Source organism: Chelmon rostratus, chromosome 2 (assembly GCF_017976325.1).
Source record: "Chelmon rostratus isolate fCheRos1 chromosome 2, fCheRos1.pri, whole genome shotgun sequence".
Classification (NCBI taxonomy): domain Eukaryota; kingdom Metazoa; phylum Chordata; class Actinopteri; order Chaetodontiformes; family Chaetodontidae; genus Chelmon; species Chelmon rostratus.
In genome coordinates this window covers 26,648,689-26,885,617 of record NC_055659.1, presented here as the reverse complement: position 1 = coordinate 26,885,617, position 236,929 = coordinate 26,648,689, and the positions used below count along the sequence as shown (strand labels likewise).

The 236,929-nt window shown below is 42.4% G+C and overlaps 2 protein-coding genes across 4 annotated transcripts; one reads left to right on the top strand and one right to left on the bottom strand.

Annotated features, from left to right (window-relative positions):
- Window positions 1-7,822: 7,822 nt before the first annotated feature.
- Window positions 7,823-82,001, top strand: LOC121625056 (band 4.1-like protein 1). Of its 3 annotated transcripts, none has more exons than XM_041963113.1 (19): window positions 7,823-7,917; window positions 49,453-49,590; window positions 50,740-50,901; window positions 55,732-55,836; window positions 59,063-59,105; window positions 59,290-59,365; window positions 59,733-59,951; window positions 60,352-60,439; window positions 60,549-60,701; window positions 61,947-62,044; window positions 62,959-63,134; window positions 64,553-64,782; window positions 67,719-67,868; window positions 75,085-75,213; window positions 79,001-79,060; window positions 79,739-79,834; window positions 80,532-80,612; window positions 80,718-80,834; window positions 81,102-82,001. In XM_041963113.1, the coding sequence occupies exons 2-19, from the start codon at window positions 49,552-49,554 to the stop codon at window positions 81,105-81,107; spliced, it is 2,028 nt and encodes a 675-aa protein (XP_041819047.1). In that variant the 5' UTR covers window positions 7,823-7,917; window positions 49,453-49,551; the 3' UTR covers window positions 81,108-82,001. The 3 variants fall into 3 exon arrangements, with proteins under 3 accessions (XP_041819047.1, XP_041819030.1, XP_041819038.1); XM_041963096.1 differs by having other exon boundaries at window positions 50,734-50,901; XM_041963104.1 differs by lacking the exon at window positions 7,823-7,917 and adding an exon at window positions 43,509-43,574 and having other exon boundaries at window positions 50,734-50,901.
- Window positions 82,002-89,229: 7,228 nt separating this feature from the next.
- cntn4 (contactin 4) lies at window positions 89,230-206,119 on the bottom strand. The gene is given in 22 exon segments (XM_041949047.1): window positions 89,230-89,321; window positions 89,734-89,902; window positions 89,999-90,111; window positions 90,206-90,392; window positions 91,307-91,422; window positions 91,718-91,952; window positions 93,477-93,547; window positions 94,307-94,456; window positions 95,333-95,491; window positions 95,906-96,026; window positions 98,095-98,270; window positions 107,269-107,396; window positions 124,422-124,572; window positions 125,379-125,505; window positions 129,335-129,474; window positions 134,100-134,284; window positions 135,192-135,294; window positions 138,029-138,232; window positions 157,424-157,519; window positions 172,901-173,076; window positions 181,957-182,089; window positions 206,032-206,119. Coding segments are annotated over 22 exon segments (3,120 nt in total).
- Window positions 206,120-236,929: the final 30,810 nt, after the last annotated feature.

Sequence of the window (236,929 nt, the reverse complement as noted above, 5' to 3'; positions counted from 1 at the left end):
AAACCCTTGCTGACAACAATAATAAACATGTGCTTAGATTTAGGTAAAGACATGCTTTGGCTTAAGATAATGAGCTAATTACATACATTACTTCCCTTTCAAAAGAAATCCGCCTTCACTTTTGGTTTCACACAGGACACAAACCCTGGTCTCCTGCCCTTGACCCGTCCATCCATCTTCCCCTAAACATGAACTTTTCTTGCTCTTTGTCTACATCATTTAATGTTTTGGGAGTGAGAATGGCTTGGGAGAACCTGACAAAGGGAAGCAGAGATAGGCCAAAACAAGTACTGTCATTCGGCCCTGGGCTGTAACAATGTCCGTGGAGAGTGAAGAAATGCTGGAGTCATTGTCAGCGGGCTGTTGTTATTATTGTTGTGATGACCATATGTGGCTGGGGGCCACGAGGTTCAGGATGCTGGTTTCCTGTGCAGCTGGGAGGGAGCTGTGCTGCCGTCTGCAATCATCGGGTCTGTCCAGACACACATGCATGGTGGAGCATGACAGGCGGGTTCCCTTCTGACCCCTGATGCCTAGCAGATACATGTGGGGTGAGGCTACAGCTGGCACAGGGATAAAAATGCAGCAATTTTAGCCTCAGAGATAAATAGGAAATCAACACCCCAGGGGCATTTTTTGAAAATGTTCCTGCTCCGTTTAAAAAAAGTCTTGAAGGTCATGAATTATTATCCATGAAATGCAGAAGATCTGCTGTGTGGTGTTATCATTCTTATCAGTTAAGGCCTTCCTTTGAATGGGTACAAAAATCCCATTTGTTTTAATGTTGCATCACCAATCATTTTGTCAAAGTATGGGTGTCACCTTTTTTTGCTGCATATTTGAAACCCTTCAAACCTGTACAAGCATAAAAACATTCACTAAATAATCTCTGACAGATGGAAACAATGTGTTAACCATGTAGTCCCATTATTGCCTTGTTTGTCTTTCTGTCTGACAGATAATGAGACTGCACTTGAAATTTTAGCCACAGTTCCACCACCAACAGAAAAGGTCATCTGGTGATGGAACAAATGAAGAGAAGGAAATAGCCGTGTCACGGCCAAATGATAGCAGGGGGGACAGTGGGGAAAAGAGATCAGGCTGTGAAGAGACAGGATGCTGCAGCCCTCCTCTGAGTCTTTTCAAAAACAGTGTAAATCACTTGGACGGGCCCATTTTATCATTTCATGCCAGACTTTGTCACATAGGGGGCAATATTTTATGGGATGTGACTGTTTTACATAAACAGATGGACCAAGTGCTAAATGGTAGCAGTGAGAATTATTTAAAAATGGGATATTTTCCCAGGTGCTGTGGAAAACACAACTCTTTTATGGGTGTCCTGCATAACTAAATAGACACCATTCAAAAGGTGTTAATATGCTGTAGGGATGATGCTATTCTAGGACATGGTAGCTCAGTGGGAAGGTGCACAGCAGGAAGGACGCAGATTTGATTCATGGCCTGTGTGGACACCTGATAAAAAACAAATTAAATTTACCCTCGGGGAGAATGAGAAGGGGTGACTTTATTAGATAGCATAATTTGGAAGCCTATCGATTTTTATTTTATTTTATTTCATTTTGGCTTCAACAAATAATGTCATAAAAACAGGACAGAATAAGGAGAGCACATTAACCATTAAGAAAGACCCCAGATAAGCTTCACTGTTTACTATGAAATAAATAATAAAATGCATTGTGAAATAAATTATCACATCAATAAACTGTGCAAAACATAAAATTTAACTAAAGATTTGCAAAATAATTGAAGAAATCATTAAAACTCAACTCATTATGAAAAGCTATTTCATCATTCATTTCCATAGTAACTGGTTTTATCAGATATCATTTTTATTTCATTACAGACATTTTTATTTTAAAACACACTTTTTCAAAAGTCTTTTTATTTCATAATGTCCCCTTTTTATTTCATGTCACTGCTCTATCACTTTTTAGCCAATCGTGTGCATCCTGCCTCTTTAGCTAGCAAGCTCAACACCTGCCACCAGGTGTAGCCAGTTAGCTCCTGTTAGCTAGAGCAGCAACAAAGTCAAAGTAATTCTGAGTGAACCAACTAGGTGCTGCAGTAAATAGACACAGCAAACAGAAGCTGTAGCTAAACCTCTTTAGCTTCTGAGCGTTAGCGTAACAAGGCTGCTCATGCCACCTAACTTGCCCGCTAGCCAGCTAGGCCACTGGCTAGCAAGTCCCACTTAGTGCTTTTAGTCCTACACAAGTCATTTTGAAGCCTTCACCAAATCTTAGCACCACTTCTTTTGACACATTAATAATTGGTAATACTCTGTATTTTTCAAAAATAAATGCTTTTAAACATCAAATCAAACAATCAAATTAATCAGGTGTGCCTCTGTATATTGTAGCCTATGATAATGTTTTTCTGAGCTTAAGTGTGACTGTATAAAACATGGATGTTGTCTCTGCAGTGTCACCCACAGGTTTCTGAAGAGCCTTTGTGAAGCTGGGTGGCAGTGGCTTCAGCCTGACTCTGCCAAACTCCCGGCTAATCCAAAAATGGGCAAAGAGGTGGAGTGTGGGTGGAGCTGAGGCAGGCCGAATGAAGCCTGGTTGCTGAGACCTACTCTCTAGCTGTCACTCAAAGGGGCCACGGCTATATATAACTGTGAGCCTTGATATAATTTAAACAAGTGAGTCATATTAAAATTCACTTCTCCACATGAACAAGGAAATTGGCTATAGAGGCCAAAACCATGCATTTCCTGCTGTAAAGTTGGGCTTTTTAATATTTGATTTTGGAGCCAGCACTCAAGAGGCCAGTTGAGGAACTGCAGTTTTCGACACTTCCATTTCATTTTTCAGACCTGGAGGTTGCCGCTTGGTTCCCATCCATTTGCATTTGCTGTAATCTAACTTTTAACTTTTGGACTTCGGGAGGACATCCAGCTATACAGAGTGAAAAGGCTAAAGTCTGAACAGCTGGATAGAAGAATGCCTGGAAATCGATGCGCTGCAGAAGACTGTAGTAGGCCCATCCGTTTGTATGCCATGTAGCTGCATTCCCTCTCCATTAAAGCGCAATCGCAAGAGGAAGTTGGCTCACAATCAGCCATCAGTCTGGTTCATTTGTCATCAATATGCATCATGCATGGGCTACTGCAGTATGCCACTGGCTCCATCTGACCAGTGGCATATCACTAAAACTTCTTTCAAGAGCAGATCATTATTGCCTAAGATGCTGGTGTGACCGTGGGCACTCACACACATTCATTTAGGACTTTTTTCATGGAGGTATGAAATACTGCTCGGATTCTGAGCGCAGTTATTGATCCTAACCCCTTCCATATTGAGGATGGTCCTAAAACAAAAAGTCTTCTATACACTGCTTGCTTGTCTATTCATTTGCCCCAATTGGAAAAACACTGTATCACCAGCTCATAACACTGACTGGAGGATGCAATGGCTAAAAGCGTACTAATGTATACTCCAGAAAGTTTTATAAGCTCTGGAAACCTTTTCTATCCTTAGACAATGCCTGAGTAAAAAGCACTTCTAATGAAAATGACCTCCTTGGCTCTACCTGTCATGTATACCCTTTTAGTCTGCTGGCTCTTTAAAGTCAGTAGCAATTCCAAACAGTTTATTTTCAACACTTTTAAGTCAGACTGATGACTCTCCAGTGCCCGTCAGTGTGAATGTGAGCATCTGTCTCTTTGTGTGAGTCATGTGGTGGACTACCTACTTGTGTTTCCCTGCCTCCCGCCCAGTGCGTGCTGGGATAGAAAACTGTGCAGGTGAGGAGGGAGGAGAAGCGAATAAAATAATTATGATGCTCTGTCCTATTTAAAAAATGTCACCAGAAGCTGCATATCTCAGAAAACATGCAGCATCATTGCTTCTCACGGAGTATTCGTCCTGTCTTTAATTGACAATCTGAGCTAATAGCTGACACCAGCAGAATCCTAAAAGCCTGTCTGAAGGATCTCCCATAGATTATCTATCAGCTCTTATTTTGGGGAGCACCAGCCCAAACTGCCCTGGAGCTGTGCAGAAGGTGATGGATTAAAGGTAGATGATGTCTATCCAGGATTTGTGTGGTTTCAGCTGTTTTTGTTGTCTGCAGTGCTTCCACTGTCCTGCCAATTGGGCGTTTGCCTGGAGCCAAAGAAACCCTGCTTCCACAGAGTCAGAAACTGACAACTAGTTTACACTACAGCATCATTTAAATGCAGTCATGCTTGTGGTGTGCCTCCCTGCTACTATTAATCACCAAATAATTTAGTTGATGTGTGTTTTGGTGTCATAATGTTTCTTCATGGTCTGAATGCAGTGTAAGAGGCTTTTCAACACTGACAAGAGTAAAGTGTTGACAGAAACATTGATTATTTGTGTGTTTTGTGGCATGAAAATATTCTCATTGTGTAACGAGCAGTTTGAGAGCAGGCTGAAGAGCAGTATTTCCCAGCCATGTCTGGTTTGGAGCCTGTTTCGCCTCTTCCAGCATTGATGCTGGGTGTGGCTGGGCGTGGTCAGAAGTGTGTGAGGGCACCTGTAACCCCTCCCCACGGTACGAAGTTCAACAAATAGAGGTCAGCAAAAGAACACATTTTCAGGAAGTGCTGCGTTGTCCTTTCAGGACTTAAAAAAATATGTATTTCAGATCTATAGCTGCTAAAAATAGTATTTTCAAATATTTCAACTCAGCACCACCTAGTGGTAGAATCCTGAAAGGCATCGCCAATTGCTTACCACCAGGACAGTTGCTCAGAGTTCCTAAAGGTAGCTGGTCAACAGCAGGCCTATCCAGGACACATACATTACACAAGGACACCTTGTCACTTTACAGTTTAATAAATGTAACATCATTTATCATATCAATCTATGCACAGATTAAGCTGACCATCTCTCCTACAGCAGCTGCAAATCGATCAGCTTCAGCAATAAAACTAAACTTCCTTTTGGCTTCTTTACATATAGGCAGTCTTACAGACTTTCCTGATGGCATTAGCGTAAAGGAGTCATAGAGGACATGTGTAACTTAAAATGTATAATAATACCAGTCATTTGGATCACATAAAAACTCTATGCATAATGGCTTTAACTTGGGACCTATTAAAGGTGTGCTTGGAGTTGATAACAGTCACAGTATACTGGCATGTAGAAATGGAAGTGTAGCATACAGATGGATAAGGTAATATTTCTGTATATAGTAAAATACCTTACGAATATTACTTTTTCTTTCAGGAAAGAGAACATTTTCACAGCTTCCCCATAGATTGTGAGCTCCAGAGCAGGCTAGCAATGATATCAAAGTATAATAGCAACCTCTAACAGCATCCATCCTGGAGTCAAAATGTATGAAAAGTTTGATTTGCTGGCTGAACCCAAGTCAGCAGAGCCAAGTCACGTCTCTGTGCTTACTCAGCCGGTTTGGACAATTAAATTGTGACCATAGGACACCCAGCATCAACTTATTTACATTTTAATATGTGGTTGTGCTTGGATATGCATCATTACTGTGCTCTGCACATTTCTTTAATGTTCATGTGTTTGTGACTTTCCTCCAAGGCCTGACCATCATCTCTTTACACCTCCAGCTCCTCACCTGCACTGGTATTTCCCACTGCAGACAGAGGTGCCTCATCAATGAATAGACTGGCTTTGAAGTAGTTACAATTGATTTGTCAGTTCACAGTTTAAACAATCGTATGTGTGGAAGAGCCTTAAAGCGTAGATCAACGGGCAAATACTTGAAGTATTTTCATCTTTGTTGGCTCATACAGTATGGTGTATTCTGCCCTTAGGTCCATTGGTTTAACAACAGCCAGAGCACAGCATATGGCTTTGAATTCATGCTTGTACTGTATGTCCTTGAGGTAGAAGTGCTATTAGTAACACAGGTGTCACACTCTGAATCAAAAGCAAGTGGCCCTTGACACCCATAAAGCAGACACCTCAGAACTGTGCATATATTTGAACCCTGGGTTTCTTTTTTTTTTAAATGGCAATGATTTGTTTATGTCTCATGGACTCTCAAACACCTCTCAAGATGAACAAAGTTAGATGAGACGTTGCAAAATGTATAAATCTCAGCCACTACACCACAAGGACGTTTACAGTCAGCGGATGCTTTTTTTACCTTTAGTTCGTCACCCATCTAAAGATCAGAAGTTATAATAAGTAATAAACATGACCAGATTAACCTGCTTGGGGGGCTCGGGGTGAAGATATACTGCTAGGCCCCAATTATTATCTGGCTATTTTTAGCTGCTAATGTTTCACTCTGTTCACCAGCTAGCCCCTAACTTTGCCTGTCTGCTGTTTGGTGCTGAGCAGGTAGTGCTCAGTGTGTTTTCAGAGCTTTTTCACTGAACAGCTGCCTGCTGCTGCAGGAACGGTGAAAACAGTAAAGGTGTGGGCTGTGAAATCAAAACAATCAGCTGAAAGACACTAAAATGCAACGTAGAGCTGAAGGGCTTTAAAGGGTCTGGTAATCCGCAGTCATGAGGTCAGTGCGCTCCATTGTTGATATAAAAACATTGATTTACCTGCTTTAACCACACGACTTTGAGAATGCACAAAGCACAATACTGAAATAATGAGGGTCTGGGAACGAGATTATTTTTGAAAGGGGGATTTCACAGATTTCACACACCAGAGTCTGTTTACAGGTCTTGGGGAGTACTGCTGCATGTGAAAAAAGGTGCACTGTGGGAAATGTAGGCTCAAGAGTTTGACAAGGAAGAAGTATGAAGTGTGAAATTATGTATATCATTTTGTTTGTTTATGCAATGCGCACCTAATGCATTGCATAATTATCATCATCATTATTATTACTACTATTATTATTACTACATTATCATGTAACTTGATATTGATGTTGTGCGTTATTGTACATATCTCCAAATAAATATTTAATCAAATTAACACAAATCAGCCTCGGCACAAGACATATTAGATATAAATACAATTCCACTGTGCTACAGTGGAGTGTTTACAGCGTGCAGTGAGCGCGCTTGTAGTGACCTTGTATGTTTAATATATGGGGTCATGGTTATTTCTCTGTACTGCTTTAAACCGATACGATTCTGAGCTACTGCATGCTAGCCCTGCTTTTGTAAGGGACTGACAGTGATGAATCAAATCAGCAACCTACCCCCTCATCAGCGGTTAATTATATCAAACCCAGCTTGCCTCAAAATAATATCTTGTTCATTAACCAGGCACAATGGGGAGCTGATACCTGCGCATTTCACGGGTTTGCAGCGGCGGGGGACTCGGGGCGCGCTGCCCTTTGTGCTCGTAAATTCCATCATGTCTGTATGCAAAGGTGAGGGAGTTACGGCTGCGTGTTGTCAGCAGTGGACTTAGTGATGAAATCAAAGGGATGGTGCGCCATCCTGACGACACTGCGCGAAAGAACAGCAAGCCCCTCTGATGTAGCGCCGGGGCTTTAAATATTTCAGCAGAAGCCTAAAAATGAAACATCTTCACTCGCTCGCCAACACATTCCAGAGATACATTTCTCATGTTGTTGCCTCTTTCGTGACAAAATTCCTGACAGGTCCCTGAACGCGGCTTGTGTCACCTTGCCGGCGCGTCTTTATTGAGATTTGACTACTTGTTGACAGAAAGGAGCGTTTTTGCAGGTACGACACAAGCGTTGTTCGGCTTTACGCATTCCGCCTGAACACAGCCTGACTGTATACGTGCGTGTGTGTCTTCCTCCCTCCTGCCTCCCTGCATCTGACAGGGTCCCTCCCTCTTTCTCTCTCCTCCTCCTCTACCTCCTCTCATTAGGCTTTTCACCGGCAAAACACCGACACACTCCCTTTCCCTGAAACCGGGGAATAAACACGGAGCGGCGGCAGGAGCAGGATTGACCTCCCCCGGTGCGCACCATCCATGGTCCTCCCCTGGATGTCTGTCTGACAGGAGGGTATGTTGAAATATTCCTGTTTCCCCTCTGCCAACGTGCTCATGTCGTTAGAAGCCCGGGCTTGGTTGTGTCAAACGATTTGTTGAATGTCGGGCTTTAACGTTTGCGAGATATTTCCCGTGTATTTGTCCGTTTTACGCATGATTCGTCAATGATTGCGGCGCTTTGTTTTATTCGCTTTGTGCTTTTGGCTGCTGCATTGAAAATGTCTTTTTTCTAGAGCTGCAGCTGTTATAAAAACCATCATTTCATAACGCGCATGGACTTTGCCCGCTTGCGTGCTGTCCTCCACCGGGAGATGAATCTTACAGTGGGAATGAAGCAGAAGCAAGTTGTAGCGTCGTTTTGTGCCCGCTGGCCCAGTCACTGTTGACGTCCCACCTGAAAACCTGCAGCCAGGCAGCTAGACCCCTCCAGTGTCCCCTCCTCTGCTGCCTGGACAGCCTCTTCACACAGGGTCTTCTCACACACAGGCCTTCACTCTCGTTTAGGATTTGCCATGTCCCTCCAAGTTGTGCAGGTCTTCGGAGATCAGCTGTTGTCTGCTCCTTTCAGTTTGTGTCTCAGCCTGTCAGATTAAACTGGATCTGCGTTTGGCTTAGTCAGTGTATGCTCCAACACACCCAGCACTAATTATGCAACAGCCACATTGACAGCTGCACATACAGGCTTGGGACTTGCACAGTGTTGCCATTGTCACGCTCGCTCACCAACACCTGTGCTTTGCCCACACAAAGTGGTTGAGTTTGCTTTTAAAACACACTTAAATGAATCCGTTAATAGATTCAGGCTCTTCCTGTTGCTCACAGTGTAATAGCATGTCAGTGGTGTGTAAATGGTGTAAAATACAGGCTTCAGCTGAACGCTGTGGAGACATTTGGCAGAGGTGAAGCAGCACTCCGCCTGCGTGCTCAGGCAGGTCCATGTATGGAAATTGGCTCACCTTTGCCCCCCCTGGCTTTCACCAGTTTTGTGGAGTTATGTACAGTACTGTAGAAGAATGTTGCAGCACTGCACAGGAAGCCTTCACTGCCCTGATGCTTTGCTTGGACTTTTATATTTCTTTAAGTCTCCTGCAATAAACTGTGCAAATAATGTTTTCAGGCTCTGTTCTGTATTAAGACCACTTATTATATGATATTGCTTATTGTGTTTGCTTGTCATGTCCCACTGTTTGTGCATGTTGGAGTGTGTGAGTGTAGCACGGTTCGTCTGCAGTGTTGTGGCCTGCTGCCTGTCGCCGTACAGGTGGGCTTATGATACTTCGTCACACTCTTCCTCCAGGCCGCACACCCTGTCAGCCTCTTCCAGCAGACCTGCTGTCACACAGCATCCGTGTCGTTAACATCGGCCACACTCCTGTGCCTGCTGTGTCCGCCTGCCAGCCAGCCTTCCTCTGAGTACCACCTGATGCCCCCCCCCCCAACTGCCAGGGAGCCATTACCTCATCACAGCACCAGTTTCTCCACTGTTTGCTCATCGGTGCTCCGACATGAATTTGTGATCGGACACATCAAAAAGAGTCAAACTCAAAGATTCTGTATGGCCTTTTCTTATTACCACAGTGTGCGTGTGCACAAAAGTCTCGCTGCTATTGTAGCGTGTACATGTCGGTGTTTGTGTGTGAGTTCAGATGCCCGAGGGTGCTGCTGGGATTTCACAGCCCAGCATGCTGCCTGCCACCATTTGCAATTCAAATGAGCATGCATGAGGCATCCAGTGAGGCTGAAGCAGCCCTCCTCTCCTCTGTGTCTCATTGGAGGCAATCACTCCTCCCTCTTGCGAGTTAACTCAGCCATTTCTTATTGACTTCACCTTTGGAAAAAGCGAGCAGTTAGTGGCTCCTCTGTATGAAACACAGGAGGAATATTTTCAGGTGGCCACTGAGTCATAGTTTATTTTGTTTATACTGTAGCTCCTGGCACAGGCTCGGACCGCTGACCGTTGTGTGGGGTCACCTTGATGTCACCACTGATGATGCCAAGGCATGCAACAAGTCGTCTGTGCGTGCATGTTTGCGTCTGTTTGACTGTCACAGCTTTTAGCCCAGGTGAATGTTCCGACCCGCCGTTCAGCTGGACCAACAGTTTAGTGTGGTCACGTCTCTTCTGCCTGCTGAACACCAGTGACTAATCACACGTGCGTGCACAGAGACAGGACTAGACATGTATCAGCCCTGATTTGATACTAAATAACCGTTCATTGTGTTTCCGTTCTGTCGTTTGCTCTTTCTAAAGTCGTTTTCACTGATAATGGCAGAGTGTGTTTTCCCTGCACAACATTCAGATTGCGTACCCAGACACAGGGGGATTCACAGGAAACAATGCATGCATGTACCAGACGTGATGCAGAAGAACAAAGCGTTCATATTTACCATAATGGAAGACATGAACGTCTTCTTCAGAGTTCTTTATTAGGAAAAATGCCACACAATAAACCCTCTCAGCCCTTGTTTTTCCCCCAGTGGTACATACGCATGTCATTTTTGAAAGGAGCCTGTTTTATTAAAACACTTAAGCTGTTACGGCTTGTGAATTGAACCAAGAATGAAATCTTAAAGAGCTACTCCTGTGATTTACTGTAACTGTAAAGTTGGAGGACTTGTAAGAGTCAGAATTAGGAAAAGAATGATGATGGGGGTGGGCGATGTGGCCATAATCTTCTATCACGGTAAATGTAATTTTACATCACTGTAAAGGTATATATCATGGTAACAACACTTAAAGAGTTAAAAACAGAAGGCGCAAACAGTAAAACTAACTTTCTTTCATTATTGCCACCAACTGTTGCTCTCAAGTCAAGAAAGAATGTGGTAAACAGTCCTGCTGCCCAAATCACATGACCTCAATATATAGCAGAGACACTAAAGCAGACGATGTGCACAGCATCCAAGAGTCCAATAGCATGCAGGACGAGGAGGGCTCATCCGTACTGATGACTGTTTTTGCATTGATATCAGCACTACATGTATTACAATACACAACACACACACAAGCAGAAAAGAGTCCGAAGCAGCTACACTCTGTGCAGTGTCATCAACACACCCACTTGCTCGCTGTGCAGCAGTGCATACTCTGTGAATGACAGTGTGTAAATATGGCTTAAGGGCTAGCTCACCAAGTGGAAACGGTACTGCCAAATCTCTACCTGTGGTCACATCTGTGCCATCGCACGATATAAACCATTACATTTCATCAGACTTTAGAAAACTTCTCCAGTGCCACAGAAGACAGTATACAGCTGTTATCGTGGCTGCACAGCAACCTGACCTGTATGTGTGAAACCAGTGGAGTGGCCCTTTAAGGTTGATAACTTTAACCCTAAAGCTGTGCTCAGTCTCTGCACAAGAGCATGTTCAGAGGTCAGGCACCACGTGTTGAAGGAAAACATGGAGATTAAATTCTGGGTGAACATGAATACTTACAACTATCCATGTGCAAATCAAACATTGTTTACACACAATGCAACTAATACTGGATACATGATAACTGGGTTATTGATTGTTGGCAGATATCGCTGTAATTGCAGTACTACAGCAGTACAGTGCACAGCAGCTCAGTGTTTGTTTACTTGACATGCACAGAAACCTAATCTTAGACCCAAATCACTGTTTTACATGCTCTTTTATCAGCTTTGTTTGGAATAACCAAAAGAGGATAACGACATTACCGCAGCTGAATCCAACAACAGTAATCGCAGTGGCTGCGCGCTTTTGTTTTACGGGAATTGAATTAAGCCTCATCAGGATGCCGCTTCCGCTGCAGTCCAGTCTAAATCTTGTTAGGGCGCAGTCTTGAACATCGTACTGTTTTACTGTCTGATCTTTAATAGTGTGTCCGGGGGTTTTGAGCTCCACAGTCCGCAGTTATTTGCAGTGGTCAAATGCCTTCTTCATCCTTCTGCCGAGGGTCTCCCCCCAAACCAGTTGCAATCCTGTTGCTGTCTGTCTGATCGGGGCTTTATGTTTAGCTGTGTTTTTACTCACACAGCGACGAGCGATTTATTGCCTTCCTCGGACTGCATCATTCTGTCTGCGCTCGGATGTGAGAAGAGAGAAGAAGAAGCTGTTTCATGCAGTAAGACAGTTTCATTTCGCCGTTCTATTTCCCACCTTCGGTCGTATAGCTCTTCACAGCTGATGAGAAGCGTCACATTGTCCTTCTGAAGGGGAGGCAGCAGGCTTTACCCCGAGCAGCAGCAGCTCAGCCTGCCTCAGCCTGATGATTACAGTGAGTCAGCAGGTTCTCCATTTTTTCCCCTTTTTTCCCCCTTCCTTTGCATACCTACACTTGTCTCCCCCGCTCCCTCTCGACCGCTGCCTTCTTTGAACAAATCCCCTGCCTCTCAAGGATGAGACTCATCATGTGTTGTCTGGCTTTGATCTGGTGCAACGATACCCATAATGCTGCTCATTTTTGCCTCCCCACAGTAAAGCACAATTCATATTTCAGGCAGAGTTGGTTCATGTGGGGAAAGGGAACAGTTGCCACTTCTTGTGGGCCTGTTTATTCTGCCTTCATTGTGGTCTGCAGCAGAAATACTTTTCTCCAGCTATTTTGGCCTCTTCCAACAAACCGAGCCAGCAGCCATTGTTTTCTTTTGGCCACTTCACACTTGGCAATCATTAATTAGAGCCTTTGCATTCAACAGTTGTGGAGGAAGGCTAATTCCGTTGTTGATCTGTGTTCATTTCCCTGATGATTAGAGTCTGTGATTGCCAGGGTCACGCTCATTGTGGAGAGCTGGTGAATTGAGGAAAATGGTCTCTGCTAAGGTCAATTTTGGTGCAAACTATTTATAAATACATAAAAAAGGCCAAAAAGAGGATTAGGAAAAATGGAGTTACCCTGCTTACTGCTTCTGTTACTGAGGAAAAGTTGATTTGCACACATTTATTTCCACACCGTGATAAAGTTGCCCGTTGCAGGTATAGTAAAGTGAAGTTGCTCAGGCTGAACTTGGTTTTTGAGGACGATGGTCCCATGGTAACTGTACTTTGATTAAAGAAGGTTGCTGCTGCTGTGTGTTCACCGAGATACGCCGCTCCACTGAGGAAGGTGGGTGCGCTCTGACCTCTGCAGTATATTTCACTGGTAATTAGACTAAAATATGATTGCGCACAAATGCCCTGAGAATCAGGTGGGTGTAGTCTGCGTGCAGACTGTGGCTGGCTGCCCGCCTGTTGGATAGCACCCACCACTCAGGGATGAGAAACGTGTTTGTCGAGGGTCGTGCTCGCTTTCTGTCTGTGCAGGAGTACGTACGCAGACTACTCCCACTCCCTTCGGGCCTGTCGCGTGTCTTCTAAACTGGTCGGACAGGTCGGAAGGCTGATCCAGGCACAGCCGCAGCCATTACTCCACTCTTTGTACACTCACACTTGCTCTGTGTTTGCTGTTCTCAGTTCTAATCTGCGGACACACGTGACACATGCCTTGTGCGTTGTCTGTGTGGTTCATGCGGCTTGGTTTGTTGCTCCGACTTGATTGTTGCTGTGTTTGCAGCCTAGTGAAGAATCAAACTGTGCACACGCACACACACACACACGCACACACACACACACACACGCACACACAGGCAATCTAGACTACGTGGCAAAAACATACAAGTTGTGTACACACTCATTCTTCTATCCACTCCCCAGCAACACGTCATATTATCAGAGTGTCTGTGAAAAAATATCTGCAGATCTTCTGTATGTGGTGCTCTTTGTTTCAGAATGTCAATATCCATGCTAACCATTTCATACTGGATCATACTGTACTTTCAATATGAGACAGAAATGTGACCATGAATGTACAGTACACTACAATACAATACACACCATGTTTTAGACTATTGGACATGTCCTACTGCACCCTACAGGAAGTCCCAGGCTTCCATTCATTTAACACAGATTAAAATTATCATCTTGTATAGACTTTAAAGCCATTATGCCAGCTGCAGCTGATGATTATTATTATTATCAGTTGATTTGCAGAGTATTTTTTTGATCAGTTAAGCAACCATTTACTATATAAAACAGAAGCTGGTAAAAAATGCCCGCTGCAAGAGCCCACAGCTTGACCAGAAATGTCGACGTCTTCAGACGGTTATTTTGTTTGGCCAACAATCCAAAACTCAGTGATATAAAAAGAGAAAAGCAGTTGTGTATTTTGAAATATTTGCTATTTTTGCCTGATGAATTGACTTGAACCACAAATCAATTATCAGAATAGTTGGTGATTAAATGTTTGATAATTGACTTATCATTTTTTTTTCTTTTAATTAGTTAGATATCATTTGGTTACCTGAAGAATGATTAGAAGAGTCTTTTGAAATTCTCTGGTGGGTTCATGCGCTGTGGGGAAGTTCTGACCCTACAGATCTGACAGTTAACTGACAAACAGGACCCCTTTTTGTCACCTAAAGTTATTTATTGTGATTTATTATCTGACGACATTGCTTGGCAGTTAAATTGTCGTTCAGTTCATTCAGGATTTGTGTCTCAGTCCAGATATTAGGGCTTTCTACCCTGAATACACACTTTAAACTGGATTTTCATGCAACCGTAACAGAACAGAATAATACATTTTCACGGTGATGGATTGCCTTTCTCACGCAACTTTCAAAGAAAAACAAGTCTCCACACTACTATACTGGAAAATTGCATCCAAATTTAAACCTAAGAAAAACACTTGCAATTCGGTTGAAGGCGCCATGATAAATGTTTTGTTGTGAATGGACGAAAAATGACACAAGCTCTGGTGTGATCCCTTTACTCATAAGAATGCATTCCTCCTCTGTTACCTCATTTTGCACTTACAGTGTATCCATCATAGCCGAATCAGCTGCGTGCTCTGTTGTTCCTCTTCACTGCCTTGCTCCTCAGTGTGCCAATAAACGTCCTCTCACCTCATTAATAAGGTTGTTGATTTATAATCAGAGCAGGTGCTTTCGTCCGCAGTCAGCTTCTCTGTGAAATCACACACTGATTTTGCTGCAGCAGTGTTCGGGGGCCTTGTTGGGAGTGTGTCGATACTAGAATACAGTTTACAACAAGTCCCCAAACCAGCAGAGGCATGTAGAGGAAATGTAATGTTTTGGGGTGGTCCACCCCTGCCTGAAAGTGCTGTGCACCGCTTGTTTGATCACTCATTGTGTTGTTAGCGCACCCTGCACAGCACTCTCACTTCTCCTCCCCACCTGCACTCATGAGTTGCGAGGCCACTCCTCACCAGCGGAAGCCGCTCATTGTTTGGGCGTCAGCAGCTCCCTCTCTGATAGCGTTTTTTCAACCGCAGGCTTTTCTCTAATTGTTCCATGGTTTTTCGAGCTTTTTTTTTTTGCTGGCCGGCACAAAATGCTTTCCTGTGCGCATACTGTTCATTCATGGATTCTCTGTCATGCATCGATTTTTTTTTTATGTTGGCAGCGGTAATGAGAGGCTCCTTCATAATTCATGCTATGATTGATGTCCCTCTGGTAGCAGTTTTCATGCTGCAATCTCACCAGGCACTTTTCCGCCAACAGCGCAGAGCACTGCCAAACCCTCCAATCCGCAGATTAAGATGTTTGGTGTTGGCTTTCAGCTGCCATTTCGCAAACCACACTCTGTTGTCCACATAGTAGTAGTTCTTAGCCAGTGACTGACTGTGTAGAGAAAAGTTTACAAGACAACTCTAAAATGTTCTTGAGTGGTTTTGACATGCTTTTCAGCCTTAGTCTCTCTGTGCCTGTCCCTGTCTATACTTAAACAAATAGCATTGAGCTCCTTGTTCAGCATCTTTTCAAATCCTGACACCAATAACACAGAGAGCTCCTGTAGCTTCCTTTCAGCCCCAGCACTGATCCTAATAAGGAGATGAATGGCTCTATACAAACAGTAGAGTGAAGCTGGGGATTGGATGTATGCCCACTGCCTCGCTCTTTCTCGGTGTGCTGACGGTGAAAGGCCTGTTTCAGTCCACTCTGATCTGCTTCTGTTCCTCTGTTGACCTGGTCAGTGGTCGGCTCAGGTGTGGACAGAGGGGGCAACTCCCACAGCTCCTGGACTGGGCAAAGCTAATAGTTTGCTTTAAGTGAAAGGCAAAAAGACACACACACACACACACACACTTGTGTGTGTGTGGTATGTTTAAGAATTGAGTGGCAGTGCTAAAGAAGTCCACACAGGTGGTTTTATTGTGGAGGGAGGTATTGGTCAATGACTGTCAATAAGTAAGTCTCTAAAAACAGGCCAAAAAAGGTCAATTTCCACTGTCTAACATCAGCTCTATCAAAATGTGATCAAAGAAAAAGGAGATTACTGATAAACCCATAAAAACTACAGCTAGCTAGCGTCCTCGCTACTAAAGCTTGCAGAAACAGGTTCAAGTTCCTGTTCAGAAAACACACAAAATGCAGAATGCTGCTCAGTCCCTTAAATCAAAGAAATAGCTAACTAGATTTACTAGCATGCTTTCTATAAGCTTTGGACTCCCATCCACCTATAGCAACCTTCTGACATCACAGAAAAAATATGATTGAGTTACACAGGTCATAGTTTGACAGTCGGTTATTTTCACAGAAGGAAACTGCAAAAATGTTCTTGATTTATCCGTTTGTCCTCTTCCCACTTTTAAACCACACACATCATTGCGGGTATGCTTGCATGGAAGTCATGTTTCCTGGGATTACAGATCGGATCTTGAAAGTCCCAGAGAAACTGCAGCCTTTTGCTTCCGTAATGTGATTTAATTCCACGTGAAACGGAACATGCAGCAGAGTGCAGTTTCAAGAGGGATTTGATCAAATTGCTCATAGATTCGATTTTATGGCTTAAAAGTCAGCGTAAGTCAGTGAAGGATGAGGGTGAAATGAATAAATTAGACCATAACCATGTTCTCTGGGAAATGTCGCCTACATAAACCTTTTCCGACTGATATCCACACAACAGAGCCATGATAAATCTGGGCCTACACAATGGTTAAGTCTGCTTTTATATAATGGGTGGGGTTAGGTGGGTGTGCCAAATCCTGTTTAATTGGATAAATTTGTTGGGTGCAGGATGAATCATCAAAACTATTTTAACGTTGGACAAAAACAGAAAAGAGGGGTGTTAATGCTTCACTGTGTCTGTCCTCTGCACCAACCGCTGGGCCACATGGTCACAAAAAGAATATGCAGTTTGTATTAGATGTGGACAATTTATTGGATGGAGGCACTCTAGTATGTGTGCCACAGAATGCGGGTATGGTGGGTGCAGCCCTGTGCAACAGTAGTGGATGGGAGCTTTAAAAATGCTATTAGGAAAATGACTGTCACACATGGAGGAAGGCGAGACTGTAAGAGAGGACTTGCTGCCGTCTTCATTACAAGGCTGTATTAAGAACCACAATTATGTCAGAAATGGAGGAAAGTGCCTTCAAAGATTGGCCCAAAAGTCTAAAAGCATGTATATAATTCAGTCATGATACAGATTTGTCGATTTTTATGGAAATGATGTCATCCTTTCAGCTCCTTTCAGAAAAAAGAACAGAACTGAATGCTATTGATTCATTTTAGTTCGTACTTTAAATGCTTTCCTAATATTTAGCAGCGTGTAGTGTCTGGCTGAACTGCACATGAAAAGAGCATCAACCCTTTTTCAGTTTTTTTGTACGCGTTTGCAGGTGTTTCACTGCAGCCTTGCACTTGCTTGACAGTATACAAGGAGATGAGAACAGAACACTGTTGCAGATGATTTCTGTGGAGGAATATGAAATCCATGAGCAGCAAAAGACTCTGAATTCTTCACATCATTGTCTTCACTCTTATTTATTTCTCTCCACAGAGAGTGGGAAGCTCTCACCATAAAGTGGTTTGCATTTGCACATGTTGCGTAACAGGAAGGAAAATGTGGGAGTGAAATGGTGCACTGTCACAACATCACTGGGATTATATATATTTCTGTTGGTCCTTGGTAGCAGACTCTACTTCTTTTTTACAGCATATCTGCACACTTGGTGCTTTAATTGCACATAAAGAGAATAAATCATGTGTGAATTTTACCCCGAAAAACAGAGGAGCTCTCTCTCACAGGCCAGGGTTTAAACAGAATGAAACTCCTCGGAGCTGCATTGGGATTCAGCAGCGGCAAACCTAAATCAAGTGTTTCATTTGATTTGGCAGCGTCATATTAACAGCGTGTTTCACACTTTGCAGAAGCAGCCCAGACTGGCGTTGATAGAGTTGGACTGTGTTTGAGGATTGATAAGACAGTGCTTCTGGTCACGTACTGTTTAGCCTCAGAGCAAGCCTGACTCTGTCTCTGCACCTGAGTCATCGCTGCTCACATTCAAGAATTTTACTTTTGCTTAGAAACAGTGCTTTTGACACCACCCTTATTTCAGCCGCTGGCAGTCTGTGAGTTTTACTGATTATTTTCAAGGCCTGTCTGACCTGTAACTGCGATGTCTTTTCATAGGCGGGCGGCCATAGCTTTGGCAGAGGCGTCTTAGTCGCCTCAAACTCTTGACTGCGACTGAAAACTGAAGGGCAGCCTTGGAGTTTCACTCCAATGCTGGAGGTTTAAAAAATAGTTTGACACTTTGAGCAACACACCTTTTTGCTTTCTGTCGGACAATATGTGTGTTTCCATCGACCGGTTTTTAATTACGGAGAATGATCTACTAGATCATTCTACTCGCATAACAGTAGTGGATGGAAACACATACATTTGCATTTCATTTTGCCAATTTTCTGGAAATTTGTTTAGAATTTGCACTACATTTGGATGGAAATCTGATAGGTTAGATGAGAAGATCAATACCACTGTCATTATTGTAGGATAATTTCTTATTAATATATACTATTTTTTTTAGAATATAAAACTTGTCATTAGTGTGTTTAATTAGTGTGAGTGTTAGAAGTTCAGGTGTGTGGATTTTGTTACCTTTAGTCAGAGCCAGGCTAGCTGTCTCCCACTGTTTCCCGTCTTTGTGCTACGCTAACCTCACTGGCTGCCAGCTGTAGCCTTATATTTACTCTACAGCCATGATTTTTTTTATTTTTACAGCCACTTCTCTGTTTTCATTTTCTAAAGGTTTTTAGAACACCTGATGGATGTGACAGATGTGTTTATTGAATGTTGCTGAAGCTGTAAACGGGTAAATGTTTATTCCTGCAAATTGAGGATCTAGTCAGTAATCTGCAGACTTTGTGCTGTTGCTCTTCCATCCACCTCCACGTCGTCTCTGCCAAGATGGGCTGCATGCTGCCATTAGAATCTCCAAATAGACAAACAAACAAAGTTAATTAGGTAACTCAAACGCTGTCTCGATGACACATTTGACATTTCTCTGGGATCGATACGCCCTCACTGCAACTACAGCCCCGCAAACACGATAACAAATGCACATAGAGATGGGTGAAGCGGGGCAACACCATCATCACTCACTTCTCCGTGTTGCTTTGTGTCATCACTTAATCCCGTAACACTCTGCCTGAAAACCACATTCATAATTCATATTTATTACATTCACGTTTTAATATTTCATGTGCGGGGGACCATTTATCTCTTATTGAAGAAATCCTTCTGCGTTCATATTTAGCCCCTTCCTGGAGAAAAATGAACTATAAACGATGCTGGGTAAAACACAGAGATGGATTTCATCAGGAAGTCCCACTTTTCAAGGATCAATGTTTATGTAACCCTAATTCATATTCACATCGTCAAACTGGACTGTAGACTGGAAATCGACACACAGCTCCAGAGATTGAGCAGCAAGCAGACTACCAACAGAACATTCAGTCCAACCACTGTTATCTTGTATTGTGTGCTTGTCCTCAACTCCCACAAACCCTCCCATGCCCTACTCTCTGGTGCTGCAGCTGCCCGTGGCTGATCATATCAGATTTTTCAGACTGGGTTGGATAGTTGGATTTTTTTTAGTTTACTTTAGGAAACTTAATGTCCTCAGAGAGTCAATTTGTGCTCCAGCACATAGTGCAGGTACACACAGCACCACCCAACCAAGCTAACATTGTTAATACATAAATTGCACCCCACCCAAATGGTAAAATCAACAATGCATTAATTGCGCTTTACCAATAAAGCTACCACATCTTATTTAATTGTGTTATTGCCACAGGAGTAAATGAATGTTTTACATGGTTGGTTTTTAATTTGGAGTATCTGTACCTGCAGCTAGACTAACTTGTCACCTTCATTCTCAGCCTGGTCAGGTACAGGTGGTACAACTGTGCTGCAACCCCATGATTTTTCCACAGGTCTTAACAATATTCCCAATGGGGAGGGGGCTTAATTACATGGTGGCACCAGCGGGGCAACTGTAGCATGTCATTGGTGGCCTCCCACAGTTCTTAATCTCCTGCCTCCACTTTCTCATTTTCATCAGTTTGTGCTTCCTCTGGACGAGGTTGTTTGATGATGAAACTAGGTTTCCTTTATTACTCTGCTGGCATGCCACAGTGAACTGAATAGTGATGAATAAATGATAAAGTTGCTATGGCGAACGTTTTAGCAAACAGTTGCTTATTTACACATTCAGGGTGTTCTGAGGACATTAAGCATTCATATTGCCTCATATTTATGTCCGCCTGTAACAGGATTCTCACTCTCTGTTAGCTCTGCTTTGGTCTCCACCATCTCTTGAGGGAAATATTTAGCTTTCAGTGAAACAGTTGCCTGCTGGACATGATGCTGATGAGAGCAGTGAGACCAAATCGCAACTGGCCGTGCAAACAAACCATGAGTGAAAGGATGCTAAAAGAACTCCATAGAGCTGATGGGAGCTGCAGAGTCCATCGGAAATTCTCTGTGTGTTTGTCAAATCTAGGCTATTCCTGTTTTTCCTATTTGGCCGATGCCCTTCTGCAGCCTTTGTTATAGCTGCTACATAGTCTTGGCCTCAGCCAAGATGGCAACAAACTGTCATTTGGATTTTGCAGTCGCTGAACAAACAGCAAATTAAATGGCTGTAGTCCGATCTGGATGGGCTATGTGACATTTCACTTGCATCAATGCAGCCTCGCTGTGGCCACAGGACCTTTGGAACGTGGAAGATGAATGAGCTCAGCGGGGCATCCACCTTTGTGTCTGCTGGTGTACGTCATTTATTCCTTTAGCATTGCTCCTCGTCGCCACATTTAGAATTCGTGCTTATTGCACTTTCAGATTTTTCATATTTCACGCTGTGGGGTGATTATCCATTTTTCAATAAGTCCCGTCCAGTGTGGGATTGTTGTGTTTGTATGAATATTTAATAACTGGAGATGGAAAGTACATGGCTTCAGCACATTAAATGTTGTCATTCATGTGATTGGTGAACAAGGGAAACGGCAGCACTCTATTAGAGCTGATTTCTTCTGTTTTTGCCTTTGAGCGGTGTTCAGCACAGAGCTAAGGACGAGCCATTCATCTAATTCATGTAATTATATCTGGGAATTTCTTGCTTCAGAAGTTTTCCAGAAAGTATCTTTGTGTGTTTGTGTTTGTGTGTGTGTGCGCGTGCGTGTGTGTGTGTGTGTGTGTGTGTGTGTGTGTACGAGTGGGGTTGCAAGTGAGTGCTGTCAAAGATATTGTTCCCCAGAAGTGTTTTTCTCTCAATTTTGGGAGAAGTAAAACAGCCTCACTTTCAGTTTGATAAGAATGCAAATTAAAGAATATATTTTGATTTTAAATTAATTTCCTTAAACCTAAGTGCAAGTAATGGACCGAAGCTTTTCAATTCTGTAAATAATTCAAGCGTAAACCAGAAAATGTTTGAGTTAGAGTTGCAAGGTTTTCACATGGCAGCAGCACCGTAGAGCTACAATGACTGTCAGAATATTTTTCAATCTGGCAGAGACCTAAAATCCCTACAATTCATGCATGTCATCGCTTCAACACCTTCTACCTATAATTCTATCTGACAACTCTGCCAGGTTTTCAAAAAGAAGTCAAACTGAAAGACTGAAACTATGCTCGACAGACCCTGACAGACTGAGAGTCTCCATATCACGCTGTACAATATGTACATTGTTTTGCCACACTTACTTTAAGCATTAGGCCCATTGGAGTGTAAAGCACGAGGGGAGACTGACAGTAAGGCAAAAGAGTTTTGCTATCCATACACACCGTAATAGGGCTGGGTAAAAAATACAATTTTCCAATGAACTGTGACTTTCAGATCACAGATCCAAAGGAGACTCTTAAAATCCTGAGATCGATCTTCGCTTCTGTGCTTTTTCTCAGGAATAATGTGTACGTTTGCTCTGAATGTTATGTGTAGCCTGTGGTTACATGGGCTGCACAATGTGTAAAACATCCAGTGTTACATTGTGGAACTCGAGGCCTTACGATGTGCACCAACAGGTCATTTTCACTCAGAAAGTTCTCTGGCTAAATGAGCTGTGGACAAGTTCTCCAAATATAATGACAGAATAAGTTGTTTGTAGCTGCCCTTTAGAGCGACACAGTTTAGATGCCCTTATTGGCAGGACAATTGAATTTGTCTGTACCTACCGGAGCCGATACAAATCACTGAAGAAAATGATTTTCTTTTATGTTACCACGCTTTAGATAAGGTTGGGTTCATTCACCAAAACGACTTTGTTAAGTACTTTGTTGAGGTTAGGGGACCTTCTCTCTTTGTCATGGCTACAAGAATAATCAAGTTAAAGTTTTGGAAGTATTCTGGTCACGCTTTGAAAGAAACCAGTGTTGACTGTCTGTAGGGAACATGAAATGAACACCAGTCGTCTGTCTTTAAGTCTGATTATCCATCCACCATGATGTCCTTCGTACGTTCGTCCTTCGCTCTTTCCCCATCATAGCCCCTGTGGCTGCAAGAGGGCGTGGTCACGTGAACATAAACATACAGTACACAGTCATGTATTAGTGGTAAAGATACCAGCCTGAATATGAATATGTAGTTCACAATTCTGTGTGTAGACCTTCAGGTCCTGATCCTCTGGACACCACAGGAGACTCTAACACGCAAGCTGCAAAAGATGCTGCTCTGAACTTACAGAGTTTAGTACCACATAAGCGATCGTCTCATGCCGTTCGCTACTTAACATGCTGTCACATTATATTTACAGTTACAGTTTACAGTCAACTGTACGTAGTGTTATTTACTTTCAGTCTTGCATAATGTTACTTTCTGCCTCATAGTTGAGCCAAAGGGTTTCCTTGAGCTGAGTGGACTGGAAATATCAGATCAAAGGGTCGTCCTATTTACTGGAGAGGTGAACGACATTTCCATTGCATAAGAACCTTGTGGGATGGTAATGACAGTTCCAGGTAATAGTCACAGAAACTGAGTTATGGCTTGTGAAAAACATAAAATTTTGTTTGCAAAATGCATGAAACTATTGGTTTTCATACTGCTGGATATTGTTTACAACATTCCCCGTAGGCCTCCCTGTTGTCTATTAATTCTTGGTAATGGACACCTCATTGGGCATTATCCCGCACTTATTTTCAGTTAGTGCCAATATCCAGGTCTGAATGAATACTGAATATTTAAATATTAACAGCTTTTGTTTCAGGGCTGGAGATCTGGCCCCAAAATAACAGCTGCCACCTGAAATAACAGCTGCCACACAAAGGACACTTACTCTGTTTGAAGGAGACCAGGCGAGTTGCACTTCATTTATCTAGAGAATACTTCATCTTGCCACTTTCTGTCTCTCCGGACTCTCAGCTTTGCACTTCGGTCACCCTTCCAACCTTCCATGATTCTCGTATTGACGTGATGTGGGTATCTTGGCCAGACTCGGAGGGAACATTGATTAAACTGGGCGACAGGTTATTAGCCATCTCTTTTGTTTACCCAGCTGAACAGGCTTCAGCAGAAGTCGGGAGCAGGAAGCGGAGTGAAGATCAATGTCAGATTCAGAGCAAGGCTTTTTATCACGGCGCATCAATCACAGGTGTCTGCCAGTGAGTCATCCTTCATACTTATTTGATAGAATCTCAATTTAACCATCTTCTCAAGGTTATTACAATACCTCTTCAAAAGCTCAGGGGGTTGTGAGCTTCTAGTCAAAATCTAAAGCTGCATCAAATTGTCATTGGTGGCATCTTTTATGTGTCAGAGCTGTTTGTTAAGGTCAGATTGAGCTCAAGGCTGATAGCTGATGTTATGCCGGTTGGAAAAAGTTAACTTTTACTTTTTTGACCCCTGTGGGTGAATCTGTCCACTGCATTTGACCCCCCCTAACTTCTTAGGAGCAGAGATCAGCTCTCCAGTGCCAGGGGATAAAGTCTAATTCGATGCCTAAGCCAATAGCAATGTCAGGAGTATTTTTAATACCAAACATGTATGGCTTTTTGTGTGGGAGGAAACCAGGGCGGCCAGAGGAAACCCAGACAGACTCAGCAAAATCATGCAAACTCCAGACAGGAGCATGGCTGAGATTTTAACCCAGGGCCTTTGACAGATAACTACTATGGGAACATGGTGCTGAGCTAGTGTAGTTATTCTCAGTGTCTCTATGTCTGACAATTTCCACGCCACAAACATGACAAGAATGATGCAAGGAGATGTAGTACCATCATTTCGACACTGATGACAGTATAAAGTCTAAAAATCTTTTTTTTTTTTGCAATAACACAAAAGAACAAAGAATTACTGCATCATAGATCTGGTGTTGCTGTATTCATCACCATGATTTATAAGATTATAGAAAGGCTCACATAGACACTCAAGAAACACATGGATATACTCTATAAAACATCTCCCACAGAGGTTTCTGATGGAAAATATAATGTGATACATCGGATGGAAAATTGGAGAATTAGGGCAATGAGGCTTCATGCAGCTGGCGACCACCATACAGTGCTTGAAAGCAATAGTCAGACTCAAACAATTAAATTGAAGCTTCACCAATCAATATTTCTATATTAGCAATGGCTCACGGGACTATGTGTAATGCGAAAGCAGTTGTTTGAAGAGAGAAACACTCAAATAACTATTACCGAGCTCTGCAGTTCCAGTCAGCTCTGTATAGTTTTTTTTTCTTTTAGCATTTTTAAGCTCACTGGTTTGGTTTTAAAAGCTGCAAATTTACTGTTTCGGTTCACTACTCGTCAGCTTTGTTTTGTTTTGTTTTGTTTAGCTGCAGCAGAAAACTGTTTTAACTAAAATGCTCAGTTAAACCCACGGTATGCTATTTGCTCAGTTCCAAATGGCAGATTGTTAGCAGTCGGCAGACCAAAAAAGAGGTGATGGGAGAGTGAGTATTAGACATTTATCAGGTGGCCAGAAACACAACTCCAAATGAATGCTAATGCTGCTCAGTGTCTGCTGGATGTGTAAATAAGAAAGGGGCAACTGCTACACTGCAGTACTACTGACCTACATACTTTGATACATTAGTCATATCAACTTGATAAGGCCGTAATCTGTTCAAGGCTGGGGAACCTTTTCCCCATCAAGAGCCATTTAAATTTTTATAACATCCTTTGAAGGCCATACTGAAGCATTGAACACATATATCACACTCACCTCTGCGATGGCTGGTGATGGGTCTGATGTCAGATGGTAGTTATAATGATGATGATGCTACCCCCGCAGCTGGTTTTCCAGGTTTGGGTCAGTCAGTCTTGAGCCTTGAGTTTTGAAAAGTGCTGCTGGTAGGTTCTTGATGATCTCATGTTGCTGGTTGTCACATCAGCAGGTTCCACATTAAATGTCGTATCAAATGTGTTCAGTTCCTTTTATTTACTTTTCATGTCCTGAAAGCTCTCAGCAAATGCCTGAAGGAGTTTTCACACTCAGCAGCATATTCAGACGTCACAGCAGCTTTTGTATTTGCAGAGCAGTAAAATGCAGTGTTTCCTCTTTCCATTTGCACTTGTCACAGTTTTATTTTAATTCAAATGATTTCACATTTGAAAGCAGAGATCTGAGAAGCTGCTGGAGCTGGAGGTTCAGGTCTGAGGAGTTCTCGGTAACGTCCACCATGAAGGTCAGATCACACAGACACTTGCTGTTACTGAGTTTCCACGTCAGCCTCTCCTTCCTCTCTATGAATTATTCCAGACTAACTGACACTCTGGAACAGTTTTACTTTGTCTGGTGCAGCAGCTCCACAGCAGCAACAAGGCTCTCCTTCACAAATTCTCCTTCTGAATGAGGTTTCAGCTTCTTAGCTACTTGCTTGCTACCCACAAAACTCACCTGCAGAACACTGTAAAGGCTTGCTTGTTGGGCATCCAGACTCCACCAAGTTCGTCCCCACAAACTAACTCAAGCACACTGGCTTTCCCTTTACTTTACTTACAACAAAAAATCACAAAACTCCCTAAATCTAGTTTTCGTTTTCTTGACAGTTGCCCTGATACAATGATATATCATAACTGCTATGTGCATGTTGTGTTTCGGGACCACTCAGATGGACGTATGGACTGTTTTATGTCATTTCCTTTATTAATGAAAAGAGGTATTTGCTGTCTAGAGATTTTTTTATTTCTGAGTTGTTTTCTTCTGTTTGTCTTCTGTATTTCTGAATGGTCTGAAAAGCAAATGGTCCCTATTAAGCTTTAATCACTTCTTAATGGAAGAAGTATTGACTAGACATGTGCTGGAAGTTGTAAAAGTATCCTTCGAGCTTTTGGAACATGTGTTGACTGCATTACAGTAGGGGGTTTTTCAATTGATTACAGTGCAGCCAAGAGGTTTCTGTAGCTTTTCTGTGTTATGATTATTAGAGAAACAGTATCTTAACCACCTCCACATTTACCTTAACATTCAATCATGGTTGTTGACATTTGTGCTAAGCGTGTGAGTGAATAAATGAATATATGAATAGGTGAGCTACGGGACTGCAGCTTCGGCTAACCTTTCCTTTGGTATTTCATCGTCCGCTGTAAGTGAAATCGCTCTATTCCTTGCTTCATGCAACAGTTTGTCAACCAGTTTTGAACTAGAATTTAGTTCAAGATGTGCTGGACAGTTATTGATTTCATGTTTTCGGCTCCTCGCCTCTTGCCCGTTGGATCTTTGCCCTCAGTATTGCGGTGATCTGTCCAGAGCCTGACTGACATCTTCTTTAACTGTTCTGGTCTGCCTGTATTCACCTTGAGGCCTTGGGATGTGACTTTGGAAGGAAATTTATACTTGCAGGGCACTATTTGTTCACAGATTAAACTTGAAAGTCAATATTGCACTGAGTTTTCCCTCTGTTATCACAGTGGTATTGAAATTCTGGTTATTGTCTAACAAGGATTGTGTGTTTACTTAAGACTCCTATTCTTGTCTTGCTGGAAAATCTCCTGAAACAGAATTAGGACTGTCAAGTGACATCTAAACTAATAAAGCTGAAACGATGGGTTGGTTGTCCTTTCAGATGGATTGAGTCTGGTTTCTTTACACGTTTTACTGCGAACCTTCATCACATTGTCTTATCACATTGTATCAGCCATCTGTGATACAAGTCACTGTAATGCCAACATACATGGATATATTTATGTGCTTGAATCAGTAAGATTCATTACATCAGCTGTGATGAGGAAGAAGCAGTTTTATTTCTAGTAGATTACATGAAAAAATAATCTAATTTTGAAGGCAGAGACAAGTCATATTGACACATGGTTGTATTGGTCTAGCTCTAATTTATACACTAGTCATGCAGCTTAGACTCTTTTGCATCACAGTGGCAGACAGTGCCTGGAGAAAGGTCTGGCAAAAGTATTTGGGGGAAAAAATGTCTACTTAGGTTTTTATATTTGCATTTCTATCAGACAGTTTCAACAATCCACTGCAAATACTCAACAACTCAGGACTGAGTATTGTTTTGTCCGCAATGGAGTGTGTGTTTGTGTGTGTAAGAGAGAGTGAGAGTGTCCACTAGCACTCAATCCCCTCACGGACAAGGCTGACAGGACAGATAGCCATTTACCTGCAGAGTGCTGGGTCAGCACATTCGGCCTCTCTTATTTCAAGGCGGCAGGCTGCCAGTCAGCCCATGAAAGGAAGAAGGAGAGAATTGAAAGGTGCCTTTGTTTTGGTGTGACGCTGCCTCTCGTCGCTGTGCGAGCACTACCATGTCCAGCTGACTTACATTCGGCCTCTGTTCGCCGGTGTCCAGCCCGCTGCTGCGGTTTTAAAGGGACTGACTTGATGGCATGAATACAAGGTCGTGGACTGAGCCAGCATGCAAGTGTGATCTACCAGGTAGCACACTTTACCCTGTTTCTGCTGGTTGGACACATTTTCACCTTGTGTTATTAATGTCTTAAATATTGTATGTGCAATCATGCAAACTTTAATACACCACTCTGCACCAAGTACTGCAATATTAAAGGAGTCCTTAATGCCAGCTCCAAATGAAAAAAGTTTTTTCAGCCCAGTTTCCTTGAAAACATCAACTGAGGATGGGGCCTAGGGGGCAAAGCCTGTCTTTCCCACAGCAAGTGACAAGAAATTTATTCCGCTCATGCAACAGAGGTCTGTTTTGTGTCTAATCTGCATGAAGTTTTATTTATAATTATTTTTCTGTTCTTAGGCCTGTAGAACAATGATATCCTCTTGGATCTGCACATGCACGGGGGTCCGTTTTGGCACCCTCGTCATTAAGCCTTCAGTTCCAGAGCCGTATGTCTCTCCTGAAAGACATGCTGGCAAGTACTAATGTTAATAAATCAAATGATGTTATTGTTTTAATAATCTTTCTGTTTTTTGCACATACTATCATCTAGTGATTAAGCCGTTGCTGGCTTGCCTAAAGGCTGGTGCTAGTTTTTGATAAAACATCATAAAGCTTTTATAAGTTAACTAATGGCTTTATTGATGGTTAATTAGTTCATTAACTGATGCTTTATGTGTCAGTTATAAGCCATTCTTTGGAACAAGGTTTGAGGTCTAGCAGGACACTTAATTCTTTAATTCATCTGTAGTGGAAATCACTTTTTACTAAGATGGGCAGTCACATGATCATTAATCAAATGCACTTCAATATGTGTTTGTTTTTACATGCACTAAACACCTTTATTCATGAGGTAGACCCCTTCAATTTGTTCATTTGACCTGTGACCTTCAGGAATAATGTTGCAGGGCGTTTGGACAACACCCCATGTATTAACTATATATTAACATTTACTGCAGAACAGTTTATTACCCTTTATTATTGACTTATGAACATTTATAGCTGCAGACTTGATGTCTTACTACAAAGTGGGAAACACAGGAGCATCATGAATGCAAGAGGTTTTTCCACAACCTGGCTTAAAGCATGAGTAAATGATTCATAAAGCAGTAATTAATTCATTATAAAGGATGACTCGTCAGTGTCCTACCCAGAAGGCCTGTATTGGAATCCTGTCCATGCTGACAAGAAGACCAGCAAACTAACGCAATATGCAGTGGCACATTTGGTGCATGGGCTCATGTGTCTGAAATGAGATGCATTCTACAGCAGAGATAATCAGAACACACCGCACTTCAACATGGCTTTGTTTTCAGGCAATCTCAGTTTCAATTAAAGCTGTGTTAAAGGTTGTGTTAAGAGCCCCAGCCTCTAGCAGTAGTAGCTTTTTTTGCCTTCTAGCGCTCTTTAGAAGTGTCACAGGGTGGCTGTTCATGTCTTAAGGAGGACACAGAAGTTGCCTTTAAAAGAAGGAATGCATTATTCAAGAGGGTGCTCACGGGAATAAGGAAGGGGAATCATAACCAGCAAAGAAGCTGAATATCCTCTGATAACTCCTAATAAACAGAAGCAAACATCAGCATGAATGTAGAACATCACTGCACACATAAGGGACTTGAACATCGACAAGTCGCATCACATGATAAGTAGCTGCTAGTGCCGGCAAGTATTCTCCTAGATAATTCAGAGGGTTTGGTGATCGAGAGGAATTATGAGTAGCATGCCTGTCTCTCTCAGACCCCCCTCTCCTCCTCAATTATTCATCTTCTCAGGTTCCAGGTCAGCCCTGGTTTAGCACAGATTGATAGATTTTATAACCAGCAGGTTTTTTACTAAGGGCTCCAATTATACCCCGGGCTAAAGACAAGCATATTAAAAAGGAGATTATGTATAATGTGTCCTGCAATCTATCTGTAAGGGACTCTGAGGTGACAAACAGTGCTTGAGGAAGAAGGGGAGACACACACACACACACACACACACACACACACAGACACACACACACGATTTGTGGTGAAATGGAGACTGACTGCCCACCTAACAGCCACCTTCAGGTCAGCTTAATTGGACAGAGTGTGATTTTAGGCTTCGGTAAGCACCAGCCTATCTTGTGTGTTTTAGGCTTTTTTTTTTTTACAGCGCCGCTGTGTGTGTGTGTGTGTGTGTGTGTGTGTGTGTGTGTGTGTGTGCGCGCGCATGTGTGTGGAGTATCTCTCAGCTCTTTAATGTTGTACAAGAGCTGAGAATCCAGAAGCGATCTTTGTTTTACCTAAACCTCGAGCTGCATGTACCAAAGCTTGTTCAGACTGACTCTGAAGAATTGAGAATATTGGGCTTGACATTTTTGTGTGTGATGTTGCTGATGTGGTCATGTTATAGCATCTCCTACCAGTGTCAGATCTTGTAACAGTGCAAGGACCCACCGGGGCGTAACCAGATACAATCTTTGACCAGTGTTTTACCCGCTGGACCTGTTGGCTTTGCACTCACTTGCTTGAGAACCTTAAACTTGCACTAATTGATTTTTGGGGCCAGTGGAAATAAGCTGTGAACACAGCATTGACATATCATCACCTTTTAAGTTGCTATTTACACACCCAGCTGTTAAAGCATAACCTTATCATTCATTTGGAGCTACCTGCAAATGTAAATCCAATATTCACTCACTTTTTAGCTCTGTTTTTGGTCCCTGAGGGAATTGTCTGTCATTGCAGCTTAAGACTCCACTTGATCTTTTTCATCTTCTATTTCATGTAATTGTCCCGGTGTTAACTCCTTCTCCCTTTTCTTTCTTCAGCAGTCATCATTTTCTCCTAATAGATAAAAAGAAACGTTCAAGTCACTCATTGTAATTAAATGTTAGCTTGTTAACTCGTTGCAATAAATGGAGGCTTTGACTCCAGCCCTGTTGCTATGGCGACTCATTTTAGATACAGGCTGGGCGTTAATTTTAAAACGGTGAGCAGACATTTTTAACTGGCACTGCTTAGTAGGTGAGTTAATGGACACCCTTCAGCCAGTAAGAAAAGAAGAGAATGAGCTCTGAAAATTCATTTCAACCATTCTCTGTTCGTTCAGCAACACAAGCAACACTTCACCTTGTCCTGTTGTTTTCCCATTGTCATCTGATGCAGTGTAATGAAAATATCACTTAAGCTGTTGAATTGAAGTCTTATAGCAAGCTTGAACTTTTTAGTTTTTATTCAAATTGCAATTTCAAACAGTTTAATCACCCCTAACATTATTAACACTGTCTCAACAAGCTCATAAAGTGAAATATTTATTTGGCCACCAACAATTTTGCAAGATAATGACAACCGTGTCCAGAATATTTTGTCGGCTGTAGCGAATTAGCGTGATTTATGCGAGTGAACTAAAGAACAAAATGAAAGTGTGGCTGTTGTCTGGTTAGTATGCACTGCTGATATCATCATTCTGATGCTCGAAAAGATGGAGTGGATGTCTGCGCTGTTTAAAAAGTCTTTCTCTGAATAAACAGCCTAGCTGCTAGCCTTAGCATCCTGTCAGTAGCTGGTGTTAATGACCGACAGCTGGGAAAATCAGCTGTAATCTCTCATCTGAACGTTTGACTACATCATATTATAATTTAAACTTCTTAACTTAATAGCTCTGGAGTATCTTCCTCAATATGAGCTGCATTTATCAAGTTGTCTGCTGGGAACTTAACTGACTCAACTGATTATCTTTTCATGTAGAAACAGGAAGTTTGTGATTTGAAATGAAATGAAAATTCAGCCATTCATATCACAATATTTCAATGAAATATGCAAGACCTTCAGATTGATCAGCCCTGTCTCATTGATGGCTGCAGTTTTTGGCATTTGTGTAAAATGCTTTCACTTATTTTATCTTTCAGGTGTTTGCCTGCATAGTTTCTCTGTTTTCTTATTGATTTTCATACTGGACGTGTTACTCATTACAAAGCACATCAGGAAGGAAGACAGGCCCCCCCCCCCCCCCCCCCCCCCCCCCCCCCCCCCCACCTCTCCAAGACACACAGACACATTTCCATCACTTTTGGGAACATTACTCACATACTTACATTAGTTTCCTGGTGACTTACCCCAACCATAACAACTACTTGCCATACCCTGACCTTAACCTCTACACCCTATAATTTAATGATTTACGTTATTCATCAGGAAGGCGAGTCCCCGCAGTGTGACTGTGTTAACAAATTTATGTCCCCACAACATGAGTAGCACACACACACACACACACACACACTCACTCAGACTGATGCAGAGAGTCTCCTGTGCCGCAGTGGCTCTTGGCATGCCCTTCGTGGGAGGATAGCAGAGATTGGATGAGCATTCGTGCCTTCATATAAACACAATGCAGTAGCTGATGTGTGTGTGTGTGTGTTCGCCTGTGTGTGCAATCTGCAGCAACAAGGTCATGCTAGTCCAAGTGTGTGGGCCCTGATGTGTGTGTGTGTGTTTCCCAAGTGAACAAAGTCAGAATTAAGTTTTTTCAACTTCAGAACCTGGCTGGGCTGTCTGTACATTTCACTCTGTGTGTGTGTGTGTGTGTGTGTGTGTGCTTGAAAAACTCCTCTGTGTAATTTCCCACTTGGAATACATGTTCATGGAGGCGGTCAGGAGGGTGCAGGGTGTCCCAGTGTGAACTCTAGTCAAATTCAGGAGGAACTTCACTTTCCATAAATGTGCCCGCCTATGGACTGTTTCTCCTTCCGGGTTTACACTTAAAATGTTGTTTGTCTCCTCCTGATAGTGTACAGTGTGACACAATGGAGCACTGCTTTGTATAATGTATAAATAACGCAGGGCAGTGGCAGTGTGCAATATGGTCTGAGTAGGGCAGGACTATTTGGAAACGGCTGTCTGGCACTTGGTCAGAAGAACGTGCTGTGCCTGTCTCAGTGGTGAACGGAGGAAAGAGATTTAAGGTGGTCTGAAATAATTCATACATGGATTGGGATCTGAGTTAGGAGGAATTCAGCCCATTCTGTCTTAACTTGTCAGGCTGTCGCGTTCGCTGTGTGAAAGTCTAACACCGCAGATCATGAGAGTCAATAAAAGCAGAATCATTTCTCTCTGAATGTCCCACAGCTCGCCCAAGGATGGCTCTCCCACTTGGCTTTGCTGCAGCAATGACAGTTTTTTCTTATATTTGTGGAATGAAGGATGACTCAGACTCAAAGCAGAACAAAAGAAGATGCAAGTGCCGGCCAAAGTATTAAGTGTAATTGATTCTGCTGTTGAGTTTGTGCATAGTGTGGCGCTTCATTTGCAGGGATGCAAGAGCCTTTCGAATATCTTTCAAGAAGTCTTATGTTGAGAGCACCGTATCCCCCAGAACAATATCAAATTAAGAAGTCAAAGAGTTGATGTTCGGTTAGGGTCAGCTTCTAAGCTCACTAAACACAAAGAAACACTTTGTTCTTTCACAACGATTGGCTCATGTTGTGTTTGCATCCAGCACATTTAAAATAAGATTCCCTGGAGCGTTGTGTGTTGCTCACTTTGATTTTTTCCCCCCCACACTGAAAAGTCCAGCTCTTATGATTATTAGCTTTCATCCGTGATCAAAGTGACTGTGAGATACTGATTTTAATAGCTGTTTTCACATTCCATATGTCAGATCGAAGTGAATAATCGGGCTTTCATGTCGTCAAAAATCACCTTGCAACTTTTTCGGGATCCTGTGTCTGTGCTGAACCTGCTCTGAGGTCAGTTTGGTCGTAAAATCTGATGCTGTGATGTGAAGATATTAAATGTAGAAACTGCAGGAGCTGGTGTTTAACGCGAAGGAGTAAAAACGCTTCCTCACTGTCATAACAGCTGCGCTGTTGTGCCTTGCCCTTGCCTGGTGCCCTCCATGAGCCACACGCCTCTTGTCCTGTGCACATTTTACACAGTCCTGACGAATACCACTTGAATGTGCAAGCTTCAGACTGTGAGGGGTCAGTTTCCTTAAAAAATGTGCAAGCAGACCATCTGATATGTGAAGCTTTTGTATGACTTTGCCTTTAACACAGTGAAGTTTAAGAGTTCTGCCAGACAAAACTGAAATTAGCAGTAAAACTTGCTGGACACTTGCTGTCTGTTTGCCTTGGTGTAAATAAATGAGGTATAATAAGGTTTCCCGTATACATTCAGACTTTATTAGAGTCTGTATTGAGGCACTTGCAACTAAGTGAGACTTCAGCTTTCTAATCTTGATTAAAAGAAATCAAGCCAGAGTGCAGCAACAGTGCTTTTACTTTGAACTTGAGAGGGCTGCAAACAAAGCAGCCTCTGTCTCTCTCTCTGTTATAACCAGGCTGCATGTTTGGAGAAGAAAATAAATGGCTTTTAGAGTCAATCTCATCTGCAGTTTGGTTTTTCAGGGGTGAAAGAAAAAAGATTTGCGAGGAAGCATCTTAATGAGATGTGAAACAGCCTCCTGCCCCCCTTTTGTACGACACCCATTGTTCTGCATCTCAGAGGATGTGTTGAGAAAATCCCAAAATGCAAACGTTTATTCAGCCGTGGAGCACAACAGCACCACAGCTGCTCCGTCCCCGCAGAAACAGAAAATTAACCGAGTGATCAGTTTGCTTATCGGTTAATTGTTCAAGTCATTCATCATTTAAGTCAACATGTTTCTCAAACATGAGGATTTTCAGCTTTTCTTGTCTTTTGTCATTCTCTTTCACATTTAAGTCAGTTTGTCAAAAACTAAATAGATTATGAATCGACTTTGGAAATAATACGTGCCCCCTTAAAGTAGGATTAGCAGCTAATTGAATGAACCCTGTGCTTCCTTTGAAATAATGTCTTCAGATTTTTTCTGTACAATGTTTCCTACATTTGTTCACATTGATTACAATTCCTGAATGGAAAAAATGCATTTTTAAAGACCACTTGTACACGTCATGTCATTTTAAGTGAAGTGAAAAGGAGGGAAATTGTTCTGTGTAAACAGCTTCTCTGCTTCTTACTGTCCGTGGTCTGTACCTCTGACTCCAGCGTGTTTCTGTGTAACCTTGTGGCATTAAAGCTCTGCACCCACTGGCAGATTGTGCCACAGATGTTGAAGAGTGCTGCGGGCGCCCAGCACCCACTCTCCATGTTGCTTTGTGAGGATAAGCAGCAGAGGACACTTAGGGGAGGACAGATCGATAGCAGCAAAGAGTGTGCTGTGGCGAATCTCATACCACGGAGAGCAAACCTTTGTGACAGAGTCATTCATGCTCCCAGGTACACTGAAACACATGTTTTGCTCTCTTTTTGTCAGCACATGTTTATCTGTGCTTCTTTTCATCATTTCATCTGATAGAGGTCAGATGGATGGATTGCTGAAGAACCATATGGTACTGGACAATGTTTATCCTGAATCACTCTCAATAATAATAAGGTGGGCAGTGCATCATGAGGCTAAAACCAACCACCAACAGAAAAAGTTTGAAATCAAGGATTGAAGATCTGTAAATTGCATCAGTTTGATACATCTTATGTTAAATATTAAAATGAAATATTCATTATCACATTTATTATATTATTATATATTTCCTGCAGCGAGAAGACACTGATTAGCACATTTACAGTAAGAAACATCGTTTGTTTCAGAAAATCTTATTCAAAGGGAATTTGGGAGAAAATCTCATATATATCCCTATCTGTAGGCCTATTTGGTATATATGATTTTAAAGTTGTAGTGCCTATGACATTGGGATCCTGGTTGATTTGGCAACACCCCCGGTTACTGTGGTAGCAGCAAGGGTGGGCTAATACTACAGCAAACACTCCTTGAGCAGCTGCTTTGTCAGAAATAGAGGAGCAACTGGTGTATCTGTTTACAGTGCAGCCAAACAAGCTGGCATTTCGATAAAGAAGCCAGTTAATAATAATTGCAACTGCGATCTGATTTCTGTCAAGTTGTTTTCAGCATCTGCTCCTCAATATAAGCCACTCCACACTTCCCCAGTTGGACAGTTTTGATGTGAAGCAGCTGCAGTGAGATGTCCTGTTTGCATTAGCAGTAATAGCTCTGATATGGCTGTAGGAGAGTGAACACTAAACCCTCGTTGCTCGGTAGGCAGTCTTTATCCAGCCTGGGAATGGTGGACTCCGCCACTATAACCAACAACTACAGAGTAGAGAGAATTACTGAATGTAAATGCAATTAATGGATATTACAAAAAAACACTGGCCATCATACACAGGGCTGATTATATGTAAATCTAAAAGAAAAACAAAGATATAAGTGACATAATAATCTCGAGAGCTGATAGAGAGGGCTCAGAGCGGAGCAGGTGGAGGGTGGAGATGTTGTTGATTTGGCTGATGCCTCATGCCCAATGCAGACTGTCTTATCTTTAGAGTGCAATCATAGCCTGAAGTGATGTCACAGCTCACTGAGCATGTTGAGCATGAGTTTCATTTTGATGAACACAGACCACTTTCACACAGAAACTCCCTTTCCTGTTGGTTTGCTTTTAAGAAATATTCAAATATTGCTTTTTTGTTTTTCTTCCTTTTTTCTCCTCAGCCTGGTTTGTTTCAGTCATTTATTTTTAGTTAACTGATTCAGTCCAGTTCCCTCGTCACAGCTGTCTCACTCAATTGCGTCACATCTGTACCTGAAGAACTTGGAAAAACCTTGTTACATCTGGTCCATCTGAAGTATTCGCAGTCCTAATGATATTTTTAAAAGCACATTTTACAATAATTAAACTGAACACAGATACATTTCCAGATTTGTTCGTTAACTGTATATACGTATGTTTTAAATTGAAAAATAAAAACTGAATATAAGAGCACTGTATGCTGAAGGCTTTGCTCTTTGCTCAGAGTAAATACATAAACACTATAGCAGTTTCATTCCTGGTTGGTTTTATTACATGTCAGATATTGAAAACAGTATGACACACCACATCCAATCTGACCAACTGACGACAGAGCGCCAGTCACGTTATCAATACAACCTTAAAATAAATGCAAAGCCTGCTGAAGCTAATATTAGGACCTGACACTCTGATGATTTTTGTGAAGCCTGTCTCAACCTCTGCACATGATAATTACGCGTCACTGTGACGGCTTCCACTGTTATTACAGAGCGCCACTGCCGGATTGCACCTGCTGAGATCTATGCAGCTTTATCGGAGTGCTGTAATGGAGCTGTTTGCAGATAACACACTAACTGCTTATTATTCCAGGGCTATCAGATCACAAAGGGCATCGGGGGAGAAACAGAGAGAGAGAAAGAGAGAGAGAGAGAAAATGGAACTGCCTCAAACATGCCTCTTTCTAGACCTCATGTCTTCATCTGCAGTCAAGATCACCAGCCACCATCTGTTTTACATGGAAAGCGGGATGCCTTTTTGCTTGTTTGAGTGGCCTGGAAAAGGTGCTGTGTGGAGAAGAGTCTCTGGTCCGGTTATGAAGAAAACCTCCCCGATCACAGAGGCATTAATTAGTCCAATGGACAGGATCCTTCCTTTCACAGCTCAGCTCTCCTGCTGTGCTGCAGCCCGCCACATAGAATACCATATGGCATGGCCTTGTGCCACCTTCTCCCATGGGCACTGGGGAACAAGCCTTAAATGGGCCATGACAGGGACAGTGGATGATGCTGCAGGCTCTGTTGCCATAGTGTTTTGTGTGAAATAATCTCCTGGTTGTGGATCAGTCCGGTAATTTGTTACAGAGACGCTGCACACGTTGTCTCCTCTCCCCTCTTTCCTACGTGTCCTCTCCTCACACCGTCGTGGCACTGCGGTATTTTGCATGCATATGGAAGAGCCTTAGATAGCCATGGCACGGCTTCATTCTCTGCACCCTGGCATGGAGAATGTGAATCGGCCCGTAGCCAAAATGTTTTGGAGTGTGCGCCGCTCTCCTCGGATGATGGAAAAGCTTAGGCCCGCGGTGTGTGCGTGCGCGCGCGTGTGTGTGGAGAAAACGTGGGGAGGAACGTAGGCAAGCGAACAAACACACACACTGACTCATGCGCTCCAGCTGCTGCCTCGCTGTGCGGCGACGGTCTGCACCTGCAGCACGCCAGCCATGCTGATGCACATGCCCACAGTCACTCTGCCTCCTCTCACTTTAAGCAGTCCATTAGCCAACGGCAGCTGAGTGCCGCTCCAGCTAGCTGGGCGGCAGCAGGATGTGTTTAGCTGGCAGGGAGGGCTGCCGCTGGGAGCTAGCAGGAGGCCCATTTGTGCCAAAATAGCTTGCGTCCAGCAACCCTCTTAAGTTTTCTGAATTGTTCCCGTCGGAGCACACTGCAGTGTCATTCTGATGAGTTTTTCCTGAGCGCCTTCTGCCATTAACATTTATAGAGATGCTGCGTGCTCCAATAATGAAAGCAGCAGCTTTCGCTTCCTGTAGGAACACCACCCCTCACTTTCCATAGAGAGATATCTGTACAAAGCATTCAACTTCTCTGTGAAACGTAGGCCTAATCTGTAAATTCTAAGAAATTCTGCATTGATATCAAATTCAATGGGATTTTTAAAAACTGCTCCATGCCTGCTTATAGGAATCCCAACAATCCCTTCTGTGTTTGCCAGCTGATTCATCTTGATCCCCCGAGATAAATACAGTAAAAGAGTGTGACTATAACTCAATGTGACCTGTGCTGTGATGAGTCCTGCTGTGAGCGCCTCCCTGACATCCACCGTTTTCCTGTTGATTTATGGCCTTCTCTATGACTTCTAAGGGTGAAAGGAAATTGGTAAAACCACCTTCGAGGTGATTGCTGTGTATATAAGTGGCAGGTCAGTGTTGGGAGGCAGTTAGTTGTGTCCTTCCTGCGATAGATATCCGAGGCCTGTGGCTGAGTGGTTCTCTCTGGATTTATTTCCACAGTGGAGATCTCTTTCTGATGAACTCTGTTACAAGGACACGCGCTTGCAAAACGCAGTTGAGCGTGACCATTTGCATAATATTATGCATATGCAGGTTGACCCAGGGCTTCATTGTCACTTTCTTGTGCGGGACAGACGCAGCGCTGAAATCTTCACCAAATAAAAGCAATATTTGTGAGTTGAGCAGAAGAAGCGGGGACATAGATTGACCTTGAACACGAAGCAAACATCACAAAAGATGAAAGTGTTTTCCAGAGAAACACATAGTGCTGAAACACACACCTTGTCATTGGAAATTGATCAATAATAATAAAAGAAAGAGAAGCTGAGTACATTTTTAAAGAAAGCCTGTGTGCAGATCAGTTTTCCGCTAAAAAGAAAAACTAATCTGAGCCTTGCGCCAGCCAGGCTAACACTGTGGGAAACAAAGCAGGTATTGTGTCAGCGCTTACAACAGGGTCATGAGGCAAGACTTGCAACTTCCCGGTTGGAGAGGATGGATTTCACAACAGACTTAGGCATTTTATCTCACTGTTAATGTGGACTGGAGAGATGCAGATGGATGTCTATATACACATATCCAGGAACAGTGTGGCTGTGCACTGTGCAACCCATAACTGACTCCTGAGATAAATGTTTATAATTGCGAGCAGTGAATTACACCCAGTGAGACTTGAAACTGAAATAAAGAGAGGTAGAGCACACATGGAATATATAATGGTACTGACTTCATCTGTCTGTTAAAGTGATGGCTTATTATCATTCACACATATAGTAGGTGTCTTTTGTGTGAATTGTTGTTATGGCTTCATTCAGACATGACGTGACTCTTAGAGGAAGATTCAACGCCTGATCGATATTTGGCACCACTGCTGAAGAGCAGGTGTGTTGGAAATTATGACATTAAGTAGAAGACTGTTCACAGTTCTTCATGCATGTGCTCACATTAAAGCTGCACCTGTCAAAGTCTTTCAGCAAAAGGTCAAATGATTATGTGTAATGTGTGAAGGGTCGCTCGTAGTGACGAGCCCCTAGAGGGTCGTCACTCAACTCGGCGCTTCCCTCAGCCCTGTGGAGCTTTTAGTGTCTCTCAGCTCATTGTTTTGGTGTTGCGGCCCTCAGCTCCACTGTTTCGGTTCAGTCTTCCAGCCGTCATCAGCGTTGTTTCCCGCAGCGGGAAACACATGTTTTCAGTTCAACGATTTAAAGCTCTGATCAACCCACTGTATGCCAGCTGCCGAACACAAACACAGTCAGGCAGAGTTAGCAAACGGCAGGTGAACACAGCACAGCATTTGGCAAGTAAAGAGCAAGATATTTCCCTAAGGTGTTAGAGGAGTTAATACTGGACTTATATTTGCTGGGTGGCCAGAAACATAACTCCTAATGATCGCTAATGCTGCTACATGTCTGCTGGATGTTTATATAGACAGCTGTTACCTAGCACGATCACCACATCAGCTGTTTCCTGTATTCGTGTCACATGGGTGTCGCCACTGACACGCCCCTTGTGGCAGATCTTGAGTCTGTTTATTTAAATGGGAGAAGCGAACGTGAGCATAGATTATGATCCATTCTTTTGCCTCTAGTCACCAAAGTAAATTTCGGGCTCATTTTTCACACGCTACTTATCTTCTAAGCATTGTGACACCAAAATGCCATTTTTCAGACCAACAAGTCTGGAGGAAATTGACTTTGCTTGACATCCGTCTCTGTCTCAGCAACAAGTTCTCGCAAGACCTGGAGATCTGGAGCGAGCGTATTAAGCTAGCAGATACAAAAAAGCAGACAAAAGATGGCACACACGTTGAATTTGTACTGTATCTAGTGTTTTGACAGGGACAAGCAAAAGTCCACCAGTAGTGTGTTAGTGTCAAAATGCCCAGTGGGGATCTGTGTTAACAGTTTATTGGATTTAACTGAAGTCCCCCCAAAAAAATCAATTAATCCAGGTGATGTAAAGGCTACAGCAGCACACTCACACACACACAAACACACACAGAGTAAACCCTGGCAAGTTTGTAGGCTTATTCAATATGATCTAGTCGCAGTTAGCATTATTCATGCAGTGTTGGAAGTGGAAATTTTACAACACCCTACGAAGATTGCTGTTGTGACTTTTCCCTATCAAAGTAAATCAAACATTCTTCAAACATTATTCAGACATGAGCCCACCATGTCAGATTTTCATCACATCAAGGTGCACGTCTGAAAGGGGCTTGTCAACAAATGCTCCCGCAGTCAGTGACTGCTTTCGAACTGATTGCGAGGCAGCTGATTTGTTTCTGCTTGAAAATAAGCATAATGACAAAGTGGGCTACAGTAAACAGCACAAAACAGAAGAGAAGCTAGAGGCTTGTAAACACATGAGAAAAATACGAAAACCGCAAAAATGAATATGAAATATATACATAAGAACAAAAAGAAAAGTAAATTAAAATAGGCCTAATGCAGAAAGCGAAATCAAAGGGAAAGTGAATGTGTTGCGTGGGAGGATGTGTGTGTATTTCTTCAAAGGGAAAGGGAAAATGAGGGTGGGACTAGCTGTGTGTGTGCCGTGCTGAGGCAAATCTTCAAGCAGTTTGGGTCATCAGACGAGTCCTGTGTGAAATTGTTGAGTGATGTGGATTTATTGACAGCTGGACTTGAACTGCGGCACAGTGGAGTTTGTCTCATCTAATGGAGAACAAACATCATCTTGCCTGGGATTCTGGTGAGTTGACGCCCCTGGAGTATCTTGTATTATGCTGCAGTTTGGAATTTGTGAACTGCATAGAAAGTGCGCTTTAAAGTGGGAAGGCAAGGGACTTAAATTGATGCATTTATTCATAAATAACACACTTTATCGGACTGCCTGCTGACAGTCACTAGGCTAACAAATGTGTACAAGTGTTATGTTAACATTGTCAGCATCTTAACAGTGCTTATCTGTTTTCGTGATCAGTTTATCTTTAACCTGCAGTAAACAGCAAAAATGCTTGCGAGTTGTTTCAGTGCACCATTATTGAAACCGCTCTGACCTGTTTGGTTATTTTTTTTTTTTTGTCATCAGCACTTCACCAAAGCCAACAACCAGCTGTAATTGTGGTTGCAAGGAATGGATTTTGCCGCTCGCAGATTACAGTGGTTGAGAATCTGGTTTGGGATGTGCAGCCATTGTGACAGTCTCTCATTAACTGGAGCACAGCGGAGGCTTCACGCCGAGACAATTACACAGTGGCCTTTGAGAGTGTGACAGCGCTTTTTGACAGGAACTGATAAAACAGGAGGCACACGTGTTCGCATCTGTAAGTGTTAGACTCCAATACAATATGTTGATTCATATGCAACATATTGTATGCATCTGATGGGATGAAAGTGGAACAAGTGGTGTATTTTTCATTACCAGTACAAAATATTCTCAAATTATTGACATTTGGTGGAGGGAATGGGAGCCCTTGCCATGAAATAGTAATTATTCAGACATAAAGTGGGTGGTAAGAAGAAACAAAACATGCTGGAAGACTTGTTTTGGGAGACTTTGACAATTGGACCCTGAACATTCACAAGAGACAAAAGGGAATATTTCAAAAACACGCATTTGAAGGGTAATGCCTTTAAGTAGCATGGATCTGTGTGTCATATTCGTGCTTCTGAGAATGCAGCACAGCTTTGACAGAGCACTTACAAGCCAACAAGCTATGTCTTGCAACCATGTGTCTCCCTGCCCCCGAGGTTCATGATGATGTCTGTACAACCGCCCATGTGCTCCCACACCCATGTCCTCATTTCTGCCCTAAACTCCCGTTAGCGTCCTCTCAAACCGCTATGTTTCCCTGTTAGCGGTTCTGCGTTTGCTCATTTATCCCAGCATCAGCTGCATTTGTAGTCCCTGCGGTGCGCGGCGTCTGGCAGCTTCAGGGACAGACCCGTCAGCGCTGAGGCGTCCTGCCTCGTGCATGCACCACTGGTCTCCAGCACAGCGTGAGAAAGGTCAGTTTCCATTAGATACACTGTGACAGAATGATGTCTCTGCAGCAATTTATACCCAGCCTCCCTCTGGCTCTGGCTAATTCTGCTCTCCGCCTGCGACTGTGCGCGTTGATATTCATCTGAGAGCGAGCACCTTTAATTTAGCCAAGTGAGTGGCAAACTTTGTGTCCAGACATCTAGTCTGCTGAGAGGAAGGCGAGCACGTGTCCTTACTACAGCTGCGAGGAGGAAATATTTCTCTCTCTGCGGGTGATTCCAGGCCGTTGCAGGAATGTGAAGCTTGAAGAGTCATGCAGTTGTTATGGCTGTACTTTACTTAAGCATTAGTCTTTCCACTCAGTCCAATCTGTCACCAACCATTGGCAGGAGCTCATACAGGAAACGCAGCAGAGTGGTGGGCTGGGGGGCAGGAGAGGTGTTCGGGCTGCATCGCCGTCTCAGGAACGGAACGCCGCTAGAGTGGAAAAACACACTGCATCTCTTAACACATGGCACGTTGTAAAAATGTGCTCTGGGCGATGACTGAGTGGCTTCCATCAGCGTTTCGGTGTGGTTGTCAGTGTGTGTGACAGGCCGTATGTGTAATGTTGGTGAATGAGAGCCGTTGAGCCTCCCTTCGTCGTCTCCGAGTGACTGTATGAACTGTCACTGACATACTGCAGCGTGCCGTGCATCAGTGGGGCCGAGACATGTCAGACAGAGGCACGGCTGCTTTCTAGGAAGAAGAGCTGGAGTTTTTGATGACACGGTGAGATGATCACATTTTAACTTTCTAAGAAAGAAATGAAAGAACACGTGATGCCAGTAGTGTGGCTGTATACTCCATCAGTTTGATTCTCAGATTGCTTTATTTTTTGAACTGGGACCAAAACACTGAATTCACAGTCTGAAATCATCCAAAATCCACAACTGAGCTTTAAACTGAATGAATGTATCAGGTTTCTACAAAAAGTCACAACAGAATTTCAAGCTTGGTGGGCGGATGTTTTGATTGTTTCATATCCATCGAAGGCTTGCAGGTTCTCCGACTATCAGTCACGATTCAGTATCAGTCATCTGTATTTGACCTCTAGCCCTGAATTGGGACTGGTCTTTAGCTCTCTGCGCCTGTAATCCAAGACGTCACTTTCATCTACAGTATAGCGTCACTGTCACTTCATCCTTTAACAGAATCTGAAATTCCTTGTACTTGTACACATCTAGCACGTCTCACTCTGACCCCATTCCTCTTTCCCCTAGTTTACAACCTGTGGTCCAGACTGTGGAAGCTGGAAGGTCAACACTTGAGTCTTCCTCATAGTGAAATCACTCATGAAGTGCACTTGCGACTCTCTTTTAAAGTGAAACGTGTGAACGGCAGCTGTAGCCGCAGACCCGTGTGTGCACTTACATGACTGCATGGCAACAGTTGAACCCATATTATATGCAAATAACTTGCGAGCTGGTAAGGCGGCGCATTGTAGTCGCTATTGTGTTCTGTCTCTCTCTTTTGGCAGGGCAGTGCTCAGTGATTACTCGACTGCATTGTGCGCTCAGTGCATGCTAATGGATAAATGTGATTAAGACCACAGAGCTGAGCCATGGATTGTACAGTGGAATTAGAGTTGTGTAGGGGCCAAATAGTGATGACTGTGCAGTGTGGAGGCTCAGATGAGGAGCAGGTTGTGTTTGCTGGTTAACAGCAGCGGCCTGCATCTCGGCTTCAAACTCCTCATCCGTCCCCGTGTGCAGCTGTGTGCAGCCCCTCCACTGCTAACCAGAGGGGGAGGCTGTTTGACATTTCCTTTGAGCCGTGATGCCACATCAGCTTATTTCCTCCCTCTTGTCATTTCCTATCTTTTCAGTTTATCCTTGATCCCTCTGTCTTTCTGGCCTCTCATCTTCTGTCCTTGTTCCGTTCCTCTCTCTGTTTCTCTGTTACTCCTCTGAGGAGAGAGACGATCGGCTGTGGGAGAGGAAAAAAAAAAAGAGTACTCTATGCTGTTACCATGGCAACTGCATCTAAGAGCTGAGCCAGTAGTCTTCCACAGTCATGCGCGCTCCCTCTCTCGTTCTCCCTCCACTTGCCTCACTTAGATTAAAGCTCACCTCTGATGAAAATGAAGGGAAAGAGATAGAGGCAGGAGAAACAAGGGAAAAGGCTACGCTTGTTAGGGAAGAGTGGCGTTTCATAACCCTCCAAGGAAACAATGCACTTTTCTTTGTGATGAATCATTATTGCTGATGGCAGATATCAAAGACAGACATCGTCAGTGAACTGCACGCAGTGCACAACAAAGGAAACACGCAGTGTATTCCTGTGCTGTGAGGTGCTTTCTTCTCCTCTGTAGAGGTGTCGGTCGCTGGGTTGATGGAGGTGATTGTGGGTAATGGTCTGTTAAAGGAAATTAATGCATTCGCGGGGCTGTGCTGCCTCACTCTATGACATCAATCTGCATTAATTTACCAATTAATCTGATTTCATGAGAAGATGTCTCAATAAGGGGCCCCATTTAATACAAACTAGCTTTGGATTATGTGATTTATGTGATTTGTATTCTCAATTGTGTGTACGTGTGCGCATGTGTCCTCAAAGGGCTTTTTCATTACTGGCTGACACGTATCGTACAAATCTTTTATGACCACTTCAAAGCAGCAGTAACTATCAATTTGGGTATGGTTAGTAAGTGTGTCATGGTTGGCTGTGTGTTCGGTAATGTGTTCGGCAGAGAAGTGAAAAACGTCCACAGTGGGGAGCAGAAATGGTTCGACCGGAGCTGTTTTGAGCTGTGTGTGTTGCTGTGAACACAGCACAGCAGAGACAGGTATATCCACACAGATGGCTGTAGATGAATGCATTGTGTCATGTAGCCCAGATGGATGTTAAGTGAGCTTCTGTTTGACTTGGACCGAATGAGAAAATGCGCGCCTGTAATGCACACAGGGGAGACGCAACGTTATTTTCAGCTTGACTGAATCGTACTGGGAGGGCGACAACGGAAAGACATGGTGGCGGTTGCTTCCTTCGCCACCAGAATACGATGCCCGGTGGAGTTTTTCCTCTCTAATCAGGAAGTTTCTTTGGCAGTCATATCCACGATTCAGCCAGTGAGGGAAAATTGATTTAGCAACTTAAAGTTCAGTGCCCAGCTGGATCAGACAGCAAGAGCGAAATGAGGCCCTGAGTGGACACACCACTCCACGCTTCATTTTTGTCCCCAAGGAAGGGAATTCATTTCTGTCAAATCACTGTGATTGTAAGTAATGGGACGGTTGTTACAGCGCAGCACAGCAGCAGCAGCAGCAGGAGGAGGAGGAGGAGGAGGAGGAGTGAGGGGGGAGGGTTTCACACTCCTTTAACCACGTGCAATATGTCAAGACCTACGCTGGTTGGAAGTCAGAGGGGGATTGTCTCTTCTCTGAACCAGTGTGAACCGGTTGTGTTCCTGCCTCAGTCATCAACCCCCAGTACATTATGTTGATGTGATTTGCTGCGTGTGAGGCAGCGAGACCTCCAGGGTCATATAGGGACTGGATTATGTACGAGGTCTTGGAGTATCATCTTGGGAAGTCTTTAACACGTAGGCATTACTCCTATATGCTGTGTATTGTAGATCCCACTGAGGATATATTCACACATTGTGGGCCTTGTCTTCCTTTGATGAAAGGTCATGGAGGAGCACGTTCCGGGGTCATAAGCATCTTTTTCAACCCACAGAGTGGTGTAACAATATCTAAAAACAGGCTACCTTGTATTTTTGGGCGATGGTAAGTCGCTACTTTTTCTTTCTCAGTTGAATAAGTGGCCAAAAATGGACAATATCATCCCCACAATGGATTTTAACATGTTCAACTAGCTGTATCATTCACAGTGAATGTTCAGTATCAGAGAAATCCACTGTGGGAGAGGCAGGGAAGCAACTTTTCCCAAACAGACAACAGTGTAATGCACTCAATGTGATTTTTTTTTCATCATTCACATAAAAGTACCCAGCCCACATCGGCTTAGAAGACATCAAACATACTGCTGCATTGGGGAAACAAAACCTTGTCAGAAAATAATATAAATTATTCCAGAGAAGTGCAACAAAACATGTCTACCAAGTTGGTTTTTCTAAGCTCTATAAACAAATATCTGACACCAAAAAGGTTCCTTCTATTATCATGCAAACAGAATAAATACACATTTTATGTCAAAGTTTGAAGAGAACAGTTCTTACATAATTATGCAGTAAACATTTAAAAATCCATATAAGGCACATCGTTTTAGGGCTGGGCGATGACCTGAAATTTATATCATGGTTTTTTTTTTTTATGGTGACAAAATAAAAGGGAAGGTAACATATCTTAGGCCGATGTGTTTTGGAGGGAGTAACCTGCCCTATAATGATGGTTAATTAGTGAACGTAATGTGACTCATTCTTAGTAATACAAGTGTTAGGATTAGGCTTCTCAACAGCATTTATATGGCAGAAAACCCAAAGTATGTTGTGCAACAGTCTATATATACTGTACAGGCCAAAAGTTTGGACACACCTTCTCATTCAATGTGTTTTCTTTATTGTAGATTCTCACTGAAGGCATTAAAACCGTAAATGAACACATGTGGAGTTATGTACTTAACAAACAAAGGTGAAATAACTGAAAACATGTTTTATATTCTAGTTTCTTTAAAACAGCCACCCTTTGCTCTGATTACCGCTTTGCACACTCTTGGCATTCTCTCGATGTGCTTCAAGAGGTAGTCACCTGAAATGGTTTTCACGTCACAGGTGTGCCTTATCAGGCTTAATTAGTGGAATTTCTTGCTTTATCAATGGGGTTGGGACCATCAGTTGTGTTTTGCTGAAGTCAGGTTGATACACAGGCCGACAGCCCTATTGGACAACTGTTATAATTCATACCTTATACAGACTATGAAGTAGATTTACATACGGCAGCAACAGACAAGCTACTTGGAAATAGTGGTGAGCTAAACTACCTGTTACTCTTCATCATATGAAGCTTCACTGCACCAAACCTACTCCCAGAGAAATGTAGCAAGCTAAGCTACAACTTCGTTCTAAGTCAGTGCTAACTCAGTGATCAATAAAACTGTCAATCAAATGGATAGGCAGGAAACAGTTGAACAGGAAACTGTTCAGTTCAGTTGATAATTAAACACACACACACTTGTGCTTGCACGGGAATGCTCAACCTAGACTTGGGTACGTTTGCTGGACAAACTCAAAATTTAATGACTCAACTCAAACCTCTGTAGGAAAAGAATAAAACCCTGACTCTCCGGGCATCAGCTCCTCTCCGTCCTCACTCTCTGCCATATTTCCATCAAGCAAACTCAAGCTTGCGATACATTCGTATCCCCCCCGCAGGCCCTGAACCACCACACTACTGAGAAATGTCGTTGAAGTAGTACCGCCGCTCCTGTCCAACACTGACCCAAAGTGCATTATGTAAGTACAGTGTACAATGGGACATTTCCACTCGGCAGTGACAGACACACACAGCGACGCTGCACAGGAGGCTTTCCTGTTACAACAAAACCAGCTGAGCTTGCACTGCAGTATGAAGTGTGGAGATAACGTTAGCTCTGCTACCCACATCCAAGCTACTACTCTGCTCTCTCTACTACACACTGCATTGTGAATGTAGCACTGTGACCTGGTTTGGAAATGAATAAGATACTCATGAGAAAAAAAAAACACTCGTTCAGCGGCGTCGATGTGAAAAGTCCCAATTAATTTACTCAGATGATATCTTTCTGCTGAGCCTCTGTTTAGACATGCTTACAGTACACGCCTATCTCAACGGACAAACTGCACTCTGCTTTCACTTCAGCTGATGTTAGAGTTCAGTCCAGCCACGCCGACAGCCTACAGATGTAGAACTGAACAGAGTGAAGAAGAAGTCGGTGAGGTAGACGAAGGGAGGTGGCTGCACAGACAGGAAAGGAACAACACTTCAAGACAGATGACATGAAACAAATGGCTGGGTCTGCTTTTTAATATTATACTGTGTGCATCTTTGCGGTATTTAGGATTAATGCCTGAATATGTTTTTTATTAGCCAAATCAAAGAAAGAGAAGACATGATGACACCCTACTGCCTGCCCAAGCGTTCGTATCCACTCATGGATTAGTGACAGTACCTTTATTGGTTTTTTTGGCTGAACACCTTTGTGACTGAAGGAATTCACTGTTGATAGCCATGAGCACTGACGGCAGCGCACGCGGCCTAATTCGCTAATTCATTTTTTTTGGTCTTCGTCATCTTAGTGCTGCAGCTTGTCTTGCTTAAATAGATGATCATTATCTGGCTCAGTGAAGGATTTTATAATTAAAGTAAATGTCCTTGACGGCAAGGTGAATTATGTCTGTGGAAATTGTGTTGTATCAAGAAGCCACAGCTCTCAGAATGTGTGATGAGCGTGTGATCCTGGCGCTGGCGCCGTTATTGTTTTGGGGTGAGCGCGTTCGTGTTCAGAATTTTTCACAGTCTCCAGCTGCAGCACCTGCTGCCTTCTCGGCTCTTTTGTTCCTGATAAAAAGCGTGCATTAAATGCTTTTGACATGGCAGCTTGAAGATAAGGCGCTAATCATCTGAGACCCTATTTGAACATTTTTTGCTGTGATCTTGTCTCGCCGCAGGTTGCTGTTACGTTGGTGAAGAGACAGAAGCAGGCCCTGAGTCGGAGGTGAAGAGAGCCAGACGGGAGTCCTCCCAGCCAGCAGGGAGCAGCAGCAGGCATGCAGGACTCCGCTTCGGACAGCAAGATGGCCAAACAGGTCAGCGCGGCTCTAATTGCAGTGATGGATTACACCTGAAGGCACAGACTTCCCAGTGGTTGTGAGAGTAAAGATTGAGGAAATAATGTGTTTTGCTGGAATGTGTTTCCATTCATTATGAAGTTTGTGTATTCTTAGTGATTAGAAGCTGGCTGCATATGAGACAAAACAAACAACACAACAAATCAGTCCACTTTGTAAACAGGAAGTCAAGCTGTAACACGACTGCCAAAAATAACAGTGGCGAAAGATACCTTAAACCTTAACTGATCCTGGTCCTTTGTAAATAAAAGTTTTATTTTGGAAAATAGTATTCATATGCTAACCTAGCCAATGGTATTTAGTCTGATTGTGTTTGCACAACATTTTCAGGCGTATGATATTATTTTTCCATGATTCCTAAAAGAGCATTTGATCGAGTCTCTGATTTGTTGACCAAATTCCACATCACATCTTTTTATGTTTATGTAAGTGCTGCTAGCATCAGTCACACCTGGCAGTTATTTCTGTGTGAGAACTGCATTAAAAGAATAATCTTAAAACTAAATACGATCTTTAAACTAAGCTAAGTTTGAACGTGCAAAGAGCTGATGCAGTGCCTCGTGCTTCAGTGAGCTGAGAATATCATTACATGGCAGGAAAATAGGGTCCATTTGTTCATATTGGCTCCTTTACAACAGACCTCCGAGTCTTGTAGATGAAGATGACACTTATTATGAAGGAGTTTTATCTGGATTCGTTAACTTACATCCTTCCCTGAGATTGCAGCAGTTCTGCCTGGTCTGAAGCAAAGTCGGAGGAGTCTATATGTCGATTATATACAGAGAAAACAGCACTGATGATTGCTGTGATTAGATTTTATTTCTGATTTCTGTTTCGTCTTGTAATTCAGTGATTAGTCAACTGAGAGTCAATGCAGTTTCCAGTAGATCACACAGTGCCAACAGTCAAATATCCATTAAAGCCCCAATGCTGACTCTACACTGACTTTCCCGTAGACCATTGTAATCAAAGTACTTAATCTTAAGGCATTGTCCTGATAGTGATGCAGTACTTCAATGTATTTAAACTGTTTCAAATATCCACTTAGGTGCCAAGGATGACAGATGAAATCTATAACCTTTTCTACATTTTTGTGTTAAGGAACAGAACTCCAAGTATCGTGATGAACACAGAGAAACAGACGACATGTCCGAGAAGATGTCCCCAAACAAAACCCCCAAATCTCCCCAGAAAGGCTCCAAGCGACTTAAAACCACCCCCTTCAAAGTGACCCTGCTGGACTCCGCCGAGTTCGAAGGAGAAATCGAGGTATGCGTGATGACAAGCAATTTGTGGGTAACGTGTTTTCTAGAATTAGCCTTAACGTGCTTTGAACAAACCGTTGAAAAGCAATGTTTTTTATTTCCTTTGTTGTTGTTTTCCTCTGTAGGCAGTTGCGTGCGTTGTACAGTGCTGCACAGAGCGGATAAAACAGGCAAAGAGAATAAAAGAGAGGGTGCCACGCTGAGCGCTCACCAGGGGGGCGAAGCCAAAGCAATGTCACACATTTCTGTAATACACACAGCGGCACAAAAAATATATGCACACAAGAAAGTGTTCATTCCACACGAGATATGTGTTGTCATTACTCCAGCGGTGTGAGGAGATTTCCCACTTGCAGCGGAAGGAAAGTGAAGGCACGCATAAGAGAGGAGGACAGAGATAGATGGAAGTCCATTGCCTTAGATAAATACACTTCTCTGCTTTTATGGCTAGCATCGGCATCCACCTGTGCCAGAATAGCTCTATTATTCCTCCTAAAATATCTTTCACAGTATTGTGCTTGAAGGAGTTCATACCCAATTACTCGACTGTGGAGATGACTATGCAGCAATATTTTAAGCTATTTCTTGTTAGGCTCAGCTTTCGATTCCACTCACTGACGATCTATTTAGACACCCGCATGGAGGAAATGATGCGTCTGTCTGGCGCCGCAGCCTGTGTACCTGAGATGACGGAGTTAAATCAGGCTTCTGTCTGGCCCAGCCTGTGTCACAGCTCAGTACGCTGCCTCTGCGCTCCTTCAGCAAGGCCTGGGACTGGAGATACACTGTGCATGTTTATGGGCAGGGCGGGGTAACTTTACAACAAGACCTCCAACATAAAGGACAAAATAGGCTATTACCTTTAAAGATCTGGGAGCCTTATCTGAAGGAAAACAATGCTTGTCAGTGCCTTACAAAACAGTTACAAGAGACTAACCGGAGAATTAATGCTATGACTGTTTTGTGCCACCTTTAGAGTTCATGTTTGGTTACATTTAGACAACAAAAACCACTTGGTTATGTTTGGGGGAAGGTTAATATGAACCGGCACTGATGTGAACGGCAGCCTCTAGTGTCTAGAGTTGCACAGCAGACCAACTCATCCAGTCTCCTGCCTAACAAGTTGTATGTATAGCAACAATGTCACGCTGCTTGCTACATGTCCTGTCATTATCTGCGCAGTCACAAAACGTTGCATGTCAGCAACATGTAAACATAGCTTGCTTTGAAGGAGTAGTTTGACTTCCTGGGGTCTTGTTGTGATTATGAGGTTGCCAGGCAACCTGTGGAGGAAGTCGCTGTCCAGTGAGTATGTCAGACCTCACTTGCATTTGGATGGGGATTGGACTGTAGTCTCCTGCAGGGATCAAGCTTCCAAAAAACTGGATCCCACAATGCCTACTGTATTTATTGTGTTAAACTCTTTCATTAGACCTGCCAAGGTTATTTACTCACCTTTCAAAATCCATCACCCAAATTCTTAACCAACTTTCTGTTAAAGAATTGAAGTTTCAACTCAAATCTGAGACAACATGATGACATCAGGGTTTTTTTTCCCACATTTCAGAAAGCTCCTCCAGAGCTTTTGTTTGGGCTGATTTTGTATTGGCGCTAAGATAAAAAAAAAAAAAAACTTCATTAGATAGATATCGGGGTTCAGAGGATGTTGCTTTTGTCCAATAAAAGCCTTCAGCAGAGGTCGTTAAAAGGGTGTTAGGAAATCTATAGTTATTACATGGTTGCAAGCCAGGTGCATCCAAGGAGAAAATAGAAGAGCAATGTTGTTATTATGAGCCACCCCTTAGGATACTTATGCACAAGCGCATGAAACTTGGTGTGTGCGCTGGGGGTTGGGCGCTTTTCATGTGTGAGTGTGTGTGAGGTAAGAATATCAGGAATGCTACGCTTGCACCAACCTCTCTCTCAGCACTGTGAAAGCATTCAGAAATACCTCTGGGGCTTTTCCACACCACAACAATAGTTCACATTATGGTTATGAAAGCTTTTGTGTCTTAAGTGCTCTTCCTGAATATTCGCCCGCCCTCGCAGCACTGCCAATCATTGCCGGGGGAATCGTGCACAAAGCAGCCTGTTGTCAGCCCACGATTTTTAAAATTCTGGTTTGGCGCGAGGCTCCGACCTCCAGGTCACTGACAGGCCTGCTCTCCCTTCCTGTCTTTAATTGCCGGGGTTGGACTTCATGTCTGCCATATCCGAACCTCCCTCATGCTTTCAGGCGCTGGTAATAACAGTGTTGCGGAGAGGCAGGCCACACTTTGAGAACGCTCTCCCTGAAGGAGGTGCCACATTCATGGGTTAATTAAGTCTCTCGTCGTGGATGCATGACTGAGACTGCCCGTGGTCCTCTCACCCAGTCTCCCCCTCTGTTCGCTGGGATGTAATCTGCTTCACTATGCATGGTCAAGCCTGGCCAGGCCGATGTGCAGAACAGAGATTTTTGGGGCGGAACTGAGTCTTTCATGCTGGTTTGTTGTCCTTTCGCACTCCACATGTTGACTTGTTTCCTTAACTTTGCTGGCAGCTCCTGATGTCATCCAGCATCCTCTTGCTTTACGCCAGGGACGCACTGGCTGACACGACGAGAGCTTCTAAAAACTTGCCAAGTGTTGCTCCACCATCCTTTCACCCATAATGAGGCAAAGGCGAAACTCTTTTTCAAGTCCTAGCCTTGAGATATTAAGAAACAAGACAGCAGAGGGATAATACTGCATCTGTTTCCCTGGCAACTGCTTGCTCCATCTCCCTGTCACCTCTCAAAGTAGGCCCCAGGGGAGGAGGGACCATGTGTCTGTGAGAGTATAATACTGTGGGTGTGTGGTTCAGTGTTAGGTCTCCTGTGTTTAACAGTGCCATGCAGTATGGGCCTGTGCATGAATTGATGATGTATCAATATTTCATTTGCTCTGTGAAATTGAAATGGAAATATTATTGATATGAGCATGCTTTTGCTTCTGACCTACACATGTGGCTGCTAGTTCACCAAGTGATTGTCGATTGATCAGATTTCTTGCAAAAAGTCATTATGTCCAGCAAGCTTGCATCGATTGGCAATCAGATCGGCTATTGATGATTGAAGAGATGATCGGCCGTTGATTTTTGCCATATTAATTAACTAAATAAAATGTAAAATGTGCTCTATGCTGCATTTTTACAGGAGATGTTTCAGGTGGAGGGGCACGTCTGTACTCAGCGATGATGATCGCTGTTAATCAGCACAAGTGATTCTGCTCGATGTTCTCATTTACATATTTTTCTGTTTCTGTTATTAGACTCAGAAGTAGTGTGAAATTTGATCCCAGATTATGAATACTACCTTCACCAGCAGTCATTGTCGAGCTGTTGCACTGCGGATAAAATCATTAATATGTGCTCACTACATCAGCTGAGAAATTGAACAAAAAACACAAATTCATGACAGCAGCTGTGCTGTGAGATCGGCTGTGTTGGCATTTAAAATGAGCGATCACAGAGAAAGTTAGACTCCACATCCACGGCTGTTCAGTTGCAAACCAATCAATACTCAGTAGTAGAGAATGAAATCGCTAAAAATAAGCTTGTTGTTATTCTTGTTTGTAGATATCGTAACTCCACACAGGCAAGTACAGAGTCTGACCTACCAGGTTTTGGCCTTCATGTTGGGAGGCATGTGTGCTAACCAGTGAACCACCATGACAGCTAATGTCTGCAGTTTTTTCATTGTATGACTATTAACGCAGTGTGACAGGCACTAGATGATCCACTCTCAAAACAAGGCTGACTAGATTTTTTATCTACATATATGATCATTATTATATACAGTATATGATTTAGAAAATGTACGTTGCAATAACCACGCCAGTGTCAATCAACGGGTCCACTTCTTGGGTCCAGACTGAAATATGTCATCAACTATTGAATGGATTACTATGAAATCTGGTACAAATGTCCATGGTCCCCAGAGGGTGAATTGGAAAGACTTTGGCATTCTCCTGACTTTTCATTTAGCATCATTATAAGGTCACAGTACTTTTGTTTATGACTCTAAACGTAGACGTTAACCTTGTGCATGTTAGCATGCTGACATCATCATTTAGCTCACTTTGAAGCTTCAGAGCTGCTAGAAAGGCTGTAGACTGTTGGTCTTGAATGGACATTGTGTAAATCTCACTTTTGATGACATATTTCACCAACAGTGATGAAGTTACTTCTGTCTACATTCTGTCTGTTTCTTTCCCTACATCTCTATTTCGGTACACTTCTTGCATCCAGGCTATATACCAAGGACATACTGATCTCTGCCAAATGTGGTCTAAGAATCTGTTAGAACTATTCACAAAAAGTTTTATCTGTGTATCCTGATGTTAGCTAGTCAAAAAAAAAAAAAAAATCGAAATCGAAACGCCCTTCAATGTAAAAACATGAGCTTTTCACTTGAATTTGAAAAGAAGCATTCCTGAAATGCTCACCTTGAACTCTATCAAGAGCGGGTGAAATCTCTGCTTACAGTACAAAGACCAATCTTCCCCAGCAATTCACAGTCCATTTTCACTGTCAAGTGTTTGATGCACACCGACTGTGACACGACACCAAATGGTTGAGCTGTTTTATTGTGTGCAGAACCAGAGAACAGGAAAGCAGTCTTTACAAGCACAGCTGCCTAATGGGGTCTGATATTGGTGAGCCAAGATTTTCCCAATAAAAGGGAGCCATATCAACAGCAGACTCTTATGCATGCATGGTATTTCAGAAATGTAGTAGAGGATCTTTATTCTGTTTTCTCCGACATTGCTGTTGACCTTTTTACCACTGCTGTGTCCTCTATGTTTGTCTGCAGAAACACTCCAAAGGACAGACCCTGATGGACATGGTCTGTGAGCACCTCAACTTGCTGGAGAAGGACTATTTTGGTCTGACCTTTGCCGACACAGACACCCAGAAGGTCAGTGAATTGTGTGCCACGATAACCCCATGGGATGTCTCAGCGCATAAACATGTTTCTCACCGAGCAATCTGTATTCCCCTCGCCCCTCACTTGGGTTGGCTCTCTCAGGGGCGCATTATCCATCATTCAAAGATGGATGGACAATGGAAATGTCCATGCTCTGTGTGGGTCTGGACAGCAGGCAGTTGTTAAAGTGTGTGCAGTTGGTCAAAGGTTGAAAAAAATGCTCTAACATTAGCCACCACAAGCTACTGGTCACACCAGACCAAGTAAGTCTGGAGCAGCAAAACCCCATGATGTGCACTGAAATCAGCAAGGTGGATTTTTACTGCTTTTGAGTTCAACGTTTCATTTGTTTTAGATTGTGCTATTTCTTTCATAATTGACATCATCTAACTTTCAGCCAAACTAAAGAACATTCTGCTTCTGATAAATGTGTACATACATTAAACTTCAATCAGCTCACGGATCATTCTGACATTTCAAGTAGAAGGTCTGAATATGTTTTCCTCTGGTCTTTGTTGACTTGTGGGGGCGCAGAGACAAGGCTCATTTTCATACAATCAAGTAATCGACTCTGAGCCGACGGGCCCTAGCTGTCCGCTGAGCTCTTTCTCAGATGTGGCTTTTGGCTTTGGGTGTTGATTGATGCAGGCCTCCCTAAGGGCGGTATGTGATTGCGAGAGGCTGCAGAGGAACCTGCTGCCTTTTGAAGATAGGAAAGATGACAAGGCTAAGTCCCTTTTAACATCTGGAGCATAGCCTCTGTCAGCATCATCAACTTGTGCACGCTTTGTCAGCTCACATGTTGCTACTTGACGCGTGTCTGACGGCTGGGGCTTTGGATGAAGCACGAGCTCGGCCCTTTCAGACAGGTTAACTGGGGTGTTAGAGAGGTAAACAGACCTGAAGTTCAAATATGTTCCTCTCGCTGAGTGTAGGTAAGGCTACGGCTCGGATCAATATGACAGGCTCATCAAAGACAGGCTTATCAGAGCACTGCTTGATCCTGCTGTCTGGGGCCACTGCTGATTGGTAGACCAAATAAGCCCGAGAATTGAAATGTCATTTCAGATGCCCTTTCTAGGTCGCAGCTGGGGGAACAAGGATATAATCTTTACCGTTCGGGAGAACATTTTTTCCGTGTGATTGCTTCATGCGCTAAGGTTGCAAAGGGGAGAGCGAAACCTTGAACAGTCAGCGATCAAAAGTTCTTCCTGCTTTTCTGCAGAGTAAACCAAAGCAGCAGAGACCACCTTAGTAATTGAGCGCTCTCCTGCCTTCGCTGATACAAGAGAATGGGGACGATGAATGCCTGCGGCTCATTAGAGTCTTTAGCAGCCTGATTAAACGCTGGAGGAGCATGTGTATTTTTGCCGGTTTGTTGAGTGAGTGTGTGTGTGTACGAGAAGGCACGCTTCAAATTGCCAGAGATGCTTGCAGTTTTCCCAACGTGGCCACACGATTGCGCTGTGCTGTATTAACCTTTCATGCCCCTGATTCCGCTCTGACTGGTGTGATACCAGCTGCCAAAAAGAGCGTCAGCGTTAATAAGCAGCTGCTGGGTGGTATCCAGGTAAGCGCAGATCGCTGTCAGCTCCCTGCACCTCAGGCAGCGCAGAACTATGCTGCATGCAGCAAACACCTGCCAGTATCAAAGTAACAATTACATTAACTCAAATTACTGTAAGTGAGTAGACTTCCTTGGCTGCTTCTACTTCTTTGAAGCATATGAACCAGGCTCACTGTCGACCAATCGGTCCACCACTGTGGACCGAAGTATCTTAACAGCTGTTGGACGGATTGTCAAAGAATTTGGTACAGATATATGTGCCTCTCAAAGGGTGGAGCCTGCTGACTTCGGTGATCCTCTGATATTTCCTCTAGCATTTTTATTTTATTATTTCAAAAATGACTACATGGATTAGCGTACCGTTTGATACAGACATTGGTGGTCTGTGACCTTGGCTTTTTGTGCAATTAGCAGTTTAAAATGATGACACATCAAGGCAAATATCTCAACATCTACAGGATGGATTGGCATAGATTTTGGTACAGAATTCTGTCCTCATGACTTTGGTGATCCCCTGACTTCATTTCGTTCCATCGTGAGGTTCACAAGGATGGTTCTGAGTGATATGTCTCAACAGATATTGCATGAATTGCAATCAAATTTAGCATTCATCCCTTCCTCACAATGAATTATAGCAGCTTGGTGAACCCATAACTTTTCATCCACTGCCAGGTCTAAACTTTGATTTGTCCAATACTTTGGTTTATGACGAAATACCTGCAAAACTAATGACATTCCTGTTCTTTATGTTTGATTAACGTATTAGCATTTTCACTGTGAGTATGCTGCCATGCTAGTGTTTATCGTTTAGCTCATAGCTAAATGTGACACAAAGAAACTTATATAAGTATACATAAAGCTAGGTATGCCATGATAAAGATGCATATTCAGGGTAAAGACCTCCTCCAAATCAGCATAGATGCAATTTGTGTTAAAAAAGAAAACATGTAGATTCATTTCTAAGTAATGTGCTGATGACGAGGGCTTTTTAGATTAAAATCTCTGTTGTCAGTTTGCTGGAATCAGAGGGTTTGTCATTTCTGAGGAAATGAACTCATACAATACACATACAGGGCTGTGAGGGAAACAGTGTTATAAGAGGATATGTAATGAGAGATTCCATGGAACTCCTCAAGCCAAAAAAAAAAACCAAAACAACAAAAAGTAGATTTTTCATCCACATTTTTTACTGTTGCAAACTTGAGGGAGGCATTTCATCGCTCTCTCCATTGCCACCTCTGTGTTGCTGTGCCTCTCCAACAGCATGACTTACAGCTTTTGCTTCTGCACAGCTTCACACTGACAACATAGTCAGTGTGCACTGCACCACCGATGAGACGCTGTAGCAACCAAACCAGAAATGGTGCCCCTACAGGCGCAGCAGCGCACGGTACGGCGGTGTGTGAAGAGATCAGATAGGTAGCTGGCTGCCAGTGATTTTGCAACACAATGAAGAAACAGATGCTCAAATCAAATCTGCTCTCTGCACATTTTAGCAGCACAGCAGGGGAGGGCTCAGTTTCTTTATTTAACCATATGGAAAGGCTTTCATTAGGAACACTAACGGCAATTAGAGCGAAATGTGACACCGGGTGTGCATTAGCCATGTTTCCAGCCTGCCCTGTGTGAATTCTGCCTTCTGTCTTACAGAACTGGTTGGACCCCTCCAAGGAGATCAAGAAGCAGATGCGCAGTGAGTGTCTTTCCCAAGTAGTTGAGATGATAAATGTTCAATCATGTAATATTCAATTAGTAAACTCATAAAACCAGTTTTTTTCTGCCATATGAAATGAGTTTTGTCTTTATGTGCTAGATTTTTAATCGCAATTTTGTACAACATGGTGGTTGACCGACCATCTCTCATTCTCTTTTCTCAGACTCTCCGTGGCACTTTGCCTTCGCTGTCAAGTTCTACCCTCCAGACCCCTCCCAGCTCACTGAGGATATAACCAGGTAGAATGCACCTTTATCACACTCACGCTTACAATATCAACAGTTGTACCTCCTCTGGCTGAGCTGTCAGATGCTCTTCAGTGTTAATCAGAGGAGAAGTAGCTTACACATGTCGGTTCTGCAGGTGATTTTGCCTTAATTTTCCTACAGATGTCTGTTTTCACAAAAACTATTGTAACAATTTACATGGCATATTTGCCCTGGTGTCAAAGCAAACCAAATCCCTCTATCCTTTTTGAGGATTAGACCTGGAATGCTACTAACTGCCATGGATTAACTGCGCTGAATACTTGTTGGAGCTTGCCTTGGCTCGGGCTTGTTTGACTGCCAACACCCTCCTCTCCTCCCCTTTTGTCTCGTCTGACAGATACTACCTGTGTCTGCAGCTGAGGGATGACATGCTGTCAGGTCGACTGCCGTGCTCGTTCGTCACTCACGCCCTCCTGGGCTCCTACACCGTTCAGGCCGAGCTGGGGGACTACGACCACGATGACCACGGCTCCGACTACGTCAGCGATTTCCGCTTTGCCCCCAATCAGACTCGCGAGCTGGAGGAGAGGGTGATGGAGCTCCATCGAAACTACAAGTACTGGACAAGCTGTTGTCTGAATCCGAATTTCATCTATCTACAAATATCTGGGGATGACCCGCTGACGACTTTAACGTTGTGTTGAGACACTCCATCATGCATATGGCTGACGGATGCTGTCACATTACCGCACCATCTGTCAGTGAGATGTACACAGTGCGAGTATTGCCAGTGTGAAAACACTTCCTCAGTTACAAGGTCTTCACCACGCTCTGATTTGGCATTGCTTTTTGGCATACGGAGAAGTGAAATGCTCGGGGGGATGGAGGAATTTAGAGTTGAAGATATCAAGGATATTACTAAGATAATTCTTCCCCCTCTGTGCAAGATTATGGCTTTATTATTTAAGTAGCCCTGTTGTTGTTGGTTACAGATATTACGGTTTTTCTGCTCACAGGGGGATGACTCCAGCAGAGGCTGAAATTAACTTCTTGGAGAATGCCAAGAAACTCTCCATGTACGGGGTGGACCTCCATCACGCCAAGGTTGGCTGGTTCCAAAGCTATTTTAAGTTGCATGAAAGTGGGTGCAAGGATGCACGCAGTGTTGCTCTTGAGTAACTGCTGCCTCTCTTCTGTCCCTCGTCTGTTGCAGGACTCTGAAGGGATTGACATAATGTTGGGCGTCTGCGCCAACGGCCTGCTGATTTACCGTGATAGGCTGAGGATCAACCGCTTTGCCTGGCCAAAGATCCTCAAGATCTCCTACAAGAGAAGCAACTTCTACATCAAGATACGACCTGGAGAGGTATGCGGCGTGGTTGAGGATAATTGAAGGGGCACTCAATCCATTTTACACATTCAGGTTTTTTACAGGTCCTGGTTACCTGTAGTGCTACTTAACAAAACAGCTGAGTATGTATGTCTTCTCTAGCTTTGGAAGAGCTTTGTCACATTTGAGAAAGTAACCCTGATGATGTCAGTTTATCTGGGCTTGAGGGCATCTTTTTATCAAAAGTTGGTTGCTTCAATTTTTACCATTCTTTTTTTCTAAACACGTCGCTCACAAGTTCCCCAGATTTATTGATATGCGATGTTAAATCACTGGATTGCTGCTTTAAATGAATAGTTTTATATTTTGGGAAGCACACACATGTGCTTTCTTGTGTAGAAATAGATGGGAAGGTTGATACCACTCTCATGGCTGTTTGTTAAGCATGAAGCTTCAGTCAGCAGCACCAGTATACCCTCAATCCTCTCCAATTTCCTGCAAAAAGGAAATAATTTTATTCCCAAAATGCTGAACTATTCCTTTTATCCATGACGTCATATTTTGCATCCAGTAATAGCTGCTCTGTCGCAGCTGTTCCTGTTGAAAGCCATTGCAGAAATGATTAAGTGGTCAGTTGTGCTGAGCAGATGACTGTAAAATCCTCAGCTCTATACCTCCAGTTTTGCTCCTGTGCACGGTCAGGGTCTATGTTCTGGCCCTCCTCATTGTGCTGTGCAGCGCTGCAGCTTATCCTCCATGCTGAGCCTCAGTGTGACAGGCTGTCTGGGCCAGACCCAGTCAAGTGACAGAGCCACACAGTGAGCCTGTGGTAGAGCCAAATAAAGAGCCCCTTTAACAGGGCTGCTGCAGCTGCAGCCACGGCCAGAATAGAGGGATAAAGAGTGTAAATATAGAGCCATGAAATAGTTTTCCTCCCTTTCGCTCTCAGTGTCTGAACAGTGGATATTATCCTCCCTCTGCCTTGATCTGCTCCTTTCTGCCCAGTCAGCAAAAAAATTTTCCAAAATGTGTTTGCTCATGGAGTAGCAGTGGCTATGTCACCACAAATTAAAAAATGCTTTATTGATTGGGTTCAGTATTCATGCAAGTTTGAGATGTAATGAACTTACTGATTTTTTTTATTAATGTATTAGGTCTGCTAAACTTTAGTCTGTTTAGAAGTACTGAGGTTGCATTCAGCAAAACAAAGTATATCCACCTGCTGCTGTTTCCCCTACAGCTTTCTTCACATATCTGTCTCCCTGCCTCTCTCCCCTGCAGTATGAGCAGTTTGAAAGTACAATTGGCTTTAAGCTTCCTAACCACAGAGCTGCCAAGAAGCTGTGGAAGGTCTGCATCGAGCATCACACCTTCTTCCGGTAAGAACTAATCTCGTTTTCTCTCTCATCAAGGCAAACGAAACATGTCCATGTGTAGAGCTTTACCAGGTGCAGCCACACTCAGGTCATTACACAGTGCTTTGCCAAATATACAGTAGCTTCTCTGCAGCTCATACTTTCATGGCCACCTCGGCTTTACTAGTGATCAATACTGATACACCTTAAGAAGAGTGTGCAGGAGGTGCAATCCACACATACAAGGACCGGAATGGTAGACCTCACTATGAAGCCAGCATGCAAAAGTCACCGACTTCTTGTACTTTTCCTCAGCTGATCGTCATAGCCCCCTTCACTTTTCCAACCTTTTCCAACACGGGAGCTTCAGCTTCACCGTCACTCTCTCTCACTCGCTCAACCACAGACTCTTATGCACACATATAAGAGAAGCCATGCTACTCGTATAATAGAGGATATCGAAGGGATGGTGTATGTCAGCTTTTATCTCAGCTCGCTTGGAACCTAGCCCGAGGTGATACCAAAAAAAAAAGAAAAGTAGCAGGTGCTATCCACAGAAAAAGAAAAAAAGAGCGAGCGCAGTGGAGCTGAGCTGTACCACGCAGCAGAAATGCAGCTTAACAGATCTTTACAGAGTGTTCAAAGAAGATCCAGCTTTAGCCTGAAAATTAGGCAGCATTTTTCTACCTGATGAACATCGCTGCGCCTTCATCACACGTCATGCAGCATGCAGCAAGAAGTAGTTGGTCAAAGATGGTTCCAGTGTGATGGCTTCCTTTAGGTACAAATCATGCAATGGAGAATGTGACCCCAGAATTAGGCTTAAAATCCAGTTAAGTGTAACACAATTGAAGCTATATTCAAATCCAGCATTCACCCCTGTGTCGTTGCCTGGCTGTGTTTTGTTACGTGATACTGTATGTGGTGTGTTTTCACAGGCTGGTGTCTCCAGAGCCTCCTCCTAAGGGCTTCTTGGTGATGGGGTCAAAGTTTCGATACAGTGGAAGGACGCAGGCTCAAACCAGACAGGCCAGCGCTCTTATAGACCGGCCTGCGCCGCATTTTGAGCGCTCCACCAGCAAGAGGTACCTGCTGTCCAGGAGCTTGGATGGAGGTGAGAGCCACAATAATCAATAATTTATTCATGGAAGGTTTGAAGAGTGTATTTTTGAACCTGTATTCAGAACAAACTCTTGCCAAGATCGGCTCGGTCCAAAGGTGAAAAATCCACCTACCAGCACCACTAGAGTTCACTACTTTACATATTATATTTGTTCATTGTTCATTTGTTAAATCTGTACAAAACCCAAAGTGTAAAAACAACAACTTGCAGTTTTATGGGGGTGCAGGACATCGTTGCTCCAGGCTCAGAAACAGTCCCACACATAACCATGTTGTTTTATACTTTGGCTTGTATCTTTGGCCGGAGCCAGGCTGGCTGTTTCCCACTGCCTTCAGTATTAATGCTAAGCTAACTGCCCGCAGGTCGTAGCTTCATATTTAATAGATGTGAGAGTGGTATCAGTCTTCCTTTCTAAATCTCTTTTTGGCCATGATGCCCATCATAGTCCTTTCATTTTAGTTATCTGCTGGTACGAGTCTGATCCAGTTATTTACACAGCAGCAGAAGATATGAAATGCTGATTACGGTAAATATGTATGAGACACATTGAAATAATTGCTGTAGCCTGAGTGTGGCACACCTTATTTTTCACAAGCAACGTAATCCAAACACAGATCATTTTCACACACTCACTCCCGTGTACTGGGGAAATAGTGGGACTGAAGAAAGTATCGTCATTTGACCTGCATTATTTCAGCCGATACGATCTTTATCAGTACGCCAGGATCAGCTCTGATGCTGATCCTTAGGTAATCGTACTTATGTGGTTGTAGCATCAAAAACTGAAAAATGAAAAACTTAACTGCTGTTACGCTAAATCCATCTGCTGGTTTATGCAGTTTATGATCTTACATGAAGCCAGTTGTATATATTTATGCAAATCATATAACTATAATTACGTTGACATGCAGAGAACGTATGCATGTCTGCACGAGTGCAGAGATTTTCCCTGATACATCAGACAGTGAGAAGAACTTGAAACGGCTATGTGCACTGCGACTACCACTCAGTCTGTTTGTCATTATGCATAAAATGCAACCGCTTCGCAGTGTAGTAATACTGATAACATTGTTTTTTTGTGAGATCTACGTGACACCAAGGAACATAATTCAACACATAAGAAGCATTAATGTGTTTGCTGGGCTTAAACTGATTTCCCCACATTGGTCCTGATGACCATCAGTACATCATCTGGACTTCATGTTGACACCATTTTTACTTCTCTTGGTTCGTTTATGATAAATCAGTGTGAGCATGGACCGCACCAGAACTATTTTTCCCTTTGTCCAGACCAAATGAACTGAACTATAGCTGCAATGGTGTCCTGAGTGTATTTCCAAAATGTCAAAGTATTACTTTAAGACCCCATATCAGTTGAAGTGTAATAACTCACCTCTTGTCACCGGCAGAGTTCTCACGGCCGGTGTCAGCCATGTGTGAGAACCACGATGGCCTCTCCCACCGCAGCGTCAGTGAACAGCGTCGCCTCCACAGCCCCTCTGTGGACGAGCAGGAGACCGAGCTGGAGCCCAGTTTGGAGCAGGACGAGGAGGACAGGGACCAAGAGCAGGGCCAGAATACGGAGCAGGACAGAGACCACGATGGCAATGTCACTCCGAGCAAAAAGAAAGAGATCATGGTAGTGAAGCTTTCCTGACAGACTTTATATGAATTGCCGCTGTGGCGAAGTTTATTTTCTAATGTTAGAATTATGGAAGGTCCAAATGTACAGAGCTTTAGTCAACTTGAAGACAACCCCGGCCTCGGCGCAGGGCGATGGCACAGACTGCAGGTGCTGATGTATGTAGGTGCAGTACGAGCTTCTCAGGCTGATCCAGCGGGGGCATAACGCTGTGGTGGCTTTAGAGGATTTAGCTTTTACTAACTCTTCTCCTTTCACTCCTATTCACTCAGGCTTATATGCTTACACTGCACTGCTCATGAATCCCGCTGACAGCTTTACAGTTTTTAACCCTTACTCATTATGCTGAGAAATGCAAACTCAAGCTTTGCCCTCTGTTGCTAACATGCTTTCTCTTTTTTTAACTCTTGCTGGCGATAAGGAGGAGGCTGGCTCTCCGGTTGACAGTAAACAGGAGGTATTTGGTGTCTGGTGATTTGGTCTCAGTCTGTCTGTATACATGTCTTTATCCATCCATCACTGTTTCTTTTTCCAAGTATATCCGTCTTATTGTATCTCATTGTCTCTGCCTGTCTTCCTCTGTCTAAATGTGGCAGTCAACACTGTTATCGTAGAAAAAGCTGTGCTGCAATGCACCATATAAGCAAGCGATGCTGCAGAAGTTGTGTCTGGACTTATTCGTCACAGTGAAGCATCCCAGCACACATTTGACAGACAGTGGGTGCAGCTGGCAAAACGTGGACAGGTTTCAGTTGAAGCAAGGAATTTTCACAATATGACCTGTTGAAAAAGCTAAAAAAGCAGTTTGCACTGATATAAGAAAGCTGTAAGAAAAACTCCACCTTTATATTGATGGTGTATTTGCATGGCATATCACTATCTATTAAACTCTAAAATGTCTTCTGGGATGCATTTTCAAGTCGTTTCCTAGTTTGTCTTGGCTTGGCAACAAGTTGCCAATTGTAGCCGTCTGCCTGCCTGTCCTCTGACTGACTTCCACCATCCTGTCTCTGCACCTGACCTTGTTCCTGCACTCTCTGACCCTGCACCTTTCACCTCTGACCCCCCCCTTGTGCTCGCCCAATCTCCTGCCCCAACTCAGCTCTCTCAGTTGGACCAGGAGGCCACTCCTCGGCACAAACAGGAGGTACAGGTTCCTGTCTTCAGCCCTTTGTGCTATTTTGTCGTGTGTGCTGCTGCTGTTCCACCGCACCTCTGGTCTTTTTTTTTGGGGTGGGGGTGGGGGGGTGCTGATTGTGGCTTGCCTGCAGCTACTATCTTGGTTCAAAGGATGTTTTGATATTTCTTTTGGAATGTCATGGAGATTTGAAACATCTGTCAGTCATGAGAAGAGTTCGGGGGTCGTAGCTTTGAAAGTCTCCAGTGTTATCGATAGAGTGAGTCCTTCTCCCTGCTTAAGTTCCTATTAAGTATCAGTGCATGTTCCTCACTTTTTTGGAAAAGAAAACCACTATCATTACATGTATTTGAAATACCCTAATACTAAAAACACTTGGCCTCCAGAAAAATAGCGCCTGTGACTGAAAGATTCAGTGTGGATCTGCCTTTTATGGCAAAAAGGAATAACATGCAGTGTAATGCACTGAACTGAATCACGTTAACTATATTGCTCCTCCCCCACTTAAATCACTTTGCTTAATTATATATGACATTATTAGACAGTTAGTGCTGGTGCATCAATGCTAAAGCAGCATTTTACTGTCGTAGCTGGTAAAGGGGGGGCTAGTTGAAACACTTTACATACAGCGAGGTTGTCCAGCGGATCTAGATCAGTCCTGACGGTTGTCCACAAATTTGTATTCATTAGACTTTTCTCTAATGCCTGCTTTCTTGTGAAACACTGCATATCCTTTCCTCCCTGGGCCTTGTTATCTAAATGAAACCTTCTGAGAAGTTTGAGAGGAAAAGTCTCCAAATGTTTGGTGGAGCTGCTCACAACTCTTAGACATTGAAGAGAAGAAGAGATGAAGGACAAAATCCACAGTCCTGGTATTGTGCAAAAATACATTGTTAAGTTTTTCTTAAGTTAATTTGAGGCTTAGGCAGTCTGTATTACACAAATCCGGTGGGTATCCTCCAAAGTTGCAGTGTTTTAAATAGAGGATTTTCTGTTTCCTCTTGTTGAGCTGCAGTGGGGGATTGTGACACAAAAACAGAATCTAGTTCTAAAAAGACAGCAATGTTGAAAGATACCAACTTGATTTAGAATAACTCAGACTGCTAAAGCCTTGTATTAACTTCAGATAAACTTACACAGTATATTTTGTCCCCCATCACTTACATTGAGGACAGAGCACATGAGGAAGGGATCTCTTAACGACCAGTATGAGCATGAGGGATGATCACAGTAAGCAAAAACTGTTCTAATGTGAGTATGAGCATCTGACTGTTGTTTTGGGATGGACCTGAACATTTTTGAAGCAATCATTTCACATGTAAAGTAACTAGAGTACCTGCAGCTGTCATAAGAAAAGTATGTAAATTTCCCTCTGAAATCTAGTGGAATAGAAGTAGTAGTAAAAAAAGCAGCAGAAACTAGCAGTACTCAAAATTGTACTAAAACAGTACTTTAGTGAAATGTACAAAGTTACTTTAGGTTAGTAGATGTTATATTATAATTTCATCTTTCATCTACTTTCTTTGTTGTGTTCACTTGTGTCTTAAATTCCTTTTCTTCCTGTGAGCTTCTAATCATCTTAAACATCATTTCCCTCCACCGCTGAGTTATAAAACACTAGCATATTCTCGAGTTAACAGAAGTGTTCACATCACATTCACGTCCCGTCCCTTCAGTCATGCATATCAGACGTGTTGATGTGAGCGCCGCTGCTGAAAAGGATGTGGACATCCTGCTAAGGCATTCCCTCTCCTCTCTCCCTGCCTTGTCTTTCCTCTCGCTCGCTCCCCGGCAGTTTCTGGATAAGTCGCAGGACTTCCTGCTGAAGCACCAGGCCAGCATCAACGAGCTGAAGAGGACCCTGAGGGAGCCCAACAGCAAGCTGATGAACCGCGAGAAGCGCCTGTCAGCCACCTCCCCGACAGGCACGCCAGAGAAGAAGGCTGTGAGTAGGGGATTATGCTGGTGAGGGGGGGCGGCGGGGTCAGTTGGCTCTTAGGTCCACTATGGTGAATATCTCAAATTCAGGAAACTGGTGCCTGACTTTCCATTAAAGGGCTTTGATATTCCCGCCTGGCTGCTGCCATGTTGCGTTCCTCTTCCTGCTGAATGACTTGAGGGAAAACAGGTCATATTCTGGAGACTCTTGTTTTGCAAGTTTCTTTTTGTGTGCTCTTTTCTTTGTTTTTGAATAATTAAAGCCTGAGGATATGCTGTATGACTGTTAAAAAAAAAACAGCTGTTTAATTTCTTTCCTATAAACAGTTCAAACATATATCTGCTGTGCAAAGACACCACTGCTCAGAGGAACAAACACAAAAACCTGCAGTTTATTTTAAGAGGTGTATAATGAAGTGCGTCCTGCCTCTCTGTGGTGCGCCAGAATAATTCTGACAATATCTCAGAGGTCCTTGAAGATGACTGACAAGTAGCACAGAAGGAAGCATCTTGATGAGATTAGTTTCAAGATGTTTTTGGAGATTTACTCAATGCGAGGCACTTGAGAAATAATTATCAGTTATCTTTTTTTTTTTTTTTTTTTTTCCTTGATTGCCTAACAGTGACACAGTTTTCTTTATGCCGGATCATGAAAGCCCTCAAGCCTTGATCACATTTTGGTAATTAGGCTTTTGAAGATAGAGCACTGAGATTGTAGTTTTCAGATGGGATGGGTCTGTCTTTGCCGGTGCCTTCAGACAATCTCTCATCTGCTGTCTGGGATGATCGGATCAGAATGTGGAACGCTGTCTGCTGCAGAACATGTAATCTGCCGTGTATCTCATTCCAGGTAAAATGGCGGGGTGGGCGAGGGGGGGGGGGGGGTTAGTATTCTGTTTGACTGACAGCCGACGGCTGGGGAAGTCTCTGTGCTCTTGACTGTTTCCAAGAGATTCAGTCGAACTCAACTCTTTGATGCAGTTACAGAACAGAAATATTTGCATTCCAAATGTCTTGCAAATGTTTGCTGATTATGTGGATTGGGTGGCTGCCAGGTACACAGGATGGCACGATTTGAGTTTGAAGTTCATTAAAAAGTTTCTATAGCCAGTCAAGTCCTGGGTGCACTCATCCTGCCTTTCCCCGTTTTCACCCTTTTGCATGGAATGGTTTGTTGTGCATCTCACTAACTTACTCCCTCGTCTTGAGTGGGAGCTCTAACAGCTCTTCTCCCTTCTCTTTTAAACTCTCTCCTCTGCCTCGTGTCGACCAGTTGGTGGGCCGAGCAGTGGGAAAGGACCCTGTTAACAGCCTGTCTGTTGAGGGTTTCGTCCAGAAGACTCTGGTGACTTCACCTGAGGTTGCACATCTCTCTCTCTTCCTCTTTCATGATACAGTTTACTGTTTATAGCATTTGTGGGTTGGTGAAATGCACTGCTTACTGTGCATTATCATCACTCACACGCCTGTCTATTTAAGACAATGCTACCAAATATTGTACAATGAATCCCTAAATGCAAATGCATGTTTAACAAAACTCTGTGATTCAAATGACTGTGTAGATTTCAGTATTTGCAGTAGCTGTGCTTGGCATGTCTAACTGTGTTTAATCTATACCAACATGTAGGGCTCTGAGGAGTGGGTATTGATTGAAAAACACGAAACTTATCAACAGGACCCCGACTGGAAGGCAGAAGAAAAGAACAAATCTCTCTCATCTGATTCCTCGTGGGAGAAAAAGGAGCTGGAAAAAGAGATAGACATTACCAAGATGATACATAAAGAGGTTTCAGGGTATGACAGGAAAGAAATGAAAAGCCATATTGATGAATTTCCATCAACAAAATCATCCAGAGAGGCAGATGCATGCTCTGAGCCTCGACCAACAAACAAAAGTCGTTTTGTGATTCAATTATCTGAGAATGCAGACTTGTTCCAAGACAAATCTCAAAGTAAACCGTCTGAGGCCTCAGGCCCTGAGGCAAACAGCGACGTGGCCCTGGGCTCTCACCAGATCAAAGAACGCACAGCGTCGAAACCAAGGAAAAAGAGGAGACCCCAGAGCTTAAACCTGGGAATGCCTGCCGAGCTCATCTACAGGAAAGGAGACAGTGATTCTACTGGAGACGAAAATGAGGGCTCAGATTTGGACAACAGTCCAGAAGAAACCTCTGCAGCAGGAAATCATTGTGGATCATCCCCACTGGTGATGGGGAAAGATGATCAGGGATCAGGAAAGGATCAGTCTGTCAGGGTCTATAAAGACAACAAACAGGAGGAGGTATCAATAGGAGAGAGCAGGGAGGTCTCCACTCAAGGAACCGAGCAGGTAAAGAGGAAAGTGGGTCAGGCTGGGCCAGCAGATATCAATTTAGGTTCAGTGAACGGACCCGGAAAGCTAGAACATGAGGGCTCATTAGCAGGTGTGAAAGGGGAGGGTGTGATGAAGATGCGAGGGAAGGGCCTTATTGACAACAAAGAGCTAGCTGAGGTAAAACTGCGACAGGTCAGGACACATGAGAGGAAGATCAGTAGTTCTGGAGGAGAGGATATCGAGGGTTTCATGGGAGACAGAGGTCAGAGGACGTCTGTCCACCGACTGTCAGGCAGCAGCTACCAATCGGAAATCACCAGGATTGTTCCGCTCAAGCCAGAGCGATCGAAGAGCGTAGCGGGTAAGGATGAAAGGGACAGGACGGGACAGGACGAGCCCACGCGGGTCATCAGAAGAGAATACCGCTGGTCGGTCGGCTCTCCGGAGGGACCCTCGGACCTCGCCTGGACGGACGTCTCCACCTTCCATCCAGCATTTGCAGCAGATCTGGAGGGTGTCGCTAAACCAGAGCATCTCGATGATAGCTATCAGTCCGGCAGAGGATCCGCAGAGAGTCAGCTGTTCGGCTCGAAGATTTCAGCGCTTCCCAAAATGGCTCCCCCAGCCCCGCCGGTGAAAACGCAGAAGGCCAGGGAGTCCGGGCTAATACTGCGCAACAGCCGCAATGCCGGCAGGGAGCCGAGCCTGGACGCAGCCAAGAAGAGACACTCGGTAACTGTGCTTGGCATCTGCTATTCAGTCATTGGAAATAAAGCATCGCATGAGCTTCAGACAGACTCGCACGCCATTTTTCTTTTCTCCTACGTTTTCAGTGACTTGAAACACTCATCCATCTTACCTGTTCGTGCCTGTGTGAAGAGCAGGCGGAGCGGTACTTTTGCTCCGTCTTGTGGCAAAAACCAATCAAAAAAGTTTGGACATTTTCCCATATGGCAACCCAATTTATCCCCTCCCATTGCTCTCAACATGCACCACAATGTCTGGCAAATCTGTACAGCTCACCACTGGCTGTGAAAGTAAAAGAAAAAAAAAAAAAACAGGGACAAAAATCAATCTCTCGTGTTTTGGTTGTCGGTCTTCGCCTTCTCCAACGTGTGAGCCTCAAATTTCTTTCCAGCTCACGTTGTTCTCTGTCAGAGGGTGGCAAGCGTAGAAAGCCTCGCATATTATCATCGCTCCGGTGATTTTTGCACATCTCTCCGCCATTTTCAAACTGCAGATTCAAAACAAGTGATTTATTGCATACTAATCTCACAAATTAAATCACTCATTTGAGGAAGAAAGGGTGAAATGTACTGCCATCCATTACTTTGTTACAGACAGCTATTATCCCCCAAAATTAGTGATAAGTGAAGTATAGAATTGGTTTTGCGCACAAATGATTGAGAAGCTACATCAAACTGACTTAGATCAACAGAATGTACAAAATGTCCCTTGATCCTTCAGATTGGTGGCAACAAATCGTAAATCAGATGCATTATTCTCCTCTACCCCACCTGGGTAGAAAGCTAAGCGGTGTTATAAACACGTCGGTTCCTCCAACTGTGAAACCCCAGCAGGCAGCGAGCGGCCAGACACCACAGCTCAGTGCCTGACACAGTCAGATTTGCTGCTTTCATTTCACTGTTGGTATCATTAGGAGCTTGCACGCGTTTGGCACTGGAATGAAAGGAATTTGAAGTGAATAGACATGACAGCTTTCATCATTTCCCACCTTTTCATCTGAGCCGAGCTCTTGCATATATTGGATTAAATAGGCATGAGAAGAGGTGTTGCGTAGCTCTCGCTGGCGAGTGACAATCATATCAAGATCAGATTGAACCCGGGGAGAGTGGGAGAATATTAGGCACTCCTCAAAACATGTGGACCCGCTCGCACAGTCATTTCAACAGGCATTGAAATACGCCACCTTTTATTGGCCATTCAACGACATTATTTGACGCTATTTGAATACCCCCTTGTTAAAATTCAAGGTGCGTGGTTTTGCAACACTCTCTCAGTTGGTCAATGAGTGGCTGCTGCTATGCTGAAGACCTGCTCATTATGCAAACTGCATGATTCTGTTGCCCTGCCCCTGCTAACTCTAACAAATAAACTTGGCTGTAGATGTTTTTGTTGCAGTAAGCTCACCTCTTTTCTGCCCTCTAAACTGCGCCGCTGTATGCTGTGTTACTCTGGAGCAGTGCTTGAAATTTGCGCCTGAATCCATTTGGCCCTGCCTGGATCTGAACAGACCCAGTGGGCTTAGATTGGGTCTGGCTGAATTTCTCACCTAAACTTGGGTTTGGGTCACGTAAAAGACTTAAAAAACACTGAATTCCCAGCTGCTTTCAAATGCGTGGCTATATTCAGATTCGGAGTCTCGCTGAGCGGAACACCAGGATCCCAGTTTAGGTTTGGAGTGAAACATCCTGTGCTCAGACAACACTGAGCTCCAGTCAAGCTCTGCTGGTAGAATGTGTGTTTGCGTGGTGTCAGTCGAGCTGCAGCTTGTGCTAACCTTCACATGCTCTCTGTGCTCTTTCCTCTGCTTCCCCCTGCAGGAGCCCGTCTCCACTCCCGCCATTTATGAAGAGCCGTTTGCCGATTTCAAGGTTATTCATTTGTACTTAAACCCGCCTTCACATGCTCCGCTCATCGTTTCTTTCCCTCTCTGCACCCCTCGCGGGTAAACCGCATGCCTCCTAACTGACTGCACCAGCTTCTCCTCATCTATAAAAATGATGAAGTGTGTTATTTTTCACCGGCTACTCAGACGCCTTCATCCATCACCGTGATCAGAGTTTGAATTGAACCTGTGTGTTGTAAACAGAGGCCCCTGCGCGTGACTGTTGCTGATATGATGGAGTTTTTACTCTGATCTAATTAGCGAGTGTTCTTGTAAATAATGTAAGGGGCATTAGGCCTGCTTTAAATTGGCTGCCTCAGGAGCTTCATTATAATTCAATGGCTCCCCAAACCTTCTTCTATTTAGAGACGCGTTGCCTCCAAAGGCAGAGAGTGGTGGCTTCAGAGGCTACGCAGTTGACAACAAAGGTTTTAAAGTTTTCAGGCCTGCAGGAAAATACGTAACAGATAGAAAGGTTGTAATCCCTCCTCAGCCCAAAAGAATCTGGTCTCTTTAGTTTTCTTGTACGTTTTGAAGAAAATAAACTTTATTTAGATTAGTTATCGCCATACTGAATAGTGTTTTCCTAGGTGTCGCAGTGTCTGTCTACTTTTAATGTTTTAAATTAAATTATTGTTATGAATTCATTTTAAATGGATTACATATAAATATGATTTAAAGGTATCTTAACCCAAATCACATGAATTCCACTAGTCAACAGCTGAAATCTGCTAAGCTAGTTAACACTAGCAGGGGTTTAGCATTAGCATGATGCTTCCCCATCATCAGTGGTTCTGGCTGCCGCCTCATTTAGTTATGTGAAATAATAAACACAGTCCGTTAAGTGTATATATTTCAGCTACAAACAAATAAATTAGTACATTTAGTTTGTGCTATAGCTATCCATAGTTAGCTCGCCTGAGTACAGCTACCACAGTTTGGCTTGGTTTCTATCATTTCTTGTGAATTTAAAAAAGCTGAAATCATGCATTTCTCTGACAAAATATTTTTTGATAGAAAGGCAGTCAGATTCTGGTCTTAACTCACCTTTGACCACATATGTAGTTACTGCATTTAGCCTTTGAACAGTCCAGTAAAGAAAAGAATACGAATAAGTCAGAGAAAAATCCTGATTTTATTGTGTCATAGAAACGATTCCTTTTCGTCCTTTTATTTTTGGCCCCTTGGATTTTCCCAGCTCCTAATTTCAGAGCCCCTGTTTGAATTCAAATGTTGACTTTTCAGTTACGACATGATTGCATTCCCTATGATTTTGCGCTGTATGCTCAGGATACACTGCATGTTTAATGACTTTGAATTTGGAGCCTCCATGAATCCCAGCAAACACACCACCCTCAGCCTCATCCCATGCCATCTTCACCATCTGTCAGTTAAGCAACAGTTAAGTAACCTTAGAGTGGTGATCCTGTATCTGTACCCGCCCCAGAAGGAGCTCGGGGACAGGAGGCCCCCGCCGAGCATAACCTCAGAGGAGGAGCAGGAGCGGGACACGTTGGCCTGCATGAGGGAGACTCACCTGGGCATCGAGCGCAAGTGCTCCAGCATGACGGTCAGCTCCACGTCCAGCCTGGAGGCTGAGGTCGACTTCACCGTCATCATGGACCTCCACTCCGGCGTGGAGGACTTCTCTAAGGGCATGTCGGAGCTGGGAGAGAGGGAGCGACAGCCCGAAGTTGGCCGGGAGGACTTTGAGGAGACCTCCAGATTCTACTCTGCCCGTCTGATGGGCTCCCGGGACAAGTCTCCCATAGAGGAGAAGCTTCCTGAAGAGGCAACACATCATGAGGTAGACAGATGAATCTCTTCATCATTCATCATCATCACCCTCTGGACTCACCCTGCCTGGCTGGACATAACTTCCCGGTTCTGCACTTTCTTTGTCATTGTTTTTGGACCTTTTCTCATTGTTTGAATTTTGTTACGTTTGATTTCTGTTTAATTCTGCTCAAAAGTCTACATATCTTATTCTGTTTGATGCTTTAATGTATGAATTTTTCATCCATTTTATTTTCGTCTGATGTGTTAGTGTTTCTTTGGTTTCTCCTTCTGCCGCATCATCATTTGCATGCTGTCATCAAGCCGAACGATCCAGTTAAGAACTTTATTTCAGTGTTTCTTCCTGTAAAGTTAACAGTGTTCAAATGCTTTTATCTGAAATGTATGCTGCTCAGAAGCGGTGCATTTCCTTTTCCAAGGTCTTCAGAAGTCCTGCCGTGAAGAAATTGCTTGATGTTGTTTGACTTTGTTTGTTTCACACAGCCTCCTGTGGCAAAGAAAGACCCCAGTGCTGTGAGTGTGGCCCACATGCTGAAGAGGTCCGACACCAAGACGGAGACGCATACGAACGGATCAGAGATCCACCCCAACATCGTGAATGTCTCACCGCAGGTAGAGCAACAACACGAACATGAGCGTGAACGAGTCTTACTATAATGTTGCTGTAATCGCACGCAGCTACTGCCTTTGGTTTTTCTCCGTCCCTTTCATTGTTAATTGCTGTGTGATGCTCACAAACGGCTCCACTGTTTCTTCCAGCGAGTGACATTATAACTCACAGCAGACTCCTTTTATTTACATCCAGCATTTGTTAAAGGAATGTTTGAGCGACGTCGAACACTTGGGGTAATACACATATTTGCTTTCTTGCTGAGAGTCAGATGAGATGATCAATATCACTCTCATATCTGTCTGTTCAGTGTAACAGGCTGCGTACAGACAGCAGCTTGTTAGCTCAGCTTTCAATAAAGGCTGAAAATGAGGAATCTGATGGTAACAACATCCACTCCATAATCCACAATCCAACATTTTTATTAATCTGTAGAAACACCAAAGTGTAAAAGCAGCACAGTATGGGCATATGAGGTGATGTGCTGGGTGCAGAGACTTGCTGAGTCTCCATTGGTTGCTTGGTGACCTCATGGCGAAAATCACTGTCGTATTAAACAAACAAAAAGAACGTGTTAATTATGAGCTGTAGAGGTGCTGGTAGGCGGGCTTTGTTGTGTTTGGATAGAGCTGGGCTAGCTGTTTACCCCTGTTTCCATTATTTATGCGAAGCTAAGGTAACCGGTTGCTGGTGGTAGCTCATAGATACAGTATATGCACATAGATCCCATATCGGCATCTGCTGTTCATGGGAGCGAAGTGGCCCGCAGATTTGTGAGGGAGAGCTACATCGCCTAACGCATGTCCTATCGACAATAAAAATCATCATAACTCATTTTTCACGTGGTTTGGTGACAGCCATGTTTTAATGATGCAGGTTACTTGGTCAAATAAAATTTTTGGGTTTTCATTTTAAAGTTTTAAAGTTCAATGATTAAGGAAATTCCTTTTTTGAATTTTTTTTAACATTTACAACTGACGAATTTACAAATACACACACACACACATACACACACACACATATATAAACTACAAATTTAGCTCTAATCTCAGAGAAATAGAAAGACTGATGATTTTTAAACCTAGTTTTCATCATCTACCTGATATTTAACTGTAATGTGTAGTATAAAATTTTTCTTTACCCGACACAAGTTAGCTAAACTTCTTATCAGGACACTTAACTTCATGTTGACTTAAAAGGAGGATTAGCCTTCTTATTGTGATACATCAAATAACACACGTTGGTAACAGTGAAATGTTGTAAAATAACTTCTCACCTGGGAGATGTTGTGCCCTGTTGCTTGTTTGTGGCATCTCCTTTCATTTTCTACCATTTGAAGCAAGATGGCCGCGGCAGAGATGCACCTCGCAAGCCTGAATGCAATCCAGTGTATTTATCTATCGCGGTAGCTTCATATTTACTGTGTGGGCATGAGGCATTAATCTACTCGACTTCTCCTGGCAACGTTTCCCAGCTATTTCTTTAATATGTCGCTTTTTTGGTTTGGATTTATCGTACAGACTTGTTATTTTGCTCTTGTTCCTTTTTTCTATTTCATATTTTATACATCAATGCTGATGCTTTTTAAGCTGCAGTATTGGAAGAAAGGGCAAGTGAGGAAAATATCAGAACCGATCCCATCAGTCACCCAACACATAGTAGCAATGGAAACTGAATGTTTTTCCAGAGCTCTGGAGTTGGTCTTGATCAGAGGAGGAAGCAATTTCTACGGGCTTCAGTGACATGAAGGCCATATTCCCCTGACAGGGATGACATAATAGCATCATTATGGAGTGATTAAAGTATTGACAGTGTATTAATGAGGCTGATGAAAGCAGGTGCGAATCCTATTCATCTCCGGAGGCAAAGATTTGAGTGCTGGCTGGCTGTCCCACAGGTGCCTTATTAAAATGTAATCATTTCTGGGCTCTTTAGCCATTCAGCTAATGGTGTGGATGAACTTAGGCAATGATGTAGAGAGGGTGCCTTTGAAGTGCCAGATCAGTGTTCAGTCGAATTTTCTAAGATGTCAGAGCGAGACACAGTATAGTGTGTGTGTGTGTGTGTGTTTGCACGAGCGTCTGCAGCAAATGGGGGATGACGTCATCGACAGGCAGACAAAGATCTCCATACCAGCATTCAGCCAGCAGAGGGAGCCACGTCATGTCTGCTGAGTTTCTCAACAGCAGCACAAAGGCTGGGCCGCTGCTCGCTGTCTGCATGTCGCTGACAGGCTGTGAATGCGCGCAGCACTGCCACCAGCCTGCATTTTACTCTGCTGCAGCCTCACTTGGTCTGGTCTGACCAGCAGGTTATGGTCATGTCAGCAAACTCTAACAGATAATTCCTGTGTTGCTGACATTATTGTATCAGTGTGCTGACTTCACGTTCTATCATGTCACAGATATTACACATTTTATTTTTTAAAAGTAAAGTGAAAGACAAGAAGTAGACATGCTACACATAACCAGCACAAATGTTTGCGGCCTGTGGCTCCATAGAGCCTTTTCCCTGCAGACACTGTGACTTTTCACCGCAGGTGTAGCTAATGACATTAACGGAGGCTCCTGTCAATGAGCCAGCAGGAACGACAGGCCTTTGTCACGACAGATATTTGGACTTGAAAAGCGCAGCTGAAACTCATTTTGTCAACAATGGCTCAGTTGTGTTGAGTGTGTCATGCCTAGTTCACACGTTCATGGGGATTTTTTAAAAGCAGCCTTTTCTCTGTCTTTTGGCCTTTCGTCCACACACAAATGCAGCTTTATGTCCCTGAAAACCGACATTTTGGAAAAAAGATATTCAGAAACTCGAAGTGTTGATTTGTAGACAGATAAAACAGAGTGTGCCCAATTATATCCTGTGATTACATGAGGTGATTTTGAGCAATGGTGGACGTTGGCAGAATACTCCTAACCTTGCTAACATGCATATGTACAGCTACTCTTCCGCTATACTGAGGAGCAGGGTGGGGGAGGTTTGCTACATAATCCAACACTCCCACGACATGATACAGTACGAGATGTTGTCGGACCTCTAGTTGCAGGCAGCCAGTAATAGATTTTTTTCCAGGCTTCTGATTGGCTGCTATGTATTTAGGGTTCTTCTAATTTACCACCATGTATGTAGGGTTCCTCTTATATTGCATCCTGTTGGTTTGGCAATAGAAAAGTGACATAAATTACAATCAAAGACAGTATGTATACTATACGCAGTCCATTTTTGAGCTGTGGATGCACCGTATTCCCCCATAATGCAATGCACCAAGGAAGTGGAGGAACTGCTCAGAACTGGCAGTAGCATTCCAAAGTCACAGTTTGATTAACCTCCAACATCACATGTGTCCGTTCCTGTCAATGGCACTGTTAAGGGGGGGGGCCAGGGGGTGCCATGGGCGCCCTGATACAATCACTGGCCTCCCCACTGGCCCCCCTCATGCGTCGCATGTGCATAATATACCTTAGTCTGATATTTTACTAGTATGGATTTAAGGCACAGCCAGGTTGCCTAGTGATGATGTCTTTAAAGCAGTTGTAATCCATAGTTTCAGACAGAAAATGGATCACATGACTTGCTGCTGAGAGTAGATACAATATCATTCTTTGTGGCTCCTTTATTACCAACGACTCGTGTAGTTGTAATATGCCGATTGAAGTAATTCTTCTTTTATATGCTCACTTTTTGCTTTCTTTGATGTTGCTGGACTTCCTTCATATTAGGAGGTTAATAAGACTCTGCCCGCAAGTCTCACTATTACTGTAAATCAGACTGTTTCTCTCTCCCCCTCAGAACTACGGCGTCGTCAGCCCACGGGAGGCTTCTGCTGCCCTTAAAGAAAACGGCTCCCCTGTAAGTATCTTTACATAAGGAGTGCATCCACGTGACAGCTGATGTGTGTGAGGTGGCAGAGTAAGAAACCGTGCTGTCGCCATTTGTAGCCTTTTCTTCATAGGCTTCTGAGTAAGTGTGAAATTGAAAAAGACAAAACATGACTGCATTGCGATCCGTGTGTGTGAGCCAAGTGTTTGCCACAATACTGATATCTGATGCCAAGGTAATGACTCAGTTTTATGAAACAGAGAATGTTTGAAATGGACATTTAGATAAGTAGATGAATAGTTTGACTTGGTCGGCTCTAACTTGAGCTGCAAATGTCTATTAAAGGGCCAGTCTGCAGTCATTATAAATCCCCCCATTCCCACACCTTGGCTGTGTGTTTGTGGTCTGCATTCAATAAGAACCTGAAACACTTCAAATAAAGCAGCACACTAGTATACACTCATTGTTTTTATGCTTGTCTTCTTATGAGCTTGTCGTTCAGAGCATCAGGTAGACTGAGACTCTGATAAGATCCAAGAGCTGTGCTGACACACACACAGATCAGGCTAAAACACTGAACATGTTGTTTTATTCAGCATGTGTGTGCTGGTGTGTGTGTGTGTGTGTGTGTGTGTGTGTGTGTGTGTGTGTGTGTGTGTGTGTGTCGCTCCACGTGTGGATGACTCCCCTCCTACGATTGTACTGTAGGTAAGAGCTGGCACCCAGGAGAGGGATTCTGTTGTGTCCCCGCTGACCATCACCGCTGAGAACGTCACCTCAGCAACCACAACTCAAGTTACCAAGGTAACGCCTTATCTACTCCCATGGTTACATTTTAATGACTGGAGCTTGGAAACCCCCACGACATCCGTATCTCATGGTCCTCACTCCTTGTTGTCATGTAGTCCATTTAAATCCATAGACAAATACCTAAGTTTTTTATTGACTTGTAAATAATAAGGAAAAAACAATATTTAAGATTAGTTATAAGTTATAAACTCCACTAGACTTCTTGCCATGATTTGCAAGACATTTAAAGGTCCAGTTTGTAAAATTTATGGTGATCTATTGGCAGAAATGGAATATAATATTCATAATATGTTTTCATTAGTGTATAGTCACCTGACAATAAGAATCATTGTGTTTTGGTAACCTTTTATATCTACAGAGGGAGCGTAGAAACACTGCCATGTTTCTACAGTAGCCCAGAAGAGACAAACCAAACACTCGCTTTTAGTGGCCAATATAGGTTCTCCTACACCAGGGGTTCTCAAACTTAACTCTAAGGTCTGCATCTGGTTTTCATTCAAGGTCAGAGGTCTGGAATGATTGGTGATAACAAAATGAAAAATAATGAGAACTAGAAAATGCCCAGTTAAAGAGGCAGGGGAGGGGAGGGCTATTCAGTTTGTTACAATCTAAAACCTCACAACTAAATCCTGTGGATTGTGCTGGAAATGAGCTTATGATTCAAAAAGTGTGTCTTTTCTACATTGTGCAGACTGTGAAAGGAGGCTACTCCGAGACCAGGATCGAGAAAAGGATTATAATCACAGGAGACGACGATGTGGACCAACATCAAGTGAGGAGGAGTGCAACAATACTGCGACACTTACACTGCATGTTCAATACGTCATGAGGCACGGGAGGCTAATATGAAAGGTGTGTTGATGCTTGATGTCCCTAGGCCCTCGCCATGGCGATCCAAGAGGCCAAGCAGCAGCACCCCGACATGCTGGTGACAAAAGCAGTGGTTATCAGGGAAACAGAGTCTCCTACGGAGGAGCTGCAGCAGAAAGCAGAGGTACGAGACTTTTGCAGTGTTGACAGGCTGGTCATGTGATCAGAGTGCAGGTAGCGAGGTTAGTATGCTTTGGTGTTTGATGACTGAACGGGCCTATCTTGCCCAAGGGGTCAGACCCTATGTTTGAAGTGACTGTCTTGTTAGAATACCAGCCAGGCGATTATAAAGAAGGAGACACAAAACAACTGCGAGGAGACACAAAGACTCAGCATTGTCTCACCATGTCCATGTGAGATGACAGATCTGTGTGTTGCTGTCTCGTTGCAGTCCTGATCGGTCATGGTGGCTCCTGAGTCAGGGGGACAGGAGAGGATCCTCCTGCTGTGTGTCTCCTGCCCCGCCCTGCAGTACGCCACCAACCGGCCACGAGGACTCTCTACCCTGCCTGTATACACACCGACACGAGAACAGACTGCGTTCCATGAAGCAGTAGACCTCCACTCCTCTCCCTTTAGACAAACCAACTGTGACTCGGCCTCTGACCCAACCCGGCCTCCCATCCTATCCCGGCCCGTCCCTGCCCTCCACCTCCTTATGGAACAGGAAACGGCTTCTATTGGAAGATTTGGTTTAATCAATTGGAGTGACGCAAGATTGAAAGTGAAACCCGGTCACACCTGTTGCTATTTGAATTCACCTCTGTCAGAGTTATATATGAAACTTTTATTTACACATTATGTAATTGAATACAGTTTGAACCCTGAGGATCATTTGAATCAATGAGTTTTCAACCCTAAAATCACCCCAGGCCCAATTCCTTCCCTTCACAAATTCCTTCTTTCTAGATCCCTTTAAAGACCCCTCCCCCGTGCTACTGTCACATATGAAATGAATAAGATATAAGAGCCGAGGAGGGTTTGCACGAAAGGATGGGGACATCGCTGGTGGTGGAGGGGGTGGGATGGTTGGTGTCAAGTGGCAAGAGGCAGCCTTTTGCTCAATGTTGCCACTCCTGGCTGTGACACCTTCAATATAATCGACAGCTGTCTTATTAGCTTTTTACATTTTTATCTATAGAGGGTCTAATTTATGTCAAGTGTTCGCTTGTTTATGAAATATGTATAATATCAGATGATTATAATCTGCATGATTCAATTACAAAATAGCCGAGGGAATGAAAAAAAAAAAAAAAAACTACACGGACATGTCCAATCCATAAGAAGCTCTGAGATGATGGGACTGAGCACCTCTGGAGAAACTGTAGGTCTCACTGGGCCTGTGAGTAGCGGACACACAGTGATCTTGATGGACTCCGCGGAAGAAGGACAGCTGAGTAATACTTTTGTGGACAGCTGGAACTGCGTTGGTTCCAGTATCCGACACACAAACGTCACTGTCCTCGTCCCATTTCCCTGCTCACTGTTACCGTTTTCATTTTGGTGTCCGCTCGCCATCTGCATCGAGAAATGCTGGTCACGCGTTTTGGGCGCAGTTCTAGGATTTTTAGAGAAATTGTAATTTAAATAATGTTTTATCTAATATGTTTCAGAGATGTGATGATATGTTTTCACTTTTTTCTTACTTGATTTTACTGACTTCCATCAGTTTATATGTTATTCTTGTGTTTTTGGATATTTCAGGCATCATGTGTGAACATGCTGAAACCTCTCCAGGGAACAGCTTCGGTTTTCGGGCTTTTTCTTTGCTCGATGCTGTGTTTCACTGGAGATCTAACAAAGTGAGTCAGAGACGTGTCACCCAAAACCAGAAACGACTTTGCCGCACTGAGAAGTTATGATGCAATGAAGAGAAATGCAGTGAATTGGGGGACAGGCCTTTGGTCGTCTTTATGCTCTCCATTCGAGATCTTAACGGACGTTCCTGTTGATAATCAGAGTCCACTGAGAAAGTTGACTTTTTGCTGCTCGAGGGCAGTGCAGCCAGCTGTAAACAGAACACTGACACATTATAATAGCAGACGTGTTAGCCAGCAGTAGTCTATTTAACCCCTTGACGCCTGAATTTATTTAGAATAAATAAATTAAGAGGAGAAGCACATACAGTAGATATAAATTTAGGTAGGTTCACCAACTAGAATAGGGTTCAAACAAACAGTATATGTCCACTTTTTTCAATGCTTAAATGCAGTAAAAACATCTTTTTTGTGTATTCAAAATTCATTTATTTAATCAAAACAGCCACAAAGTTGGCTTACAACCATTGCATTGTAACAACAACACAACGGATGTAGTTTTCACTTTGACCGGTCCGACGAGAATCCAGTGCTTGCAGAAGGTTCCTAGGTGTGTGTTGAATATGCACAAACCGGCATTAGAGGAATGCATGCACGATTCAGCTGCAATGTGGATTAAAGCGGTATGATGCAAATTCGCGACAATCAGCGTTAAGGGGTTAAGCATTCAGTGTGCAGGGATGGCCACCTGATGAATGTGAATCCAGCATTCACTCTCTTCAGGGAAATATCTTGCTCTTTGTTCTCATCTACAGTTTGTCGCTTACTAGAGTGAACCGAATCAGTAGAGGTGTGTGCCATAAAAAACCGAAGCAATCAGCTAAAAGAAGCTAACGTTCTGCATAAAGCCAGAGTCAGGTGATAATTCTCTGTAGGTTTGTCACGATGAGCAACATCTCAGTTACTTGATTCATTTGTCACAGCAGCTTTAAACAGCATCTTCCAAAAGTGGTGTTAAAAAGCAGATTTTCTAGTGCATGTCCACAAACGCTGCCTGAAAAGTTCTGAACCACAAGATTAACATGGGTACTTTTCTGTTTTCTGTTGGATTAACTCTTTTAAGTTATGGTGTATGAGTTGTTAATTGTATTTATAGGAGTGTTGAATGTGAGGCCTGTGCTTCCCCCTCCCCCCCGGTTCCCCTCACTGACAAAGCCGAGACTCATGGTGTGACATACACGACGCGCCATCTACCCACAGAACCTGTTGGCTGTCACATAACATATATCCTGGATGACCTTTAATACTATACTATGCATCGCTTATCATACATAAGAATCCCTCTGATGGAGCCTGACCCATGTTAGCCGTGTTGCCGTCATTGTTAACATTGTGCTACTGTTAACCGGAGCAGTGAAGCGCACTGCTTGTGAGATTTGCAATAAGCAGCCATTATTCTTATCCTCTGTGTCCTCTAAAGGGAGAAAACTGTGAACTCTCATGCGTACTGAAGCATAACCAAAACCGATGATAAAGAGTTGATATATGATATTCAAAGGAGCTTTTCCAACAATTGTGACCATGGCTTTGTCGCCCTCGTCGTCTAATCCTCCCATCCCCTGACTTGAAACCGTCGACCTGCTGTTAATGTGTCTGAGGAAACAACTGACTATTTGTATATTCTATTTTGCTCTGTTTTATTTTCTCTGGTCATATGACACTGGACTGTTGTGAAGGCACTTGCTTGCAGTGATAGCAGCACATATACTGTAAACCGTTGGGAAAAATGGCCTGTCTTTGCCGTAGTATTGGAGACACTACTGATGGAAGAAAAAAGGACTGTAGGCATCAGGAGAGAAGTCGTGTACTGTGGGCGAGGTGGGGAGTTGAAGGCTGGAGGTCCTGCATTTATATATAAATATCCATGCTCTTGTGTATTATCCTGTGAACTATGTAGGAACCGAGAGGAGCAGGGATGTGTTTTTAGGTTCAAGAGATGAGGCAGTACGTAAAATCTGAAGGACGGCAGTGCGACAGAAATGTCCCATGAATGGGTGCCTTATGTTCAGAGGTGTGATTACGGGAGCGGGAGCCGCAGTTATCAGTGCTGAGCCGAAAGTGCTGTTAATCACCACCAGACAGATGTAGAAACGACCTCTCCTCTCAGCCCAAGGTGAGGAGGAGCCGTCACGAAAGTGAATTACTGCCTTGTAAAGAATGTGACATTGAGTGCAGTGGCAAAGAAGACCGTCTGAATCTGGACTGTCAGTCCTCAGTGGGATGAAAACATTTAATGGCCCCGTTGACGTAGAAAAGCCAGAATAGTACAGAATATGGACATGAGCTGTTTTTTTTTCCATGAAGAGCATCTGCTGTTTAACCTCCGCCTTCAATTCTCCACTGCCTTTTGCTCTACATTCCCCTAGTGCTTGGTGGTGTGTATTTGCTGTATTTGCATTCAGTCTAAATGGAAAACATACATGCATAAATAAATGTCTCCGTATGATTCAAACACTGTCTCTGATTCTGAAAAGAGGGGAGAGGGGGTTCACTTTGAATAGCTACCTATAGTGAGCCAGTGAAGCTTGGGAAATGTATTCTTTGTTTTAACTTAATTACATGGCTTTCATGCATCAATAATTGATCATGTGTAATAAATGGTTGTTTTTTTGTGATTTACTGATGGATGGCTGGGTGGTATTCTTATTATAGTGAAGCAAAAGGAAAATGACCTTGTTTTGTATTGCCATCTTGTGGTCAAATGTAGCACATGTACTGTAACTGGGGTGCAGACTCAACTTATTTGCGTGCTCTTAGTGCCACCTAGTGTGTTTTCTGCAACCAACAAACTTCACTCAACACATTAAAGGACTTCACACAAACATTTATTGGAAATGATATACATTTACAGTATGTATATGATATTAAATGAATGTTCTGCTGAAAAAGATGAACTACTGACACCTCTACTCCTTAAAGCAGCAGATTTTACAAGTCAAGGTCAGTAGTCACAGAGCGTGATGTTGTCTGAGGCTCAGGAGGAGCTTTGTCGGGTCTCAGAAAATGACCCCCTGATGATGTCATCGTGATGTCATACAGGGTTATCCTGGGTTAGGATTTAAGACAACTTTTAACAGATAACCTGTGATCTGCAGAGTCTAATGAAGCGCTGGAATCAAGTTGCATTATGGGAAATGTAGGATCCGTATTAAGGCCTCTGCTGCTTCAATTTTGACATTTACAAGTGCAATACTAAATGACTGGAATGCACTGTCAATAATTAATCAATTAATGATAAATTCATAACTAAATCGACTTATATACGCATCCCCATGGCTACATTATCAGCAAACACAATATTAACTACCATAATAATGCTGGTGACACTCAGCTTCTCATCTAACTATCCACTGATGATTTCCAGTCCATAGACTCCCAAGTCAGCTGCTTGGAAGAAATTGACCACTGGATGGCGGCAAACTTCCTTCAGCTGAACAGTAAGAGACCTGATATCTTAGTCGTGAGTCCTAAAGCTCAAAGACAGCTGTGAGTACCTGGAGTCACATCACTATAAACAAAGGAGCAGATTAAAATCCTAGGAGTAAATGGATGGTGAACTCAGTGTTAATAATCCCTGAGGTTGACATCTTCAAAAGCAGAGGCTTTCTTTCTCAGTGTGACTCTGAGAAACTCATGCATGCATTTCTCATAAGCAGGCTGGACTATTGCAATTCACTGTGGCTAGATCTTCCAAACAACACAGTCCATAGATAACAATTCATCCAGAGCCCAGCAGCTCGTGCACCAACCAGGAGAGAAAAAGAAAGAAATCAGACCACGTAACCAGTCCTCTGAAACCTTCACTGGCTTCCTGTTGTTTTTAGATTCACAATCCTCCTCTTAGTTTACAAAGCACTTGCTGGTCTGGCTCCACAGTACATTTCAGACATGCTGTCAGCTTACAATCCCAGCAGATCTCTTCGGTCACAAGGTGGAAATCTTCTCCATGTGCCTGGGGCATTTTCAAAGTCTGGTGAGATGGCATTCGGCATTTCTGCACCTAAGGAATGGAGCAGTCTCCCTGCTGATCTTGAACTTTCTCCAGCGGTGTGTTCTTTAAAAATCTCAAGAGCTTCCCTTTGAGTCGAGCGCTCTCTTAAACATACCACATTTTTACAGTGTGTATGCTCGAATGTATGTGTGTATTTATGTTCATGTACGCGCGGATGCTTCTCTCTTTAAGCACTGTTTTGTTGTTTTGTTTTTATGTAAAGAACTTTTATCTTTTTTGCATGAGAGAACTGAACTGAATTGAATTGATAAATATAGATACATAAATCCAGATGTATCAAACCCCTGTAACTGTTAAATCCAGATATCTTGTTTCATTCAATTCAATTATATTCTGAATGTCAAATGTCAACGCCAGAGAAAGAAAACTCTTATATGTCAGTTGTCACATAGGTCGTATACGTATTGATGGAGGGACCAACAGAGCTTGACATTGTTCTATAAATCAATAAACTTTATTAACACAGTATAAACAACAAACAGCAACAGAGGAAACCCTCATTTAGAGCATATATGGACAGTAGACCCAGTACATCTCAGAGGGGCTGACTGAGACAGAAGCATAGTGACATGGGGTTGACCATGGTTCGGACTTCATGGTAGACACACAGTATACACAAACCTATCAGATGCATGAGTCTTGCATGTTCCTAAAGCCATTCAATCGGTTTGCAGATGGACGAAAGCGAGAGGACAAAGTACAGTCATGCTGAGCAACAGTTAGCTACAGTATGAAACAGAGTCATTACATAAAAACCAAGTAAATCATCTCTTTAGAAAGGTTCTTTTATATAAATGATTTGAAGTGTACAAAACAGTATATTACACATTTCTTGATGCACGATTCTGAGCAAGCCCCAGTAACCTACAGTACACTTCCCTTCAAAGTACAAACTACTTAACTGGATTACAAGCTACATACAGACTGCACTGTACCTCTGCAGCACAGCACTCCCACATGGCATCAGGAGACTATGGGAAAAGGAAAAGATCAGCAGCATTGTCTTTTATTAAGAATACACACCTATAAAAATGCGCCAGGCCCTCATATATTGCCAATATCCCATGCAAAACAGCAGAATGCCATTCAAACTATTCTTAGTAACCTCAGAATTGCAAAAAAGGATGCTGGCCCCTCCAATCCTGACCACATACAGTATCTATCAACACAGCAGCATGTAAACATCACCACGGCTGCTTCATAGTTCTATGTTTCTAATGTGTTTGATATACTGTACATATGATAATTTAAGGCTCTTCAAGGACCTGAGGATTTTGAACATATGATGAGGCACACAGAAGGCAAAGAATAGCTCTAGACACAGGGCTAACTGAAAGAAAGAGGAGCATGAGACAGCCACGAGGGTGGTCCAGTCACCAGTGCAGTTCAATGGCCAAGGTAGAGGAACCCAGAGGAGATGTTCTCATAAACAGTATGGAGCTATTTCTGGTAACAAGCTGAGTAACTATCACATGGATGGCTTTACAGACTCCATAGACTTTTTGAGAGTTCTTGGTGGCTGCAATCATTCTGTCTGTCTTTACTGTCCATGAAACGATCCCCTCTGAGTGCAAGTCTAATCTACAGCCCTCCTCGTAGGACGAGCCCCTTACTAACTTTTGGAGAAAATCAGAGGGGAATTCCTATAAAAAACAGCAGAACTTTGGAAAATAGCTACTTGATTTAGCTAACTCTTAACAGCTCAAGCTGAAATTTAGAAGGCCTTTTTGCACAGATCCAGAACTGTGGATTTTGTCCCCTATCTTAGCAGTGTAGTCATGCTTCAAAGGGCCCGTGTGGACAGAAGGAATGAATAAAATCCCAACCCATCTTTTCGGTAATGGCGTCAGATAGCATTACTTGATGTCGGAGGATAACCCAGGATTGATTTTTAGTCTGTATTTTCTGCAAATTCACGACATATAAAGAGAAAATCCTTTTTGAATCAACGTTAGCTGCTAGCTTCGTCCAGTTTTGCAACGCAAACGCTTTGTACTGTCTAGACACAGATTATTTTTTAATGCTAATCCTTACTTTACGTACAGCACTTGGTAAAATGACCAACAATGCCAAACACCCAGCATGTCCATGTAGTCCTTTGAGTGAAATATTGTTGAAATATTGCAAAAACAGAAATAGAGAGATGTAACAGATAACAGTTAATAGTTCATTCACTTGAAGAAAAAAAACAACTGCTCTGGTCTGTTAGAACCAAATTTACGAGTTTTATCTTATTTTAGAAGACAAAAGGTGTCAAATCACATTCTTAACCTCCAGACTGGAAATTTTGTTGATGTCGTTTGCCATGCACTTAATTGCTCTCGCCCCAGTAAGCCCAGACTGACTTCAAATTGATTAAGAAAAAAAAAATCTATAAAAGCTCAACATGTCATACAAAAAGATGCATATAAGACATTTTTCTCTCTGTTTTTTTCTTATGAAAGCTGCTTTGGTAACAACATAGTCACGACATCGGTCAATCTCCTTTACTTAGCCTGGGTGCTGAAGCGGACTCCTTCCCTGTCATCTCAGTGGCGTATTTTTTTTTTATTTTTTATTTTTTCGTCAGCGTTTTCCTTCTGCCTCTAAAATCTAAATGAATGGATCTAGTTACACCAGAGTGGGCTGTGTTTGCGTTCCGCCGTAGAGCTGTCTGCACATCAGATGCAACGTCTGCTGGGAGCTGTTTGTCATAAAGATGTCCGCGCTGTGAAAGACAGTGCTATTGTACTGAGGGCTGACAGAGTGGAGACCTTGGATGCTGAGCCGACTGCGTTGGGGCCTGAAAAGGTATTGAAGAGAATGAGGCTGTTAGTTTGTTTGCTGTGGGGAAAAAAAAACCCAGACAGACTTTTTGGCATTTCATTTCTTTAATCGGCTGCCTCTCTGGCCTGCTTTAGTAATTACGAGCTGAAAACATTCATTTCCAAAACTGCTTGAGAGTTATTACTTGAGCTGCGGAATGAGACATTGAAAGTATTCTAAATAAATTGCTCAACTTTTCATGCAAAGATTGCATTATGGTGTCATGTAGAGGCTATAATTGCAAAAATGTCTCATGTAGCACACTATTTTCCCACTCTTTCTGTTCCTTTGGAGATGATGATAGCTAATCTGCTCTGGCAAGACAGCAGCAGGGGACTGGATTATTCAGCTCAGCCATGAGGGAGGCCACTAACTATCTCTCCACTGACCTGGTAACCTTGGGATGGTGATCTGCCTGCTACTGCTGCCTTCCCCTCCCTCTCCAAACGGCTTTATCTGGATGATATAATCCTCATCAGTGGGCAGGGCGAGCTCCACAGAGGTGGTGTTGGTTTCCATGACGTTGGGGCGGCTGTGTTGATTCTTCTTGTAGAGCACCTGATGACGAACGGCGCAAATCACGTCAAGAGTCGGGCGCAGAAGCCATGGCAACAAACACAATCTTGTGATAAAACCGAGCGGCCGGGAGCTTACTTTGTAACCAGTGACCTCTGACTCATTCTCCAGGGCTTTGACCTGCTCCCAGTTCAATATAATCTTGGAGTTTGATGTGTTCCACATCACTTTAACCGGTGGCTGACTGGGTGCTGAGAGGAGAAAAACACATTACTCACCTCACACAAAAGCTGACCAGTGACCAGAGGAGTCGTAAGAGTAGCGATCATCAGATCGGATACTTGCGTGGTTTTTTGGTGGTGACGTTGACAGTGGTGCCGGGAGGCCCCGTTCCAGCGGTGTTATACGCCCTCACTGAGATGTAATATGTGGTGCTGCCTTTCACCCCGCGGATAATCGTAGATGTTTGATTTCCTACAGTCCTTTGCACGCTCGCCGTGTCTTCCCTTTCACTTCTACTCCAGTACCTCAGCTGAAAAGCAACAGGGCAGAACTGCAGACGTGAACGCGGAAAACACGACAGACACCTTAAAAGCTTTCTGTTACACCCTGTCAGTGAAATGCAAACTGGAAACGGGGAGATGTGAACTCAGCTGGACGGACTACGTGGACTGGTCTGAAAACAAGCTACGGCAACGTGTCACCTCGTGTGCCTTTTGTTCGCCGTGAGCTACGTGCTTCAGCTGCGCTCATCAGACACGTGTCACGGTTTGAGTTATGTGGTCGAATATGCAAAAGAAAACAAAAGGAAAACAGAAGAAGAAGAAAGAGAATCTTCAAAAATCCCCTGCCATCAACTTCCACTGATAACAGATTTTCTTTGTCACCCTGGTTGTCAGGGCTGAAATAGCTGGCACGCTTGACAGCACAAATATAATTTGTCTTTCCTCACAGGAATGGTTTGCTCAGGCCCTGCTCCTCTGTTGACTTTGAGTGGTCAACAGTTTATAATTCTGGCACTTTATGCAATCCGTGGATGAAAACAGCGCCTTTGTTCGCATCTTGGATTTCAATAATGAGCTGAATTAAAATGACAAGAACTAACTGAGCGCAAAGCCAGTGTCTGAAACTGCTTTGTTGTGTGGATTAGAAGCTAAATGTTCTATCCCTTAGAGTATTGCATCAGTACGCTAATCAGGGTGGTTACAGTACTTAGGTAAACAACAAGAGAAACACAACTAAACCCACAAGCATGGGACTAGGCTGGACCATTATGCATGCAGCAAGCTATTATCTCCTATGCCCAAGGTGCATGAGCCTGAAACACTCATCAATAATAGAAGAGAACAAGATTCAACAGCATTAGCTGCCATGTGCTTGTGCACACATGCACACGTTTGCGTTCAACGAAAGCACAAACAAACAAGGTATTTCAGCGTAGCTCACCTCGTAGCCCAGCACTCTTTTCTTGCTGGCATTCCAGGGCAGAGCTTTCCACGAAACTTCAATCTCGGAAGCAGAGAGGCTCTTGGCGCGGACCCTGGTGGGTGCTCGGCCAGGCTCTGGAGTTAATGCATAAAGACTCTGTATGATTTTAGAAGTAACGCTGAGCTTTGATGACACCTCAAAGTGGGAACATCACAACTTTTTCAAAGCTATTTCTTTCATCGAAACAACAGAGGAAGGGAAGTATGGGGAAGATGTCTGCAAGTGCTGATAGAAGAAGGCTGGCTTCAAGATCAATGAGGCCACTGTTTAGGCCCCGAATGGATCTAGTCATGTACTTATGGATTAAAAGTTGCTGAGCAAGTACAGCTGCTCCACAACATATTGAGTGTGACATAAGATCATACACACCTTCCTCAGCAGAGTAGATAGTGGTAACAGGTCCAAATGGTCCTTCCCCTTCGTTGTTGTAAACCCCGACCTTCACATGGAAAGGCGAGAAGGGCTGGATGCTCTCATTTTTAAAGACGTATCTGGACGCTTCAGCTGATGGTACGGCAGCCTGCATCCATCCTGTGGCCCCGTGGGGTCGAAAAGCCACAACATAGCCGAACCCCGGTCCGTTCTGCAGCTCCTCTGGAACCGGCTGCAGGAAAAAAAAAAAAAAAAAAAAAAAACAGTTTAAGAACTTTTAAACAAAAAAAAGAAAAAAACAATTTCAATTCATTTAAAACTCTCATTTCATCCCTTAGTTAATGAATTAGCGTTGTAATTCATTAAGTGCAATCCATTTTGAAAACTAAGTACTGCAACCAGAACAAAAGCTCTGGCTCTCAATCTTTGAGGCAAAGCTTTGCCTCAGATATATCATACTATACACACAAGAACTATTACTGGACACATCCATTTCACAGTACAGTGCACTCAGCATGATACTGGACCAGCAGCTGTTGTCCAGACTGATAACATGCCTCATACATTCAGAGCTACAGACTTCATTCTAGTGGATAAACCCACCCTCTTCACTCTGGTCCAATAACAGATAGATGCCCATACTGCATATAAAAGCACTTCTTCCTGTTTCAGCTCTGCTAGAGGGACAGCTTATAGGTACTGTGGACACACTGTGGATGAGGTATCTCAACTCTGGGCCAGCATGGACATTCATGGGGATATAGAATGACTTAGGTATTCTTTGAACATGTTCTGATACATCAAAAACCTTTTCTGATACAGTGGGTCATAGTATTTCATTTACTAAGCTATTGCATTATGCCTTCAATAGACTCACGAATAGCTTTCAAGTTATATTGCTAATCAGAAAGATTTTGTGAATGCAACTAGATGGTCTTATATGTTGTGAATTACTTGTGATGTCCCACAGGGGTCAATGCCGGGACCCCTTTTGTTCCTCCTTTACACGAATGACTGCGGCATCTGTGTGTGTGTGTGTGTGTGAGTGGGTGAGCATAGAATCATCGCGGGGGTGCTTTGATAGAAAGCGCTGTATCGTTGGCAACTTGCATGGTAGCCTCTGCCATCAGGGTGTGAATCTGAGTCTAAACGGGTGAATGTTCACATGTGTTGTAAAACACTTTGAGAGGTCCGTAGACTTGAGAAGCGCTATGTAAACGCAGTTGACTGTCATCTCCCATCGCAGCATCAGAGCAAGGAAAATGGAATTTTCAGGACTGAAGCAAATTAGCAGCTTTGTTAAGCAGAAGTTTAGACTTTAATTGAAGACTTTATTGAGCTCTTGCATATTGAAACATCAACACTGGTTCTGTCAAACGTTTCACAGTGGGGCCTCATGAGCTTGAGCAGTCTGAATAAACATGAGCTTTTGCAGCTGGAATGATATGCAGAGGCTTTGTAGGAAAGAAGCAAAAGAAAAAGAAAGATGGAAAAAGGGAATAAAGGAAAACAATCTGAAACAAAGTTGGGACTTCGAAAGAACCATTGAGTTTAATTATCTTATTGAAACCTCAAAAGCATTTTTCTCTCCCCTAGGGTGACAGCAATAGTTATTGCTTCTCTGTTCTTAAAAATGAAATGCCATACATTAAGCCATTCAGCTGTTATTAATGAAACAGCGGTGCAGATCCACGGAGAATAATGACGTCCTGCTCCCTCCTACATGGGTGAGGGGGTCCTGCGCAAGTTTGCTTACCTCCCATGTGATGACTAATTCGGAGCGACTGCCACCGCCTCCGCTCACATTAGCTGGTGTGACCTTCGGAGCTGGAGGAAGAAGACAGATCGGTTTAGCGCTGTTGACTTCACACGATGCTAAGAAGGCACATGTAATCGTTTTTAATGTTGCTACTCCCAGACGGCAGGGAGAGGTGATTTTTACGGCATATTCGAACTTCAACACCCAGAAATCCTGTAAGATATCAGCAAACTTCTCACAGCTGAGTTGTGTTCACAGCCTTTGGTGCTGTTTATACCAAAAGACACACAAAGGATTTAACCTTGGTAAATTAAGCTCTCTTTTTTAGATTGTTGATGCTGCTTTATGAGATGGTTTGTGTTTTTTCTTCAACACCAAATCTACATTTAGACAAGTGTAAAAACAACAAGTTGTGGTTCAGTGCTAAAAATAGTTTACAACTTCTTCATTTTACACTTTGGTTTTTGTAAAGTTAAGAAGGAGTTCCAAACCACTGAGCTTTAGAGGTGCTCTTGCACCATATGTCACCATTTAATAGACAGGCTAGCTGTTTCCCCCTATTTCCAGTCTTTATACTAAGCTAAGCTAACCATGTCCTGGCTCTTTTATATATATGTATGTCACAGACAGACATGAGAATAGATCTTCTCGTCTGACTCTTGGCATTAAAATGTTCCTTCATGCCTACATCCACCTTTTATTCCTATCGCTTCAAAGACATTACGACATTGAAACAAATGATGGTTGTCTTGGAAGGGAAGAACAAACATGATATACATGTCTGAAAGAGGCATAAAGACATTGTTTTGTGCTCATGCAGTACATACAGGTCCCCTTTGTCCTTGCTTGTTTAGATGGCTTGCTGGGCTCGCCGGTCCCGATGGTGTTGCTTGCCAGGACACGAAACTCATACTCCACCCAAGGGCTCAGGTCTATTACTGTAGCTGTCAGCCGGTGGCCCCCCACCACCTCAGGAACTGGCATAAAACACAGTGCCCCCTTCAGTATCAAAAAAATGTGTGTGTGTGTGTGTGTGTCAGCTTAGCATTAGCAGTAGACTGTCCTCTAGCTGAAAAGCCTGGTAGGACTCCACCACAGGTACATAAGACAGGTGTAATCCCTCACAAGGTCACGTAATGCACACACAAACTCAAAAACACACACACAAAAAAACCACAACAAAACAATACAGAAGAATCACATATAAGAGAAATACTGATTAATAACTTGTTCATATGAGATATCTATTTAGCTCTCCAGTAAGTCGTGGGATATAGTTTGGTGTGTGAGTGTTGCTGGATTCAGAGCAAAGCATCAAAATCAACATAATGCAGAAAATATTTTTTAAAAATCAGAGACAAGAAATGACAAGGAGTCAGTTTCTTCTGTTGATGGAGGAGCTATGTCTACCTGCAAGGTCATAATGTAGTTCTGTTTCAAATATATGATCCTGATGTGGTAAATCAATGAGGCCAGTAAAACTATCTTAGATCAAAGTGCCCTTAATTCACAGAAACATCAATAGAACAAGGTATACAGTATGGGATAAATGCACATTATGCCAGTCATGCGTGAATGCTAAGGGCCCCATTAAAGAGGATGTGGGGAAAAATGACACCTGTGCTATCACTTAACTACACGATCAAATTACAGCCTTGGCAACAAGCTTCATCACGAGGATGAGATCCGTGTTTCAAGACTCCCAGGAGTCAGATAAAATGGCGGTCAATGGTCATGCTACGATTGCGTACCATTTGGCGCTGGGGTGAGAAATTACATCTCCAATATTCTCACAGGCGAGGCTGAATGAAGAGCGGCTCGGTGCAGGCCACGGCTGGTTGGAGAGAGCTTACCTGTGGTGACAGCCTGCCACCCGAGGGAAAATGGTGTCCTGGCCTGGATGGTGTATGCCGTAATTGGACTGTGATTATCAGGACCAGGCCTCCAGGACAGAGAAGCTGTGGTATCAGTGATTTCTTCAACGTGGATGCTGGTGGGGGGCCCCGGGGGACCTGATAGATGGCATAGCCAGGCAGGAAAGGGGAAAGAAAGATAGAGAGACAGACGGAGGAAGCGGGGAGAGCGGGGAGGGGGAGGAAATGTAAATCAGGAAGAGATGGAAAGATGGTAGAGAGAGTCGCGGTGGTTTTAGCACCTGAGGCTACTGTAGCGAAGTCAGTTCCCTGTGAAACCTTTGGGAGCTATTTGGTCTAATTAGACAGTAAATTTCCTTTAAACCTTGAAGAGAGAAAATTTCCATTTGCCTCCCTTTTCATTCTATCCCTTTATATTTCATCAGTGAGGCACAACCAGTCACAGCAAAGATTAATCACTAACGAACGCAGTAGACGAATGATGAATCATTCCAATGTTATGGAACCTCAAACACCGGTAAGCCGAAGAACGTGGTCACTGCTGCGGCTTACCTCTGACAACCAAGTCAACAGCAATGGAAATGCTGTCCACCTTGGTCTGCACGGCGCACGTGTACTTCCCCGCATGCCTCAGCTGGATATTTCGAATCATAATGTCTCCTGCAGAATGCTGCTGTCATTCAACACATGCACAATCACACACACACACACACACACATGCACACAGAGTTCCATAAGCAACATGGTAAGCCTCCAGCTATTGTAATTCAAGAACAATACTGACTTTCCAGCCACATGGGAACAAAACGAGCTAAACAGAAAGCTTTTTCTTATGTACTGTATGTGTATCTTGAATAATAAATCCATAATTCCTCATGCAGGCTTTCCTTCTATTTCCGACAGAGGACCTCTCTGTGCCGAGCACACGTAATTACAGAAATCTACTTACTCAAACAACTTGATTTTGATAATGGTCCAGGCAGTTTCAGTTTTAAGGAGCAGCCTAGTGGCCAGTCAAGTTCTTTAAGGGAGCCTTTTATTCCGTCTCTAACTGCAATTCCCATGCCTACATTATCATTTCATCAGAGCAGAGCTGTGCAGGTTGTGTAATTGTAAGGCAGCATGAATTTTATGGAGTGGCTGGTAACTTAATCAATGTAAGTGTAGACGTACAGCAATTTATTATGGAGAGGAGGCTGTAAATAACCGAAATTACAGAAGAAACAGGAAAGACACCTCAGTGTTGTATTTTTATATTTATGCCTGTAGTCTCTGAAGGAGCCTTCAATTAAAAAATAAAAAATAAAGCCACACGCTGAAATGCAAGCTGCGAACCTTTAAAAGTGTACAGCGGCTGACTGAGACTGGTTGCAGGGTGTGTATGTAAATTTCATTTTAAAATAAACCACAGGCAGCAATTTTCTGGCCATAAATAATACACTTGATACAAACATTCCCCCTGCACTGCGGCTGAATTTATTATGACCCTGCTAAAAGAAGAAGAAGTACAATATTGATGTACCAATGAATCTTCAGCCACCTCTTGACCTTTATTCAGTGAAATCTCTGAAGGGGTTGAGAAATAAATCAATGTCCTTTGTGCAGAAGAAGAGTGCAGTCGCACTAATAAAATGAGTATTCTTCAACACACCATAATAAGGTTTGTTCCTTAATTATTCATTGTGTATTCTGGGTCATCTGAAAACATGGTGCAAAAGCTGGGACATGTTTCTGAACGACATCAGCAGGAAAGACTCTGACTTTTTGGGGAGAGCAACATGAGGTGTTGCGTGAATGGCAAAAATAATGTGCAGAGGGAGACCTGTTAGCTGGAAGTGCAGAATTAGAGATTTGCATGTGGTGATCTGGTCAGAGCCCAGGATTTTAATAAAGGGGAGGGTACATAAACAGAAGCTGGTGAAGAAGAAAGGCTGTTTAGGCGATCGGTTTGACATGCACTTAGAGTTGCAGCGTGGCACTTGGTGACAGCTGATGGAGGTGCAGACGGGTGGCTTTCGATGGAAAATGCATCACGTTATCACGCTTATAATATTTCAAAGGAAAAAAAAAAGTCTCAGCTGTGCAGAGTATCTTTTCCTGATCCTGTGTGACTGATGTGTCATCCTTAATACGCAGACCAAATCCTGTAGTGACACAGTTTCACAGAGTGAAGCTTGCCCGTATACACTGCAGGTATCTATAACTATATTCCATACTTTGATGGTGATCAGCAGGACGTTCATACTACGGTACTAACAAGGGAGCATCTCTGCTCTTTATTTCATATATGCTAATGTTGCCTTTATTTTTGATGCTAACATTACTGGTGTGAGGGGGCCTGTGTGCCTTTGAGTCTCTGTCGCTGTTAATGCTGCTGTTTCTCACTGGGGTTGTCATGTTAGTTAGGTAGATCTGACAGATGTCTATCAAAGTGTGGCATGCTTTAAACAAAGCTTTAGAAGCTCAAGGATGAATGTCACATATAAATTTACCTCTGAACAGGTTACCTTAATTTTTTGTCAAGTTACTCTTTATCTAAACAGTGAAAATGTTCCTGTAGCAGCTACGGTATCATGACATTGTGGCAACATGATTTCTACTCCCCTGCTGCATGCGCATCCTCACTTGTTTGGAAATGGGACACCCGTCTTTGCAGCTCCCACAACGTGACAGCCTGTTTGAAAATCAGAGGCCTGATAGCCTAACAGGGTGAGAGAAACTTTGAAGGATTATGAACTTACGCCTCCCACTTTTTCAAAGAATCCACCGTGGCTCCCGAAGTGGATGACCTGCTCGTTGAAGAACCAGGTGAATTTGAGCTCCAGAGATGGGTCGTGGCTCACTTGACAGGGCAGGACCACGCTCTCCCCCACGGTGACGTCCAGCGTGGACGGCAGGGTGGTTATGATGGTTGGCTCTGAAACACACAATCACAGCCATGTGATCAAACATGCTGTCCGGCCTCCCCTTTTCCAGGCATTACAACTCAGCACAGGAAATGGCTTTGCAAAAAGCCAAGCCCTTCCATCATCCTTATGGATATGTCAGACTCAGTTAATAGAAGGATATATGGGACAGAGCACATAGAAAAGTAGGGCACACAGCTACAATAACTGGTATTAGTTTCGGCCTGAGCTCGTCTCTGTGGGGACTCCGCGATGTGTCTCTCCTGCATCCTGAGAAGCCTGCATGTGTCACTGCCAACTTTAGCTCTTCAGCCTGGAACTTACCCCGATCGGCCAGAAATTCCCAAAACGCACCGCTCGGAAAACAGTAAACAGCAGTGAGCACTTCCTCCAGTCGTTGCTACTCTCTTTCCAAGCCTGCAGTGCATTACAGTGGCATCACAGGGGAATAAGGCAAGCGTCCCCTATCTGCACTTGTGTGTGAGCAGCGGAGGAGGAAGGCGGAAGGACGTGAGAGAGGCGAGATGAGAGGCTTTGTTCTCTGAGTGTACAGCACCTGTCTCCCTCACGGGGGTGCTGTGATTACTTGGTTGAAATTGCCACTCTGAGCACACAGACTAAATTAACCATGGCAAATGATCCCTGGACAGGCATAGATTCATGTAGAAAGTGCCGGCTGTGCAGTCTTCATCCAGAGTGAATTCGATACCTTCATCGTATTGGCCCCCTCTCTCCACTCCCCAACACACACACACACACACACACCACCACCACACACTCCCAATGTGATTTATCTAGTCGTTTTCTGATATCAGGCCAGAATGCTATCAGCTGGTGGGTTTTGTCATATACACAATGAAAGTGTGTCTGAGAGCCCCAGTCCTCCGTTGCTGGAGCTAAATGGTGAGCGATGGCGGCGCAGTGAAGACGCTGTAATAACACACAGGGGGTATTCAAGGGTCTGCTCTGTTTCTAAAAGGCCGGCTACACCTTGTACAACAAGTGCAGGAAGGAAAAAGAAAGTCAAAAGGAAGAAACACAGTAAAAAAACAAACAAAAAAAAAGTGTCTGGACTGTTTTGCAGTGGTTTTCGTGGTGAGACAGGAAACAGGGCCGGAAGGATCCACATGCTCACTCTCAAAAATATTTCCTCTTCTATCTCTGCGACACGGAAACATACTAGAAACATTTATTTCCTTTTTTTATTCATTTTCTAACATGACCTCTGCTCCTTGTGGCGTGTGCTGCCCGGTCTCTAACTACCTCCGGGGATTCACTGGGACAGTGACGGTGGGAATATGCTCCCTTATTACCCTCCTCTGTCATCATTTGTGACGGATTATGGACAACCAAGGTTGGTTACACAACCACACACTGGGCTCTTGAGCATAATTTGATTGATCTCTAGCTTGTATAATGCCTTGTTACCTATACCGCCACTGCAAACGAGAGGAAAGTAAGCCGCTCACTTAGCGGGGTCAATCAGACACAAGATAGAGAATGTGTTAACGTGCTGGGACAGACTGGATTGCACCTCAGGAAGTGCTGCTGAGGTGGGTCAACGCGCTGTTGATATGCTTCAATTTGTGCTCATGAGTCAGAAGATTTCAGAAGTGTTCTCTCATAGTCACCGGCTGTTAAATGTCACAGTGTTTAACGTCATGGTGAGCTGACTAATTAGACACTCACTAACTAAATTAACTTCCAACATATGTAATTCTTTGCAAGGGTAAGTGTTGAAGGTGTGAGTTCTCCAACAAGGAACAACAGGTTAGTAGGCCAATAAACTGCGCTTGTACCATTTTGTAATTAAGGAGAATTCTCTTACAAACCTTAGAAATACACTTGTGCTAATGGTTGTCATTGAGTGGTAGCTGTAGCATTCATGACTGATACTTCTGAACCCGTTTACTTGAGCTTTCATGACTAAAAGACACAAACTGTCCAGAAAAAACATTCTAAACAGCAGGAAATCTTTGCAATAAGAGATTTTGGTCAAGTGGCTGAATTTCATTGCATTTTGATGATTTATTGTGCATCTGAAAATGAAGAGGCAACGGTATTTTTTCATTAGGGTATGTCTGTGGAAACTCCATGAATTAACACAGACCAAGTCACGATTTTGCCATAGATGAGACTCATAACATTAGCTGAATAAGGAACAATGCAACATATAAGGAGAATACATTTCTCAGTAATAAATGAATAATTAATGGGTATGTACTTGAGTTTAAATTGACCTATTTTCATGATAATAAGTGCCAAATCAGTTATTTTCAGTTATTTATTTAAAACAAAAGCCACTATCTGTCCACCCTGACGTTATCCCTATAGCCTTTTTGAAGGATAAGACAATATATCTGCCTTGACTATTAAAAAGGGGCAGAAACCACTCTCATTTTTCACACACAAACATAAGAGAGTTTAAGAGTTTGAATACACAACAACCATGCAGTTATTTTTCAAGTGATTTTCTCCATGAGTGTTGCATTCAAGCTACCTGGCATTTCAAAATCAATGTTTAAGTGTTTTAATCACATCTTGCACCAACACTAATATGTCAGTATCACGAAACGAAAAAAGTCATTCCGTAGGTATTCTTGAATTTGAAGGGCCTGCGCTGGATAAGACCGCTGGTTAAGTGAGTCCCTTCCCAGCTGCCGTGAATAACGTGAATATGCGGGAATCTAATGGCACGCTGCTACTTTAAAGAGCAACAACAATCACAGCACTACATGCCGTTTTAACGCAAAGGGACTGGAGGAGGTGTGGGAGCCAAACAGATGACTTACTGAAACTAGCTCACAGCGGGAACATTCAGAGAGGCTGTGTAACAATAACATACGGTTGAGCAGAAAACAGAGCGAGCTAACGGTTACCAAACGACTCCTTGCTCCTCTCTGAGGCGTGCTGACAGGCCTCACATGGCCAGTTTCACCAGTCTTCATCATGAATAATGCGGAGAGTCTGTCCCAGCACTGATGCTCTGAAGCTGTAATGCATAAGCGTGTATTCTCCTTGAGTGTATACACACACACACACACACAGACTTTTCACACAAGGTGAATGATGTGAGCTTGAATAATGCAAAAAGGAGGGTGTCAAAGAGCCATGGGCCACGCGATGCAGGGATTTTGAAAACAAATTTACCAGAGCAAAGCCTCACCCTCACCCTCTAAGTCCTTCAAACTGAGATTCACGCAGATGATCCGGAGGCATGCAGGTTCAAGACAAACACAAACCTGTAAAGAAGAACGTTTCACTGGCAGGTCAAAAGCCTTTTCTGAAAAGACTGCACAAAATCTGATGCGGGTATGTATCATGTAACAACAATATGCTTCATGTTCCATGCTGCAGAACATGAAGCCTTTCGATCCTCAGTGTTATCTCTCAGGTCAGATTCGAACAAAACGGGGGTCATGATTATAAAAAGAAATCATTCCGCCCCCAGTTTTTTTCTCCCCTTGCTTTTTAAATGAACAAATCAGGCTTTTTGGAATGCAACTCATTTTCCAAAGAAAAAAACGACGTCAAAGAGAAAAAGGAAAAAAAAAAAAAAAAAAGGTCTCTCAAGGACAAACTTCAATTGTGGGAAAACCTTGTGTGCATCTGTCAACAGATACATACAACATTCACTGAATACTGTATTTGTAGGCTGTGCTGTGGCACATCTGTAGCAACCTGCTGGTGATCACTGACAGATGGCTGCTCATTATTTTTCTATATGGCTGTCAGGAGTCACACGTCGTATTTATCTCACACACTCGCTGGCATTCGGCACGGTTTGACAAAAACTTCGCTCGAGAAAGCACCTCCTAGGGTTCGGAATAAAACTGAGATGTTTTTAGATCCATTTCTTCCTATCAGTGGGGCATGAGATCAGTGAGTGAACTGATCATATTTATCTTCTGTCTTGCACCTCCAAAACCCACAGAAAGATAAAAGTAATGACCGATGAGCTGGGTTGCGTCCGACAATTTAAGTTAGTTTCCAAACCCGACAATCTGACATCCACATCCAGTTTGTGCCGTGGCTGGTCAGCTGTGTGGAGGTGAGACAGCTGTCACTTTTCACATTGGAGGACAACACTATGAATGTCTTCCAGTACAGATTGTCTGAAAATGTCACTGCTGTGTCTCGCCCCTCTCAATGGTGGCAGACATTCCACTTCACCTTGGAGTGCACAGATTTCGAACACGACCATTGTACAAAGCATTTCTTTTCAAACATAACTCGGCCGTGAGCATCCACAGCCACGCTCATGGCTCAGTGAGGCTGTCCAAATGCAAATGTAGGCATGCTAACATGCTCACAGTGACAGGTATAATATTCATCATGTTCACCATCGTAGTTTAGCATGCTAACATTTGCTAATTGGCTCTTAACACAAAGCATATCTGAAGCTGATGGGAATGGCATTAGTTCTGCAGGTATTTGGTCATAAAGTATTGGATGAGTTCCAATTCATCTCATGATGGCGCTAGTGGAAGATTTGTTCCAATATATAGCACTTCATACTGAGGGGAACATATATTAAATTTCATGCCAATCTATTCCATAGTTGTTAAGACATTTCATTAAAAACTACATATGTGAACCTAATGGTGGCGCTAGATAAAAGTCATTAGGATTCATCCTCTGGGGAGCAGAATGTTAGTACAAAAAAGAGACTGACATCCCTAGAGCCAACATCCAAGTACCTTAAATACAAGTAGAAACACAAACAACATGACACAAAATACTACCGTCATTTTTACTTTTCAAACACCTCCAAAGGAAATGGTTGGAAAGTTGTGTCACAGAGTTGCAAAGACGAACCCGCCTTCAGCCTTTGCAGAGGAAGACAGAAGTGAACACAGTGTGATCTCAGAAGTTTTGAGTTCACTGACCATCTGTAATGATCGGAGGCAACCCTAATTGCAACGGCTCATCTCCAGCGTAATCAAAATTCAGGGAGCACATCTATAATCAAGTGCAATTAATCTGCTAATATCCCCCCAGTGTTGGAATAATGGGGACATTAACCGGGCTCATCTGTTGTGACTGCTCCTCCGCTGTTTGCTAGGTGGCTTATTCACAGCAGGAGACGCCAAATGCTTTTTGACAGGTATTTTTCAGCATTCATATCACCAAAGTCAATTTGAATAAACTACTGTCATCTCCCATAAGGGCTGCTCCTGCAACACAACCCCCCCCCCCACTAAACAGGTTTCCCATCCTCAATGAAATAGCGCATGTAAATTACCCCATCCCATTTTCCAAACAATATCGATTGTGACGGAAAGGCACAAGATCATATACAGGAACATTTGTACATCAGCTGCAGAAAACAGCTTTAACATATGATGATGGAAGGGAAGGGAGTGAGAGAGGGTGTCAAATAAAGCCCATATTCCCTTTCACACGAATAATAAGTGGATAAAGGTGCCATCTATTTATGCTGAGAAGACATACGTGGGTGTGTTTCCTTGCAGCTTGATTGGAAAATCACATATAGGCCATAAACCTGAACCTACAGTGAGAGTGGCAGCCCCACCCCACCCCCCTCGCACACACACACTGATTGGCTGGGGGGTTCTGTACCATTTTCATTTCACAGTGTGTGATAAATGGGTAAAAGGAGAGCGTAGAGTGTGACTGCCAGAGTGTAGCAATGCTGTTCTTTTCATTATGCCTCGAAGTCGGGCTCTGTGCTTAAAATTTCACAGCAATTAACGCGACCGTATGCAAAAATACAAATACACTGACATTTTACACTATTCCTTCACTTCAATTATGCAAAGGTTACTGATTATTTTTGTAGAAAGGCAGAGTCGTCAATGGGAGGCAGAGTGAGGCATCAGCATTAATCAGCAGCAAGGTGCACTCTAAGCTCTCCCCACATCCTTGACTGCTGCTGACTTTCAGGCATTCATAATAAATGAAATCTGTCTTGTATAATTCAACAGAAAAAGGAAACATGCCTTCATAGTGATTTACAGACGAAATAGCTGGTCTGGAGTTTTTAAAAATTCCATTATGATATTATGTGATGTGTCTTCTGGTAAAGAGGGTATTAGTGTACAGATACAGCCCAGGACACTCGTCTTGCTGTTATACAGTCAATGTTATTTTGACATTATTCAAACATTTTTAGCCTTATTACAAATTTCTACAGTAGCTGCTTGGAAAATATGAGGAAATCATTTTTCCAACTGACATTTTAGCAGGCTGCTGTGCTGTTGACACTGCATTTCAAAGGATGCTACAGATTGCTAACTTGTAGAGGAGAGAAATGAAATGGATTGAACCTTTGAGCAAAAATCATAAACCACAGGGGAAGAAGGAGAAGCTCTGTCTTTGAGAGCGCAAGATGATGGTGGAGGACATGCAGCACTTCTCAACACATATTCTTGGCAATTGGAGGGATTTTTTATCCTGTACAATTCATTGCCAAACAGGTGAAAGGTCTCCTCACCAACAACACCGGCACACAATCAGTGTGCGCTTGTTTACATGTGGCTACAAACATTTCTCTCCTCGGTACTGTAGGTCAATAAATGCTCTGAGTGAATTTTCTGAGCATGATCTTGCCCACACGGTTTACCTTGACTTCTCAGAGTATGCTGCTTGTGGTGAAACTGATCCAATGCAATGGCAGCTGCCTGATCTGTGTAAAAAAATTGATGTGAAGATTCCAATAATCTGCTGAAATATGCATGCAAATTTATACCAAACCTTTTGAAATGTGAGGCGTGAGCTTTTCTCCCTCAGGCCAATATAATGCAGATCAATAATTCTATAAATCTACACAAGCCAAGGCTGAACAAATAACAATAACACAAATGAATTGAGCAACCTCTGTGAAAATGGGGTCACTGTGAGGGTACAGTTGACTGAATATGTCAGCAAATCCCCCAGAAACTCGAGGAGGTGAGAACACTATCCCCTGTGGACGGAAAAACAGCAGTGTGCACAGAATAAAGCCGCTCCATGCACAGCCATTTATATCCAGCTCACATTCATTTTCAATGAAGGCGAGGCAAGGTTGGTGCATTTCACACACAAAAAGTGATTCAACGTGCTTTACAAAATGCATTTAAAACATAAAAAAGACATAAAAACGTCATAAAAGCATTAAAATGCTAATTTAAAGAATAGAAACCTCTTTAAAGAAAATTAAAACGTTAAGAACGGAGATATAAGTACATGCTAGGAGAGCATGATGAGTATTTAAGGTGCAGTCAGTGCAGAACATAAAAGTTTTTAACCTGGATTTGAAGGTGGTCAAAGTTGGCACAAGTCTAATATCCTCTGAAAGTTTGTTGCAGCTCTGTGCTGCACACTAACTAAATGCTGCGTCTCTGTGTTTAGTTTGCACTCTGGGAACAGTTAGCTGGCTTCTGCGTGATGACCGAGAGGCAGAGAAGGTCCAGGGATGTATTTTTGGTCCTAACCCATTGAGAGATTTATAGACAAGCAGCAGTACTTTACACTCTTTTCTCTGCAGAGATCTGAGGACTGGTGTGATGTGCTCAGTGTTCTTGGTCTTTGTTAGGGCTCTAGCAACAACATTCAGTCCGGAGAGAAAACCATTATAGATGCTTATACGGGATGTAGAATGCAGAAAACTTTCAGCCTTCCTGTTCTGAAGTTTCTGTTCTGAGGCCTACTTCAGCACTGCGAGCTGAGAGCCCAACCCAGCTTTCCAGTCTGTCCAGTGTTATTGTATGGTCAACTGTGTTAAAAGCACTAAAATCTAACAAGACAAGAACTGAAATCTTCCCGAGTCACTTTCTAAATGAATATCACTACAGAACTTTAATGAGAGCTGTCTCAGTACTGTAGTGAGGCTGAAATCAAAGTATCAAAGCAACCATTTGAGGTTAGTTAGTTGCTGGAGGACAACTTTTTCCAATTATTTCACTTACAAGGTTCCATATTCCTCTGTAGTTGGTAATCACAGATGTATCCAGACTACCTGATGACAGAGAGCTAATGACTATCTGCAGTAAAAACAGCTGAAAACACGAAGCTTGTTGGTAGGACATCAAAAACAACAGGTGGATGCCTTAAGATGCTGCACAAATTCTCGAGTTCAGTAGTCAAGAGCGTCGAATCTTTTCAGTTTCACCACATTCCTTCCATATTTTTGTAGAGGATCATTTAGCCCTCGCAGGTGCCATGACATCAGTTACATTCTCAGTTTTGCGATCGAAAGGTCTAGTAGATCATTCACAGAGGGTAAAGCGAGCGTGGGCAATGCAGAGGTAGCTCCCATGAACAGGGTTCCAGCATTCTCAACGACGCACCTCTTTCTAACAGCTGTTGATCTCGTGTGGACTTCAGGTGTAATATACAAACCACACAAAAACACAGAAATGACCTGATTCAGCGAGGTCAGCCGCAGCAACATTTCAAGCATTAACACCCTTTGTGATAATCGGAACAAGTGTGTATCCATGACAGCGGAGACATCTCTGTGCTGAGTCAAGCCAAATGCGTCCAAAATGGTAAAAAAGTGCTTTCTCTCTGTTGTGAACTATTAGAAATCACATCACCAGAGCAGAAACGCAAACCCCAGCCCAGATCATCTAACAACAGCAGGCCTTTGTCACACCGCATATCCTCTGACAGTACCGGAGGCACCGAGGCAGTGAACTGAATGTTTTCAACACCTCTGCAAACAGACATAGCAACCGAGGTGTGTCTGTCTTTCTAGTGGTGACAGCACAGAGAAATGGCCCTGCTCCTCCTGGCTTATCAAAAGACGGAGAGAGTGTAGGTGTAAGTGGTTGGAGGCTTCAAAAATCGGTGTCCTTCTTCTCTCCGTTGGTCATGTTTTATTTATGAAATACTTCAGGTTAGTTTTTCGAGGAGCAGAATGAAATATCAAGCAACTCTACGTGCTGTCAGAGTGAAAAACATGCATTTGAAAAAAAAAGTGTCCAGTACTTTATTGGTCAGCGTTCCTGCTGAGTGAGCTGCAAAAGAGACCGTGATGAAATGTGAAGAAGGAATCGGAAATACCTTTAACTGTGATGCTTCCCGTGCTGCTTGCCATGCCAAACTGGTTTCTTGCCACGCAGGTGTAGAGACCTGCATCAGATTTGGTTGCATTCCATATCCGAAGGTTGCCGTTGCCCAGAATGGAGACCCTGCAGTTAAAAAAAAAAAAGCAAATTTAATTCATGTCACTGCTGTAGCATCGGCTCGTGCTATTGGCAACATATGCTGCTCTGCATGCATTGTAAGATGTTGACTGCGTGGCAAAGGGTTGACACCGCAGCAAAGATAGGTGACTAACACACGACAGAGAACATTTCTCAGCCGCCCTAATTAAGTTCTGCTTCTTGCAGATGACAACGATGAGAAATAGGACTGTAGTTTCAGGGGGGATGTGACTTCAAGATATCTGGGACAAGAGTGGCTTCATGCCCTTTATCCAATGGCCACAAGTGCTTCAAAAAAGGTCAAAAGGCCTTAACAAAACTTGACATTTTCTAAATAACAAGCATAAATGGAAATAGTGCCCTTGAAAGCAAGGTATTATGGGAAATCAAGGGTGGAACTACTCATCAAAGCACACTGAATTTTAATGAAATGCTCTGCTGAATGGGCAAACTGTAAATATGAAACAGCGTCAGCCTGATTGTGAGAGCGGCAAAATGATGAGATGTGGGTAAATTGCTCAGGAGTCAGAGGAGTCAGAGCAAACAGATTCACCCACTGTTCGAAGGCAGTGATGGTTTCTGAGGTTCCAGCAAGGACACATGTGCAGGAACACGCAGAAGCCTTTCACCAGTCCATATCTTTATATTACTGATGGGTGAAATGACTCGTGTAACGTGAAAGAGTGACAAACCCACGGAGAATTCACCCAACTCTGCAGTTTCAGCTTCTTTGTTTACTCTCAGCTCCGATCAACCTCGTTTCAGGCCACGGTCTGCAGCTGTTTTTCAAGAAATAGCTCTGATAACCCCACTGACTGGCAGACAGACAAACTGAGTCTCTAGCTGGAGGGGAATAGTGCAGATTTAGCAGCTAAAGAACAGATATGTTTGTCAGGAGGTAGAGACCAAAGCAGAGCTACAATGAACATTGGTAATTCATTATGTAGCCAGAAACGCAATTCCAAATGAATGATAATATTTGTTACGCAATTGTTGGCTAACATGGTCGCTATATCAACCGTACAATACATCCATGCTGCGTTTACAGCTTCTTGATGCCCTCCAGGTGGCCAAAAAGTTCACTCTAAGCACATTTCTTCATTCGTGTTTTTAGATTTTGCCTGCTGTGTGACGCTGACTGTATACAGCCTAAACTTTAAAGACGTTTAGAAGAGCCTTTTGTAAACAGTGTCAGACATCCAGCCTCACAGTCAGTGATATTAATGGCAATATTAGCACCCTTTCAGACGAAAATCACACTTTGAGCACGATGACAGCGAGTGTCTGGGTCGAAAACAAAAACACTGAGTTGAGATGTGCCATGAGGCTTCGGAGAACTGCAGACTGGCATGATAATTCTCGTACTCATGGCGTCCACAGTTTATATGAAAGTACTGATGATAGCCCCTTCACTGTCAAATTCTTATATCACTTTACTGGAAAGAAAAGTAAGACTTACATCCTTTCAGCTGACAGACTATTGGGTATTTAACCCTCTATACTCACTGCTCTGAATGTAAAACACTAAGTAAAACAACATGTTGCTGCTTTATTCAAATACTAACTACATGACTGCTTTAATAAACAGTTAAACAAGACGAGCATTCAAAGTCACATCCTCTGTATCAGTGTACTAGACCGATCTCACTCCCTCAGATCAGCTTCAGCTCACTCCTCTACTGCTCTTGGTTGATTCAGGGCAACTTCCTGACAGTCAAAGATAACTGATGATGCAGCCAGAGCCGAAGCAGAGAGGAGTTTAAAAGCCGCGGTGGAAATCTGAATGACACATGACACGGGAAGCAGTTCATCAGCTTTTACCGTCGCTGTGTGAGCAGAGTGTTTTCTTGTTTGCACCAGCGATGCGTTTAACTGGGTGTACCAGTGAAATGCGGCTGATACGGTGTGACACGGTGTGATATTTCCCCCACCGCCGTCTACGTTGCGTCTTTCTCAAGTGGTGGGGGTGATAAGAAAGAGCAGAGCCAGTTCATGTGAGGGGATCTACTACAAGAGCTGCATGTTACTGCTGAGTGGAAGCTTCTTGGTTTATATCACGCTGAGAGAAAAGTGCTGAATGCAAAGGAGCCAACAATGGCCATCAGTTACATGAGGTGCATATCGCTGTGTGGGATGGCCCACAGTTAATGACACTGAGGCCGGGGGCCGATAAATTTGAAGAAAATGGCCCATTAAATGGCACCACTGTCCTACAACTGACCATAACCCTGAGCAGAGTAAGCACAATTAAAACAACTACTATACATTACTTGCATCACAATGATGGTGCTCTGTGTATGTAGCAAGATTGTCTTGTGGCTCGTTCTCTAGAGGAAATTGTGAGCTAAAGCTAATAGCTCTGCATTACACTGATTTTCTTTCCCGCCAAATATCCATCTATCATCAATGAACTGCTATCACATTATTTTAACTGGAACAAGCTCCGACCCAATTCAAGGCACCAGCACGAAGCCCACAGCAATACCTCAACATAACTAAATACCTGCATTTGTGCACTGGGCTGTGTACATCCCCAATCCCCTTATCCCCCGGGACAAAACAGCTATCATGTGACTCGTGCGCCATGCATCTTGTAAGAGGAGGCTCTGCGGAGCGCGAACAAGTGGTGCTGCATGCGAGCACAATGGCTCTGATAGAGAGTTAAATCCTCAGCAGCCCTCCTGCCGAGCCAAGACTGTTCTCAGCCATTCACCGCATCGCCCCCCCCCCCTTTTTTTTTGATATGAAGACAGCAGAGGCGCTTTCCTTTCACCGATATTGCAGAAAGAGGAGCAGACGGGCTGTCTGCACAAGTGTTTAGCATTTTCGTCTGAAACTAATGGAAGATGAGGCAGATGAGGTCAAATGCAGCGGAAGTCACCGGTGGCGCAGCAGCGGTGAATAAGAGATGGAGGCTTACTATTAACACGTTTCAGCTTTGCTCCTGCCTTCCCTCTTCCCTGCCGCGGCCCAGACAACATGTCTGCGCGATGGGCCCATTATGCGAGGAGACGTTTCCCACCTCCGTCCCGAGAGAAGCCGGCAGGGGGGCAGGTATCAATAATTCACATGTGAGATGAACACGAGTGCCACTCCTTTCATCCCTGCCTCACACAGGTTTAATGGACACAGCAATAATCCTCCTAAAAGGAGGCGATTATTTTTCAACAAGGCGAGATGGCCAAATGCACTCGTGTAATCCCAAAAAAACACAGGTGTGTATTTTGGCCGAGATCAAGCCTCCCGAGGACGGGGGCCGTACAGTGTTGATCCTCCCCGCTCTGTGACAAGATGAAAGAGACAAATAACATCAGTCACAGAGCAGCTATCACGGGCGCTGTGAAGTGGAAATGGCAGGAAAGAGCCCGGTCCAGAGTAAAAGCCTGTTTGTGTTATTTCTTTACGTTCTCTTTCGAGACGCTGTTAACAGATGCAGACGTCGCCTTTTTGCAAGCTTCCTCACAATCGAAAAGGCACTTGAAAGCCTTGTTTTGATGTTTCATTCAGACATATTTTGTCTTTGATCCGCCTGATAAATTCCACATTGCGAGGGGAAGCTGTCGCAATCCAAATAATGAGTCGCAAAAAAGGCGAGAAGATTGTGCGCCGAGAGCAGCGGCTTTGAATTAAGTGCGGGTCTGCGATGTGGAGCGAGCTTGTGATGGCGGCAGCCGGGGAACCTCGTGCTCAAACACTGGAATCGTGTTAGCTCGCGTTCTACACGAACACACTACCTCACTAATGCCGCCGAAGAATAGGAGTGCACTCATAAAAATTCAACATGCAAACAATACGGCTAATCACAGATTAGGGTCTGATTTGAGAGTTTTAAACAGGACTGCTCATGAATACTTAGTGACTCTGCGGTGTCATGGCCGACTGGTAGCATGACTGCAGGGTGGAAGTCTGTATCGTCTGTACTTAATTAACAGGGTAAATAAAGCCGGCTTGTGAAAATAGGGGTTAAGATTCTATCAGTGGAATTACTCAGCCATGAGACCACAGGAAGAGAGAACGTCACAAGCTTACGGTGATTTCACCATATAATTAGTCTCTGCTCAGGCCCTCTATACACAGAGATTATTGCCTCAGTGCACACACACACACACACACACTCACACACACACACACCACTGCAGCAGCCATTCACTTTCAAATACCAACTAAACAGCAAAAGTAAGTGGGGAATAAAAGTACTGCAGGGGATGTGTTTGATATTGTGTTTGCTAGCTGCGGTAAGCTCACAGATAAGGCGAGGTGAGTCTGTGTTACTCTTTCCAACCCACACTGACCATCGACGACCTACCTGCGGGTGATGCTTCTAATCATAATTGTATCAAAACGTCAGTGTTGCTAACAGCGCTGGAGGCGAGAGGCTGTAATGCGGCGAGTGTGCGGAGAAAGAGGCGAGGTCACCATATCCTCTGAGCCGGGACAAGGGGTGGGACCCAACTTCAGGTGTTGATCTATGCTCTTGACTGCTTTAAAAACCCTGAAGTATACAGGGGGAGGGGCTGTCTGAGATAAATTGAAAGGCTGTCTCTCCTAAGGTTCCCCACAGCGTGCCGTGCAGGAGAGAAACTGCCTTGTCAGCGGCATAAATCAAGCCCAGCTGTGCAGCGTGGACGCAGGACGCTAAAACCTGCAGAGCACGACGCAACTGTGGCACAACTTCTCAGATGTCTGCTTTATGCAGCATCATGACTAAACGAATGCGCGCTCTCCTTTCTTGCGAGGTTGTCAACACCAAGGTTAACGGTCAATTAGAGACCGCAAAGCAGGTACGCTCTTGATGTTCCAAACATGCTCTTTTCCATTGTTCTTTCAGAACAACAAAGCAATTGGTTCATGGCGGTGAAACCGGGACACCTGGGCATTTCATTTTGACAATTCTCCGATATAGGTGTAATTGATATAGATTTTCGCCGTACTCAGACTTGTACCAGTGACTCTCACCTTGTCACATGGATCATGAGCTGCAGCAAATGATCAGAACATTACCACACGGCTGTGTGTTAGGAGATGATTAACACTGAGCTGATTTGAAATGTAAAGCCGTGACCGACTGAATCTAAAAGCCAAGACGGAGTCAAACAAATCATTCCCCTTGCAAAAAAGCAATCTATATCAAGATAACTACGCTGACGATAAAGTCTGCTGCTTGAATGCCACCTTATCTCAGGCCACACACAACCTTTTCCTAACTTCATAGTTCTCTACGGCCACCATCAGGTTAACAGTTGTGGTTTGAGCTAAATGTCTTCATAACTGTTTGATGAGTCCTCAGTGAAATTGGATACAGATATTCACATTCTCCACATGATGACTTTTGATTTAGTATGTAGCATAGGCTACTGAGCAAATCTAGACTGTTGCTTCACTGTAAACCTGCCTGCTGTGCTGTTTACCTGCATTCACATCTCTTTAATACAGCCAAGAAGAGGACCAATGAATACTTCACCAAATCTGACCCCAAAAATATCAAAAGCAGGTCGTGACACTATTAATTTTAAATTTAGCCCTGACCCGATAACCATCATTGTTCATTTCCATAAATAAGAAGACAGGCAATGGACATGGAAGTCCATGAGTGGAACTAAACAAACGACTGCAGTACCATAAACCCGTATGAGATTAGATCATTTTCTCTTCCATCTGACTAATGTCTTACTGCAAGCAAACACGTCAGATCTAACATGCTATGGATGCTTTTGGTTTAATTATGGCGCTGCAGCACAGGTTTAGCTGTGCACTTTAGTGAGCAAGATGTGGCAGGATGGAGAAATAAAGCACAGGTTAAAAAAAAAAGAAGCCAGGAGTTGTGCTTTAAATATGCGGGTGAGTCAGTGCACAGCCTGACCACATGATGAAAAACGACTGGTAGCCAAAAAAGGAGCACAAATCACTCCCTCAGTGTTAGTTGTTAGGGAGCTCAATTACACTTTACCCTACTGGTCTGTACAAAAGAGCTGTACTGTACAGACAATTACCATCAATTGGGTAGAAAATGCTTGTCCGGCAGGGATCTTTTAGAGGTGTCAATCAAAGCTCAAAGATGATATAACAAGTGCCTTTGTGACCACGGTTGCAGTTCCGATGATTAAGAATGACCGACAGAAAATTAGCCTCCTCCAAGTTTAACAAAGGCAAGCTCTGCAACTGCAAGCAGGGTTTTGTGCTGTTTTTTTCCCCTGTTTTGGCGACAGAACAGTGGAGTAAGTTGCAGGGAACACTTGAAATGACTTTCCTTTTGGCTCACTGTGTATTGACACTTGTCTCTAGGGCACAGGCAAGCATTAAAGCCTTTTTTTTTGCCAATATTGGTGCTTTATAAAAACACGGCCAGGGGACAGAGGTGCTGGGCTGCGATACAGGTATTAATCTCTTACTCTATGAAATGCACACCACCGCTACTGCTCCAGAGTGTATTACCATAATATAAGCAGGGAAATGGCAAGTTCTTCCCCACAGCCTCAGCAGTTAGGATGAATTTAGCTTTTTTCTATATTTTTTCGCATGCCTTTTTTGAGCAGGAATTGTACACTTGCGCACAGCATTATGACACTAACAGTGCTACAGTTTGTTCATGTGAAGACTGGATGTTCCACTCCAGGAATGTGTTGCTGGATTGATTTTGTAATGACACAAAAAGTTAAGCCACAATTTTCATAACGCTGGAATGAATGTAATAAAAAGCACATTTTGGTATCTTGTCTCCCTTCAACAACAAAAGGGAAGAAGTGCTCGGGATCCCATAATGTCCCCAGGCATGATAATTATGTTAACTTGTTATCAATGCCTACAATGACGAAATAACAATGAGAAAAACTTCGTCTCACGCGCGCTCTCTCTTCCACACACCATCTACTGTCTAAGGACCGCAGTGAAAATGAACCCTCTCAGAATAAATGTAGTGTGCATTTGTATAGAAAGGTGTCTTAATGAAGCAGGCTGAGTGAGAACGTCTTAATTCCCGCCTGTGGAACATGATGTGGCTGTGTTGGTAATTGCATTGTGAGGAGAGGGAGTTTATCAGCCTGGGCCACGGAGAGGTTTTTGTATGTACTTCCAGAGGATTCCTTTAATCACAAATTGTTCTCCCGGTCTATTCCCCTTCCAGAGATATTCATCTCTTCTTGTGTGCCGAGGTATCCCTTCAGGAATAAAGAGCACACACATGTTCCACAGGAAATTGTCAGAGGAACCAAGATGGATTACTCCTGCTGCGCTGGCGGATTCTCACTTTGAAAAATGAGATCAGCCACAGTCTTCCAGATAAAAATAATCCCGGCGAGCAGTACATGGGATTCAGACGGGTAAAGAGGGTTCTGACCTAATCTTAGCAAACATCTCAGAATTCACTTTATCTCTGGTCTGAGATTTATTTGAGTTTAGTCAGTCAGCACCAGATTCTTTGCAGAAGCATGTTTTACAACCCCCCCCCCTCCAGAAAAGGAAAAACTGCTAATAAAGCAAATGTACAGTTGGGTTGATAAATGATTGAACAGTTATGGCACTACATGATCTGAAGACTTAATGATTTCAAGGATACACTAAATAAAGAACATGTGCGAGTGGTGCAGTGGGATGAAGGTGATGTGACAAGAATGCTGGAAGGTAAACTAATCAGTTTGATCTCTAACTACAACAACAAAATCAATGTCTGTGATCACGACTGACAAGCAGAGGCTGATGTAGCTACAGCCTGTCCATCAGGAAACTGTCCTTCAACGTGCATCAGCCTGACCAGAAGTCAAAGAGGCATCGGAGGCATGTTAGCGTTTAAAAATTCAGTTTAGCCGTGATCATCACAAAGCCTGCTCTGCGCCTGTCCCTGCTGCTCTCTCTCTGCTTACGCTGTGCCTGTGGAGACGGACCGGAGGTGTGGTCGTACATTACAGTCAACAATTCTCAGCGGTTCAGTAAAACCTCGGTGGGCAGAGTCAGAGTAAGTTTAGAGCACTGCTGACAACTTGGCAGCTTTGTCACTACTTTTAGCAACCTTTTCGACCTGCTGACAGCTGTTTAAGAGGTTAAACAGAGTGACCATGACGGTGTTTTCATCATGACGTTGCTGTGACAACGTAATAACTAAATTAGTTTCATTGAGTCAGCGAGACACTACGTTTATGTACCACGCTGGGGTCTCAGGGAGGTGGATGGACAGTGTCAGACAAAGCGCAGGACCGAGGCGGCAAAATCCAGGTTTGTGTCCAGACTCCTGTCTGTGGTTGGATGGTGGATAGTGTGTTGTAAGGTTGCCTATTTTGGCAGAAAAGAAATGAAATAAGGTGTCAGCAAACCTTTAGTGATACTTTCAGCATCAATATTTTTGCCACTTGCCAGGTACATTCATTAACAACACTTCCTCATTAAGTTAATTATAAACTTTTTTAAACGGTTGTGAATTAATTGGATAGAAACATCATTTCTCGGAGACAGGGCTTTCCTTTTAGTCCTTTTGAAAAAATGTGTTTGGTCAACTATAATGTATTTTAAGAGCAGGTCTGTAGCCTTGCAAGGACAGACGACATGTCATTAACTCAGGGTTTTGCATCAAGATTAGAGAATTCTTTTGCTAGCAGATTTGACCATCTGTAGCCAGCTAGTGCTCGCTGATTAAAGCTTGCTAGCATTATGGCTTGGTTGAAAGCACTGTTTCTGTTTGACTTTTATTGTTTCAAGATAACTTGTTTCAAAACAAGAAATAAATAAGCAAGTCCCAGGCAAAAAGCAGCATCCTGACCATCTGATGATCCATGAAGAAGACATGAAAATGAAGAAACAGCTTTGTTCTTAGACTGCAGCGGAGAGCTAGTTAGTCCTAATGCCTATAATTCACCCTTTCTAAAATACAGTGGGCAATGTGAAGATCATGGGCTACTTGTTCATCTAATCCATATTTATCTGATCATCACAGCATGTCGAACCCATGGTGCAGTGCCCCCCGCTTAGAGCCACAAATACATCAAGCCAGTGATTCATATCCGTCTACAGAGAAGTGACTTGGGCAGCCAATGGCCAAGGGTTGGACAAGCAGCATGAAAAAGCACGGCAGAAGAAAAGCTAGCATTATGAAGCCTTACGGCATTACTCCTTGTTGTTAATAAAACATAACCCAGATTATAAATTGGGATGCCGTCTAAAACAGATATAACAGAGTGTGATAACTTGCTGATCCTCTCCGATGTGTGCTCAATTGAAAACAGTACAGAGACAACATATTTCATGTCTGACCTCATTAGTTTCTTTAATTTTTGTAAATATCTGCTGATTCTGAATTTGATGCAGCAACATGTTTCAAACAAGTTGGGACAGGAGCAACAAAAGACTGGGAAAGATGTGGAACGCTCCAAAAACACCTGTTTGGATCATTCCACAGGTAAACAGGTTGATTGGTAACAGGTGATAGCATCATGATTGGGTATGAAAGGAGCATCCTGGAAAGGCTCAGTCATTCACAAGCAATGATGGAGTGAGGTTCAACACTTTGTGAACACATGATTGGATAAAGGATGTTACTACGTGGGCGGTCGGTAAACAGCTCATTTGCAAACGACTGAATATTTCTATTTAAGTTTTACAACTGTTTTGGACTCTGGGTTGCAGAATCAAGCTATCAAGTCATTTGTGTGTCCACTTAGCCTGAATTAGCTGCCACCTGTGCTCAAACTTGTCTACAGCTGTCCAGGTACGCAACACTGCTGACCTTCCAACACCATGAATGCCTTGTTCATGAACAAATAAAAAAATAGCTCTAATAAATTATTGCTAATCAAGCTGCCCATTTGCCAGACCATCCCTGCAAAAGAAATTGACTTTTGCTCTGCCCACTGAGATTCAAACCAACCAATAAGATTATTTCTGCCTCCTGAGCAGCTCTAACTCTGAGACATGTTTGGATAAATAAAACATTTAATCTGCTTTGCGGATGTGTGTGCTAGCAGGCACCTCTGAACAGTATCGGGCGTTGTCTGCAGCTGCCAGGATCAGCAAAGCAGCTAATCCTTGGTGTGCTCCCATTCTCAGACGAGGGGAACTGCACTCCTACTCATGGCTTTTTTAAGATACAGCCAGGGTGGAGGGCTGTACGCAAAGACAAAATGAAAAAGCACCAGTCAGCTGTCCACGGCAGCCTTGTCAGGTGGCAAACCTGTCCTCGAGGCGAAGAAATGAAATAAGTCTTTCTGGGCACATAAGCTTCTGGTATTCAGGCCTGGCACGCAGCTAACCTCCTCGGAGAGTGAGAACTTCACGAGCAGATGTTCAATTAGAGGCAAATGAGGAAATTAGAGATCTGATGAGAAAAAATGTGAAGTGACATTTAAAAATGATAAACAATGTTTTTAATAAGTATAACAGCATGCGGGCTGAGAATGAGGAGACTGAAATAGCAGTGCCGGGCCATCCGCTCACACAGATCATTTAATCATCACCTTTATTAACACACCTGTTTCCATACGCCGCTTATTAATTCCAAGTCTTCATGAAATCAAGCCCTGAAACATTTGATGAGCCTCTTATTAAATTCTCCTCGAAACAGAACAAAGGCATCGCGGAAAGATAAGAAGATACACGATAAGTGAATTAATGCAAAGTTCGCAACTGTGCCTCTTCCACAGTGCTGGTGCGCTCCTGACGCTGATTCTTTCTGGAGTGCGTCTGGCAGAGCAGATGGGCCCATAAATGGAGATCACTCTGCAAGACATCTCTTCATTTACGTGACAGCCATGCTTATTTGCTCTGCCAGTGTGGGCGGGACATATAATATGCAAGAGGGACAGTGTACTAGTGGGTCATGACGACAGATGGAATCTGGCCAATCCAGCTATAGCTAGTGTTGCTCTCTCTACAGACTAATGGAAGAATCAACATCCAGGCCACATACAGATGCCCTCCTGTGTCTTCTCACTTAAACTCAAAACTTACACTGACAAAAACTTGTCATGTTGAGCTTGCACCTACAGCTCAGACTTTAGCAGACGCCACTTAAAGCTATAAATACACCTAGCAGATGATTTCCAAACCGCTCTGGGCACAAAATGAGTCAGAGAACATCCTGCAATAGTAATTTCTCACGCTCACTGATTCATGCGCCACACTCGCTCTTCAATGTGTGTCAATAGTTTGGCAAAAGTAAAAAGCGGAATTGAGCCCTCAAAGTGCACATCTGAAAAAAGAAACACGGGAGGAAGCAGGGGGCCGACTTTCAGGCTGATTTGATTTCTCAGAGTAAAATGTGCAGCACTTTAAACACAGCTGGCCAATCAGTGTGTCAGGCTGCTCAGGTGTGGCCACTTTGGCAGTAGATCACATTTTCTTTAGAACAAACGCAAGTGTAATTCAGACATGTCTTTAAGGGGAAGTAGATCTACAGCCCATGTTGTGATTCAACCCACAGAGCAAGCTAGTTAGCCTAGCTCTCCAGCTTCCACTGTCTGAAATGAAACCAAATATTGAATGCTGTACATGCTATATGGGCTTTTGAGGCTACAGGGCTCTGATGTGCCAATTTTGGTTTGATTTTCATTTCATGAGTTATCCTGGACACATGTGCCTAAGTCTAGTCTTAAGCCTGCTCATTGTAGTGTTTCCTGTAACCCTCGGCTGTCCCGGCTGATGCTCTGAATAAGCAGTGGTTTAATTGCAATGTGTGATAAGGACACAGCTTGTTTTTACCGACGCACCATGAATGCAACAGAATAAAGCAGTGTTGATTTGGATGCTTTAAACCGCTGAAGAGGGAGTGTTTTCCAACTAGATTAGTGTTTCTGTCTTATCATGTCGCAACCAACCCAACCGACGAAGGCTATTTTTGATCAGTGGCCAGGCAGGCCGCTGATGATTGCTGTGAGATTTCTTGGCAGCATCGTGCGTTTTATTTTTAATAAATGCGTCAAAACCCAAAATCCACTTAAAAAAAGAAGGTGAAATTGGTGTTAATGTAAAAATACGGAAATCTTTGCACCTAGTTTCCATCTCCCACTATCTCTTTCCATATATGCAGCAAGAATTCTACATCGTAGAATAGAAGTGAAGCTGCTTAGATACAAATACTAACTGTTTTGAATTAACTTTACAAAAACAAAACAAAAATATTTTATGCAAGGCTATGCAAAGGTATTGCACTTGCACTGAGGAATCAGGACATTTTTCAGAAAGCTTTGCTAAGACATGCCATGATATATGAATTTTAAGACAGCCGATATTTGGGAGACATGCTGCTTCTCCCTCCCTCTGGCAGCATCCTTCCTTCATGTTTGTGCCTTTGTGCCGTGGGACTGTGTATCTCCAGTTGTTTGAAACCACTAATCTTGGGCAAGAAAGAGCTGATAAAACTTTGAACAGGTGTTACCTTGGCAACAAGCTTCCTGTATTCACCTTGTTCAAAGATGTCACTCAAATGGTTATGCTCCTAAGTGCACAATGACTGGTATAGCTAACACCGGTGCTCCTCTTTACACAGTTCACGATTCCAGAAGGTGTGTAACTGGATCTAATCGAAGTTTCTGGCTTCAGTGGAGAAATAGAGCATGTTTGAAACATGAAACAAGTACTCTTATCTTTTTTAAAATCATCTGCTGAAGATCTACAGCTCATGTCTGTAGAATAAAAAAGGTGCCAATATAAAACTTTACAGTACCTTTAAGAATCCTCAGGACCATTTCAGGCCCTTTAGCGCAATCACATTACCATTTCTTCTCCCCTTCAAGTCGCAGAGATCATCATAGCACACATTTTCACAGGCTGGCACAGAGACACCGCAGTGCATTACTGACACGCAGTTATTTTAGGCATACAGAAGGAGGCTCTCATTTTAAACCTGCAAGTTAATACACTTTGTGGAATCAGGGACTCCTAAATTGAGTTTGTCATAAATGCTAATATAATGATTTGCTCTGTCCAGAGCTTTAATAATGTCATTAAAATGCTATTCAGTAATCATTTTTGATTAGCTGAAGTATTCAGGATTTTGTATACGTATGTAGATAAAACTTTTTTTTTTTTAATATATTATATGTCATCTGTTTTGTGCACTTAAGGACACAACAGGAGCCTAAGTGACATTTTCACTGGGCAGCAGTTTGTCCAGTGCATTTTGTTCTTGGAGTGCCATCTCTCACAGCAATTACAATATACATACAGGGCTGCATTTTCTTCCCCAGGACGTCTAGCCACCACCGAGGTTCATATTTTTTCCCCAGTCTAAATACCTCGTTTGAGAGGTTTGATGCATAACCCAGAAAAAAAAAAATCTTATAGTACAATGAAAGAAAAGAAAATTTTAGCATAAAACATTTGCATCACACTGCCGTGTTTCAAACCTATTTTATATGTATGACCTTTCGGATTGCGCTTACTAAAAGCAATTGCCACGGATACCGGGGGCATGCTGAACTTCTGCCTGTCACTCAGGAGAGGAAGGGAAGACAGTGTGAATGCTGAGGAGCAAAGAAATATAATTGTATTAATCAGACTTTTTTTTAATGAAAGCATTGGCATCCTCCATCTTTTGTAACCAAACACACAACAAAGCAACATGTATCCGCTGCGCAGCCGAGGAGGCACGCCGCAGCACGAGGGCGCCTGAAAACAAAGGCGGGGGGGATTTGTCAAAGCCACACCCAGAGCACTTTAGCGCCCTCCCCCAGGCGTAAACACCTTCTTCAAAGGACTGAACGATCCAGCACAAATATTTGCATGAACGCCAAAGCCGATGGAGATAAATACTCGAGGCCTCTAAAAGATGCTGTTTAATGCAGGAGGGAGCACGTCCTGCGGCGGCTCGCGAGAGGACAGCCGATTGAGTGTGTCTGCTGTGAGCGGCCTAACAAACTTGATTTCTTCCTGCCAGTGACATATTGAAATCGCATGTTTTTTAGGCTGCTCTCCGTGGCTGACACGGCCCACTTACACGCTCATCAGCAAGACCTGCTCTGCTCTGCGCTCTCAGCTGCTTTGTTCCAGCTGATGTCATCTAAACCTCGTCTCTGCAGGGTTGTCTGGGGTAGATAAGACAACCCCCCACCCCCCTCCACTGGTCTTCTGCGGGAAAAAAGGGGGCTGCTGCTATGAAGATGGATTACCCAGCTGGTGACACTAGTTCCCTTTCCGCTGAAGCCACGGTGGAGTGCTAACGCAATTAAGGCAATTAATCTTCAACAAAAGGGGATCACAGCTACCTCTTATGAATTTGCACCATTCTGTACAGGTGCAGAACTAAGCAGACCTGCTCAGACACGCACACATACACACACTGCACATGCATATGAAGACAATTCATTTATCCGGGCCTCCAACCTGCATAAAAATCACGAATAAAGTCAACGAGCAAGAAATATAACACTCATGCTTATGACACAGCTGATGCGTGAGACCAGGTCGATGATTGCTCCATTATTTGCATCGGTGACCCGCTTTCACTAAAGTCTGATGATTTCCAAAACAAGCAGCAGGATAAGACTAAACGCCGCAGTCGACCTACAGGCAGGACGGCTATTGTTGGGCAGCCGTTCCAGAGACAACTGTTCTAATGATTACAACAACAGATGTTGAGCGTTTTTTAGTGTGTGGCGCACAACACAGGGGTGTTTGTGTGTATGTCACAGTTCAGAGAAAATGGAGATAATAGGAAAGAGAGTAAGTGGGAGCTGTAATCAGCACATTTAAAGGCTCTGCCATGTGTTTTGTGTGTTTTTCAAGCTCTGTAAACAGTTACTCCACTGCCGAGCTGGCAATACGGTCTGTCATCATGGCGAAACATTCCCTTTTAATGTAATACAGCTGGGACTGTTGAATTTTAATTTCAAATCTGTGCTTCTTTCTTCTTCATTTTGGAGCAGAGGTGGTCCGAGCCAAATATCATTTATTTAGTGCGGGTAAAGGCATTAAACATTTCTGGACATCAATCAGACTTTTAAAACTCCCTGAATAAAGACAGTGTTTAAGAAATCCATCTGCTAATTACCCATTATCATGATTCTCTTAGTGCAGCAAAGAGCTAGATGAAATGGCTGCAGTAAATCTGGAACAAAAAGAATTCTCTGATTTCAGTGTTTGGAGAGAAATTCATTAATTACGCTTTAAGGATTCAAACTTTGAATCATTCATTACTTCTAAAGTCAGTTGGTTGTTTTGTGATTTACTGTTAAGGATAAGGGAGATCAGTGACGGGCGGGTGCATGCAGAGAGAGAATCTCAGGAAAACGAAGCATCTATCTCCTCACTGGGACAGTCAGCGTCTTTTCATTTATCACTTCAAGAGGACGTCAATTCACGTCACACCAACAAATGCGAAATCAATCTGAATTATGAATTCAAAACGGTCCAGGTGCCGAGAGGCGGAGATGTGTGATGGAAGTTGCGCAGGGCGAGTGAAGGGCACCAGCAGCAGAACCACTATGCAAATTCCCCGCCACTTTGTTTGACAAGCAACAACACCGCTTTGTATATATGCAAAGCCTGGCAAGACACTGTGCACACAGCCCTGCTGTCAGAGCAGAGTCATGCTAGAGCGGTGACACCCAATGGATGACCCCTGTCTGCAGCGAGGCTACTGGGCCAGACTTCACACTTCATGCAGACAGACACACACCGACACTGGCAAGAGTTATCACATGTAGCCCACATCGCATCTCAGGGGTCAAACGTGGCGGGATGCTAAGATCACCCTCTGTTCCTCAGACACTTGGAGACCAGTCAGAGGTTGAATAATTTGATTTCTGGAGCCTTTATCATCCCTACTGAGGTGAAAAGTACTTGATTAGCACTTTGAATTGACTCAGCGGGCGGTTTGTTTGGTCACCTCTAAAGATCCGCAGATAAAACAAGGCAAACCCCATTAACCATTACTCAGTTAAGCTTCATGTTGCTTTTTCTCCTAGCTGGTCTGTGTTCTCACTACATCTGAGGGCTGCATCAAAACCACGGACACACAGCAATGAAATATGCTACGTTTGATGAGCCTTTTGATGTACCTTGATTCAGTTCTTTTGAATTTCTTCTCAATAAATAATAAAGTAATAAATGGTCATAAAAATGAATATTCTGCTATGGTATGGAAGCATTTTTTGCTTATAGACAGTAGAGGGGTGACAGGATAAGAGAGGTATGCAGCTGGACTCGAACCCAGGGATATACAACATGGTCAACCCCTGGGTCACCAAGGCCCCCAATGTCTACAAATGTTTTGCAGTACAATAAGCTGGCTTTCAGACTGAACACAGCCCTGCATTAAAAACAAGGCAAAGGGGCTGCTGGTGGGTTTTCAGAAAATGACAATGAAATACAGCATGAACCAGGAAGGTGATCGACAAGTTTGAAGGCGTATCAGACAGCAAACACAACACAGCTCACTGCACAGTTTGTAATACTGTGAGACAGGATTACACGATGCCGTAAAGTTACTGCTGCAGAAATCTTTTTTGCCTTTTGTAGCAACAGTTGCGAGGTAAACAGCAGAAATGCGGGCCGTGCCAGGAATGCGCAACCTTGCTGGATGATGCTGTTAGGCTCAACATTTTATTGGCTGGGCTCTATGTTCTTTTTTTGCAACGGCATCCCTGCTGTGTTACCAGACTGACCCAGTTCAAATGACTGGACACAGACGAACAGATGACTTACTTAGAGGTCACCTCAGGTCTGTTGCCAAACTGCTAATGATATTACACTGCATCTTGTTGCAGTGAACATAACAATTCAATCTAGAATAATCATTTTGGAGGCCATTGATTATGTAGGCATCCACCTATTTGAGATACCTGCTTAAAAGGACGTGCACCCTCCCTTCAGAGTGTAGCTTCAATGCTCAGTAGCTCTCTTGGTGAAAGGAGCAGAAGAAGAAAATGTGACACAATAACAGTTGACTTTTTTTCATGTCATGTGTAACTCTCGCCCAATATTGCAATCAGCTGAGGGCAACATCACATTGGAGATGACTTAAACAGAATGCCACATATTCAGCATGTGAACAACAGGCCTGTATCAATACTGAACCAAATGTTTGTCTACCTGTTACTTTCTCGGAGTGGTTCGCTGCCCTTCCGCCAAGAGACCACGCCCCATGGGGACATCTTGGGCTTGCACTCGATGAGCACGTCTCCTCCTACCTTCACCAGCGTCTGGCTCCTCAGTTGGTTGTGAGAGAAATCTGGGGCAACGGCTGAGACAAGAGCAGCATGTTAAAGCCAGTGTTGGTAAAAGCCTCACATCCCTTTTCCTCAGAATGAACTCTGATTATCTATCCCATACAACATTCATCTCTGATTGTGTTTTCACCATTTTGTAAAATGAGTTTATAAATACATCGCGTTATTGCCATGGATAATTCAAAGACACTAGATTACAATCTTTACAATCTGAATAATTAGCAATCACAGAGCTAAATATTAATGCAGACATTTGAATGTGTTATTCTCAGCAGACAGGCTTGTCTGGTTCGGTCCCACGTAATAATGTTCCCTGGCTATAAACCACTTATGTGCATTCTTTAAACACTCTGCGTTAAATATGTGCCCTTTCCAGAAGGAGTGCACCTGTCTGACACTGTCTCTCACACTCTTAAATCTCCACCTTCACTTTGACCATCGCACTCAGCTGTTGAGGCTGATTCTTATCAGCAACATGATCAGGACGAGACATGTTGGAGGCTGAATGGTAAATGAGAGCTGCTGCCAGCCCAGAGTGGAGAGTGACAGGCTTGACAGGGCAGATGGGCGAGGCTGGCGAACAGAGCGGCTCCGGCATACATCACTGTCAGCCGGACGCGTTCGCCTCATAATTAATGCTTTTCAATTAGTGGCCAATAAGAGAGGGGCCGGAGGTCATCCGGCGGTGCTGAGCAGAGGAAGAAGACCGGGCAAACATGAGATCAAATGTGGACAAAGGCATACACACATGCCAACACACACACACACACACTGTATGCATGTCGAGTATGCACACATACACAAACGAAGCTGGTGTTACCTATAACTCGGAGCTCCGCGTTGGAGTAGACCTCGCCGTGCTTATTCCCAGCCACACACTGGTACATTCCCGTGTCGGTCAGGGTCAGGCGGCTGATTGACAGAGCCCCGTTGGCAACCTGTATGCGCTCCTGTGGACACAGAGACACATGCCTTTAATATGCCTTATTCCCAGCGCTCATCTGCATAAAACAGCCGGCCAGTGGGCCAGTGAATTATAGTCTGGAAGTGACAGACATGGCAATAAATCTAGGTTTTCATCACTAATGGAGGGAAAGGCTTGGGTGGATGGAGGCAGGCTAGCAGAAAATGACCCTAATCAATCTGCATGTTTATGAGAGTGAAATAAAACCATGCCCTATTTATATCTGCGACTGCACCACAGGGCCTGTTTCCCCTTCAGCAGGAGGAGGGGATAAGAGGGGGAGGAATATCGTAACATCTGAGGTATAATGCATTGTGAAAATTGCTTTTCTGATAGGTATGCCTCATACTGTACATACCAAGTGCTGTTTACACGGTCAAGCTGCACCTCCTCTTCATCGTTTTCATGTTCCCGCAGGAGAAACCTTTCTTGCCATCGAGCCATCAAATTAAGATCTACTTAAGGACGGCTGGGCACCAGATCATCAGAGCATCGTTGGGCATTTAATCCTCAATATAAGTTTATCTCTCTGAACTCGGGTTGTCACTCGACTCCTTCACGACAGTATTAAATCCTTGAGCAGTTTTCATACGTCTCTATACAGCTGTTCCCTGTGCCCTTCATCTCCTGTGTTTTCCTCCGCCTCACCCATCGTGTCATTAGAGCCCATTTCCATAGGGGTGTCTGAGCAGCCTGAACTCGCGGGGGATTAAGGTACTGTCACATGAAAAGAGAGGCAGTCCTCACTAAAAGATCACAAACTAATCCTGTGATTGAGCAGGTTGCGCCGGAATTTCCACAACGCTCCGCGGCTCTGGATGTGCAGGGGCGAATATCGCTGCTGGCAAGGGAGGCAAATGGTGGCGTATATCAGTCTGTGCATGGAAAGCACTCCCGTTTACGGCTGCTATTAATTAAGCATGACGTTCCTCTCAAATCAGCAGTTTTTCACGCAGGGACCTGGGGGGACCATCTGTACGCCTTCTGCTGTAGGAAAATGATTGGCAATGTCGTTTGCCGACAACACTGGGCTGATTCGTTTGATATAAAGCTGCAGAAACATGCAAAAGAATGGGTGGCATGACGGAAGTACTTTTATGGTTTAGAGAAGTGAGCTTCTTGGCTGCGATTGCCGTCTGCAGCTATGTTCCTCTGCATGACTAATTACTGGAAGCCTTTGTCAGAATGATGCAAATTCACATTTACACTCCAGCTGCAAAATGTAAACAAGCTACATTTTATGTTAGAACAATATCAGTCTGCTACTGTGGATTTAAGGAAAAGGAAACAATCTTTCTCTTTCTTCGTCTTCTTCAATTGATGTAATAGAAACAAAAAGCAACGAATAAACAGCATGCAACTGATGTTGCTCTGACAAGCTTAATCTCATAAACAAAAGGAAAATTGCTCTACAGGGTTTAACAACAAGGAAGTATTAGTGCTCACCAGGGTAGAGCTGTGAAAGAAAATCTGCTAATTCTAATCACAGATATTTGATAAATATATCGTACATGCCTGAGTGAGAAAGAACTACAAGTAGACGTGAACTAAGCTCAACAGTGGCTTTTCAAGAGAACAAAGGCGCTGAGCTCAGACGGTTTGCTCCACTTGAGCTGGAATGAACAGAAAAAAAGAAAGAAAAAAAAAACTTTCCTGTCCTAATCAGGATGTCGAGGGCTGTGTTAGATCACCCATTGCTGAAATGTAAAGGCTTTGACATTAGAGCCGTAAAAAAGCAATAACCTCAGATCAAGCATGCTACTGTAAGCCATCTGTGTGGCGGTCCCTCACGCCTCTGAGCGGCCAAAAATCCCGTTTCACGGGGGAGCTACCCTTTAATTGCACTGCCGCTTAATCCTGCAGCCTTTGTCAATAAAGCAAAAGAGTAAAGTCGCTCAGATGTGAACAGCCTCAAGAAAAGACGCATTCCAATAAACCATTGTTATCTTGACATGTACGAAGCGTCGCCTCATGATCATCTGCAAGAGCTGCATCAGAAACAGTCATACCTGGCCGTCCAACAACGAGCCAGATACTTGTGGAACCAGTTCTGAGAGGCACTAGCGAAACACTAGAAATAGTTGGGGCTCTTAAATATTTTAAGTGGCAGATATTGAATAATTGAATGCACATATACTCAGCTATATATATCATGACCCCTTAGAAATCTACTGCACTGTCAAATTTCCCGACAGACATGAGCCACGACTTCTGTTTTGTTGTGTTTGATTGCTCTATTTCTGTTGCTCAAAGTTAGAAAACTGTCAGCAGAAATAGGTTCCGGTGAACTCTACGGTCAGAAAGGTCTCAATTGATTCACTGCAATAAATAACAACAAATGGTGCACCCTCTCCCCACTGCTCCTTACATCATTGACCTTTCCCTCTTCCACTCATTAAGCCGCTGTGGTTAATGGTGGCATTTCAAACAATGTAACACCTTTGCTGATTAATCCATTCACCCATGCATCCGGAATATATCCATTTATTATGTCCACGCTCACTGGTAATACAAAAAAAATCCACACTGTCACTGCAACCTTTAATCAAACATTCGCTGCTTTGAATCCAGGTGGCTGAGAGCGACGAGCCTGATATCTTTAAGAACAGTTGTGTTTTCGTTTGAATGTGTTCAGTTCAGAATGAAATGTGAGAGGGAGTGGGAGTTAGGTCACATTAACAGAAGAAAGACAAATCTCATGACACAGTGGGCACTAAGAAATTGCCCGTCGCAAAGCCCCCCAATGGTTGCTATTTTTAAGAATCTACCTAATGAGAGAAACATAAATGTGATTCGTTTCACACGTAAAAACAGATGGGTTGTTTGTTTTCTAACAAACAAACGAGAGGGCTTTCACCTTATAATGAGTTTGATAAAAATGATCCTTGATTATTCGTCCCTGATAGCAAACCAAATCTTTTTTTTTTTTTTATGAGAAAGAGGCTCTGCTGTGCTGCCTCTTGTAATCTAATGACAGACTGGGTTCATTCCAACAACATGTAGAACATTCAAGTACTGATCGATATCCTCTGGTGTGTTTGTCGCCTTTTTTGCATAATGAAGGAAATTAACATAATGTCTGTTTACTTATCAGGTGCAAGCTGTGCTCCAGTGTCCAATCAATCTTTTCCAAACGACCCGGCTAAAGGATCCGGTATTATAATCCACTATGACGATGAAGGAATATTGAACCATATTTTGCAAATGGCAGCAAGAGATTTCAGTTAGATGTACAAGTAAGCAAGTTGGAGCCACAATAGGCTCATCTCTCATCATTGTACATATAATGGGATTTCAGAGAGGGCAGGGAGCTGAATGAAAGCAGGATATACAGTGTTTGTATAGGGAATCTTACTTTTCCGTCTTTGGTGGCGCAGGGTTATTAACCGCGGTTGGTGAAGAGAGATTTAACAGAAGATTAGAGTAGCTCTTACATCACTGCACTTTCCAGACTGGCATGAAATACTTGGCCTCTTTACAGTTTAGTCTCCCAGCGCAGAAATGTACCACAGACACAGTCTAATTCCTATGAAATGAATGCTGCTTTGCAGAAGTTAATAACAATGTATTGGTACGCAGGAGGAGCCGTGCTGTAATGAAGGAGACAATAATGCATGGTAATTAGTCAGTAAAGCTTGCACAAGCAGCACAATAAAGCTTTGAAAATACAGTACGTGGTTGCTCACATTCTTCATTCACCAGCACAGAATATGCGAGGAGCACCTGGGGCAAAGCTGCTGCCGCAAGGCTAACCTTGGAAGCGGAGCTTTATCTTCAATTCTAAAGACACGCTAGCGCTTGGCAGATCTCACCTCTGCAGACTCCAGGTTCTCTCCATTTTTCATCCACCTGTAAGAAGGCTTCGGCTTCCCCGTGGCTTTACACTCCCACACCAACGAGTCATCAATGAGCTTCTGGACATCTTGGGGTTTCTCAATGAGATGAGGAGGGGCTGGAAACATCGAAATGTGAGAGTGAACCGAAACTGTCGACTTAGAATTTTTGATCTAGACATAGTAATGACAAATTAGCAAGAGCATCATTTCCACTGAGATCAAAACTCTTCTGTTGATTTCGCAGTTTCAGTTTGATTCAGTCATTAAAATCACAGTGACTGACTGACTCTGGTAACAATGCCTTTCAGATAAAATATATACATATATATGTTTTGTTAGCAATATTCTCAATATCAATGTAGAAAAGGACATGCTCTTGATGATGCAGGGAAATCTTACTTAATTAATTATAGTAATTATAATCATCATTTATCATGGAGTATTGGTAGTCTCGATCAAGGAAACACGAGTATAGGATTAATGCATACATACAATACAGCAAAACACAGCACGTTCTAATACTATTGTAATGGAAAGAACCTCCACCTAGTTATCCATTGTCATTTGCAAGATTGCCCAGTGTCAGCTGGGATCACCTCCAACCCCTGTGACCCTGCATAAGCTGTTACAGGCAGTGGATGGATGGATTGATATTAATGTATACAGGAAACAGACTGAACTTTTCTTGTTGGCTAAAGTCCATGTGTTAGTCCATGCATCGAAAGACCAATCAATCAGGACTGAGAGCAGCTTTCAGTCTCCGTTGACTTGTAGGGACAGGACTTTGAATCCCACATTTATTGCTTTTAGTTTAAGGTGAATTATCGCTGAAGTTCAGCTTTCAAGGTTTATTTCACTTTCCTTGTGTGCTTCGAGTCTAACAGAAGTGATGAAAACCAGATCCATATACATTAGGGTGGCTACTGGTGCCATAAAAACCCTCCATTTGATACAATCTAAGTAAATGATGGTATAATTATACAGGAGAACAATTGATTCTTGTTGTGTCATGCAAGTAACTCAGGGCGAATGATTAAGCCAAAAAAAAGGGGGACATAAAACGAGATCTGTAGAGCTCTCTGCGTAACGCTCTGTACATTCTGGATTCTGTGTAGGTCAAGCTACTATCATCCTATATCACACAAGGCCAGTGGCAGGACAAGAGTAATGGCTGACTGCACTTTTCCATTCCGCAGACCTCACCTAATGCCACTCTCAAGGACTGACCTTTGTGGAGGCTTTTCAGTACCAGTGCAAATCCGGCTCTAATTGGCTTCTGCTATACAGTATTTGCCTTCGAGTAAAGCAGGATAAGACAAAGAGAAATTCAATGACTTCAAATGTAGCCCCGCGATATCTGTGTGCATTACAACTTCAACGTGTATGCGGCGTGTATGTGGGCGTCCAGGAGCACGGAGGGAGGACTGATGAAAAGAGGTGGATGTCGAGACCAGAATGGAGTATTTGTGCGCTCTTCTGTATTTATGCGCTGCGCAGATTCAAGATCAAAATCCAGTCCAGTATCAAAGAAATATTTGTATTTGTGGATCCTGCCTCTAAGATCCCTTTGGCTGCCGAGGCTGCGGCACAAGGTTGGCTGAGGTCATTAACATTTAACTCGTGCGGAGGCTGCGCTGTCGCCATCTGTGCAAACATAAAGGAGGCTACGATTTCCTTTGACTGAAGGCTGCTGTTTATCCTGCCACAGACATCAAACTATGTGATATGACATCTATGCTAAACATTGATGTGTTCTTTGCATCAACTTCATTACCAGCCTACAGACCTGAACAAGCCAGTGTGGTGTGTGGCTTTATGAGTTTTTAGAAATGTACTCTATGAGACTAGCCAGTCGCTTAGCTTCACATCCATTCGTGCTACAGAAATCCTCCATCAGAGCCCGGCCGAGCCGCCGCACCCACTGCACCTTTCAGGACTGCATTGTTGTTGTTTTTTTTTTCCTCCTCGCTGTCAGGGTCCCTCACTCTATCCCTCACCCGCTGCGAAAGTATCGACTCTCAGTCAGCGTTTACCAAATGAAAGCAGGCAGCCCATCTCTGGCCCAGCGCGCATACAATCAGAACAAACGTCAAGTGGCTAAAGCAGGAGAGCGATGGGAATTTGCCTTATCAGTGAAATCACTATGAGATAATGCGGCGGTAAGTCTTCAGAAACACAAATGTGAATACAACGGGGGAAACTAACCTGTCAGAGCTTTGCATTTACTTTCCCTCTGAGTAATATCAACACCAACGAGCGAGCAAAGGGCCATTTGGTTTCGAGCTGTTCCTCAGAGATGGAGCTTTAACAAAACAACCTCCTGCCTTTGGCTTGAGCTGTAGTAGTTAAAACTGCTCCCAACGCAGATTTAAAGAGAAAGACTGTGGAAAAATGCACCCAAACTAAAGAGAACTAATTAATGTAGTTTCACCTCGAGCTTAAAACCAAAACTATTCTAAAGCCTCAGTGCGGTTAATGAATTCTTGTTTCAGCTAGTTCATGAAGACTAAATGAATAGATGGAAAATTTAATTTTCTAAAAAACACTATTGTAATTTTGAAAGACATTATTTCTTCTGTATTAGTGGAGTTAAGACAGACAGTGTTTTTGTACCTTGGTACACTAACACTGACATGTCTGACAGTGTGAAAATGTTTGAACTGTGGCCACAGCGCCACCATAAAGTAACACCTCCATTTCTTGCTGTCTGACACAAAGCCTAGCTCCCTTTCCTCTCTTGCTTGGATGTACACAAGATACCCTTATTGATTTGCCCCATTGGCTTACACTGCTGATGAATGTCTCAAAGGCTTAATTCAAAGGGAATTCAAAGTAAGATTACTGATTTTTATCACCTGCCTGCAGACAGCAGGGGAGAGAGCGAGAGAGAGAGAGAGAGAGTGACAAAACAGATCAAAAATGAGAGAGCCACAGCTCAAAAGGACAAATGAAGCCTAGGTGGATCACAGCGTGCTCCTGGGCTGTTATAGTGAATGACGCTATGAGCTTGCAGGGCTGTTGTAAATAATGGCAAATTGTTTAATGCCCCAAATGACTTCTTTTTGACAGCTGACACAGCAGGACTTGAAGAGGAGAAAATCTGAGGAAAACAGAGAGTGGTCGAGGTGGAAGGAAAATCCATAGACTGTTCAAAGGGCAAGTTAAGCAGCTGGCAAACCTGAGCAAAGAAGTCCTGCTCAAAAGCTAATGAAATGGGATCGTTTTAACCATTCATTCGTGACTACGTCATTCATGATTACCAGGATTGGTAAATACCAGTAGTATTCAGCTGATTTAAAAGGGTGTAATACCTTTGATTGTTTACAGTATGGACAGGCACATTGGATTCATAATATTAGCTTCCTCCACTCTAAATGATTTCCTTTCTCCCCAAATTTCAGTCCAGTGTTGGTCAGTCACAGAAATGATGAATCTTATACTCCATTAATTAATGCTACTAAATTAAGCTCAAAGAGTAAATCAATTCTGGCTTCAAATACTAAGTCTGTGTCCCAGTTCACAATGGCTTACATTATATAATATGCACTAATCCTTATGGCATGTTGTTTGCAGTGAGTGCACAATTACTGTACAAAAAATAAACATAAGCAACTAAGAGGATTCTTCTAAAATATACCTGGTTTGTATGTAATATGGAACAGTGTCGGCCTCACCCAAAAAAGCCTCAGTTACATTTTAATGTCACAGTGGCTGAATCCTATTTTGTCGTTGTGTAATTTTGAATTTACAATATAAATGAAAAGTAGATGGGGCTATTTTTCAGGTTTCTCTTATTATGGGCTCAGAGATGGATGTATTACATTATTTGAAATCATTGTAATACATGATTTTTGTACGTGGAGTCAGCCATGGGGCTGACCCCTGAGGTCTGGACAGTGTCATCTTAGCAAGGTTGTAATAAATGTTGAATTGCAAAAATATCAAACTCCTACAGTGCAGTGCTGTTGACCAAAACGCTGACAATCAGCTCGTATATTTAACTATATAAATGTCATACTATCTACAGATGTCAGCATGTTCACCAGTGTCTGCTGTGCTGTTCAAACTTCAAATATTTAGCTCAAAAATGAAGATGCTTATTCAAAATATATGGCTGCATCTAATAGATAAAATAACCAATTTAGAACGGAAAGCATTGCTGTCGAATGTAGATTATGGTTTTCATCAGAAATGTGTATTATCCGTCATTCTGTAAGAGCAGATTATGCTTCTGATGCCGGGATGAAGTGACAGTAGTCATCATGACTTCTGAACACAGTAGGTGTGACTCTGTGACAATGAGTGAATCCACTAACCCCCTTCCCGCGGATCCAGATGCTGCTGTGCAGATTATGTCCCTGACATATGTGCCACTGGTCTATGTATAGTACATTTAACGGCTTTGATCTCCAGTCAAGTTGGATGTCAATCACGATGCCATCTGGTGGAACCCAACACAAGGCTCACCAACAAGGTCGTATCCAAGGGCTCAGGCTCATCCGCATCACTCCTTTAATCTGGATCAAAATATTAGAGGCATCATGGCTGACAGCCTTTAATCATTTTGATGCGCCATTAAAACGCGCCTCCCTGCTCATGTGCGCCACACGAGCCTGTGCTGATCGCCGCCGACTGCTTTATAAGACCGGTTGTTGTCTGCTTCTGCCGCCTCTCCGTCTGAGCGGCGCTGACAGATGTGGTGCGCGCTGGTCAAATATTCATGCAAGTCAGGATCACCTACCATAGAAAGAGAGTTTCCCTTTCACCGTGTTCATCCCCCTGGAGTTCTCGGCCACACACTCGTACGTGCCGGCGTCCTCCTGCTGGAAATACGGGATTTCCAAGACACCGCTGGCTTTCCTCATGTCCACTTTCCTGGGGAAGGGTACGCCATCCACCCTCCTCCAGTTTATGGACGGCACCGGGCTGCAAGACGAGACGCAGGGAATTTTACGCCTCTGAATTCACAGCTTTCAGTTTCTTCTTTGAAAGACTTATTGCTCATGAGTGAGGCGCAGATTCTGATATATTAAAAAGTAATTTAAGGCTTCACACCAAGTAGAAAAGAGCTGTTTTTTCTCCATTTTTGCAAAGTAAAAATCAATCTCGTGCTATACAAACTCAAAAAATATAAGTTATCTTTTATTGTTTGAAAGACAAAGAATTCAAATACTGAGATCTTGCACGAATGATAAAGAAACTGGGTGGTGATGCCAAAACCTTAAAAATGTCTCAACATTTCCATTATCTGCACACATACAACCTTATATTAACTCACAGTCCCTTAAATATTTTGGAATTAACATCAGTACCCTTACATTGCAAGATTAGGGACAGGGTGCTTAAATCATGCTACTAAACTCCTTAATGTTAAATGCAAGAGCATCTGAGGAGGAGTGCAACATTTAGGGCTTTAATTTGGTCTTTTAAGGATCAAATTCTTACATTATAAACTGACCTATTCTATGGCCACTCTGCCATAATATTCATAAGAAAAGTTTAAGGGGCTTCTCGGCTGCACAATTAAGGGGTTTGGTTACCTGGGGAATGTAAAAGTGCAAATATTACTCCACAGAACTCTCTTCTGGCATCGTGCCTCGTGATGTACTCTGGGCTTCAGTACATTGTGTAACAAAACCTGATTTTTGAAGATTTTTACACCACCTCATGTGCCCTCTCATTTCTTAGATGCACAGCCTAGCTCAAAACACGTGAGGATTGCAGCAAAGTGGTGAAACACATGAAAAAAAAAAAAAAATCCCAGCACTCTTCTGGTAATAATTTTCTTTTATGTGCTAGTGAGCATGCTGCGCCTGACTAAGAGTGGGCTTACTTTCCCAGAGCGAAACATTCCAGCTTTACAGTGGATCCTTTGGCAACGTGAACAACCTCTGGAAACTGAACTTCAATCTTTGGCTCGTATTCACCCATCACACCTGAAAGAGAAATGCAAATGAGCATGAGTGTCAGTGCAATGCTAAGCAACTCAGGCAAGTCGCGGGCCCTCTGCTTGTGCTGTTGCTGCACAGCTACTGAAAACCCCTTTCAAGTGAAGACCTCTTTTTACTCTGAGCTCAAAATGTTTTTCGACTTCCATCGCTGTGCAATGTGAGCAGCAGAAACACGCTCTGCTCTCGGCAGTCACAGAACGCCCTTCCATTGAAAAGAATGAGAAAAAAAGCCAAAACACAGCTTTCCAGTGGACATGCAGCACACTGATGTCGAATGGAGAAAAACAACTTTGAGAATTCATAGACGGTTTGAGCTTTTACATCCAGATGAGTTTCATCTTGTTGTAGTGCTAACAGCTATGAACCAGAAAATGGGCCCATAAAATCCCCCTGAGTACCGCCACTGTGTCTACAAAGCATCCCATTCACCGTCGGTGAAGCAGCTCCGGTGGATTATAATATTGCTGCTGTGCATGCTAAAAATCTCTGGATAAAGGAGCAGACGGGAATGTGGGCTCTCTGCTGTTCTAGCTTTGGGACAGACTTATTCATAAATAGAGGCTGGAGTGTCGAACATTGTTGGAAACGCACGTGTTTTTTCTGCCTCTTATGCGACGCTAAGGTAAATTACATTAATGAATTTGTAATTGGGCGCACTTTAATTTCTCTTAGCTGTGGCAATTCTGGGTGCACAGCGCGGCGTTTTAAGCCCCTCTCATCAACCGGCGCAACAATTGGTTTTCCCCATCGCTGTAATTCAGGGCTGTGTTGCAGAAATAGCTCTCGAGATGGAGGAAACAGGCCAATTTCATCTCGTTGATTTGGTGAGGCATGTGTTATCAGGATGGCTCTCTGAGTGACTGTGAAAGCTAATTCAGATCCTTATCACAACTGTCTCATACTGGAACGTAACCACAGCACTATCACCCATTTTAAGCCGACAGGTGGAAGTGGACAGGTAATTGTCTCATACCATAACCTTTTGTAGGGGACACCTGTTCGATGTGCACGCCTGCAGCAGCTATCTGAGCCCCTGTGACTGTGAGGCAGGGCTGATCTTTCGCTGCTGGACCCGCTGCATCGCCGATATAAAGGTGTAATGAAAAAAGAAAGGAAAGAAGGCAGAAAAAACGGCTGCTCAGATCGTACAAGCTGTTCACAATTCCCTCCTCCGTTCAACAAATAGTGAAGTAAGAAATTTTATCTTCTTAATTTAAATGACGTACCGGATAACTATTAAATGCTAAAAGAATACAGATCTTCATTCTTTCTTTTCATTTGTGGTAGCTTAGCTACCTAACAAGTTCACACAATATTTACTGTGCAAACCTTTGATTATACAGGTAAAAACCAACAAAAAAAAAAACCGAATAGCACAATACGCTAACACTAATACCAATTCAGAAGCACTTTATTTTAACCTCCCATATTAATCACTTACAAGTCATAGAAAACAATTAATGAGCCACTACACTGTAGCTGTAAGCAAGTATTATTTATTTGATTTGATTAAACCATGAATGGATGCTTGATGACATAAAATTGCTTAGCTGTAATTACAGTTCAACCAATAAAACGGTGAAAGTGATGAGCTGATATTGGCCAATATGTCAGCCAGTATTAGTTTGTCACAGATATTTGGGTATTTGGTAAATTGGCCAAAAAGTGACAAGAAATTGCAATTTCTGTTTTTTTTTTTTTTTTTTTTTTTTTTTTTAATGACGTGCTGCACACCTTGGTCACAAATCTTAACCAATTTAAAGAAATCCTCGTGAAAAATGTTTATGTTGTGCGTGTGTTAATGTAAAAAATCAGCTGGTAGATCAGTAGCATTTTGACTGATCATTTTTGACCAGAACATTTAAAGGCAACTAAGCAGTAAGCGTGTATTAAGTGTTCATATAATGCTTATAAATCCTAAACAGGAGGAGTAAAATAAAGGCTTATCAATAATACTAATCATTCAATAACGAGACATAACAAATCTGTTTGATAAGAAGTAATATTCAGTCTTGAGAGGGTTCTTGTTAAAGCTGTAATTAACGGCAAGCCAAAAACCCATATCAATGTCATAAAAGGCATTTCTAGTAACATTTAGCTTCACGTTTCTTTTACTGCATTACATTAGATATGGTAAGAAGCAGGCTTCCGGGGCGGAAGCCTACAATTAGATTACTTGCTGACAATGACCTTTCCTCTGGAGTGCCTTGATAAGGCCAGCCTAAAGCATCAGATCCACATGTTAAAGGACATGCTGAAATTAGCAAAGAAAGATAATTAACCTTTGAATTTCATTTGTATTCCTTTAAAACCACTTGTCCTACTTTCAGGTACCAACAAAGCAAGTTTAGCTTGTTTATCATGAGCAGGATTTTCAGTACAGCTGTATTACATCAGCCATGTGGCTCCAGCACAGAACGGAGAAGCTGCATCTCTCAGTGCTGCTGAAGGCATGAAGAAAAGGAGGAAGGTAAACGTCATGCAGACATGAGCGTCACATGAGGACGTTTATGTTTGCACCAAATGTAAGACGCACGGTGAACCATGTGATTATCAAAGCATAACGCACAGACAAACGATGTAGTGTTGAATGTCCACTTAAAAGCAAGTGAATTATCCTGCTCATAGAACATTTACTTACAAAATATGTATGTTTAAATGTGCTATATGTATATTTAAAAAAAAGCTCATATAAGCACAATATGTTACTGAGACCCACCATCACTGCGGAGCACGAGGGGAGTAGGTGGACCCTGGACTCGGGTCTTGGTGACGGTGTTGGTCACCACACAGGTGTAGTTGCCAACATCTGAGGGCTCCACTTTGGCGATGTACAGATTTCCTGTCTCCTGTGAGATGAAGCGGCGAGTATCCTGCTTCACAAATGTCGGGTACTCGTTGAAGATCCAGGAAAATATGAGATCTGTGGATAAAGAAGAGTGCTCACTTTAAGTTAAGAAACAAAAGTATAGTTTTTTGTTTGTTTGTTTCTTTTCATTTTTTTGAGGAGGTCATGAAACACGGGGGAGGGAAGTGAGATATTTTGATTGTGGTGGTGTGACAAGCTTCAGACCTCCTGAAGGTGACAAAGTTGCATCATGCTAAGGTGAAAATTGATGACTGGACCTGTGTGAGGTTACAAACCAATGTAAATGATCTGGACTCACTTCAAATGACCATTTTTCATGTGGAGGAGTTCTGCATACTAAACCAGGGACTCTGGAGACAGTGGGGTATGTGTTGTCATGACTAATTACAGTTCCCCACACAGCCAACTGGAATCAGCAACAGAGCTAGTTTCTAACAAAGACCACCACAACAAACAGCATGGTGCACTTCAAATACTTCAAGCCAATGTATAAAAAAGGCAGTTTTTCAAAATATGATTTGTTTTTATCTGTTTTTTAAACCAAGTCCTGCATCTATTCTGTCTCAGTTCTGCACAGCAGTAATGGTGAGGTAGTCAAGACGGAATAATGCAGCCCCCCTAACAACAGCACGATGCACCACTTTGCACTGAGGCATATACACAATAATAAAGTAATCATTAGCTATTGGTTACATGCCATTTAGCAGCTAATTCAGAGTTAATCAGGAATAAAAACGAGAATTACATAACTGGCTAGCAGTCAGACTCACAGAAGCAACTTCTCATCAGATACTTGCTCATTAAAATGATATTGATATTTAGCAGCTAGTTCTCAGCTAACTTAACTGCTGTCAAATCCCTTTTTTCCAAAATATTAGTTCCTGATTTGTTCTTTATTGGTTCCTTGAATTTAATTATTATATAAACTGCAAAGCATTTAATAACCATTGCATGTTTTAAGTATGCAAGAAGACCTGGCGCTCTTGAACAGATAACAAGTCATCTATAAAGGGGATGGACCACACTTAAACCCTGTTTTTTTTTTCATCCCTGGTTGATACAGAATTGTTTTTTGACGTGAATCACTATCACAACAGTGATTCTGCTTTTCATATTGTCGTATCTTGTTTTTCTTTCTTTCAAACCATTCAAAAAAGTGACAGGAGTTGAGAGACATGCTGTTATTACAATCACAGCTATGATGCAAAATGAGCGGCAGCGTTTTCTAAAACGACGTCTCAGCCGCCTTCGAGGAACCAGCTGAAAGTGCGATCGCTAACAGGAAGTGGAGCATCATGTTGGCACGTAACTGCCTGCCTGCTAAAATCAATAAACAGTGTTGGAGTTTAAATGTCAGCCTTTCCCCAGTGTCACGTAATCGTGTTGGAGTATTTCAAACTTAGCAAAACACAGATTTTGACGTCTTGAGTTGAACCAAAGAAATTCCTCCTTCCTTCCTTTCTGCATTCTAATACATACCTAGTTAAAAAATCACCACTGTGCATGTGCTGTATTTAGGTATGCTCACATTTGTTCTTACATTTGCTGACGTCAATGGTGTTTCTTCTATACAACCTCATGACTGAGATCAGAAAAAACGTGTGAAATGAAAGGGCACTCAGTGCATTTTAACGTTGGCTTCACAGATCAAGACAGAAGACTTTGTTCACACAGTTATCTGGTTCATTAGACAAGAATTTTAGCACCATAGATGCTTTTAAGAAAGAACAAATGATAATATTCAATGGCCAATTACTGAGCATTTCATACATGAATAATAATAATGTAATTACTGTGTAATAATAAGTAATGATTGCCTGTTACAGTAGACGAAATTAAGTAATCATGGGACTCCATTAACCTGATCAATAATCCAGTGTAGTGTGAACCACTGTTTAGCCTGCAACAAATGCTCAGCAGAAAATTGGGTCTCTAATGACACAAAATAATGAATAAAAAATGCTTTAAAACTCACTTTAAATGTGTACATCACTGTTAGCAGTGCCATAATTCAACCACAGACATCATCTGTGCCATGATTTCACGGAGATACCAGAAATGTGATGCAGAATGATGCACAGATAGGCCTCTGAGAACTGCTGGCCTGCAATTCCAAGAAATTAGACTGCATGTGCCCCACATGTGTGAGGTGAGAGAAATACTGTATGTTTGTCGCATAATATTTTTCATAATTCACGCCTCCATGTATCTTTCAGTAGCTGTGTTGAACGAATTGGAGGCAGTATATCAGTAACAGCCCTCTCTGGCTCGTGCTCGTTCATATGAGAGCGACTCCTGGACGAGTCCTTCACTTTATTGATGTCAACTCATCACCTGAACGTCGTGACGTAATGTGCTACAGCCGGTCTAACTGACAGGCAAGCGCGATTTTCCTGCTGAGCTTAATCAAACCCTACCACTTGTTAGCGGACTAGCAATTAAACAAAACAGCCTTGGAGGAACCCTCCGCTTCGCCTCCCCGTGCTGTTTGGCCATTTATCACAGCACGACCCCGCACTCCCGCTGTCTGAAAGGAGCAGGTACCGCACTGCACGGGAAGCAGCGGAGGCGGCCGGTCGGCATCGTTCGGGGCTTCGGCTTCGGGTTTGGCTGCTGTGTGTGTGTGGAGATGAACGCAGAGTGATGGCACAGCAAGATGCCCATGGGGACAGGGGACACTTCAAGGCAGGATAAGGCATGTTGTTTGTGTTCGTTTCCTCTCCAGTGCTTTTGGACTGTGGCTGCACCTGCTCTCGTTCTATGTTTAAAACCCATATGACTACACGGCACAACATGAGCTGCAGAATGCTGCAGAGAACGAAAACATAATGAGATATCTCACACAGCTGGCCGAACAGTCTTCACGAAATCATCCAGGGCTTTGGTTTTATGGGTTACACAATGCTCCCTGGTATAAAAACAGGACATCTCCAAGACAAAATGTAGAAGAAAACCAGCTGCCCTGGGAGACAGCATTACAATCACTGCCATGGTAACAGCAAATCAGCCTTATTTGTGTTGTGACAACAGCAGCACGAGAGCTCAAATTAACAATTGAAGACATTTAAGACTAGGGTCTGAAAAAAAAAAGCCAGTGAAAAGGTCTTTTCAAAGCAGAAAACAATAATCTTGATCTGTAAAACACAGTTCTACTACAGTCTGTAGCTGCTTTTGGCCTGTCCAAAAAAATCATCTTTTTCCAAAACATGAGCCGATGGAGAAAGGCTTTCAAGAGTCCCTGAAGTGTTCTTTGTGGCTTCCCTCTAGGTTAAAGATCACTTTGCATAAGTCACAATGAATAAAGCTGCTTCACTCACAAAAGGAGACCTAAGTGCGGCTTCAAAGGACAGGCCTGTCTGAATATTCAAAGACTGAACAAGACGTGTAAGTCAAACATGCCCGTCTCCTCCCGCACTTAAGATCACGCCCAGACTGATTTGTGATCATGCAAAGACGGAACATGAAGACCAAGATGGTGGGCAGTGATCACCAAGAAGGTCTGTCGTCCGTTATGACAGCCCAGACAGGAAAAGACTGTATCAGATTTGGGCACCTGTGAAATGATGTACATACAGTTATGTGTGCAAACTGTTTAAATAACAAAACACATTCGTTCATAATTTAGTCTCATTATTTACATAATTTATGACAATAGTTAAAATTCCACTATTATTGTGGAATATTTTGAATTACTCCATACTTCTTCATTTTGGGTGTACTATGCTTTAGCCATATATTCACTTATCCATTAAAAGGGTCATCTAGTGGTTACCATGAGGATCCTTTCTAAACCTTATTCAATCTGTTCATCTGTGAATATTCTGAACGCGTTTCTTTTTATAATGACAGAACTGTATTTATCACGTTGAGACAAAACCAGCTGGAGGTGCTGATGTGGGGCTTTGACACACACTCATTGACAACTGTACATCCTTTTTTGTTCTGAGTTTTTTTAAACTTCATATTATGAATATTTTCAGTGTTTTACAAGCCATTTTTTACTTTTTAAATTTTCAAAGCGTCTATCATTTGCCTTGTGTTTTGGGCTCCTGGCAGCTTTCCACTTTGTTACGCTGAGGACTAGTTAATGCAGTGGTTGAGGGTAACTAAGTCTATGTAGTTAACTTACTAAAGCTCAGAAAAACTGAACAAAGCAGGCTCAATGAGTAAACGTTCATAACAACTACATTAATACTAAACTGTGAACTAAAGAAAACGAGACACGTTGGTTTAGGAGCTGATAGCATGATGTCGCTAAAATTTGAACTCAGCAGCAACAACACACAACACTCTCTGCAAGAGTTAATGTTGCTGTGACAATGATGCCAATATATAAATAAGCTGCATTAAAACAAAATTGATTTTGGGACAGGATTGTGTGAATGATCTCCAGCTACACTGAATATTCAACATCACTAACCATTTATTGATCAATAGAAAATTTACTTCAAAATAGAGGACTTCATTACGTACTGTAGCCTCTTCATAACACAGGCAGGGGTCCTCGACTACATTTTGGACTTTAAAAAAAGTATTCAGGCCTACTTAGGCTTACTATTATTGATTAATATTTTAGCTTTCTTACAAAATTAATGTTGTTTTCATGAGTCTACATCAATGTGAATGGACTCAAGGGAACTCCATAATGATAACTAGATACTGAACTAAAAAAGACCTCAGTGCTCAACCCACAGTCATCTACCAATGAATGAGACCTGAATGAAACCTCTTCAGGTTTGAGACTCAATACAAAAAATGAACCCCGATGATGCCTCTTGCAATCGAACAGACAAGCTTTGTGATTTTCTGTGACCATCTGTAGAGCGGAAGAATGATGGTGTGGTGGAAAAAAGGAGCAGGAGACCAAGATCTTCCAATCCAAGAGACTTTTATTGCAAGTGGCAAAAGCAGTAAGTATGCAGTATGCACCCAATTGATACAGAAATGAAGGTCCTTACATACCGTTTTAGCATGAGCAAACTGCCTCCTCTAAGCGCCTTCCTTGACCTTCTACTAGATGCTATTCCTTTACTTCTTTTGTCTGGATACAAGTTCTTAGTATCTTTTATGGTTGTGCAACTGAGTGAGCTGCTACTACCTTCTCCCTGTGTGGCCTGCAACTCATTATGTTTTGGCGTGTTGAATTCCCAATGCCCATAACAGTATGTTGATGTTCTCAGGTTTGAGGCTTAGTTTCGCAGTAACAGTCTTACAGAACCAGTTACACAACCGTTCGGTCACATTATAATGTGATTACTGCAGGTAACAGAGTTAATACAGTGAAGGATATTAAATGAGTGAATGTGGTGGAGTAAAATACTACTGATCAACCATCACGCTCAGGACAAACTGGACCTCTTCCACTGGTGGGAAACATTAGATGTACCCCTTGTCTGAATTCATTAATATAGGTAGTGAGCTGGGCTGGATGGGACAGTTGACAATATGGGCTGGGTCCAGCCTGACTTCCTGTTTGGTCCGGATGCAGGCCGAGGGCCGGACTTTGACAAGCCTTGCTCTGCTACATGTGTGAGCTTCTGCATAGATCAAATCAATACACACCAAAAGGGCAGAGGTGGGAAGTACGATTCTGAGGTAATTGTACTCGCATGGACAAACCAGGAATTTGGTTTTGACTTGGGAGAGAGACTGAAAAAAGACTGGTCAAAACTGATGGACGAAAGGCACATATAGCCTGACTTTTACCTCCAAAACCATGGATCCTTCCCTTAAAATGCTAGATTCATATATATTTCTAATAACTATGCTTGATAGTTATTATGTAACTGTCCATTAGAGGATGTATTCAGGATGGATGCTATGTTCAAAGCAACTCTACATTTTAGTCACACTGCTGTCGAGGTTTCTCCGGCTTTGTAAATGTGGCACCATAGAAGTCGACAATGAAAACATTGACATGTGAACGGCGTCTTCTACCAGCAACAGTTGATTTGAGGTAGATTAACAAAAAACAACAGAAAACAACTGAACAAATGTAAAATGGAGCAACTGTAATAAATGACTGCGAATGCGGCCATTGGCAGGCCTCATGTATCTGTTACAGTCAGTGACGTCAGCCAGCAGTTGAAAAATCAGCCGTGTTTTTTTTCTGTAATGTGATTAATTTCTACACAATACAGGCCCTGGCCTGCTTCTCTTCCTCCTGCTGCAGCCCAGGAGCAAAGCCAGCCACTGACACTGTCCCCAGGGGGATCTGTCCCTACTGCTTAAAGCAATACATTGTCTTTTGGACACGGACAATATTTATGACATGGGCGGCCAACAACAAAAAAATCATTTTGCCAGCAAACGCAGCAGCCAAGAGGCAATACAAAAGGACGTCTGCAGTTTGCTGTTATCAGGATCAGGATGCTGTGCCATCATAATGTATTATCAGCATCAGCTGCCTCATCATTTGATATTAATAATCCATGTAAGAGCACACTGTGACAACAATATGCATTTTTAATAACCCAATTACAAAGCAGTGGGATGTGGGCATGCTGCAAAATGCACAAATTCACAACAAAACGGTGCACATTCGTCCTTTCCCAGGCTGAATAATTCTCTGATTATAGGCATCAGTAGCATGGTATTAAATTCATGAGCAGGAGGGGTTACTGGGTGGTGTCAAACAGGGTAAAACACGCTGATCTGGTACAACATGAACTACATTTTCCAAAATACTTCCGGAGCCACAGAGAGGAGCGCTCATAAACACAGACTGCACATGAGAAACGCTCCAAAGTCAACTGAGAAAACACACTCACAATTCGGTCCTATTACAGTCTACACATTCACTGATTTATGAGAGCAGCTTAGGAAGGCTGCCTCGTTGCACAGAAACAAAGAGAAGAAGAAAAAAATGTCCTCACTTAAACTACTGTCATCCCACATTGTGTTACTGACTGCAGTGCTCTCATATCTGCTCCAGGCTCCGAGAATCCTCTGCTCACTGTTTCCTTTACAGGACCGGACAGGATGCACATGCTCTGTGTTCTCAAAGCCTCGGGTGGGAGCACAAACAGGGACAACACACACAGGCACTAAGAAAAAAAAAAATCACTAGTGGAGACGGACAAAAGTGATTTCAGTCTTGAGTGCCTCTAAAAGGTCTCTCCCCATTAGAAAATAGAGGTCAGCAGCATTAGGCCCACGACTATACACAGTAATTGTGTAGTACAAAGAGCGTGGCTGGGTCACACTGGCAGCCCATTAATGCGCTCAGCTTTGAGAAAGACAGAAAGTGACAGCCTCTCAGCTCCTCTTGCTGCCTCTGATCCACAGTGACAGACAGGAGGAGAACTGGACTGCACATTTGGGAGAAACACGCATTTCTGAGGCGACTCGGTTCAAAAAAGATGACTCGTGCTGCGACCAGGTTGAGTTAATCCATTCTCCCTCCTCGGGCTCTGCAGATAGTAATTACCAGTTATTTGCGGCATGCTCTGACACCGGCCTGTCAGGTGGAGAGTGAATGTAGGGATGCAGCGTGGAGGCAGCACCCCGCTCTGCCTTTGTGTTCAGATCTGGACTGGCAGGGCGTGTCACGGCTGATCTGCACTCAGACTCTTCTTCCTGTCTCTCCGCTGCTGACTGGAAGAGCAGGTAGGAGCTCTGATGACGCCGGTCACATCAGAAGACGTACAGTAGAAACCAATAACTGTTCCTGCTAAAGTCATCTCCTGCTACACTCACTGATGCGTGTTTTTTGGAGGTGAGCACTGCTTCTATCTTTAGATTCAAGCCCTGATTAGATTCAGCTTATCACTGTGCAAATATTCAACGTCTTTACAGCTAAAAAAAATCATAAATTTATGTTTTGATTATTGTAAAGCCACTGTGTGTAGAATTTACAAAAAAATCTGACTTTGGTACCCAGAGTGTTTGATCCAAAAAAGGCCTGAATGAATGAATGAATGGATGATGGAGGCAAAGAGACCGCACCTATTTATTTATTTATTTATTTTACCTGGGCTGTCTCATCTTTCCTCTAAGTCAGGACAAACTATTGAACCTGTAATAGGTTGTTTCCCTTTTTAAAAAATCTGTCCAGTCGAGGTACAATGTTGAATCGTCACATGACCATGTTATGCAATCTGTGACCTACTCACCAAGAGCAATTTGATGTTCAACGTCCTGACTGAGGACAAGAGAAAGAGGCAGAGCTTTTACCACCAATCCTGGATTGATGACTGAACCTGCGTCACTCCACTGTGCGCTCACACCGGGGAGCAGGTCACCGATGCATGCTGGGAGATTTCCCACTCCCTGCCTACCTCAGGATGCTACAATATAAACCTGTGCAAACCATTATTCTAGGTTGACTGAGGTTGAATAAGAATGTTTAGTATTTGTCCTCCACCAACAAATTAGTTAAATCCAAATAAGAAGGGAGCTTTATCTATGAAAGACTTTATAATATAATATAATGGTTGTTGTGCAGGTTACTATGTGGAAGAAGGTCATATTTGGACTCCTAACAGGACCGTATGTTTAGGTGGCTGGTGGATGCGTAGTGGGCATTCAAAAATCCTCCTCTTAGAAATCCCATGTATCCTCTCACAGGGGTCACAGATTTGCTTTTCTTGCCCACTGCCGAATGAATAAAGGATGACACTTACAGGTGTGGAGGTGACTGTGTCTGTGAATGTGAATGCCAGCGAGTAGCTCAGGAGGTGTGACACACATGCTCTATGTTTTATTCAGTATGAGACAACTGAAGGTGCGACTGGCCTGGTTTGCTTATTCTTACACTTCTGTTTTTCACTATTCATCTCGGGCTTTGTCATCCTCACATTGACATTTTTCTCTAATCAGTGATCACAAATTATTGGAGACTGTATGTGTGTTGCGAATACTAAAATAGTGAACCATTATTTTGAAAAGGGAAACACATCAAGATGCAGTATATGTGATCAAATCTAAATTATATGGTGAGGCTGTTGTTATTGCACCAAGTTAACCGTTAAAACCAAAACAAGTAAAGAGGCAGTGAAGTTGCCTTATATGTAAAAACTGGATCAGTGGTCATCAAATGTGCTCCAAAGAAACAAGTCATTAAAATCTGTCTGTCACTGGTGCTTTCAATGTTCCTACTGAAGCTGACTTTAAAATAGGACACAACAGAGACACGTGCCTCTGAGGAATCCACATGTTATGACTATAACGTCTCCCCCGGAGAAGAGGAAAGAGATTGCAACATACTATCTGATGCAGCTTTAGCACAGCGTCTGGCTTGCATCATTCTTTCAACAGGTAAGGCTGAGTGCACTGGGATGTATGGGACAACATGAATCCTCCGCGGTCCTGCACTCACGAGACAGCAGGTTGCAGTGATACGCCCACTGTTCTGCTGCAGGTCAAACCAATAACCTCATTTTACCAGGGGGACGAATTGCTTTTAAAAAAAGGTTAATAAGAAGGACCACAATCAAAATCTCCAATGTCCTTAACTTTTTAAACGACTATTTCACCATTTTAGCATTGTTCTCCTATAATACTGTCAGAGACTCATGATGGATAGTAAAACAGATCAAAATCGATGCAGCAGATCCACACTTTTCAAATTTGTAGTCCTCAGTCCCAACATAAGCTGAGTTTTGATGCTATTTTTGTGCTAACTGGTCATTTCTGAGGTGTTCATGACACATGTCGATGAAACGCTGACAAACTAAACTACAGCTGCTTCAGTTGATCGGCCCAAAATAGCTTTGTATCATTGTGAACAGACTCTCTATGGGTTTGAGGCTGTTGTTTGAATAAAACAAGGCATTCTTGTGTTCTGGCAAGCTGTGATGCCTATTTGTCACAATTTTTTACATTTTGTAGACAAAACAAAGCAGATCATATAAATCTTCTGATAATATAAATCATTTGCAGCTTCAAACTAAACCAGTAACTAGTGCCACTCACTACCCAGGTCTTCACCTTACATGCCAGCAAGCAGGTGTGCACAACAGCAAAGTATTGGATATGACTGTTTTATCACAATTGATCAGTTTTGCAGTAGAAAAGCAAACATTTTACCTGAAAACACTAAATAACATAAACATAAACCAGGATATCAGGCATCTACAATCGAAGCTCACACAGTCTGAGAGGAGCAAACTATCCCGGTAATTAAGATGAACTCTGCAGCAGCGGATGCAGCAATATAGCTGTAAAGGCAAGCCAGCTATGAGGTGTTACGGATTCAACTTGAAACTCTGGTCCAGGGCTCTGTTAAGCAAGCTAGGTGCTGTGGACGGAGCTGTCATGTTTTCGACAATTGTTATTTTCCCCTTGCACAGCAGGTGACAGTGCATTTCTTTTGGGATGAAATCCCCACAGGCGCAGAGGGATTTGTGTTTATGTAGCAGCACCGCGGAGCCTGAGGACATGACGTGTGACTGCAGCCTGGCAGAGAGGATGGAGGTGCTCACACACCACCACAAAGGAAACGAAACAGGAATGTAGTTCAGTGCAAACATGTGCAATCAGCTGAATGTGTATACATGTGAGCTGCATCCTTTGCTTCTCCTTCTCTTTTCGGCTTTCATACCCCACACGCACACACTTCTAATGCAGCAACAACAACAACAACAGCGATGTGTACTGTAAACTTCAAGAGCTTAGAAGGAGATTTGGGAAGCATGCCACTCACACACGTCTTCTGGGAAAAGTGTGAGCGCTACACTCAGACTTCTCTGTGACCTTTTCATACGTGATTAGAAACTCCAATCAACCGAGAGTGTCACTGCCTGAAAATACACTATATCCCATTTCATGCTGCCGTCATGCTGCTGGCTGCTTGTCACTGAAGTTTCTCTTCTCTGTAAGGTAACTGAGCCACGTTGTCAAAACTGTGCGGGTTCGCAGGAAAGGCTCTGTGAGCATGATGTGACAGTAACATGTGATATTATTTCAGAGGGCTGAAGTCCCCAGACGGATGAAGAGGAGGAAATATGACTGAATGCGGGATCGTGAAAGGAGATTACTCATGGAGATTGCGAAATGTGTCGTCTGCTAATCAGATTAAGAGCAGAATAATCCCAGATGAAAAAAAGGAAAAACTACCAAATATGAGTCATGTACAGTATCATCAACAAATACCACTGGAGAAAACATGTCCTTCATCACAGGGTATGGAGAAACCGTGCTGTTACTTTCATCTCACAGTTACTGAAAAAGAATCTCCTAAACTGTGTATTTGGCATTTAAAGTGACAATTTGCCAGATATTAAAGGGATTCAAGTAATTCAAATACTGTTGCTAGGCGACTGACAACAACAATGAATGTTGCTTTGTTCCCTTTTTTCAAAATGATGATTGATTTTGTGTTTTAGTTTAATTTCCATATTATGTTTAGGGGTTAGAAAAGAAGAGATAAAAAACACAGCTCAGAAAAGTTGTGAATGTCACATCTGCGGGTTGTTCAGACTGACTCGTGATTTTAATAAAGTCGCGCCCATTTGAAGGCACCAGCAGTACCCATATGGGATCACCACTGCTGTTAAATATGGCTCTTTAATAATCCAGACAAATACCGTTTTCAGTACATGTTCACATGAGTAAGTTCGCTCACAGATAAACATCTGCTGCGTGAAACAAAGAATGTGATCATCTGCTAATCCCTTTTTTGATTTATATTCAATTGAAAACAGTACAAAGACAATATAATTAATGTTATATCTGCTTATTCGGAATCTGATGCATCAACACATTTCAAACAAGTTGGGAAAGGAGCAACTAAAGACTGGGAAAGATGTGGAACGCTCCAAAAACACCTGTTTGGATCACTCCACAGGTAAACAGGTTGATTGGTAACAGGTGATAGCATCATGATTGGGTATGAAAGGGGCATCCTGGAAAGGCTCAGTCGTTCACAAGCGAGGATGGAGTGAGGTTCAACACTTTGTGATCACATGATTGTATAAAGGATGTTACTACAGGGGCTCAGGCACACTTTGTTAAACTGTTACATTCCGTTTTTATCCATGCTTTACACAGCAACCCAACTTTTTTGGAATCAGGACTTAATTTGTACAATCAAATTATGTCTCATAATGTCTGCATTTGCTGTCTGTTTTGCAGCTGCAACAGATGCTGCAACAAGCTGTAAGAGCTTTTGGCTCTGAATGGTTTAATGTGTATGGAAATGATGTCAGTCGTATGCTATGGCCTTCACAGTCACCACATCTCAACCTAGTTCGACAGCTGGGAGATTTTGGACCTACATGTTAGACAGCGCCACCATGGACTGTAGAGTGAGTGAGGGAATATCTTTCAGAAGAACACTGTTCACTCACCCAGCAGAGTCCACATGCTGGGAGAATCTATGGCAAAGAGCTCTGTGAATACTGTTTCATGGCAATATGTCAAAGACCAGCGTGTGCAGTCCTGGCTGTGATCATTTATCATCAACCTCATCACAGTTTAACGTGAACTTTATTCATCAACCTTCAGACAAACTAACATTTACCTGCAGAGTGAGTGACTCATCTTAAAGGTGTAATGAGTAAGAACTGGCTGCCTGTCCTGTACTTCATTCCAACCAAATATGTGTCAGCATATCTCTGGAGCAACCACTAGGTGACTAGGTAACCCACTAGGTGACTGAGTCTGCCCAGACTGGGAACTCGGAGCACCGGTGGATTGCTGTTATTTACACAACAGGCAACGTCGAGTGCTTCTGTCGAGCCTGAATGAAGTCTGTATCGCCTCTACCTGATTAGCATGCTAACTTCAGTTGCTATCTCTGCAACACAATACATGCTCATCTTTGATATACTGTAACTGTAGTAACTGCTACTCATGCACACTCTGTTGATAATGTTAGTTTGTTCTTTCTTCTAAACTCAAATTCTGGCCATATCTTACACATCGCACCTTTATAATAAGGAAATGTGTGACACACCTGTTAGTAGGCCTATCTTATTTTATCTTAAGTATCTTACTGTTATTGATTATTATTGTATTGTTATTGGTTAGGGTTATGGAAACAGCAGGATCATTTTATTTACTGTCATTAACATCCGAGGCTGTAACACTCTCAAATTAGGACACTACCACCAGTTTACCACCGTGATACTAGAGGCCACCATCCACACTCATTTCCCATGCTCTTTCTTCTGTCCAAACACGTCTTTCTGCATGGACGAGCTCATGCTGCATACAGCGGGCAGGACATCTGTCTGCCATGCATAATGCGTCCTCTGAGAGCCCCCTCTGGCAGGTGGAGACCCACTAGAGCCTCGGGCATATGCTGAGGGTTCCACCACTATGGGAGGGTCTGTAAACATATGGTACTGAGTAGAATGCAGAGGTTTTCCTTCAATCTGCCACCCACATGCAAAATTTGATTAAAATGCATTGGGGTCCTCTTGAGGGAGGGAAGGTGGTCTGACACTCATCACAGTCTTGTTATTGGCTGTCAAGCTGCTGATGCCACACTGAGATACATCTCTATGTCAAGGAGATGTCATGAAATACGACTGCAGACGAATGAACATGTGAGAAAGATTTTCTCCATGTCTCTGCAATGGAACACTCCAAGCATTGAATATGTATCGTCATGTTTTTTTCATGTTTTATTTTCTCATTCAAAGTTAGCCGTTCAGGGTTTGGGGCAGCGTAGCAGTGTTTTATTATACCCGCTCAAAGCAAACTGATGCAACATGAAACCGTCCAACATTCTCTCTGTTCAGAAGCAGGGAAATTGGCTCATGAATTGGACCTTGTAATGGCTGTCACCCATATCAGGATGGTGTCACCTACACAAACAAACCTAAGAACACAAACTTGCAAATATATTTTGATCAACTGTAAATTGTCAGGCCAGGAAAGTCTTCTCCCCAGGTCACACAGCTCGCAAAATCCAGAAAAAAGACATGACATGAATATAAAATTGTATTTCATTATCATTATCGCTCCCTTTCAGGCCGCCTGCAGATTTTTATGTTTCCTCACATCCTGGGCACATTCTCTCATATCATGGTGTTGTGGTTGGCCTTTTCCTCATTAGCCATCTTGTTTCAGTGAATTTATGTGAAAAACACAGGCCGTTGCATATCTTCTGACAGGCCAAACAGATTTGCAATAAAATAATAACACAACTGATTGATGACTGAGCTGCTTCCTGAATTCTTGCCCATAATAAAGCATGAAAAAACATGAGGCAGCCTATGACAACTGTCCAATTTAGTAAGCTGATTCTAATCTTAAAGAGCACTCACTTTCAAAGGACACTACAGAATCAATAGTTTATTCACTGAAAATCATGTATGTATCATCACTGACCACTGACCAATGTATGTATTTATTCTACTACTCCAACAACATGAAAATCCACATCAATTAGCAAAATCAAATTGGTCTGCTAATGAAATACAGATTGATTCTTGTTTCATCTCCTAAAAAAAACTGAAAATAACTGACCAAAACTGCAATGCAGACCAATGAAGTGAACCATGGCTGAACGATTGTAACCATTTTATATTAACGGCACAATGGTATATTTTGATAAGCAAAAAAAAGTTTCTGAGATCAGTCCATCGAAATAATCACCTGACAGCAGATGGTCTGTTACTCAGAACCATCTGGGCAGTCGTCCTCTGAAAAGATTAAAGATTCTGTAAAGATTAAACTTTAACTTTAATCAGATCCATATCTTGTAGTGGGACTCTTGCTGAAACCAGTCAGGAGAAAAGCCTTTAGTGCCATTCTTTGCTCTTCCTTCAATGAAAAAAAGTTCTCCAGTTCTGATATAACTGATGCTATAGTAGCATCTATGCTAGCCTCATTTTTGAAAGAAAACCATGCCCACCTGGCAGTAGTTCCTCACAGGATGCTGTTTGGTCCCAGTTACTTTGGTTTAACCACAAATGCGAACTTGAAGCCTGGCAATATGGATACTCTGCTCTCTGCCCTCATGTGATCTCATGATTGCATAAATCCAGCTGCTTTGCAAGATAGTTGGAATAATGGTTTGGAACAAAGAAGGAGGAAGAAGGAGGAAGAAGGTGAAGGACTACCTCCCTGAGGACACATCTGGTATACTCATCTGTAATATCTGTGCAGGCTCTGTCAGTCATGGATCAAGCAGCCTCAAACAGAAGAAAGCATGCCCATCATGAGGCACATGATTAAGCCTGAAGAAGACAGAGCTCCACCGTCAACAACACAGCCCACACTCAAACAACTGTGAAGACCTGCAAGTGGACCCCAACTGACTTGAGATCCAAGGAGCTGGAGAGGTCCATCATGGAAATGATAGCCACTGATATCCTGCCTAATTCAACTGTGGAGGAGACTGGTTTTAAAAGATTATTGGTTGTGGCAGAGCCGAGAAAAGGGAGAAGTACTTAAGCTGAGTTGTACCAAGAATAAAGCAACTTTTCTCTGTGGAGACTGCAGGAAACAGCACTGCCTTTACCACAGACTGCTGGTCTGAAGCCCTTATGAGCTTGACTGCTCATTTCATTGACAGGAACTGGAGTAGAAGGCCATGCCATGGGTCCCACACAGGGGAATACATTGGGCAGATCTTCCTGACCACGCTTGAGGAGTGGAACATCGACATGCGGTGTGTAGTCCATGTGCTAAGGGACAGTGGTGTACAGATGAAAAAAGAGATGGGTCTTATGGTGGTGTCTGACCCGAGCTGCAGTGCTCATACGCTTCAAGTGATCATTAACGATGGCCTCGGTTCCCACAGGGTGCTGGTGGGTGTACTGGCCAAACTAACTCTCCGTCGTTCATGAGGAGGTGTCTAGCGTGTATGTCCAGCGTGGAAGTTGAGGATGCTGGAGCAAAAGAGAGCAGTCACATCCGATTCAAGTGACCATGGGCATGAGTGACGTGGCAGCCAATCTGGCAAAGACCCGAACACCACTGGAAGAGATAAGCCTGGAAATGAGCAAAGTAGGCTCCTCTGCCTGTGTTATGCTGTCTGTAGCAGTGCTGAGGTGTCTGCTCGAGTCGCAGGGACCCACCAGTAGAGGAGCCCAGACTCTGAGGAAGACTATGCTGGAGAAGAAGGTGAAAGAGTCAGAAGAGGTGCTGCTCGCATGTCTGCTCGACCCACAATACAAGGAGTGCCCCTGTCATCAGGAACACTAACACTAGCCAGGAAGACTCCGCCAGACACAAAGCCAGCAGAAACCGGCAGGACCAGGGCCCCCGTCTGCTACACAGTCCGGATGACACCATGCTCACTTCAGCCAGTCATGCCGCCAGGCAGGCGAGGAGATCCTTGAAAAGCTCGAGAGATATGTGGGGAAGCCTATCACAGACAGGAGAAGGGGCAACCCTCTGCAGTGGTGGAGGGTACTATCAGGCCAGGCTAGGGGATGTCCACCCTCCTCCGTGCCAAGTGAGAGGGTGTTCAGCACTATTGGCAGCATTTATGAAGAAAATCAGAGCTCCCTCAAAGGGGACAACACAGAAAAACTGTGCTTCCTGCATTATAACCACTGGTTTGGCAGTATTAAGGACTGTAGGATAGAGGGAGCTTGTGAAAAAGAGTGTGTGTTCTGTTCATTTATTTAGTCATTTACATATTTACATAGGATTGCCTCACACAACAAAGTACTCATTCTCATTCTCAGCTAAACTGCCTTTTTTTATTCCATTATTTATTTTTTTAAAGATTTAGGTTTACAATAAACCTGCCCCTGTTGGATTGGCAGTAAATCCAGTATCAGTCGGGCTGTATTGTTTTTAATAGTTTCTGGACAATACGATAGACAATAGAGCTCTATGGCACAGAGGAATGAGATAAGATATATCAGGCTTTGACTACAAATACAATACTCTGGTCTTCTGATAGGATTCGAAGACAAGAAGAAAAATAAGCAATATTGCCAGCCTTATCCTTTAAGGAGCTCAGACAGATAAAAAAGCTGTAAAAGCGTTTTTCAAAATCTGCACTGTGCTCCTGACATTTCAGAAAGCAGCCCCTAAAAACAATAAGTAAATACAAATAAATTAAACACCTGTGAAATGTGAATGATCAGGTAGACTAACCACCAGTGATAGATTTGTAACATCTAGATTTTAGCCTCTACAACCAGTAAACAAAGCGTTGAGTGCTACACAGAGTAAGCAGTCAACAAGCATAATTCAGTTCAGGAAGACAAATTATTATTCAATATGTATCATGCCACTCATTTCCTTTCTAGGCCAAATAAATAAATAATAATAATAATAATAATAGATATAAAATGTGACTTTCAGGGTAACACTTTGGTCTGTGGAGGAAGCACATCTAAGTTGCCAGGTTATCTGCAGAGGTAAGTGCCCTTTTAGATGGAACACAAACAGCATAACGGGTCAACAAAGAAAAGCAGTAGTGGCAAAACACTTAGGTCTTTGCCTGCAGACCGATTGCTTTTCATTGTTGCCAGTTTGAATACTCTGATGCTCCGACCACCAGCTTGGTTGAATGTCTATTTGTGTGTGTGTGTGTGTGTGCGCGTGTGCCTAGAGCCAACAGCCTGAATAGGACGTGTGGGGAAGCCTGCTGAACCTTTTGATTTGGCGTCTGTTGTTTTCTATTTCATTCTTTCTGGCGTGTGAATGAATACAGTAGATGTAGCTGGAGCTGAATGTATGATTGTGTGCGGAAATGGACCGACAGGTGAAGCTTTTATGGTGATTTTGGTGAATTTTCAAGGTTGCTCTTCATGCCAGATTCTCATTAAACAGCTTGGTCTGAAACACCAGAGCACGAGCATGTGGTTAAACAAACCAAAATGTTCACTATTACATGTCAGGGCTTTGGAGCAAACAGTGTAAACCAAAGACATATCAAAGCACTTTGTGTTTACTTCTTCTGCTTAATGCAAGAAGGACCAAAATAAGAACCAAGTGATGAGTTTTTCCAGCTGAAAGATGCTGTGATGGCAGCTTCTATTACAGCTGAGACAAACAACTCACTAAAATGGACTTGTAATTGACAGCTCGTATTGGTTCTGTATATTAGTGAGGAGACGAGTGTCTTCAGGGGTCTTTTCATGTGCCGAAAGATGCCTGACATGTTGGAATTATTTCCCCATCGGTTTTAAAAGCCAAACCTTAATTGTGTTACTTCAGCATAAATTGGCAGCTATGAAAAGAGTCGGAGAAGCAACTGTTCGCGGAACAAACAAATACCGGCAGGCAGCAGAACTAGCAAATAAATCTAACATTTCAGACCGCCGCTGGGTTTGCCAAGCTTTTGCCAGGTAGAACCCCAGAACAATACAAGCGCCAAACAATTAAAATCTATTCTAGACAAGCAGCGATGTTGCCCGAGCAGACCAGTGAATGAATCAGTGATATCTATTAGGTCGCTATCAGTTGGGTGAATGCAATACAAGCAGTTGTTCCATTGAGCAGTTCCAGTAAGACAAGTGAAAAAGACACATCTGCTGCAGTTAGACAGAAAATATGAAAAACTTTGCCACATGTTCCTTGATTATCTGTGGAGTTTATAGCCCCTGAATAACAAATAGGATTTGCACAGAACAATCGTTGCAGTGTTTAAAGGCAATAGTTATTGACTTACTTGCAAAGAATTTGATCAGAAAATTGATACCTGCACACTTAAGAGCACTAAGACTTTTTTTTTTAGGACAGTGACAGAGAAATGTAAAAAAATCAACCACTGTACCACTCCAATTCTTCCTGTGACTGCATCCTGCCCGCATATACAAATATATATAAATATAAATGTGTTTCACGACAGAAGCTAAAGACCCTCTAATGTTCATTTCACGGTGACTTTCTACAGAGCCTGGCCAGCAATCCAGTTTGTATTTTGCACAGATATAATCTGATCTTCTCATCTAAATCTAAGCAAGAAAGCAAAGTAGCACATTATTTGTACCTTATCATACTAATTCAAGCGGAGCAAACAACGATGACATTGAAATGAGGCAGAAAAATAAAGCTTTAATCAAAGCAGGCTCAGCTGCCGGCTCCTGACAGCGAGGCTGTTGCGCTTCCTATAGCTTAACCGAGACCGATCACACCTAAACAACTCAAGAATCACTTGAAAATTTTCAGATTCCCGTAGCCGCGAATGTAAGGTGTTGATTAACAAGTCAAAGGTGTTGCTGAAACAGCACCCGCCTAAACCAAACACTAAGCGCTCCAAACTGCACACACCCATCTGAAACGCTATGATCTCATTCCATTTTTTATTTTTCAGTCAGCCAGCCTTTAACGTTCAGCGTGCATTTGGGTTGAACAGTCACTCAAACTGAAAGTGCATCGTTTTACCTCCAGAATGTGGTGGTGGGCCACACAGCAGAACCACTCCTTGACCTTCACGGACAGACACGGAGCTCCTTCTGTGAGTCTTGAAGTTTTCCAAGTCTGAAAAATAAAAAAAGAGCAGTAAGTAAAATGCTGTATAAATCTGATCCCTGAACACATGAAAACACTGTCAAGAGCGAATGCTTTTTTTTCACTGTGCTCTTCTTGCTTCTCGCGCCTTTCAAGGTCACAGCCTATGGAGCCTAAAGCAGTGTGCAGCAGGCGGGGAGACACAACAGGTTGGCAGTTTATTATAGAGCTCACACAGATAAACACACCGCACACTCGCACAGCGCCAGACAGTTCCTGGCCTATATTTCTTTGGACTGTGGGAAGAAACTGAAGCTTAACCCTGATAAATACAGTTCTTGTAAAGTCCAAGGGCCAAGGTTCAAACCCGCACTCTGTTTGAGACAGCAGAGCAAACCACTGCACCACCCTCATTATACACAAATGCAGCAACACCATTGTCCTCCCCGTATCTATGTTAGTGTAAGAAACATTTTCAAGGCTGAAAAAATCTTTGGGCGGTAAACAGCCTTTGGCTTTGCCTGAGGGCAAATCACCCCCTGTGTGTGTCTGTCTGTATTGTGGATATCCAAGACTCAGTGCGATGGTGCCACAAGTATCAGAAAGGAGCGAATTAAGGGGTCTCAATGGGGACTTTTGCGGGAAGAAGACAGCATGACTATTTAACAAGTTTTAAAAGGTGAAGATTTTATGGAAAGGAGCACCAACAGGTAGAATGAATGAATGCTAAGAAGATGTAAAACACTGATTTTTAAAACACATCTTCCAGTGGGGTTAAATACTGTGCAGCCAAAGCAAAAAGCACAACTTCCTAAAACAAACAAGTATCCAAGCCGAGAAAATAGCATGTGTTGTATTTATTTTATTTTGATATTAGTAGTTAAATGTGATGTTCAAGGATGCTGTAAAACTTTATACACAATGTTAAGTTGGTGTTGGAAGGCTGGAGGCTTTATTGTGAGTGTAAATGCAGATGAGCAGCACAGACAACTGTCCACATGTCACTTTCCAGATCTCTTGGTAGTCCTCCATGTTGGGAGCTGTTTGTTTATGGCTGAATAACCAAAAGACCTGCTGCCACTGTTGCCTCACCTTTTACTCCTGACCCTGTACAGTACGAAGGTTCTGTTTTAAAAAGCACATAAGGGAACTTATTTGTGTGTATTTACAATAAAAAATAAGTGAAATCACATTTTTCACACAAAAATCAATTTCCAATGGAAACACTGTGTAGTTTAACCATTTGTTGGAATGAATCTGACCATTTGCATTTTCTGCCTATTTTTCTCTCCCCTCTCAATTACTAAAAAACATTTTCTGAGCATCTTAGGTGGTATTGGAACAGGAAACTCCTCATTTTCGATGTGAGGACATGAAAGCTGGCAAAAAATAAAAAAAAACCTGATTTAAATTGATCTGCTCCTTTAAAAACAACTGGGAATATGTGGGTGAAAAACTGCAAAAAATGAAGATGATGAGCCTGCTGAGACAGCTATAAACCTCAAGATTTTAAGATACAAGTTACAGAAAAGCTCTCCTCGAAAATCACATCTCTGTCAGCTCTGTTGTTTCAATATTTTGTGTGTGCTTTAATTTATTTCCCTGGTTTTAAAAGTCAGACTCATTGAGGCATGTTGAATCTAACAGAAGACGTACAGTCGCACCTGCCAAATAATTGCATACTGCAAGAGAGACACAGTTGAGAGAGTGAGGAAATGAAAAGAATCGGGATTATTACTGTACCCTGTACCCTGCTCTGGTAATTGTATATTCCAAATAATGAATGGAAGCCCTGCATGAGCTAAATGCCTTATGAAAAAAAAAAAAAAGGCTGAAATAAATAGTGACACACACCAACTAATACGAGCCAAACAACAATCTGCAGCCCTGCTGCTAAGTAGAGAGGGTTGCTGTGGCGGGTCACACATGAGGGATTTTAATAGCTCCGGTGGTGATCAGTTTACCTTTCATTCATCACGCCCACCAGCACTGAACATCACAACCCTGCTCCTGGTGCGGCTTTCACAACAAAAATACTGCTCAGCTCAACTCACTTCAGTTTGACAATCGCTGGAAACAACAGCAGCTCATAACCACTTCCAAGGACTCGCTGCACTAATGAAGTTTACCCTGGTTGAGCTCAGTCAATGACGAGGAGGCGTCGTGGCTGCGATAACTCTGGCGGGAGGGGGATAAACGTGCTCCTATTGCAGCTAATGTGAGAACAGCTGTTTGACATTTGAGAGAAATAGGAAAACATGAATCCATTACTCCAATTTGTAGCTTCGTGGCAAGCTTATTCCAACATAATCCAATTACATGGCTTAAACAGTCAAAAACTATTCATTCTAAAAGCACTTGTCTTGTCCCATTTCGACTAAAAAGTGCATTTTTGCATTTCTTTCTTCTGCTTCTTATTGTTCTTTTTCTGGCTTGTTGTATTCAGTTTGAACATCAAGGACACGTGCGTTGAGGTGAAAGAGCATTCACAAATGTGCTTTTAAGAGAACAGAGAACAGAAAATGAATATATGAGGACAGGTGATATGGATATACATACATATTCTCCAAATTGGATTAATTAACCTTAATTAACCTTGCTTTATTATATGCAGCACATTCTCAAGTCAGTGCGAGCAGAGACGCAGACACCGGCGCTCTCTTCGAAGACCTGCTCGTCGCAAAACTGCAACCAATCCACTTTCAAATGAGATTACTGATTAGTTCAGCTCCAAGTGATCTAAATGTAAAATTATTGGGCTCACTGATTTATGAAGAGGAGTATAAGGTCAGTTAATATATGTCATATTGGCTGCAGGACAAGTCAATTAAGGAGCAGCCTTTAATTATTTCTTTAAACATAAATCTCTTTTTAACCCACGAGCATAGTTTAACTAATAGCTATTTGAGACTCTTAAGCCCCATTAAGAAAGCAGTTTCTAATATTTTTCTAAAGATTGATGCCAGATTTGGCACATTAGGGTCAATCTGATGTGTCTACCTCAGCGATGTAAAAGCTGGATGCAAAAGCTCGTGTTTCAGCTATATGAAAACATTTATATCTGTCACTTTTAAATCAAATAGTTCATTATAACATTACCTTGAATTTATTTCGTTAAAACAGCTTCGATGGAGTGCTGAAATTTAAGGAGGTTCACCCATTTTCACCCCGATTCCATTTATTTGTCATGCAGGTTGAGTATCTGTAATGTCCAGATAACCTTCCACCACCTTCTTGGTATAGATTTATTGTTATATTCAATAAAAAACAACAAAACAACCTGCAGGAAGACTGCTGTTGTTTTGCTCTGTGTTCCTCTGGGGTGTTAGCACCTCTGCTCAGTCAGGTACAGGAGCTGAGGAAAGCATCTTGGACAGCCCAAATGTCTTCCCGGTGTACACACGCAGAGGACACTATGGATTACTTCATATTTTAAAGCAAGCTGTCAATACTCACTCGTACAGGCGCATTGCTGAGAAAGTGTAACAGAGCGCCTCTGCTCTGGCCGGGTGGCAGCACGACCGGCCGTGTGGCAGGAGCGTGAGCCCCCAGGAGCTGGTTGTAGCTTCTCCAGTTGTCCACCAGCTGCGACAGAAACTGCTGCAGAGGGTTTCATCAAGGAGTGTTTGTGTTTGCGTCGAGGGAGTGCAGGTGTGTGGCAACGAAGGCCTTCAAACTTTAAGAGATAAACTGAAAGCCGCCACCCACTGAGGACAAAGTTTGGTGTGGCAGTACGCTCTGAATAACACCAAGACAAGGTCTGTGAGCAGGAGAGTATGGCATCGACCATGTTCTCCAAGTTCTCAGATCTGGTTTAATTACTCTCAACCATTAACAAGCATCAAGTGAACAACCAAGCAAAAATCCAAGCTGATTTCTTTTTTTTTTAACTTAAATAACATCAAGTTTTTGACATAAAACACACAGAGCTCTTCTGTCACACTGACAGTGAACTCGAGAGCGAGGCAGACTTCACTGGATTTTCCTCACTTCAGTTTTGACTGACGTGTTTGCTTGATAAGCATCACCTGTTTTTCTTTCCTTACCTGTCAAAAATCTGTCAGGAGTTCTCTTGTTTCATTTTGCTGTCTGGAAGCTGAATCCTGTTGGTTTATTGGTTCTGCATCAAGCTGATTTATACGCCCCCGCAATGCCTCTGTACCTGTGAGGGGTCCTGCCGGAATATTGTAGATAAACTTAAGTGTAATTAAGTATGTAAGTTTATTCATGTACTGTCAGTATAGTTTTGAGGTAGCTGTACTTCACGTGGAAATTTCCATTTTATGCTACTAGATATTTCAGCTGCAGCTGTAGCAGTTAATGGAGTGGGGTTTGAAGCCGTTAGATCGTTACTTAGGGAGGAATTAGCAGAAACTATTACTGCATAATTCGATTAATAAAGAATGTAAACAATCTGGGTTTGTTTTTCTTTTGTGGCTAGTCCAATATTTCTCCAGGGGTGGTAAAATTGTACTCGTGACCTTTGCTTCTAGGCAGGCTTGTTCTCCACTAATAAAGGATAAAGGATAGTTTTACCTCTTTAAACCCTCGAAAAATATTCCAAAACAAACAAACAATATATTGATATAGATATAAGGGTTCATGAAACAATGAAGAATGGGAATCACTTAACTTGACCACAAGCACACAGTATAGTGCTTATTGACTAATTCACAGTCCGAATTTAGGGTCAGGCTTAGCAAACAGTCCCTGGCCTGCTTTGATATATTATCAGTGCTACAAAGTACTATGACAGATTAGTCTCCAATCTAGTATACTCCAATAAGTATAATGGCTTCACTACATCTACTGTACTGAGTCAATCATCATCTTGTGGGAGGTGTGTTTCTTGTATCCAACGTATTTACGCTTATTGTGAAGTGGCGACCTCTAGTGGCCGTAGGACTTAACCTACGTCACGATTTAACCTAATTTAGCTTACGTGCATAACTTAACTTACCTAATTAACGTAATTGCTTTAACCCAAACCATGATCTTTTCCTAAGCCGAAGTACTTTTGGTGCCTAAAGCCAGCCACAACACTAAAAACGTGTGTGTCTGGTCATTTACAGGTGTGATCGGAGTCATTGTCAAATGACCTATTCTGCTGTTAAGGCATGAGGAAGTGTTGAATTATTTAGGCACCGTAACTGCGGGAAAAGAAGTGTCGGATTGGAGCGCTCATGACATGTAAATCCACTTATTTGATGTATGTACTTGGTTGTCCCTGCTCCTTAGTGGAAAAACGACATGCCACACCAGAGTAATTGAGCATCTGAGCACCGTCCATAGATTAGATGACAAATTCGCTGTCTACAGTCATTTTAACTCTGCAAATCACCGTCCCTCTAAATTATATTTTCTGGGCTGTGAAAAAGTGGCCCAACACTGGCGGGGTGGTGACCAACTCATAAAAGTGCTTAAAAAGGAGAGACAGGGCAAAGATGTTTGAGGGTGTGAATTCAAGACGCTTTCTTGGAGGTTTATGGGGTGTGTAGAATTCAATCTGGCCTCCGTGCTTAAATTCGGTGATTTATTTTTATGGCTTGTCATATTTTACAGATCGCTACTTTTCAGTAGCTTTTTGAGGAACGCTGGCTGTCTGGTTATCTCTTAGCTGTCACTCAAAGGTGATTAATGTTGTGGCAGGGCTAATTGACTTCCCTGTTGTCAGTTGGCTTTATCTCTGGTTGGTGTTGCTCATCAGAGATCACTGATGAGAGGTTGCAGATGAAGTCTCTGCTTTGCTTTCTCTTCACCTCTGCTCCTTTGGTTACATGAATCATTTTGGCTGTGCATTAGTCATCTTTCCACTCTTGGATGTAGCGGAAAAAGCTGCAAATAGGAAGACAGTCTTTTTTTAACCAAACATGAACACACGCTTGAATTGATGGACAAAATGCAATTTTTTTTTTTTAGCCTTGTCAAAACAATCTGGCCACTCCAAAATGGCGACAGAAGCTTTTCATGAGTAGCCCCGCCACTTACTTTCATCTGAAGGCACGATAGAAGGTTAGATAAAAGCACCCAAGCCTCCCCAAAATATGAGCCTATAGAACAAAGTGGACAAGGGTAAGAGACATCTAAGGTACTGAATTTATTCCAAAAAAAAGTCTTTTTGGCATTATTTTTGGCTGAGATCAAAGCTGTTGTGATTTGTGAAGTGGCGATGCCTACTTCACTACAGCCACTGATTGTCCCCGTCCACATCCGCAGACGTGGCCTCGCCCATGCTGAAAGCATGCTGCAATAGCGGTAAAATCCAACACCACCACCCCCGCCCCACCTCCGCATCCATCCACTCTCCACAGCGGAAAAAAGAGCAAAAGAAGCATTGTTGTGAAAAGGGCCCGAGGACAGCGGCGAAAAGCCCAATTCACAATACAGAACAGCCACTGCCTTCAGCTGCAGGGCGACATCATGGGGGGGGGGGGGGCCTGACCGAAGGCATGCTTTTCAGAGCGCCCACAGCTGTGCACGTGTTCGCCTTGAGTTCAAAAGAAAGCATGAAAGTGCATAGTTTGCCTGCAAGGGTCATCTCAAATAACATGTCCATTAAATTTGTCACATAAAGGTACAGCAGCGAGCACAGCTCCTTTCAGTTTTTCATTCAAATCTGATAGAACTGTGCTAATGTTTCCTGCACCGAGCTTACAGAAGAGCTTCAGAGTCATTTTCAAAAGGGAAGCAGCTAACAATGATTAATAGCCTCTGAACAAGTAAACGTGATGTCCCATCTAGATCCATTAGCATAAATTATTGCAAACCCGGGCTGGCATTACAAACAATGATCCAGATTAGGCTGATGATCACATCCCAGACATATGAGCTTTCCAAATGCCAGCACAACTTATCATACTTCAACAAGCCTGTCCAAGCGTGACCGTGAGATTCATTACAACCTGCGACTCCTTAAGGATGCTCTTTGTCTTCAAGAGGATGGTGGTTAATGTGTGTGTGTGTGTGTGTGGGTGTGTGTGTGTGTGTGTCACACCTCTGTTTGCACAGTTTGGTGGAGAATATAATCACATGGAAATACATGAAGGTCATCTTCTGTGTGTTTTACGGAGGTGCTCATTCAGTTTTATGTTTGTGGTGACAGATTTGGTTTCCCCTCTCTCTGTGTAATAACACAGTTCAACAGCAGCACCAACGGCAGCCTCAAAGATGACAATAAAATTGAACCAAAGCCTCTCGAAGACAGTTTCAACACAAACTGGTCAAAGCTTAAATTCAGACTAGGTTATGTACCAAAAAGCAAATTATTCTGTTAATTTTTATTCATCCCTAAAGAAGCAATCTGAGACAAGCTGGGGTTTGCACACATAAAAACAAAAAATCATGACCATGATCATGATCTATCTATCTATCTATCTATCTATCTATCTATCTATCTATCTATCTATCTATCTATCTATCTATCTATCTATCTATCTATCTATCTATCTAACAATTTGTTCACACACAAACCAGATTTGAAGGGTGTACAAAGTGCATTTATGAAACTATATACAGAGTAAAACGACCATGCCTTCAGCTTGTAATAATAATAGCAATAATAATGAAACATCTCTGTCTATTTGCTTTAAATACAGGAGATCTGAAATGCTCCAAGACCCCTGGAACAACCAACCAGACAAACCCAAACAATGTGCAGCTCCTTTCACAGTACCTCAACCAACTATATTAGCGTTAACATTTTTAAACAGTTTTTCACTTTCAGTTGCGTAATCCTGATCTGAATGGATGAATATGACGCGAAGGCAGCGTCAGAACCTTCCTGCCAAAACATCTTTCATCACAGCAGCTTGTAGAGCAGGCTTTTTGCCCACATAAACCTGATGACCACGATCATTCCCATCAGAAAGCCTTTTTACCCAAACCATCTTTCCCTGTACCTACCCACACCTCAACCAAAGCATTCTCACATTCATAAACAGATTCATCTGAGTTAGTTAACGGTGATTTGGAAGGCTGTATCTGTGCCGTCCAAAAGCGTCTATTAATTGAGCTTCTAATCTGTCAATCTGGTGTTCTTGGACTAACAATGCATTTTGAGCTTTAATTTGGCAGACTTGTTGCTTTTCAGTGGCTGAGTAGTACTCGTCATGACTGTTCGTCTCAATTTCACAGCAGTTTAGACAGAAAGTGATGTAATCCAGAAAATACATTAAGACTGAAAAGCCTTCAGTGTAAAAGATTATCTATAGTTTGTAATCTGCGACAAAGGAGATTAGTCACGTAGACGTCACAGATGTGGCTGAGCCTTCTTCACAGAAGTCTGACATGGTCAACAGGTAGTGCAGATAAACAGAAACTCCGAAGTATGTTATGCAACCATACAGCAGGTCCTCAAGAGTGGTATCTTGATAGTGTACTGCAGATAAAAAGTAAAAGCCAGAGTACACCCATTAGCTATTTACACCTCATTAACTAAGTCAATATACTCACTCCACATTATCACAACAGCTGAGAGGAGTCTAGAGGATTTATTTGCATTTAAATGAGGTATTCATGTTTCCCCTCAAGGCTTTAAAGCCTACTCTGGTGACATCAGGAATTTTCACCCCTGTATGCACAGCAAAATATGAGTTTGTCTGACACTAATGAGACACTATATAAGTAACCAAATACAATCTCCCACGCAAAACAGGAGAGATTTCAAAGCAAGCTCCTCTATCAGGAATGTTTTTCTTGAGAGGTGGACCTTCTTGACACATCTGGTCATAAAATGACATTGTGGGAACTTTCGCGCTGAATAAGCTCGTCAGCGCATTCAGAGCAAAGCCCTCTCAGCGCCACCCATGTAAGAGGCCCACGCTGTAATTCCGATATCGAATATACAGCCTGTTCATCAGTATGAATTATGGGTGTACATCTTTTACATAATCACTGATATAGAATCAATAGACAAGGGCAGCGAGTATTGAGTGGGAGCACCCACTGCCCATCAGTTATCCTTGCCTCGGGGGGTAGACAGCCACAACCCTCGCGAGGAGGAGCATCATCCATCAAAAGTTTGTGACACGGAGGGGAACGCTGAAGGATTTGGAGTCCGGCCAATTTCAAAGAATAACCTTGAAGGCGTCGTGGAGCAAGTGGACTAACAAGTGTTAACTGAGGAATAACGTTTCAATGCACAGGGTGTTTACTCAGTCTGCAGAATATATGCACAAGACGAGGGAGCAGAGCACTTGCACACGGTTGGAAATGGAAATTCAGCCTGTGGGTTTTCATTTGTTTTTAACAAGACATTCAATATGAATATCAAAAAAGAAATGCAAAACGGAAGTTTTTAATTAAAACGTGGTTGTAAAAGTATGATTCACGTTCGGCCCTACATGCAGGTCTAAATTGAAACGGCAACATTATCATGCTGTGACAATGTGTTGTGACTTAAACAACAGCAGTAATGCATTTTAGAAAGATTACTCTCCAGGAACAAGATTAAGACACCACTGATGCCTATTTAATTAAACAAAAGGCAGAAATCCTTCACAATCAGAGGCTAAATGACTAAATTAGAAGGCAGAGCATGTTCACTGTTCTCTCCAGCTCCCAGTATCTCCCACTCCCGCTATCAGGATTTCATTATCAATTCTAAGACCCCGGTTTTAAATTAAACATATTTTTTTTGTGAGAAACTAGAATTTTAATTCAGCTTGGAATCTCTAACCCTCATTGATGTGTGAAGTAAATGTTCAAATGCTTGTTAGCTTCTAGCACTCGGTGGATTTTGCCTGAAAAATACGCCACAACATGCTAAGTTCTCAACATTTCAACGTTACATTCAAAGAACCCATCCTTTCCCCGTGCGGGTGATAAATTATTAACGCAACAAATGACAACACAGTCTGGCAGATTCCCCTTAATGCATGAGTTAATTCATTAATGATTCAGGTAAATTTGCTAAACCTTCGAAAATATAAATGTCATTGGTACGTAGTAAAACAAGTAGCTGCAATAAATAAATGATGGGATTAATTAAGTAATAAAGTAGAAAATGATCTTTGAAATTCAGTTGTGATTAATAGCTTAGAGGAGTCTCTTTGTTTGCTCTTGCCCACTGTGACAGCTCCAACTTACAGCTGCAGAGCCGTGTTCATCACCACCTACTTCATGTAAATCTGCTACTCCCTCACCTTCCAGCTCGGCTTTGGCGCGCACCAACCCTGAGCAACGTGTGGCTCTTTAGCTGCTGAACACTCCACCAGCTAGTCGCTAATTTTGTGTGCTGTTTGGAACAGAGCGTGCAGTGGATTTATCAGAGCCCTCCCACTTGAAAACAGCTGCCCGCAGACTGTATCAAAGCGGTAAACCAAAACTGCGAGGTGAACGATGCTAAAGAGCTCTGCAGAGCTGGGACTGCACGGTCCCTTCAACCCACAGAGGGGAATGGGAACAGTGAGGAAAGCCCGGCTTTCAATCCAATAGCTGGCAAGTTGTATTTTTAAGTATCAGATACATATATTTTAAAGTCAGTTGTTATTTCATAAAGAAATTCATAACCACTAGTTGTACAAAATCCCCCACAGTTCCTCTTGCATACAGAATGAGCCATGTGGGGTCCTGGACCCGAACAACCATACTCCCACACAAAGAAGTGCGCTCCAGGTCAGCGCTGCAGAGGGAGCTGGTCTCGTGACAGCTCCGGAAAAAGGAGCTCAGCTTGTCTGCGTTTGATTTCTGATACCGCCTGCCAGTCATGTCAAGGCAGATGAGGCTGACTCATACTGAAGCGTGCAGGAAAAAGAATCGCTGGCAGAGTCACTGCTGATACGTTTCATCCTGTACCGCTGTGCTGTGACGCAAAAAAAACCCTTTGAAACAAGTTTTTGTGGTTGTACTTGTGTGTATGAGTTCAGATTTTTCACCTCCTCTTCAAAATTAAGTTATTTTTGACCAGATTGCTCATATAAGATGTAATATATCGGCCAATCTAATATATAATATAGTTCACTATATATTGGATCTGCCCAGCGAATCTATCTGCTAATAATGTGTCTCCAACAATGACTGTCATTTACATCATCTCTATATGTTTTTTTTTTCTGTTTTCTGATTCAACTCACTTTGAATCACACAGCTAATTTGTACAGAAGCACACAGACAGAAAACTGTAGGTGCTGTACGGCTCACAGCATGAAAATCAATCCTGGGACAGGCTACAAACCTGCTCGAGTCTTGCTTGTCTTGGCCATTCCGGATGAAACATTTGCCTTGTGGTCAGGCGGTTGTTCACGGAAGGTGACAGGAGAAAGATGCATCCCGTGAAGGAAAGAGATGGCTCACGACCTGCCCCTGTTATTTAAGAATGATTCCCCAGTCCACTCGGACACCTCGCGATGAATCTATTTACAAAGCAGCTGTTCTGTCTTTCCTCTCTGAAACTGTCGTTACAGCAAGGAAGAAACTGCACAAACAGCTAATCTTTACTCTCTGTGTGTGTTTTAAGCTGTAAAAAAACGATCTGATCATACAGCAGGCTACTGATACTGTGATTATTGCTGAAACTAATGATTTTTCCTCCTGCTCAGCCTAAACTTCCATCAGCTGAGTGCATTCAAATATTAAAGACTTCTTGAATATGTATACTACCTACTTAGAGGATAAGGCTGGTGATATCCTCCTCATGAAAAGCCAAACCATGTTTGTCTCGAAACACAGATGTTAACACATTGTTAATCATCTCTGTGGCTCTCGGCCCCAACACCACTGGTTCCTACTGAAGGTGTGAATCACGCATGTAAATGGGGACTATTTTCAGAAGTGGATTAATACACATTTGGTGCTCTAATGGATATTTACAGCAGAAGGGCTCTGTATGTGGGAAGGACAGTGCCTGCGTTCACTGTTATGAAGAGACATGTCTCCCTGTGCAATGGTGCACATTATAATCCCCCCATTAAGCAATACTATCACATATTTCATCGATGCCACCCCTTAATGCTTCAATCAAATCCAAGTTTCTTTACCGCTCTAATTCCTCTTAATTATATACACCAGGCGTGTGCAAACTACGGCCCGGGGGCCATATGTGGCCCGTTTAATTGGGCCCGCCAAACTTGAAGAAATTATATTAATAAACCTTGTTAATGTTTTCTTTTCCACTCTCTAGATACATTGAGCTTTGTTGAGGTGCAGCGTATTACTCCACTATTACTATTACTTTTTCGCTTTACTCTTTGACCCTCAGCCCTTCTGTAAAGATTGACTAAGAAAAGAAAAGTGGACAGAGAATGTCGAGTTTTTAATAAGGAGTGGACAACTAAATATTTTTTTTACTGAACATCAACGGCTGTATGTCTGATATGCCAAGAGACTGTGGCGGTGTTTAAAGACTATGAAACTGACTCCAGACTTTGATGCGCTGGATAAAAAGGGAGACCAACAACACTGTTCCCACTGAAATTAAAACTAAGTTTCTCTGTTGTGTTATGTAAAAACTGCATCTGAAAATAATTTCTTCAATAAGCCTTACATGTTACATGTCATGTCTGTTAAGGGATGCACATATGTGGTGCGCAGGTTCACGTATGTTCTCAAAATAAACAGTGCGCAAATGCAGCGCGATCAAATATAACGCGCTCCGCATACTGGCGCGCTGTCACTGTTTCGTCCTTGCACTGCTCATTGTTGAGTTTTGGCTTTAGGGATGATTGAATAGAAGGACCAGGACAAGTAGACCTGCACCTCCTACCGTTTTTTAAATAAAGACAGTCAGGAGGAGAGTGATGATGATGATATCCTGAAGGATAACAGAACTTTCAGTGCTTTAAAATAATAAAAAAATATATTTTATTCATTTAATTTTCAGTGTTTTAAGAGTCATTTCAATAAATACCTCAATATTTTGTTGTAATGCTTTCGTTCATTTTCAATTGAAATTGAAGCACATGTTTTCTTACATATCCCATGATAATTTATAATAATATAGTAGTATATAGTAATATAATTACCCAAAACACTCCATCCATCTGCTCCTGGTCCGGCCCCCCTGTCAAATTTTAGAACCCTTGGGGGCCCACAAGTCAAAAAGTTTGCCCACCCCTGATATACACTGTCAGATGCTCCCTCCCTTCCCCATCCTGTTTCAACAGGAAATACACCAATTACAGGAAGTATGATGATCTCGAGACAATGCAAAACTAGATCAAAGATTTCACAATCTTTTTAGGTATCTTGGCTTTTGACCTTTCAGGTGTGGCGGTTGTGCGTTTTCGTTATTCAAAATGATTGCTCCCATTTCGGTTCTGACATCTGCAATTACCGCTGGGCTTATTAGAGGTGCGAGTAGGCTCAAACCCTGTCTTGTGTCAAAATCACAGTCAAATTACGCGGAAAACTAATTACCACCAAAAGGTCACAGTCTTTACTGGAGGGAAATAGGATAGGTGCCGAAACACCACAAGTGTGCACGGTGTGTGTTAGAGGTGTTTGTAGGAGCAGTAGTCTGAGCAACAGGGGAAGCATATCTCTGCCTGCCTTCCTGCAGGGGAAAATCTCATGTACTATGGTATTTGAATTTCTATAAAGAATTACGCGACACTCTCCGGTAACAACAGTTGACCTTAAAATTATTCACTTGAACCTCCACCATTCAATCATGCTGCCGAGTTAATTAAGCTACACCAAGAGTAATAAAGAAGATAGATGACACTCGGTCATACATGCACACCCTGACTCTGTGACAACAACTGAAGGCTGATAAGGTCAGAGCCCAACAATTGATTGAACTGTCATCCCATCATAGTGGAAATCCACCAGCAGAATCAGATTGTAGCTTGACTTCTCACTGATCCGGGCGACCAAACAAATCGCCTGAGACATACCGGTGGCCTTGTCCCCAAACTCTACACCTCAGAATCTAATCTGAGCAAGCGATCACTCACTCGCTGTTAATGTCATCATTTATGCCTGTCCGATAACTGGCACATACAGTAGGCAATTATTGATTTGCTGCTGCTTTAGGAATATGAAGTCCAGAGGCTGTCAGTTAGACTCATCAAGATCTGTCAAACAATCTATCATCATGACGGTCATTGAAGAGCCATTAAAAAAACATTCATCCGCAGAACCGATAGCGCTGACTTTGCATCTTTTTTAGTTTTACTTTGTTCTTTGCAATGCTTGAATTTAATGGACATTGTGTTTACTTCCAACAGCCTGGTTAATATAGCCAACAGGCTCAATCAGCATACAATGCTAACCTTTACCAAATGTGTTGTCAGGTTCATAAATGAGATAAAAACACATTAAAAGTGCTTTGATGGAAGGTCCAGTTGTGAGCTACTTGTTCTTTACTCAGTTTGTTATTTTCTTCACAGAGCAATATCGTACTGTTCTTCTGGCTCATCTGTTTGACAACTATTGGTACAGATTAGATTTATTTATTATTCATTATTAAAAATGCACTTTTTAAACTACCCAACAGTATGGGACAGCCACAACTATGAGGCTAATATAATAATGTAGCACATTTAATAGGCTTTTGTGCATAATGCATATTTTTACATGTTTAAATACATTTTACTGTGAATACTTTTATACTTGTGCTTAAAGTTTGGCCACTTGGGAGCAGAAAAACAAGCTGAAAACACAACACTGGCGCACTTTTTACCATATAAAGCGGATGCAGTGGACATTTTAGCAATACAGTTTTAGTAAACAATATTTTCACATCCTGCAGATATGGAGCAACATTAGTATTCACCTGTAGTCATGTTTCTGGCCACCTGAATTTAAGTCCAGTATTCGCTCTGCTTTTGGTCCTGCCAACTCCTGAAGAGAACATCTGTGTGCTGTTCGGTGCTGAGCAGGTAGCCTAGAGTGGGTTTTTTGTGCTTTTTAACTGAAAACAGCTTCCTGCTGCAGCTGAGGACAACGCTATGAGAGCAGTGAGCGTGAACCAAAACAGCAAAGTTGCAGCCAGAGAGCTAAACAATGAGCTGAAACTCAATATTAAGCTCAGGGAAGCCGAGGGGAGCAGGTGTAGGTTCATCACTGCGAGCGACCCCTTGCACATTGTCACACTCTCATGATTCATTGTTATTATAAGCTTTAAGGAAATACACTTCTTCTATTACTGGTTCTTTAATGGAGAGCAATCCTGAGCAATCCAGTGGCAGTTTTATTACTTAGGATGACAAAGCCACGCTTTGAGTTTCACTTCACTTAGATTTTTTTTGTAGGTTTGCGTTTGATCTGCTGTAATGACTTAGAGTAAGCTTGAGTCAGCACACGCAGGGAGCTAATAGTTCCCCAGAGAGATGTTTCCATGTTCATCATGTTATCAAGCAGAACCAACTATGTTATCCCGGAGTGTCTGTTTTCTGCCGCAGCTCGTTTTCAGTGGACGCTCAGAAACCACAAAAGTTTGCCCAGAGAGGGACAGAAATAAAATAGACTCACATGCAAAGGTTAAACTGGCCTCTCGGCTGACGATGGTCCCGAAAGAGTTGGAGGCGAGGCACTGATACGTTCCAGCGTCTTGGTCTTTGTTCAGATGGCTGATTCTGAGGTTGCCTCCAGAAAGGCTGTAGTGAGATCCAGATTTGGGACTGATTTCTGTGCCATTCAGCTTCCACCTTAAAAAAAATGGAGAAAATTAACACGTGAATTAACAAATTAAATATTGTTCATTGTAGACTTCCAGATTTCGAGAAGAAGAACGTGACATGTGCATTAGATTGTATTTCAACGGGAAAGAAATAAAATGTGGAGAGGGCCCAGAAATCATGCCTTCCAGCTTCATGGTAATCTAAGCAGCAGTGAACCACTGTGGTGCCAAGGACTTGACTTCCAGAGAATAGATAGCATTGCAGGCCATCCATCTTGCCAGGGCCCAGTCAAACCACATAAAAATGCTGCTTAATCATTATGGTGCCACAATTAAAACAAATGCCTGCAACCTTGCCCTCGCACTTGTGCATTCTCGACTAGTCCACATGATAATCGTTGGTGTTAGGGGTGATCAACGAAGGGTATAATTCACTTAAAATGGCAACAGATTCTCCAATCTCTCCACACAGATGCACCTTATTAGAAGAAACACGGGTGGGAGGAAAATCAGTAATTCCAGAAAAATGGTTTCAAACCATAACTTACTTCAGCCAGACAAAAAAAAAGAGTTATTTGTTATCAGTGATGTATAACCATCAAAGCAATAAAAGGTTCTGCACAGATAAACAAGCACAAAAGGAGCATTTTATACCTTATTGGAAAATGGATGCAGATTTGATTAGGGCCCAAGGTGATTTAGCGGTTGATTATTTCTTTGAGGAGAAGTTCTATGTTTCCTTCTGCTTTGATTTTCTAATTTTCTCTGAATGATTTCAGGTTCAGCTGGGAAAACTCAGCTGTATTGTTTCATTTGGAAAAGAAAGCGGCTTTGATGTGAAAAAAAAGGGGGCTTTGCTCCAGCCCTTTTGTACAGTAGACAGAAGTTGTGCAAAGCTGTTTTTGTGCACTTGCTATCTTAACTCTCCTTGTTGTGCCAATTTGGTGCCTTTGAGGCATAAGAACCTTTTTGAGAAAACACTGACAGTGGTGTTGCACTATCACTCTGGTATTTTCTTGCTATATTACATCTCTTAAAGCGTAACATACCCTATAGAATAGACTCATTTGCTTATTTTGCTGCAGAAAATCAACAATGTTCGGTGCTGTGGCCGCTGGAGTCAGTCCAGGATTATCATATATCACATGTAAGAGCTGATTACACGAAAAACAGTGTCAGACTGTGTTGCTTTCCCGCCTACCCGCACAGAAGTGTCTCACAAACAGCAGAATATCTGTGGGCCGGGCGCTGCAGCACTCACAAAGCGCCTCTACAGACTTTTTTCTTTTAATAGACAAAATGTGTGGCACAGTGGTCTTTCATGGCCCTTCTCCGGTTTAGTTATAAGTAAGTGCGTGCTCTCCAGAGCCTTATTACTACACACAATAGAGAAGCGCCTGGGGTGGGGTGGGGTGGCTGCAGCCTCACAGGACTACGGCGGCGATTCATTTGCAGCCGAAGTGGAACAAACAAAAATCAACACAAATATTTTACACCTTTGGCTTGAATGAAAAAGCGGAGTAGACGGGGGAGGGAGGAGAGTGATGCCCCAAACCTCAGATTGTGCCTTCCTCTGCCCCTGAAAAGGGATCCCATCAAATGTGAAAGCAGCCTTTTCACAGACGTAATTGCTCGGAGAGACTCTGCATTGTATCCACATTGAAACGGTTTAATCGGGTGACAGCTTGAAAACCAAATGTTGCAAAAAGACAGTTGTGGATTCGGTGCTTTATCTGCGTCTCTCTGAAACATTAGACTGGATTGCTAATTGAGGCTGGAAAATGTTTTGATGTATCTGAGTGAGTCATCATGTTGAAAAGGATAAAGAATTTTCCCAGTTGGAGGAAGATATTGTGAATCCCTAAGTATGTGTATGGTCATTACACAAAGTGGTGGTTAAAGATAATTGCCCACCCAAAGCTGCCAATGCTCTTTTGTGACCAAAGTGAATGTCCTCTGACAGCTCTTGACGCTTTAAGCCAATTAGATAACAACTTTAAAGCCGCTAAGTGACAGATACTCTAATTTCCGTGAAACTCGAGCACATTCTAACTACGGATAAATTGAGACCAGTTCGGGAACAGTGACGGAAAGCAGCATGAGGGGACTTTGGATGCCGCGGGTGTGTCGCCGTGTATCCTCCTCCATGGGAAGTATGGAGCAACAGATTACATCAAACAAATATAAACTAGATTATTTGATAATTCTATTTACAATGATTTATGCTGGCAGGCAGGCCACAACAGCAGTTCCATTTGTTAGGCACATGCTTTATGTAATCATGTAACAACAGGCCGTGTACACAGAGGCATAATACCACACCATCTGGCTTATGTGGCTGCGAATGTTAGTCTGTTCCTTCTCTTGAGCCTGGTGCTTTAATGTGTTAAAAAACGATGCTACTTTGTGCTACTATTTTGTAAATGCCGCAACTTGCGTAGTAACAGTTTAAGTTTTTTTTTTTTTTTTCAGTTTGATTCCCATTAGAGAATGCTCAGCATATTTAAAGTGCATTGTAGAATAAAAAATACAAAACAGGACCGCCTCTAGCATTCCCTACAACTGCTATATGCGCTCATCCATGGGCAGGGTGTGGCATAAAAAAATCAACTGCAGCTCTTTATGTGCTAAAGGAGCTTGAATGTAGTACAAATTGCAAAGTTCGTCACAGTTCGTCTTCCAGATGTGGGTTTTGGGAAATGTTACACCACCCGTGTAGTCCTCTGGCTTCCTTCCCCTTCGCACTAAAAAAAGAGTGAGGGAAGAGGTATCTGAGCACCACCACGCTATTTGCACTGCGAGCACTGCTCGTCCAATGGCCTGCAACTATCTGGCGGCCCAGCGTGGCAGTGAGTCCACTTTGAGAGCTACAGGCATGCAGGCATAGACATAGGGCTGGACATCAGATGTGACAGAGGTAAACACCTCAGCCGACAAGAGGCAGACTGCATCTACAGCCCCAGAGTCACCCAGACGTGACCTCAGATGTTGTAAGATGGGACATGTTGTCTCTGTAATTCATCTGATTTTGTTCATCTATGCAGATGTATGCAGTGTTTTTAGTGTTGTCTGTTTGCAAGTGTGTGAGACACATGAGCTGCCTGTGACCATTCTGTTATTTTTTTTTTTTTTACATTTGTGCTCCTAGTGGTTAAAGCATTTAAAAGCTAATGCAATCGCTGGCATTCATTTTATGGACCAATAAATACAAGGCTGCAGCCAGGTAACAGCTATAGGAAAATACATTATTTTGTTTCTCCTATTAAAGAAATTGTCCTTGAGTGCCATTTTCTACTCTTTGATAAAGAAAAAAACCCTTTGCTTGCCTTGATTCAGGTTTAGTGCAAACAATCCTGAGCACTTATCTTCACTCGTGGCATTTAATGTAAACACTGCAGCTCAAACTGTCACACTTTACCGCCGCGTGACGTGCAATTAATGAACTTTGAGCATGATTTAGCTGTTGTCCGCTCGTTGCAACACATCTTTAGAAGGCAGCGGCCGCTCTGACGGGACCACACAGCGACCTTGACAGCAAACGGCTGATTAGGTCATCCTCTAAGCTGGCTCAATCCCAAGTATTAAATGCACCAATCCTTCCAAATCTCACCCCAGCAATTTCAGTGAGCAAACATGATTGATTTGAACTTTTACTTGCCAGAGATGCTGCAACACAACACAGCACAACACCCTTTCAATAGACTAATGGTCCGTGTGAGGAGGAAATAAAGAGGGAGAAAACAGCTGCTCTTTGAACTCCACAGCCGAAAAAAAGATGTTTGAGCTGGGTGCAAAAGCTTAATGTGCATTCCCGGGCCAGACGAGACGCGGTTCCAGCCGGGCGCTGAAGGGAAAATCCACCACAAACTGGAATTCATGTAATGCATTCCTATGATCCTGATCAGCTCAGGCTTGATTTGTGAGGATGAACAAGTCTTTTCTAAAGCTAGAAACAACAGAGCCAAGACTCTCTTGTTGCTGCATCAAGAGACAAATCCTGGAGCCGTTTCACTGAGGATGAACGGAAGGCTGAGTCCGAGGATGCACGGACAATTCTCAGCACGATATTACAGGATGTGGACTCTACAATCAAGTAAAGGACTTCTGAAAGCACAACTTCCAAACACCTTTTGAGTCAAGAAAAGTCTCTTTCCCTGTCAATGGGGCATATTCAGGCTTTGTCAGATTAGAAACTTTCTGGTTTCTAGTTTTAGAACAGAAATATCTTGCAGAGCGTTCGGATTAAACGGTCTGAGATCAAAAGAACAATATGTGATCTCTGTTGTACGCCTCATCGCTTTAATTTGTGACTGAGTCTGAATCACATTCTGTAACTGCTTTTTAGTCCTTCTATACTATCAAGAATTACACGATTTAACTCTCCGAAAGCATGTGAATGTTTTCGACAACCCTTTAACCAATTCCAGTTTTCATTTCTAGATTTATGTGAAAAAAGATAAAACTGCCTTAAGGGAAAAAAAATGATGTTTTTTTTTTTTTTTTTTTACAATTTGAAACTGTTTTGGCCTTTTGCCTGTAAGTCCTATTTTTTTTTTTTTTTATCACACCACAAGCATGTGTAATATCGAAGAAACAAGACCAAAAAACAGACAAACAAACAAAAACACACGCTGGACTTTCTGTACCCAGTACTGTCAAAAAAAATGCACTGATGTAAAACAAACAAACAAAGCAGGGAACTGCTTATGGATTTTGCCGCTCCTATGTTTCATTTTTCCATTTGTGATGGATATGTTTTGAGGTTAGGCGCGACTGCTCCACTTATGCCTTAGGTGATGTAAACAGGGAGTGTAATATTGCAATGGAGTTAGTGGTTGAGACGTGTGCTAAGTCTGATCCTCATGTTTTTCTTTTTATATTTGTTCACATGTAGGCCCGTCTGCATCAGGAAATGTCAAACTGCTCCGGCGGTGAATTTGCTGAACACACACTTAGAGCAAAGGATGGTTAATAAACTACAGTGTCAGTGTCCATCACAGTGAAGGAACACTGTGGCTCATTGTCATTGATGGAGCTCCAGGGCACTAAAAATTCATCAGTCGTAACAAAACAATAATGCATAAAAATTTCAAACTGACTGGGTCCACTCCACATCATAAACACTTTTACTGCATAATGAGTACTTGCATGCACCATTCCTGTCCAATGCCATTTGATTTGGCTGTAAATTACCCACTGAAGAAACTTTTCCTCGTTTTTGTAAACTGATATACATATATACATGTATATGTTATGTCTTGTCGTGTCTGTTAAGATGTTTGTTGAGTCGTGCATTTGAGTCCAGCTCCTCATGCCTGAGCGCTTGTGTCAATATACTATACAGTATCAGTATCAGTCATCTGCACAATTGGTTGCAATTGGCTCGATCTTCATATGAAAGTAGAGGGGCACGCACATCTTTCCAGCGTTGACTCTTCTTGGCTGTTCTCGGCTGTGGACATGACATAGAAGGACCTAACTGGTCGAGAGCTGTGTCAACTGAAAAGTCAAGTCAAGTGAAGCAGCAATTTTGATTCCAACATATCGCCCACACCTACATGCAGACTGGAGTTATAATGGAGAAAATGTGGAAGATATGCATGTTGCAGGCTAATTTAAAAGGATAATCGTCGTGTTTTGGACTAAATATCTTATTGGATTGGATTGTCTCAGTTTATGCCAATGTAACCATATCGGTGGATTACTATAAGAGTTCATGGGTGAGTTCCCACAATTTTATAATTGTTTGTTTGTTGGCCTTGATTGTACCTGCTGTTGTGATTATTTCCTGAAATGTCTGTGAAGGTTCTCAGTCAACCAGGTCTCGGTTCTCCAAGGAGAGTTGAATCTGGGCCAACTGGATTTGGTTTTAGGAACTTGAAAACATTGGCCTCTCATCCAAAGGGGCTTGTTCAGTTCTAACTGTAGACAAAAGCATGGCTGTGCCACGGGCTCACCAGTATCTCCCATTGTGGCCAACCTCAACATGGAAGAGATAGAAAGCAGAGCCCTGAACTTAATCAGAGGAACAGCACAGAGCCACATTAACTCAGTGGACAGCAACATCAAGTTCACATGGATGTCAGGATTAGTAGTTTGACTTTCTTGTACTGCCGTGTATACACTGAAGAGGGCAGGAGCCTCCACAATGGAGTATACAGGAAACCCACACACATAGACAAATAGTCTTTGACTCTCACCACCCACTGCAGCATAAGTTACCACAACCCCGCTACATTGAGCTGATAGTGTACCCTCAAATGCCAAGGCCCAAGAGAAGGAGCACGGACATCTGAGGGATGCACCTAAAGCATGTGGACACCAGGGCTGTCAACCAATACTCTAAATTGAAATTTCTATTCAAATTGTAAAAAATCCATACATTCAATTGTGAAAATGACTAATCGAATGTGGGGTTGGGAAGCACCGCCACAGCAGCTGCATTTTTTCATCATAAATATCTCCAACGTATTTTAGTCTCTCTTGTCATAATGTCCTGTGAAAATAATCCCTGAGTTAGGCTCAATGCGTTGATCTTCTCTCCGCCCTCACTCTTGGTCCTCTCCCAATTAAGTGGATTAGGAGTTTATTTCAACCAATCCAGAGTTAGTGATGATTGTTGAGACAGTCAAATGAACCAAGAAGGTTTTGTGTTTACAGTGATAAAATCACTGTTTCTGTGAATGGAGTCTGGTGGCTTTGGTGAGAGCAACATAACAGCTGCTTCTGATGAAACAAAACAGACCTTAGTCTGTAACAACAAGGCATCTTTGTCAGGATCCTTTCCATAATGTGTCAGATGCTTATTAAACCAGTCTGAGCCTGTCAGTGGTAAAAACACTTTTAGTGGACGTACATTGATGGCGCACAAACATCTGGAGTAATTATATTACAGAGTGTTTCGTGGCTGCTGGCTGTTGCGCTCTTGTTCAGTACTGAAAAAAACTTTAAAAACTTTTGTTGTCTCCGTTTGTCACAAAAAAACATGGGAAATAGGGTCCATAATCAGTTGATATTTGACCAGAATTCCTCCCATCTTTCCCATGAAGTCGTCCAGTTGATGTTGACCTGAGCAACTGTGCAAACAACGTCACTTTCACTGATTGATAATGTCATGTAGGTCAAGCTGAAATGAGCACATGGTTAAAAAACAGGGTAGAGGATATCATTTATTTATTTTATAATGTGCAGGTGTCGAGATCTTTGTGTTGAAATACATAGAAGTAGTATGTCTCTCATTGTATTGGTTTTCCCTTTTATGGATGTAATGCACACAAATAGATACTTGAATGGTTTGAACCTGTGTGTTTTTTCCGAGGGAATATTCAAACATAATTTTTAGCCACTTTTGACAGCCTGAGAGCACACACTAGCTGGACCTTTGTGAAAACAGCCACAATATTCAAGAAAAAAAGAACAAACGCGTCATGATTTCATTTGCTTCTCGAGCATCCGAGAAAGTCAGAAGGCATCCCTGTCTTTTTCAAGCCCAGCATCACACTAATACAGAAACTGTTCCACCCGAAAGACCGCACACCCAAACACAAGAAAAGTAACCTAGTGTATTCAGTGAGAAATGCATTGACTTGTAAATCAAGGAAACTAAACAACCATTAAAAACTGCATGGCTCAACACAGGAGGGCCCCCTCCTCAGGTCAAGACTCAGCAGTTTACCTCCACCTGAAAGATCAGGGACACTCGTTCGAGGACAACAACGTACATATTTTGGACAGGAAGATAAATGGTTTGAATGAAGGAGGCTGTTAACATAAAAATAGAGAAACCCCCCCTCGACAGGGGAGGAGGTATCTTATCTCCCATCTACAATGCTGTCCTTCCCAGGACATTTAACAACTTTTCACAGGTGGCCTCACGTGACAACCTCAACTCCCGTCGCTCACATCCCCAGCCACACCCAAGTGGTTTCAACAAACGTGATGATGACCCAACAGAGGTTAAAAACCTGGGGCTCCTCAGCAGCTAGTTCCAACTGAAGAAGCCCCTTCAACATGAGAGGGGAAACTTCTTAATCAAGTCCAGCTGCCCTTGACTCAACACTCCTTGGATATTTTGAATGTTGTTTGACAAATCACACTCATACCCATACTTTTGTGCAATATTAGATATTTCCTTTTATATTTTGTGCAATATAACATAGCATTTACTGTTTCTGTATATTTTATTAGATCAGACTTAGATTAGATCAGACTTTATTGATCTCACAATGGAGAAATTCACTTATTGTTCTGTGCAATAGTAGTAACACTATTTATTGTAATTTTTAATCGGAAGGCAGTTTACATTGTTTTTTTTCTCACAGCTACTGGGGCAATACAAAGTTTTTACATATTTCTTATATATATATATGTTTTTTCTACATATTTTATTTTTCTTTTATATAGTCAACTCAATTTTGCTTGTATAATATGTGCATATATATAGCCTACTTTTTATTTTGCATTTTGTTTGTTTTCAAATGTTCTCTACCTCTGCTATTTTTTTTCTTCCTACTGCTTTCACATGCTGCTGTAATGCCAAAATTTCCCCGACTGGGGATAAATAAAGTTTTTTCTTATCTTATCTTGAAATGGTTTGCAACTATCGTCAGTCGTCAATGGTCAATCCAGTGATGTTTGGCATGAGTACAAACTTAAACGTAGCAGTAATGTACATTGAAAAGGTGCCTTCTTGAGCCAAGGTTTTAATGCTTTTGTATTTTTACTGAAGTAGGAGGTGAATGCAGGACTTTGGCCTCTAACAGTATTTCCACACCCCAGCATTACTACTTCTACCGAAGTATCTGAATACTTCACTGCTCAGTTAATGGGTGTGGATGAACCTGTGCCCACATGAAGTGATTAATCAGTCTGTCGGTATTAAGCAGATGACTGATGCAGTCACACTCACTGGTAGATGGGAGGCGGGCTTCCCTGGGCCTCACAGCTGAACACCACCTCCCGGTTCCTCTCCAGAGTCTCCACAGGATACACAATGCTGCCAGGCTGCTTGGTGAAGACAGGACTCTGCAGGACACTGCTTTCTGTAGGACAACAAGGAGAGACAACACAGCTGACTATAAACTTAGACACCGGCCTGTTTGTAAAGCAGCCAATTAGTCAGCGGCAGAAACAGGTTGATGCTGCTTCAAGTGTTCAGAAGGGCTAAACCACAAACAGACAAAACATATCAATTTGAAGCGCCTGTCACGATACCGCGACACGGAGGAGAATGATTTGAAGCGAGACGTGTCCTCAGCAGCCATTTAGGTGGTAACAGGATATAGAGGGTGATTTATGTTAAACAATTGTCTGGAAAAACGGCTTCATTTAAGTCTGTCAACCTGCTTTTATTTGCTCATTTATTTATTTAATTGCGCAGTGATGTTAGGATTATGTGTCCATGCAGAGGTGTAATCAGTTGGTCTCATGTGGTTTGAGCTCTTTGTTGTAAATGACACAGCAGATGTCTCAGTTACTCCATTAAGGTGCCATTAACACAGTGTGCTTTAGAAAGTATCAATGATGGGTTTTGAAGACAAGGAAAAGACGTAATCACTCTTATTTCTTTGCAATTGTTCTCATTCTTTAAAGCCGGAGCAACCACAATCAGTCAGAGTCACTGGAATCTGATATCAGTCCCTTCACTTTATTCATGTCAATCAGCCTTTTTTGTATCGACAGTTTTATCCAATTGAAAGTTCACATAGACCTTGGATTTTACTTTGCCAATCTGAACTCAAAAGAGGAGAAAGAAGACGAAGGAATATAACCCAGAACGAAATTTGCATGTTTCCCTTTCAAAGTCTGGACCGATTCCTGTTTAAATTTGTCAAACCGAACGACAGTGTTGATGGTAAAGTTGAAGAAAAAACTCATCTTCTGCTTTTCAGAAACACACGTCTATCTAGCAACACCTTCTGCACTGCAAACCCTCTGCTTACAGTGGTTGTGGCCATCTGTCAGAGGACAGTGGAGCCCTGAGTGAATGCATGGAGCAGTCTCTTACTCAGTAATAAACAGTGTATCAAACACAAGAAGAAATTCCAACTTAGTACGACATAACTGTAATGTGACCGTGCCTTTACTGTGATCAATGTATAATTAATGTGAACACAATGTATGTTTGGCAGTGAAAAGAGAAAATTAGTGACATGGAGTACAGATTAGGTCTCAACCTACAGCAGAGCTCTGGCTGCTGTGGCTAATGAGCTCACATGGGCTGGGAGAACAGCTGAATCATGGTCAAAAAGTGGAGGATTCAAGACAGGGTGATGGCATTAATACATTATCAGGAAGTCAAGTCATTTTATTTCAGCCCTTCCCACATCCTTATTGCATTTGCATGCATGCCAACCTTTCTTGACCAGGAAGTTACCTAATAAATGAGTCGGAACTGTGAGAGGTGGAGGAGGATTTTGGGTAGTGTTGGACAGCTGTTATCATTACATCTAAACTAAGCAAAGTAGGTACAGAATGATAACTAGCTTGTACCCTGCTTGTGCACCATGTCAAATATAGCACTGTATGCCTAGACAGGGCAGGCTGCAGGGCGTGTTACAGGAGCCTCACACTGCAGCTTTATTGCGTCTTCCTCAGGAAAATAAATGACAGCTCCACAGCATACGCAGGTATCAGAATTTAAGGTGATTCCACTCCCTAAAATGTCACAATTCTGCCAGTATCAGTCTTAAATCCTGCCGAATATGTCTCTGACTTTCAGACAAGAAATGATTTGATGCAGTTTATACTTTCATGGTGAAGAACCACACATGATTGACATTTTTGTCTGGTAACAATTGCAGCAAATGCCAGCACTTGAGGACATGTGCATTAGCACTGTGATGTTAACCTACCGTCTATCACACTGTTACTATGGTGTTTGGATCCACATGAATACATTTTAAAACATTTGAGCCCTCATTTATTACAGGACACTACACATTTGAAGTGTTTAAATTTACTGAGCAAATTCAAATGGCTATGAATGAAGTCATTCAGAAGTTTAACAGATGGACTAAGTGATTATATGGATGATTAATCAAATCAGTTTGAACATGTTATTTTGTAGGTAAATAATGCAAACACACATTTCTTTCCCACATAAAAAAATCTTTTAAGCAAAATATATACAGTAAAATATTGTCATAATACAACAAGCACGGTGTAAGAAACACAATCATTGCACTTTTGCAATAAAATTAGGATTTAAATGAAAGATCTAACCTGTATGTTGGCATTTTCAAACGTCTTGGCTCTTTTCTACTCTTTTTATTAGGGGGAGTAACCTTGGTTGGTTGGCTGGCCAGTCGTCTGTCTGTGCAGCGCTTCACTTTGACCCAGATTATAATATCTCTACTGTACAACTGCCCTTGTGTCTTTGAATTTACTTTCGATATCTGAAGCCTCTGGATGATAACTCCTCATAATGATTCTGCTGACCCTTTGATCCTTCATACAGCACACATTTCCTATTGACCAACACTTTGGCTCTTGACAAGCACTTCCTCCTTCTGCTGACAGGATCCCTATGAAATTTGCTGTTGGCATTAAAGTTCCTTATATTTTGATCTTCTGCCCTTTTCTTTATCACCTCCATCAGGCCACAACCTGCACAAACTCACGGAAGAAAACATTGATTTTGGAAAACTCTGTAAAACACTGGAAATACAATGGTGGAACAAAGTGTTTTGTTTGGACATACTGCCTCCACACACAATGGCGATCACAACCATTCAGTTTGTCTTCAAACTGCAGAAACTTTTAAGCAACAGGAAACTTCAGCATCGTGTTGTGAAAGTAGTGACAGATTTGTGCATAGTTGTATAGGACACGGACGGGGTAATGCATAATTCAAAGACCTGCTCAATAGGCAATCTAGTTCAAGAAAATGTCTTTTTTTATGCAAAACTGAACACAGTGTTTAAAGGTATCACCTCTGGCAAGCACGCAATCTGCTTAAGTCTGGAGAGCGATATAAGGAAAAGAAGTTTCTGGTAAAAGGAATGAAATCTCTGTATTATGTAGATTCAGCCATTGATGCTGTCAGAGCTATTGTCATTATTCAAAGTGTGGCTGGCTGAAAACACACTGATCACACAATACATTCTGCAATTTTAAACAGATTGCTTAGATTTATGTTTTAAATTGTAATTACGGCGACAACTGCTTTGTGTAGAGAGAGGAGGCTGTTGTTTCGAATGCCTCTCACACATAAACCAGCATCCCTCCAAATTTAAAACAGTACAGCAACATGCTTGCACATTTCACCCTTCTAATTAAATTCTGGCACGTGTTGGTTGACTCCTGTCATCCGGCAGTAATTACTCAGGTCATTCAAGGACACAACAAATCTGCATATCTGGAATATTTTGCTCACATACAGCCGACTGCTTTGCTATAAACTCAGAAATTCTTGGGCAAAAAAATGAATTGACTGTGTGCTCATTGCCAACAGTGCACCATTTGCAGCAAAAGATAATACTGACTGCCCCACAATAGCCGGCATGGTCACATTCGCTGGCCATTTTGACTGCGATTGCAGTGTGAGGGGCTTTCCAACACCAATGTACTCAACAAACCTTGTTGTGTATCTACAAACAGCGAGATTTACAAGAATAATTGTAAGCTTCTACAGAAGGTAGGAGAATATGACATGTTTTAAATGTTTCTCTGCATTGTCTGACCTCACTCGCTAAAAGAAGCAGAATTGGGAGCTGAGAAGAACAAAGAAAAAAAATGATAACAGCAGCTGGGAAAAAAACGCTAATGTCCCCAATAGGCTACAATGATGCCATTAATTCACACCTGTCAGAATAAAAAACAACGCTCTGTGTCAGTTGATAAAGTGACAGAAATTCAACATCACTCCATTTTATATTCAGTGAAGATTTATATCTTTATTACTCATAAATCATCAGAGCTATAGTGTGTGTTACCGCTGTGAAAATATTTGTGAAATCATCTCCACAGATATGGCCAGTCTGTTTACTCGGGCTATATGCCAAATGCAATATATCATGTGCTAAATAAACATTAGCAAATGTAGCATATCTTTAAAACACGCTATTTTTCAATTATGAGGGATATTTATCTCAATCCCATCATCACACAGACACTGTGCTCCCTTTTGTTCTTGTTGTTGGTGTGCAATTCTTCAAGGCTTAACAAGGGATGTAGGCTGCATGCGTAGAAGGGGAGTAACCACACCAACAGCAAAAGCAGAGGTTTGAAATAAAATAAGTCAAAACTGCAAATATATGACAGGCTCTTGGTCATTTTGTACGCCATGCTTTAATATCAGATCATGAGGCGAAAGGAGCATCATGAGTCAAGCTTTATCCTGCAAAGCAAAGCTGTTGAAAACTGTCTAACAGTTATCGAGGATTAACCTCAATACACAGTTTTACATTTCTGTGGTTTTAGCCTGTAGCCTGTTCATATTTTAGAAAATCTGCATCATTGAAAGTCATGCTGCTTTGTTTACTAGAAGCTCCTCCAGGCACTGTACAGTCACCTGGATTACTGCTGGTGCTGAAGAAAACGTTGGAATATGATGATTATTAAGATCTCAAGTGACACGGGCTGTCTTTCTAATGTGATGTCTTAACTGATTTCTGGACAAAAGGTCTGGACACACCAGGATTTTTGAAGCAAAATCAATCCTTTCCCACAGAATCCACTCAAGGAGATGAGATTAATCAGTGTGAATGATCTGAGTAGATGAGTCCAACTTTGGTGAACTTAGCAAAGTTACCCAACACTTGACCAACTGGCATGGAGCCATAAACTATGATGACCATAACTTCACTGGTTTATGAATAACTCCACCTCAAAATTTGACCACACAGTCATGTTCTGAACATGCAGTGGTCCTACTGTCACATATTCCTTAACAGGTGAACATACACACAGGAGACATATAGGCCCATATCCTGTGTTCATCCTCACCTGGCCTCGCTCAGCAGCATCTCTTTTCCAAGTCACCGCAACACAGTAAATAGAATAAGAGAATATATGACCTAATTAAATGAATGATTCTACTTCCACATACGAACGTTACATAACTTAAGTGTGTTAAGTTAAAAAAGTGGTGTAAACTTATGGTTCCACACACAACCCAACAGCGGTCTCCTGAGTGAAAGTCCTGTGTATGTTTGACCCATCCGTGCACCCCACCTTGCTCCATATGCAGGAGAGAGGTGGGGTGATATTACAGCATATTACTGCTGAGGTTAACTCCAGCTTTGTTCCAGCTCTTTGTGAACAGAACCAGCTGGAAACTTTCCTCTTACCCAATCCAGAGGAGGCTGTTTAGCATGCCCTCCTGTAGCGGCGTCATGCTGAGCGGAACAGAAGTAGGTCGTCATTAAAATCCCATCCCTATGTTTCTCTAACACTCAGGTACCTTTACCAGGCCTCCCAGTAGGCCTCACACACCTGCGATGGGCCGTTTCTCTTCTCGCTGCTGCAGCCTGATTCATGTGCATGCGACTCTGTGGGAGAAACATGTCAGCCCAAAGCACCAGGTTACTGCCGCAGGGAATACCAGCAGCACTCTGGAAATTGGCTGTTGCCGACATTATGGTGCCATTCAAAGATTTCTAAATCTTAAATGGGATGAAAAATATGTAAGAACGTAGGAAAAGTCTTTGAACTTTACAGAACTCATTTTTCTCTGTGGCTGTCTGATGATTCTGCGTCTCATTGGAATGCATTACAGTCGACTGCTGTATTTATTTTGGTACTTTAAACATTTACAGGGTGCTATTCATCTTAAGATCATAGGCCTTTTTAAAATGCACTTTTTTTCCCATTCTGTACCCTTTCACTGACATATTTGCCTCCTCAAACATTTCACATTCATCTCAGGTATCATTAGATCTTTACCTGAGCCAAGGTTTCTGAAATGTTTGCTCACTAGCACAGTGTGGGATACGCTCCATCATTTGGGTTAAATGTGAAAAGAAGAAAAAACTTTTCTTTTTCTGTCTGTGTCTTGGCTCATCCTTCGCCATCATGGCCTCAATTAGCAAAGTTTATTTGCGTGATTAGGTTGAACTGCAGTTGTGCAACACACACCCAAAAACTGATTGCCTCTTTAATTGTGACACAACCCCAAAAACAGTTGAAATTTGATTGTATAAGGAGGGTTTGATGTGCATGCTGCAGCATTTATCAGCTGTGAACACATCATAAATTATGGGAAAGGCAGGGAAATGAATAGTGAAGAGTTTGGGGAAATATCAGAAAAGTGAATGAATGATCAATCAGAAAGGAAACCAAAACTCCAGAGTCAAACAGCAAATTGACAATTAATTGAAAAATTTTGTTATTTTCCTCCTCTATGTGGGGGCTTTATGCATATTAGGGGTTGTTTCTTGATTCAATTTGTCCTTGATTTTTCTGATGGTACTTTGATAGTTTCTGTGTCTTTGATGTTTTGATCAAAAATGGAAATTCTTGTTTGTTTTTTTGATAATTTCTGAGCCTCACATCTTGTTTTGAATTCACTGGACATTTCCTGACACAACTGTTTCCACTATTCTGACATTTGTCTTCATTAGCACTTTCAAATATTGGCCATTTGTTGTTGAGGATCATACGTAAGTTTCATGTTTAAAACATTAACTGGATATTTTATATAATTTTTAATACATCCTCAACAATAATAGATTCTAATGTCCTTGTCTTCATTAGCAAACGTATTAATTGTTTTCCTTTAAGGTTACGAACAGTGTGGATGTGAGATTTGGACTGATTATAGTTTGATCTTCCTTCCCCACCTACGTTTCATTGGCCATCAATTTGCTTTCCTATTTTATTTATTTGTATTCTACTATACTTCATTATTTTTGACACACACACACACACACACACACACACACACACACACACACACACAGGCATGGTTTTGTTTTGATCAGTCATTAATGTGGTCATTGTCTCAGGTGTTGCTGACAGCGTCCAGGAATTCCACCTCTTCTTTCCCACTATTTCAGTTTCCTATGCATTCGTCAGCGAGGTGCGCTCGTTCATGATATTTTCAAAGAAGCTACAGTATGCCACGCTGCTTTATAGCACGATTATGTTGTCCGGCTGAAATGCGTCACGCTCGCTATGATTCTGTGTGAAAGAATCTCTGGCTGAAAATATTGCCCTGCAAAACAACCACCCCTGCACTGATGGAGCCCCACTCGATCACTCGCTTTGTCTTGTGCAGCCTTGTGTACACTGAGTGTTTGAAACTAATCCACTGAGGGCTGGCAGGTTTTAATGTCATCCAACAATGCTGCAATCAAACAGCTATTCAGATGGTATCAGCATTGATCTTCTAAGAGCTGGAAGGGAGATATTTTTGGACAGACTATGCTCTCTCTTGCTTAAGCTGGCCGTAAAGGAGCAGATTAACTGCCTGAAAATGGTTCTGATTTGGCTGCCCTGAACTGTATTCAAGCTTTCAGCCTGACCTGTTTGGAAAGGTTTTTCCACTATTGGAGCCACAATAGAACACACACACAGAGGAGGTGCAAACTATTCTGAGAAAGGAAAGGACAATTCAGGACATCCATGTTGGAGTTCATCGTGAGTGAAATGTGAAGTCGCTGATGGATGTGTTGTTATTGCTCGCTATGGTTAGGTTAGCAGGAACAAGACAGTGGTTTGACCATGAAGGAAGAACAAGTTGAATCTGTTTAGTGCAGTTTGATTGCCAACCTTTTTCTCTCTAGATATATATATATATGTAGCATTGCATACATAAAAATGAATGCAGAATATTATTTCTGCAGGAATAAAATCAGAAGAAACCTCTGACTCACAGCTTCCTGTATAATCCTTGTAAGCATAGTTTGTGCTTTGGAACAAAACACTTTTTTCTGTGTTTTTCTGCCAGTGCTCTTCTAGAAATACTGTTTGACATGCTGAAAATGTATAGTGCAAGGTTAGTGAACAGCATGGCACTCTGAGGTGGCCGGTTTAGAGCCTTAACACACAGACTGCAGTGGAAGCAATGAGCCAGTCACCTGCAGAGGAAAACACATGGGTTTGTTGAGACAGGAATAAATCATATCTTCTTATTTCATCGGCCTCTAATTACAATGCATTCGAACAGCATAATTGGGCTGATGTTTTTTCCACTCAGACAGACATGTAGTCACAGTCGTCACTAGAGTGACTGAATTCCCCGGGGAAGTGACAAATGAGTATACAAGCGCTAGCAGGTATGATGTAACACCCGCATAGCATCCAGGCAGCAACGCCTGGCACGAAACAACAAAGAAGAGGTCTCACCTCCACAATCCTCCAAATTAAACAGCAAAATGTGACATTTGCCTTCCAGAATGACGCGTTCTTATCTGACCCCGTGTCAGCAGAACGACTTCTTTTTGTCTGCAACCTATCACTGTTGCAAATACGCAAAATTAAACCAAAGGTTCGAAAGCCAACCTCACCACACCTCGAGTGGGATATATATGCACAGGCACTGCTTTTGTTCTTAGAATACAGAGCGCGTTACCGGATCACTTTTCGTTCATCACAGAGCACCTTAATGAGCAGCCCTGCCTATATAGTCCAATTAGAGGTCAAAGTGTGCACAAAGTATGTGTTTCATCTGATAGCAGCTTGTGGTCTATCTCATAATCAGATAATCAGGCAAACTTGGAATTGCCTTGCATAATGTACTTAAATGGTCTCGCACATGCAGTGATTTCACAGATATGGTCTCCACGCCGCTGGGTCCAGAGATTTAATAAACACTGACATGACTGAAAAAATAAATTAATTAAAGTTCACATCTTTAGCATTATGATTAACATGAAGCCTCTGCTCAGGTGAAACAGGCACTGCACGCGTGCCCTTTGGGATGCGGGTAGAAAACCCCTGTAGCTCAGTCTCTCCTCTGCTGCCCTACCTCGCCTGTGCCAGGAACGTCTCCTCAGTGTTCTTTTCCAGCCTCTCAATTAGCATCGCTGTCTCATTAAAAAAAAAAAAAAAAGACCTACAAGCTGTCAGCAAACTAAAAGAATGGTGTGTGATGTACAGTCTTAGTTGTTCTGCAACCTCAGTGTGACAGTCACATAAATCATTCATTTCTTTGGGTTGTATGAGGGGGAGGCAGAGTCGCAAAACTAGCTTTGAAATGGCAACCCCGTCCACGCATACACAAAGCGAGCACTTCTTGTGCCTGCAGACAAGAGCAAGGTGATCTCGACTGATTTTACTCCAAAAGGCCATGAATAAAACATGTATTGATATGCATATCAAAAGGCAAGAGTTGACAAAGCAAAACAAAGCCAAACAAAGATGTTGGGGGATTGGAAAGGGGAGGGGAGAGAGGTTTCTCTTGAACCTGCTCTGAATCCCTAACACCGCCAATTAGCCGGGGCTTGGCTCGGAGGACATCTGGGGAGGCCCCCCTCCTTCATCCTGACATAATTGCTCCTCTTGAGGAAGAGCAGGTGAGTGCACCTAGAGACGCCTGCTCCAGGTTCGCCAGACATGCTCTTCAATTTTGTGGGCTACAGCTGAGCTCTCACTAATACTGTCATCAAGCAGATCTCAGCCCTAATGAAAGCTTTAACAGACAGCGTTAAAAACGACGAGAGTTAAATAGATCAAACGGTGGAGTTCTGAGGCTGCGTTGCGAGGTGCGAATTTGCTTAAACGTCACCAGTTTCTTGAGCATTGTTCCGGATTAGATGATCAAACCTACCTCACAGGGCAATCTAGTCCTAATCAGCACATAACGAAATGGGGACAGCTGGGCCTGTTTAGAGGTGTGCATGGGCACAGACCCAGGGGCAAAGGGCCGCGGAGTCTGCCTTGCAGCACGGTTCAGCTGGCCCGGCACCGTCAGGCTCACCGCAGGCTGCTCACCCAGTGAGATGACAGAGGTCAGTGTTCATCCTGTCACTGTAAAATGGCCTGAAGAGATCAGGGCAGCACTACTAGAGGAGACCTTGACATATAAGGCCATCTGACATGCACGTCAACCTAAGAAATGCCCTTCATGGGCAACGGACATGATTATGGAGACAGATTAGGAGTGCATCATTCTGGATGGCAGTTATTGCAGCATCCAGGAGCGCTGCTGTCGCCATGACAGATGCTACACGTCCTTTAGTTAGTCAACAACGTTAAACCGCAGAACTGAATGAAGACAGTATATTAATCAGTGAGCACCTTTAGTCAAACTGAAGCTAAAGTGATGTACAGTGTGTGTGTAAATTGAAGTTTAGCACTAGAAGAGAGGTTAGTGCCAGTCCACTTCAGTTGAATTGCAGTTATTTGTTGAACTGCTGAATTGGAAGTGACGCATTTAAATGACTGTTGAATTATCCATAGTGTGGACGCTGTAGTAGTTTGCATTTTTGAAAATATCTTCCCATCTTCCAACCAGTAATTGTTTTTTTATTTCTTTTACTACATCTTTAACTTTAATTTGTGGAATCCTAACTTTCCTGAGATTTGTAATCCATCACAGCAAATATCTTGTCAGCTTCTATCGCTGTCACAGTTGCATTATGATTGTCTGGTAATGCCGTTGTAAATGCAGAATGACTCGAAAAGGCTTCACAGCATTACCACACAACAATAAACTCACATGAATAAAAGCTGGCATCATACTCACTGTGACTGATCACCTGTCTTAAGGAGACTTAAAGATTTTTTTTTCAAAACCTGCAAAGATGAAAAACAAGTGGCAGCACAAAAGGTATGAAAAGACACTCTCAGGCATGTGAGAACTCAATAGCATTCCTTGTGCGGTATTTGGCAGGACTCCAAAGTACATGCGATTTGTAGCAAATGTCCTTTATATAACATTGTTCCCTCTGAGATGACTGCACGGCTCACACCTTCTCCAACGGTGAGCTAACGGTGAGTCAGCTTCACCGAAGCAGTCAGCGATGAAACACGAGGAACCATGTCGCATTCTCACCCAACTGGAGAGAGAGTTAATAATCTTAATTTGTCATGGGTTTAATATCAGTTTAGTGTAAAATATAAATGTAAATTGAGCTGTTGTGGTCTTTCAGCATGTATTCAGAGGCCACTTTGTTACTGTAGGTAAACCAGAATAATCCATCATCTCTGCCACTGATTCTGCTTTTACATAGAGTTTTTGTTGACAGTGTCAGAGAGGTGTGAATTATTGATATTAAAGATATCTTTAATATTCTGTCCACCTCATGTATGCAAATTGAACAAAACATTAAAAAAGAGCATTATAAGAGTTGTGTGTTAAATTGCATTCCATAGCACAGGTGCACCTACAATACTGTTGTAACGCAGTGTTTTATTTCCACAGCTACACGTTCTGCAGCAGCACAACAAATGGATGTATTTGTCCCTCAGTGCGGGTCAGGGCTAGCAGTAACAAGACAGTTACTAACTTTCATCGAGAAGGGATTATAATGCTAGATCACTGACTGAGGAAACGAGGCACAGTGCCACATGGCTAATTGGCTAACTGAAGCTCTTTCACTATTGGGGGATTTAGCGGCCCTCCAGTCAAGTGCCGTGGTTCTGCACGTGTCTCAAAAATATGACTCCCAATTAAGAGAAATAATCCCGTTCAGTTTCATTCAGTGTCAGACGGAGTCTCCAACATTAATTCACTCTACACATGCTGGGTTTTTTTTTTTTAGCAGGGTGGGGAGTAGAGAGGGATTTCAATTGTTGAACAAGCAAACTCCACTTTCTCCAACTGAAATACTACTTCTGCTCTTTCAGACCTCTTTTCCCAAAATGCAACTAATAACATTAATGACGGCTCTGTTCCATAAAAGAGATCCTGCATGCACAACGGAGCCATTATGAATGTCAGTGTATTGATCGCACCTGTGCTCTTCCTGCTGCGTCTTGTCAGAACCATGAAAAGGGCCCACTTTTTCTTTTCTTTACATCAGTTTGGGCTCGACTTTAATCGGAGGAAAAGTTCACTGAGGAAATGTAAATTCATCTTAGATTACACATCACTGCAAAATAAAACCTACATGGCCAATACAAATACAACTAATAACTCAGCAAACTGGTGGAGGAGGAACTGTTTGATATGCTAAAGAGCACCATCTGTTGCCAGCAATAACTTAATGTGCTGAGCAGATAGTGCCATCTGATTTCATTACTTTCAAAGTATATTTTGAAGTATAGGTAATGATCCCCCTCTTGCTCATAACCCTTCAACAGCACAAACAGGAAGCCGCAGCCTGTTGCCGAACCTGTCCTTTCACATGTTTGATATCAAATCAAATAGCTTTCGTCTTCGTGGGAGCACAACAGAAGTGGGAATCACGGTGCTGTGCAACAAATCAGCCCTGGAGTTTATCTCATTGAACGTGAGGCCGTTTCGGAATTCACTTCCAGGCCGAATGGAGCCACATTCTCACTGCATGCTTGAGCAGTAACACCTCCACAGAGATCTCTTTAATGAAATGTCATAATTAGGACTACAAGTCATCCATCTGTCTGTCCCGACAACTCGCTATATACATTTATCCATTAGTATCAATAGACATCTGCTGGAGCAACTTATTGCATAATGTAATGAGTTTGGATGATGCATAATGCATAAGCGTATTCCTGACCTGAGGGTTTTCAACTGGTTTACAATGTCATTAAAAAGAAAACGTCCCCAAACTATTCTTTTAATTTTGGTAACTCAGTTTCTTTAAGTTCTGAGTGGATCCGTATGAGTGATTAGCCAGCAGTACAACCGCACTGACTATTACAGCTCAAGAGTCATGTATGTGAAATTACTTTTCACCACGTAACAGCAGGCTGTGCTTTTGCTAGGAGGCCTGAGATCTAAATATAGCCCTGTTATTAATATGAGTTGCATGCAAGATTGAACCGAGCGAGTTTGAGGGGTGCTATGCGTTTGAGGAGAATGCTTGTGACCACAGGACACGCTGGTACTGTTAGGCCACATCCAGAAATGTGCATTTTGCACTTTTTCTACACAGATACAGTTTGTACAGTTGTACTTTGAATTGCCTTGTTGACTTGTCTTTAATTGTGTGCTTGTACATCACACTGGATGGTCTTAGCATGTTGTATGTGTTGTATGTAAACATGCATGGTGCAGTGTACTGTGATACAGGCGTTTTCATGATAAAAGGGTTGGGGTCTGCTGCATCGCAGCTCTGAGCACACGAGAAGGACTCTTGTTCGTCGAGCACACAAATTCAAATAAAATAACTAAACATCGTTTTAACCTTGCTTTTGAATGTCAGCATCCACAGCTTTTTGCCCTGACCTCAGCAGTTTGGCCTATTTTCCTGTTTGCGATGACAGTAAGCTCGCAGTGGTCAAGCACATACTGTGTCCCGCTCAGGGCGGGCTATGACTCACTCAGTGAATCCAGTCTTGGGGTGACACATGGCTAAATGGCTGCACAGTTCCCCCAGCTATGTGTGTGTCTCAGCATTAGCGCTTTGCCGGCCACTGACTAGAGCTGCTAAGCTGCTCACTGAGCATTTTAGGTGAATACTTGCATTGGCTGCACTTCTGAAACAGTCTCAGAAAATGTTGTGAAATGCAGAAACACAGTTGAACACTATATAACAGTGTATGCTATATTGATTTTAATACCATTGTTGTATCAAACTGCTCTTTGTGCTCACAAATGTTGATGCAACCAGGGTGGTTGTTTGGTGCTAAGACAAATTTTTAGCCTTAATCATGCTTGTGATGGTGTAAACAATAACTGTGTTTGAGAGTTGGGATCTGCTAACAACAATGGCAATGGCTTCAATCTTGATTGTAATGATGATGAACATAATGATGATAACAGTGATGCTGATTATATTCCATCTTGGTGGAACATTTTTGGTCACTGGCTTTGTTCGAGTATTTCCAACGCATGTGCAATAATAGCGGTAATAGCAATAATTCCAGATAGAAATAGTACTAATAGCAGACCCCTGGAATCCTGCTCAAGGGCCCCCCGCTTTGTGGACCTCCAGCTTGCTGCCTGGCTGCTTTTAATAGCCTACTGTTACCATTTACCTCTCAGTGTAAAATGTTAAATTAGGTCAAAAAGTGTGTGTGTTACTTAGATCTGTTTGACTGTGTGGTCTTTGTCAGGAAATCATCTAAAAATAAATGCATGCAGCAATCCAAAATGTGCCTGAACTGACAGGCAGGGGTTATAAATGAGAGGATATCAGCCTCCTATTCATCTCTGTGATCCCACTCTCCAGCTAGTATTCGCAGCAGAGCTACTTTGGTCTGTCAAAGAGCAGTTTCCGTGACAAGTGACAGTTTAAAGAAGAAAACATAAAATCGCAAGTCCGATTCAAGGAGATAGTGTATTAATTTATAGAGCATGGCTCAGCATACATAAAAAAAAATAGATAGATGAGCTCCGAAGTAAGTTCATTTTCTGAAATAAGGTTTTCATCAACTGCCTCACATACTCTCATAACTCTCATATAACAACCTGGCCTCAAAAGCAAAGCACAAGATAGTACATCTTCTGAGGAGGCGGATCAAATATCTTGTGCAGATGGTTTTTTCTGAGCCTCGATGTGGAGTTCATTAGTGTCCTCTGTGATTGTTGGAGATAATACACAAGGCTCTGCAAGTGGAACAGATACAGCGGTGACACATGAACCTTGAAGAAAATGTATTTTCTCCATGCTGCTGGAGGACCGCTGAGCGTCTGGGCAAGCCTGCAAGGACGTAAAAGACTTCATAAATGGGTTCAGAACGATGAGAATGGAGGATATCTGCACATATCTTTCAGGCTTGTAACTATGAGAATAGATAGTTCTGTCACAGCACATAAGTAGTTCACTGGGCTGGGAATATGCATTTTCTACAGTCAGGACACTGATTTATGGAATATGTTTAAACAGCAAGGGTCCATTTCACACCCGCTGGTTTTGAAAAAGAAGAGAGAATGAAAACCACACTTAACAGCATAATTATATGATTTAAAACAAATAAATTACAGTATTTTGTCATGCTTTTAATATAGAGCATCTGCACTTTGTATCCAGAGGAAGCTGCACGGATTTGATAGCAATTTAAATCCACTGTAAAAGGAAATCGCCACAATTTAAGCCTAATTAGGGCACAGTTGAGAGGGACAACCAATCTCGTTTGTACCTTTTTCCCTAATATGTATGCCAAAACAACACATTATTTCTCTCAACTTCAGTTTTTATCTCCCCGGCCTTCTTCAGTTTAGCACAATAATCAGCTACTGTAAAGTGCCTCTGATTAGTTTATTACAACTTTTTATTCTTCTTGAGCTTTTGCTTCTGATTAGACTCAGAAATTTACAAAAAATGCCATCGGCAACAATCAATTCAGGACATTTGTTTTATTTATTTATTTGCAATTAGATTTTGCTGTTACCTGAAGGAACATTGTTGTGTGCTGATCGGCAGAGCCAGCCCGTGGTATGAACACTGCATGTCAGCAAGGGGGACTATACGTAAAGTAATTACATTATGTAATTATTATAATTCCTAATGACTGCAGTTATTTGGCGTTTGCTTGTTTAAGGCCACTGGAGACTGTGGTAGGCTCTGGGTTACAGACACTCACAGCTCTGGTTCACTGCAGGACAACTCTTATAGGACTGAATAACATAATGAGTACAGCCATGTGTGGGTTGTCTGAAGGTCTTGGTAGAAAATAGATATAGTGGAAGGTCTAAAAGGAATACACTGGATAATTCAATGTGGTCTTCTCAACCGTAGACAAGAATTGATATAATTCAACTTCAGGCAACATTTTGCTGTTCAAGCTGACTGCTGCGGTTTGGAAATATCCATCACTATTTCTGCCTCTCCAATTTTGCTTCTAGAGCTCAACGAACTGCAAAATGACACTTGGAAAACCTCAGCATGTCTTCTCAGAAACAATATCCTGGTTGGTGGGAATAATCCACTGACTTCACTATCAACGATTTTAATTGGCGCTGCTTTCGAATATTGACAACGAGAACAGTTCATAGTGAGATCTGATTAAAGTATTAAAGTAACAGGGATCAACCTTCTGGGAAGGCTCACTGCTGTTTATTTCAAATGTAATTTTATTCAATGTTTTCGGCATCACAAATGAAATTCCATTCAGTTGCATTGTGTCTGGAGTGACAGCCACAGGTGTTCACCAGAGCGACACTGCTGTACAAACAGAATATTGGCAGTTCAGTCTCATAATCTGGTTGAAATTCACATACATTTTGTAAGCACTAATCATCACCAAAGTGTATCTCATGCAAGAGAACCAGAAAAACAAATGGAGTGGTCAAAGTTGTCATATTGGCATTTAAGGTGTGTTGATTGATTCATAACACCAACTTGTGCGCCGAATAAAAGCTTAAAAGCTGCCGGTAGCTGCTGTAGACTTGAATTAAATTCTTTTTTTTCCAGTCGAGCTACTGTTAACAAGTAAAGATGAAAAGCAGCAAAACTGCCTTTCATTCATCATTCACTCCTCTGAAGGTTTCTTTATTAGTGATGCATTTCTAGAGAAACATTACAAGGCATTACAATTGCCTGTTAAACTTGTCCAGCTTGTGCTGCATCCACAATGCCTGCAGGAAATGAAGGCTTCGCTATGTTTTCATAGCCTGACCTATTAGACGTGACCTCTGCCCGCTGAGAATGGATGCTTCGAGAGCAGCCTCACTTGCTTTACAGAAGTAAGTAAATGAAACCACTCAAAGCACAAACTACTTGAGTTTATTACCCTGTATTGTTCAAAGCCAGATTCATTACATCCACCGTGCTGCCTACCACTACTTAGCTAGATGTTTGGCTGCCATGTCTCCACACGATGAAGCTATTCATGAAGTCAGTCTAACATGTGATATAGTGTTATAGTTCATATGCACACTTGCTACCATAGGAACAGCTGATAGGCTACCACCACTTAACGTGCATGTGCACACACGCACTTGTCATAGGTCACAGGTCATAGGTGCACTCCAGCACTTAAACTAATTGCAGTACACCTCAGCTGGCGTTTTGAGAAGGGTCCAACTGGAGACCTCCAGTCTGGAGACCCCAGGTCCACAAGCCAATGGCCAATATATATATTTCTTAAAAATAGAGCCACATTATATAGTGCAGGTGATGTTAGCCTGTTGAAGAAGCTGTCACTTAGGTTACATTAGCCTTATAGAAGCATGTGGAACAGACTGTAATATATTTTGTCTTCTGGGATAAACCTGAAAACAGAAACCTCTCCTGTGTCGTTAGTGTCAGTGTTTGATTTTATTAATTGTGTCCTTCAAAAGATTCTAAATATTGAACTAATAATAATGATAATCATTAATAATAATGATAATAATAATAAATACAGAAAATGTTAAAATTACATCTCAAATAAATAAAAATAATCAGTTATATATATACATATATTATTTTTTTTTTACTTTTTCCAGCCCGACAAGTAAGCAAATAAAAAATCATCATACACAACAAGCTGATCTTTCTTTTTTCAGACTTTTCTAATTTGTAATGCTAATTATTAGTTGCAAATGCCTTCATGCTAAACAAATTTAGACTAACTTGACTCTTTGTGAGGCTTTCTTGGATTTGTCGTGTACTTGTAGCAGTTTTTTTTTTTTTTTTTTTTTTAAACACAGGAGTTAGTGTTACCATATCATTCTGGTTAAAAGGAGTTAAATTCACCATAAACATATTAGACTATTTGAAGTGATGCATCTCATGTATGGGAATTCATATGGGGTGAACTTATCTTTTAAACCCTAGTGTGACATGATGTGTAATATTATATACTTATGCATGTAAGCATGTGTGTGGTGTTTATCATTGACTCGTCTACCTGTGAATAGTACACTGCAGGCTTTTGTCTGGTATTAGTTATTAGAATGTATATGTTATAAAGCATGAGAGCAAACTGTCATATTTCTTTCATTTTGTATTTTGTTTGTATGCGTTTGCATTTGTATTCACACAGATCTCTATCTCTTTTGTGTTTTTGACTCTTGGCCTGTATCTTGTGCAGCTGTAATGTAAACTTTCCCCAGGGATAAATAATCTTTTTTATCTTACTTTATCCCATCCTAGGTTGTTGTCTCACATGTGCTCACTTATTTCTGACAGGACTTGCAAAATACTGTTCTTTTATTTAGCTGTTACCTCAGCAATAATACTCTTCTCGGGCTTATAAAACAATGCCTGTGTATATCACAGATGGGAGATGTACAGTATATCAGCGGACACTCTTACTTGAGCGGAAGACACTTATGAACTGATTCAATCTGCGCGCGCGCACACACACACACACGCACACACACACACACACACACACACACACACACACTGCTCCTGAGCAAAGTAGGAGGGCAGCTTAATGGCGAACAGCACAAACAAATTTGATCGCGCTGAGCCGTTCCCAAGAGAGACTGTGAATGTGAACATAAATCATGTAACGCTGAAAAAAAAAACCCAAGTGTGTTTAGCAAACAATCCTCAGGTGAATAAAATTCAGAGACCACAAATATATGTGATCTATATAAAGACATGTGATCCCCCTTTGATCCCTATATGATCCTACTCAATGAATATTCAAATAAATAAATTAAAAATCAAATAAATATTTGATGCATAGCACAGAGGAAGCTTTGTTATCTCAGCATACTTGTTCGTATCAGCAGTAAGCTGGAGGCAGTTATTTTTACATATAAAATATTGAAGAGGCTGACACTTTGAATCATTTATTAGAACTAGTGTAGATATGATCTGTTTAATTGCTCAATTTGTTAGTCACTCGTTAAGCAACAGGCACCTTGCCTTAATAGTCTGTTACATGATTAATTCTTTAAAATCTACACTCTCAGACTGTCTGAAAAGCATCGACCTCATCAGTATTATTCTTAAATACAACAAAAACTCCTCGTATGAAGGAATGTGCAGTGCTTGCAACCGTACAGTCAGCGTGTCACTCTTTAATCTATTATGTATGTTGCAGGGAACTGATTTAATAACGTATTTGTGCAATGTCGACAAACGTGTGTGTGTTACATCTATGATCACTGTGCAAAAATAAGCAACCGTTAATAACAATAGCATAGCTTCGTGTTCGTACTCAGACACATAAAGGTGTGATGGAATATGTCAAGGAGGCCGGTAAATAAAAGCATACGGTTCATTTGCTCTGCTGGAAACCACCATTAAAAGTGTTTAAATCAAATCAATTATATAGCACATTTCACACAGAGCAGGCTTAATGTGCCTCACACACGACAAATGTGAACAAAATGAAATAGAAAACATATTAAATACGAAGAAGAAGAAAAGTTTTCATGAAAAAACATCTGGCCATCCACCAACATAAACGTGTGAGAGACAGAGAGGTGGAGGCACTGGGTAGCCATAAGCCTGTGAGAACAGGGAGATCTTAAGCTCGCACAGTCGTGGTAAGTCTTGTATCACCGGGCAGTTTTTTACTTCAGAGAGGGGGTGCATAGTAACTGAATGCACCAGTGTCTGAAGACCTGACGGTAGATTACACAGGCAAGGGTTGACGGGTTGACAAAGGGCACTGAGCAGGGGCAGTGTTCTGAGCACGTGCAAAACCCATCACACTATTGGACAAGTTGGCCGCTCTTACATTTTAAAGTAGACTGTACTATTTCATTAGTTGAAAGGATCAAAACCTAACATTTCTAGTTGTCTCGATTTTTTGGCAAAATTTAGTTGACCTTGCGCACAAAAATAAGTTGGTGGAACTAAAAGCAAACATTTTTTTTTTACAGTGTACAAGCAGTATGCAGGTTGTGCAAAAATACACAAAGCATTTATTTATTTTTTTCTTATCTAATCTATTCAAAAGCAGAGCATTGTATCACTATGTAAAGAAAGGTGAGGGTCATGTGGCCAAAGGAGGTCGCCTCGCCGCTGCTAGTGCTGGGCAACACTGTGCTATTACACGATAATAGGTTATCACTGCATGTTAGACTCAGTGTTAGTTGTTTATATATACGTGTGTGTGTGTGTGTGTGTGTGTGTGTGTGTGTGTAGGCTTTATAAGTCGTCTGTGCAAGAGGTCGTTACAACATATATTTCAGTTTATTGTAAGGCAGTTTATTTGTGAGTCATTGACCTATTCAGTTGTATGGAAAACAAATACGGTTCTGTCCACTGCTACTGAATGTTTGAAGTGTACAGTTAACGTGAAGTTCAAGATATAATTGGATATTTAGATTCAACTTGCACATGTATAATTATCAAGATTTCCTTTTTACTGATTTGTGCATGAAAAACAAATCAACTTGTAACTCCCCAGGCTGAGAAATGCAACTAAAGCTGCAATAAACATCTGTAAGGTTCTTTTCCCCAAGCCTACATGAGGTTCACTCTACCTGCAAATCCATTCTTGCACTGTGCAGCGTATTAAAGGCAAGCTTTCCTGTTATCGGTGGTCAATTTTCAGGCACCTCTCTAATCCATATCGAGGCAAAATCATCAATTGTAAAGTGAGTTTTGTTCCAAACTGATAAGCAGGAGTGTTAGTACAATACTTCTGTGCTCAGGTTTAAAGATCTACAAAAATGCTCCAAGATGTTCATTTCCAGCTCAGCAGAAAACACATTAGCATTATGGAGGTCTGAGTGTACGCATCCCCGAAAGACTGGTTAAAGCAAATGTTCAGATCTAGTGAGTTTTGCAAGGAGGACAAACCAATTTTAGTCTAAGAGCGACCCTTTCACGGCTGTGGGTCAGGGACGTTCTCAGCGGGTCTGTGAGAGCACACACTGCTCTCGCTCTGTGGTTTAAAAATGTAGGAACTGTGTCCTCATTAACCCCAGTTTTCCCATAATGTAAACCTGCATGCCCTGCTCTCACTCTGACATCAAAGCTGTCTGAATGAAAGGGAGGACAAAAATTCACATTAAGAACCCTAAGACACGTAGAGAGCGGGATATATATCTACACTAGCCACCAAATAGGTTTTGGCATTTTTCGGCTAGATTTATTGGTCTCAGCTAGGAAAAAACTTTTCTTTTCTGAGGAGCTGCCAATAGGACAGTGGCACATCTCAATGTATTAATGCACGCCAAGACACCACCTGTGTGCAGGCTTAAAAACAACTGATGCTGGTGTTTTGATGTGGAGTTTGAGATGGTGGATGAGCTTATCATTATTATTATTATATATATTTTTTGTCTTATGCTGCAGCACAAATTGCCATGAACTTGAATGAGCTAGAAACATCAAGCTCAACCCATTACCTGTAATTGATGTCCAAGTGCTTCCAAAGAAATACGAGCCCAATCTGCCAGATGATGGAGCTGTAATAAAAAACTGGAAATTGGACACACAACCCCAGTTCGATTTCCTCGACAAAAAAAAGCCTCTTGGACCATAAAAGCCTGCCGATGATAGACTTTCTTCTGATTTTTTTGTTTAAAAACAGTGCTATGAATAGAACTTGTTTGATTTCAACGCCAAAATGGATCTAAAGCATCACAGGAGTGAGATAGATATTTCTATTATAAATGAGCAAGATCGGTGGGAAAACATGGCCACCATCAACCAGAAATCAAGCAAGGGGCAGAGAGCAGCGGGAAAATTGCCATACCTTGTTAACGAATTGCCCGCCATCATCATAAATCTTCAGGCCGGGATTGGGAGAACGCCTCCTGAAGCAGTCTGAGCACAGACAGAACGCCACCAGTTTCGGTGTACATGCTCTGGGAGCATGAGTATTAACAAAAAACTGAAGTGCTGTATTGATTGGTTCAAGTGGGCATGACCTATCACATCATGACTCAAGATGCCTTTGAGTGATCCTGACTAAACTGGAGACATTCAGCTGCTTCCTCTTCTGTTGAGCGCAAAAAGGTGTGAACCCCGAATCGCCGTTTGAGGCCATGTTTGAATTTAACTGAAGCTACCAGATAGAAGTGAGAGAATAAGAAGAACATAAATATGAAATCAGCTTATTGCTTGTAATGACAGAAATGTAATTTTTTTAAAAATGTTTTGGATGAAAATGACCAACATTCAAGTGTGGCTAAAAAAAGAACAAATGAAGCTGGAATAAAATACGCCATCATCATCATTAAATATAACCTGGGTTTTGCAGTCTTCCAATGCTAATGCTCTTTCTGCCAGTAGGGTTGGTGATAATACCCGAGATAAAACGAGGGACTAAAAACGTTTCTGACACACCTTGGGCTCGATACAATTGTCAGGGTCTTTGATCCTGAAGAAATGAACCACCTGTTCGTTAAAAGCACATGAATTCAGCCAGCTAGCTCTTTCTGGGGATGTGTTGTTGGATGATTCCGCTCTATACTGTTATCACTTCCCATCTGAAATGACACCATTACTGTTAGGACAAAGCCGTTACAGCAGACGACAATGCTGCTTTAGACAAAAATTAGATTAGAAGTGAACTATTTTACCTTGAATGTAATCCAGAAAGGTCTGGAACCCTTTTGCATGTCTGTGCTGCTGATTTGTGTTTGATTGTGTTTGATTTGTTTCTCCACAACAGAAATGACCTTCGTGAGGTATCAGCTGCGAGAGGATTCAGCTGCACCCAAAGCGCGCTGGTCAATTATCACCTGCTGTCGGCTGTGGGATCGCACGGGACCGTGAGCCCTAACATATGACGAGCAGTGACATGCAGAGGCGGAATCATGAAGACAGTGCAATGTAACTCGAGGTTCTCTTTAATAAATCTCATCTGTTCACAAATCGAATGTGCAGAAGAGGGCGAGGGGTTCACAGCAGGCCTAATGTGTGCAGAGTAATGAGATGGAGGGTTTCACCAGAACACAGACCTCATCAATATAGTCTTTTCTTCATCTTGATTTGCAAAACACCTGTTGATTAAACACTGAGGGATTCAACTGATTCTCTCCTGTGACCCCTCCTATTTATAAAGGAGACAAATTAAAGTCCTCCATCAAAATGTGATCAATGCCAGGGAGCCTCTGGCTGAAACGGGCACCACGGTGTAATGAAGCTATAATTCAACTTTACTGCGCGGTAAATGGATGATGGACATTTGAAATAACCCTGGACCGATTTCCTGTTCACTCATTGCCTCTTTTATAGATCAATTTGAGAAATTAGACTAAATTTAATCTTTACTGTAGCTACAATATTTACAAGATATTTTAATGGATTTAATTGATTCACTCATCGGTTTACTGAATCACTGATTGATCGACTGGTGACTTACCGGAAATAAAGAGCTGGAGCAATTTTAATAGGCCTACTTTGCTCAGTCCTGCTCCAAAATAATACCTGATGTCACATGTAAATTTCCTTTTTAAGTGCATTTACTGAAGTGCTGTACCTTAGGACAACCACCCTGATAATAATTCAGTAATTTATTTGAACTGATTATATTATTCAGTTACTTACATTTATGTTTATTTACTTGTATTGAGTTGGGTGATTGCCTCACTGAAGTCTACATTCTATCATTAATCTCAACATTATACAACACTGTGCTGCATACAATAAACTTCCCCTCTCATATCCCTGACTGGATGTTTTAAAAAGCTTCTTCTGTGCCCTTTAGGTTTAAGGCAGGAGTTTACCATCACTGTACGTTCGTGCCAGTTTTCCACTCAAAATCTTGGCTGTATTTGTGATCTGTCAAACTACGTGAAACAGAATATTTTCCTTCCTGCTTTGAGGCGGTACACTCCCCTCATTCGCATTCAGGATGATATCGCTAACCTTTTCTGAGTGCCACATACACTAAAGCAAAGCCACAGTGCATTATTGCCTGTGATTGGAAGTCTTTAGCAGACAATGGCTTACTCGAACAATAACTTCCTTGTTGAATAGATTCTGCATTCATATTATTTTACATCACTGGGGAAAAAAATATTAGCTTATGGCTAATCTACCTGGGGTTGCTCCTTTCTAAACTACGGCTTTCATGCTGTCACCTGCCCCAAATACATATGAATAAGACTTCACAAAGGCAGCTTTGGCATGCATCAAAAGTTCCTAATAAGATACTTTACCTGCAAGGCACCCCATAAGTGGCTGCAGCACCAGCAGTTTCCATAGCAACATCATCTTCAATTTTGTAGGGTCAAAGTAGTCTCACATCCAATCACAAACGTATGGAATCCGATTTGCACCCTTCTGGTTTCTCAATCTGTATGAAAAGAAACAAGGTGAGGTGAGCATGGCGGTAAGGTTCCTAACAGCAGTACCTTTGAAAATCAGTCTTTGCTGTTTCCTGCTGAGCATACTCATTCCTCAAGGTGTGGAACACAAAAAGGGACTCCTGCAACAATGTACAGCAAAGAGCACTGGGATAGTATCAATAAATAACTGCATTTATGGCTGAACTGGACTTTATGACATAATTATTCAATCAGCATTTCAAGTCTTGATAACAAAGTATTTTAATCTCCCTTTAAAACACCAAATCCACAGCACAACCTCCTCCCGCTCCCACTTTCCTGAAAGTTGCTCCATGGGAAAGAAGAACGGGTTTCGGTGCTGGGTGGATGGTGGGTACACGAACACAAAATATCTCATATACATTCATTTCCTTTTCTCCAGCAACTCTAGGGAGAGCGGCTTTTAAGTCAATATAAAAGCAAAGCCACTCCTCTAAGTTCTCACACTGTGGCGTTGTTCTTGTTTGAAGCCTCATAACTTTTATGCTCATAAAAGTGCGAAGCCAAAAGATGAAAAAATGCTGAAACATCTAGAGGAATTTCACAACAATTTTGTGCCTTTTCCCTGACACAGACAATATCTCCCTGGAGTGAGGATTAAAACTCGAAAGCTTGTTGAGTGGCAGGAAGGTAGCAGCGCTCAGCCGCTCAAACCCCAGTGACTGGAGAGAAGCTGAAGGTATGACTGTGGGGCTGAGGTGGAGGAAAAGGCGGGTTCAGTGCTCACACAAATGCTCTCTGACTTTCTAGTCAAACAGGAAAACCCAAATGTTATGAAATGCTTTTTTACTCACTGATACATGACAGTAAGATCTGACACATTCATTATCTTGATACAGTAGCTGCTGTGCTGAGTATTAGAGAGGATTTACACATCACTTCTCTAATTTTTAACATTTATATATATAATTCAAACCTTGTTTTTTTTTGTTTTGTGTTTTTTCTCTACACACTGGGATAGTAGCTGAATGTCTTACATTGTTATTTTCAGGCTGAATCAGATGACTCAGTCCCATAATTTGGCAGTGTGAATGCTACAGTATTTTACATGCTCTAGGACAAATCTTGTGAAAAAGGCTGCACTGTAAAAAATGACTGACTGTGTAGAATGGAAAACTGTGGATGGCTGATTTTTATCGAATTTTCACTCCTGTATCCAACACAGTCATTTTCTTTTGTGCTGAATAGTTTTGACATCATTCAACACGTCACTTCACATGATGTTTTGATCAAAACAGTGTAATTGAATGGAATAGAACCACTGTGTGAGATGGTTACACGGCAAAAACAACATTTCTGCTATAGAAACACATGTAATGAGAACACAGCCAGTAATAACAGTAAACCTTGGACGAGTTGTGTATATGAAGATGCAAATGCGACCAAGATGATACATACAGTGCATTCAGCTACTGACATTGATAATCAGCTCAGAAAACTTTGGCAGTTTGGTTGTAAATTTTGATTTCAGAATATAAAATTTGCCAAAATAACATGAAAAAATCAAGTAAAACTGAGATCAAATAGTCTGTTCAATTCACTGCATATAAACAACACATTTTTCTGAAGTAATATAAACTGAGGATAGATCTGATGAGCAATAAATAGTGACAATTAATTAATTCATGTGGTTTAGACTTTCTTTAGAAAAAGAAACGCGCAGGTGGCGGCGCCAGAGCGGCAACGTTGCTTCAGGTACCAGTGAGACATAAAGCACAATTGTGGAAGTCCAGTTTGAGTAACACGTGCATGATTTTGAAGGCTTATCAGATTCTAAAACACTGCACAGCAGTTTCTAAGACTCAGAAATAAGATTTTACAGGGCCGGAAAGTTGTCACGGCAGCACCTCTTTCACCATTTGTCGCAGCGACGGCAAGGAGAACAGCAGAAATCCACTGTTTGCATTCCAAAGTCCACTGCTGCTGCTTGCTAGATGACGTCACGTGGTGGCAAAAAGGAGAACCAGGCTCGCCGCTGCATCACCAGACGGGTTCCACTCAAACGAGTGACAGTGAACGCTGCCTTCGGAATAGGTATTCATGTGTTTTTTTTATTTTTTTCATTTTGATGTATGATTATTTTTGACAATAAGAAGGTAAAAGGTTTTGGTGCAAACATACAGCCTAGGCTCTAGGGGTTAGGGTAGTTTCTGAATGCAATTTCTACCTCATAAAACGTGCTAAGCCTTTGTTTACCCGTGCTTGCCTCTACCTCCCTTATTTTCACCCTTATCTTCTTTTATTAAGTTTTTGATCTCCTTTCATGATTTCATTTTATTATTCCTGTTGCTATCTTTTCAGATCCATTGTAGGAACCGACTGCCAATTTGCATTACCGCCATCCGCAATCACCAGAAAAGTGTGTTCTGCACCTGTGTGCTCATCGCATGCATACACGTCCTCACAAAGATGCACTGGTGGAACCTGCTGTTCAAAACACCGCTCCACAGCGCCACTGGTTGTTAAACACTACGCAGGGAACACTTCATTCTCCATTTCTAGGCTGAACATTCAAATTCGTTCTAACCGTGGAGCCAATTTGATTGGTATTTGGTTAAAAGGGGTTGTTGAGGAAAGCAGGGTGTAAATAGGGCAGAGTGGAGGGGGGCAGATTTATCCAGTTTGCCAGCAACTCTGAGGGAAGAACACAGCATAATTTGGAAGAAATGTCAGAGGCTGCCTCTGGAAAAGCTGTACTGATGTAAGAATTAAAGCAACACAACCAGTTGAGTAAAATCTACCTTTTGCAGACCTCCTCTAGGAAACAGGCAGCGTTAATCTAATGTCTCCTGGGTAAAAATAAATTTAAAGAGTTGAGGCGTGTTCGACACAAACCTTTCCAAAATTACAACTATTGGTGTAATTTTGACATTGCAGAGAAGCACAGAAGAACTCTGTTATTCCGCCCCTGCTGTGATTCAGCATAGACAGCACAAAGTTTGAAAACACAGCGAGAAAGAGTGGAACAAAGCCACTGAAGAACACATCCAAAAAGGCACCTGAAACTGTTTGAGTAGGCCGCATTCTTATTAATCTCAGATTCTGTGCCTTCCAGCTCTGTCTCCTGTCTCCACCTACAGAAAAGCGGCCTTTTATCTCCATGCATCGTATAGAAGGTTGTCAGAGTCTGTCTTGGGTATATCAATGGTGCAAGGCTGCGCCTTACTTCGAGAGTAGCAGTTTTACACATATTAAAGTCTTATAAAGTCTTCTGCGTCTTCTGAAAGCGTAAGCCCTGTGCCTATTAGGCTAATGCCTGTTTTGTCTGCTTTGTTGGTTTGCATCCATGTGCCATGGTGGAGCGTCGTCAAGGTGGAAAATCCTGTTAAAGAGCATGCACTCATGGAACTGCAGTCACTCTTAGTAACTACTTTCCCCCAGGTGCGTTAAGGTCTGTTTTTACAGTGTCAGAGCCTTGCTTTGGCTCCTTCCACCTCTTTCAACTCGACCTGATAAAGCTCCCCCGCAGCTAAAGATAACACACTGCTGAGAGCCTCACAAACTTGCTCCTGCCTCTTACGGCTGTAATCTATTTAGTTACTTGATGCCAGGAAAATGGAAGTTGATATACAGGGTGTTCTGGCTACACAGAGCATATCCAGCTGTTCTTTGTTGGAGAAGGTACTGGTTAGGTTTACATGGTTTACTGCTGCTTGTACTGGTGACACACACTACGAAACATCCCTCTGGCATGCTCATTTGCAAGGACACTTGTCAAAGCACTTAACAAGCAAGAGCAAAGATGGCAAACAGAAAATAAAAACAAGGTTGATGCTCTATAATTGTAGTGATACTTTGACCCAGGAATAATTGATTTCACACTGCTGTTAGTGAACAGGGAGCAATGAAAAAAATGCAAACTAGGAAGAAAGGACGAGCGGCTATCTTACATGCATTTCTTTCAATTGCCACCGTACTACTAGAATTAGAACAGTACTACTACTACAATACCACTAATGCTGCTGCTACTACTGCTACCAATACTAGCATATTAATGCTAATATCAACATTACAATTACTGCTATCGCCATTACTTCTATTACCACTACAGTTGATAGTAACTAATATGACATTCTACTCTATGTACTACTACTACTAGTGATAATATTGTTATTAAGTAATTATTATTCACAGATGCTACCTTTTTTTGATGCTAATATTCTATGATTCCCTGCCATAAGTCCGAAATTCGCTATTAAATTTTGCACCAATTAAAGCATCACAGATGTACTATACTGCAGCTGCAGTTTGGTATAGAGAAATGACTGATGCCACTGCTGCAGGGTATAAGGGGAGGACATAATCAATGTATTCAGTCAGTAACAAATCACCAGAAAATGGAAAGATTAATCGATTTTCACCCATCATATGCCTAACATTATAATTGAATTGTTCGTGTGCGAAACGAGGACAATAAAGGCAATTGTGCAGACTGGATCTTTTAGTAATTACACAGCAGTTGCGAGGTTATTCTGTGCATTGAATTCTGTGAAAAGCTACTAAGACCCTCAACAGGAATATGCAGAAAATGTATGTGTGCATATATGAAAAGTATTCACAACATTAGCAACTAGCTGTTATCATAATTCTAATTATGCATTGCTACAAAATTACTCCTCTTTAAACTCTAACTTGCACATAAATAAAAATCACCTGTCTTGTTCCCATTAAAATTTGCCGCCTAAAATTTTGCGATAAAGAGAACGGTCCAGATTCGATCTACTACAAAAGATTGTTCAAAGAGGAAACTGATGTCTTTGTGCAGGAGCTGCAGAATCGCACTTTGAATTAAATTAGCTTGGGAGGAGATAACACGTTTGGTTAATGAACTGCACTGGTCCTTAGAGATCCATCGTCCAATGTTCGATGATAACAGGGCGAAAAGCCAAGCAGAAGCAGAGGTGATCGAAGGGACCGATCAGCTTTAATAGAGGTATATCTTGCAGTCGGTTTGTAACATCTGCAGGGGAAGCAGCCACCTTTATGACTTTAATGTCTCGTGACAATGTACCAATTGCTTTATGCTGGGTGGCAATCACACCACAGCCTCATAGTTGGAATTAAAAATTGAGAGGGCATTTCAAGTCAAAGCAGCTAACATTCACCGACAATGTGGGGAAGCTTTCAGATGAAACCCGTTCATGCTCACAAGGTGTGCAATTAGCACAAAACATCAAAGTGATGTGTGCTTCTGACCTGTTCAGAGAACAGGGTCAAGGCAAAAACACCTACAGCAGCTCCCTTCCAGCGAATATCATAAAGATAGAATTCAAATTGAACACACTTCTGTGCACAAATGCTGCAGTATTTGAGAAGCACTCAGAAATGTGACACAGACAGAGATGAATAAGGTGTAATCCTCATGAGCATTAACTGATATTTTAAGGGCTGCAGCTCTTATTTTCATAATTAATAATCTACCAAAATTATCAGCCTGAAATATCTTATTAAATCTGTCCAACAGTCAGTAAAAAGCAGCGGTATTTATTTTACAGTGGTGTGAAACTGAATGAGGCAAAACAAATACTCCTGTTTCAGATGCTGTTACTGTCAGTCATTTTTTTTTCTGTTAATCAATCTATTAATCATTTCAGCATCACATACATTTTCCTTTTGGTTTAGAAAGAGTTTGTCAGCTGTTCCTATCTCAGCTTTAATCACCAAAAGTGAGCACATTTCATTAGAAGTACTTGCGTTACTGCAGCTCAGATCTTTGCAGACACTGGGCTACATGCACCATGAAGAGTTCCAGATCTGGTACCGTGAGATACCAGATCTGGAATTCTTCTGACAGAGATTACAGCAAGGGAAACATAGCATTAGAAACGCACATAGACCTGGATGCATTTGGTCTCAAATCCCTGCAATCTACAGTGCAGGCTTAAATCTCTGTGCTACCGTTGAGTAGAACCTTGACAGGTGATTGGTAGCCTTTTTCTTGAACTTTTTTCTGTGTGGAGTCAGTAAAGCCACAGTGCCTTCAAGCTTATATAAAGTCTTACAGCTTACAGAAGTATGTAAGCCATGGGATCCTTCACCACACTGTCAATGTGTTATATCCACATGGTTTTCCATTTATATACGAAAAAACGGCTGCATCTTACATAAAGTTTCACATTGTGCTCCCCCAATCATGAATTATACATGTAGAATATAAGGTGGGGTTCAAAAACTGAAACTTTCGGTCGCTACTGTGCAAACAAAAATTCATAACAAGCACGCTGAAAGATTTATTTATCAAAACGCACTTGGTACCAAAGGAAATTGGTCTGCTAAAATCTTGGAAGTAGATCATCAAACCAAGAGGAGTGAGAAATTAATGCTAGCTGTTTGCCGACAACGACTGCAGCAAACTTGTTTCTATTCCAACACTTACAGCAAATTTCTAAAAAGCCACAAAGTTTACTTCGGCTACTCATCTCATCATCTGCTGCATGGCCGCTGGGACCCGAAGCAGCTAAATCAGCTCCAAAGCATAATAGCATAGCCTATTTCATCGATAATTTCATGGACGCAAATACATCTACACTCGTGGGGAGAGAACTATCATATCAGCCAGTTCTGACCATTAAAATCAGAGCCATAATCAATAAAATACACCCTGGGTTGTTGTACAAGTCTACTGTGACAGCTCTCTGCTGTGTATCCACATCACTGCTGACGTGGGTGGCACACTGGGACACTTCTGAATTGGAGAATGGCTCCTCCAAACTGCATCGCCCTGTCACAAGTGCCAGTCAAACATTGGAAAAAAAAGTGAACTTAGGCTTGAGCTAAGGATTTTTTTTTTTCTTTTTTACTTGAATTTGGTGCTAGTAAAGGATCCTTGACCACTGCCGAGAAAACAAATATACTGCTTTTCTCAGATTTTGTGAACGTTTTGTTCAATGATTTCTTGTTCCAGGTCACTTCAGGACACACATAAAAAGAGGTCAGTGTTTTTCTGGTCAGGACAGTCTCAATGTGTTTTTAGTGGAGCTGCATTCACCATCAATTTTCCCTGAAAATCTGTCAAACATTTCCAAAAACCATTTCCTTCGAAAAATAATGACGTGGGAAGACCTTTCCACCTTTCAGAATGCTAGAGCAAAACTCTGTGGTGAATCTGACTGCAGGCTCCAGTACAAACACAGTGGAGGCTGCATACTGCACATTACTTTTATCATTGTTATTCTTGTTAACTAACTCCAATGTTGTGCAATATATAGCACAAACCATCCAACATCTCTGCATACGATAGCACGACAGCACTACGAATGACTACACTTTGATATAAGGCTTTTATTAAGAGAAAATGCTTCTGCCTACTGTATGTATGCCCACATTCTGTTGCATAAATCAAAAATATCTAAGTCAAAGACAGTCCCAGATTTAAAATTGCTTGCATTGAAGCATTCTGAACATGGCCATGTTTTTACAGCTGGTGCTAAACTAGTCTAACCACAGCACATCACCCACTGTCGTATTTGTTAATTATCCTGTTGTGACAAAACAGTTGCTGATCACGAGGCCAGACCCTCAGGTGAACAGACAGATTTGGCATGCATGTTTTTCAGAGAGACAAATTTAAGGCCAGAAAGAATGGAGGCGTCTCAAACAGCCATACAGTGTATATACACTTTCATTCTGATGTTTGATGTTTCCAGCATGGATGATACTGGCACTGGAGAGAGGGCTTGATTGACCTTGCCTATACATGGACCTTGTTTCCAACATATGATTATCTGGCACAAATGAACATTTTTGAGTTGGATCTGCATTTTTTTTTTTTTATCTTATTCAAACTGAGCAGTCATCTATTCCACAGGGACAACAACTGGGCATTATTTTTCTTTTTATTGTCCTTGCTTTAAATGGAATGAACCATCTAATTGCACTTTGATACAATGACTACAGAATCTCATTCATCTGAACCGCAGACATCTGAAATGGTCCGCTAAACAAACAGCGCCTTCCCAGAATGCCAAATTAATTCATTTGAGAATCGGGTGAGATTTTGAATACCTGCACTTTGCATCATCTGCAGTTCACTGTTTAACATGAACACAACGTTCTTAAAAGTAAAAAGAGGTTGTTTTTTTTTTTTAAATCCCTGGATACAAAAAAAGGGACTTTTAGGGACTTCATTCAGCAGCAAAATACAGGTAATGATAATGGGACGCCACATCATTATTTCCTCATTTAACAATTAGTAAACAGCGAGAAAACAACATCCGCTGAGCAGCTGCAACACGTGTCTGTGAACTGAACGGCATGTTGCCAAGTTCATGTTTAAAATCTGCATCGCAGCGGCGAATTCATGCAACATGCTATAGTGTTTGTGAATGTGGATATGTAACCCGGACCGACTAGTTACACTGAAAAGCCATTATAAACATTTGGAAATTTACATAAAAACTGTTCATTCGGACTCTTAAATATGTCCCCTGGGTTGTCTTAAAGTGTCCACCAGAGGCATTACCGCGTACAGTGAAGGTGCCCTTAAGCAAGACACTTCAGACTGTAGTGGGACTTCAGCAGCTCACTGGTCCAATAGTGTGTGTGAATATAATGCTACAGCGAGCGTGCTCAGGAATTCCACTTTACTGTGGAATACCTAAAGGTAAAAATGTGTATGTTGTTGTGAAGAGACACTTAAAAAAAACAGATTAACTCGAACGGGCTGTTGTGCAGGTGTAACGCTTCGGGCCTCCAGCTTCGTGGCAGTGTGGTGTGGCTGTATGTTCAAAACTGACAGCAGCAAGTTAAAGAAATGATGCGACTCATTTAACCCTTTAAGTCTGCATAACAAGAAGAAGCCGGGACGTGATATTTCTTATTGATTCTGCCGAATGTATTTCATTAAGGCGGCGGCAGACGTGTTACGCAGGGCCACATGAAAAATGAAAGCAATATGCAGGCGGGAAAAACTACGTGGTGAAAAACATTCAACTATCAGAATACTTGTTCACCTGTGTTATGATTTCAAGCCCTGTGCGATACCCTGTGTCCTAATTTACAACATATCTGATTTAATGAAAGTTTAAAACACAAACAATTAATAATAATATACTTAATATGTACATGCTTATATGTAATTTAAAACAACAATATAACATTTTAAATTTATACATATATATGTATACATTTAAAATGAATGTGATGACAACTGAGCAAACTCCATCCTCCGACAAAGACTGTGAGATTAATATGAATGGAAAAGCTAATAAGCAGACCTGCGTGAGGATTTCTTTGACTTTCACTTTGAAAAGAGCTCAGTGAGAGCAACAAAGGACGTTACACACCTGTTTCCACAGGTCTCTTCATCTGAACTTTATGTGCAAAATCAGTGAGGCACACCTTGAACCTTCTGGACTGCTATGCAGTGAAAATCATACCGCTGCTGCCAGCACAAAATGCTATTATAATGTTAATAGCTAATCAAAATGCCATATTAACAAGGTGTGTTGATTTTCATAATTCCATTGTTACTCGTGCTATTTCCTTAAATCTAAAAAATGAAAAATCACCTTTGATTGAGAAGAACTCCCTGAGGGAAATAACAGAAAACTTACATAACCACCGTGGATAATATGACCTCGCTGCTTTACCTTCATTTCCATGTCTTGTCCTAATTTACTCTTTAGACTGAAGATAATCCTCTTTCTAACATAATTAAGACACACTGGTTAGTCTGATGCTCCATAAACCCTTTGTATGCCCCACTAAGCTCCTGAAGAGGGAGATTTTGCAGTTTTATAATAAATAAAAGGGCAATTGCTTCCTTTTTTCTATAAAATCTAGGGTTATTTTGAAACTTTTATGTCATGTAAGTTAAAGAATAATGCCACACACACATTAGCATACAGTCCTTCACAAAGCTAAAATAAAAATAATAATGAGCATTACTGTTTTCCTGCCATGAATTTTATAGAATTGTAAGTAAAAGCTGAAATTTGTATGAAGGAATGAAAAACATGCTATCTGTCACTCATGTGGACTAAGACAGCCCATTCAGTCACCGACAACTCTCCCCCAAAAACCAAATGATCCAAAGCCTGTGACAGAATCAGGAACAAAGCGTGCTGCTGCCTGTATTTTATCGACAGTTATCAACAGAACGCAGCACGCTGTTCAGGGTATATTTGTAGCATTCTTCTGAGTCATCTCAGCGCGTCTATTCAGTCCTTTAATCTTGATTCAGACAAAGAAAATAACAATGCCCTGTGGGGAACGCAGTTTTATCGAGTACTTATATTGTACTAAATGAGGGAGGAAAGATGGCTCTCACACAACAACCACACCCAGCGGAGCACAATACACCTCTGAAAGTGTGCTGCGGATATTCAGTTAAAAAAAAAAAATCCACATTTCAGTGAGTTGTGCTATCAAGAAGCGAGATTGCTTAGAAAGAAGATGTTTTCAGGTCTTATATAAGTACATTTAATAATGCAGCACTCCCAATGCTCAGATCCCCCCCCCGGAAGTTGGTTGCTGTGTGGCGTCGCTCTTATTAAGCACTCAATTAAAGCCATTCCCAAGGAGAGGCCGTGTGCAACAATGTTTGAATTAGGAAGCGTTGCAGGCTCAGACAGTCTGTGAAGACTTACCCCAAAGGACCGCTGTGCCTTGAAACCAAAGGCCTAGAAGTGACAGAGCAGCATAAAGCACTACTAAAGCAGATAAATTATTCTAATATGATTGGATTACAAATGGGGCATTTACAGAACCAATGAGACTAGATAAATGCAGCAGGAAATGGAGCTGTCTCAACGAACTGTCTTGGATCTTTTTTTCTTTCAGTCTAAATATTAAAAATGAACGGTGAGATGGGACTAGGTAGACAACACTGAGGAGCTCTGCTACATTATCGTCAAGTGTACTCATCCCTGACAGTTGTGGGCTCCCAATTCACAGCAGTGTGCGCACAGTTGCCTTTGATGGTGAAGATGGAACGTACTTTTCTTTAAATTACCAGCCCTGCATCAGGGCAGGTTGTGAACTAGTCACGAAATTGAATCTATAGAGTTGTGTTTATGAATGTTCCTTTTTCTTCGGGACACCCGACTTGCACGACCTTCAAACTAAAAGAGAAAAAATACGTAGCGAAGAGCGACAACGTCTGCATAACGGCGGTTTCACGCAGGAGACTGGGACCAAACCATAATCCTTGCCTAAACCCAACCAAAGTGCAACCAACAGCTGTGTTGTTTCTCAGCAAGCTTTATTTTGAAAGTCTAACCAGATGTTGCATATTTATTATTGCTAAGTTGACCTCAGAACGAGAACGATGGTGAAGCATGCTCGAAAGACACTTCAGAATGAAGTATATTTGTCTGAAAGTCGTAGTTTTCACAATATATATATTAAATTCCATGAGTATTTCACAAACAGCCCTGACACTGTGTGGAAATAACACTTAGTCATGATCTTCACTGTACACTGCAGTACAGTAGGTGGACACCTGGTATGCAGATGAAAGCTTTGTTTAAATGAGATCCAGTCTGTGCTGTACAGGAAAACATCAAACTGAAGTGCCTTGTTTAGGGAAACTGCCTTCTGATGATTTTTTTTGCAGTAATTGTATTTTTTTAGTAGATATAGTTCTCAAAAGAAACCAAAAATTCAGTAAATTGCATCAGCTTGTAGCCTCGCACTGAGTTCTCTGCATTACTTTTTCCATACCGACTCCATTAACCACAGTCACTTTGATACGGTGAAAACAAAATTCATCTTTCTCCATTTGCTCAATAGTGTGCTGAGACTCCTGGAATACAGCCTAATCACACAGTAACTATCATACCTTTTTTTTTTTTTTAGAGTTTGGTGAAGGAATAAACGTGTAATTTTCCAGCATTCTGCTTGACTGGCGAGATTTCTTCACTGCTCGCAGCTCAGCTTGTCAAACAACTCTATTACGGCAGATTCAAACAAGTAATGCATGGCATACATAAAACCACGCTGCACTCCGGTAAAGCAGTATCAGGGGCCTGCAGCTTCCTCATCCATTATGGTGTCGTGGAAAACCTCACAGCGCTGTTCACTTTAAAAATCCAGCAGAGTGGAGCAAGAAAGCAGCTGTGCTAAACAACTGACACCAGACATTGTTTTTTTTTTTGTTTTTTTTGCTTGTGATTTTAACCTGGTCTGCAAGGTGGTCTTCAAATTACACTTCAGATGTTAGACTCTGCTGGAGTGTATGCAAGGATGATGTATGCTGTGCAGTGGTTCCCAACCCAGGGGGCCCGACTCCAGCAATCGGTCCTGAGATGGATCCAAGGGGTCACGAGATGATTACGAGGGCTGCAACCAACTATAGTTAGATTCATCGGCTGGTTACTGTGTTTGTCAATCGCTGTATCATTTTGTCTATAAAATGTCAGAAAATAATAAAAAATGTCCATCACAGTGTCCCAGAGATAAAAACGACAGATTATAAATAGAGCTGAAATGATTAGTCGCTTAATCAATGAGCTGATCGACAAGAAAATGAATTAAATGTTTTAAAATGCAAAAAATATGTTATAGGACCTGCTTCTCAAAAGTGACAATTTGCTGCTTTTCCTTGTTGCACATTTTAGTAGATTTAATATATCTGGGCTCCAGACTGACAAACCATGACATTTGAAGATGTCACCTTGGGCACGGTGCGCTGTGATCTGAATTTCCTAACAGCTCTGATGGTTTTACAGGTCTTCACATTTAAGAAGCTGAAACCACATATTCGTTTTTGTCATTTTTGCTTGAAAAATGACTCAAATTATTGCATCCATGATCAAAATAGCTGCTTTTTAATTTTCAGTTGAATGACTAATCAATTCATTGTATAGTAGACCAGAAACCTGTTTTCAGGCTTCCACAATGATCCTACGTTAGACGCAAGAGGAAAACTCCAGGTTGCACTGCTCTGTGGTGAGGGGCTCGCATGCAGAAAAGGTGGGGTCATATATAAAGTCTGCTTTAATAATTGCTTCAACAACAGTTCTAATCATTAATAACAATTGATAGTAAGGACTGTCCGGGCCAAAGATGTAACGGCTAGAAGAAAGGTGAAAGATCAAGCAACAAGTCCTCCCTCTCCCGACTCCCAGCCTGCCTCTGTGCAGGTTGAACAGCTGACAGGCCGCTGGTGAAAGTATTGTGATCCATGGGGCTGTGACGTCAGCACTTACGGGATATCCTCCTGTGGCAAAACCAGTCAAAGTGAGGAGTGGTTCGACCACACACGGAAAGCCCTCCATCACATCTCGCACGCATTCGAACACTTAGCACAACAAAGACACACCGTCCCTGCCCTCTGTTCCTTGAGCTAGCTTTCCTGGAGAGGCATGAAATAAAAATGGCCCTGATGACACACTGCTTCGATACTTCCTGCGGAAACCATGCGATGAAATTTTTATGCCGCGCCTCTAAATGCACCTATCCCAGGATATTTTTAACGTCACTTCTGTGGCCTGTCACTTCTGACGGGCTTGTTGGCTCCCAGGATGTGGGCAGCCATTAAAGGGCTGTTTTCCTGTGAGGATGTATCTGGGCAGCCCGGGCAGCATCACGCAGCCGGCTGATCGCCAAGCCGGCCTCTTCAATCTGCCTGCAAATAACATGACTTTATACTCTCGAACTGCATGCTGGTGATACTTCCAATTAACCTCTGTGGAGAGCAGCAGTCAGCTGACCACCGTTGTCATCCTTTGCAATAAAACTACTGGCTGGGTTAAAATAAGCATGTTATGTTCCACATGTGATGTGAGTTAAACAACTGACATCGGTTAATGCATGGGCGTGCTGCTTGTTCAAACAAGTCACTGCTGACTCCCGGTCTCACATGGGACCAGAGCACCTCCTGGGTCTCCTGGGTGAAAGTAACTGGTATCTGGACTCGTCTGCTCTCCACAGGAGTTAATGGGAAGGACTGCCATATCACTTGCGCACAGAATTGGACTTTGCTGTGTGCGCTGCATGCAATTTCGGCGTGTAAAGTCCTGGTATTTGTGCGCAGACTGGGCTGCGATACCATCAGATGCCAGTCAACACGCAGCTAATCGAGCTCCAGTTGGCGTCTGTAGTATCTTGATCATACAGCTTCGTGTGGGAAGTTTTTGATCATTTGTCAGTTAGATTTGCTGCACAATCTACTCTCCCCTCCACTTTAATTTGGCCATTTTTTAAAAAAACCTTAAATATTTATGCTTAGCTCTCGAGAGAGTCCCTGCTCTCTTGTCTCAGGCTTTTGGAGAGCTATTGTACGCTCATGTTCACAAGTCAAGTCTAAGCTGTCGAATTATCTTCCTCAACCTCTTTAAGGTGAACTTTCCTCTTTTTTTCCCCCCCTGCACAACCTTTGGAATAAGTTCAGCTCTTGCCAGGTGAGAAGCCTATGCAACAGATCACACGCTTAGCTCCTGGACCTGCTCCTCACTCAGATTTATAGCCTGATTTAACAGCGGATGGACAATGTACGCACATCATCAGATAGGCACTCATTTGCCATTAGCGCTCCGCCAGGTGTTATCAACAGACACATCCCCCCTGACTGTGTCTGTGCATGCCAGGTTCAGCCTATCTTATGTTAGGGAGCGGGCGCAGTCCTCGGGAATGGCTCTCAGTTATCACTTGAGAGGACGCTTTTGGCAGAACTTGGCACGCTAGATGTGCTGAAGCTGCACAGATGCTCACATCTATTAACATATTAAAGCAGAGTTAGCTGTGTGGCACTGGCTGGCCATGAGATTCCAGGCCCAGCAAACCCCCAGACAGCTTATATACTGACTGACACATGCACTGATAAACTCCATCAGTGACACAGTGACTTAAGGCTGATTCATTCTGATTTCCACTCAGGAGCATCATGAAGCAACAAACTACCAAAACAAACAAATTCATGACTTACATTTTCACTGGAAAATGAGTTTGGGGTCACTTAAATCGTAGAAGTGAATAAATCAAAGGCTTCCACTGTTCAAGACTGAATTTTAAAGACGCGCCGTATTAAGATCAAGTTGTCTCCGGGTGTTCCGGCTTAATCCCGCGGTATCCAGGACTCGATGGGCTCCCGTGTCCTCGTTAGGTGGTCAGCAGCGTCGGCGGCGGCATAATCAGCAAAATCCGAAAGGGATTATTCATTGGAGGGTCAGCGCCGGAGGATTACCGAACATCTGCACCGATCGGAGAGACGCTCGCACACACTCGCAGATTACTTTGCTCTCCATCATGATAGTCCCGCAACAAAGTATACACGGACAAATGGGATCAGCAGAGGGTGAAATTCAGAGAAGGCAATCCCGGCTGCTGCCTCCCCTGGAGCCCACGGCGTCAAGGTTTTAATGTAATCTGTGAAAAGTTAGGCTGCACACCGAGCTGAACTGACACTACTGCTGAGCGGAGCTGATGCGGGTTTAACTTCAGGGTTGCTGAAGTTGCTGTGTGGAAAAGAAGGGCGTAATGATATTCATCTTACCTGTCCTCACAGCAGTAATGTCTCCCAGGAGTTCACGGGCTCGGATTAATCCGTATTTTGTCACTAAACAAAATGCTGCGCGCAGACATCACCGTCGAGTCGCGGCGGCGCTCCCGGCCAAAAGCATCCGCGCGACCTGTGCGCAAAGATGCTGCTCTTTCTTTAGCGCAGCGCTACATTCACGAGCCGTGCCGCGTGGTGCCGTGCCAGTCTGCTCTGCTCTGCTCTGCTCTGTTCTGTTCTACTCTGTTCTGGGCTGCTCTTGCGCCACTACTGCGCCTCCATGCCTGCCTCTCTTTCTCGCTCTCGGTGTCAGTAGCTGACGGCGTGGCGTCTCGCAGGTCGCATATTGGAAAGTGAAGCCTCGGTGTGCTCACTCACTCACGATGCGTCAAGTGGCTCTGCCTCCCTCCCCTCCTCCCTCCCTGCCTCCTCGAGCCGTGCTGGAGCGGGACGCACACGCACACGCGCCCGGCGGAGAAAGACGGAGAGAGACAGAGGGAAGAGGAGGAAGAGAGAGCGCTGTCTTGTCTGTCTCCCCCCTCCTCCTCCCCACCCCAGCGACCAGCCTCTTCACTGCTCCGGCCATCCAAGCGGAACAGACTCCCTCCTCCTCCCACTACTATTCCTTCCTCACCTCCTCCTCCTCCAGCTGCTGGGATGTCCAAGCAGTCAGAGACGTTGATTGACCACACACCTTTCAGCTGGCGTGCTATGCTGGAGTGAACACTTTGATGTATGTATGTAAGTTATTATTATTTTTTTTGAGTCAACTTGATATGAAAAATTCTAGTTTTTCTATGGCTCCAGTTTTGTTTTATTGGCATTTACAGTCATACAAAGTGCAACAAATCACAGAAACAGCACAATACCCCCGCCATGTTTCCATGTTTCTGCTCCAACAGAGCCTCATTCCCACTGCACCACCCAGCAACCAAACACAATCGCCTTCACAAGCAGTAACACAGAGGAATTCAATGTGACAAAAAAGCATTGGTGAAACAAACAATAGAAAACTGACAAACAATAAACAAGTAAAAACAAGATTAAAGTTAAATATATTACAAATGAATTGGGGTAACATCAGTAGCATCCACTGTTCCTATACGGGTTAAAAATAACCTAACATTTCTGAGCACACTGATGTAGAATGGTGAATTTTCTCCAATGTCAAATAATGTATAAGGTCTTTAATCCATAGCTTACAGCCTGGAGGACATTTTTCCTTCCATTTAAGCACTGTAAGTCATCTGGCTAAAAGAGATGCAAAAGCTGTCATATTTTTCTGCCTGGCGACTGAGATGTGTAGCTGCAGCAGCAGCAGAAGGTTTGACAGGTCCTTCAAAAACAGGTTTGAAATATTTCGTTTTTGGACAAAACCCTGCATCGGCCGCACATGGCATGTGTTATTGTGATTTAGCTCTCTTCTCACCCAAACATCAAAAGCTCCATGTATAATGGTCTAAACAGGTGATTTCTGACTATAGGAGCCTAGACTGAACTGTGGATTTGCAGTTTATCTGGACATAGTGTCAGAAAAAGAAGTAAGGTTACAGCATAAGTTCTCCAATTGCAATCATTTGGGGGCAGAGCCAGATGATGGAAACTTTTTTCCAATATAACTGTCCTTATGGTAACAGCCCAGTAATAAAACTGAACATTATGGAGAGATCGTCCACTGTGTCGATGTGTCGGGCAAAAAAAAAGTGGGCACCATCAGCTTACAAATAAATCCAGACATCAGTTTGATAAAAGAAATACATATACATTGAAATATATATAAATGCTTGGACAGCACATTCATTGCAGTTGTATTGATTCTTCCTCCTAATGATGAAGGTAGTAAACTCCACTGCTCCACATCTTGTTTGAGGGAATGAGGAGTGGGGAAAATCAGCTTTATATGGGTCTTTAAAGTCCAACCTGTTCAAATACCCCTGCTTTGTCACTGCCCTCTGCACCTCACGCACGTAGCCTCAGCATCTGTATGAGATGCACCAGGCTTTCAACTAACTCCACTGTAAACCTGAACACGTCAATGTTAGACTCCCAGAGGAACTGCCCTGGTCGTCCAACAAATTCTCATCCAAGCTCCATCCACCCATCCACCCTGCCTTCCATCATTTGTGGACTTGCTCTTTATAATGCGTCACCTTGCTCTGAGTGTCTCATACCGACGTGGAAGGTTTTACAGTGGAATTAATTAAAGGCCTGGTGCCTCTCATACAGATACTGAAGAGTAGCTTGTGCGTCTGTATGACACACAGAGGGGTGTGACAGAGTGTCTGTATTTGACACTATGGGAACAAGACAGAGCTCTAAAGTCATGTGTGACCCAGTTTGAGTACTTAAATTTGTGTGTACTTACTTTAAGGGAAAATTAATCAAATGCAATTAACTTGGCTGCAGCCTTCAGCTGCATTATCTCTTTTGTAAATTAACTTCATATCCCCGTATTTTGCGAAAGTCTTCTTGAAGACTGATGTTTTTGTTAAGCTAATTAAATGGTAGGATAGGTATAAAAGCACGTCATCTGCATAAAGTGATCGGGAATGGGCAGAAATGGAGCACCCCTATACAGGAGACAAATCTCAAACCAAAACCAAATTGTTTGTGGCTATAAAGAGACAATCCCATAATCCGATCAAATACCTTCTCAGCATCAAGCAACATTAATGGCTGGGATCATGAAGGATACTGAATAGGTGTCATATATAGAATCATACCTATTTAGAATGGCAACAGTTTGTTTATCAGGTACAATGGAGGGTAGAACAGGTAGAAGGGAAGAAATGTAGAATAATTTTATTGTCCACATTTAAGAGTGAATTAGGGCCAAATGAAACATTTGTGATTTATCAGTCACATGGTCAGAGGAGAGAGCAAGTAATAAATGATTCTCAAATACAGAAAGTAAAATAAGGGCAAGAAACCTTTCAAAGTTTGATCATAAAAATGTGTTTTTGGCTAAGCCTGGTGTACTGACTGTGCTACTGGAGACCTCGAGACCTCTTTAAAAACTGAAAAACATTCTAGAAGTACGACTGCATAAGTGCAAAAAGAAAAAAAAAAGAAAGCCTCAAGTGACGTCACTTGAGTCACCTACAAGTTCGAAGGAACTGAGCTTACCAGACCCCTGTAGCCCACTCCTCATCTCTGCTTGATGCTCCATTAGTAGCAGCTGCATTTTGGGTAATGTAGGTGCCAGGTTTGCAGACAGGAGAGTGCATGAAATTAACCCCTTAATGGCGATTGTTGCGAATTCGCATCAAACCGCTTTAATCCACATTGCAGCCGAATCGCTCATGCATTCCTCTGATGTTGGTTTGTGCATATTCAACACAGGAACCTTTTCAAGCACTGGTTTCTCGTCGGACCAGTCAAAGTGAAAGAACCCCAGTTCTAATTGTTGTTACAATGTAATGGTTGTAAGCATTGAAAAAAGTGGACATTTACTGTTTGTTTGAACCCTATTCTAGTTGGTGAACCTACCTAAATTTATATCTATTGTATGTGCTACAGAAAAATGAACAAACTCCTCTTAATTTAGGATCAATTTGAAAGCAAAAACAAAACAAAACAACAATTAATATAATTCTAAATAAATTCAGGCATCAAGGGGTTAAACAGATATCTCTGTTTCTGCTGAATCAATCTTGATTCTTTATTTTTAAGCAATGCTAAGTTGAGGAGAACCATTTTAACATTGTTTTATCAACACATTGACACTTGATACTGTGACTTTTCCTAAATCTCTGAAAAATGCGTATTAAAAGAAGTCCAGTACAGAACATGTTAGATTACCTCTGTTTGGGGTCTCAGAGACCCCAAATACAATGGATTATCATAAACTCTATATCTGTGTTGTGCTATTATAAACAACTACAAATAATAATAACAATAAATCATATATATAATAATAAAAAGTCTGTTTGTCATTTGCTATTAGAGAGATTGTATGTTTGTACAACTTGATCATCAGGTTGCATATTTGCTTATACATATAACAGACACATGGTCATTTCTATAATTTTCAGCTTCATATGTGAAAGGTCAGTTTGTGGCATAGAAAAGGCTTACCGATTTAAAACCTCTCTAAAAATTGTGTGTTAGTAAGGTCAGACAAGTACTTAAATCATGTATTTGACTTTTCTTCAAAGTAAAATCACGTTAAATAATTCACTTACCTTCATGTAAATGCTTAGAATGAAGTGTCACTGAAATTAAGCAGAGTAAATGTTTTTTTTTTTTTTTAAAGAGCATCTGCATTAGAACAGTTCTCCAAAAAAGTGTATTTGCAGCAGTATCCAGCTTTTCTTTTTAAAAGCTTGAAAAGTCAGTATTTGTCTCTCTCTTTCAGTGTGGCTCTAAAATGAGCAGTTATTCACTTCTTTTTCTAGGTCATATCCAACAACAAACAGCCTCTCAGGTATGTGGGACAATATCTCATCAAATGAGGCAGGCCTGTAGTCTGATGTCTATCTATTAAAAAGCCTTCGGAATAATGAAAGAAAGAAAAAAAAAACCTTTGGGTTCCCGACTTCTGGTACAACACTTCAGTAACAAGTCTGCAAATGTCTTTTTTGAAAAATCACAATCTCTCCTGCACTCACAGCAATTTGGGATTCAGGAGCGCGCTTCTCCCAGCAGGAGTCATTCCAGTGTCTTACTCATGCTTGAGTTTTTGAGCAAACTCAGAGACCACCCACAGGACCAAGAGAACAATTTGCATATGCCTAGTTTCCTTGGACAAAGAATAATACATGGATTTTAGGATCTCTAGTTAAAGAATATACTATCTGGTTACAACACTAGTATGGTGACACTGTAATAGGCTTCATGACGATGACATGAACAACAGTAAAGCCACTATGATCTGTCTCTTGAGTGCTACAGTTAGTCCCTGCAGTGATTCCACATAGCCTAATACCACCCAGTGCTCCCATTACAGTGAATAAAGAACACACAGTGCTGAGTGCACCGGCTAATCAACTGTTTCTCCCCCTCGTGTGGAGAAAATCACCTCACCGTCATTCGTCTCATTCTCTGACCATTCGGAAAGGGATTGCCTGAAATGATCAATATTCGAGACTGATATTGACCTGGGATGCAGGGGCGGGAGGTCAAACAGGTCCATAACCTTTCTGCATCTCCACCTTAATCAATAAACTGATTCTAGTGGATCCATCTGTATTCACTGATTCCAGCCCACACAACATGGACTGTCGCAACGGTGGCGTGTGTGAGACATTTACATAATAACACAGGCTGTCAGAGCTAAAGGAGTGCAGAGTATCAGCAGGGCATCTACGTGTCGGTGAGGGGAAGTCTCAGTTTAGCTCGGCTTAAAATATGTCAAATGCTTTAAAGGATGATCCTCAGTAGCTTTGACAGCCCCTTCCTACACTGTTCATTCCTGCCTCATACTGAAGCTTTGACCATAATTCAGCAGTTTTTGCTGCATTTAATGCTGAATCAGTATTTCCACAGGATACCAGTGTGTGAGTGTTTCACAATGCAACTTAGACATGTGGCTGTGCATAAACCTATTCTTCTTATCATTCACATGCACATACAACACTGTTTGTTTGTGCCAGTTTTGGGAACACTTCATTGATTTGCATATTAATTCCCTGGAGGCTCCCCAGACCTTAACCATAACCTCAATGGAGGCACAAAACTTTTTTTTAGCTGAGGCTAAATACAGTTGCAGACAGATATTATGTCCCCAATTAGATGCACTGTCCAACTTTCAGCTGGTTTAAAGTCCAAAACTTGTCCCAAAATGTGACATTGTACAGACCACATGCAAATATAAATACACACACACAGACACACACACACACACACACAGACATGCACACACACACACACAGCAAAAAGCAATAAAAAGACCCAAACCCCCATTTGGCAGTTCCATGCTTATTTCAGAGGTGTGACTTTGGGGGAAGTTGTCTCAGTGTGCCATAATTTATTCCCCAAGGAAAGTGTATTTATAGTATTTTCACTTCCCTCATTTACTAGGCCTGTAATAAATATATTTATGACTCCCTGGGTTTTAGGCGCCACATCGCACCACAACACAACTTGTTAAAGGGTTCAGGCTTTCAAAGACCAGGGGGAGATTATGCACGTACGTCAGAGGATTGGTAAAGTTGTAAAAAAGTGAAGTTGTTAAACACAGTCACGGGGTGACGGGCCGCTGCGGCCTCAGCCTCACAAGAAAAGAGTGAATTTATCAAAGACTTACACAAACAGTTCATCTGCTTTCTCGCCAAGTGTTTGATAAAAGCACTGATAGCCTCCCACTTTCATATCTGCACAGCTACTGCAAGCAGCCAATTAGCTTACCTTAGCATAAAGACTGGAAGCAGGTGCAGTTACTGTTCCATATGGCCCACTAGAAGTGTGTGTTTATCAGCAGAGACCCTGCCCTCTACCTGTGTTTTCTTATCTTGTTCATGTTTTGTTGTGTTCAGGATATTTCTGGGCTGCAACCTTTGGGCATAGGGTGTGTGGCCCCCAGCCAATAACAACATGCAGGTGAGGTCGGGATTTTAAAAAAGGCAGCAACCAGGTGCCAAAACGCATGCAGCACACACGAAAGTGATGGACCAAGTGCTGAAAGCTGTGTGTATGAAAAATAACTGATGATTCCCTCATAGTTTACCTTCAGGTTTCTTCAAATGTTTTGCTATAATTGTTAATTTTTAACGTTTCCTGTGTATTGTGTAATATAAATTCATCATATAGTATATAGTGTGACCTGAAATTACCTGAGTGTGAACCTTGTGTGCTCTCTATTGTGCATTCATTCCTATTTAATCTGACCAAGCGTTTCATATCGGCGGAGGCAACCCCCCTCTGCCTTAACATTGTTCAACCTTGGATGAAGCTCCTGCCCTCCTGCTTCCTCTTATGACAAACTGAGAGTAGCGTTTATACAACACAGGATAAAATAACAGTCTTGAATCCTGTTCAGGGTCAGGCCGCTAATATCAAAGTCTGGTGTGCGAGCTCGGTCCTCTCAGCTAAAAACTCGGTTAGTGCTGTAAACCTGATTGCTCTGTAAACCTCTTCTTATTCATTATTAAACAATGCAAAGACAAGTTTGTCCCATCATCTTTTACAGAACGGTTTTTCATCATTTCCACCACACATTGCAGGTTTTTTCAGTCCTGCCTGTAGGTGCATCACTTATAACCAGACTTATTCATTGACTGATTCAGTGTTATTGTTTTGAATTTAGTGGCAGAGCACGGTCCTGAGTGTGTCTATGCACTGAAATCAAGGACTTAAAAGAATACACCATCTAAGAGTGTATTTAGTATCTATTCCTGTCCACCAGCTTGGGTCTATCTCAGGGCTTCTTTCCATGAACGACTCGTCTCCACTCTCAGTACCTGAATGACATGCTCAAGGCTGCAATTAATTCAACCTTTGATCCACCATTTTTTCATTATCCCGATTTAAGCCTTAATTATAGTGAAAGGGATTTAAGAAGATGTACTCCTTTAAGAAAGTCAATATATAAGCAAGACCAGAGGTAATTAGTAAGACTGTATGGAGGATATTCCTAGTTGACACGCAAAAGAGTGGAAAAAGAGGGAGATGATGCACTGGCAGTATTAACCAGGGGGAAATATCAGCACTTGCTGGAGTCAATAATATCTGAATGAAACCCACTGATGCTGTGGCTGGTCAGTGAGCTAAAAATACACCTCCTGCTGTGCACTGAAAGCATCACAGGTGTAAATCTGACTCTGGATATTTACTCCCCATCATATCCTATCCCATCTTTTCTGTGCATGCAATCTCCGCGCAGCAGAAGAGCCATTAAGAAAATGTTTCACATAGCTGGGGAAAAGGAGGCGTTGCGGCTGTAACGTGTTCACTCCTCAGCCTGCTAATGACCGCTTTGCTAACCTCCATAAGATCTGTCTTTCCTCCACAGGACAGTAAAGCATCTGAACCATGAAATAGAGCCAGATTCTCTCAACAATGAATGCTATTTTTCTCTCACAGTGTAAATGGCCAGTTCATGGAGCATTCATTAGTTTTAGCTGGGGTAAGAACAAAAATCAAGTAATGGATTAATCAATTAATGTGTTAATCAGTGCAGTGAGTGAAGGATGAGCTTCATTTCAAACACAGATGATGTTTTTTTAATGCATAATTAGGGCCATTGTGAACTGCGTTTAGAAGATTCCTCCCAGAAGACTGTACATGTAAGACTGATGCAACTGCTTTTCACTTGAGAATGCACGAGTAGGGAGTTGAACCAGACGACTGAAAATGGAATTTCTCATCACTGTCTCACTGATATCTCGGGTTATTTTCTCTCAGAGAACACAACCATTGTGTCTGAAAGCCAGCCGCGAATAAGAGAGCTCACACTGAGGTTTGAAAGCCTCCCTGTGAACCCCCCCCCCCCCCCCCCCCCCCCCCCCCCCTCACTCAACTGCCACCCCAGAACCACAGAGCAGCATATGATATAGAGCAGAGCTGTCATCCCCGGCAGCCTGGGTCTCATTACTCTGGCTCTATTTATCCATCCATGCTCAGGAAGTCTGCGTCTATCAGGGCTTTTTATCGATGGCCATCGGGGTCATTACTAGGGATGGACAGTATTTCCTGTGCACTCATAATTAAGTCATAATGCTGCAGTCATTCATCAGTAAGGTTATAGTTGGACTGAAAGCCGTGAACGCCCGTCTTGCCGGCTTTTCTGAACAGCGCTTTGCAGAATTTCAAGATTACTGAAGTCTCTGTCTTTATAACGCCTTGTCAGGGGACATTGTGTTAATTGAGTGGTGTACAGGCACAACCACAGACACACACACACACACGCACACACAGCTACATGATTTGTGAAACCCTGGTGTATGTGTTTAAACAAATCCCTCATCCTTCCACATATGTTAAAATCATGTTGCCATCCAGTACGCCCGAGTCATCATGTATGTAACCCCTGGGGTTTGGATTGGAGTTATGGGAGTGCTAGCAGGTGGGAGAATTGCAGTGCATGGGGCGGCTTGTGCACTGAGAGCTCAGCATTTTAAAGCTAATTTCAGCATTACTGTCACACTGATTTCTGCCGCTGCAATCCTGTGTTTTGACTATTTAAAGAAAGGACAACATGCAGAATATGCAAGAGCAGGGAGATGAAACAGTAGGACATGCGGGCTCTTGTTAGACATCTATGGTCTACACGGATTGTTGTCAACATGCAGAATGGATCAGTGCTTTCACCCTTGCTCTTAATGGATTTAATAAAACAGAAAACATGAGATCCAAGTGACGAAGTCAACAGAGACCCTCTTCAATTTGTGGCATAAGCAAAGTGTAAATGTTGCTGCGAGACAATAAACAGAAAAGACAGTTAAATCTCTATTCATCCCTTGATGGAGGAGAATAACCTTGTTTTATGGGCTGCGCCACAAAGCAGAAAATTAGTTCCTGAAAAAGTCATTAGCAACTTGCTTGTTTTATAGGGTGACATGCCCTCTTGTGACCAATACTGTGCATTTTTCTCAGTAGCTTTTCCTTGTCAGATACTTAAACACAGGAAAAGGTGCTGAGTGGAAAATACTCACAGACACTTCCATACAGTAAATTATTCTGGTACTGGCCTGTGAAAGTATTTACTGTAAACACTTGGTTAAACACAAATATACTGTGGTTTGCACTATAGCCATAAATACACGTTAGGTATATACTTATATAAAATCATCACAACAATTTCAAAGGTGGAAAGCATGTGGTACAAGCCTATCATGCACTCTTCTCTACATTCTACTAATACATGTGTTTCTATTGTAAATATATTGCATATTATCATCATTTTAGTCTTGAGTGGCCTCTGACATGATACATCACGTAAGATGTGCTTCCAGCTATTCTGTGTGTGCTGATTAATGGCGTTGCAGGACACGCAGGAAATGAACTACTTTAGAACTCTTTAACACACTACATTTTCAAACTATGTGTACTATGTCCCTGGTTTTGAAATCTGATCTAATAATAACAATAATAATAATAATGATGATGATGATAACAATAATTGATTGTCAGTCACTGCTCTGGACTGAAAATAGGTATGAATAATGCAAGTAGAATTTCTATAGGAGGAAGTCACTAAAGCCATTATAATGATCTCCTGGAGAGCCTTTCATGGGAATCCTGGGAGGAAGACTTTAAATTTTAAAGCTGTAATCAATATTTCAATAATAACAATGTATGAACTGACAACATGAAAACAATGAGAATGTGAAAGGAGTCGCTCACGGTGATGAACCTACAGGGAATCATGAGCTTCACAATGAGCTTCAGCTCATTTCAGCTGCCCAAATCTTGACTGGTTTGGTTCACTGTCACAGCTCTCATAGCCCCAATTTTGGCCACAGCAGGCAGCTGTGTTCAGAGAAGAAGCTCTAAAAACCCAATGTTTACTACCTGCTCAGCACTAAACAGCACACTAACTGAAGAGTCAGCTATTTCTCTGAGGAGATGGAGGAGACCAAAAACAGAGTTAAAGAGTGAATATTGGGCTTTGATAGCTTGCATACAAGCTTACTGTCTTCTGGCTGTAGCTTCATGTTTAGCGCACAGTTATGAGAAGAGTCTTCTTATAATGTCAAACCGTTTCATTACCTATTCATTCCCATGTGATAACACTAAAATCAGATTTTTAACGTGCTTTATCATATAAGAGACTTTTTTTTCCCCAAACTGACATGTGCATGTCCTGTGGAGAAAGAACCAACTTGATAAATTCAGAATGTCAGGCTATGTGTTTCAGATCCAGACAGCAAGCTGTTTTGTTGGAATAGGAAAATACGAAGCGAATGAAGACATGACACCTTCAGAAGCCTTGAAGCCTCTGAGTGAAGCAGACGCTGCAGAATACTGCTTTAAAACAAGCATAAAAAGTTGCTGTAGTGTTCACTGCGTAAACTGAGCATGTACTGTATGTAAGAAAACAACTGAAATGATATTTTTTCTTGTCTCAGACTCAGTGTCTTCTGTACAATCCTTATCCACCCACACTTAATCTCGCATCAGGAGAAAGCACAGGTGGAACAATGTTTGACTGGCCTTGTCTTTGCGTATTTTTCCAAATGAAAGAGAATTTAGTCTTTGAAAAATAAGCGTCTTTCAGGGAACGTATCTGCTTGGATACAGTGCTCGAAGAAGTCCAGCACTCACCGGTATGCAGTGCCGGCACTTTTACATCTTACTCTTTGGAGTACTGTGACTTTTTCTTGTGCTCTTGCACTTCTCACTAGCTGCAGGTGCTCTTTTCTGCTTTCTCCATGTCATGTTCTCTGGACGATTCATGACGGCCCTGAAAAAACTGCACAACCCAGGGGGCGCTATGTGACGCTCACCTGTTCCCATTCTCGCCTGCCTGCCTGCTTTTCTTTGTCGGCGGCTGGTCTACATAAGAATAACATTGGCCTGGCTCCAAAAAGTTACAAACACACAAGAACACAAACAGAGGCAGGTGATGACACAGCAGAGCTTTGAAAGTCAAATCCTACCAATCCAACCAGCACTAAAGCCGGCTGGAAGCAGCAGGCTAACGTTAGCACCACTCCTGTCAGTGAAGAGCTTGCTGATGCAACACTAGCATCAGCAAAAACAGCCGCGGCCACCGCCACCGCTACCACAGCCAGCTACGACGTTAGCGATGACGGCAGTCAAGATGGAAAGGATTGGCCAAAATGCACGCCAACACTTCAAGCACTGAGTGGATATGACTACTCGTTAAGCTCCTGTGCTATCCCAGATCAGTGTTCATCAACTGCTAATGAACAGTGGCGGAATGAGCGCGGATATTACAGACAAACAATTAGACGGGCACTCAAACAGAGGCTGCACAGGTCAAAGTGCAGTAGATTGATTACCTTTGTCATGTGCAAATGGAAATGGAAGTTACAGGAGAAAGTACACTGGCAAAAGGCTGCGTTGATGCTGTCTAATTTTCTCCAAAGCTAATTTCAGGCAAAAACAACAACCTGATCTTAAGATTAAAGCCTCAGAACGCAGAGCTGGAGAAAAGGCCTGGATACACCTATGATGCTCCAGTGAATGCAGAGATGTTTTGCCTTTTTCCCAGATTGGAAAAAGATCATAAACAGAGAGACAGCAGAGTGTGAGGAGGCACCGGGAGGAGAGCAGTGTTTTAAAGCGTGCCACCTCATCACCCACGAGTGATGCACTGATCTTCATTTCCCTGCTCACTCTAGCACATCTCATCTCATCACGCTTTCCAGGTGCAGTGTTTTGAGCAGTTCCCCGGTGTCAGCCGGGCATGCTGAGCTACTCGAGGACATGCTAACAAGGAAACGTAGAGGGTGTTCTGTGCTCACAGCACACAGCGGGGACATGTGATAATGTGAGACCTAGTTAGACTCAAGATCAAGTTAAGCTCAGTCACATATATTTGAAGTGTTCAGCCACACTGTATGTGTGATTTCGAGCAGAATAAATTACATGAAATGACGTGTCATTTCACTGAAAATATGCCCAACAAGACTCATAGTGGGTCTTTTGTATTCAGTGGAGGAAAGACATCAACATTTTATACCACCCCGGCGGCCATGCTTGCAAAACACCACCAACTGTATAGCCAGATTGCTGTGAGCACCATGGTCAACTTCCATTGTGTGGTTAGCTGTTCAGAAAAAGTCAGGAAAGATGGCAGAGGAGAGATAATTCTATAGGACCACAAAAAAAAATCATGAAAGGAAAAACTAAGTGAAACAGAATATGGTGAATTGGTTCAATCGATCCCAAATGTGAACCTGGTGAGCCAATTAAAGTTGCATCACACCTGCACAAATACCACACGTCTTACTTTTCAAGTAAGAGTCAACAAGAAATCTGACTCTTTCACAGGGTTTTACAAAGTGTTCCTGCGCCCATGTAGTAACATCCTTTATACAATCATGTGTTCACAAAGCATTGAACCTCGCTCCATCCTGGCTTGTGATCGACTGAGCCTTTCCAGGACGCTCCTTTCATACCCAATCATGATACTATCACCTGTTACCAATCAACCTGTTTACCTGTGGAATGTTCAAAGCTAAAGAACTGTTAGGGGATTATCACAATTTTCAAGTTTGTGGTTGGAACAAATTGTTGCATGTCCATCACATTTAAACTTTAGTTTTATCTCATTAATATTTGTGGAATTAACATTCCAGCAGACTCACTGATGGGGACGTGCTGAACATAGACCTGTGTAATATATATTCATATGACCCCATCATGGTATAATACAGATGAGAATTTGTAGAACACTGATCTTGGCCTTGTTTACAGTGCACTTCTCAGATTACCAGGCATTTGGATTTACTCACACTATGGCACACGAGGATCGCTGAGGTCACATGGCTGTCATGTGAGAATTACGAATTTGGGTGTGAATTAGTGTGAAATTTCCTGGGAAGTGATGTCAGGGTGGCACTAAAGGCAGCTGCTCAGTGATGTCAGCCCACCACCCCCCCACCCTCGTCAGGAAGGGTTATTCCAGTTTGACAGATGGTGTCCTTCGCTCTGCTTTTTAACCAGCTGTCTTCTCTGTGCAAAAGTCATACATCGGTGTCCGTGAAGGAGTGTCTCTTGTTCTTTGGATGGAGGTAGACTGCTGAGTTGGTCCTCTGTAGTGGGTGTTTTGTCTTCCGCATGTGTTGCAGTTGCTGTCACAGCCTGTAACAGATGCGATAATCAGTTCCTCCTGGTTCCTGCTTAGATTTCGATGTATTTATGGCGACTGCTGAGGCACCACAGCTAATGTTTTGGGTAATAAGATGTGTCAAACATAGACTTCACATAGCATAATCAAGTTTTGGTAAATCATACTAGATTTTACAGTGATCGAGTGTACAGAGGTGCAATAAATAACTTTGTTCCTTTAATTTAATATAGATTCATTGAATTCATTTAATTTATCACATTCACATCTCTTTGGCATTCTCTTCCTCATAGTTTTTAAGCTACACTGGATGTTGGCACTCCTTGGCACTCCTTGTTTGCTGTTAATTGGCCAGCATGTCCACTGATAGAAGGTGAAGTTTATTTTCCCAACATTATCTTCTTGTGGCAATTAAAGCATGGTTACCATTCATAAGGTAATGATTAGGGAGCTTGTATTATTCATATTAAGATTCAGATAACAAGTGGCCTTGGTTAAATACTGAAAAAGAATCAATGGTGACAGGAAGCGTTTACATTTTTATGATATTTTCCAAAGCCCCCACATTTCTCTAATCAAACCATGATCTTTTGGTTAGATTTCCATGGCCTTAACATAACCACACATGGGACTCAGGACATGAAACTCATTTAAAGCAGGGATGTAGAGTGCAGAAAAAAGCTGCCAGGAAACATAATCCTGAAGCAATTACATTTTGTGCAAAGCACGTTTGGCAAAAACATTTAGTAACAGATAAAAGTTTTGGGAGACAGGGGCTATATTGCCAGATTTGGGATGCATTGAGCACAAGAAATCACAGATCATTTCATGCACAGTGTGAAGCAGCCGCAGGCGTTACAGCACCAAGAACTTTTTTAACCACACAATGCACAGTCTTTGGACTCTCATCCATTCCTCTTTACCTTTCTCTGATGTCAACTTCTGCAGGGAGTGCTCTGGCACACCCCCAGTGTCACCCTTCTCCACCAAAAACACTTGAGAACAAACAATTAATTAAGCTCAGCTAATTAGAGCAGAGATTCAACGGCAGCATCTAGTGAATGGGCTACACAGAATTGTACTGAGTACTGCAACAATACTTCTTTGTCATTTGTTTTTGTCGGTTTGACAATGAAATGTCTCTCTACGCCAGTCGCTCACTCGCAGCACCATCCTCCATTGTGGAGCATCTGAAAATGTGAAAAGGGGGGATAACGTCTTGATGTCGGAGCAGAGAGAGACTGTTGTTCGCTTTGAAAGCAGGAAGCTGCAGTGGCTCGCCGAGCAATGCCAAAATTTTGGGCTTGAAGTTTTATTCTGTTAATTTTTTTTGCTATAGGGGAGAAAACTTGTGGAGATGGAAATTGTTGGATGCATTTGACACCTCTGTCATCACCCACATGGTGATAATGTTAGTCTCTGCACTGAGCTGAGACACACTTCTTACAGTCTGTCAACGTGGGCTCAGTGAATATTTATCTGTTTGTGGAGCAGTGTTGATTTTGATTCAGTTTCTTTTGACATTAGGTTTAGTCACATTTGACAGTTTCAGATTCTCTTTAAATCATGAATTTTTAATTTCCTGAGAATTT

Coding starts and splice junctions, on each gene's coding strand:
- LOC121625056 (XM_041963096.1), top strand. CDS start 49,552: ATGCAGGACTCCGCTTCGGACAGCAAGATGGCCAAACAG. Junction 60,702..61,946: donor TCAAGATACGACCTGGAGAG/GTATGCGGCGTG, acceptor TCTCCCCTGCAG/TATGAGCAGTTTGAAAGTAC. Junction 62,045..62,958: donor GAGCATCACACCTTCTTCCG/GTAAGAACTAAT, acceptor GTGTTTTCACAG/GCTGGTGTCTCCAGAGCCTC.